At 35.2% G+C, this 231,504-nt stretch overlaps 1 protein-coding gene across 3 annotated transcripts; it reads right to left on the bottom strand.

Annotated features, from left to right (window-relative positions):
• Nucleotides 1-7,067: 7,067 nt before the first annotated feature.
• On the bottom strand, nucleotides 7,068-215,897 carry LOC101895136 (uncharacterized). 3 transcript variants are annotated; one of them, XM_059126609.1, is made up of 14 exons: nucleotides 215,436-215,897; nucleotides 67,996-68,108; nucleotides 67,384-67,931; nucleotides 65,694-67,322; nucleotides 65,480-65,612; nucleotides 64,979-65,232; nucleotides 61,855-61,969; nucleotides 36,922-46,809; nucleotides 12,715-12,905; nucleotides 10,565-10,759; nucleotides 10,245-10,499; nucleotides 9,912-10,180; nucleotides 9,639-9,847; nucleotides 7,068-8,093 (listed from the first exon to the last, which is right to left on the bottom strand). In XM_059126609.1, the coding sequence occupies exons 1-14, from the start codon at nucleotides 215,846-215,848 to the stop codon at nucleotides 7,945-7,947; spliced, it is 14,361 nt and encodes a 4,786-aa protein (XP_058982592.1). In that variant the 5' UTR covers nucleotides 215,849-215,897; the 3' UTR covers nucleotides 7,068-7,944. The 3 variants fall into 3 exon arrangements, with proteins under 3 accessions (XP_058982592.1, XP_005181318.2, XP_058982593.1); XM_005181261.4 differs by lacking the exon at nucleotides 215,436-215,897 and adding an exon at nucleotides 82,199-82,618; XM_059126610.1 differs by lacking the exon at nucleotides 36,922-46,809 and having other exon boundaries at nucleotides 215,436-215,863.
• Between the last annotated feature and the right edge of the window lie 15,607 nt (nucleotides 215,898-231,504).

Below are 231,504 nucleotides of genomic sequence, written 5' to 3'. Positions count from 1 at the left end.
TTAAGTATTTCAATGTAGGAGTTACAAAGTGCAGCTGCAGTTTTCAGTAGTCATTTGTAGTAAAGATTGACTGTCTCGTTATTCTATAAATTTCTGTAGAGTTTTGAAATGGAGATTATATTTTTGTTGCAAGTGTTTCAGTATGACGGTGGGTATTTTCTATGTTTTTTTTATTTTATTTTATTTTATGTTTTTCATATCAAAAATGTATATTAAAGGTCATCTTTTAAATATCAGTCCGTCAGTGTGTTCGTCCGGATGTCTTAGAGTAATAATATATAGTTAATAGGAGTGGATAGCACCATGCACATTTCCAGAAAACCTAAAATATTGATAGACGGTACATTGTTTGGTACTAAATGAAAACCAATGAGTTTACAAGTTTCAATACAAGAAGGCATCGTTCATCAAAGTTTTTTTTTTTTTTTTTTTTTTTTTGAAAAAGTCTACAAAAATTATTGTAAAGTTTTGTGTGTTTTTGTTTTAAGTCTAGGGTGGAGCAATGCAGTTAATAATTTACTTTTTTGGGTATGTGTATCACTAGTTATGCATTTTATATTACAATCTCTTAGGGCTTTTTTTCAAATAAATTTCCATATCGAAATAAAAAGTAATCCAGAAGGGAAAATTACTACATCCTCAGCTTTATGGCTACAAGGGATATATATAATTGGAAACTTCAAAATTTCGAATAATCATACATTTTTGTTTAAAATAACTGACCATCCGAAGTTCAAACTTGTTCTATAGTTTTATTTCTATTGAACCTAGGTCGGGAGCGAACTTGGAAAATATTGGTCGCCTGCTTCTCGTAATAGGCCATGTATCCTGAAAACAGAAATAATAAATAGAAACAGAAAAAAATATGAATACGTAGAACTCGTCCTTAAAAAGTTTAATGAATACCCAGAACATCACCTTCAATGTTTCCGTGAAAAATATGGAATTTAAAGCAGTCAGTTGGCCGAAAGATCTATATCCTATACATATGGATGGCTGCTAAGAAACCTTTCTGATTGAGCCATGGGACAGTTTCCAGATCGTGTTAAGGTCATATGTAAAGCGATTTTTTAAAATTTGATAATTAACATTTTTGTAGCAGACTTTAAGCAGCCCAAACAATTTTTAAATTTAATACTAAGAATATATTACATTTTAAAGCATAGCGTTTGGATTAATTTTAATAATTTTTGGGTTTCTACAAATATGTAACACGATGTGTAAACTACCCTTAACTGCAATGTTTTTTTATACCCTCCACCATATTATGAAGGATATATTAAGTTTGTCATTCCATTTGTAACACACCGAAATATAAATATTAGACCCCACAAAGTATATATGTATATTCTAGAACAGCATATAATTCTATATAGATTTACCGACGTCCGTCTGTTAAAATCATTCTAGCTTCCGACCGAACTGAAGTAGGTTGATAAAAAAAACTAAATTTTACTCAAATGTATATTATGTCTGCAGGACTTTTGGTATTGAAAATGGGCCATGTAGGTCCATGTTTTGGTATAGCTCCCATATAATGGTACCTCCATATTTTCGGTATTTTGATGATTTAAGCGATATTATTCACCGGAATTGTTTCAAATTTGGTATTTGAACCGGAATTGTTTCAAATTTGGTTTTTGAAGTTCGTAATTCCTTGTAATTGCACGTCCTGAAACCAAACGATATATTTCTCTTATATTTACACTTTATGTCGTGCTGATAAGTTTCCAAAAGCAGTTTTACCTGCTAAATATAATTTAAGGGTCGCCCGCCGTGTCGATTGGTTTTTAATTGTGACCTGCAGAGACACTGCAAGATCAGGAAAGTTTTAATTTTTGGTCCATTTGAATCCCTAAATATATATTTTGAAAAATAATAGACTTTAATTCGTATCCTAACTCTATCCCCATGCAAAATTTCTTGAGAATCTGACGATAATTGCGACTTGAATATAATACTTCCAAAACAAGTGAGAAATATTATCAAGTGTAAAATTCAATATTGCAAGTCAAATATTAAAAAATCTCATGCGATAAAAAAATATGACAACAAATAAAAAAAATATAAGAAAAATATTAATTTTAATTTTTTAGATTTTATCCTTTTCTGACAAGAGGACATTCTGAATTTGTGAGAATTGTTAGAATCCGTCTAGTCGTTCTTGAATTATAAGCGGCCTAATTAACATCCCCCTCATTGATATATGATATTGAATATATTTATATATTGTATATATTCTTATATATGAACATCAATGTAAATGTATGAACTCCTTGCTAAATTTCGTAAGTTCGGGCCATAATTGCGACCTTTATCGGCGAGATAGGAAGATCCATATACATAGTAGGGTATAAAAAACAAGTAAAAAACAGCTAAGTTCCGCCGGGCAGAATCCGAAAACTACCACTTAAATGAAAACCGTTATAAGAGGACTATACGAAGATGTAGACCTGTCATAGGATGTAGTACCCATTACGAAATTTGAAACAATTCCAGTAAATAATGTTTGCTAAAATCATTAAAATATTGAATATCGGGAGGTACCGTTATATGGGGGATATACGAAAACGTCAACATGCATACATACATTTATTGTCATAGGCTGAAGTACCCATTACAATCATCAAATACGAAATTTGTTACAATTCCGGTGAATAATGTTGCTGAAATCATCAAAATACCGACTATCGGGGGTATCGTTAAATGGGGGCTATACGAAGACATGGACCTGCATAGAAAAAGTTTTGTCATAGACTGTAGCACCCATTACGAACTTCAAATATGAGATTTGAAAAAATGTCTGTACATAATGTTTCTGAAATCATCAATATACCAAATATCAGGAGGTTATATGGGGGCTATACGAAGATGTGGTGAATAATATTGCTAAAATCATCATAATATTGCCGAATATCGGGAGGTACCGTTATATGGGGGCTATACGAAGACGTGGACCTGCATACAAAAATTTTCGTCGTGGGCTGTAGTACCCATTACGAACTTTAAACATGAAATTTGAAATAATTCCGGTAAATAAAGCCGCTAAAATCATGAAAATACCGAATATCGGGAGGTACGGTTATATGGGGGCTATACAAAAACGTCCCATGCTAAATTCCGCGTCTGTTTTTGGTCCATTTCACCGCCTAAATATTTTGTGATCATCTCCAAAAAGAGTAGGACATAAATAGCTAGAACGACTGATCTAGGGAAGATAGGAAGATCCATATATAGTTTCCTGTTTCGGGGACCTATATTTCCAGGTGTTACATACTATTTGGCCAATTAATCTTATAATACACCAACCGTATAGTGTTGTAGGGTATACAATAATAATATTAAACAATAAGGTTCGTAGTGAAACTGAAATGGTCTTTTGTGAGACGATAAATGATATCATGTTTGAATGACAATTCTTTTAAATATAGCATAAACATTGCTTCACCCTATTTAATTTGTGTATTGTTTTATAATTTACATTACTAAGACAGCGTTTACATTTAATCATTTGTTGACATTATATAACAATCATATTAAAGAGTGTTCATGTAAACGCAGCCTCATATTGTGTCAAGTATCAATTAGGTATATCTACAAAATATTTTTCTTTATTTCTTTTCTATCTTTGATATGAAATACAATGTATCAAAAGTTGTGGTTGTAGAATTTATTAATTTTATATATTTTTTTAAACTATATTTGAGAATATATCATTATTAATTATTAAATATTTTTTGTAGGATTTATTTGGTTGCCTTTGCTATGGTATGGTTTTTACCATTTGAATAAATACAATATTATTTAACGCTTTTCAATACAAATATCAACTCAACTATATTATATTGTTGTTGTGGTGGATTTAAATAACCCCAAATATATTCAACTATTATGACTAATATAATTGTATGCAATGAATTTATGTTTGTGTGTGTGTGGTTGTCTATTTTAATTTTCAAATATGAATTTATTTTGTGTAAATACTACATTATTTATGAGTTTAATATGTTTATTTGGTTTTTGTTCTAAATACCATTTTGGCCAAAAGCAATTGAAATATGCACATACGAGTACTCATGGAATCCATGTGTGTGTATATGTGTGTGTGAGCGAGCATACACACATCAATTAGTGTGTGTTAGCCTTAATATTTTCTAAATTGTAGGAAACAATTCTATTCAGATTATCTCTGTTGTACGTTTCTCAAGACGTCTCGGGTTGCCAGTTTGTGATAGACCACAAATTGGTTGGTTGGCTGACTTAATTATTTGGAAATTTGCGGTTGTAGGAAAATATTTTCAAGTATAAAATTGAAGCGGTATTTAGGCAACAAGTGATTCAGCAAGTATGTATGTGTATATGGTATATGTTTCGGTTACATTGTATATACGGATATATATACAAATTTCATTATGATTGTGTGAAACGAATATATTGTTATGTATGAATTGTTTGTGGTATGCAATTATCACTAGGCGTAATATAATTTCTTTTCATATTTTCTTAGACAAATAACTCTATTTTTTGTTTTATCATTATAAAAGCATTCATAAGAATCATTTTATAAATTTGTTTTGAATTTTTGTTTTGCAAAACAACACTTTTTAATTGTGATTTATTTTTATAGATTTAATACCACAGAGTGAATGTGGAGAGGATTTTGAAAGAATTTTTAATATGTTTTGTTTCCATTGTTTCCAAAAATAATAATAATTTACCCAGTTGTAAATAAAACGAAATTGAGTATATAGTACAATTTATCAATTCGAACGTATTTTTTAATATAAAAGCTCAGAAGAATTTTCTCAACTAATAACTTATTTAAAATATTTGGGTATCTTCTCTAAAATATAGATGTTATCTTCATTTTCAGTTTCATATTACTCCGTATTAGTCGATATACAGGGTGAGATGAAAAAAGCCACTCGTCCGACAGCTGTTAAAATTATACCAGTGACAGCTCATTATATTGTTTACAAGCGTACAAAAGCATTTTGGTGAGAATTTTCCAGAAAAAAGTTATTCGTGATAGAATTCAAGCATTATAGTGTGATTTCTTTATATTTGGCTGGAAAACCACATGTGGCTATCGTTGGAGCACTCCAGCATTTAAATGTGAATAAATCTTTTGCGTCTTGTACCATCGCTCTTTACCGTGACACTGGTAACGTAGCCCGACGTCAAGGAAGTGGACGGAAGAAAACAGCAACATGAGCAGAAATGGTTCGAAAAGTAAAGAAGCGACTTGATCGATACTCATATCGCAGTGGCCGAAAAATGGCTCGTGAGCTGAACATATCGCAATATTCCATTCGGCAAATATTGAAAAATGAGTTCGGCGTAAAGCCATTGAAATTCCAAAAAGTGCAAGAACTTACACCGCAACTGAGAGAAAATAGACACAAAAGAGCTTAAGAGTTGCTTCGCTTAGCCGAAAGAGGCGAACTGCCGAAATTGGTTTTCTCCGATTAGAAAACATTCGTTATCTAGCAGTTTGTAATCAAACAAAATGATCGTGTTTGCTTCCCAAAGAAAATGTGCACCTTCGGTTGACCATCAGAACTCAAGCGCCGGTCATGGTGATTGTGTGGGCCATCATAACAGCCGATGGACCCTCTCCGCTCGTATTAATCGACCGTGGTATCAGAATAAATGCCGAATGTTATCGCGAAAATATTCTGGTGGGTGTATTAAAGCCTTGGGCACGCAAACATTTCGGTCGCAGACTTTGGACATTCCAACAGGACCCAGGATACCGATCTGTTGGAATATTGTGTCTGGAGTATTTTGGAAAGCAAGGATGGCACTTAAAAATACCAAAGTGTCGATCACCTCAAGCAAACGCTTCGATGGGAATGGGGCAAAATACCTCAGAGCAACATTCGGGCAGCGTGTGACGGTTTTATAGGCCGATTAAAGGCCATAATTCGGGCGAAAGGTTACCAATTTGAACAAATCTAAACGTATTCTAAAATTCGATGCTACTCCGACATTTTTTGCTTTCATTCAATAAAATTAAAAAAAAAAAATGTAAAAATTATGGCGTTAGACTTTTTCGCAGTCTTGTTATCTCACCCTCTAAAAGCTCAAAAGGATTTTCCAAACTAATAGTGTATTTAAAATATTTGGTTTTCTTCTATAAAATATGCATTTTATCTTCATTTTCAGTTTCACGTTACTTCGGAGAAAGGAGAATATGCGAAAACGTGTCAGGATGTACCAAAGTTAAGAAACAATAAATTTATTTCGAACAAATTCAAAATGATTAATTTTTTTTTTAGATATACTTAACTTGAGTCGCAACGAACACAGAGTTCGTATTCATTGTTCTGAAAAAAAAAACAAAGTATTTTCATTATCAATTATTTCAAGAAATATCGAAAGCAGAACAGACAAAGGGGAATGAAATAGTTTTGGCATAGATTAAAAATATAACATGAAGGAAAATTTCTGGATTTTAATCTCTTTTTGTTTATTTTTTTATCATTTTTATACACCTTTCTCAGCCTGGTAATGCGCTATGATGTGTGTTCCAATGCAATTTGTACATAGTGTATAATAAAATTTATCCTCACATTTCAAATAAGTGATTTTTTCATACAAGTGCTACAAGTCCTTTTGCTGATCCCTAAAAAAATTTGTTTGGAACTTGGCGATTAACTTTTCAGCATGTTTTTCAGAAAGACTTTATTAACTTTAATTTTAAATTTGACTATTAGTGTTAAAGTGTATAAATAACACAAGAGGAAAAATAAATTAAAAGAGTACTCAACACAATTAAAACAAATAAAACAGAAAAAAGTTTGTTATATAGTATAATTTGTTTTTATTAATCATTAATGATATTCTTTAGATTATCGTAAAAATATAATTGTTTATTTTTTTATTCATATTACTTTAGAATGTATAGTGGTATATTGCAATTGTTTTTTTTTTTTAGAAATTTTATCAATTTCCAGTTTTGTTTTCTTTTGTTTGTATGAAATGTTTTTTCTTTATTAATTTTTCTCCAGTTGTCCTATATAAGAATACTGCTGATATAAATTTAACAATTCTTTCAAATGTCATTTTTGTTTTTTTTTTAGATTGTTTGTGTTTTTGTTTTATACTACACCAAAATACCTTTTTGCAGTTAAGGCGTTTTTATATTCACCAGAAAGACTTTTGTTGTGTATGAAATAATGATATGTTTAGAAGATTCACATAGACCATAGGTGGAAGAAAATATTTGTTTTTTTTTTTTTTGCTGTAGAGATTTTTTCAAGATTTAGTTGATTTTGTTTGGTTTTCTTTAAATGTAAAAAATCTGTTTTTCATTTTGGGTTTATTATCGTTTTGTTTTTTTTTTTTTTATTCAAGATAATCTTGTCTTAGTTTAGAATATGCCTTAAAATAGAACTTAGAAGTAGAACTATTTAATTATTTGTTTTATCATATATTATGTATATGCGTAAGTAGTTGTAATAGTAGTGGTAGTCTAGTATTATTATTAATATTATTATTGTAAAGTTATATTTATAATTTTATTATAATTAACATTTTTACTGTAAATTGATGCAATGCTTTATTATATCAATAATTGCATATATTTTATTTAGATTTTTTTCTATATGTTTTTCAGAAATATGTTTTTTTCTTTGTCGTAATGCTAATAATGCTTGTGAATAATTGTCATGAAATAAATATTTGTTTCATATCAAATACAACTAGAATTTAGTTTTTTTGTTTCTTTTTGCTTGATTTCAAAATACTTTTGTCGTCATAATTTTAAATATATTTTATGTGAATAAATTATTCAATTTGTCGTATAATTATTTATAAAAAAACACTCTCGACGCATTTTTCTTTTATCAGATGCGTATCAAAAATCTAACTGCTTTCATGTTTATGGGGGAGGAGAACAATTAAAACTACAATTGGTTGATTTTTTTTAAATTACAATCCTTAAGGTATGGCTCTTATACCGTCCAATGAGGATCTTAGAACAACACTGCCTTCGACCCAGAAATTGGGACGATCCAGCATATTTTGCCACAGGGATAATTCTTTTCCGGAGGCATCCATCCAATCGACAATACGACCATAACTCTTGCCTGAAACGGAAAAATAATAAAATTTGTTTACTTTACTATAACAAAGAAAGATAATATCGTAAAATATAAAATAAAAACAAGTAAAAAACAAAAAGTTCGGCCTGGCCGAACTTTAATGCCTTCCACCTTAGGGTTAAGGAAACATTAGAACCCATTATGCCCCACAAATAGACATATTTGTGGGAAAATGTGGCAGAAATACTGAATATCGGAAGGTACCGCTATATGTGGTCTATACCAAAGCGCGGACATACAATGTTTCGCCAACGGAGCTAGAACCCATTAGAACCTACAAATATCAATTTTTAGACAAATCCACGAAGAAAATTGGAAAAAAAATATCAATGTTCCGAACATCGGGAGGTACCGCTATATGAGGCTATACAAAAACGTGGACCTATACATACAATGTTTCGCCAACGAAGCAAGACCCATTAGAACCTACAAATACCAATTTTTTGACAAATACCGAATATTGGTAGGTACCGTTATATGGGAGCTATACCGAAACGCGGACCTATATATGCAATGTTTCGCTACCGTAGCTAGAACCTATCATGACCAATAAATACTAATTTTCAGACATATCTGTGAAAAAATGTAAAGAAAAACATCAAAATACGGAATATCGGAACGTACCGCTATTTGGGGGCTATACCAAAGCGTGGACCTATACATACAATGTTTCGCCACACGAACTAGGACCCATTATGACCTACAAATACCTACTTTTAGGCAGATCCTGGGAAAAATGTGTCGAACATAATCAAAATACCGAATGTCGGGTGGTACAGTTATAAGGCGGCTATAACATTATCCTATACACAATACAAATAGTTCTGCCAAATTTTCCTCAAACAATGGGTCTATATCGTGATTTCGACAGACAGACGGGCATCGTTAAATCGACTTTGACATTTATGCTTATTATGTATAAGTATATATATTACTTTATGGGGTCTACGACGAATATTTGGGGATGTTATAAACAGAATGACAAAGTTTATATACCCTCCTTTCCAAGGTGGAGGGAATAATAGGGAATTTCCTGTGGAAAAAGTAGGGTTATTAATTTTTTATATAAAAAATAAATACGTGTCACATGACACGTAAGCAATCAGCATTTTCTAGACCTCTGAAGCTCTTAAATATTTATATGAAACATTTAGATTTCGTAAACAGTAAAAAAGGTGAGAGACTTCCACACATTTTTTCATAACATCGATTGTAATGGAATGAAAAATATTCTATTGACATCATTTGCCTTCAAACTTGATAGCTCTAAAAGTGCATTGAATCAGAGAGAAATAATTATGGTTTCACTGGATCATTGGATTTCTTTATGGAAAAATAAAATTCTTGAGATTTTAAAATCGAATACAACTAATATATGGGAGCTATGTATATCTTAATCTGAATAGATTTCCACTAAATTTTATATAGACCAAATTGAACCAAATTAGACAATTATAGCACGGGGCCACCAAGAAGCTTTATTTTGTTGTAGAAAAAAATCATAGACAAGAATTATTTAACATCACTTACCAGTTCCCAACGAAAAACGTACACCACCCAAAAATTCATTGCTTGCCAAACGATCATGATCCCAAACGGTCAATTCTAACGCCCGTTCGGATAAATCTTCTAAGGTCACATCCTCATAAACAATTGTGTAGGTCCAATTGGGATTTGTGGAACGTTTAACAATGGGGGTTTTTTGCTTAGAACTACGGGTGCGATCGGGCAATAAATAACTGCAATAAAAAGAAAATTAACATTAAAACAAGCTCTTCTTAAGAAAAGCATGAGTAAACTTACCTTTTACAAAAAGCATCACAAGTACCATTCGGTTTAATGGGAGTCAAATGTTTGGCCTCCTTAACTAAAACATGTAACTGGCCACCTTTGGCGGAACGATCTGATTTTGAAATGGCCACCGATTTTATGCTACCGAATTTGCGTAGACCACCACCAGAGGAGGAGGTACTGGAACGCATGAAATTAGTTTTCGTACCCTCTGGCGGTACATATTTTAGGCCCACCACAATATCACCTCTGTAGGTGGCAACTTCATCAAATGGCTCACTCTGAAGAGGAAGAAACGATTTTAAAAACAAGTTCATTCAAAACAAAGTCACAATCATAACTTACCCTTTCCTGCAACAAATACCACTGCGACTGGGGATTGTCAAAAACTCTGCCTTGTAAATTTACACTAACTTCGCCGAGGAAATCATTGCGACCAAACATATCCGAATGCCACACAGTTAGCCATAGGGTACGTGACTCCAAACTTGAGATGGGCATATGGAAGCGAAGAACTTCATCGAATATGGGATTCAAGGTGTGTTTTTTAACTTTGGTTTTGCGTTTACCAGCCTTGGATTTATCAGGTAACAAATAAACCTAAAAAGAGGATTTTATGTTTAAATTAAAACAAAATACTTTATTGAGGAGTTAATTTTATTTACCTTAACATAGGGATCACTGCGGTTGCGCTTTGCATCCACGGCAGCCAAATCTTTACAGCGTACCACATGAATTTCCAAAGCTCCCAATTTATAATTGTATTGCATGGCAAACTCAACTTGACCCTTTACCACCACAGTACCATAACGTCCTTCACCAGCTCCAGAATAGACACTAGCCATGGAATCCGAACGTAGCTGCAATAAAAATTAATTGGACAATTTATGGTTAGAATTAAAATAATAGTATAGTAATATTTTGATTTGTATGTTTCCAAAATTGGACGCTTTCAATTTAAAATTTTAGTGGATTGGTTTTAACCTACAAGTTTGACATTATTACTAAGACTAAGAGAGGTGTATATGCCCCAATTAGGAGAAACCCTTGACAAACACTAAATAGTCTCCTACACAAAATACCAAAATTAGTCATGCTCGGGCCCACAAAATACCATACCATGATATGCGGGTAAATCGTCTTGACTCGTCTAGGAATATGTCTATGTGGAGGAATACTATTCATCAATTTTTCCAAATATTATTCTATTCTTATTGTAGGGACTTTCGTTGAAAATTCTTTCTTAACCAACCTATTCTCTAAGAAAGAAGTAATCGGAAAATTCTTGCAGAAAAAGTAATCACATACTTTATAACGTGATTTCTTCGTGATTTTAAAAGGCATACAATTTTATGCTGAGAATCGACATAGAACTTTATGCCTAAGGAAGAATATACAGTATTTATTTAACGGATGATAGTGTGTCGGATCGAGTTCTAGAGTGTCAACATTACCTTCCCGACAAATATTCATTTTTTTTTTAAAAATATCGCATCTCTCGTGAAACGCTAAGAGATTATCCAAATTTTGAGATTTCAAATCCGGTTTTGAAACAGCTAACTTATTTTCATACATTTTTCATTAAAATGACTATTATATCAGTACTAATTAAAGAACAGTGTTGGCATTTTTGTTGAGGATACCGTAGCAATTTTTGTTTTAGTAAACAAAACAAATAAAAAATATGTAAGTTCGGACGCGCCGATCATTGAATACCCTCCACCATTTGGAACGAAATTGGCAATTTTCAAAAAAAATAAAATCCGTTAAAAATTTTGTTAAAATCTTAAAAATACCGAATGTCGCCGACGTGAACCTGTAACTTTTATCACAAGCCATTACAATATTCAAATGCGAAACTTGAAAAAAATCGGTGAATAATGTAGCTAAAATCATCAAAATACCGAATATAGGGAGGTGCTATACGAAGACGTGAATCTGCACACACAATTTTCTGTCATAGACTGTAGTATCCATTGCGAACTTCAAATACCAAATTTTAAACAATTCCGGTAAATAATGTCGCTAAAATCGTCAAAATACCCAATATCGGGAGGTACCGTTATATGTTATAACAAAACGTGGACCCACATGGACCATTTTCAATACCAAAAGTCCTGAAGACATAATACATATTGAGTAAATTATCAATCTACTTCATTTCGTTCGGAAGCTAGAGAGAATCGACATACAATTTTGTCCTGATCAATAATATATATTTTGTTGGGTCTAAAATGTATGTTTCGAGGCGTTACAAACGGTATGACAAACTTAATATACCCTACATACTATGGTGGAGGGTATGAAAAATGAACCCTGTTTTACTATTTTTACCTATGTAGCATTTCCATTAACAAACCAGCTAAAAATAGAGGAGAACTGTGAAACTAATTTGCCTAATATCAATTAAATATAATTCCAAACAATTAAATCACAAGGTGCAATTTTTTGTAAACCAGTGTTATTATCTCAATGTTAATTAGCTAATGATCTTTGCTTGGTCGGCTTTATCTATGGCTAGATTATCAAGAGGAAAATCTCAATAAAATAAAAAAATCTCATATATATGTATGTGTCAAAGTTGGTGAGTTTTGTTGATGCAAATACTTCAAAGTCACGTCTGTTTTATCAAAAGCGATAATTTCCGTTGAAATTTGTGTGGCAAATAAAAACAAACCTAAAATTTGTTCTTACATTGAAACTTGCAAAAAAAGAAACAAACTCTTAACTGAAGTGCATTATCGTATGGCTATTATCTTCATTTGCTGTTGCTATTGTTATCTGATTCTGTCATAGCTTCGTAGTAAATACTTACACCTAATGAACTTAAACTGCTGCGATTCTGGTGCATTGCCACCAAACGATCAATGTCTTCATCGGATTGTTGCGGCCAGTTTTCGCTGGAACCGGAGCCACGTGATTGCAATGGACTAGATGCGGGATCATAGTTGCGCTGACCCATAACAGGTGACCGGCTTAACTCTTCGGCAGCAGCTTTGGCTTCTTCTGTAACAACAAAATACAAAAAAAGGAAAGTAGAAATATAAATTAGTATTACTTGAAATTGCAAATGGTAAAAGTGAATGTTTAACAAATAAAAAATATGTCCCCAACCCCCACCGAACTATAAAAAGTGACAGCGTCATGTTATGCACAATGCAATGCCGTTTGATTCATTATACTTAATTATAGCTAGCATTTAATACCAATTTCATAAAAAACACACGTATTAACCAGAAAGAGAAGAGTCGGAGAGAGGTCAATATACATTTAACAATGATTGTCATTGTCTAATAATAACATAGATATGTACATGAATTTGTGTGTGTGTATGTTTATTGTTTAGTTGCTGTTCAACCAAACTGCCTGAGTAAAAGTGCTTATCTAAATTTACATTTTCATCCTCACGTTAATGATTTGTCATGCTAGTCTGAAATTGAACCTTCTGGCAATAGTTCATGTTAACATATGTAAGTATTTGTAGTTTTAGTATTTCACAATTGAAATCATTCTAAATGATGCATGGTAAGGTGTTTCTTAGGAAAGAAGGAGACGAATAAGAAAATGAAAAAAAAAAAATGTTGAGGTACGTTTTGAATTATCTGCTACTATTGCATCCATCAAAATATACAATTTCAACGCCAACATAAGCCTAATATTAAATTTAAATGCTCCGTTAATTTAGTGTGCCTTTATTTTCAATAATCATTTTTTTTTCAATTTTCCCAACTCTTTACCTAAACTTAAAACCATAACACGAAATCAATAAAATTAATGCTGACCATTGTCACCATACCTCCATGGACGATAACGAAATCACCAACGACATCCAATCCATCAACAACATCATCATTGTCCTTGTCAACAACATTAGATATCCTTTCCCCACCCATTGACAAAAAATCCTGTAATGCTGGTCGTGTTCTGGCAACACTTGCCCTTGAACTATTTACCGATGTGGAGGCAGTTTCAATAATGCATTCTTTGATCATAACAAAATCCCCAGCATCCTCTTCCAAAGTTTCCAAAAAACGATCGGAATTGGAACGTAAACTATCGTCCCAGGTCCAGGCACGACGTGATTTACCACCAGCACCGTTGCCACGTATTTGGTGTTGGCTATGACGCCGTTGTATAAGATTATGACAACTCGCTGTAGCACCAGGACCACAGTCATGGGCAAATGAGACCTTATTACCTCCAGCGGCTGTTGGCATTAGAGAGGAACAAACATTTTGGGTTAGTTCAGATGCAGCAGGGGATGGTGGTGTTAAAGATTTCGTGGAAAGTGCTGAATTAGATGAGATTCTCAGTGGGTTAGTGGAATTGCTGGGTAAAAGTGAATTATTAGTTGTTGTCATACTTTTTGGAGATTTCCCATGATCTGTCACAGCCTCTTGCTGAGTCTTTTGCATTTCAGCTTCCTTGTCCTCTTTGGCCTCCCTTTCCTTCATTTCCATAATATAGGCGGCGAATTTTGCATCAATATCATCATCGTCGTCATCGCCAACATATGGATAGCTCGAGGCAGAACGTCGGTGACGACATCTTAACCAGAATTTTCTCAAAGAAGCCCAACAATGCCGTTGAGACTTATTTTGGCGTGACGATGACGATGGGTGCTGTTTGAAACGCTGTTGGTGTGATTTCCGTTTGCGATTGCGACAACATTTCCACAAAAGAAACTGCCATTTACGTCGACGTCGGCCGGCGGCTTGACGGCATTCAATGGAATGTGATGCACAACTGCTGGCATTGCTGTTGTTGCGCATGCGATTTAGCGATGTGTAATTAATACTCTTGCTGCTGATAGCGTTGCTCGACGTGGTGTTGCATTTCGATGATGGTGACTTTGTTGCAGCAGCAACACCAGCAGTGCTAGCTGTCGCTGGAGAGCGTGAAGATGACGTAGTTCCATGACTAGGCTTTTTAAAAAACAACAACTTATGGCCGCCACCTTTCATTTTCATTTTGGCCAAGTTTGTTGCATTCAGGGGCTTTGTTGTCGTTGTCGATGTCGCTTCATTCGTTTTATGGTATTTGTGCACCACTGGTTCCAGGCGACGCGTTTTGGACGACGTTTTCGATCTGCCCGGCGAATGGGATATTTCGTCATCTCCATTGTCGAGTGTGTTTTTGTTTTTGTCACCTTCTCGTTTGATGTTCGTTGGTGTGGTAGAGACACTACCACCACCAGCACCACCACCGCCAGTATCGAATGGATTGTATGTTTTGATATTTGTTTTTGATTTTTTCGTTTTGTAACTGATTAATCGCGTTAGCTGTTTCATGATGGTGTTGTCTAATTAAATTTATTTGTTATTTGTTGCCAAGAACTTGTTGTTGTTGTTGTTATTATTATTTTTATTGTATATTGCTTTACAATTGCAATTACTACAATTGTTGTTCGTTGTTGTTGTTGCGAAAAATACAAAAATTAATTGGACTAATCTGCTATTACAAGGCACTACACGTAAATATGTATGAACGGTCGTTCACAATTGGTCAGATTGTAAAACTTGTAATACACGTTTTTATTTTTAGACAATTTATTAATTGAATAATAAAGGAATTATTGAATTGAAAAAAAAAATCCAAAAATATCAGTCGTGAGAGGCTATCGATAAAATAGATGGATTGTTGAGAGTGTGTGAGAAAATTTAAAGTGAGTATGGTATTATGTATTATTACGAATTTAGTCATCGGTTTCAGTGTGATCCAATGGAAATATAGGCATGTATTTCGGCCCCCTTTTCAATTTTTCCATGCTCCGTAAGTTCAAATGCTTTATGAACTGTGAGCAATGATTATAGAGAAAGAGAGAGAGACAGGGGGAGAAACAAGTTTTGTATACATCAAGTTCTATATTTTACATATTCTGTGGTAAATTCAATGCAGGAATTGTCCGGCAACTTTTTTCTGAGATAGTGAGTCAGTTCTATTTTCTTCTGCAAGAAACTGTAAAGGGTAAATAGATGCATCCCTCCAGAAAATTGCAGGCAATCGTCTGATTTGTCAAAATTAAATAAATTTTCTGCCACAAAAATACACAAAACACAAAATTTTGTAAAAAAAACAAAACGCAAAATTTACAAATCTTTTCTTCAAAAAAAAAAAAAAAAAAAATAAAAATAAAAAACTTAATAATATTTTAAAATTGGTTTAAAAAAAATCACTGAAACTCAAAATGGAGAAGAATGGTCACAAGTGATTCCATTACAACGGAATTTACTCAGAGTTGGATTTGGAGTGTGTGTTCAGTATTTGGCATTTTGATGTTTTACATACAAAATGTATTATTAAAACCTTTTAATACCCTCTACCATAGTATGGAGGGTATATTAAGTTTGTCGTTCCGTTTGTAACACCCCGAAATATACATTTTAGACCCCACAAAGTATATATATTCTTTATCAGCATAAAATTCTATGTCGATTTAGTCGATGTCCGTCCGTCTGTGGAAATCACTCTAGCTTCCGAACAAAATGAAGTAGGTTGATAAAATTTTACTCAAATATATATTCTGTCTGCAGGACTTTTGGTATTGTAGTTCGTTTTGGTATAGCCCCCATATAATGTTACCTCCCTATTTTCGGTATTTTGGTGATTTAAACGACATTATTCACTGGAAATGTTTCAAATTGTCTGTGCAGGTCCATGTCTTCTAATAGCTCCCATATAATGGTACCTCCCGATATTAAGTATTTTGATGATTTTAGCGACAATATTCACCGAAATTGTTTTAAATTTGCAATTTGAAATTCGTAGAGTCCAAGACAGAAAATTGTGTGCCTTCGTATAGCCGCTATATAACGTTACCTCCCTATATTCGGTATTTTTATGATTTTTGCGACATTTTACACCGGAAATGTTTCAAATTTGGTATTTGAAGTTCGCAATGGATACTACTAATGGTAAAAATTGCCTATGTAGGTTCACTTCGTCCTAATATAGTTTTAACAGAGTAATTTTATAATTTTATTTCCAAATGGTGGAGGGTATACATTGTTCGTCCCGGCAGAACTTTCAGCTTTTATACTTGTTAAATTTGGTATTTGAAGTTTGTACCGCTCGGAACATATAGCCATATTTTTAAAAGTGTTTCATTCGAAATGGTGGAAGGTATAAACAAGATGGAACTCAACTGTATTTGTACTTGTTATGTATGAAATCGGATGAAACATATATACAGTGAGTCATAACTATTTCGAATACGATTGAAATCAAGTTTTTAGAGTTTTTCTAAATTGAGTTTGGTTGTGTGATGCAAAAATGCATCCAAATGTTTGAAGTTTGGGAGAGAATTATATTGGACCTATATCGTAATTTGAACCAGTTTCCAGAATCAAAAGGCTTTGTCCTGAAATTTTATCTGGAATTGACAATAAATACAACCTGTACTTTAGATTGTTATAAAGTATGGACAGGCGGATGGACATGCATAAATGAACTCAGAACGTGTTTCTATGAAAAAATATGGGTCTATTCCATATCCTTCTTCACGTTGGGAATAAAGGTACAAATACATAATTCGTTGTACCACAGAGTTGCGTAGAGTTTAAACATAACTCAATGTTCTTTTCAATTTAAAAAACGTCAATTAAATTTATTAAATTCCATTATATATTCTCATTTTCTGATTCTATGTTTTTTTCTTTGAAATGTACTTATATCTGTGACTCATTCTTTAGGTTGAAGCTCAAAATAAAAACAGTTCAATATTTTTGATTATCAGACATAAAAATGTGTTGCATAGTTATGACCTTCAACCTGAAATATTAATGAAACGGAATTGAGAAAAAAAACTAATTTAATAAAAGATCTATTAAGAGCTATGAAATGTTCGGGGAAGACATTTTTGGCATTTTGTTAACAAAAAAGACATCATAACAAACAAATCTGTTCACAGTCCTTGGATTATGCAACAAACAAAAGGTCGTCAGAATCTTTTGTATTCCAAAGATAGTCTTTTGTTATTTGGAAGACAAAAAACGCGAAACGTTTTCGTGCAAGTATATTGGGGTATGCCGTTAAAAAGTTAAATAAAAAAACAAAATTAAATTATGTATGCAAATGCATATTTGGAGTAAAACGAGATGAAATGACAATTCAAGCGAAAACAAAATTGATATTCTTGCAATCTGAAGTAGTTTCACTGTTTTGATGCGGTTAAAATGGCTTCGCATGAAGGATGGCTATTTTGACCATCTCGTTTAAATTTAATCTGCTCACTATTAATATGCAGAAACTTTTAAAAGGCTCACTTTTTAAGAACAAAACATACAATTATTAATATTTAGAATATTTTACAAAAATACATTATCAACTTTATCCTAAGAATAAACCAGTAAGGAGAGGTCAAAACTCGGGACAACAACAGAACAACTATGAACCAAATAACATTATTGTATAGTGATATTTCTTAGATCAATAGATGTGCCGGACTGAGTTTCACCAAATGGTAAAATCCGGTTGATTATGAAAAATGTATTCAATTTGGGCTGATATTTCCTATATGATAGGGTTAACCCTAAAATCGGATGAAGATGTATATCGAAGCTATATAAAAATCTGAACAGATCTCGATAGCATTTGGCAGAGGTATCAAATATCATTGTTGTGGAGTAGATATTACTCATATGAGGGACTTAACACCAAATCGGATGAAACATATATATGGGAGCTATAGCTTTATTTGAACCGATTCTAACCAAAATTTGGAGCACTTGATTTTAGGATAAATTAAATCGGAATTGCCAAAATTCAGTCCATTTGTGCTGGTATAAGCCATTTGGTGCACAAAAAACCTGAAATCGTATAAAGGTATATACGAAATCTGAACCGATTTTGAAAAAATATTAAACATTTATGATTTTTAAACATTTCAAATCGGATGAAACATATATATGGGAGCTATAGCTATATCTGAACCGATTTTTGATGTACTTGCTTCTAAACTGAATTCGGTCGGATGTGACAAAATTCAGGTCATTTGAACTGATATTGTCTATTGGTGCACAATTAACTCGAAGATATGTATGGATTGAAGATATATATGGGAGCTACATATATCTAAATGTGAGCCGATTCTCACCAATTTAGTAGGGTTTGTCCTCAAAAGTAACCATGGGTCTATCTCGCTTTCTTCTCCATGTTACAAACAAATGTACAAAGACAATATGTGGTGTAGGGTATAAAAAGAAAAGTAGTTTTTTCTTCTTCCACATTTTCTTATTCAAAATAAAAGATTCCTCATCGTTAAATTAGTACAAATGAAATGCCCAATTTTGGGACAACATTTTGACTATTGTATTTATATTTGTTTGAAAAAGTATTTCGAATCAATTTAAAGGGCTATATTATATTAAACCTCTTTTGTACCTATCTTTATTACTGAAAATGTGTGTGTGTATGTTTAGTGTTGAATCGCCCTTTTTAAACTCTTCCAAAAAACTGTTTTCAAAAAGTTAACGCATTGCCTTAGTATCTAGAGAATTTGTCGGTAGTTTTGTCAGGTAGTTTATACACATGAGGCATAGCTATGTACACTCGTATGTTAACCCAAACTTCCTGTATTATTTTGGTTTTTGTTTTCACTGAAGTTGTGACGGTGTTTTGTTTTGAAGATTTTTGTTCTTCCAAACATAAGGTCTCATCCATCAAATACGTTTAATGTGCTTTGTGAACGGGCAACTTTAAACGTGAGCTACATAACCATAGCACTGGATACACACATGAAGATATTGGGGTGTAATGGAAAGAAATAATCTGACGTGAAATTTGAAATATATATATATATATATATATATATATATATATATATATATATATATATATATATATATATATATATATATATATATATATATATATATATATATATATATATATATATATATATATATATATATATATATATATATATATATAAATATATATATATATATATATATATATATATATATATATATATATATATATATATATATATATATAAATATATATATATATATATATATATATATATATATATATATATATATATATATATATATATATATATATATATATATATATATATATATATATATATATATATATATATAATATTTCTATGATTTATTTAGTGGCTTAAAAGTATATTAAAGTAGTTGTTTACATATTCAGAAACTTAATTCAAATTTCTCCACCAACCAACCCATTAAACACTGTTGTGCGTCCCCCCCATTGCAAATTGGGTATGTATGTCAAAGAGCGCGAATGTAAGTTTACAGTCATGACTATCATTCACTTGGGGGCGTACTTGTTTCAAGAGGCTTAAAGAAATGTTCCGAGTTGTTAATGCGATTTTCTTAAGCCGCTCCTTCAGGTAGTAGTGCGTAGTTATGAAACATGTTTTCTTGGTAACAGCTTTCAGCAAAGTTTTGAGTGTGTGTTGTGTCAGATACTAAAGGCTTCAGGTGATGCGAATAGTTGGTTTGTTTGTCTATCTGTTTGTTTGTTTGTTTTTGCCGTCGAGAATTAGTTTAATTCAGTGGAAGAACTATTTATTGTGATATGTTTCAGATGAGAATTTGTTTAGTGTAATTTTAAAGTTTTTTTAAAGTTTAAATATTTAGCAATATTTTGATCTCTAGGCTTGGTAAGTTTCAGATTCTTGAGAAAAGCGGAGATAGCTAACTAGATTTTTGAATAATCGATTTTGGTATTCAAAAGTCTCCAAGTTAAAAACTTTGTTTGTAACTTTTTACTAGAAACCCATTCCCTCGTAAATATGGTTTTCCCCTTTACAAGTTTTTAATAGACAAATATGACTGAATAAAGAAGTAGTAGCATTATTGCCAGCTCCTGATTGGCTGGTATGCTGAACAAAATGAAGTAGGTAGTAGCTTCCGAACAAAATGAAGTAGGTTGATCAAATTTTACTCAAATGTATATTATGTCTGCAGGACTTTTGTTATTGAAAATGGGTCATGTAGGTCCATGTTTTGCTATAGTTCCCAAATAATGGTACACCCCTATTTTCGGTATTTTGATGATTTTAGCGACATTATTCATCGGAATTGTTTTAAATTTGGTATTTGAAGTTCGTAATGGATTCTACAGCCTATGACAAAAATGTTTGTATGCAGGTACATGTCTTCGTATAGCCTCCATATAACGGTACCTCCCGATAGTCGGTATTCTGATGATTTCAGGAAAACTTTTCACCGTAATCGTTTCAAACTTCGAATTGGAAGAACTTACTGGGTACTCTAACCTATGGCAAAAAATTTTTGTATACAAGTCTATGTCTTCGTATAGTCCCCATATAACGGTACCTGTCCATATTCGGTACCTCCCCATATTCGGTATTTTCATGATTTTAGCGACATTATTTACCGGAATCGTTTTAAATTTCGTATTGGAAGATCTTAATGAATACTACAACTTATAGTAGTATAAAATTTCGTATGCTGGTCCACGTCTTTGTATAGTCCCCATATAACGGTACATTCCGATATTCGGTATATTCATGATTTTAGCAACATTATTTACCAGAACTATTTCAAATTTCGTATTTGAAGTTCGTAATGGGTACTACAGCCTATGAGTTTAGTTTTTGGAATTTTTTAAGAATTTTTCAAGTTCCTTTCAAATGGTGGAGGGTATTAAAAGTTCGGCCCGGTCGAACTTAGCTGCTTTTTTACTTGTTATTATTTAACGTTTTCATGGTTATTGAAAGTTCGACCAGGTTAAGGTAAATGATTTTTAATTAGTTCATTTTTGTGTTGGTGCATTTTAACATGTTAAAATGAAATACTCTCCGTACTTCCTTGACATATATAGGCATGTTTCAAAATATTAAGTTTTTCTCAAGTTTTGTCCTTTCTTTTCGTTCATAAAGTATATATGGCAACCCTGAAAGGTAATTGTTTTATAGTTGAATACCACTTTTTCTTGCTGTCGTTTTTTTTTTTTCTTCACTTATTTACACACATTATTTCCTGCACAAAAAGTAAATAAACGAAAAGTAAACATAGCGTACAATAAAAACAACAACGTAAACCATTTGTCAACAATTTAAAAAGACATGTTCATATTATTCCTATGTCTTGACTTTTCCCATTGGAACGGTGTGTCTGATGGCTTCCACGCCGTGTTTATGCCTCCAATTCCAATTCACACCACATTTCATTCAACTAGCTTGCTTCAGCAGCTTGATACACCCAACCGGCATATCGGATGTATCTTTATTAACAGACATCTACAGCATCAGCACAACATTTAACCAAAAAACACGAAAAAAAGATTATCTTGCTTGTTGTTGTTCCCTTCTTAACAGAAGCGTGATAAAGTTAATTTTAATCTCTGAATCAAGTAGAAGGGGAAGAAAAGGTATGAAATAATAATTTAAAGCAAAAAAATCCAACTGGGTAATTTCCAAAAGAAGTGCAGGAGTTAAATCACCTTCTTGATTCCCTCTCACCCCCCTCTCTGTCACACTCCTACGGAAAGAAAACACTTCGACTCAATGAAGAACTCCAACACCCCCCAAAACCGTGAATAGAATTTTGCTAGTTGTTGTAGTTTTCCACTTTGCTTGCTTGTCTTGTTGATGCCAACTGGCTGAGAGTGACTGGTTGACTGTCGTCTGAGTCATTCTTGTCACTGTGCTGTTTGAATTTTTAATTAAAAACTTTAAAAAAATGAGCAAGAAAAAAAGATTGCTTTTAATGCGTACAAATTGCTAAACTCGTTCCAAGAAGAATGTAGAAAACGGATGAGATGAGAGAAGAACAGAGAATAAACAAAGTTGGTGGTTAGATGAATTGACTTTGTTGTCAACGACACTCCCCCCTTTTTCGGTTTGGATGCTGCTTCGTTATTAAAATCTGTTAAAAGTGCTGTGTGCTGCTGTGGCACTGACACTTTAAACTAAATGTCTTCATTTGTCATTTACATTTGACATTCAACCGAGAAGATTTGTGTGTGTGACTATTTTGTGTATAAAGTGTTCTAGTTTAATATTTAAAGACTATTTTACTTTTATTTGTTTGTTCTTTTATTAATGGGAATTTTACGTGTCAGTGAAGAATGGGGGAACGAAAAGGATTATGTCGCCAAAGCAATAAGACTGAACAGGTTCAATTATTTTAAACGTTATGGGAAACTAAAGAAAATGTTCTATAACCTTTGTAACTCCTATAGTTTATAAAATCTTGATCGAACGAAATTACCAATATTAACCAAATCTACACACTGACGCCCAAGTGAAATGCGATAAGAGGATATAATTCATTCAAACTCCGATGAATAATTTTAACAGATGAACAAGGGTTAACTTACATTTCCCAATAATTGTCGGAAATCCCATGAAGTATACATATATATTTTATCAGCATATAATTATAATACCATTTAACGAGATCCGAAAAATAAAATCTGTTAAAAATTCTGTTAAAATCTCAAAAATACTGAATGTAGCCTTTATATTAGGGTCTGTATGTGGACTTACATAGGCAATTTTGTCATAAGCAGTTACAATATGCAAATGCGAAACATAAAAACAAAATACGGTGAATAATGTAGCTAAAATCACCGAATATAGGGAGGTGCTATTATATGGGGGCTATACCAACACGTGGACATGCACAGACAATTTTCTGTCATAGGCTGTAGTATCCATTTCGAACTTCAAATGCCAAATTTGAAACAATTCCGGTGAATAATATCATAAAAAAAACCCAAATATCAGGAGGTAGCGCTATATGGGACTTCGTATAGCTCCTGCACAGACAATTTTCTGTCTCAGGCTGTAGTATATATACCAAATACCAAGTTTGAAACAATTCCGGTTAATAATGTCGCTAAATCATCAGAATACAAAATATGGGGAGGTACCGTTATATGGGGGCTATACGAAGACGTGGATCTGCATAGACAAATTTCTGTCATAGGCTGTAGTATCCATTACGAACTTCAAGTACCAAATTTGAAACAATTTTGGTGAATAATGTCGCTAAAATCATCAAAATACCGAATATGGGGAGGTACCGTTAGATGGGGGCTACGCGAAGACTTGGACCTGCTCAGGCAACTTTCTGTCATTGGCTGTTGTATCCATTACGAACTTCAGATACCAAATTTCAAACATTTCTGGTGAATAATGTCGCTTTAATCACCAAAAATACCGCAAATAGGTACATAGGGGTCACATTCGATAACCCCTTCAAATCGTTGGGGCATACCACAGCTATCTGCTATAAGATTAGAAGTAGAAACAACTTTCTCAAGTCTCTGGCCGGCAGGACTTGGGGAGCTGATAAATAAACCTTGTTGACCTCTTACAACGCCACAGCCCGGTCTGTGATAAGTGGGAAAATATTCAGTCCTGCCAGAATGACGCCCTTAGAACCGCAATAGGGTGCCTCCTCATGACACCTGTCGACCACCTACATAAAGAGGCGAAGGTCTTACCGGTGCGTCAGCATAATAGAATGCTGTCAATGCAATACCTGCTTGGGTGTTACAGACAGAGTCATACGAATCACCATCTGGTGAATAGGCAACCTCCGCCCAGGCACGCAAGCAAAGACCTTCATGATCTAGAGAGAGAGAGAGGTACTGAGGTATAAGAGAGAGCCTCCAGATCATCAGGCCTATGAAGCGGGACTGAATAGTATTCAATCTAACGCGGTCTCAAAAGTCATGGAAGGATATAGAGTGAATACTGTACCAGGGGACCACCCCCTCCCATCGTACTGAAGAGCGAGAGCTGCCCCGACAAACCCGAGTAGTTTTGGTTTAGTTAAGATCCTGATGGTGCAGCGCCCTCAAGTCCTATTGGGCCCGGATCGACAGCGATGTGCAGAACATCTGCCCAGTTTGTGGCCACATGATACGCTGCATCATTTCGCTGTCCAGCCAAACCTACTTACCTAACTCCAGTCTCGTTGTAGACCCAACTCGTACAGGTTGCATCCTTTTTGAGACTAGACTTAGAGGGAGAACCCGATTGAAAGAAGTCGGAATTAACATGGTAGTATGAGCTGCTGTAACAACAACAACAACAGTGTACAAAATAAAAATGTAAATTTGTCAACTTTTAGCCAAAGAAAAACTAATTTTAAAACCAATGATTTAGTGGGTTGTTTTATCTGTAGCTACGACTGCCTAAAAGTCGTTAGGAAACTCATTATTTGGGAAAAAAAACTTTTTTTAATTACAGTTAACTTCTAATCATAAATCGAATTTATTGATTTTGAACGACTTTGTAATTAGTTTCGCCTTATGCCCTCCTTTGGAAATAACTAATTATTTTGTAATTTTAAAGTAGCCAGAATGAAAATGAATTAAGCTTTTTACTTTAACCCAATAGCAGCGTAAATAATTGCTAAATTGTTGTTTTTATTAAGTGAAATGATAAATTGCATCAACTGTTATTATATTTGTAACACTGAACTTTGAATCTTAACGGCTCTAATGTATGAACCCAACTGTGAATAATTTATTACAAAATCATTTAATTGGGCACACGCATGCCTAACGTTGGGATAACGTTCAAAATCGATCAGTTTTGTACAATCAAATGATTGGGTAATTTTGATTATCCCATTTTTTCTTAATATCTTAATTTCAAATAAATTAATGGTCTGTAAATTTCTCTTTCCTGCAATGTCGAGCGACACCAAATAATTAAAACGTAAAGTTGGTCACGTTTCTCTGAAGGTGATTCAAGAAAGTCAGTATTAAATAATTACATTTTATGCAATATTTTGTCAACATTTTTGTTTTTTTTATTGTTGTTTAGAAGAAATATTATACCCACATTGTTTTCTTTTCTTATAAGTACCTCTATTTTGCTCACATTTGTTTATTTGTTATGCTGACATTGTCTTTTATTTTGATTTTTTTTTTTTTTGCACATTTTGTGGGTGCTTATTTTGTGGTTGTAGCTATTTCACCTATTTCCTTGTCTCTTTTTTCTCTCGCTCTCTTTTGATGGTTTCTTTTGGCACGTCTTTTATTGTCATTTCATTGCGATTTTTATTGGTGGGGTCTGTTGTGGGATCTGTTATTGCTTTTATATCAAAAAAGCACTAACAACTAAAACAATATTTTATAATAACGGCATACTGATAATATTTTTACCATAACAATCGATTTTTGTGGGCCACAATAAGCAGTTATCTTCAGTAACGAATATTAACAACTAACAAAAAGAAAAAAATATTCGAAAAAAAACCTAAACACTTTCACTTGCCGCAAACATTCGGTGTTTAACTTTTTCTTTCAACGAAATAACTGCTATTTCCCCATAAATATGTATTTCTAGTTTTGCCTTGAAGCAGAAATTTTTAATTATTTGTAATTTTTGTTGTGAGATTTCCTCAGTCAACAAATCGGTTGAAAGTTTAGTTTCGAAAGCCATTCATGAATTCTAAATATTGACCACAGTATGGGTTATTCAGATGATAAGCATTGAACAAATATAGGTGGTAGAGGACAAATTATACTTTTTGTGAGTTTGGTTGGTTTAAAAAGAGTGGGGGTACGTTGAGAGTCTGTTTTACGCTCTAGTTTAAATATTTATCTTGAAGAATGCGAATTGAACAAAGCTGTCTTGCAGCCGCATGAGCCACCTTCCACAATACAATTAAATACAACATCACAGCAAAAACATGGGGTCTGTATGAGACAAATAACCCAAAGGAATGTAAGCAAGTTACTTGTTATACCATAGTTGGAGGGTATATTAAGTTCGTCATTTTATTTGTAACTCATCGAAATTTTTTTAGACATAACAAAGTCCGTATGTCCATATGTTGTAATCACGCCAGAGTCAAAACGAATAAAGAGAGGAAGCTAAAATGTTGTACAGATCAGTCTTTTGTGTGCAGGTAGGTCAAGTTCGAAGATGGGCTATATCGGTCCACGATATCGTATAGCACCTATATATTCGGTATTTGCATGATTGTAGCCAAATTTTTAAATGAAATTGTCTAAAAATCCGCGAAAGGAGTTCCTTCTGAGTACTACATTACCCTCTGGAAGAGTATTGTCTATATAGGACCGAGATGTTGTATATCTCCCATATAGCGGTACCAAAAATACAATTTTCAATGGAATTGTCTAAAAAGCCATACTGGAAGTTCTTTCTAAGCACTTTGAGTTGTTTTAAATTTCGTATTTAGAGCTCGTTTTGGGAACTACAGTCTATGAGAGAAAATGGTTTATGCAAGTCCAAAAAAATCAATTTGGTATTCCAAATAATAAATATCAATACTACTTTAAGTTCTCCCCATTCGAAATTCGCCTTTGACGAAATAGCCACCATTTTGCTTATTCTCTAGCAATACTCCATCCATCTATTTTCTTATTTCTTATCAATGAAATTTTTGATTTTTTTTAATTTTTATCCTTGCATTGTTTTATTTCAAAATGACATAAAAACAATATTTGAAAATGTTGTATTTTTTATTCAATACCATATTTAATCTCTCAACATAACATTGCGAATATATTTTTGGATATTTTCAATTCATTAAATTTTTAAAAATATTTTATTTTGAAAAATCTGGCAGACAAAATATTTATATTTTGTTACTTGTTTATCTTTTGCTTTAATATTTTCTAATAATAAAGTGATTATCTCAACCATTGCACATTTTAATCACTAGCAACGTTCGAACACATTACAACACATCCGTTTATCTTTTTGAATTTCTTTTCCATTGAGAATTAAAAATATTCGTTTCGGTTTTTCCTTTATGATTAACCGTTTTGTCACGAGCTTTTCTTATAACTGACTGCGATTGTCTGGAGTCCAGTATGATGCCTAAGATATTTTTGCCAACATTTTTATCCGGACTGGGGTGATGTACACAAACAACGTACACAACGTACAAACATATTTTCTTTCAATGAATTGATTAATTTAAATATTGACACGATCTTTGGGTGGCTTGTTCTACGAGAATCCAACATTGGGCTCGTCACTTTTCTAACAGAACAACCAGAGAACGTGTCACACAGTTTTCGCCATAAAATTCAACAATTAACAAATTCAATTCATATTGTATTTTACTTGTGTTTGCCCTTGTCTCCCCTCCTCTCATTTTATTAGTTGTGTCTGTTGCCGCTTCTGGCATCTGTCAAAGGTTAATTTAATAAAGATTGTATAAATTTAAAAGATTCTCGGTTTTTATTTGGGGGGGGGGGGGAGGGGTGTCTGTGATGGAAATAATAAAGGTAAACGGGGGGAGGGTTTTGTATGATATTCTATGAATGTAATTTGCAATATGTTCAACAAACATTATGGATGATTTAAGTAGAAAACCGCGTGGAAAGGGTTGTAGATATTGGCGTGACATTAAAGGGTACAGTTAATTAATTTTCAATATCTTTCATTTTTTTCATTTCAAAAGGAAATTTAAAGGTAAGCACACAGAATTTTATTTATTAAATTTTATTATTATTTTTTTCATATTGTTTCGTATCGGTTCCTAGAAAGAACCAGAGATGGGCATAGTGCACTGTATTTTTAGTGCACTAATAATTTCACTATCACTGTTCATTTAGTGGTAGTGAAATTTTAATAGCACTACCACTAAATTTAGTGGTATTTAAAAAAAAAACTTGCACTAAATTAGTGGTATTTCATAAAAAATAGCACTAAATTAGTGCTATTTAGAAAAGTAATCAAATTTTATGACTATATACTATATATTCTGGATTGTTGTTCCCTACTCACTTCAATAAACTTCGTTATAGCTGGTATAATACTTATATACATAGTGCTTTTTTTGGCTTCGCTAAAATTTAGTGGTAGTGCAATTTTTTTTGGAAAAATCACTAAATTTAGTGGTAGTGCTATTAAAATTTCACTACCACTAAAATTTAGTGGTAGTGCAATTTTTTTTTAAATATCACTAAAGGGTTAGTGGTAGTGCAATTTATTTTTCACTACCACTAACCCTAATTATTTAATTCTTAGTGCACTAAAAATTTAGTGCAATATGCCCAACCCTGGAAAGAACGGTGATATTACCGGTTAGCTTTTTATATGTTCCAAACTTATTTTCGTATTTTCTTCCTATTTTTACCCCTTGTGAGTTACTTGTGAGTACTTTATCCCCTTAAGGAGGCTAATCTATATAGGTCCACTACATGGTATAGCCCCCATATAAAGGTACTCCCCGACATTCGGTATTTTGATGATTTCAGCCAAATTAATGGAAGTGTCTTAAAAGTCACAAAAGGAGTTCCTTGTGAGTACATTACCCCCTGAAGAGAATTGTCTATATAGGACCACGATAACATATATCCCCTATATAACGATCCCTCCCGATATTCGGTATTTTGATGATTTTTAGGACGTTATTCACCGGAATTGTTTCAAATTTCGTATATAAAGTTCGGAACAGTTACTACAACCTATGACACAAATAACTTATGCAGGATCATGTCTTCGTATAATCCCCATATAACGGTTTTCATTTTCAAGCTTCTTCAAAATGGTGGAAGGTGCTGTTGATCAATTCTGCTCGCGAGTAAGTTTCTCTCCTAAGTAAAAAGAGTCTGTGTCCTGCTGTTGTCACAGTTTTATGTACCGTGTCCATAAAATACAGAAATCCGTGAGTTAGCAAAACTTTCGAAATATTAATCATATAATCTGTAATTTTTTTCTGCCTGCCTTAAAATCTAAGAATAGAATGAAGATGAAGACCTCAAAATATAAAAGAAATGCCAAAATAAATTCAATAATTTATTTCAACTCTGATCTACAATGCGTATCTTTATCCATATACTTCCAATAAATTTTTTTGATTGAATTTTTATTTGTATTTTGGTTAATACATAATCACCAATACATACATAAATAATTATGCCGAAAAAATTACCCATACATATATAATATACATTCACCGAAAGCCATTAAGTAATCGCAACATTGCAATCATAAGTATATTTTCTTTCTTTGGTATTTATTTGAATTCAATTAAATATTCAGGAAATGTAATAATTTACAAAACAATACCGACAACAACAACAACAACAATATACAACAAAAATGTAAATTAATCAAATTATGAAAAGAATGGAACGTATGTAGTAGGTATATGTATGTATGCCAATATACAATACGTTACTGTTGGAGTTTTTTTTTTTGTATTTGGTTATGTGGCAATAATTCACAGCTATAGCGTGTTAAAAAGAGTTATGGCCTAAAACTTTACAAATTTTCCAAAAATAAAATATTTAAATAATTTTTGGTCTAAAAATGATAGTTTTCGGCAAATGAACTGAAACGTATATGGTATTCGTTTTCGAGGTTAATATGGCAATGATTTCCTGGATTTCCTTTATGGGCAAACGATTTATGTTACATTACACTGAAATATTTTGAGACCTCAAAAAGTCTAGAAAATACTCGAATTTTCAGAATGAAACCAATTAATTCAATTTAGTTGCCCGGGTTAGCTATTGTGCGTCATTGGAATAAAAATCATTCGATTTAAGATTTTTTATACAAACTATATCTTTGACTTTGGAAATAAAGTTCTCTATTTTTTTATTGATTTTTAAGATTTAATGGCTAATAATAAAAAATGTGCTCATTTTCAAATTGAATTTTTCAATTATTATTAATTGATTGCATTAATGATATCGTAACAATAAAAACATTATCTTTATTATGGACAAAAAGAAAAAAATAAACAATTATTGTTTGTTTGACGACAGATCACCCTTAACATTAAATCCGAAACAATCATCCAAACCATTGTCATCTGTTAACAAAACCAAAATCAATCCACCCACATCAAAAGAATAGGAAATATGTTGAGTTGTTTGGCCCATAGAGTATCATTTCAAATTACAATTGATTTCAGTTTCGGTCAATGGAGTTTTTTCAACTCTTGTCACAGATGACAAGAATCAAACGAATGTCATAACTAATACAATAACAAATATCAATAAAACAAAGAAAAAACAACACAAAAACAAAAACAAACAAAAGCGAGTTTAGCAAATAAAACAAACTCGCTTGAATTTAGATACAGTTCAAAAACCCCGCCTACGCCTGCGCATATATGATGTCAATTAACTGTAAGCTTGTTCACAAAATGACAGCTGTGTAGTTCAGACACAACGACATTGCTAGAATACTACATAATGCCCTAATTTTGAAATGAACAACAATTATATTTACAATCTTCAGACATATCTTCTGGCTGATCTATATTTAAGTTCCCTTTAGCAGAATAGATAACAACATTTGTTGAAAGCCATTATTTTTGTGAAAAACTGCAGATTATTGAAATTTGCTCTAAACAGAGAACTAAAAAAGACAAAGTATAGGTAAGATAATATGTTTTAGGATGAGATGAAAAAACTGCAACCAATTTCAGACTGCTGTCATTTCTAAGCCACTCATCCGACAGCTGTTAAAATTAGTGATGAACTGCCGAATTTGTTTTTCTCCGATGAGAAAACATTCGTTGTCCAGCAGTCACAAACTTATCGTGTTTACTTGCCAAAGAGGTCAGCTGAAAATGTGCACCTTCGGTTGGCCACCAGAACTCCGGCGCCGGTCATGGTGTGGGCCGCCATAACAGCCGATGGTCGCTCTCCGCTTGTATTAATCGACCGTCAGAATAAATGCCGAATATTATAGCGAAAATATTCTGAAGGGTGTATTAAAGCTTTGGGCACGCAAACATTTTGGCCGCAGACCTTGGACATTCCAACAGGACTCAGCACGCGCCACCTAGAATGGTTACAAAATGAGGTTCCTCGCTTCATATCCCGCTCAAAATGGCCTCCAAAATCTCCGGATACCAATCCGTTAGACAATTGTGTCTTGAGTATTTTGGAAAGCAAGGTACGCACTAAAAGTGTCGATCACCTCTAACAAGCGCTTCGTGCTTGTTTTCATTGGCCGTAATTCGTGCCAAAGATGGCCAATTCGAGTAATTTTAACTTATTCTAAATTTTGTTGCTATTTCCGACATTTTTGCTTTCATTCAATAAAATTAAAAAAAAAAGTTAAAATTATGGCTTTTGACTGTATTGCAGTTTTTTATCTCACTCTGTAGATATATGTACAACTGAGGTATGATAGAAGTATAATCTGCTCAATTTCGAGCAGATATGAATATAATATACTCGATTTCGAGCGAATTTTGTTTCCACTCTAAAACGAGTGATGCATTCCTGCTCTGTTTCGAGCTCCCGCTCTTTCTTGTCTGCGTCAAAAACGATTGATAGTTTTTAATCTATCCATCAATCTAGTAAGCATTTGGGAAAAATGCCCAAAGTTTTCATATCTTTTTAATGCATCAATTTTAAAATTTTGAATGTTTATTAATATTAACGCCAAAACAGCTTGCTCCCTGGTCGTAATATCTATGCAGAATTGTAGTCATATGTTGATATTTTGAACACTCCAGTCTTAAGGTCTGTCAAAGTTTGTTGTGTTTTTGTGGTTGTTTGATCTTGCAAATATTTTCAGTGTCTCTGTGCAAGATTCATGTAAGATTTATTATATAGTTTACCAGATATTGCTTTGTTATTGCAAATTATCTGTATTCCAATAAAACTTTAATCTACATTTTATAAACAATTGAGTATTTGAGATATGACACTCCTTGATTAAAATAGCAATTTTGAATTTTTTAAATGTCATACTTTTATGTGTAATATTTGCTCCATATAACAATTTGATTAATTAACCTATTTTAACGAAAATGTTTCAAAAACAACTATCGGAAATATCGAATGGGACTTCCAATAAGCCTCAATTGCTAAGCCTCAAAAGAAAACTGAGAGAAATAATAGCTTGAGACAAAAAATAAATAGAAATCTGTATGGATTTCATCTGATTCGGTACTAAATAACATTTTATGTTAGGTTATCGGACATCAGGATTTCTGCTGTAAAATAAAATGTTGTCAGAAAACTCTCTTGTGGAAAGTCCACACAATATTGCCGAAATATATTGACCTTTTTTGAGTGTTTCATGAATTTCAAAATTATGTATGCCATCATCCTAAATAAAATTTTCTTTTAACTATTTCATTACAGAAACATGTTTATTAAAAGTGCACAAAATTACTTTCTTTTAATTAAAAGTCTACTTCGACGTCTACATGTGCTATGACTAACACAAAATATTTCAAATAATGTTACATTGTACTTGAAGTACTCAACATTCCCAAGATATAATTGCGAATTCTTCGAGTCCGCCACTCTGTGTGAATGGCCCAAACAATAAGTTTGGCTTGCCCAGTAGAGTTGAGGTAACTCCACAGCAACAACAACATGAGTAAATCCGCTTAATATGGTCAACAGTTAATTGACCTTGATTGTTTGCTTTTATTTTATTTTCTTTATCTTTTGTTGCCTTGGTTGTTGTTGTTGTTTTAAAGTTGATTATATTCTTATTTTTCGGTCAGTTAGTCCAGATCTAATAACTATGTGAGCAATTGTGTTTGTGTGTGTGTCCAGTCACACCTTTATGAGTTCAAACATTTAACACAGAAATACCTGGCTTTTTTTTGTTTTGTATAAATTGTGTTTGTGTATGTCCATGTTGCTTTGCTCTTTTTTCTCGTCTTGCTTGGTATTTAAGTTTTTGTTGTTTGAAATCTTTGTTTTTGTTTCATTGACCAGAGTTCGTCAGACTATCTTTTCGACTCTTCACATGGTGGAGTAATTTTTGCTCTTCATTATAAAATGTTACACAGTTAAGGTGCGTATTTGTTGTCCGTGCGTCCGACCGACCGACCGACCACCGGTTGTTATTCGGTGCTCTTTTTTTTTCTTTTTGTTTTGAGATACCCATGTTTTTTCTTCTTCTCATTTCTAAATGTGTAAAAATTCCCATTAAATATCAGCTGTAAGAGAGTCTACAATGCGAGCGCTTAGACAATATATTGACCATTTAAACAATTTTTGCCTGAGCGGAATTTCCAAGTATCGCTTTCAACATTTGTGGTCAAGTTGCCATCGTCATTGTTATCCGTCAACAGAAAAACTCTACTCACTTATGACGAGAAGCGTTAATGTGTTTATTTATGTGAGTGTGTGTTTGTTTGTTGTTTAAATACTTAAAAATTAGAAATTTAATGGATTCTTCGACCAGAGGGTATTAAAAAAATTCCAAAATTTTTTTCTTAAGAATTTTCTATTGCCTTTCCGTTTATTAAATTGATCTCTATTATGATGACGTATGGAGGAATGGAAGACATGGGCAAAGTTGTTAAGTTATTTTGAAAAAAAGCCCAATAAAAAGAGGAAGCAAAATGGTTCTGAGCAAAAAAATGTGATACGACGAGGCTTTCTTTAAATAATTATTTTTTAATATATCTCTGAAAATCCCGCTACTGAATCAGAATACCAAATTGTAGCCCATTTGGTTGGAAAGTGTTGCAATATCGATGATCCGTTTAATGGGGGCGATTCAAATCAAACTAATGTTCATAAAAAATTGCAAGTAAGTGATTCATTATCCTTTATTTAGGGATTTCTGTTAAAAAAATGTTACTAGGGCTTTGATGAAATCGCTCGTTATTAAATTGAATGTTTTAAAGGGGAGTTTTTCTGGGTAAAAATTCTAAATAAATGTGAAATCTCGGATATTATTATATTGGAGTTGTAAGAATGCTTTTGCAGGGTGGAAATATAAACCCTGAAATCAAAATTAAAGAAATTTGAAAATCTAGATTACCTGGGAAATACACAAAATATAGGTTCTTCATTGAGTTAATTGTGTGCGAGGAGTTATTCTGCCAATTGACAATCCAAAATATCAAATTTAGGGCAACAGGGTGGAAAAATATGGCTAATAACTTTAAATTACCAAAGTAGGTCCGCAATACCGAAAAAAGGGGTATATGTTAAAACGTGGACCTGTACTGAAATTTGTTTTTCTGCAGTAGATTCTATCCACGGTGGATTAATTACCTTACTTTGATGGTCTGATATCCTCAAAATATGAGTCCTATACCATAATAGGAGCTATATTCTAAATCTATTAGACTTAATGAAAAGTAAAAAAAAAAACAGCTAAGTAATACCCTCCATCATTCGGAAGAAAGCTGAAATTTTTCAAAAAACTTCCGGAAACTACCACTTAAATGAAAAATGTTATATGGAGACTGTCCGAAGACGTGGACCTGCTTACGAAATTTTTTGTCATAGGTTGTAGTAACCATTAAGATCTCCCAATATGAAATTTAAAACGATTCCGGGGAATAATGTTGCTGAAATAATCAAAATACCGAATATCAGAAGCTACGGTTATATGGGGGAGATACGATTCCGGTGAATAATGTTGCTTAAATCATAAAAAACCGAATATCGGGAGCTACCGTTGTATGGGGGCTATAAGAAGACGGGGATCTGCATACAAAAATGTTAGTCATAGGCTGTAGTGCCCATTACGAACTTCAAATATAAAATTTGAAATAATTCCGGTAAATAATGTCGCTGAAATCATGAAAATCCGGAATATCGGGAAAATATGGGGCTTTACGAAAACGTGAACCAGCATGGCCCATTTACGAACTGCCTACTGGTAAACTATGTCTTTATGCAAAATTGTAGCCTTCTATCTCAATTCGTTCGAAAGATAGCGTGATTACAACAGAAGGACATCGTTGGGTCGTCTTCGAATTTTACACTGATTTAGAATATATATACTTTGTAGGGTCTATTATAAATATTTCGAGAAGTTATAAACGAATGTAAATGTGGAATATAAACTTTTAGTTTTACTTCATAGAATGGTGGAGGATATAAAATCGCTCTTTCAAAAGTCCAATCCAAGAGATACATAGTCAAAAACTAATGTCGATTTTTCTTTCAGATTTTTGAGATGGGTATTATTCCAAGAATAGAACAAAAGTCGGGTTTGCGGATAAATCGTTCAAACGAAAGTCGATTCCTATGTTGAAATATTATTTATTTATTTATCATATCATTCTCTTAATTTCATTTCATTTGCGGACTGGTGAGCTGTCACAAGCTTTTGAGCAGGTCTGTTCAATAGTAACATTTCTGTAAAATTTACTTTCTTAATAATCTTGTATCATGAACAACATTTGCTGTGTTCCTGTACATTTTTGGTGAAAAAAATATACAATTCGTTTTGTGAGAAATACTACGCAGAAAGTACGGCAACGGAAAACCATTATCAAAACTATATAGCAACCCATTAAAAGGACAACTTTTGAGCAGAATGTAATTTGGCAAGGACGGATTTCAATATTGTTGAATTATGTAGTCAAATCTTATGTTGCTAAGTATTCGCAATTGAGTTTCTAAAAAATATGTATGTAGTTACTCATCTATTTGTTGAAATATTTGATACAAAACATAGCTAACTGCCTTTGTTAAGAAACTAATAAATCAGACATCAGTTTTGAACAATAGTCAGTAGCTTTGACCCATTTGTCGATACCAAAACTCAATAAACCTGTTTGCATCTTATAAATAAAACGTGATCAAACTCAAACTCAATTTTAGTTGATCGAAATTATGCTTAGAGCTGAACAATGAGCTGGTTTCGGAATTAATAAACAGATTTGAATGTTAATAACATTAAAAACGAATTTGCAAAAGAATGATTGAAAAATAAGTTTGAAATATATTAAAATGTGCAAAATTTGGTAAAAAAAAAATACATTTTTATTTATTTTAGAGAAACAAATGCATTTTTATCTTTTAGAATATGGCATTCGGAATTAATTCAAATAATGGTTACCCCCATTACACTGATATCCATAAACTGCATGTGCTAAGTAAATTTTATATCACATAAATTGTGTAATTTTTGACTGGGCACACCCTAACTTTGCTTTTAACTTAAAACAAACTCAAATAATAATGAGTCGCCCTTTTTAACAAAAACAAAATTACCAAAAATAATCATTTACCAAAAAAATGGTCAAACGGCAAATCCGCCCTCAACTTAGCAACTAAAATTAAAATAACAAAATAGAAAAATTAAAAAAAAAAAAAAACATTTGCTCACCCATGGACATATTTAAACGTTTCCGTGCATCACGCTTTGGATTAAAGAATTGCTGCAACTGCTGGGCATGTGCCTGCGTACATTTCTTAACGTTAATTGAACTGAAATTCGTGTGCGACTTAAGGCCGGGCGGACGATAGCGTGCACTCTTGGCACTGTTACTGTTGTTGCTGTTGATGCCGCCGCCGCTGGTGGGCGTGAAATTCAACGCGTTTTGCGATTTCGAAACGGGGGTTGAAGTTGCTGACACACCTGAGGGCAGTGCCGATGTTGAACTTGTTATTGTTGTTGGCGCACCCAAACTACTTATGAATGAGGTACTACTGCTACTAGTGACGGTGGCACCCGCACTTGCTGCCGCCGTATTGGTGGTAGGCAGGCGAGGCAGTGAGTTTGTCGTCGACATTTGTGCCACGCCAATGAGGCTGCGTGGCAGTGTGGAGCGTGTGCCCACAAACGGTTCACAATCGTCCGATGACGAGGAGTCTGTTTCGTAAATGGCGTCCGGAACGCTGGAACGTCTGGCATCCTTCGAGTCATTGGAGTTGGAAAGCCATGGTTTGGTTGGCGAGGACTCCAACACATGATGATGCTCGTCGCCACCTCCGATACTGCCACAGGAACGCACACGATCTAATTGCTCGCGACTCAGACTTTTATGATTGAACAACAGGTCACCTGCAGAACGACGCTTTGCAACGGCCAAAGCGGACGCAGACGATGAGTTGTCACGGTCGAGTTGAGATAGTTTTGTTCTGGAATCGCCATTAGCCAGTAATGCCGACTCAAAACTGCCGCGCCATGAAAAGCGCTCGTAGTCACTGGCCACGCCACACTCCTCGCCGGCGGTATCGCTAACGCCGCTGCTGGACTGATGGTGATGTGGTCGGTTGTGGGCAGTAGCATGATGCGCTGCATTGCTGCCGCCACCGCTGCTGCCCGTGCTGTTGGTACTTGTTGCTGTCAGCGAGGAAGAGGCTGAGTCAAGCAACAGGTCGTGTGATTTGCTGCGTGCCAAATTGTAGGCATCGTCCTGTGGATAGCCAATCGTTCGTGACGATGTGCTGGAGTAGAGCTGATGTTGAGCATAAGCATGGGAGGGATGCAAATACTGTGACGTTCTAGCGTTGCTAGTGGGTCGGTCTTCGGTCGGGGTGTCTTCTTCGTCTTCGGTGGTGGTAGCGGATATTTTCGCCTGCAAACGTTTGTGCTGATTGTGCCGTTGCATGGGCATGGGAGAATTGGTACCGTGGGTATCGTTGCCACTGCTTACCTCGTGCATCAGGGCCACCAAACGGGTACCGATGTGTTGCATAACTCTGGCAAACAGTTGAGGGGATCTTTCGGTACTACGTGTACTGCCAGTGGAGATGCGGTCTTCCTCCATTCCTACTCCTACGCCCAGTCTAGTGCTTCCACCACCCAAAACACTCTCTGTTGGGGGAACTGGTGGTACACTTCTTGTTTTGGCTTGGTCACTACTGACATTGCTGGGGGCGACTGAGGGATTTTCAATGGCCATTTTGGAAATAGAGGCCACAAGTTTTTGATATACCAAGGCAGTGTCAGGATTTACAGTTCTGACATCATCCAAGAGACCGCCATCACCACGATCACCTTCTTCATCGACTTCAAACTTGTTGATAATTTGCTGACAACTGGCTGATATTTGTTGTTTCAGTTCGCTTCGTCTTTGGCTACTGCCCTCCAGATCCGAACTTGTGTAATCTGAGGAATCGTACGAATCCGACCATGTATCCTCGCTGCTCAGATATTCAACGATTTCGCGCACTTGTTCGTCGTTAATGCCCGGTACCGTTTTCATAAGACGCGTTAGTTCATTTTCGAAATATGCCAGCGTGGCTGGACGGGATTTCATGCGACGTACTGATATGGGGGTGGTCTGATTGGGCGTGGTGGACTTGGAGTTACTGGCCGAGTTCTGTTGTTGGGCATTAGCTGTGGCTACGACAAGGGTCTTGAAAAATTGACGCATTTTACTCATCATAAGATTGGTTTCTTCGTCCGAACTCCAATTATTGAAGCTATCCTTGCGTACCAAGTTACAGGCGGATGATGTAGAAGCGGATGTAGAGGGAGGAATACTACTTGGCTTCTTGCTGACGCTATCGCTGGGTGTTGTGGCATTGTTGTTGTCATTTGCAATACTCAAGCGAACTGTTGGTATGGGCGCCACAAGCTTTTCGTTGACTTCTGTTATTTGTTCTAGTGTACTGGGCGACTTGTTGCGTACTCCATAAGAGGGTGAATTCTCGCTGTCAGGGGACTTTAGCAAATCATCATTGCTTCCCACAAAACCACTATCCCGACTGTGGTGTTGTTGTTTCTTTGACTGAGCATTTTGCATGGAACCGGGCGTGGGAGTGCGACATTCGATGTTGGAGGAAGCCATCTTGTTGTTGTCCTCCACACCGAGATTGGGATCCTGTAATTTCTTCTCATCCAATGAGTCGTGACGTTTTCTCAGCTGCTTTTTACGTTTCATGGTGTCCGTACCCTCTGAGGTTCGTTCACTAGCACTGCTATTGTGGAGAACAGTTTCATCGCAGGCTTCCGATTCCGAGGAATCAATAATATCCTGGCTATTGTTGGAAGGCATTAGGGTGTTTTCGAGCATCTCATTGGATTGTGAGTCCATAAGAAGATTGTCCAGCGAAGAATTGTGCGACCTGGGTGTGGTACGGGCACGCCATAGACGTTTTCTTCTTTGGCTCGGACTGGGATGACCTTCACTGTCGCTGCCCACACTACCACTCTCGTCGGAATCATTCTTTTCGCTGGCATTGAAACCCATAAAACCGGAAAGGAAATATTTCTCAAGCCTTGAGGAAGCTAAATCGGCAGCTTGTCCAACATCATTGACAGGTTCATCGGGAACCCCCAACGAATCCAAGCCCTCTGAATAAACACTGCTTACATCGGAGGCCGTATCTTCACCACGAGTATCAATTGAGCTCATCACCTTGCCATCGCCTAGACCAAAAAAGAAATATTTCTCTAGTTCTGAGGCGGAAAGGCGATGATGGTGCTGGAGGGTCTTTTGCCTTTTACGTTCCAAATCGTCTAGATCATCCTCATCGGTATGACTTCTGAGCGAGGCCACTTCACTCTCTTCACAGCTCTCTTCGACAATGGTGTGAAGCGTAAAATCAATAGCTGTGCGATGATAGCCACGCAACTCTTCTTCACGATTCATAAATATGCCCAATGAGTGTGGATCATCGCCGTCTTCCGAATCGGTAGCGGTGGGAGTTGTATCATCTTCATCAACGTCCTCCTCCTCCTCTTCGGCTTCTTCCTCCCCGGCCACTTCCAATTCTGTTCCCACCACATCGCCATGTTCACTAAGTTCTTCCACCCACGAATCGTCATCGGCAAGACCGTCTTCCAGGCAAACGGCCTTCTTAATCGGTGTCGTTAGTCCTGCGAGGACATTCTCATCACGTTCCGCGCTCTCTGTTAGCGAATATAAATTTGCATTTGCATCGAACGAATCAAAATCGCGCTCAGCGTCATCGTTGGCGTTGATGCGCTGATCTCTGAGTAAATCGACCGATGACGAGGGCGACGTCGACGCAGTCGGAGACGACACTAACACTTCACTTTTAACATTTTCATTCTGATTGTGGTCAGATTGTTGTTGTTGTTCTTCTTCTTTCATAGATTGGTATTTACCCAACGATGACTCATTCAGATTTGTATCACTTTTGTTGCTGTTATTTTTGATTTGCGTGTTGTTGTTATCTTTATCGATATCACCAGCGCCACTCGGCGAGATGGTGTGATTTGACATTTGCTTTAGCACTTCACTTGTTTCACTAATATTGCCGTTATCTTCACCGACACGTGTCGCCGCGACGATTGGTGCGACTTTCGTAGATTGATTGGCGAAATTTGCACTATTGTTTTGCTCCTCTTGCTGTTGTTGTTGTTGATCTTTCGTAATCATTATCAAACTGCGATATTTGGCCGATAAGGTATTTGGCGAATTGTTTACATGGGTGCTGCGATATTTGGTCGACTTCGCGGGCGGCGTTAATGCGGTCGAGGTTAATACTGTCGCGGCGGGTATACCCGTCGTTCGCGTTTCGCGAGAGTATTCACTTGCACTTGTTGTTCCGCAACCACCACCACCACCTCCAACAACAACGTCATCTAGATCATCGGCACAGTTCTTGATTGACGATCTTGCAATTCTGGTATTATTTTTAATGCTATTGAAGCCGAATACGTCTTCTTCTTCTTCGTCGTCGTTGTCGTCGCATTCGACATCGACGTCTGCGAACGCCTCAGCATCGATGTTGTGGTCAAAGCTGCCGCCTGATTCCTTTGTATCTGGCTGTTGGTATTGCCAATGGTGTTGCTTGTGTTGTTGCTGGTAATAAAATTCGTTGTTATCTTTATTTTTATTGTTGCCCAGTTCGTTGTTGTCGTCGTCTTTCATTTGATGTTTACGAAAATGGCCAACTGTTGTTGTTGGTGTCTCCAAATCGAAATGTTTACGGCTGTTGGTGGTGGTGAACGAGGAGTTGGGCTGTGTACTTGTTGTTTTGCGTATCGCACCAAAGTTGTTGTTGTCGTTGCTTTTCAATTGGTCGCTGTATTCGATGTCAACAAACCGATCGTAACTTCTACCGTCTTTCTCGTTTAAAATTTCATTTTCAACTGTTGCTTGCAGAGCTAGAGTCTCTGCGCGCATTATCGTCGTCGCGACATTATCCAACGAAGGCATAGTGATCTCTGAGCACATGGCCGATGTGCTCACCTCAGAGGTAAACAACGATGGCTCTCTTTTTGGTGCGAGTACCTGTTTTTGCTCTCCGCCATTACTACCTGTTCGAGGTGATGATGGTAGATTAGCAGTCGATGTTGTATTGGTGTTAATGGTCGTGGTATTGGTAGGCGTCTCTAATGAGTCCATAAAATATTCTGTGAAACTACTGGAGACGGGTGGTGTACTATGCTGGTGTAGGGTAACGTAATAACAGTCGCGTAGCATTTCATTTGTTTTGCACGCTTGGCTGGATTCTTGTACTCCGTTTACTTCTGGTTCGGGTTCTTCTTGTTCGTTGAGTTCTGTGCTTCTTTGTTGTTTATGGCTTAATTCATCAGCTACCGTTGTGGAGCGGCGGCCAGCTGGTTGCTGCTGCTGGTGTTGTTGTTGTTTTACCTGTACCTGTTCTTCTACATTCGATTTACAGGTATCACGTTGTGGTATTGGTTTGTTTTGGTTTTTCTTTGTTTCACATTCATTTTCGTCGACATGTGCGTCATCATCCTCTTCTACGTCATGATTATCATCGTCATCATCACCATTGTTGCTGTCGACGTCGTAATGCACATAGTTAACTTTGAAATCTTCGTTGTCACGTTGACTAACCAAAGCAGAAGGAGAAGAGGAGCATGTATCGGATATCGCCACAACAGTAGAACTGTCCAAATGGTCATTGGACATAGTTCGTGTTGTTGTTGTTGTTGCTACTGGTGTAACTGTTTGTAGTGGCAATTTATCTTCAGAACTGTGGTTGCTGCTGCCATGCCATTTGACAGGTATTTCCACTTTTTCCTTCTCACATTTCTTGTCTAGCTTTTCGGTGTTTTCGTCATCGTCGGTTAGCTGCTGCTGCTGTAGTTTGCTGTTGTTTTGTTCTGGATTTCTTGGTTTTTCTTCGACCATAAGTGTTGCATTACCGGTTTTGTGTTTACTTTTAGTTTTCGTTTCAGCTGCCGTCCCCACCATGGAACGCATATTCAGCAGTTTTTCCTCTAGGGCCTCTACGGCTTGGCATAAGACCACCTCTTCCTCCTCCTGCTCGTGGTCACGCTCACCATTGTCGCCGGAGGAAACCTTTGCAATGCCTTCGCTTTCAGGCTGTAATTTGTCATTGCATTTAGATTCTGTTAGTGCTGTTGTTGTTGTTGTGGTTTCGGTTAAATGATCCTGATTGATTTCTTTAACAACGCTCTTCAGCTTCTGCAGCTTGATTTCCAGCTCTGAATTTTGTTTGGTTAAGGCCAATAAACGATTTACATCATTGGAAATGCTATGCAGTTCCTCGCACACATCCTCAGCATTGGAAATGGCGCTGGCGTTATCCACGGCCGTAATCACTGAAGCATTCGGCCATACATGCGCATCATGCGAGATTTTAATTGCTCCACTTGCATTGGCAGTCGATGTTGTTGTAGCCTGCCAATGATGATTTTCACTATTGTTTGTTGCCACTTTCTTGCTAACTATGCCACCAGCAGCACCACCACCACCACCACCATGATCATTATCATCAGTTTGGTGATAATGTTCGGCAGGTGGGGTGGGAGGGGGCTCTAATGAACGTATGGCTTGCAACACCACCCCGCCATTGTCGTCGTCAGTTTGGCCGCCAACAACGAAAATACAATTCGCCAAATCTGAGCTAGAACTCTGTTCGTTGACACATTCACTTTCGTCGTCATCACCGGCAATCGGCAATCCAGCCCTGGCCGTTGGCGCATTGTCGCCCTCACCATACATCAAGTCGTCTTCTTCATCGCGCTTGCAATCGTGTACGCTGGAGTCACTGCAACTATCACTTTCATGCAACGAATCGCGTATCTCCTTTAGCTCGCATTCGGAACCCTGATCTTCGTCGTTCAGCAGTTTGATGCAACGCAATACCACCCCGCAGTGGGTTCTCTCCGTGTCGGTATCATTGTCCGAGGAATCCTCAAGGTTAGCGTCCGACGAGGATTCTGTGCACGAGGCACTACTACAACTGCCCGTCACGAGATTACGATTTTTACGCGATCTTCGATTTACCACAAAGACTTTGGAGAAATGTTTTTTGCGTGGTCTTCGATCGGCGACATTACCCGTGTCGTCGGTATCCACCGATTCCGAACTGGATTGAGAACTTTGCGTTTCATTGTCACTATCATCACTTTTTGTTTTGTCATTCGATGAGGACGACTTTGAGGCACTACTATCACTTGTAGCTGCCGCACAATCCTCCTCCTCCACCTCCCTTTCTCCATCAGGAATAATGTTATAACTTCTTTGTGTACGCCTTGAGGAGCGTTTCTTTTTGGTGGACTTCTTTGAAATGAACTCCTCGCAATCCTCATTGTTGGATGCTGATGAATCTTCGGAATTATCGCTGGAATCGGAGGAGTTGGCGGACGAATTCGAGAGTTCATGGCGTTCACTGGGCAAATAGCCGCCGCCATCTGGCCCAGTTGTGTTTCTACTTTCGAGAGAGCTATCTGGTAGCTTTATCATGTTTTTATATTGATTTGTTCTTGTGTCTGTTGTTGTAGATATTGATTTGGTTGTGACCACCTCCGGTGCTAGGTCTTCTCGTGTTGGCAGCACTACCGTTGTGTTCGTTGATTTTCCAACAACTATGGCCGGTTGTACAAAATTCGTTATGTTTTCCTCAGCAGTTGGGATTGTAGTTGTTGTTGCTAGTTTTGTTATGGGATTTTTCACATTTTCTTTAAAAGCTTGACTTGGTGGTGGTGGCGTTTGTGGCGGTGGTGGTCTTGCATTCGTTGCTGCAACTGCAGTGCTGTAACTCGCGCTCAGTGTTGCCACCAAACCATCTGTGCAAACAGAGTTCGCGTTGTGGTCGGCAGTGGCTGTGGAACAAGTTTTTACCGGCTTTACAGCTTTTTCAAAAATATCTCGATTACACAAAACGTCATTACGACACAGAGACAGAGATAACGCTGGTTTGTTTTGCTCAATGTTAGCGGAAACGTCATTATTGTGTTGTTCATTGCCACCTCGTTTCCGTTTCAGATCATGAGAGAGCAATGTTTGTGTTTCATTGTCGAGTGTTTCTTCTCCCTTAGAGGGTAGTGTTGATGTGGTTTCTCTCTTCTCATCGTGAGGTTTGTTTGACAACAGAAGCAGCTGTTGACGATTCTCAGCGGTACTGCTCTCTGTATGGGCCAAAGCTATTACTGCCTTTTTAGCTGTGGTGAATATTTTCTGGTCTTTGCCGCTGTCGTCTGTTTGGTTGTTGTTGTTGGTGCTCGTACTACAACTATTATTATTGGTTATGTTATTGTTGTTAGCAGTGGTGGTAGTCGTAGTAGTTTTTGTTGGGCCGCAAACTTGTTTCTTCTCTACTTCTAAATCAACAACGATTTGTTCGGGATTGTTTGCTAAAATTTGTCTATCCGTTGTTGTCGTTGTGGCTGTTGTTTTTCCAAACTCATTCACCAAATTTGCATTAATTTTTGCAACTTCATTTTCACAACAACTCCGATTGGCGTCCGTCTCCGGGCGGACATTGTTGAATTCGCTAATTACCGATATTTTGTCAACGAATTCGCGTTCAACGTTTTGGGTGGTGTCCGAAAGGGTTTGATCGACGCCGATATCGCCACCGTTTGTTTGTTCCGTTACGGCTGGAGCTGAAACACGACTTGAAATCAACGAAGGTATATCGTCAACTGACAGTGCTGAGCAATTCAGAGCTGGCATACACTTGAGGCGGCCAGAGTCATCGATACCATCACACTCATGTTGGACTGTCAGACTTTGGTATCCATCGTGGTAGTGGTGGTGCTGGTGGTGGTTTTGGTCGTCGTCCATGTGTTGTTGAGCCGGTGGTGGTAGTGGTGGTGCCATAGACAGCAGTGAATGGCGTTTACCAACAACATATGTCTTATCAGTCGATTGAGAACGATGGTGGTTGTTCAGGTGGTGCTGGTGGTGCTGGTCATTTGCACCAGCAGCTGTAAGCTTTTCAACATTCAATAAGGTTTCCAAACTGCCACCGGTTGTGGTGTTGGTTCCATAACCGGAAGAGGTGGAACAGTGCGATTGTGTCATACCCACCAGTGAGTAGGTGGATGAACTTAAGTCGGGCGCTGATGACTTGAAGCCTGCAACACCTTTGCCACCATTACCATGACCTGCCAGCTTTTGATAGGTTGCTGCAACTGCAGCAGCTGCTGCAGCTTGCAAATTATTTGTACTCACCACGTTGGGATTGGGCAGGCTATTTTGGGCCGAGCACCACAGCTTTTGCAGCGAGGCACACAAATCCTTTTGGTCAGTATCTTCGACCAGAAGGCCAGGCGGTATTTGCGGTGTCAATTCGTTGGCATTCCAATAGGGATAGGCTGACATAGGCACCGGTATGGGTACTGGCACTGGAATTGGCACATACTGAGGTTGCAGCGTTGCGGAAGACGGCTGTGAGGCTTCATTTCTAGCTTGAATGCCTTTGGCAGCACCACAGCTGCAGGAATCACCAGCCGCTAGTTGGCTATTACGCGGGGAACTTAGACGATGATGTTTCGGATGGTGTTGTTCCTTGCTCAAGAATCGAGTTTTAATTCGGGTTTTCATACTCATTTGATGTTGGGTTCGTGCCGCCGATGTCGAGGATCGAGTCAGATATCCATCAGAGCTGGAGCTTTCACCTTGCATTAGCAGCTCCTCATCAGTTCCTGTGTCACTCTCCCTGACACGCGGGCAAAACATCAACTGTTTGCGATACATCAAAGGCGATTCCATGGGTGAAGCGGTACTATCGCTGGATTTTAGATCGCGTGAATGTCTGCGTCGTGTCACCAGTGGTGAACCACAAGGGGAATAGAGAACATGTTTGGTAATACTTGTGCTGATCATCGATGGCTCAAAATAGTCCCAATCGCAATCATCTATGGCGATACTGCTGCAGTTATGGGTCGAAGAAGTCGATGTCGTCGAACTGCTATCCTCGAATTCATCATCATCGCGACACGATGATGAATCGGCCGAGTTAATAAAAACCAATTTGAATTCATCGGCTTCCATGTTGTACTGGGCATGATTGATGGTAATCGATTTAAATTCCATTTCCGACGAAGTTTCCATAGTGTCGTAGGCATCTGGAATCAATAGATGGTCGAGACATTTGTTTTCATTTCATACGATGTAATTGACAGACAGACATACAGACTTTTCGGTTAGTATTATGAAATCCTCTTCCGTGCTTTGTTTTTATTTTTCTTTTAGAACCTCCACCATCAACCAACACCAATTTTATCAGCAGCTATGACACAAATAGCAAGCAATGTTTTCGTTCTCAGGAGAAACGGGTTAGTATAGAATTTTGTTTTTGTTAAGATATCGTGCTGGGCATAGATGATAAGACAGACACACTCTCCACACTACTCTAGATATTTTTTTCCATAAAGAATTTGTAATAAAAATAAAAAATGTACACCGAGATACCGCCATTATCGCAAAACAATTACGCCCACTAAATCCATAATGAAAGGTTTTGTTTTCTATGATTTTCTTTATTATTAATGAATTTATGCAGTTTAAAGAACAGTAGGGTTACCATCACCCTAACACAATGGAACAAAAAATAAATAAAAATAAAAACGATTTTTAAAAATGAATAATTTTCAAAATTTCATTTTTTTTTAAATAATTGTTAGGACATAATTCGTGCCAAAGGTGACACCAAACAATGCATTAAAATACATGAATTTTTTTTTTAATTTTTTAAATTTTTTTAAATATTAATGTCGATTTAGAGTCATTCTATTTTAAAGTAATGATATACAGAGTGGGATGAAAAAAATGCAACCAACTTCAGACTGCTGTCATTTCCAAGCCACTCGTCTGGCAGCTGTTAAAATTATTCCAGTGACAGTTCATTATATTGTTTACAAGCGTTCAAAAGCATTTTGGTGAGAACTTTCAGAAAAAAAGTTATTCCTGATGGAATTCAAGCGAGAGCACTCCAGCATTTAAATGTGAATAAATCTTTCATGCATCGTACCATCGCTCGTTACCGGGATACTGGTAGCGTAACCCAACGTCAGCCGATGGTCGCTCTCCGCTCGTATTAATCGACCGTGACATCGGAATAAATGCCGAATATTTTCGCGAATATTATCTGAAGGGGGTATTAAAGCCTTGGGCACTGAAACATGTTGGCCGCAGACCTTGGACATTCCAAAAGGACTTAGCACTATCGCACTCAGCACGCGCCACCCAAGAATGGTTACAAAATCAAGTTCCTCGCTTCATTTAAAACGCACAAAGGAAACCAAAATCTCTTGATACCAATCCGTTGGACTATTGTATCTGGAGTATTTTGGAAAGCAAGGTTGGTACTAAAAAATACCAAAGTGTCGATCACCTCAGGCAAGATCTTCACCGGGAATGGACCAAAATACCGCAGAGCAATATTCGGACAGCGTGTGACGATTTCATTGGCGGTTTGAAGGCCAAAATTCGTGCAAAAGGTGACCAACTCAAACAAATCTAAACTTATTCTAAAATTTGATGCTATTTCCGACATTTTTTGCTTTCATTCAATAAAATTAAAAAAAAAACAATTATGGCGTTTGACTTTGTTGCAGTTTTTTATATCATCCTGTATTTAATATCAGCCCAAATTGGATAGAATTTTTCATATTATACCGAATTTTTCCATTTGGTGAAACTCGGTTCGGTATATCTATGGCTCCAATAAATAAAAAGTAAGTAAAAACATTAAGAAAGATTTATTTAAAAAAATCAATTTTTAATTTCAATCTTAATTCCCAGATCTCTTTTTATACAAAACCTGAGTAAAACAAGGACCAATCTATCCCTTTCATCACTACACTAAAATTTCCTCATAATTTCTTTGTGTGCACAGTAAAATTCAACCGTTCAAAAGCAAAAATTCCCTTTACCTGTTTTGCCTGATGAAAATTAAAACTCATTTCAGATTTCCACTGAAACACACTGAAAGTCGTAAAATTTCAGAAATTAAAAAAACAAACAACGAACGTGCAAACATTTTAATGCTTCTCCGGTGTCATAAAGGATTCAACGCGGCTGGTTACCGATACTTAAAAGAGAATCTCTGAAATTACAACAAATATTTGCTGAGCATGATGTGGCCATTGTCGTTGTTGTTGTTGACAGTGTTTACACATGTATTCATATATCCTGTGTATACCACGCCTGTGGCAAATGGTTTAAATGTTGGAAAAAGTACATTTCCATAAAGGATTCATATTACACAGGTATGAGTGACTATGTGTGTGATGATGTATTTGTACAACAATAATTATAATATTGATCCTTAAAATGCTCGTCATGTTTGAAATAAAATTAAAATTATTTGTAATTTTAGGTGTCGTTTACATTTTTCATTTCAGATATATTTGAGATTATTTTTATGGCAGGGATTCGTTATTTTAATTCGAGCCGGAGGTACACTTAAAAAAAAACATAAATCTTGTAAAAATACTGATAAAAATATTAGGTGTGTAAAGTTTGAATTAAATTTGGAACTCATATTTGTGTGAGTAATTGTTAATTAAAATTTGAACCTTTTGTGGGAAAGTAGCCAGAACGAGTGGACCGAATATATCGATATACGAAGTTTGAGAAAAATTACTGACTTGTTTCGCATGTTATGAGAAATTTTGACCCTTTGTTGGATGAAACCAGAAGGATTGGACCTGCAATTCCCATATTCACATAAGATCTAATGGAGAAAGAAGTATTACGTTATGTGAAAAAAGTAAAATCAGTTAATTACTTTGAATTTTTTGAGAGCAATAATTATTTATAATTTTGCAGCTTTCGAAAATAACAGTATCGTACTGTACCGTAGTGTTCTGTACCGTTCCGAGGTGGAGTGGTACACTAACATAATGTACCGTACCGGAACATAACCCTTAAAAATATTTTAGTGATACTGTACCGGAGCACAACAAGAATCGTACTGTACCGCAGTCGGAACATTACGAAATCTTATCGCTGCAATTTTTAAGTTGCCGCGAAAAAGGGTATTTTAGTGGTTGTGTTGTAATGGGTTATTATGAAAATAATTTTACAAAGTATGGCTGAGTGTTTAAAATCAGTTTTATGATTTCGGTGTAAATAAGACCAAACCACAGGTACTACATCAAGATGCCAGTACACTTTTTTAATGTGGTGCATGTGTTACACTACGATTTTTTAATTCTCCGATAGCGAAAAACTACGTTTTTTAGTGTTCCGAGTCGGGTATACTACGACATTTAGGGCTCCGACTGCGGTACACTATGATCATCGTTGTGTACCGGTGCAGTATCACTAACATTTTTCTAACATTTTTTTAGTGATACTGTACCGGTACAGTACACTATCTTTGTGTACTGTTTATTTTCGAACGCTGCAATTTTGATATTTTGTGAGGGAACTACCAGAAGGAGTAATGGAGTGTACCAAATAGATAGACGGACGGATGTCGCTATACCGACTGTGATGTTTCTGAAACGGATTTCTGTGATGTTTCTGAAAGGAGACCAGGGACCTAAAAGAGAATTTCCGACGAAAATAGCCATAAAAAGGTAAAGGATGATTTTTTAGCTATTATCTTTTTGACAACACGGCTTTAAGAGCTCACGAACGTTCCGTTTTTTGTTTCACTGTCAAACATCTTCAGTTTGGTCTATTATCGTACCCGGAATATTCTTACAAACGAACATCGCTTGGAAATCAATAATTATACCCTACACCACATAATGGTAAGGGTAATATTTCTTTGTGCATTTGTTTGTAACATGGAGAAGAAAGCGAGATAGACTCATAGTATGGAATTTTGCACATACAACCAAAATAGACCTGAAAATAAGTATGCCAAATTTGATCGAAATCGGTTCAGATATAGCTATACCTCCCATATATATTGTTCATCCGATTTGTTATTTTTGTCCTGCGCAGCCGTAATATGCACTCTGTAACAACAATATTTGGGGAAATATATAAATTGCAGCTCAGAAATACATTTGTTAAATTTTATCGAGATCGGTTCAGATTTGGATATAGCTCCCATATATAACTTCGTCCGATTTACCTTTTATTGTACACCAAACGTCTAATATTTGTCCAAATGGGATGGAATTTGTCACATGCGACCGAATTGAGTCTAGAAGCTAGTATGCCAAATTTGGTGAAGATCGGTTCAGATATAGCTATAGCTCCCATACCCACAGCCGTAATATGCATTCCGTAACAACGATATTCAGGGAAATATATCAAATACAGCTCAGAAATATCTTTGCCAAATTTTATCGGTTCAGATTTAGATATTTCAAATTAATTGTGCACCAAATGGGCAATACAAGTCCGAATTTAAAAGATACAAATGCTTCGGCATATTTAGTCGTTTGAACTTTAAATTACAATTATAATCATAGCGTGTATGATTAAATTCTCCCATAAAATCTTTTAATTCTTATGTGGAGCTCTACAAAAGTAGCAAAGTGGTGTAGGGTATCATAAATGCGTGAAATTGTGTTCAGCGACCAAGCCCATTTTTGGCAAATATCCAGAATTGTCCATTTTGGGGTGAAGTCTAGCCAGAAGCATTGGATAAGTAATGCATTCAGAAAGTCACAGTTTGGTGCGGCTTATGGACTAGTGGCATCAAACTACTTCTTCAAATATGAGTGCTAACGTGATTTGAAATTTAACTCTTTTGCTCGATTTGCATGATATGTGGTTTCAACAAAATAGTGCCACATACCACACAATAGACTTATTAAGAGTTTAGTTTGGTGAACATCTTTTTTCACTTTCAGAACCGATCAATTGTCTGCCTAGATAGGAGATTCAACGCATACAACATACAGCACGAAATAATCTTCAAATATTATATATAGAAAATACTATCATTTCGAATAAAGATTACATGATTTTTTCAGAGCTTTCTGTGTTTTTTTATACCCTATTCCGCATAGTTGTAAGGGTATTATGTGTTTGTGCATTTGTTTGTAACAGGAAAAAGGAAACGAGATAGACCCATAGTTACTATTGAGGATCTTCATAGAATCACTCTCTGAGTCGATTTATGCATGTCAGTCCGTCCGTCTGTCCATATATTTGAGATTGAGATAAAATTTTCCAAACAATATTTGTTTGGCCCAAGGACGACCCCTATTGAAATTGGTGAGAATCGGTTTAAATTTAGATATAGCCGTCATATATATCTTTAACCGATTTCGGGTTAATTGTGCACCAAATGGTAATATCACCCCAAATGGACTGAATTTTTGGCACTTCCGACGGAATTCAGCCTAAAAGCAAGTGCTTCAAATTTTGGTGAAAATCGGTTCAGATATAGCTATATCTTCCACATATATGTTTCATCCGACTACGTATTAAAGTCCCTTACATGCGTAATATGCACAACAATGGTATTTGATACCGGACATCAGATACAGCTCGAAAATACCTCTAAATAATTTTATCGAGATCGGTTCAGATTTTTATATATATTCGATCATATGATTTTACGGTTATTGTGTGTATGTAATATCAGCCCAACCGAATATCCAACCGAACCATTTGGTGAAACTCAGTCCGGTATATAATAAATATTTTCATACACTCCACCATAGTATGGATGGTATATTAAGTTTGTCATTTCGTTTGTAACACCTCGAAATATACATTTTAGACCCCACAAAGTATATATATTCTTGAAGAGCATTAAAGTCTATATCGATTTAGCGATGTCGGTCCATCTGTCCGTCTATCCGTCTGTGGAAATCACTCTAGCTTCCGAACAAATGAAGTAGGTTGATAAAATTTTACTCAAATGTATATTATATCTGCAGGACTTTTGGTATTGAAATGGGCTATGTAGGTCCACGTTTTCATATAGCCCCCATATAACGGTACCACCCGATATTCGGTATTTTGATGATATTAGCGAAATTATTCACCGGAATTGTTTCAAATTCGGTATTAGAAGTTTGTAATGAATACTACAGCCTAAGACAGAAAATTGTCTGTGGAGGTCCACGTCATGGTATAGCCCCATATAACGGTACCTTCCGTTATTTGGTATTTTGATGATTTTAGCGACATTATTAACCCGAATTGCTTCAAATTTGGTATTTGAAGTTGGTAATGGATACTACAGCCTATGACAGAAAATTTTCTGTGCAGGTCCACGGTTTGGTATAGCCCCATATAGTAGTACCTCCCTATATTCGGTATTTTGATGATTGTTATGACGCAGTTCCACGTATAAACCCTAATATAACGGCTACATTCGGTATTTTTAAGATTTTAACAGACTTTTTAACGGATTTTATTTTTTTAAATTGCCTAATTTGTTCCAAGTGGTGGAGGGTATTCAAAATTCGACCCGGACGAACTTATAGCTTTTTTACTTGTTTAATATAATCATGCAATGTAAATTGGTTCTAGAAATACAAAAGCCTCCGTCAAATTTGTTGAAAATCGATTCAGAGTTGGATATAGTTTCCAAATCGTGTCTACTGTGAAACCATAATACGCATTCCCAATATTAAATACGTATAGTGGTGTAGGGTATCATACAGACGGCCCCGCCCGACTTTTGACCTTTCCTTACTGTCTTTTTTGTTGAAAAACTGTCCAGTAGCTCTTAAAAATCGACCATTACGAAACATATATCTCTCGTGAATAAAGAAATTAACGCCTGATTCTCTGAAAAATTAGCTCATCTCAATATTACTGCTTATATTACTTGACTTGGAGTTTGACCATTATGACCTAATATAACTGTTATACTTAGAAAGCCCAAACCTCAGACCAGTACCGTAAAATTCTTTCACGGTATAATGATTGGAAATCGTTAAGTTTCTTATCATTTGATGTTATCAGAATTGCACTGAAATCTATTTCCTGGCCTTGAAAATGTATTAAAAGCTTATATATTTAACAGTTTGATCAATGTCAAAAAATATTTCTGATATTTTATATTTTTATTTATTTAGTTAATTTTGAATTTGCGAGTTTTGAGAGTATTCTTTTCGTAACATGACTCCATTGCTATAATAATTGCAAATAATTCAATATTTTATTTCAAAATCTCCTATGAAATGATTTCAAATTAAATGTCTTCGACTCATATGTCATATCCATATTTCCGAACATTCTCAAGGATCTGTATGTACATGTATGTGTGTATGCATATGTATTTTGTGGTTGAAACAGCGTGTCTTGAGTGTTCAGCAAATATTTGTAGAATTCAATTCATAGTTTGTCGACAAAAGTATCAAATGTTTATTTGTGTTGGTTATGCATTTCAAATCCTTGTTGTAGTTTTCACATATACATTTATATTTTGGCAAAATGTCCCCCCTCTGTTACGATATATGTCGATGTTAGATGTCAACTAAACATGTGAATTTCCTTGGAACAAATGTAACTGGAATCACAATCCTTAAAAATAACGTAGTAGTAATGTTGATGTGTGTGTGTGTACAATATTTTATTGGATTGGTATGCATAAAATATGCAACACAAATACAATTTGTGAACTCTGCACAGTTATGTAATGACAACAATCTATGATTTAGTTTAGGTCCCTGGGGGTAATTGTTTTGTAATGACACAAAATAAATTAGTTTAGTTAGATATGTGGGACATGACATGTCAAAGTGCATAGAATCTCTCTTCAATAAAATATGAAATATTTATGGGTAAGAAGTTTTTGAAAATTCTTGGTATGGTACTTTTAAGGAAGAATATACAAAAATTCTCCATCTGAAGCACTCATTATTTTTGTGTCTATAGTCATTCCGTTTGTAACTCCTCGAAATACTCATGTCAGACACAATAAAGTGTAAACAGAGTGAGATGAAAAAACTGCAACCAACTTCAGACTGCTGTCATATCTAAGCCGCACGTCCGACAGCTGTTAACATTATTCCAGTGACAGCTCATTATAGTGTTAACAAGCGTACAAAAGCATTTTGGTGAGAATTTTCCAGGAAAAAAGTTATTCGTGATGGAATTCAAGCGTGATAGTGTGATTTCTTTATATTTGGCTGGAAAACCACAAGTGGCTACCGTTAGAGCACTTCAGCATTTAAATGTGAATAAATCTTATGTGTTTTGTTTCGTACCATCGCTCGTTATCGTGAAATGGTTCGAAAAGTAAAGAAGCAACTTGATCGAAACCCGCGTCGCAGTGGCCGAAAAACGGCTCGTGAGCTGAACATATCGCAATATTTCATTCGGCAAATATTGAAAAATTAGCTCGGGGTAAGCCCATTGAAATTCCAAAAAGTGCAAGAACTTACACCGCAAAGAAAGAAAGTAGACTCAAAAGAGCTAAAGAGTTGTTTCGCTTGGCCGAAAGTGGTGAACTACCGAATTTGGTTTTCTCCGATGAGAAAACATTCGTTGTCCAACAGTTTGTAATCAAACAAAATGATCGTGTTTACTTGCCAAAGAGGTCAGCCGAAAATGTGCACCTTCGGTTGGCCACCAGAACTCAAGCCGATGATCGCTCTCCGCTGGTATTAATCGATCGTGGCATCAGAATAAATGCCGAATATTATCGCGAAAATATTTTGGGGGTGAATTAAAGCCTTGGACACGCAAACATTTTGGCCGCAGACCTTGGACATTCCAACAGGACTCAGCACCATCACACTCATTGGTTACAAAATGAGGTTCCTTGCTTCATTTCCAGCGAACAATGACCACAAAAATCTCTGGATACCAATCCGTTGGACTATTGTGTCTGGAGTATTTTGGAAGGCAAGTTTGGCACTAAAAAATACCAAAGTGTCGATCACCTCAAGCAAGAGCTTCACCGGGAATTGGCCAAAATATCGCGGAGCAACATTTGGGCAGCGTGTAACGGTTTCATTGGCCCTTTGAAGGCCATAATTCCTGCCTAAGGTGATCAATTCGAACAAATCTAAACTTATTCTAAAATTTGATGCTATTTCCGACATTTTTATACCCTCAGCCATATGGATACAGAGGGTATATATCATTTGATACGGTCAAAACGTGCCTAGTCGAAATAACGGTTTTAGATCCTAGGTCTCTTTGGACCAAATCCGTTTCAGAACATTTGGAGTCGATCTAGCGATGTCCGTCCGTCCGTCTGTCTGTCTGTCTGGCTGGCTGGTGCGCACGATAACTCCTGAAGGGAGTATCCGATTTGGTCCAAACTTGATACATCGTAATGTTTTTGTCAAACTTAGATCGAGTTCGGAGATGGGCAATATCGGTCCACTCCTTCTGGTACCTCCCCCACAAAAGGTCGAAATTTTCAAAAAATTTATTTTTTGCACGGAAAGAGAAGCGATAAACCGATTTTGCCCCAACTTTGCAAATCTTAATATTTGCGTCAGTGTTAGGTCAAGTGTGAAAATGGACAATATCGGTCCACTCCATCAAGTACCTCCCCCACAAATGGTCAAAATTTTGAATAATTACAACTCTCATAATATGTGATGTAAGAGTCCGATTGTCTTCAAATTTCACACATGCCAAAATTTATGTTAGCCCAAGGTCTGATGTTAAGATGGAATTTATCGGTCCGTTCCTTCTGGTACCTCCCCCACAAATGGTCGAAATTTTCAAAAATATATATTTTTTGCACAGAAAGAGAAACGATAACCCGATTTTGCTCAAACTTTGCAAATCTCAATATTTGCGTAAGTGCTAGGTCAAGTGTAAAAATGGACAGTATCGGTCCACTTCTTCTGGTACCTCCCCCACAAAGGGTCGAAATTTTAAATAATTACAACTCTTATAAAATGTGATACAAGAGTCCGATTGTCTTCAAATTTCACACATCTCAATATTTATATTAACCCAAGGTCTGGTGTTAAGATGGAATATATCGGTCCACTCCTTCTGGTACCTCCCACACAAATGGTCAAGATTTTCAAAAAAATAAAATATATAAAAAAATATATAAAAACAAGTTAAAAAGTATCAGTCGGTATTGCCGACTGATATATACCCTCAGCCTATGTTCGAATAATCGAAATATATTTGACTAGTGTTACAATTATTCAAACGTTTGACCCTCTATGAAGCCGGTTTCGAAGGAATGGGCCAATATTGTCCATTTCGTACCAGACTCAAAAATATGATATAAATATTCCAACGTTCCTGGTATGGATTATATCGACTCACCCCTTACTTTATATAAGATATGTAATAATTTTTAGAAAATGTTAAAAAGTGCGTGATGTACCATATAGAGTCCACCGAAATATTCCATTTTTATACTTCATCTGATATTGAGCGAAATATGGGGCAAAACACAAGAAAAGTTATTTATGTCAAATTTTATGCGAAATAATAAATTCCGATAAATTTCATATTCATATCAGGCTTCTTATTGAGAGAAATATTTGAGCATAGCAAATAGTAGAGAATTGCTAAATTGTTTCGAAAGTTGTGACAGATAAAATTATTGAAAATTGTGACCCTTTGTATAAACTTCACAACAGATTTTGTATTAGCAAAAATGCTGCTTATTTAGCTTTATTGGTGCGTTTTGTTTTTCAAAATCTTGAACCCTATGTATAGGGGAGGTACCAGAAGAAATGGTTCGATCTATACCACCTTTATAACAGATCTTGTGTTGATAGAAATATTGAGATGGGCCAAGTCTAAATGGAATCGGATCTTAATTTGGCGTTTTATGAGCTTCATGGGTATTCAAAATTCCGACACTTTGTGGGGGAGGTACCAGAAGGAGTGGACCGATACATTCCATGTTAACACTAGATCTTGGGTTGATAAAAATATTGAGATATGTGAAATTTGAAGACTATCGGACTCTTACATCACATTTTATAAAAGTTATAATTATTCAAAATTTTGACCCTTTGTGGGGGAGGTCCCTGATGGAGTGGACCGATATTGTCCATTTTCCCACCTTACTTAGCACTCCCCACCTTGAAAATACTAGCACTTGCAAAGTTCGAGCAAAATCGGATTATCGTTTGTCTTTCTGTGCAAAAAATATTTTTTGAAATTTCGACCTTGGGTGGGGGAGGTACCAGAAGGAGTGAACCGATACATTCCATTTGCGCACCAAACCTTGTGATAATAAAATCATTGCGATGTGTGAAATTTGAAGACTATCGGGCTCGTAAATCACATTTTATAAGAGTTGTAATTATTCAAAATTTTGACCCTTTGTGGGGGAGGTCCCTGATGGTGTGGACCGATATTGTCCATTTTCGCACCTGAACTAGAACTGATGAAAATATTAGGATTCGCAAAGTTCGAGGAAAATCGGATTATCCTTTCTCTTTCTGTGCAATAAATTATTTTCTTTGAAAATTTTGACATTTTGTGTGGGAGGTACCATAAGGAGTGGACCGATATTGTCCATCTCCGAACTCGATCTAAGTTTGACAAAAATATTGCGATGTACCAAGTTTGGACCAAATCGTATACTCCCTTCGAGAGTTATCGTGCGCACCAGCCAGCCAGCCAGACAGACAGACGGACGGACGGACATCGCTAGATCGACTCCAAATGTTCTGAAACGGATTTGGTCCAAAGAGACCTAGGGTCTAAAACCGTTATTTCGACTAGGCACGTTTTGACCCTCTGTAGCCATATGGCTGAGGGTATAAAAATATTTTCTGCACAGAAAGTGAATCGATAATCCGATTTTGTTCCAACTTTGCAAATCCTGATATTTACGTCAGTTCTAGGTCAGGTGCAAAAATGGATAATATAGGCCCACTCCATCAAGTACCTCCCCCACAAAAGGTCGATTTTTTTTTTTTTCATATTACACACGTCCCATTATTTCTACTAACTCAAGATCTGGTGTGAAGATGGGATATATCGGTCCACAACTTCTGGTACCTCCCCCACAAAAGGTCAAAATTATGAGTATCCATGAAGCTCATAAAACGCAAAATTATCATCCGATTCTATTCAGACTAGGATGATGTATTTTATCTGTATTAGATGAAGTGTGAAAATGGAATACTTCGGTCCGCTGTATTTGTTACCTGACGCATATTTCCATTTTCCGAAAAGGTGCACATACCTCATATAAAGTACAAGAAGTAGTCGATATAGTCCAAATCTGTCACGTTCGTAACTCAAGGCTGAGGGTATACATCTGTCGGCAAAACCGACTGATACTATTTTACTTGTTTTGCTTTCATTCAATAAAATTTAAAAAATAACATGTAAAAATTATGGCGTTGGACTTTGTTGCAGTTTTTTTTATCGCACTCTGTATATATATTCTTTATCAGAGTAAAATTCTAAGTCGATTTAGCGATGTCCGTCTGTCTGTGTGTCTGTTCTTAATGGGTACTAAAACCTATAACAAAACAAATAAAAAGCAGTAAGTTCGGCCGGGCCGAACTTTGAATACCCTCCACCATTTAGAACGAATTTGAACATTTTCGAAAAAGATAACATTCGCCAAAAGTTTTGTTAACATTTTAAAAATACCGAATATAGCCGTTATATTAGGGTCTGTACGACGTGCACCTACATAGGCATTGTTTGTCACAAGCCATTACCATATTCAAATTCGAAACATGAAATAAACGGTGCATAATGTAGCTAAAATCATCAAAATATCGTACATAGGGAGGTACCGTTATATAGGAGCTATACGAAGACCTGGATCTGCATAAACAATTTTCCGTCACAGGCTGTAGCGACGACATCTCAAACAATTTCGTTGAGTATTGTACCTACAATTGTCAAAATACCGAATATAAAGAAGTACTGATATATGGGGCCTATATGAAGACCTGGACCTGCATACACAATTTTCTGTCACAGGCTGTAGTTTCAATTACGAACTCTAAATACGTAATTTTAAACTACAACGGTGAATAATGTCGCTAAAATCGTCAAAATACCGAATATCGGGAGGTACCGTTATATGGGGGCTATATGAAAACGTGGATCTACATGTCCCATTTAACCTGCCTACTGGTAAAATAAACATGTGTGCAAAATGTTAGCCTCTTATCTCAATTCGTTCGAAAGATTACAACAGACAGACAGACACACAGACGGACATGGCTAAATCGTCTTAGAATTTTACGCTGATCAAGAATATATGTACTTTTTTGGATCTAAGATCATTATTTCGTTGAGTTACAAACGGAATGACAAAATGAATATACCCTCCATAGTATGGTGGAGGGTATAAAAATCGCGTATGCAGGTCTTCGTCTTCTTATAGCTCCTGTATAACGATAAAAGGTATTTTGATTATTCCGTATAACGGTATTTTGATTATTTTAGCGGTATTATTCGCCAGAATTGTTTTAAATTTCGTAATTGAAGTTCGTAGTGGGTACTACAGCCTATCACAAAAAAATACTTATGAAAGAGCACGTCTTCATAAAGCCACCATATAAGAGGTATAATCTGAATTTTTTACTACGGAATGTGAGGAATGATGCTGAACTCAGCTGTTTTTCAGTTGTTTAAAAAACTCCTATTTTCTATGAGAAGTTACAACCGTTATTTATGTCTCATAAAAATGAAGTAAAACAAAAAAATATTATCTTTCAGGTAGATATTTAGAATGCTTTGGGAATTTCAAAATAAAATCTCAACAATTATATTTTACACAATTTTTTTCCTTAAGCAGTGAGCTTATGAACTACTTTATAAAATATATTTTAACTGCCTAGCCTCTAGTTACACATTTTGGGTAAGAGTAAATTTTCTCAAGACTAATTAATTAGATCGAACGTTACAATGCATTGTGATAATATCGAATACCATTTAACCCAATGGCATAAATGTCACAAATTTTTGGCAAATATGCATGACTCTCTTTAATAATAGATTTCACAAATATAAGTTTGTTGTATGACTTAAGCAGTTTTATTATTAGCAAAAGGAAATCTTCTTAAGCTAATGGATGTTTATCATACCCCGCCTAGTTATGGTCGAATGTGTTATCTAAGAAATGTGTTATTGTTTTGTCGACATAAGGGATTGTGCACCGTTGTCTCAACAACGACAAATGTGCTGTCAGAACATTCAATCGACTTCATAATCTCAGTTAATAATGTAAATAATCCTTCTCAAAAATTGTGCCAAAAGTCTGAAGCTCTTGCATCGCAAACAATGCAGTAGAGCAGCGGCAACCACGTAAAGTGGATTTTAGCTAATTACATCAATTTATAATATTAAATAGCACATTGTTTGGTATTGCACTTTTGTGATAACTGGTAGCTTAAAACTTAGAAATTAAACAAGGGGCCGCCATAAAAATGAAAAGCTTGATAATTTAAATATTCTATACTTTGGGGAATTCAATAAAGTAACAACAGAGAAAATAAACTTTCTTCGGAATTTTTTGACAAGATTTTTTCTCGATGATAAAATATTTCGAATTTGGTACAAAAGTCCATTCATCAGTATAATGAATAAAATACAACTAAATATTCCCAAAGAGTTTTCGTACATTTGTTTGTACATATAAGTTTCCATAAAGATCCATGTTTTCCCAGCAGTACCTCCAGATATTCTGTATTCTGATAATTTTAGCCCCATTTTCCAACCGAACTGTTTCCATAGTGATATTTAAAGTTCGTAATGGGTATCATCTCATACGACAGAAAGTTGTCAAAACAAATTCTTGTTTTGGTATAGTCCTCATATAAAGGAAACTCCAGATATTTCGTATTTAAATATATATTTGTTGGAAATGGTATTTGACATTTAACATTTAAAAGATATCATATATAAAATTTTAAATGCATAAACTTTTAAAAATCCTTCCCATAAAATAATAAATTGCTCCATGCTTACAACGTACTGAACATCAAATATAATTTGTACAATATACCATATCGCCTAAAGGTATGCAACATTTTTGTAACATATTTATTAAAGCCCATTGTTATAAACCAACTTCTAATTTACTCTATTTTTATCAGTTCGCAGAGAATACAAATTTATATATATAACAACTACATATACAAATTATCTAAGTCATTTGATTTAATTATATTGATATTATAAAATATTAGTAAAATTTTAGTCAAATTAAATGGAAAGCCACACAACACCACAAAGATGTTATATACGAACAAAAGTACCACAACCTCACGATAGTATTATATATACGATTAACTGCTTAGTAAGGTCTATTGAAGTGTACATACCTTCTTCAGCTGCTTTCTTTTCTTGGCGTCGTTGAAGCACCACTTTCTTGAAAATAACTGCCGCTGCTTCGACAGCATTTTGAATTTCCTGTTCACCCAATGTGGTTGTATGGGTCTGAAATGAAATAAGATAGTTATTAATATTTTTAAATGATTTTTTTCGTTAAGTGTGCTGGAAGTAATGTTTTGATTTGGCTGACGGAAAAATAATAATATAAAATAATAAATAACAAGCGTTCAGTGACGTTCGGCATCGTTATTTAGTTATAACCATGGTGCAATAAAAACAAGGTAGGCTAAGTTAGAAAAAGTTGCCAGTAAAGAGGCCTACTTGTATGGATTGTAATGTCAGAATTACTATCTAATTAAATGCAACAAGTTGTTTTGTATCAAATAAATAACACAACTTGTTGCACCTATTTTGAAGAAATAAACAAAATACGCAGAGATCGAATGAAAGGTCAAAATTTTTATTAAATCATGTTCTATGTATCTCTAAGAATTTACTACGCCACAAAAGTGTAAATTTTGGATAATTCTGTTATTTTTTCATAAAACCACAAAGTGGGTGAGGCCGTTATATGGGTGTTATACGAAAACGAGAACCTATATAGACAATTTACTTTAAAATTGTTACTTCAATTACGTCAAAAATTGTCATCTACCAAGTCTTCGTAAATACCAAATTCAAAACAATTTCATGGGTAAATGTGACTTGGATTATCAAATAACGAATATCGGTTGGTACCGTTATATGTGCGCCATAGGAAAACGTGGACCTATACATGTTCTGCCACCAGAGCTAGAACCCATTACGAACTACAAATGCCAATTTTTGGACAAATCCGTAAAAAATGGCTAAACCCATCGAAATACCGAATATGGGGAGGTACCGTTATATGGGGGCTATACGAAAACGTGGACCAATGTATCTCATTTACCAAGACACAAAACAAATTGTTGTGGCAAATTTTGGAGCTCTCGTTAAAAATTGTGGGCTGCATCGTGATTTCAACAGACAGACGGACATCGTTAAATCGTCTTAGAATTTTAAGCTGATTATGAATATATACTTTATGGGGTCTACGATGAATATTTAGGGAAAGTTAATATAACCTCCTTTTTAAGATGGAGGACATAATAAAAAATAAAATATAAAATCGATTGGTATCAGAGCCCTACCTTGATTTTATTGTACATGGTTATAACTAGCAAACAACTATTTCTAAATTCAAAAATTCTCACCGTCTAGTAATGACATTTTTGAAAACAACAAACAGTGATTTAATGTCAATATTTGAGGATAGAAAGCAAGAATTATAAAATTTGATATTTATCATTGACTTATAAAATATTTTTTTATTAAATGGTACATTTTGCAGCAAAAAAAAAACCAAATCAAAATCAATGTGGCTAAACACTCAAATTTGCATGGAATCACTTCTGGTATGCAGATATCATAAAATGCAACATGCGAGAGAAAATTTATATTAAAAAAGTACTCTATATAAAAAGCATTAAGTACTAAATGGTATAAAATTTCCAAAGTATACTAAAATGTGATTCTGAAGCCAAAGTTCTGTACTTTCAATGCAGAACATGAGATAACGTGAAGTTTTTAAAATTTGGTACTAAATATTGTAGTGAAATTTGGAATATCAATTTTTTCTGCGGGGTAAACGCGTTTTGCAAATTCTATTTAGAAAAAAGTTTTGGGTACTAAAAAGGTGGGCTGATCTAGAATTCTAAAATTTGGTATTTAACTTGGATTTTTGGAAAAATTCTTCTTGGTAATGAAAAGTGCTAAAAGTTACGAAATGGTGAAACATTGTTATTAAGCAATGAGTAACAGCTAGGACTTTCAAATTAAGCATGAGAGTCACTCTTGGTATATGGAATTGTTTAATATTCCTACTTTACAGTTGAAAGGCACAGGATTGTAGTGGCAGTTGCAGGACGTTATTATTGAGCGATCAGTGGGAGTTCAGTAATAGGTTTGAGATAAGGTGGAGTTTTCGAAAAACATGATGAACGCATTGAGGTAGAAGGCTAAAATTTTGCACACATGCCTCGTTTACCAGCAGGCAGGTTAAGTATAGCCTCCATATAACTGTACCTCCCGATATTCGGTATTTTCATGATTTTAGTGACATTATTTATCGGAATTATTTTAAATTTCGTAATTGAAGTTCGTAATGGGTATTACAGCCTATGGCAAATATTTGTGTATGCAGGTCTACGTCCCCCCATATAACGGTACCTCCCTATATGTAGTATTTTTATGATTTCAGCAATATTATTCACCGGAATCGTTTCAAGTTTCCTATTGCGAGATCTTACTGGTTACTACAATCTATGGAAAAACAATTTGTATGCACGTTTACGTCTTCGTATAGACTCTATTTAACGGTACCTCCCGATATTCGGTATTTTCATGACTTAGCGACATTGTTTAACGGAATGAAAAGCTCATCTTCGAGCTTGACCTGCCTGGTGGAGGGTATAAAAACGGTATATTTTTATCTGCAGGAACAGATTTTGTTTCTTTAATCGATGGAGGCTTAAATCAAAATAGAAGGATTCATGTCACGTAAATCTTATTCATAAATGAAGTGAATATTGTTTGACAGGTATACGCTATGGAAATGAGAGATCGAGGTCGAGTGGATTTCGTTAATCTAAACGTATTGTGAGCTAAAGCGTAATCCGGAAGAAATCATAGTCTTTGTCCAATTTTCTACCCATCTTTTGAAATACTTGATTATCGTACCATTTTGCATAAGTGTTGCATATCTTAAGGCTTTTGCAGACATTTTACTTGTGAACTACACCAAGCCACTCAACAGGAGAACATTTGCAATTTAATTTACTCAGCCTAGGTTGGGGAAAAAATAAAGTTTTTTCTTATTCTCAAAGTCACCAACTTTTTAACCAAGTTCCTATCATTATGCAAAATGTGACCCTAAATCTTGACATTTACCGAAATACAAAACGACAATGCCATTATGTAAATGTAGTCCAATAAATGTCTAAGGACAGCATAATGAGATGCAACAAGGCGACAATTATAGAGTTTCTGCAATCTCTCGTCCTTTTACGGTTTTCATGATTTGGGTGTTCTTACCTTTGTCAGTTGAGCTTGGCCTTCTGTTTTGTCATTGTTTGCTTCCTGTGTTTCTCCTCGGGGAGATTTGCTTCTTTGTTGTTCTTGTTGCTGTGCATCGTCCTTGTTGGACTCTTTATGGGGTTCTTGTTTGTTGCCACCAGCATCGAGATTGTAATCTTTCATTTGTTGCTTGTCGTCGTTTTGATTTCTATTCGGTTTCGTAGTTGATTCGGAATGTTTTCTTTCGTTTATGTGGGATTTTGAAATGCCGGCTGAAAGAAGACAATTTTTTGAGAAAAAAAATGTTGTTTAAGAAATGAATTATTTAAGGAAATGCTTGATATTTTGTGGTACTAGTTTAATTGTCGCGGTACTAGTTTCATTTGCCACTGTCATAAATGTTCCTTATCGAGCCAATATTGTACACGAAATCTAAGAGCAATTGTAACCTCCAGTCTCGCTTTAGACCCTCGACGTCTACCACAATTTCTTAGATATTTTTTCACGGTTTCAACTTACCTTCATCGACGTCGACTCCTTTACTGTTGCGTCTACGCGGTGTTGGTATTTTTGTCATGGGTCTTGATTTGTCGAGAATATCGGCTAATGGTTTTGGACTCGGTATTTTGGTAGGTTCCACCTTTTTAGTTGCCTATTAAACGAAAATAAATAAAATAAATTATTTATTAAACTTAGTTTCGCACAAAATTTATTTAAACTCCTCTCCCCTTACCTGGGTCTCCTTTTCGGGATGTGACAGAGAGCGGCGTGTAACTGGTTTGGGCACATTTGATTTATTTGCTCCCGAATCTTCGGATATTGAACGCATTTGCTCCGGTTTTGGTCTTTCACTAGATTTAGTTTCCACTGCTGCGGCTGCTTCCGTTGCACCTGTAGCCGGCTCATTAGGTGGTGACATACCCGGACTTTGAGAGGGTAGTACATTTAACGAAGCCACTTGAGCGAATTCCTCCTGTTGGGCTTGCAAATCTCTCGACTGACGTCGACGCAATCGATTGTGCATGAGTGGAGTCCGCGGCAATGCACCACCCCCAGATGAACCTCCTGCTGGTCCTCCTATTCCTACTCCCAGAACTCCATTTCCACCTAAATTGGCACCGAAAGCATGCTGTCCGAGGGCCATATTTGTATAGCCACTGTAACCTTGATCGGGAACCAAAACATTTTCGGCGCTGTGCACAATTGGCCTCTGGTAACCCTGATAGCTGCCATCGTCCGAACCATCATTGTAAATGATACGAGGTTCACTACTAAACCCACTGTTGTAGTTCTTCTCATACTGCACCTCGTCCACTTCAAGGAAGCTACTAGTGCTGTCACCAAAATAGTCCACATACTCGGGGCGATTGTCGTCTTCCTCGGTGACATTTTGGAATTGATGGAATTGTTGTTTGGCTTCGCCGAATGTGCGTGTGTGTCCGTCGCCGGGCATATGGCCAACTCCCGACCCGGGTTGATCCTTCAGACAATCTTGTCTGACCAAACGACTGGGTGAGCGACTCATGGAGCGCGAACTGGCGGTGGGTATTTCGGGCAACAGACGACGCGACTCGGGATGATGTGACTTGGTGATGGAGTACTCTTCATTGCTGTGACTGCGCACCTTTATCATTTTCGAGTGGTCGCGGGAGTGGTGGATATTTACACTCTGACTACTGGAATAGTGTTCCGCCGTCGTGCTAACCGGTATCTCGGCCACACCAACGGCTGGCACATTTTGTTGGGATAAAAACTGACGAGGATTCTGAACATTCGGGAAAAGGAAGTTCTGTTTCTGTCTCGGCGAAATGGGTAAGAATTTGTTCTGTGATCCGGAATTGGCAGCCTGAACTGTTAAGGAGTTGCTGCTGGTAAACGATTCCGGGTTGGGCAGAGTTTGTTGGCGCATGAATTCCGGTGAACGTCGGTACTGTGGAGAAGTCTGACGTTTTGGCGGTGATGTGGGCAGCAGTTTGACATGTTGCTCGGGATTGGGCAGAGTGGCTTGGCGCATCATGCGTGGTTTCGGCATACTGGGGCCACTGTATTCCAAATCTTCGGCCAGTGGTTGGTTCGGTTGTGCCGGCTGTGGTTGATCATACTGATTGAAGTTTCCGGTGGAGGGCAATATTTTGCCCCGATGCATGGGTGAGGGGTAGGATGAGGTTGCAGTGGTGACCGCTGCTGCTGGGGCAGGTGGTTCCATGATGTTACAGGGAAATGAGGTTTGACGTATAAACGGCGGATAGCGTTGTTCGCCCGGAGAGCGTTCTGGTGAGCGGCTGTAACCGCGATTCGGTGAGGTTGACATGTACATTGGTGGTTGACATGGATTTGCGGGTAGGGTTGATTGTCGGCGCACCTAGTAGCGAGGAGGAACGAATTGTTATCGTGTTCGTTTGTATGATTTCGATAGAGCTTACCTGTAAACGGTGATGCGTAGGGGTTACTTGGCCCGATGAAATTGCTTGTTGCTGCTGCTGTTGTTGCAGTTGTTGTGCGTAGTTATCACAATCGCTTGTCTCAATGTTAATAATGTCGTCACTATTGTAGGCGCTGGGATAAAGGGGACCCTTTTGCATCTGATGTGGTGATGTCGGGGCAGTCAGGTTGACACTGTTATAGTTTTCCAGATTGCTTCCACTGCCAGATAGATTCTGTTCGTTATTGGGCAAAGTTGTGGGCAGAGTCGACTGACGTAAGACACGACGTTGAGGGTTCACGTGATAGCCTGGAGCGATATTGCTGTGGCTAACACCGACACCAGCTATGGTAATGGCACTGCCCGTATTGTAATTCACAATGGGGTGACTGCGTATTGACTGGGGAAGATTGTGGTGCTGATGATGGCGTACATCTAAAGTGGGATAGCTGCCGGCCGATTGGGCCTCAATGAGATTCTGTTGTTGGGGATAGAGGTTATCGGCTACTGGATTTTGAGCGTTTGGATTATTGGGATCGTCCTCGGGATCTGTAATGACACACACAATGGACATTGCATTCTGATGTTACTTCCGGAATAGTAAACGACTTACTTGATATGGTCCAAGAACGTCGTATACTTTTGCGTAAAACGTCACTAGTGGCCAAATGATCGACAGCACCACATGAACCTTTTAGCCAGTCTCCGCTAGATGCTTGAATTTCCCTGCAAGCGGAAAAACAATTGCATTTGAATATGAGAAATGAAAACATTTTCGAAAAAAAAAATTAAAAAACTAAAATCGCAAATGAGCAAAACGACAGCTCTGCTGGAAGAGATGCGTCTGCTATGGAATCCGAATGTCAAATGACTGCCAACATGAAATCATGCGAGAAATAATCAAATCGTCAAAACCATCACACATCCGCTGAAATTTCCATACACATCCACCGTACACACAGATGCACAATGACTACATCCATATTAACCAACCCATGTTGTGATGAGTTTGGCTTAAATGAACTTTAAGCCACCGTTAGCAAACAATGTTCAATGTTGTTAGCAAGTGATCAAAGTTATAACACACACCAACACACGCACTTACATACATACACAGAGAGAGAATGATTTGGGCACATAAAAGGCATGCAACACAAGTCACACTAAAAACAACATCAGGCAGCTGCCAGCCAATCAGTCACCACAGTGATTACCACAATTATTGATGGCGAACGAAGAACTCCCATATCCCGTGTGATATAGTCAAGTACCCGTCTCTGCAGCTATGTATGTGTTCCATTCAATTAAAGACAATTTTTGTTCAATCATTCCGGAGAGCCACCTTAAAACGCCTTCTCATAACTAAAAACAACTTCAATTCTACGCATTTATCAAGAATTGAATTTGAATTTCCTAGCCAATGTCGAATCATATTTCTATTCAGCACATATGGGAGGGCATCATCGACGTCTGGGGACGCCAACACTATAAGGGTGACAATATGCATATGAAAACAGAAAGAGCATTTTGCTGTTGCTGTCGTTTCCACAGCTTCAATACAAAGTCCGCCCCCGAACAAATCTCATTCTAAATAATTGCAGTTGTATGGAGTTAATCCAAATATGGCAATTTTTTTTATTGCCACAGCACCGCACCGAACTCGGATGCTGTGACTGTAGAATATTGTCTTTCTTCTACTGACAACACATTAGTAAATTAGCTAATTTTTTAAAACACATGGCCACCCACAATAGTTAATAGAAAAATATTGAGAATAGTGGAGGGTAAGACATTTTTTCTTAAATTCATTAAGGTGTTAGGAGATGTTTATTTTTATGGAAGAAGCCAACATGCAAATAATCCAAGCTAATAGAATACCCAATCAGTAAAGCGTCAAAGTTGATATTTTTTTGCTTGAAAGTTATATGTAAGTGTTTAAAAAGTACCAAAAGGTATAATTAAAAATATGTACAGAAATTCGTATTCAAGGGTAAGAATGGGAACTTAATACTATGGTCTTGCATTTGACAATTTTACAATAACAGGAGGTAGAATAAAGCTATTTCTTAAATCCATTTCTTCCTTTTGGCCTCCTTATCCTGTCAAAAATATAAGCAGTCTGTATCTGAATGTGTGTATTGTTTTCAATGTAAAGAAAACATTTTAAAATTATTACAAAATCAGTCAAAGAAAAATCCATAATTTCGACGTGAATCGGGAATTGATTTCGCAATTTTGGACATAAACGCTATTTTCAATTTTGCCGAAAATACCAATATCTTATCCAAAGTTTTGATGGTTTTTGTGGATTTAATATGCCAATTCAATACGTCAAATATATCCTCATAAAGGATAAAATAACATTTACCTTCTATCTTGGATTTAATTTTGTTGAGAATCATTTCTTTCAATTTAAAAAAAATTGTGGAAAAAATTGTTGTTATATTACCAAAACCAATTATTGTACGCTTTAAATTAATATTTGACACAAGTTGAATTTTTCCTTTATTTGTCGAAGTTAAACTACCTTTTTGATTGTGCCAAAGTTTACCCATTATAAAGAAAAAATGTGTACGAAATGTGTTTCTGTACTAAAAGATAATGAAAGATAAAAGTGTATGGATAACTTTTTTTGAAAGCATGATTTTATTTTTTATGCATTATTGGGTCTCAAACCGGAAGTTTTGACTGGCCAGACAGTGGACAACGTCTTCACGATTGCGCCAATAAAAGAATGGAATACAGGATGAGATGAAAAACCTGCAATCAATTTTAGACTGCTGTCATTTCTAAGCCACTCGTCCGACAGCTGTTCAAATTATTATTATATTATTCACAAGCGTACAAAAGCATTTTGGTGATAATTTTCCAGAAAAAAAGTTATTCGTGATGGAATTTAAGCGTGACAGTGTGATTTATGTTTGGCTAGAAAACCACAAGTGGCTATCGTTACCGAGATACTGGCAGCGTAGCCCGACATCAAGGAAGAGGACGGAAGAAAACAGCAACATCAGCAGAAATGGTTCGAAAAGTAAAGAAGCGAAAAATGGTAAATATTAAAAAAATGAGCTCGGGGTAAAGCCATTGAAATTCCTCAACAGAAAGGAAATAGACTTGAAAGAGCTAAAGAGTTGCTTCGCTTGGGCGAAAGTGGTGAACTGCCGAATTTGGTTTTCTCCGATGAGAAAACATTCGTTGACCAGCAGTTTTCAAACAAACAAGATGATCGTGTTTACTTGCCAAAGAAGTCAGTTGAAAATGTGCACCTTCGGTTGGCCACCAGAACTCAAGCGCCGGCCATGGCGTTAATCGTATTAATCGACCGGAGCATCAGAATAAATGCCGAATATTATCGCGGAAATATTCTGGAGGGTGTATTAAAGCCTTGGGTACGCAAACATTTTGACCGCAGAACTTGGACATTCCAACAGGACCATCGCACTCAGCACGCGCCACTCAAGTATGGTTACAAAATGAGGTTCCTCGCGGCATTTCCAGCTCACAATGGCCACCAAAATCTCCGGATACCAATCCGTTGGACTAGCAAACCATGAACACACAAGTATAATTTATCCCACTCGTAAAAACGGTATATATTAGTTTAAAGTCAAATGGGTTGATTATTTATTGTAGCTAAAATCATGAAAATACATAAAATCGGAGATTTATGCACTGAGGTCGCGGGTGGTCGCAGCTGAAATAGTGAATCTGCCTGTATGTGGAAGTACCAAAACAACGCGAGATCTTTTTAGATACTGCATTTGAAAACCCCCTAATTAAAAATAGACACTATAAATCCGTTTACTTTATAGAAAATAATTCACACTTTTATGTCTCAAGCTTTACTTTATCGGATAACAAAATAGCCATTAAAAAAATTCCAAAATTCTATTTCTTTTTATAGTGAGTACATTTTCAACGAAAAAGAACAATATAAAAATATTAGGAGTGTAGTATTGAAGTGTAAAAGTATTGGGATTAAAAAAATGACACCAATCTATTTACCGTAAAATTACGAATATAACCAAGAATCATTATATGGGGCTATACGAAGACCTAGACCTGTCATGAGAGGTGGTACCCATTACGAACTCCAAATGGTGATTTAAAACAATTTATTTGAAAAATATGATACAAATCATTCATATACCGAATATTCAGATGTATGGGGCCTATTTGCAAGAATGTTTCTTACATATACGGAACACAAACTGTCAATTTCAAATTCGGTCGAAAACTATGACAAAAAAAAAAACATCCGAAACACCTGAAATATGTGGGCTATATAAAAACTAGGTACACGTTTTGGCCAATTTTCAATATCAATATCATTCTACGTACCTAAAAAAACTGAATAGAATATTTTGAACCAACTTCATTTCGTTCAAGAACTCAAATTATTTCCACAGGCTTCTGTTCGGATGGAAAGACGGGCGGACATGGCTAAATCGACATAGAATTATATGCTGATCAAGACTTTGTGGAGTTATAAACGGAATGACGAACATAATATACCCTACCATAGTGGTGGAGGGCATACAAATTGTAATAACCGATTCCATTCAAAACTAAAAAACCGCCATTTGGTACATATTTCGTACAAAAAATCCAAAATTCATATACAAATTTACAAATGAACGACAATTACAATGTTGTTACTGCCAATGTTGGTTGCGTACATACATATGACTGTATTTAGATGCAAACGGTATTTGGTAAGACCGAGCTTCTCCAAACTAGACAAAAACATTTGCTTCAAGTTACACCTTATTTTGAAATCTAATGAAGCATCTGTACTTGACACCTGCTATCATTCGGCCCTGAACTTTATGGGTGGGAATTTGAGACGATGACTGAAAGCTTGATTTGACTTGTTGCGAATATAAATACGTATGTGTGTACATAAATGTGTTTCATGTTGGGCACGTGTTACGAAAAATTGACTGTAGGAGATGGTATTAACAACATAACAATAATAATAATAGTAGTACGAAATACAATATTTAAAATATTAATGTAATTAATGTTTTATATGAAACTTTAATACTTTTGTTAGTTAATGTAGTACATACACATTTATACATAAGTTTGAATTAACCCACGAAAAGCTCGGTAACTATATTAGCTGAAATAACCCATTAAAACGCAAGGAAAAAACTTTTAAGTTCTAAAAATAAAATATAAAACAATTTCTAGCGTCAAACTCTTCTTATAATAATAACTTTGAAGGTTGATTTGTGGGTAGTTACATATGTCCAAAGTTGTTCATTATTTAGTAATGACAATTTTTCTTGGGAATTAATATTCATAACAGTGGCTAATAAGATAGCTAGTTCAACCTCCAATCGGGAAAACCAAAAATTTAAAAAAAATGAACTTGGATTTAAACTCAAATTCAACTCTAATGTTCTAAAAACAAGTTAAAAAGTATCAGTCGGTATTGCCGCCAGAGATATACCCTCAGCCTATGTTCGATTATATAAATATATTTTGACTAGTGTTAAGGTTATTCAAACGTTTGACCCTTTATGGAGCAGATCCCGAAGGAATGGGCCAATATTACCCATTTCCTATCGGACCCAAAATATGATATAAATATTTCGACAGATGTGCCAAGTCTAAATGGAATCGGATGTTAATTTGGCGATTTATGAGCTTCATGGGTACTCAAAATTTCAATATTTTGTGGGGGAGGTACTTGATGGAGTGGACCGATATTGTCCATTTTCACACATGTCCTAGCACTGACGCAAATATTAGGATTCGCAAAGTCGGAGCAAATTCGGATTAGCCTTTCTCTTTCTGTGCAAAAAATTTGTTTTTTTTTTTTTGGAAATTTCGACCTTTTGTGGGGGAGGTACCAGAAGGACTGGGCCGATATTGTTCATCTTAACACAAGACCTTGGGTTAATATAAATATTGGGATGTGTGAAATTTGAAGACAGTCGGACTCTTACATAACATTTTATGAGAGTTGTAATTATTCAAAATTTTGACCATTTGTGGGGGAGGTACTTGATGGAGTGGACCGATATTGTCCATTTCCACACCTGCCCTAGCACTGACGCAAATATTAGGATTTGCAAAGTTGGAGCAAATTCGGATTATCCTTTCTCTTTCTGTGCAAAGAATATATTTTTTGAAAATTTCGACCTTTTGTGGGGGAGGTACCAGAAGGAGTGGACCGATATTGCCCATCTTCGAACTCGATCTAAGTTTGACAAAAATATTACGTTGTAGCCAATTTGGACCAAATCGGATACTCCCTTCGAGAGTTATCGTGCGCACCAGCCAGCCAGACAGACAGACAGACAGACGGACGGACGGACATCGCTAGATCGACTTCAAATGTTCGGATTTGGTCCAAAGAGATCTAGGGTCTAAAACCGTTATATCGACTAGGCACGTTTTGGCCGTATCAAATGATATATACCCTCTGTAGCCATATGGCTGAGGGTATAATAAAACGACTAATTGTTTATTGGCTCTTGGGGGCGACTTCGTGAGTATTTACTTTCTACAACATATCCTTTTTATACCCTACACAACATAGTGATAAGGATGTTATGTCTTGGTGCATTTGTTTGTGGCAAGGAGAAGGAAGCGAGATAGACTCATAGTTACTTTTGAGGATATTCAAAGAATCAGTTTCCGTCCGTCCGTACATGTATTCTTGTGAACAAAATGCAGGTCGCATTTATTATCCTATTCAGATGAAATATTGCAAATAATATTTTGTTTGGCCCAAGGACGAACCCTATTGAAATTGGTGATAATTGGGTCAGATTTAGATAAAGCTCCCATATATCTTCTACCGATTAATTAATTAAAAGTGCACCAAATGGCTAAAATGTGTCAAAATGACCTATATTTTGGTACATTCAAACGAATTCAGCCTAGAAGTAAGTAAAATAAATTTGGAGAAAATTTGGAAGCTTATGTGCCTCACATGCGTTATATGCACTCCAAAAGAATGATATTAATACCTCTGTCATTGTGCCTCAACTGGTTAATATCAGCCTAAATGGTCTGATTTTGGCAATTATGACTGAATTCAAACTATAAACCAGTACTAAAATTTTGGTATAAATAGGTTCAGATATACAGGGTTGCCCATATCCGACGGACCCATTTTTTTTTTTTTGGGCCCATTCCAATCGACGAGGCTTGTCCGCAGACAACATTCTTCGCGTCAATTGAATTTTGTACGGGAACAAATGCAAATCAATGCGAATAATCCGTTGTAAAGTGGACCGAGCCATGCCCAACTGCTGAGAACGGCGTTTTTGGGATGTTCTTGGGGACCTCTCAACACTGGCTCGTACGGCAGCGATATTCTCGGCCGATCGCCTTGGTCGACTTTTATATGGCCTCTTCGAATTAGAAAGAGCCTTACCAGTCGAAAATTTTTCGTATAAACGCTTAATGGTGTTCTTAGAAGGCGCACTTTTCACATTTTTTAATGTTTTAAAAGCACGTTGAGTTTTCACAATTGACTTCTTCTGTTGAATGTAAATTTCAACTATTTCAGAGCGATCGCGTGGCGTGTATTGGTTCATGGTAAAAATCTGCTTGGACTGACGCTTCAAACGCGGTATGTCATTAAGCGATGTTACATCTCTGTCAAAAGTTATGGCATTGCCAGATGGATCCGTCGAATATGGACGACCCTGTAGCTATAGCTCCCACATATATGTTGGGGTTTAAAGTCCCTCACAAGCGTAATATGCATTCCGCAACAATGATCTTTGGTACTAGATGTGAGATGCAGCCCTGAAATAAGTGTATCAAATTTTGTTAAGATTGGTTCAAATATGGATATAGCTCCCATATATCCTCAACCGATTTCAGGTTATTTGTGCACTAAATGACCAATATCTGTCCAAATGACATGAAATTTGGCGGTTCCGACAGAATTCAGCATAGGAGGAAGTAAAATCGGTTCAGATATAGCTTTGGCTCCCATACATATGTTTTATTCGATTTGGGGTCTTACGTCCCTCACATTCGTAATATGCACTCCAAAAGAATGATATTTTGTACCAGATATCTTATAAAGCTCGGAAATACCTTTGCAAAATTTTATCGTGATCGGCTAGGATTTGGATATAGCTCCCATATGTATCCTTAATCCGACTCTATGTTTATTGTGCAAATAATGGCTAATATCAGCCCAAATGGAGTGAATTTCGGAAGTTCGTTTCATTTTGTACAACTCGGCTCAGATGTATAGTATGGAGGGTATATTAAGTTTGTAACACCTCGAAATATACACTTTAGACCCCACAAAGTATATATATTCTTGATCAGCATAAAATTCTATGTCGATGCCCGTCGGTCTATCCGTCTGTGGAAATCACTCTCACTTCCTAACAAATTGAAGTAGGTGGATAAAATTTTACTCAAATGTATATTATGCCTGCAGGACTTTTGGTATTAAAAATATAAGTCCGCGTTTTGGTATAGCCCCCATATAATTATATAACAAATTTGGTAATTGATGTTCGTAATTGATGCTACAGCTTATGACAGGAGATTGTCTGTGCAGGTCCACGTCTACGTATAGCCCTCATATAACGGTACCTCTCGATATTCGTTTTTTTGATGATTTTAGCTACATTATTCACCGATTTTTTATGACAAAATGGCTTATGACAAAAGTTACCTATGCAGGCCCATGTCTTCGTATAGGCCCTAATATAACAGCTACATTTGGTATTTTTAAGATTTTAACAGAATTTTTGACGGATTTTATTGTTTTGAGGGTATTCAAAGTTCGGCCCGAACTTACAGCTTTTTCGCTTGTTTTAATATAATCCTTCTCCAAGTGATATCATTCACTCTATAGCAAACTACAACTGCTCTTAAGCCGAATGTGTATAGGTGGTATGATCTACTTAAAATAAATTCTTCTGTTGCGGAGATCTACTGAATATGGATAGTGGTGTAGGGTTATGATACCCCGTCTTTTGATTTTTCCTTACTGGTTTATTGTTGCCAAAATATATCTTATAATCTCCTTATTTGGTAATAAGATTTTTAGGTGGGTTCTCGTTTATTGACCTTATGTAAAGAAAATTATAAAATAGAAAGCATATACCATTGTCTATATATGAACTTTTCCCAGTCTTGTTATGTTGGAATCATAACCATTCCGTTTGCCATTTAACATTTGCCAATTCTGGGAAAAATTACTTTTTCCGTGAAAACTAACCAGCCAACAACCATCACCGTTCGGTGCATTCCAATCACCACATTCTGTCACTAAGTTTGTCAGTCGAACGGAGCTTTGAAAACAACAATGTAATCTCTTCTGTTTTGCATACAAATTGAACACTTTTTCCCCCGTAGTCAGGTGGAGGGCGGTTGATGGAGAAAACATTTAAATGTACAACGCCGCACACGTCTTAAACTCGTAACTCGATATTCAAATGTGACCATCGATAAGCAAACAAAACACATTATGCTGGGATATTAGAGTGGTTATGTGACAAATGTGACAAAATTAGCAAATTAGTTTTGAATTTCCAATACAATAGCCAAAAGATCAAAATGCGTTTGGCTGTAACTGCCACTAGCTAGGGTATTAGCACTGAAGGATGGATTCTGTTGAAACTACATTAAGGTGAATCCAAAAATCGTTGAAAGTACATATTTCAGTAACTTTAGTGTCCACAAAATGCATAACACACATTAAACTGCACATGATGACACTTGTTGGTTGTTGTTGATTTTGGTTGGCTGGCTGGCAGTGATGGCAGTACTCTCTCTCTCACCCAAGATATAGTTTTCCAATTTCATTTCAACATTTCTCGCTCGCATCTATGGCAAATGCCAAACAAATGGATGGCGTATGACGCTGAAATCGATACGTTCGTTGTTGTTGATGCATCCAACGAACACTTAAATATTGACAATAGTTTTCCCATGTTTTCTTTGAAAGAAAACACAACGGGAGAGTGAGAGTGACCATTGAAAATATTCAATTGGAAACTGAGCAAATTTAATGCCACAACACGCACCATCGCGCTCTGTACGACAATAAAAATACCATGTAAAATGGCAATGAAATGAAATTCCATTAAAAATGTATTGGACCGTTCCGTTCGGTCGGTCGGTCGGACGTTCGTGCGGTCGGCATGGAAGGTGAAAACAATCACTCGTTATTTGCCGTGAAACTGTCAACCAAATATCCCAAAACAAATTGAAATTGCAACGAACGGTTGGTCGGTCGATTGGTTGTCAATTGTTGACAGGTAACGGTCGGCAACGTAAAAAGTCATAAAACGTTTTAGGCCACACTTTTCAAATGGGACCTATACACAACACAAACAATGGATATTTCCAATCGAAGAATGTCTTTCAATCTGCGATCCATCTAAAGATTTGAATTGCTTTCATGTCGAGACAAAGGGAAAATGAAATGCTTTTCCTTGATGAGAGTGTCTTCTTTTACATCTAGAGCTGGAGGGAACAAACAGATTGTGAATTAATGAAAATTACCAAAAAAATATCGTGCATTCAATAAAAGATTCCAAAGGGAAGCCGTTCTATTGTTGAATATATCTATTATTTTTGTAAGAATACTTTTATATAAAGTAATAGTAGATCTTTAACACTAACAACTTAAAACTTTAAAAGCCTGTCCCTAGACTCATGAGAAATATCAGTCTTATTTGCTAAATAGAATATGGCTACCCCTTTTCCATCGTTCCCAATATTGTAATTATACCCTACTTCACAAGGTGGTGAGGGTATTATGTCTTTGTACATTTGTTTGTTACAGGCAAAAGGAAACGAGATAGACCCATAGTCCCTTTTGATGATCTGCATAGAATCACGTTCTGAGTCGATTTATGCATGTCCGTCCGTCTGTCCGTCCGTCCGTCAGTCTGTCCATGTATTTTTGTAAACAAAGTACAGGTCGCATTTATTGCAAGTTTCAGATGAAATTTTGCACAAATAATTTGTTTGACCCAAGGACGAATCTCCTATTGAAATTGGAGATGATCGGTCAAAATTTAGGTATAGCTCCTATATATATCTTCGTCCGATTTGCCTTATATTGTGCACCAAACGTGTAATGCACGTACGACCAAATTAAGCCTGGAAATAAGTGTACCAAATTTGATTAAGATCGGTTCAGATACAGCTATAGCTCCCATATATATTGTTCATCTATTGATTTGTTATTTTTATCCTCCGCAGCCGTAATATGCACTCTGTAACAACGATATTTGGGGAAATATATCAAATATAACTCAGAAATATCCTTGCTAAATTTTAACGAGATCGGTTAATATTTGGATATAGCTTCCATATATATCTTTGTTCCATTTGCATTTTATTGTGCACCAAACGTCTAATATTAGCCCATATGGAATGAAATTTGGCAAATTTGTTGAATTTGCCCAGCATAGCCGTAATATGGACTCCGTAGTAACGATATTTGGGGAAATATACCAAATACAGCTCTCATATATATCTATCCGCTTTCAAGTTAATTGTGCACCAAATGGATAATACAAGCACGAATTGAAAAGGCGTAAATGTCTAGGCGAATTTAGTAGAAATCGATTCACAGGAGGATATTCCTCCCATATATTAGTTCCTTTGGACTTTTAATTAGCACTATAATCATAGTTGGTATGATTTAATTCTCACAAATTCCCCATTAAAACTTTTATTTATGTGAAGCTCTACTAAATATGCAAAGCGGTGGTCATTGGTTTTCAAATGTTTTTGTTGTTTTTAAATTTTTTTAACAATTTTTTGATATATATCAAATGATATATAATGCAAGCCACACACGATACAACTGGTTGTACAACTTGGAGAGGATTTCATACGTGCTTATTTTTTTATAAGATTCTCGTCTAAACACACTCAAACATTAATAATTTTACAACTGCTAAAAAATGATCTTACAACTTCAAAACTTGGGCGCCATCCCACATCCAACTACTTTAAGAACCTATGAGAATGTGAATATCGAATAAATAAAATTGTTTTTAGCTTTGCAAAATCTTTCGAACGTTACATTACCACATCTTCCTTTCCGCCCTATTTGGACATTATATTAAGATTTTTGTGGGAAGTACCAGATGGGTTACTACAGGTTTCCAGTTTGACATTTTTCAAGATTTCTGTAAGCTGTGACATTTATTTTATTTGATTTGTAAATTTTAACTTTTTTCTATTTACTGGGGTAGATAAAAAAAACTGCAAAAAATTTCGGACTGCTGTCTTTTCAAAGCCACTGGTCCGACAGCTGTTAAAATTATTCCAGTGACAGCTCATTATTTTGTTTACAAGCGTACAAAAGCATTTTGGTGAATATTTTCCAGAAAAAAGTTATTCGTGATGAAATTCAAGCCTGATAGTGTGATTTCTTTATATTTGGCTGGAAACCCACAAGTGGCTATCGTTAAAGCACTCCACTCCCGACGTCAAGGAAGTGGACGGAAGAAAACAGCAACATCAGCAGAATTGATTCGAAAAGTAAAGAAGCGACTTGATCGAAACCCGCGTCGCAGTAGCCGAAAAATGGCTCGTGAGCTGAACAAAGCGCAATATTCCATTAGGCAAATATTGAAAAATGAGCTGGGTTAAAGCCATTGAAATTCAAAAAAGTGCAAGAACTTACACCGCAACAGAAAGAAAATAGACTTAAAAGAGCTAATGAGTTGCTTCGCTTGGCCGAAAGTGGTGAACTGCTGAATTTGGTTTTCTCCAATGAGAAAACATTCATTGTCCAGCAGTTTGTAAACAAACAAAATGATCGTGTTTACTTGCCAAAGAGGTCAGCTGAAAAAGTGCACCTTCGTTTGGCCACCAGAACTCAAGCGCCGGCCATGATGATGGTGTGAGCCGCCATAACAGCCGATGGTCGCTCTCCGCTGGTATTAATGGACCGTGGCATCAGAATAAATGCCGAATATTATCGCGAAAATATTCTGGATGGTGAATTAAAGCCTTGGCCGCAGGGGTAACTAAAGTACTAGAAAGAGTCGCCCTTTATATCTCATTCTTATACTGAATTAAATTTATGTAGTAATAGTTAAATATTTGAAATTATTCTAATTCACATTACATTCACATTTTGGCGTGCTGAAAAATTAATTTTCGGAAGAGAATTTCGAAGAAAAAATTACATTTGTCTCATTAAATCCCTTTCTTTTATAAAACTTTCCGTATCTGGAAATATACAATTAAAATTCTTAGGAACTTGAGATCAAAATATCCACTATGAGCCTATAATATTATATTAAAATCCAAATTTTAGATATTTCGGTGGTAAATTATTTTAAAAATCTTTAAAATATTGGGCGGTACATTTGTAAATTGCTTTATATAAATTTGGAAAAATATTGGAAAACGAAATGGCAAATAAAAAGTTCCAAAACACCCTCGACAGGGCGACTGTTACATGGAACCTATACCAAGGCTTGGTTCAATGTTGAGAGTCTTGTGCAAATTCTTTGGGAGGATTTGCCTAATGGTGATATCAAAGATATCAAAACGTTTAATTATAACACACTTATTGAGAACTCTAAATTCCGTTGGGTGATACTGTTATATTGGGTGGTACCATAACATGACGCGATTCCTAATTTTTGGTATGGTTCTACCCTTTAGAACACCAACTAATGGTTGAATTTTAATGAAAATTGTGGTCAAAACCCGCAAAATAATCTAAAATTGGTCCACAAAAACGTGGATTACTGTTTCCAACAGCCCTGTGCAAAGTCGTAGCTTTCTGTCCCAATTCGGACAGACATGCCGAAAGTCACTTAGAATTCCACGCAGACCAAAAATATATAAACTTTCGAAGAAATTAGCTCTATATTTCAAGATGAAGACGAAATATTGTCAACATTTGAGTTCAGCTATGAGTTTTGTCATATTCTGAGGCCTTTGGTTGAATCTATATAAAGTCGGTCAATAAGATTATCAGTAGTGGAATGGTAGTCGCTATGACCCACCGATAATTTTAACTTATTTTTTATAACAAAATTCTGGGCTTCAAAGTCGCCGATTTTTGTCGGTAACTCAAAAATTGAGTTTAAAAAACCCCAATACAGGTGGGTTTACTACCCGACCTGATTAGAATTTATTTTAACTTTTCATTTTTTTTTTTTTTTTTCAAAATATTCATTGCCAAAATTCCAAGTTCTTGTTTTCAATTATGACCCAGCGTTATGTCGCATTTTACATTTCGGAGTAGCAAAATCATACCATAATTATAATTAGTCCTGGAATTCGATACTTGACAAGCTGAAAATAATAAATGTCTTATTATCATTAATCAATAAACCAAAGAGCTGTGTAAATATGTCTGCGTTTATGAATTGTTTAATGAGAAGGGACATATGGGTATTTGTAATCATGAATATGCAGATACATGTGTACATGAATAAAAAATCAAAATTAGTCTTACATCGCACGCAGAACCTTTTTTATTGACATTTTTGAGTTGTAGGCAGAGAGTGGATCTTAAGGATCTCTTCTTCCAAACTCTTTGCTACAAACTCAAAATTATCTTGCCAAATATTTCCCTGTCAGACGTAAGGCTAAGACGTTCAAACAATAAAAACGAAATGTTGAAAATGTAACATACGAATCAAGAATGAAGCACAAATAAACAAATAAAAAACTCTGAAAACATGCAATGAACAAACGACAACTCAAAGTGTTGATGCATTAATCAATCAATGAAATCAAAAACATTTCGAAACAAAGGACAAACTCGAAAAACAACAACAAGAACAACAAATTGAGGAAAAGGAAAAACAACACACAGATTTTTGGCTTACATTTGTTTGTGGCAGACTACGCAAACCCAATCGGTGGTCCTTGTGGTAAATTCCCGACAGGCCTTGCACACTCTCAGCTTACAGACGCGGCAAGGGGCACCACGATTTGTGATACGCCCCAGTTCGGTGTTACAGCGGGCACAGTGACGATTCGACTCGTGAAGCAGGGGAGGGGCGGGTAGATTATGATTGTTTTGCTCCAATTGGAACTGTTGCTGCTGTTGTTGTAGCTGCTGCTGCTGTTGTTGATATTGGAGGTGTTGTTGCTGTTGATTTGCAGATGAGGATGTTGTTGACATTTCGTCCATTGCCGATGACGGCGCACCACCAACATTACCACCACCACTACCGTTTCCTATCACTCCACCAATTTTCAGGGCTCCTTTTCGTCTCAGGGACAAAAGTTCGGCACGCAACAGCCTACACATGTAACAAAGTAGATGGACCCGAAGCAGGCGCCAAAGGAGTAAGCCATCAAAGAAAGAATCCCGCTCATTGACAAGTCGTCAGAAAGGCAGAGACAAACGTTTTAACCAGAAAAATGTGGACATTTCATCGACAATGAACAATGGATGTGTGTGTGGGTGTGAGAGAGCAAGCGAGCACATTTTGTTGGACCCAATTCAGCATAGCCCAGTAAGCGACGAAACGACATGAAATGTTGATTTTGTGTAGTGTAGAATTTATGTAAGCGTTTTATTTTTTATTTTTGAAGAGTTGTCGTTGTTGTGATGTTGTCGTTGTGGTTTTGTGATGGTAGTAGTGGTAGTTGAAGGATAGTATGACGATTTTGTTTTGTTTTCAGATTTTTTTTTGTTTTGAATTGCATTTGTATTTGGTTTAGTGGCAGTTACAGGCAAATTCAATACAAATACACAGACAATCACATTGAAAAAGAGATAAAGAAAAGGGAGAAAAAGAACAAAGAGAGTGCAGAAAAAATGTTATTTTAGTAGTTAGTTCGTTTCCAATATCAGTTGCATGTTTGTAAGTGATTGCAAAAGAATTTTCATTAAAATCCAATTTGATGAAATATTTCAAAGTGTGAAAATAAAATTTGAACAAAAAAGTTATGAGAGAATTGATAGAGATACATATTTTTTCATGTGTATCGTCTGTGCTATTTTTTTGAAATAAAAAAAAAAACGATTTCAAATATTTTATAATTTTGAAAGACATAGTTTTATTTTAATTGTGCAATTGTTTTTATTTGTAGTTGAAAAAAATTCATTACGTATTTACGGTTAAAGACCGAATAATATGTAACAATTTTTTTATTATCTGTTTATAATAAAATGTGACGTTCATTTCATGTGAAAAAATTTATATTAATTTTAACAATAAAACTGAAGAATTTAAAAAAATATACATATTTTACTCTCAATCCCCTAATAATTCTTCAAAATTTTAATATGTAATAAGTTGCTGATACTAATTCATTCAAGTTTATGTGAGGAGAATTGAGGAGAAACATACAGTCAAATATTTTTTTGTTGAATATGATTAATAGATTTGGTCAGTTACCACTGAACATTAGGGCCATACAACCCTAATTGACAACTTTTTTGTAAGATGAGAGGTCGAGATTCCAGAAAGCCATTAGAACGTGGACTAAAATTGGAAATTATATGAAGTCAGGGCATAACTTTTATTTTTTTTTAAATATAATCTTGAATTCAGAGGGTATATATATTATTTGATGTTGTAAAAGTGTAACTAGGACATTGCCCGATTTTTTTTTTATCTATATTAGAGTTAGTGCGTAAATGGAATATATTGGTCTTTGGCCTACCCAATGCATATATTTTATATAAAACGAATCGAGAAACCGATATGGTACAAACTTGTGCCGTGTTAATATCAAAATTATACACTAAAAAAATTAAGAAAAAAGTTTAGAATAGAGACCAATTGATTGGACGGCTTCCAAACACGCAAATTAAAATATACTTCTTTAATCTTTTTCAAGTAATCTGGTGCGCACACGACGTTTATAACTTTTTTTGGCAGCTGGAAACATGCAAAGTGCAGATCCAGGGGCCATCTGACATTGCACGCAGCACGTGTCGCAATGTTTTTGACAACCATTGGATTTTAAACCTTATATTTACTTTGGAAGTCAGACAACTACTTATGGATTAAAAAAGTTTTGTCGTGATCGGTGTTTTCTACGAGGGGCTTAGTAAAGCTTCCTGAGCTCTGAAAAAGAAAGCCAAGTTCGTTGAAAAATGTGACTGAAATCGGGAAAATGAAGTAAATTGGAAATACACGAATATGACGAACTTCACATGTAATGTTTTCTTCTATCATTGGAAGAACTTCAAATACCAAATTTGAGACAATTCTGGCGAAAAATATGCCATAAAACACATAGGGAGGTACAGTTATATGGTTGGAAAATGTGCACCTATAACATTTTTCCTATCGGAGAAGATAATACCTATTGCCAACGCCAAATACAAACTTCAAAATAATTCCGTTGAACATTATAGCTAAAATCATGAAAATTTCAAATATAGGGAGGTATTTTATATGGGAGCTATAAGAAGACATGGTTCTGCATAGGCAATTTTATGTCATAGGAGGTAGTACCCATTACAAAATTCAAATACCAAAATTGAAACCACTCCGGGTAAAAGTGTGATAAAAATCGTCAAAATACAGAACATCTGGAGGTAGAGTTTTATGGGTTCTATACCAGAAATTTGCAAGGATGGGAACTGGAAACACAAACTGCCAATTTGCAGTAAATCGAACCTCAAATTGTGACATAATCACATAAAACCAACTTGTATCTTCCGGTACGGTTATGTACGGAAGATACTACTTCATTCCGTTCGGAAGCTAAAGTGATTTGCACAAACGAACAGACATACGGATGGACATGGTTCAATCGACATAAAATCTTATGCTGATCAAACATATATACTTTGTGGGGTCAAAAATGCATATTTCAAACGGAATGATGAACTTAATACATTTTCTATAGTAAGATGAAAGGTATAAAAAGATAATTCTGCATTAAATTACCGCATAATTCTACAGCATTATTTGTTGATTGACAAAGAGTTCTTTTACTCTATCCAGATGTGAATAATTTTCTCAATCACTTTTGAAGGCTAGAGATGCAGTGTCCCTGCAATTCATTAAGACGAACTACTTAAATACTGCCTTAAATAAGCAAAATATGCGAACTGCTTGCGACTGAAGAATATTAAACATCAAATTTGGAGAAAATCGGTTCACATATAGCTAGAGCTCCCATATATATGTTTTATCCGATTTGGTGTTTAAATCCCTCACATTCGTAATATGCATTCGACAACAATAATGTTTGGTACCAGATATCAGATACAGGCCAAGAATACCTCTGCCAAATTTTATCAATATCGGTTCAGAGTTAATTGTTCAATAAAAGGTTAATATAAGTCCAAATGACCTGAATGTTAGTACATCTGACCAAATTTGGCCTAGAAGCTAGTATATCGAATATATAGGTTTCATCCGATTTGGTGTATAAGTCCGCAAACATTCGTAATATGCACCCCACAAGAATGATTTTTGGTATCACAAATAACTCTGCAAAAATTTATCACGATCGGTTCAGATTTGGATATAGCTCCCATATATATCTTCAACCGATTTCGGGTTAATTGTACACCAAAAGGCCAATATAACTAAATGTACATAGTGGTAGTTCTGCAAAAATGTTGAAGCTCTACGTCAAATAATATGGGCTGTGTCGTGATTTCAACAGACATACGGACATTCAGGGAGACGGAAGTCGACTGAAGGAATGACAAAGTTATTGCATGTCTTAATTTATTATTTGCTTTCTGAAAATTGTATGCGATCATTTGTTCTAGCTTACTATTTATGCGAATGATATGTACTGGTCAAATTTTTGGGGTGTTTGTAATGTAGAGGGCAAGTGATTGTCATTACTAGTATTGTTGAAAGTAGTATGTGCCTACCAGAATTTTGAAAGTAGTATGTGCCTACCAATAACATTGTCGTTGTTGTTGTTTTCTCAACCTTAAATCTATTTAATATAGAATCACTCTCCTTTCTAAAAGCGTGTCACGTGCTAATGCGCAGCATTACAACATCTCGCCTTTAGCTTGGTCTCAAGACAGTTAATTATAAATTTTAATTGCAATATACCATGACCATTACTGCGGATTCCAAGGGCTCAGTCAGCACACAGAATGCTATTTGTATCTGTGTCATTATTTTGTAGTGGAAAATTTCTAGGTTTTACGGATTGCTATGGCAAGGAAATTGATGTTATGACAAATGCACGCAATACACCTACGACTTGGCTTTATTAAATTCTTAGGCAATGAAGTGCGTCTAACCACGAGCCTATTAATTCTGGACTGTGTCAGAAACACACTAACAAAAAGTTCCAAAATCATTGTTACATTTACGGGCGATGTTGTAGCAGAAAACTTTTTCATGAAAGGAAAATTCTGATAAATATAAGTGCGTAATAAATTCTTCACGCATAAATATTTTTTAATCAAACACGAGTATTTATTTAATTTTGTAAAGTGCTTTTGAGAAAACTAATTTCGATTTAAATGGAAAACAAATACTAGTAAATTGTCCCATTTTTATATTGTGGAAATTATTTATGTTAAAAAAAATGGAAGGGTTATAGAGACAAAAAGGGTTAATAGAGACAATCTTGTTTGAACCAACGAAAATAAAATAATATTTGAATTTTCTTTTATATTTAATGGAGCTTCCTCAGCTGCATTCCACTTGCTAGTTTTCTGCACACTACTGTACAAAATTCATTAATTTCAAGCTATGGCTATGAAAATACTTTACTGCCAGTCATAAGGAAAAATAAGACCACGCATAATAGTTAAACACACCTTTGTAGTGACGGACACGCATTCATCCACAAAAATATCACATAAACACACACACTCACTCACTCACAAAATCTTGGCAAACCCCAGGCATAGTCAGTATCTGATTCAGGGTCTAGAGAGACCCAAAAATAAAATGTAGTTGAAAATGTTTCATTTGAATTTATGTGGGAGACATGAGAATGAACGGACGGACAGACAGAGTGTTCTTTCTCAAAACATGGGCTTAATTATTAAGTATACGACACCATTGTCACTCCGAAATATGATGTATGTCACATAACGTAAAAATTATGCACGTGTCATATATCAGTGTCTCGCACAAACACACATACATACTTTTGTGCGTATGCACAAAATTTTAGAAATGTGAAGAAACTTTAAATAAAGCAAAACTTTTGCAATTTAATTAGAAATATTAGTTTTTGAAAAATATTTGAAATGAAAGATAATATTCTGTCATGCTTTGCTGTTTTAAAGACGCATGTAAAAACGAAATAATATTATGCTAACTGAAGTGACAGTTTTCATTAAGACATCCCAGAAAACTTGAAGGTTTCAGATTCAAGATTTCGATTTATAAAGTATACGAAATATTAACATTAGAACACAAAATACAATTTGGTCCACCATCGAATATAATTTGAGTGCCATAGAAAGAAAGCGATATGGTATTTTTCGACCAATTCGGATACAATACGGAGATGCATTCAAAATAAAGTAAGAGCCGATCTATCCAGCAAAAATTTGGTAACCATGCGTGTGACTTTTAGTATTATTGGTAATGAAAACTCTTTATCATCTGCATTACAAGTAAGTCAAAAATAAGTACTACTACATACCCTCTTCATTATCAGTAAGAAAACCAGTAAAGAAAGTCTTAAAGTCGGGCGGGGCCGACTTTATGATACCCTACACCACTTTGCTAATTTAGTAGAGCTCCACATAACAATAAAAGTTTTTATGGGAGAATTCAATCATACACGCCATGATTATAATTATAATTTAAAGTTCAAAGGACTAAATATGCCGAAGCATTTGTATCTTTTATATTCGGACTTGTATTGCCCATTTGGTGCACAATTAATTTGAAATCGGATAAAAATATATGTGGGAGCTATATCCAAATCGGAACCGATCTCGATAAAATTTGGCAAAGATATTTCTGAGCTGTATTTGATATATTTCCTGAATATCGTTGTTACGGAGTGCATATTACGGCTGTGGGGAGCTATATCTATATCTGAACCGATCTTCACCAAATTTGACATACTAACTTCTAGACTCAATTCGGTCGTAAGTGCCAAATTTTATCTATTTTGGGCAAATATTAGACGTTTGGTGCACAATAAAAGGTAAATCGGACGAAGTCATATATGAGAGCTATATCCAAATCTGAACCGATCTCGATAAAATTTAGCAAATGTATTTCTGAGTTGTATTTGATAAATTTTCCAAAATATTGTTGTTACAGAGTGCATATTACGGCTGCGGAGGACAAAAATAACAAATCGGATGAACAATATATATGGGAGCTATAGTTATATCTGAACCGATTTCGATCAAATTTGGCATACTTATTTTAAGGTCCAATCTGATCTTACGTGCAAAATTCTATACTATTCGGACTGATATTACACGTTAGGTGTACAATAAAAGGCAAATCGGACGAAGATATATATGGGAGCTATATCTAAATTTTTACCGATTATCTACAATTTCAATAGGGTTCGTCCTTGGGCCAAACAAATGAATTGTGCAAAATTTCATCTGGATAGGGCAATAAATGCGAACTGTACTTTCTTTACAAAAATACATGGACAGGCGGACGGACGGACATGCATAAATCGACTCAGAATGTGATTCTATGCAGATCATCAAAAGGAACTATGGGTCTATCTCGTTTCCTTTTGCCTGTTACAAACAAATGCACAAAGACATAATACCCTGACCACCTAGTGGTGTAGGGTATAAACATTTAGAAGTTCAAATAACTTACTTTTATCACACCAAGTAAGGAATAACGGCTGCACATAGTGGCCTCGTTCTACTACAAAACTTAAGGTCATTGGTTCGATTCTCAGTACCACCGTATAGACACAAAAACAAACACAAACATCCGCGAAATAACTAAGAGTTTATTGACACATACAGGGTGAGATGGAAAAACTGCAACAAACTTCACTCGTCCGACAGCTGTTAAAATTATTCCAGTGATAGCTCATTATATTATTTTCTCATTTTGGTGAGAATTTTCCAGAAAAAAAGTTATTCATGAAGGAATTTAACCGTGATTGTGTGATTTCTTTATATTTGGCTGGAACACCATAAGTGGCTATGGTTAGAGCACTCCAGGTTTTCAATGTGAATAAATCGTTTGTGTCTCGTACGATCGCTCGTCACCGTCATACTGGTGCGTAGCCCGACGTCAAGGAAGTGGACGGAAGAAAACAGCAACATCAGCAAAAATGTTTCGAAATGTAATGAAGCGACTTGATCGAAACCCGCGTCGCAGTGGCCGAAAAATGGCAACAAACATATCGCAATATTTCATTCCGCAAATATTGAAAAATGAGCTCAGGGTAAAGCCATTGAAATTCCAAAAAGTGCAAGCACTTACACCGAAACAGAAACAAAAGAGCTAAAGAGCCGATTCACTTTGCCGAAAGTGGTGAACTGTCGAATTTGGGTTTCTCCAATGAGAAAACATTCGTTGTCCAGCAATGTGTAAACAAACAAAATGATTGTGTTTCCTTGCCAAAGAAAATGTGCACCTTCGGTTGGCCGACCAGAACTCAAGCCGGACATAGTGATGTTGTGAGCCGCCATAACAGCCGATGGTCGCTCTCCGCTCGTATTAACCGACCGCGGCATGAGAATAAATGCCGAATATTATCGCGAAAATATTGTGGAGGCCGCAGGCCTTAGACATTCAAGCAGGACTCAGTACAAAATGAGGTGCCTCGCTTCATGCCCAGCGCGCAATGGCCAGAAAAATCTCCGGATACCAATCCGTTGGACTATTGTGTCTGGAGTATTTTGGAAAGCAAGGTTGGCAACAAAAAAAATCCAAAGTGTCGATGACCACAAGCAAGCGCTTCGCCGGAAATGGGCCAAAATACCGCAGAGCAACATTCGGGCAGCATGTGACGGTTTCATTGGACGTTGAAGGCCATAATTAGTGGCAAAGGAGACTTATTCTAAAATTTGATGCTATTTCCGACATTTTTGGCTGTCATTCCATAAAATAAAAATAAATTAAAAATTACATCATTTGACTTTGTTGCAGTTTATTTTATCTCACCCTGTATATGTGAGTTACAACGATCGATTTTTTTTATTTTTTTACTCACTGTTAAATTAAATTATTAATTTAATCTAATTAAATTATTTAATTTTTTCTGATATATTTTTTCTTCACAAAAAATGCTGATAACTCTATCATTGTCATCTTAATTAACACACATTTCTCTTCGATAAAAACAAATATTTTGCAAACAGAATAGAAAGGGTAAATAAAACAACTCTCTGATAAATATTTTGTTTACAAATAAGCGGCTCATTTGCAAGTCTATTTTGTGCTATTTTCTATTGATTCTCATTTTGTTGGCAGTATTTGGCTGTCGTTAAAGGACGACATTTTTGCTGCTGATGTTATTGCTGCCGCTGCTACTGCTGAATTCGTTAGAGTCCAATTAATGTTTGTTAGTCATTATTAAACATAAACATTATTTATTATGACTGAACGGACGACTCTAAAATTGGCCAGTTTAGTCGTGTTTTTTTTTCTTAGAAGCGGGAAGGGGGTTATGGTTCTACAGGTCGTTATGGCATAACATTCCATTTCATGGAATTGTTAAATGGTCTTTGGTCATATATTTTGTGGGACACTTCATTTAGTTGCCAAACATTTAATAAATTTGTTTTGGATTTTTTGTCGAAGAAAGTCACTCTGTCACATTAGAATTAAATTAAATATAGATTTAAATCTGACACCTTATTTTTGTGTGGTTAGTCAAGCATTGCAAAAAATTCTTCAAATTAATGCGATTTTCTACCCTGTGTCAATATGTACGTATGTATGTATGTATGTGGTAAACAGGCCAATTTGTCATAATGATTGAACGTCCTCAACACACAGTCGATACCATGACTGTGACATGACTGACGTACGTACGCCAATGACTTGATTGTTGTGGTCCTATGACCATTCCGCTGGCCACATTTATGCTGGTAGTAAATGAAACTTTGTTGTCTGCCCGACATTGGCAGGACAATAACAAGTTGTCCTCGAGCAAACATTTATTTAGGATTAAATCAAACAACAATTGAAGTTGCCAGCAATGAGAACAACAAAAACATGATTGCAAAGAACAAAAATAACAACATTGTTGTTGAAGTAATAGCAGTTAATGTTTTTGTTATTGTCTGCCTGCCTGCCATCCTGCCGGACTGCCTGTCTGCGTGCATGTCCGACCCCATTGAAACATTGTTATTATTACAACTTAAATGATAAATGAATTGCAAGGCTATAACTCTCTTCAGCACGCTGGCCAAACAGAATGGCCAGACGTCAACGAAAAAGATTAGTTACCATGATTCTGCTCATCATCAATCAGACACATTTGCTGGGAAAGGTGAAGAATCTGTCAACAAAATTGAAAAATAAGCTTTTGGTTTTAACAAAGAAAGAGCGTTTAGAGCTAGGATGGTGAAAGAGCAAATGTGAAAACAATTCTGAAGTTTTCTTTGTTTAAAAGTGTGTAAAGATTTTCACCATAGCGATCACATAGCAGGTATGATGGCGGTAAAGATATGTTTAAGATCTCAACAATACTAACAAAATATATTTTTTTATACAATGAATTAACTTATATATTTTTGGGAGTAATTCCCTGTAACAACAATTAAAGATACATCCATTTTTCTTTGATTGAGGAGAAAAATTCAGAATTTGGTTTCAAAGGTGTTAAGTGTCAGTCGATTTATCGATAGATATATACCCACAGACACTGGAACCCAATGTGATCCAAAGATGTGGTTTGTGTTACATTAAATAAATTTAGGCGAAAAAGTTATAATATAATCTACATTTCATAGAAATAAAACGATGTGTAAAATTTGAATCGAAACGGACGCACTCTCCGCCTTATATGAGATTTGCAGAACATGTGTGAAAAGATAATTGCATTTATATTACTCCTTGGAAAATGGTCTATATTCGACAATAAATATTACCACACACATAGCTAAGTCTATTTAATTTTAACTTTATTTTTTTATTCAATTTAGAAAATTAGTAAGGAAAGGTCAAAAGTCGGGCGAGGCTGACTATATGATATCTACACCAGAGTGGGCTGTTATTACATATATGGGGAGCAAAAACCGTAAAATCGGATAAAGATGTATATCGAAGCTATATAAAAATCTAAACAGATCTCGATAAAATTCAGCAGAGGTATTTTCAAGCAGTATTTGATGACTGGTAATGATATTCGATCATTGTTTTGGAGTGTATATTACGCATGGGAGGGATTTTAACATAAAATCGGATGAAACATATATATGGGAGCTATAGCCATATCTGAACCGATTTTAATACAAATTTAAAACACTTGCTTTTAGGCTGAATTCCGTCGGAAATGCCAAAATTCAGTCCATTTGGGCTGATATTAGCCATTTGGTGCACAATAAACCTGAAATCGGAACCGATCTTGATAAAATTTGGTATTTCTGGGCTGTGTCTGATAGTATTACGAATCTAAGTGATAAAACACCAAATCGGATGAAACATATATATGGGAGCTATAGCTATATCTGAACCGATTTTCGAATTTGATGTACTGGCTTCTAGGTTAAATACGGTCGGATGTGCCAAAATTTAGTACATTTGGGATGATATTAGTCATTTTGTGCACAAAAAAACTGAAATCGGATAAAGGTATACAGGGTGAGATGAAAAACCTGAAACCAACTTCAGACTGCTGTCATTTCCAAGCCACTCGTTCGACATCTGTTACAGCTGTTACTGCTCATTATACATTACAAGCGTACAAAAGCATTTTGGTGAGAATTTTCCAGAATAAAAGTTATTCGAAATTGCATTTAAGCGTAGTAGTGTGATTTCTTTATATTTGGCTGGAAAACCACAAGTGGCTATCGTTAGAGCACTCCAGCATCTAAAAGTGAATAAACCTTTTGTGTCTCGTAATATCGCTCGTTACCATGATACTGGTATCATAGTCCGACGTCAAGGAAGTGGACGAACGAAAACAGCAACATCAGCAGAAATGGTTCGAAAATTAAAGAAGCGACTTGATCGAAATCCGCGTCGCAGTGGCCGAAAAAGGGCTCGTGAGCTGAACATATCGCAATATACCCTTCGGCAAATATTGAAAAATGAACTCGTGTTAAGCCATTGAAATTCCAAAAAGTGCAATAACTTACACCTCAACAGAAAGAAAATAGACTCAAAAGAGCTAAAGAGATGATTCGGTGGTGAACTGCCGAATTTGGTTTTCTCCGATGAGAAAACATTCGTTGTCCAGCAGTTTGTAAACAAACAAAATGATCATGTTTACTGGTCAAAGAGGTCAGCTGAAAATGTGTACCTTCGGTTGGCCACCAGAACTCAAGCGCCGGCCATGGAGATGGTGTAGGCTGCCATAACAGTCGTTGGTTGCTCTCCGCTCGTATTATTCGATCGTGGCATCAGAATAAATTCCGAATATTATCGAGAAAATATTCTGGAGGGTGTATTAAAGCCTTGGGTATGCAAATATTTTGGCCGCTGACCTTGGACATTCCAACAGGACTCAGCACCATCGCATTCAGCACGCGCCACACAAGAATGGTTACAAAATGAGGTTCCTCGCTTCATTTCCAGTGCACAATGGCCACCAAAATCTCCGGATACCAATCCGTTGGACTATTGTGTCTGGAGTGTTTTTTTTAAACCAAGGTTGGCACTAAAAAATACCAAAGTGTCGATCACCTCAAGCAAGCGCTTCGCCGGGAATGGGCCAACATACTGCAGAGCAACATTCGGTCAGCGTGTGACGGTTTCATAGGCCGTTTGAAGGCCATAATTCGTGCCAAAGGTGACCAATTCGAACCAATCTAAAATTACAAAAAATATGTAAAAACTATGGCGTTTGACTTTGTTACAGTGGTTTTTATCTTACCCTGTATATAGTGTCAGCTTCTAATTTGTAGAAATGTTGATTTTGATTGTCGAAATATAATTTTGAATTTTTTGCTATTTTTTTTTTTTTTTTTTTTTTGTTATTTTTCCCGTACAACATTTTCCTTATTGCGAGTTTTACAATTGAAAGAGTACGGGTATACAACAAATATTTTAGCCAAATTTGACACACAAATAGAACACGTTAATTTTAAACGAGACCCTCTCACACTTTCTAAATATTTAAAGAATTAACAATATTATATTATCCTTCTTTCATCCAACCCCGACTCCTCCACCCACACACACTTCTTCACCAAATGCCAATTAGTTGAAATAATTCCAAGCATCTTGAGAACTAAACTCAAATTGAGTGATGTTAATTTGCTAACGATGTTAACAATAATTTTATTTATCCTCTTATCTGAAGTGATGTGTAAAGGGAAAGGCATTTTCCAAGATAAATACCAACACTATGAGATTGTATGCTCGCTTCAATAGTTGTTGAAATCTACGAAGTCGTTTTGACTAAAGCGCCTTACAATGTAAAAAATTTTTGGGCCATAAAACCCTATTGCTCCCCACAAAAACCCTTTTCACAGCGGAGTAATGCCTGCTGGCAGGCTCAAGATACAAACACTGCCACATCAGCGCAAAAAGGGCAAATTACTACAAATTTAATTAAGACAAATATTCGTTAATGATAATGGTTACCAACAAACCACCCCCTTCTAGAGGCCTCTAGTCAAGGTGTGCCAGTTGTTGCTGGTGTTTTGTTGTCGTTTTCAGGACTCCCCGTTAATATGAAAAATGTTACTTTTCTTCGTTACAAATTAAAATTATTCAAGTACATTAAAAGCAAGGTATCCTTAATAGCCCGCAACGCCACCCCACGTTTGAAACAAAAACGTTTATGAATTGTGACAGTTTCAAAGTCATGAAATATAAAAAACGAAGAGATGGAAAAATGAAGAAAACAAAACGCCAAAAGAAGCTAAGTAACGTGCCACAATAATAAACAACGATTAAACATGAAATTTTTAAATTAATTTAATTATTTTTTCTTGTCCTGAAATTGAATACAAATGTGGAGGTATGAGCAGGTGGAACCAGTCTATAAAAGTGCAAAGTCAACAAAAATAAATGGAAACATATTTAATTGGGAAATAATTTGAATGTACCGCGGCCTAACGGTTTAATTATGTATTACACGAATTACCTTCTAGTGCAGCTAATTATGAGGCACATAATTGAAATTGGTCTTCATTACAAAAGAAATTGACAATTTCAGGGATTTTATTTCTGAAATGGAAAGCAATTTTGAATGACTTCCGAAAGCTTTTCCTAAGAACATAAACTTGCGGTTTAAGCTACATTTTTACACCAGCCAAGTTGTTGAATTACTTTGACTATTGACTCCATATTTCTGATGTCTATAATATCCATGTCCTCAGGTTTATTGCTGCACAGGGCATATATCATTTGATACGGCCAGAATTTACTTGATCGAAATAAATCCTTTAGATCCCAGATCTCTTTGGCGAAATCCGTTTCAGGACATTTGGACTCAATCTATGACCTTCGTATGACCTTCTGTATGTATGGTTTATAATAACTCTAAAAGGGAATATCGAATTTAGTCCAAATATGATAAATCGTAATATTCTCACCAAACTAAAACCAAGTTCAAAGAGAGAAAATATCGGTTCACCTCTTCTAGTACATCCCCTTAAAAACTTCATTTTTTGGAGAGAAATTCAAAACTCTTATTGAGCGAAGGTACTACACGATCTCGTTCAAAATGAATAATATAGGACCCATTCTTGTACATCCCCCAAAGGGTCAACAATTTGAATGACAATAACTCCTTCAGAGAAATCAATGTACGATTTTCTTAAAATTTTGCATATTAAAATATTTTTTTCTATGATAGAAAAGATGTGAAATCTAAAATCTGTCCACTTTCTTGGCATCTCACCCAAAAAAACCACTAAGGAAAAGTCAAAAGTCGGGCGGACCAACTATATGATACCCACACCACTATGCATATTCAGTAGAGCTCCGCAACAAAAGAATTTATTTCAAGTAGATCGTACCACATTCGTGAAGGATTTTATTAATAAAAAATATATATCGGAGCCGAGTTCCACAAAATGGAAACGTACGTCCGAAATTCACCCCATTTGAACTGATATCGGATTAAGGACATATATGGGAGCTGTATCCAAATCTGAGCCGATCTCGATAAAATTAAAAAAAAAAAATTCTATAAGAAATCTGGTACCAAATATCATTGTTGTCGAATGGATATTACGCATGTGATGGACTTAAAACCCCAAATCGGATGAAAATATATATGGGAGCTATATCCAAATCTGAACCAATTTTGATAAAATTTGGCAGATGTATTTCTGGGCTGTATCTGATATCTTGTCCCAAATATCATTATGGTGGAGTGCATATTGCGAAAGTGAGGGACTTTAACGCCAAATCGGATGAAACATATATATGGGAGCTATAACTATATCTGAACCGATTTTCACCAAATATAATGTACTGGCTTCTAGACTGAATTCGGTGGGATGTACAAAAATTCAGATAATTTGGACATATATTGGCCATTTGGTGCGCAATTAACCCGAAATCGGTTGAAGATATATGGGTGCGATATCTAAACCTGATCCGATTATCATCATTTTATGGGGTTCGTCCTTGGACCAAACAAATATTGTTTGGACAATTTCATGCCAATCTTATAATAAATGCGACCTGCATTTTGTTCATAAGAATACATTGACGGACGGGCGGACTGACATAAATCGAACCAGAAAGTGATTTTATGGAGATCCTCAAAAGTTACTATGGGTCTATCTCGCTTCCTTCTCCATGTTACAAACCAATGCACAAAGACATAATACCCTTACAACTATGTGGTGCAGGATATAAAATACCCGATAAAAAAGGAAAAAATGTTCGAAAATCCATATTTTACGAAAAGGTTATAAACCAATTTTAAACTGGAAATATCGAGAATTTCCATTTGGTACAGAGTTGACATTTTGAATGTTCCCCAAATACCATATTACACTCAATTCCTTATAAAAATGCGCTGAAACCGTTCAATGTAACTTAAATCGGGCTTTACAGTTATGTGGGATCTATAAAAAATGCTGTATTCTGAGTGAAATTAGTAATTTCCCTCTATGAACAAAGTATTGACTCCTATGATGTATCTGAACAGATGACCTAATTTTTGGCCACCCAGTGGCTTTTAAAGTCATCAAATAATGTATATGTATTTTTTAATGTTGTCATCTCAGATGGTTTTTGCTGATAATAATATGAAAACAAATACTGTACCGTCACTCCCATATTCCCTAATTATAAATATGACGAACTCCAAATAATTATAATATTTTTGTTCATTTCCGTTTCCGCTTAAACATTTGAATTATTCATAATCCTGGGGAAAACTCCATTTGGCTTAATTCGTTTTTGTTTCGTCAAATCTGTATTTATGTTTTTTTTTCTCTCCCATTTTAGGATCTAACTATTCTCGGTATTTCTGCTTAACAACAGCATTTGCGATTTTCTCTCTCTCTCTCTGTTGTCAACAACTTCTATTTAGTGGGGGGCTATCATTCTGGTCGTTATTAATTATGAAATGTTAAATACTGTTGGGCATCCGCTTTTGCTGTCTCTAATTGGCAAAAAAAACGTTGCAAAAGTTTGAATTTTCTGTGACAGAAACAGGAAAGCCAATGGATAGAGAACAAAAATAATAAAAACAAAAAAAAAATAAAAATAAAAACAACAGCTTTATATTTTTTTCGACCAGCAATATAATAAATAAATCAAAGGGTTCACAGAATCCCAGGCAGAGCTGAAAAAAGGGAAAAAACATCCAAGCAACATCTAAACAACATTTTTGTTGGTGCTGTGAAAATAGTTTTAAATCCCGACAGAATTTGAACAAAATATGATTTCATTTTAATGTATTTAAAAAAGGCTTTCCAAGGATTCTCGGCTCTGTTGTGAGGTTAGCTTAGCAGTCTTTTCTTTATTTTTGTTTAATCTCATAAGTATCCATAATGTTATAACAATGGCATGGCAACAATAATAAGGTATCATTGTTATTTTGTTTGTAAGGGAAGTTTAAATAGTTATAGGAAGGAGATTGTTGGGTCAACTGATTTCACAAAAGATATTACTTGATTTATGTATATGCAAATATGGATATTTTTATAGCCTGTATACATATTTATACCTCAAGATCTTGTGATTGAATCGTTCGGGTGTAGTTTTACTATTGAATATGCCAACATTTTGCAGAATACCACTGTATGAGGCCCATTGTAAAACCGGAAACTTTAAACAATATTTTTCTGTTTGTTGAGCCGATAGTGTTGACAAAAAACAACATTCTGGATTGCAAGTAGGTTAAAAATAATGAATTATTGCATAAAAACATACAAAGTAAAAAATTCCCCTTTTACCAAATAGTGAATGAGCTCGTTCGACTCCAAACCTGAAGATTGCTAGTTCGAGATTCGGTGATTCATCGATGTAGATTAAAGACATTTAATAAACCTCTTTGCTTGATATAAGGATACAAGTTTAATACCAACAGTGGACAAAACAATAAAGTGGAAAATGGTATTCAAACAGGTAAAAAAGCTGTAAGTTCAGACGGGACAAACTTTGAACACCCCCCACCGTTTGGATCGAATTTGCCAATTTTCAAAAAAATAAAATCTTAAAAGTACCGAATGTAGCCGTTATATTAGTTGTATAGTATAGACAACTTTTTTATAAGCCATTACAATATTCAAAAGCGGAACTTAAAAAAATCGGTGAAAAATGTCGCTAAAATCATCAAAATACCGAATATATGGAGTACCTATGGGGGCTATACCAAAACGTGGACTAGCACAGACAATTTTCTTTCATAGGCTGTAGTATCCATTACGAACTTAAAATACCAAATTTGAAACAATTCCGGTGAATATTATCGCATAAATCATAAAAATACTGAATATCTGGAGGTGCCGTTATATGGGGACTATACGAAGACGTGGAAATGCACGAACAATTTTCAGTCATAGGCTGAAGTATCCCTTACGAACTTCAAATACAAAATTTGAAACATTTCCCGTGATTAATGTCGCTTAAATAACCAAATACCGAAAATAGGGAGGTACCATTATATGGGGGCTATACCAAAACGTGGACCTACATGGCCTATTTTCAATACCAAAAGTCCTGCAGATATAATATACATTTGAGTAAAATAGTATCAATCTACTTCATTTCGTTCGGAGGGTAAAGTGACGGACAGACCGACGGACATCGAATTTCATGCTGATCAAGAATATATATACTTGTAGAATTCCTCCGTCAGATGTGCTTATCACCTTGAGCAGAAACTAAAAAAATATATTAAACTTATATATTTCCTTAATTTCTCACCTCAAACAGTTTGATGCTGCCCAAAACCAATGACAATTTTTATAGATTTTCTGAATATTTTGCTTTAAAATTTAATTTTTTTTGTCTATTGCCACGAAAGGATTTTTATTTTGTCAGACTATCTATGAAACTTTTCTCCTAATGTCTAATTTATATGGAATTCTTTATATAAAACATGTAAAAAAGCAGTCTATATCCTCCACAGTTTGGGAAGTAACTCATGTAAAAATATTTCGATAAATGCCAAAATTCTACTATTTGAGGGGTATGCGTCACTTCTGTCATTTTGTTCCTAATGACAATCCAATTCCGTCAGAAAATGTGGCTACAATTGTAAGAATGCGAAATAGAAAGGACTGCAAACTGATGACCATGGAAAATAATAACAAAATTCCACCACATCGACAAAATCTCTATATTCTCCCCTTTCAATACTCATTTGTTAAAATATACATATGTACTTGGTGCTATGTATATTTTAACAATTCGTCCTTCATAAACCTATAAATCATTGTAACAGTTTTTCGCCCTGCTTCAATGGCTGGGCCATAAAAATTCTCTTGGCAAAAGAAAGAAATTCGGCATCCTTAATGGAGCCTATTCGCTCGCATGTGAAGAGTTATGAGTGGAATCAATGAAACAAAATTCTGGCGCCTATAATTTTTTGAGTGCGTGTTTATTATGGCCTTTATTATCCTTTAAATATGTGCGTGTGCTGCTCATAAAATATTACTGTAGCGAGAATGAAAAAAGCCCGCTGCCACCCACTCATCCACCCACATCAAATGCCGCCTTGCGGCCTGAATGAAGTGCACGTAAGCTTTTAGTTCACAAGTGCTGAGTCTGTGGGTTTAGTTAATTTTTTATTACTTTCCAAGTAGTTGATTTTTCGTTGTTGTTGTGATGGCGGTTGTTGTTAAAATAATATAACCTTTAGAATATTGTCAAAACCGCCTATGGTCATCATAAAGTTTTGGTGACCACATTAACTGGGAGCGGGTAAACTTTTACAACTACCACTAAAGCTGTTATTATTCAGAAAAAAAAGAAACGAAGAAGAAATTTTTTTGTGAATGTGTGGGCTGAAGAGAGAGTGAGAGAGAGAAAGAAAGAGTTCATTTTAACTCCCATCCACCCACAACTCACAGTCCAAAAGGTTAGCAGTTACCTGATGATGTTGTTGCCACTCCAACCATAAACGCCACATAGCTGCAAACACAGTCGTTTGTATGCCCGGCTCTTTCACTCGGGAAAATGTGGTTTAAACTTTGCAATTTTCATATAAATTTTGTGTGCTGCCGCTACTCGGTATTTAGCAGCTATGGCTGTCATGCCAAACTGTGGGAATGGGATGAACGTACGATGTACGGACACACCACATCGTACGGAAGTACAAAATTATAAATGGTTAAAAAAGGGAATTTCGAAAAAATATTTATTTTTCCTTAACCGCCATAATTTCATAAACGAAAATACAAACAACTGCAGCAACATGAGTACCGCATCACCACTGCGACCACAAAACATCAACAACAATTTAACTTTATGGAAAAAGTCCTACTCTGTGAACCTGTCGAACCGACAGTCATTTAGCCGCAATAAAACTGCAATTTTAATAACAAACAATTTGTGAGCAAGTGTTGTTTTGTAGGTGTGTGTGTGCGTGTGTGTACCGGTTGCAGGTTGTTGGCTATTTGCAATTTAATGAACAAATTTCAAAGTTAACCAGCAATAAACTAATTAAGTATCGCTGCATGCCTATTAAACAGTGTTTACCATGGGATTTCCATGAACAATGGGTGTATTTTGGGGAAAACAAAGGAACATTTTTGGTATAGCGATGATGATGAGGAGGAAAAACTCCATTATTAGTGCGAAGGAAGAAAGTATGCAGGAGATAACTTGTAAAGTTACCAAAATCTCAATGAGGATAGGATATTATTTGATGTCAGTATTAAAAGGGGCAATGCGATACAATTAACTTCATCAAAGCAAAATGGTAATATTTTAGTCTTTAGTCTAAACTATTTGAAATCAGATAAAAATTAATTGAACCAGCTGCAGTAAATAAATAAAAAAATATTAGTTTTATTTTCCAACAATTTGAATCAAGTAATTGGAATACCATACTTTACATGTTGGTACTTCTGGCAAGTTTGTAATTTTAATTTGGGGTTATCAGAGAGAGAGAGAGAAAGAGATTTTACTGGTGCATATTTTATATTTGCTTATAATGACACTTATCGTGGGAATGACTTAAATCGCTCCTATACCCTCCTGGTTACAGAAAGTAAATATAATTTGATACGGCAAAAATGTCTGGCTGGCTGGTGCGCACGATAACTCTGGAAAGGAGTATGCGATTCGTTCTAAACTTGGCACATCTTAATTTTTTTTTTTTCAACCTTAAATCATGTTTGAAGATGGGTAATATTGATCCACTTCTTCCCCTTCTGGTACGCATATAAATGGTAAAATTTAACAAAATGCTAAAAATTCAAAATCATTTAGTGAAGGAAAGTGAAGGGAGTGTCCGAATTTGTCCAAATTTTAAAAAGGGAAATTTTTTATATTTTCTAGGTATAAATTTATAATTTGAATTTGAAAATTTTGGTTTAATAATATTATCCACGACCATTAAGATAATATTATTATAACAAAATTGAAAAATGCCTCTACAAATTTAGTCCTTTCCACCTTAAATGAAACTATACTCATAGTTTGTATGATTTAATTCTCACAAATTCTCCATAAATAATTTTATTTGTTAAGTGAAGCTCTTAAATATGAAAGTGGTGTAAGGGTATCACTTTCCTTACTGGTATGAATTGCGCTATTCTGACAAAGATATGCGTCGTCGAATAATAACTGACGTATTCTTACAGGATTCGATATATATAGATTCGAAATTAAATACAGTGCCGAGAACTTTTAATACCCTCCACAAATTTGAAGTATCTTTAAATTTTTCAAAAAATCCGTCGAAAAATGCCACTTAAATGAAACCCGTTACATGGGGGATATACAAAGTCGTGCTTTTTTCGTCATAGGCTATAGTATCGATTTCGAACTTAAAATACGAAATTTTGAAACAATTCCGTTGAATAATGTCGTTAATAGCATCAAATTGTGAATATCTTCAAAAACCGAATAAATGTAGGTACCGTTATATGGGGGATACGCAATATCGTGGACTCATATAGACAATTCTCTTGATGATTGTGATTATTCAAACTGTTGACCCTTTATGGGTGATGTTCTGAAGGTACGGGCCAATATTGTCCATTTTGTATTTGACCTAAGTCTGATGGACTATATCGATTCATTTCTTCTCTTTATATGAAATACGTGTATATATTTTTTTAGAAAATTCTTAACTTTTGCTGGGGACTTACTAGAAACAGTGAATTGATTTCATATCTGATATAAAACTCATACAATTATTGACATGTGTAAAGTTTGAAGAAGATCGAAAACTTTTTTAAAAGTTTGTCGGGGAGGTACAATAAAGAGTGTTTGTCGGTAATAACCTATAATGAAAATTACATTAGATCTATTGCTGAAATAAATATTGAGATACATGATGTTTGAAGAAAAACCTAAGATTTTTTCCATGTCTACTGTAGTGGGATTTTCTAACTCATTTTTTGAATTACCGACAAAAATCGAGACTTTGAGACCCAAAATTTTGATATAAAAAAGAAGTTAAATTTGAAAACTTTGACTTAAATTACCGAAATTATAAGCATTAGTTAGACCCCTTGTGGGGAAGTTGCCAGAAGGAGTGGGCTATTAAATTCCATATTCACATCAGATCTCGGGTTGGTAAAAATATTGTGATATACCATGCTTGATGAAAATCATTAACGTAGATTCCATCTTCACACCATATATTGTGTTAAGGGAACCATTAGGTTGTGTCATGTTTGAAAAGAATCTGTTGCTCACTTCGCGTTTTATGAGCGTCATCGTGATTCAAAAGTTTAACCCGTTGTAGGAAAGATACCAGAAACAGTGGCCCGCTCTATCCTTTCTTTATATCAGTTCTGTTGGTTTGTTAGAATCGTTGGGATGTGCGAAAACAATAGGTCTCTTATTTCACACTTTATAAGAGTTATGATTATTAAAAATTTTGACTAGTTGTGGGGGAGGTATCAGAAGGAGTGGACAGATGTTGCTCATCTCCAAAATCGATCTAAGTATGATAATTTTACGATGTAGAATTATCGTGCACGCCAAACAGACAGACCGACGGATGGACGGACACCCCTAGATCGACTTCAAATGTTCGACTGAAACGGATTTGGTGCAAAGAGACCTAGGTTCTGAAACTTCCAATCCACTTCCAATCTGTTTTGCAACCTCTGAGTTTTTATTCTGTGTAAAACACTGTTTTTTTGCCATAACAGAGAAAAATAAATTCATTGTTTTTATAAAGTTTTTAATTACTACTTAACAATAATTATTATTTTGCATTTAATGGGATTGTATAAAGATTAAATTTAAATGCAATGATATTAAAAAAATAACTTTAAATTATTGTTATGTTAATTGCAGATTTAACAAAAAACAAGTAAAAAAACATTAAGTTCGGCCGGGCCAAACTTTTAATACCCTCCACCTTAGGGTAAAAGAAACATTAGAAGAAATGTGGCAAAAACCATTAAAATGCCGATTATGGGGAGGTACCGTTATATGGGGGCTATACCAAAACGTGGACCTATAATTACAATGTTTCGCCACCGAATACCAATTTTTAGACAAATCAGTGAAAAAATGTGGCAAAAACCATCAAAATACCGAATATCGGGAGGTACCGTTATATGGGGGCTATATCAAATCATGGACCCATGCATGCAATGTTTCGCCACCGAAGCTGGAACCAATTATGACCAACAAATACCAATTTCCAGACAAATCCGTGAAAAAATGTGGCATAAATCATCAAAATACCGAATATCGGGAGGTACCTTTATATGGGGGCTATACCACAACGTGGACCTATACATGCAATGTTTTGCCACACGCTCAGGGACCCGCTATGACCTACAAATACCAATTTTAAGACAAATCCGTGAAAAATGTGGCATAAATCATCAAAATACCGAATATAGGGAGGTACCGTTATATGGGGACTATACCAGAACGTGGACCGATATATCTCATTTTCAATACCAACCATCCTAGACATAATGCAAATAGCTCTGCTAAATTTTGGAGCTCTACGTCAAATAATGTGGGCTGTATCGTGATTTCAACAGACAGACAGACGGACAGACAGACAGACGGACAGACGGACATCGTTAAATCGACTTAGAATTTTATGCTGATTATGAATATATATACTTTATGGGGTCTAAAACGAATATTTAGGGATGTTACAAACGGAATGACAAAGTTAATATACCCTCCTTTCCAAGGTGGAGGGTATAAATATATATATATATATATATATATATATATACGCCCACACTAAAATTAGGCACAAATTAAATGTTTCCGCAAACCAAAAAATAGTATGCTTCAATGTTTTGTGGCAGTTGTGGGACTAAGAACTAAAAAGTATAATATTAAATAATCACCTGTTGATTAAATAATCACACACACACTTACATACTGAATACATTTGAACACATTGAATCCTACCTCCGAAAAACGATATGGGTTCTAACTACGACTTCAGGGTGGCTGTTTCCATTTGTTGTTGCTGACAAGCTCATATCCTTTCATTTGCATAATTACAGACGATTTAAGACCACAAAGAGCGGTTGAGCTACAGTATTCCTGTGTCCGCCGCAAAATGTCATTATACGACAACAACAACAACGGAGACAGCGGACAACAACAATTCCAGCCAGGCTCATGACGAGGCAGTTAAGTGCCTAGCCACATACTGACGCCGCTTTGCAAAACTTAGTCTTGTAAATTGTTTCCTATATTTAAGTTTTCGTGTGGTTTTAAATTCCCCGTCAATTTGATGGGCCAGATGGATGGATGTTAAACGTTTCTTGGGGAAACTAAAATAGATGGTGACATTTAAACAAATATTGTACAATTCTAGTTACAAAGCCCAAATTATTTATCGACCTTAAGGAAAAAAAATCCAATTCGATGTTCCTATTTACTTTTCAAATTCAAATTGAAGACAAACCAATTAATCTTCAATTAGAATAAGTAAAATTTGGTTCAATGGATTGGACCATAAAATAGATACAACATCTATTTTACATATAAAAACATATTTATGTGTATGTGATGCAATTTCTATAAAAGATTTTGAATGACACTTAAATCTCATTTTTTCAAATGAAATTATTGATAATAGAATATGTAATAAATCAATATTACCAAATTATTTTCTTCGAACATTCAAAGCAAACAGCGAAAGGGAGAAGTTTACTGGCAGTTTCAATTTCTGATTTGAAAATACATAAGCGCTATTCTAAAGAAGGTATGCGCCGTCGAATAATTGCTGGCCTATTCCTACAGGAACAACTAATATAAATTTGAAATTACACAAAAAAAAAGCAGCCTATTTCTGCCGGGCAGAACAATACCCTTACAAAAACTTCAGAAAAAATAGTAAACAAGTCCGAAAGTCGGGCGGGACCGACTTTATGATACCCACCACTTGGCTAATTTAGTAGAGCTCCACATAACAATTAAAAGTTTTTATGGTAGAATTCGATCATACACGCCATGATTATAATTATAATTTAAAGTTCGAAGGACTAAATATGCCTAAGCATTTGTATTTTTTAAATTCGGACTTGTATTTTCCATTTGGTACAAAATTAATTTGAAATCAGATAAAGATATATATGGGAGCTATATCCAAATCTGAACCGATTTCGATAAAATTTCGCAAATATATTTCTGAGCAGTATTTGATATATTTCCCTGAATATCGTTGTTACGGAGTGCATATTACGGCTATGGGTAACAAATCAGATGAACCGATCTTCACCAAATTTGGTATACTACCTTCTAGACTCAATTCGTTCGTAAGTGCCAAATTTCATCCTATTTGGACAAATATTAGACGTTTGGTGCACAATAAAAGGTAAATCGGACGAAGTTATATATGGGAGCTATAACCAAATCTGAACCGATCTCGATAAAATTTAGCAAAGGTGTTTCTGAGCTGCATTTTATACATTTCCCCAAATATTGTTGTTACAGAGTGCATATTACGGCTACTGAGGACAAAACTAACAAATCGGATAACTAATATATATGGGAGCTATAGCTATATCTGAACCGATTTCGATCAAATTTGGCATACTTATTTTCGGGCCTATTCGGGCTGATATTACACGTTTGGCGCTCAATAAAAGGCAAATTGGACGAAGATATATATGGAAGCAATATCTAAATTTTACCGATTATCTCCAATTTCAATAGGGTTGGTCCTTATCCAAACAAATGTTATCGGCAAAATTTCATCTCAATCGGATAATAAATGCGACCTGCATTTTGTTCACAAGAATACATGGACAGACGGACTAAATTTTACCGATTATCTCCAATTTCAATAGGGTTGGTCCTTGTCCAAACAAATGTTATCGGCAAAATTTCATCTCAATCGGATAATAAATGCGACCTGCATTTTGTTCACAAGAATACATGGACAGACGGACGGACTGACATGCATAAATCAATTCAGAAAGTGATCCTATGGAGATTCTCAAAAGTAACTATGGGTCTATCTCGCTTCCTTCTCATCTTACAAACAAATGCACAAATACATAACACCCTTACCACTCTGTGGTGTAGGGTATAAAAAGATGCGTCGAAAATGCCACTTAAATGAAAACCGTTATATGGGGTATATAAGAAGACATGACCTGCATAATTTTTTGTCATAGGCTGTAGCACCGATTCCCAATTTCAAATACGATACTTGAAACAATTTCGTTGAATAATGTCGCTAGAAACATCAAATTTGAAACAATTCCGGTGAAAAAGGTTGCTAAAGCGTAGCTCGACGCCTGGTAGTGTAGCCCGACGTCAAGTAAGTGGACGGAAGAAAACAGCAACATCAGCAGAAATGGTTCGAAACGTACAGAAGCGACTTGATCGAAACCCGCGTCGCAGTGGCCGATAAATGGCTCGTGAGCTGAATACATCGGAATATTCCATTCGGCAAATATTGAAATACGAGCTCGGGGTTAAGCCATTGAAATTCCAAAAAATTCATGAACTTACACCGCAACAGAAAGAAAATACGCTCAAAAGAGCTAAAGAGTTGCTTCGCTTGGCCGAATGTGGAGAACTGCCGAATTTGGTTTTCTTGGTCTTTTCTTTTCGATGAGTTCGTTGTCCAGCAGTTTGTAAACAAACAAAATTATCGTGTTTACTTGCCAAAGAGGTTAGCTGAAAGTATGCCCCTTCGGTTGGCCACCAGAACTCAAGCGCCGGCCATGGTGATGGTGTGGGCCGCCATAACAGCCGATGGTCGCTCTCCGCTCGTATTAATCGACCGTGGCATCAGAATAAATGTCGAATATTATCGCGAAAATATTCTGGAGGGTGTATTATAGCCGTGGGCAAGCAAACATTTTGGCCGTAGACCTTGGACATTCCAACAGGACTCAGCAACATCGCACTCAGCACGCGCAAAGAATGGTTACAAAATGAGGTTCTTCGCTTCATTTCCAGTGCACAATGGTCACCAAAATCTCCGGATACAAATCCGTTGGACTGTTGTGACTGGAGTATTTTGGAAAGCAAGGTTGGCACTAAAAAGTACCAAAGTGTCGATCACCTCAAGCAAGCGCTTCGCGGGGAATAGGCCAAAATACAGCAGAGCATTATTCGGTCAGCGTGTGACGGTTTCATTGGGCGTTTGAAGGCCATAATTCGTGCCAAAGGTGACCAACTCGAACAAATCTAAACTTATTCTAAAATCTGATGCTATTTCCGACAGTTTTTGCTTTCATTCATTGTTGCAGTTTTTTTTTAAAGTTATTTAAAATGATTAAATTTTCAAGACATCACTTAGTATAGAGGACGGTGTCACTTTATGCATTAAATGCCGAACTAGATAAGTAAACGTTTACTGATCCTAGTTCAGTAAACAACAATGAAATAAATTGACTGCTCATTTGAACTGGTTCGGACGTGAACTATACCACTCTGTTTAAAAAGATCTAATTAAAAAGATATATTCTCGACCCTTCGACTTTATAAGCAACTTAAGCTTATCTCCATTTCACATTATATAATATTCAAAAGCAAACTTTTTCCATACAACCTTTTACATATCAAATGATATAAATTGATGGTAATAATTCAAATTGGCTATGTTTTTTTGAAAATTCAAAGACTAAAAACATTTTCAAACAATCAATCAAATACTTGCAGCAACCGTTGTTCGAATTCTGTTTGTTTTCTTTGAATGTTCAACAAGAATAATCACTTAAAAAAAATGTTGAAAGCCACCACATGCTACCCACCGATGTTAAAAAGAAAACAACAAAAAAACAAGAACAGAAAAAAATACTTCGACAAGGATACGCACCATGCGACAAAGGGAAATATATGAAAGTTTAAACATAAATTATGCAAAGTTTAAATGTCGAAAATATATTCAGTTATGGCACAGTGTGGTACGAGCACCTCCACAAATAGATGCATATCAAGTACATTTGGATCATTTGATTTGTTTAGAATTGTATCCATAAGTAGGTTGAAATGTTGAATGTCATACGGGAGTTAGATCGACATTTCGGCTCATCAATAAGAACAACCCCCTTTGCGTAGATTTTTCAATACCAATTGGAACGCACAACCATATAGGACTACCTTAAACCGATCAAGTGTTCTTAAATTTTCCCCATATATGGTAGTTAAGGCGTACGATAACTGGGAATAAATGGAACATCTTTCTGTCAGGGAATTTCCGATGACATCCCGTATCATGTTCTTGTTGCCAAAAGTGAAGGTCCTATAGATTTTGAAGGATACGTAAAATAGAACTCATTATTATTATTTTTTTAATTTCTGGTAATAATAAGGTGCAATTAATAATACCCATAAACAGCAATAATGACAATATTCGGCGAACCACCCAAGATATGCCAATGCTCCATGTTGTTATTGTTGCAACCAACCTGATGTTTCGACTCTAGTGAAAATTATATCGAAAGTATGAGATAATAATTCTCATTCACTACATATTATTAAATTCATGAGTAGGTGTGGCTGTTGTCCGCTAGAGGGAAGTCTGTGACTATTTCAATTCCGGTTCCGGTTCGCTAGCTCCCTGTGACTGGCTTATTCCTTACAAAACTTTCGTTCTAGAAGAGGTAAAACACTAATACTCCGAGCAGACTACATCCGTCAAATTACGTAGTCTAAATCAACCCCATTATTATTCCCAATATCATTGAATCGATTCTCATCAAATTATCAGCTTGAATACATCGAACAACCGGAGTATCATCAAGCTGCATATATAATGGTTCAACATCGAGACACGCAACATCGCCGTAGCCATAGCCATAACTATAATCGTACCCACATCCAATGAGCTCGAGACTCAGCAAAACGAATCAAATATCAGTAAGGAACGGTCAAGAGTCGTGCGGGGCCGACTATATGACACCCTACACCACTATGCATATTTAGTAGAGCTCACGTTACAAAAGAATTTATATTGGGAATTTTTTTGAAGCAGATCATACCGCCTATCAATCTTTGGCTTCAGGGCAATTATATGTTGGTTTCAGATGGAACTAATATATTCAAGGCATATTCAATTCTGAATCGATTTTCACCAACCATGACGGAAACATTCTAATGTTATATGCCAAATAACATTGCTATAGAGTGCACTTCGAGAAAGATATATCGGAATGGAAACGTAAGTCCCGAAATTCACCCGACTTAAGCTGATATTAGCCATTATTTGCACAATAAACCTGAAATCGGATTAAGGATATTTATGGGAGCTATATCCAAATCTTAGCCGATCTTGATAAAATTAGGCAAATGTATTTCCGAGCTCTATAAGATATCTGGTATCAAATATCAATCTTGTCGAATATATATTACGAATGTGAGGGACTTAAAGACCAAATCGGATGAAACATATATGTGAGCCATATCTGAACCGATTTTCATCATATTTGATGTACTTGCTTCTAGACTGAATTCGGTCGGATGTGCTAATATTCTAGTCATTTGGTTCACAAAAATACGAAATCGGCTGAAGATATATATGGGAGCTATATCTAAATCTGATCCGATTATCACCAATTTCAACAGGGTTCGTCCTTGCGCCAAACAAATATTGTTTGCAAAATTTTATCTCAATCGGATAATGAATGCCACCTGGTTTTTGTTCACAAAAATACGTGGACAGACGGACTGAGATGCATAAATCGACTCAGACAGTGATTCTATGAAGATCCTCAAAATAAACTATGGGTCTATCTCGTTCCTTTTTCCATGTTACAAACAAATGCACCAAAACAGAATACCACAATGTGGTGAAGGGTATAAATATGATTTGTTAATATAGTTTAACGACTTCAAACAAATTCCGATGTTTTATTAGAAGTTAGAAGATTGCGTCGGACAAAAAAAAGCACATTAAATTTCACAACTAACATGTTGGAAATTTAGAAATCTTAAGCCTTTTTGCGTGTCGAGAATCACATTATCGAACCACAATGAAGGCAATTAAAACAATTTAATGGCACTCGCCCGAAGAACCACCACGATATTCCAATAAATATTTCTACAAATATTGCTTCCCTTACTCGTATTGGAAAGCTCTATAATTTTAGTTATTAGTTCAGCATAATAGACAAACATCCCATGTGGAGATTTGAAAAATAAGGCACATAAACATGCACACATCCTTTAGAATATTTCAAGAGATTTCAATGGCAAATCAATCCAACATCTTTACTCCCACCACCCCACTGTGCCATTGACTAAAAACAAAAACTCTAAAGTCATATTTTTTTCTTTTTGAATTCCGGCACATCTTACAGAAATTGAAAAATATGCTTGGCATTTACCGTAACAAGAAAAATAAGAGCAGAAAAAACGAAGAAAACTGAAAATACCAGAACAAAGTAAAACCCTCTTTTTTTCGGTAAAAAGGAAAATATAATTTTCCCAAAGATGAAGCAAAACAAGAAAAAAACAAATCAAATAAAATAAAATAACATCTCTACACATCCTTCAAAAGAGACAGCGGGAAGAGGGTTGCCGGAATTGTTTTGGAGCAACAAAAATATATAAAAACAGAAACTTGAACCAAATCACAGGTATTTTCAAAGAAATGGATGTTGCACAGAGAAGGTGGCTGGCGGGCGGTCCGACGTGTGTGTGAGGGTGCGTGTGCCAAGGGAGAAAAACCATTGGTAACAAATCTATTCAAGTATGATAATTTATGGTTTGGAGGCGAATGAGGTCACAGTTTAGTGTAATGTTTACATCAATTTACCCTACACCGACCAAACGCCAGCCACCCATTCTCCCCCACCGTCGTTGTTCCTGTGACCTACAACAACAATTGGATTTATTTTAAGCTCAAAACATAAAAGCTTACATTGTGTTACGGGGACAGATAACAGCTCGTGACAAAGGACAATGGGGAGAGAGAGATGTTTCTATGAAACAGAGAACAGAGAATAACTTTAATAATGTGACAAGAAATGTTTTGTAACGAAAACTTCAATGTTTTCGCTTCTATTGAATATAAGGACATTTTATTCGACAAATTCACAGGACAACAAAGCTGCTGGGATTCCCTCCATTCTATAGGGGCAAGTAGTTGGAGTTGCTTTATTTTCAGTATTTATGTGAATACTTTTTCCTTTAACTTTTAAGCACAAAAGTTATCCTTGGCATAAAGACAATTGAAGCCATCAGCAAATGGCATCATTTTAATCTGGTTTGTGGATGCCAACAAAACAATAACAACAACAGCAGCAACGAAGAAAACAAAGACATTCTAAGTGAACGAACGAACGAAGTGGCAATGGAAAACAAAAAAATAAAAACAACATTTGTAAGCGACCAAGCCTCAGAAGATAAACAAATAAATCCTTGGCATTGCCTTGTGTCCTGTGTAATTTCGGGATGTTATTTAAATCCAGACGACGAGCAAATATTTCGGTAATGCCATGGCCAGATGAACAGAAGTGACCTAATTACCAACAGGCATTAGTAGGGAGATGAATGTGAATTTGTTTCGGTGTTGTTAGATTTGTGTGTACATAGGTATACTTATTTTTCTCACAATCTTTTTCGCTTTTGAGGATCCATATTAACATTAGTTTTCTGCTAATGTAGTCTTAAACTTAACTTTTAGAACATTGAGCACTCTTTATTTTTAACTTACTGCAGTTAGCAGATCAAAAATTTCATATATCTTACCAATTTATATCTGCTTATATTTACAAAATTATATATTACCAAAAATTGTATGGAAATTACCTGCAAAGACATGAAAAGTCAATTAGTTAGTAAAGATTTAAAAATGGTGTAAAAAATGTATAGTAACTCATTAAATTTTGAGCAAAGCCTTCAAAAAAATCGCGTAGTCCCAATATAACGGACCCCCTCCCCCATATTCGATATTTTTTATACCCCCACCATGCAATGGAGGGTATATTAGATTTGTCATTCCGTTTGTAACTCCTCATAATATTCATAATAGACCCTAATTATCATTATTAATTTTTTTTTTTTGAAAAATGTCAAGTTCTTTCCAAATGGTGGGGGGTATTAAAAGTTCGGCCCGGCCGGACTTAGCTGCTTTTTTACTTGTTTTAAATGAAATCGTTCATGCAGGTCCAAGTGTTCGATTATCCCCGATACAACAGTACCTGCTTATATTCGATATTTTGATGATTTTAGCTACATTATTCACCGGATTTATTTACGTCTAGACCCCAATACAAGGCTATATTCGGTATTTTTAAGATTTTAACAAAATTTTTAACGGATATAATTTTATGAAAATTCCTAAATTCGTTCTAAATAGTGGAGCTTTTCTACTTGTTTTTACATTTTTTTGTATCCCAAGAAATTTTTTTAATTTAAGTTTTTTTGAATTCTTATTGAAATGTGCAGCAAATCAAATTAGTGCACAATTAAATGGTAGTTGCGACTTTAATCATAAAACGACTAATGAATTTGCTTAATTATTTAAACATGTGCCTTCTATTTTTAAATGCAAAGTTTGATCGAATAAGGAATATTGGTTTGTGTATATAAAGCATAAAATACTTAAAATCTGCAGACACCGATATATAGGGGTTATGCCTAAAAACCAGTACACCGACGTAGTCTAGTGATTTTAAGTTATTTTCTAAACAATTTTCTTGAAAAATCCTATATATTTTCTTTGGGCTTTATTACCGGGAATGATAACCTGGATATTACAACATATAAGTTAGGAAATTATGGCAAAATGACAAGTATCAGGTGGTGGAATTATATGAGGGCTATACCTAAACTGGTATCGGAATTATGTGTACGTCTGTGCTATCGATCTATCTTGAGTATTGGGACCTGTTTTATAATATCAGGGGTCAGACAGATGGACATTGATATCTTCCACGTAGAATTTTACTATATATGTCGCCAAAAATATTTTGTGGCATGATAAACTGATGGCAAAATAATTTACTCCCATAAAAAAAAAAAATAAGTTTGGTGGACAAAACTAATTCAAAATTACACCCAATTTGATTGGATTAGATTCAGAAATGTTCTTCCTTTAAACTACAGAGATTATATACTAATAAGGAAACTTCATTAGTCTCATTCACAGTGAGTCCCTTATAGAAATAGAATAAAAAGACTACAGCTATAACCCACAAAACAGGACAAACATCAATAATCTTAAATTTGGCAGCTGAAAGACGATATTTCTTAGATTGAAACTTTTATGGTTTCGATAATTAAATTTTAATTGAATATAATGTTGATAATAGTGTTCTTTTAAAATAAGCGTTAAACAATAAAACTGAGACCAGCATTGCGGACCGTGCCATTTTGTTTTTATATATTTTGTTGAAGGCAGTGTGTGCAATGAATGTGAGCCTAAAAAAAATGACCAACTTTGGTTATTTGAATTGAAATATTCAAATTTTCAAAAAAGTGCATTTATGATTTCTGTCAACACAATTCCGTAATTTTTAAATGTCTTTTTTTTAACCTTAATTAGTTTGAATGAATATATGGCCTTAACGTGTTTGGCTAATACGACTTAACGTGTTTGGCTAATACTATATATATACAAAATATTCGGTTATGGTAGATATTTCTTACGCAAAGCCAATATTATGGTACGAGCCTTAAATAAAAATTATTAATAAGATTTCAACAAGGTATATTCAATAAGGTTTAAGTGAGAAAAATTCACTTTTTTAACCTTTAAAAAAAAATAATTTCTCAACATTTCAAGGGGTAATTCCAAAATATTCATAGTTTTAAAATATTTTATTTTGCTTTCTTGATGGTGAACGCGTCAGAAGAACCAGAGTGGATGTTTAAACAGCAAAATTTCCTTATTCGTGTAATATTCTTATAATCTGCATTGATCAAGTGTAATTCGATTTTTAAATTAAAAAACAGTAAGGAAAGCTCAAAAGTAGGGCGGGGCCGACTATATGATACCCTAGACCACTATGCATATTTAGTAGAACTCTCGTAAAAGAAAGGTTTATATTGCAATTTCTGAGCTCTATGAGCCGCTCTTCATAAAATTGAAAACTGCTATTTCTTGGCTGCTTCTGACATCTGGTACCAAATATTATTCTTGTATCGTGCACCAAATTTAAAGTACTTATTTCTATACTAAATTCGATCTGAAGTGCCAATATTCACACCATTTGGACTGATATTAGCCATTTGGTGCACAAGAAACCTAAAATCGGATGAAGATATATATGGGAGCTATATCCAAATCGGAACCGATCTTGATAAAATTTGAATCATGAATTGCTAGGCTGTATCTGATATCTGGTGCAAAATATCAGACTCGTGGGGTGTACATTACGAATGTGAGGGACTTAAAAACCTAATCGGATGAAACATATATATGGGGACTATAGCCATATCTGAACCGATTTTCACCAAGTTTGAAGCACATGTTTGTAGTCTGAATTCGGTCAGATGTAGCAAAATTCACATCATTTGGACTGATATTAGCCATTTGGTGCAGAAAAAAACCTAAAATCGGATGAAGATATACATAGGAACTATAGCTATATCTCAACCGATTTTCACCAAGTTTGAAGCACATGCTTGTAGGCTGAATTCGGTCGGATGTAGTAAAATTCACACCATTTGGACTGATATTAGCCATTTGGTGCACAAGAAACCTAAAATCGGATGCAGATATATATATCGGAGCTATATCTAAATTTGGACCGATTTTCACTAATTACAATAGGGTTCGTCCTTGAGCAAAACATAAACATATATATATATATATATATATATATATATATATATATATATATATATATAGATCCACTATTAAGGAACTAATACTTACAAATTAACCCACTAGTGCACTTTTTCAAGAGCACCTAACCCAAAATCGACAAATAAGTAAAAATATATTGGTTTTTAAGGGTTGTTAAAAGCAGACATCCGAAAACCTTGTTCGAATTCGTACAAAGAATGAAACTCTGAAAGGAGCTGGAGTATTCTTGAGAGTAGAAAAAATGAAGCATTCAGCTAGGAATGCAAACAAAGAAAAACGCTCTGAAAATAACTATAGTACATCATTATCAAACACCCCTTCCGTGCCAATGCTTGATTCTACTTCCAACAACTCATCACCTATACCTAATCTTCCTTCATCCAATCCCTCTACGTCAAATAATCCAATTAGTTCATACAGTACTTCCGTTAATGATGTACCTCCTACCAGGCTTGAACGCCTAACAAACCACGATCCTGAATCAGTCGTCAATCCTTCTTCTCCTTATAACGTAACCCCTGTTGAGGTTATCCTTACTGCCGTCCCGCCAAAAAGAAGCATTTTCATTTCAAGACTTCCAGCGGATACCACTACTGAGACAATTGACCGTTACATCATATCTAAAATTGGAAAATTTAATGATATTAACATACATAAATTCAATTTTTCGCAACAACGTTCAATTGCATCATTCAAAATTACAACCTCTGATGAAATGTATACTCGTCTTATTGATCCTGAGTTCTGGCCGAAACATACTATAGTTCGTGAATACGTATATAGAGAAAGACAAATGCCTGATAATAATGGTTACATTCATCAAAACTCTGTTAACTTTTCAAAAAACTAAGCACTTTTTGTAATGATACATTATCTATTGCCTATCAAAACGTCCGCGGTATTCGATCTAAAATATCGAAATTGTATGTTGACAGTTTTACCTTTGAACATCATATCTTAGTAATGACTGAGACCTGGTTAAATGAACGTATTTTAAACTCGGAAATTCTGTCAAATAAATACAATATCTTTAGACGTGACCGTGTAAGCAACGGCGGTGGAGTGCTCATAGCTGTCTCCAATATATTTTCTTGCCAATTACTGGATCTTGATTCTTCCCTTGATATTGAGTTCATTGCTGTCGAAGTAAAAAACAATTTGAAAAAAATGTTTATAACATGCTCATATATTCCTCCATCATCACCGCAAATAATTTATGAAAAGCATAGCCATGCATTAAATGCAGTTTTACAAAAAACTAAGCCAGAGGATCTAATTTGTATACTTGGCGATTTTAATATACCAAACATGTTGTGGAATTTTTTACCTGAGGATAAATACCTGCTGCCCGAAAATATACACAAATTTTATGAATTATTCTTCGATACACTTTTTGATCTTGGTATTTTTCAAATAAATTGTATCCGTAACACCTATAATAAGTTATTGGACCTGATATTTGTAAATCAAGTGGATGATTGTTACATTCAACGAATTGATCCGTTAACATTTCCCGAAGACCAGCACCATCCAACTATCAAAATTAATGTTTCGTTTCCTACTGGAAACCAAATCATACCCGTGACTCAAAGTGAGAAATCCTTATGTTTTTCGAAAACAAACTTTAAGCAGTTACGTGAACTTATGCATAACACAGACTGGGATATCCTTTTGTCTAGCACTTACGATTTAAATGGTGCTATCGATATTTTTTACAAAAAGCTATACGATTTTATTGATATCAGCGTACCGAAATATGTAATTAAGAAGCTTTCTGGGCCACCATGGAACTCTACAGCTTTGGCAAAGGCTAAAAATGTGAAAAATAAACAATATAAGAAATATAAAAAGACAGGATCTTCCATTGACTACGGAAGATATTCTGTAGCACGGTCTGAATATACTACTATGAATAATATTTGCTATTCAAATTATCTGACAAAACTCAAAAACAACTTTAAACAGAATCCGAAGTCTTTCTTCAAATTTGTCAATTCGAAGCGCAAATCCACCGATTTTCCACCAAATTTAAAGTACGATGATGCTGAATCCTGTGATACAAATGTTATATCTAACATGTTTGCAGACTTCTTCAGTACAACATATTCTACTAAAACATTTAGCGGCAACAACTACCCCTTCGAAATTAATACTAATCAATCAATATCTATTTCACTATTAAACAGCTCTATGGTTTTAAATGGATTGAAAACTTTAAAGTATAGCTATGATTTTGGTCCAGATAATATCCCGAGTTGCATCCTAAGGAAGTGCGCCGATGCTTTTGTTTATCCTCTTACCATATTGTTCAATGCTTCCATAACTCAAGCTGTTTTTCCTGAGGTTTGGAAAACATCGTATATCATTCCACTCTTTAAAAACGGAAATAAATCTGATGTGGCCAATTACCGAGGAATAGCAAAATTAAGCGTGATTCCAAAGCTTTTCGAAAAACTGATTACTGAAAACCTTATCCATTGCATTAGTTCTATTGTTTCACCCTATCAGCACGGATTTCAGAGGAAGTGTTCTACAACAACAAACCTCATTCATTTCACTACAGTTATAAATCGAGGATTTCTTCAAGGAAAGCAAACTGATGTAATTTACACAGATTTCAGCAAGGCATTCGATAAAGTTAATCATAAATTATTACGATTAAAACTTAAAAACATTGGATTTACAAATAGAAGTTCCGAATGGATTTTTTCATATCTACAAAATAGAACACAAAAAGTATGTTTTAAAAACACCATTTCGAAGAGTATTATGGTTTCTTCTGGAGTCCCACAAGGAAGTCATCTAGGACCAATCCTATTTTCTTTATTTATAAATGATCTACCTTCATCTATAAAATTTTCAAATATTTTGATGTATGCCGACGATGTGAAAATATTTCTTAGCATTTCGGAGATATGTAAGAATCAGCTGCTTCAAAATGATTTGAATTCGTTTGTTAACTGGTGCAACATTAATCTTATGGAAATTAATTATTCGAAATGCAAACTTATGAGATTCACAAGAAAAAAATTATTGGATATTTGTTACACCCTCGGTGATTATTCTCTGGAAAAAGTTGATACATTCGTTGATCTTGGAGTTGTATTGGATCGTAAACTTAACTTTAAATCTCATATTTCTGTTTCTATAAACAAAGCAAAATCAGTTCTTGGTTTTGTGAAACGTTGGAGTAAAGAGTTTAAGGATCCTTATGTTTCAAAAAATTTATACATGTCAATTGTTCGCCCAATTTTGGAATACTCTTCGGTCATATGGGATCCAATTTATAAAACACACAGCGACCGCATCGAGTCTGTTCAAAAACAATTCCTACTTTTCTGTCTACGAAGTTTGAACTTTTCATATGATAATCTTCCACCATACACTGATAGACTCTCACTGATCAAGCTGCCAACTCTGGAAAGCCGTAGAAAAATGCTAAATGTCTCATTTCTTTATAATGTGATTATGGGTGATATTTCTGCTGGCTTTCTTGTTAACAACATAAATTTCAATGTTCCTCAACGTACTACCCGCCACTATGCACCACTAGCAATTCAATTCTCCAGGATGAGCTATGCAAACGCTGATCCTTTAACAAGAATTTCAAAAGATTTTAACGCGTTTTATAATTTTATCGATTTTACAATGGATATTAATACTATAAAAAGTAAAATAATAATGTTTTTAAATTCTTAATTTTAATTATACAATTATTAGTTATGTACATATATAGTCTGTAAGGAATTATCCATAGACTAATAGATTAAATAAATAAATAAATAAATAAATTCTCTATTTTTCGATGTCGCTCGAATAGGATATATTAGAGTGGAAGCACTCTTGCCAAGCACTATTTCAATTTTTGTCATACCGCTGTTATGATTGCATGCATGGGATGAAGATCATCTGTACCACCAAAGCATAGTGTTGTTGTTTCTGTAAACAAAACCCACAGCCCCTTGCTTCTGTTGTTCTTTCTTCTTCTTTGAGTTCCTTTACAGTTTTTAGCTCTCTCTTTGTAGAACTTTAAATTTTGGCATAATAGGCGCACGTTTTTGTATATCACTCATACCTCCGGATATTCGCCTGAACCGATTCCGAAAAAATCTGTCGTATGTGACAAAATCCATCCTATTTGAACGGATAGGTCGAAAATATATATGAGAGCTTTACTTAAATCGTTTATTGTATATCACCAATTTCAATAGGATCCTTTGGTCAAAGAATTTAACTATTTACACAAATGCGACTAAATCGACTTAGAAAGAGGCCATCAGAAGAACAGCCTCTTTTTTACAAACAAATGCACAAAAACATAATACACTGTAACACATATTTTTATATGACAGACATTGTTAATGAATGTTGAACCAGATCTTTTACAATTGAGTCTTTTAGTCCTGCATTACGTCTAATACAACAAAGTAAATATTTCCCTTTTTCCGTTACACTTCCAACAGAAGTTAATAACAATTTTAGTTATACTTTTAAAACTTTACAGTAATAACTCTTATAATTTATTATTTCCATTAATTAATAAAGGAAAATTCCACTTCTCTCTCTATTAACTTTTCACAAAGAGAATAAGAAGTACACTTTTAATATTAATCTAAATAATGGCAGTAATAAATCATATTCAAATAAGACATCTTAAAATGTGAAGATAACAACACGACAGCCAGTACTAGAAATGTCGGCAAACACATTCAACTGTCCATTCAGCCAAATGCCAAAGACAAAGTTAACTAGGCTTTAATGGAACATTAAATACATGGCGTGTATTGGATTTGTCTGCCCGTCGCCGAGGGTGTTGGATAAACACTGTCATGTGTCACAGTTCGAACACAAATGGCCATCGTAACATAAAGATATACATATGTAAATACTACATATACATATGTCATTGAATAATGGCCAATGACATTTGTTTTGTATTGACCAGCACACATATGGTCATATGGTGTTGGCGTTGTCCGCATTAACACCATAACACATATTTGCCTTCCATTCGACCACATACGTTCTATGCTAAGTAGACAACTGCCAAGATTTGGTATTTGTCCATCCCCCATTAGCAGGCGATCGGCAGGCCAAAAGGAAGTTAATTGCCCAAAATGGCCATTTTTGGACAACACATAAATATTTGTGTCCACCTTTTGTGGTCGTAGCTGGCATGACATTAAGCCGTTAATATTAATAATTGATTTTTCAGAACATTTGCAAATACTCTAAGTGGGTGGTGGTGATGGTTGGTCTAAGAAGCTTTAGTCTCTTGGCATGAAGGAATTTTCTTTTTTTTACCGAAGGAAAAAACACATTTTAGCCAAAAAGCCAGCTCAATGACAAATTTTGTGTGGTGAAAACTAAGTGATGGTTTTTGTTTAATAGATAATCATTTAATGGAAAGAATATAGCTCAGAGTACTGTAAGCTTCTTGAAAGATACGGTAGGAGAATATCCTCAGGAAAAAAACTAAGGAATTTACGAGAATTGGTGGTTCTTTCGAAAACGAATCTTACCGCTTTGTAAAAAATGTTAGAATTAACAACAAATGTAATATTGTGTCTAAATATTCTTCTTTAGAAAAATATATATAAAGGTACCTCAATTTTTACCCGAATTTTGTATTTCAAGTACCTAACTGTTTTATCCATTTTAAAGTACCTTATACTTTATTTAAATTCTCATCAGAACATTTGATTGTAATATAGGTATATTAAAATTGTCATTCCATTCGAAACATATAGAAATACTTCCATCAAACTCCATAAAATCTACATCGAGCCCACCATATATTTTTAGTAAGACAAATTTAAAGTATATCTTCGATGATAGTTTAGGTAGAGCCCTATATAACATTACTCACGGATTTTCGACATTTTTAAAGCTTTAGTCAAAATGTGGAATTAGCATTTCTCTCAGTAAATAATTTCAATATACACTGTTCATTTGGAATAGTCTCATTTATAACATCCCAATTTGGAGTACATTGAATGAAGTTTTACCAATTTCTCTGCAGAAAACTTCCAATACTCAACATCATAAGATGTTCATTAAATAACATGTATCTTCTTTACGTCTTTGTTCATCCCCTCTCTGTCATCATGGCTGTTGGAAACAAAATATTTTTCACATTATTTTATGAAGAGCTTTTAATTTTGGTAAACATTTTTTATTACCCGGACGATATGTACAGAACATGAGCTATATCGGCCTATGTATAGCTCTTTCCAATCGACCCTACCCTTTTTATACCCTACATCACATAGTTGTAAGTGTGCATTTGTTTGTAACATGAAGAAGGAAGCGAGTTAATATTTACTTTTGTGGATCTTCATAGAATTACTATCTGAGTCGATTTATGCATGTCAGTCCGTCTGTCCATCCGTCCAAGTATTTTGAAAATATGAAATTTGCTAAAAAATTTTTCAAGGATGAACTCTATTTAAGTTGGTGAGAATCGATTCAAATTCTTCAACGGATTTCGGGTTCATTATGCACTAAATGGCCAATATCGGTCCAAAAGACCTGAAATTTTGCACATCAGACCAAGTTCAGTCTTAAGGCAAGTACGTCAAATTTGGTGAAAATTCATTCATTCATAGCTATAGCTTCCATATATATGTTTCATCCGACTTGGCGTTCAAGTCTCTCACATTTGTAATATGTACAGCCCAGATATATCTCTGCCAAATTTTATCAAGATCGGTTCAGATTTGGATATACTTCCCATATATACATTTATCCGATCTTAGGTTTATTTTGCACCAAATTAAGCACGCACGATCGAATTTAGCCCAGCAAGTACTTAAAATTTTGTAAAAATCGAGTCAGATATAGCTCCCATATATATGTTTCATCCGATTTGGCGTTTAAGTCCCTCACATTCGTAGTATGCACACCACAACAATGATATCTTACCAGATATCCTTTAGAGCTCGGAAATACCAAATTTTATCGATATCGTCTAAGATTTGGATATAGCTCCCATATGTATATTCTCAATCCGATTTCAGGTTTATTGTACAAATAATTTCAGGCTTATTGTACAAATATATTCTCAATCCGATTTCAGGTTTATTGTACAAATAATTGCTAATATCATCCCGAATGGAGCGAATTTTTGGACGTACGTTTCCATTTAGTAGAAATCGTCTCCTATACATATTTTTTTAATATAATCCTTTTCGAAGTGAAATCATGCACTCTATAGCAATGTTATCTAGTATAAAAGATAAAAATGTCTCCGTCAAATTTACTGAAAATCTCTTCAGAATTAGATATATTAGTTCCCTCTGAAACCAAATTATAACTGCTCTAAAGCCAAAGGTTGATAAGTGGTATGATCTACATCAAATAAACTCCCAATATAAATTATTTGGTAACGGGAGCTGTACTAAATATGCATATTGGTGTAGGGTATCATATAGTCGGCCCCGCCCAACTTTCAACATTTCGTTGCTGGTTTGTTTATGCTGTCATTTACCATTGTGATTCCTTATATTTAATATTTCCCAGAATTATGCTCAAAATTTTCAAAAGAATTTACTGGAATTCTATATCTTAAGATTAAGAGAATGAAAACTCGAAACGCGAAAAATTTAATTGATGATCGACCGAAAGAATCGAAATCAGTTCAGATATAGCTGTAGCTCCCATATAAATTGTTCATCCAATTTGTTATTTTTGTTCTCCACATCCGTAATATGCACTCCGTAACAACTATATTCGGAGAAATATATCAAATACAGTTCAGAAATACCTTTGCCAAATTTTATAGAGATCGGTTCAGATTTAGATATAGCTGCCATATATATCTCTATTCGATTTCAAGTTAATTGTGAACTGAATGGATAATACAAGTCCGAAGTGAAAAGGCACAAATGCCTCGGCAAATCTAGTAGAAGTCGATTCAAAGGAGGGTATTCCTCTCATATATTAGTTGCTTTGTACTTTAAATTGTAACTATAATCATAGTTGGTATGATTTAATTCTCACAAATTCCCATAAAAACTTGTATTTGTTATGTGAAGCTACTAAAAATGCAAAGTGGTGTAGGGTATCGAAAAGTAGGCCGGGGCCTTTCTTTACTGGTTTATGGGAAATTTTACCAAATATGCCTTATATCTTATAGCCCTTGTTCAGAATTCAGTAGAAAACAGTAGCTTCTACTAAATTCTGCACCACAGTTTGCACTTATCAGTAAAATGCAGAAAAAAACCACCGCAAAATAAGGGAATTTTCATTAATTTTTGAGGTCGACGCTATCAAGGTAACACTAAAGACGCAAAAATCACTCTATAACACCAGTTAATAACGGCTATTGGGTGACAGAAGGCTTTCACTTCTCATCATCGTTTTCCTTTTTGATACCTTCTACTGTTCAATATTTTTGTTCACAATTAAATTAAAACACTTTCGATTTGTTACCATTCCAGCAGTTTAGCTTTTCCTTAAAGACCATTGTCTTAAGAGAATATTTCATTTTAATTTCCCTCTCAACCCTGTCTTTTTGGTTGTAAAGCATTTACATTGCAATTAAAATGTTGTTAATGTTATTCACTTTTTATTTTACTATTTTTTTATACTGTGTTTTTATTTTACCACTAAAATGGCTGAAACAATACCGGAACTGCGTGATGTGACAACCAACAAACCATATACGTACGTATGTGCTCTCTTTACTTTAGTGCCCATAAATATGTTACTAGGATTTCAATTATTTAACCGAAAGAGTAAAAAAAGTAACCAATGACTGATGCTGTTGACTACATCCTACAGGCAATACCTTGTCAAAGTGAAAATGTCAGTCGTTCGCTTGAATTTCGCTCGGTTTATGTTGGCGTTGAAAGCCACTCAACCTGATAATGCCATGTGGTAACTGACATTTCCTCTTTCGCCCACAGAACGTGGGACGATTGTTGTCCTTTTTTTCGCCTCCACTCCACTCCAATCCTCGTTGCAATCATTGTTAAAGGTCCTTTGCTGGGGCCTTTTTTCTTTCTGTTCTCTTTAAGCCCACATGGTTGGTGGTGTCCTTGCAAGAATCATCGTATTCGTTTGTTCAAAACTCGAATTACAAAATAACAAAGTATTTCATTGTCATCACTCATTCAGTGCAGAATGTGACACATGACTGAAAACCGAAACGTTTAAAGATGTTGCCGAGTATATTAGACTGGTGCAGCATTGGAAAATTGTAAACGTAATACGATAGAGCAAGAAAACAAGCAAAAAAGCTTTAAAGAATGTGTAGGAAAAGAAAAGTTTTACAGGAATTCGCCCAATTATTTTGTTTTTAATTTTGTGTCCGATTTTTTGGCAAATCATCCTACTAACCCATTATTTTTACAATGTGTTTTTACCTAACATAAGTAGTTATTTATGGCCAGTAATAGTCGACTAGTAAATAGAAAAAAAGTATTTGTTTTTATGCCCTCAGCCATATGGCTTGAGAGGGTATATATCCTTGATTTGGCCAAAAACGTGCCTAGTCGAAATAACGGTTTAAGACCATATGTCTCTTTTGATCAAATCCGTTTCAGGACTTTTGGAGTCGATCTAGCACGATAACTCTCGAAGGGATTATCCGATTTGGTCCAAATTTGCCACATCGTAATATTATTGCCAAACTTAGATCGAATTTGGAGATCGGCATAATGGGTTCACTCCTTTTAGTATATTCCCCACAAAAGGTCGAAATTTTCAACAAATATATTTTACTGCACAAAAAGAGAAAGCATAATCCAATTCTGCTACAAAATCAAAATTTTGAATAATTATAATTCTTTTAAAATGTAATGTAAGAGTCCGATTATCTTCAAATTACACACATCAATATATATATAGATATCGGTCCACTGCTTCGGGTAGGTATCCCACAAAGGGTCAAAATGTGGCCCTAAAACGCGAAATAAACATTTGATTCCATTCAGACTTGGCACATCACAATATTTCTATCAACACAAGATATGTTATAAAGAAGGTAGAGATCAAACCATTTATTCTCGTACCCTCCCACAAAGTGTCAAAATTTTGAATAACCAAAACGATCATAAAATCCGGAATAAGCATCAAACTCTCTGCAAATCTCACACATCCAAACATTTTTGATACGCAAATTCTGTTATGAAGATGATAGATATCTGTCAACTCCTTCTGGTACCTACCTCACAAAGGGACAAAATTTTGAATAACCATATAAACGATCATAAAAACCGAAATAAGCATCCAACTCTCTTTAAATTTCACACATTCCACTATTTCTACTAGCATAATATCTGCTGTGAAAATGATATATCGGTCCACTCCTTCTGGTACCTCCTCCACAAAGAGTCAACATTTAGAATAAATATAACCCTTATGAAATATGATGTAGGTGTCCGATTGCCTCCATATCACACAATTCACTATATTTCTACTAACAAAAGATGTGCGGTGAAGATGGGATATATCGGCCAAATTCTTCTAGCACCTTCGCCGCAAACGGTCAACATTTTGAATATCCATGAAGCTCATAAAACGCAAAATTAACATTCAATTCTATTCAGACTTGGCACACCTCTATATTTCTATCAGCACCAGATATTTTATAAAATATCGAATCAGTCTTTGTGGTACCTCACCCACAGAGGTCTCTTCATATTTCACACATCCTATTATTTATCGAAGATTGGATGTATCGGTTCACTCCTTGGCCACATCTTCCAGCAGAAATAGATATTTTGAAGTCTTAATCCTTGCAAAAGTTATTCGATTTAGATCAGGGTTTTGGAATAGCCCCTTATAAGAGCGTCCCCAAGTAACAACTCTTTACCACATACAGCCCAGCCTTGATATACGTAATTTTTTAAAGGTCATGTCACAAAAAAATTTAATTTTTTTCACGATTCTTGTTTTACTTTGTAATGAATAAATATGCTATTTCGCCTCATAAGTTTAGAAATATTCAATTATATTTTAACATACTGGCAATGGAATAGTTAGTTTGTTTACATTACCTTGTAATAAGTCATACAGTTTGTGAGACTCCAAAATTTATGCCGCTCGGGTTTTAGTGTTATTTCCTCTTCTTGGTGTGATTTTTCCTTAATTTAGTATTTGAAGTCTTTATATTTATCTCTTTTTTCATTTCAATTTATTTTTATTTTAGTTTAGTTCTTCCACTATTTTCTTCTTTCACCAATAAACAATTTCAAAAATGTTTTGACCAACTTGCACCCTGTGCAAACACTAATGACAGGAGCTGACTGCAGCAATGCAAAGTTAAGCGGAAACTATTTTTAGTTCTGTACAGTAAGCTCCAACAGTTGGATTTTAACATGTTTCCATTGTTGTCAGTTGAACTTTTCCACAACTGTGCACCGAACATTTTCATTAGTTTTTCCCTGTTAATATTTTTTGTGTATCGATATTTCCACATCTCTGGTCAAAAGACTGTTTGATTATACTTTTAGGGTTAATCAAGTGCACCCCTCCCCCCGATGAACTTGATCACAATCAACATTTTGCATAAATTATAATGATTCGACAGACAAAGGGAAGGAAGGACAGAGAGCCGAATAGACATGTATTGACATGAAAAATGAAAGCTATTAAAGATACAACACTACAAAAGCAATAACAACATAAACTGACATTGTACATATTCATAGCCATATTATTGATGTTGTTGTAGAGTTGTTGCCAAATGTCTACCGAACTCGGTAGTCGGTACAAGTCACTGGAGGCCCAATTACACGCACTCATTTGGGGGGAAATTCTTGATTGGCCAAATGAGTTCGCTCGGACATTGTCATTTGTAATAAACATTTATTTATTTATGGGCGGTCGGCCAATGCCATTTTTAGCTCGTGCCGATACAAATTTACAATTTATTTTAGAATGGATAATAAAAAAATCCAATAATTAAAATGTTTATAATTAACAAGAATTTTATCTAAGATGTCAATTTAACCTAGTTTAATCGAAGAAGAACGTTACATACAAATGTATTTATGTGTCTGCTGTTTGTTAATTTTTTTTACTATTTGATATATTAATATATATTATGGCGCAGGCATATAAATGATTGATCTTTGCATATGTTTAATTAAACATTTATACAATTCTTGATTTTGTTCAATTTGTAAGGGAATAATTTCGGACATAAATATAAAATTGTTTGACCTCATTTAATAAAAGTTTCACAGGATTGTCAATACAACTTTAATTCAAATTTACCCGAAATTCGTACTAAGAGTATGGAAAACTGTGTCTTTTTAGACTAAAATTCTTCACTTTTCGACTAAAAGTTTAAAATTTTGCATTAAGGCACTAACGTTTGGTCACCATGTTTTTGGAAGCTTGTATTTAGAACAAATTAAATATATGTTTTAGTGTTTAGTTTTGTATTCTTTGACGAAGGAAAGGATGTTGTTTTGGACATTTATACTAAGAAAGTAAAAAAATGTTCTAAAGGGTTACAATTCAGAAATTCGATTTTTTAACATTTATATTTAATTATAAGAACTGCACATATTTGGTACTAAAAGTAACTCCACATATATAAATAGAATTCTGAAATTTAGAATGGGATGATTGTCGGTGTGAAAGCGTGTTAAACTGCAGTGTGTATGAAAAATGTTAGCAATAGCAGAATATAGTACGAAATGCTTAAACGTACATACATTTAATATACGATCGGTTTTATTTTTATTTATTTCCTACTTTCATGGCACAAAACCTAGGGACCGCAATCTAAGGTTAATTGTTTTAAGCAGTGCTTATTTCGTGAATCGTAACACTTATTTCACGTGTGAGTTGAAAGAAACTACTAAGAGCTTTAAAATGGTGCAACGTTCCAAGAGAGCCAGAATTTTAAGGAGGAATATTTTGGACCGTATATGATCAAATTGTTCAAATGACGTAGAATTGTTACAAAGCCATATAAAATAGCAAACATTTTGACATTTCACACGAGATGAAGTCTGGTATTGCAAAAGTTTCTAGAATTTTAAACACATTCTTGAACTAAGAGGTACAAAATGGTACAACTTTATTATTGTACGATTGGGATACTCTTGAGTGAAGTACGCCGGAATTTTCAAAAATTTCCGAACCGAAGAAAAAGAATAAGTTCTAGAGACTACAAATGCAAATAAATTTTCGGTAAGAGCACGACATTTGAAATTTTACACATTCTTTGTGCGATAACAGTTTTTAGGGATATCAGGATATCAGTCACTTTTTCTATTATAAGCAGATCCTTACCCAACCATGATATTACGATTTTACAAAATCCTATGGTCATGCCGTGTAGGTGGAAAGGTGGAATTGAAAGAAGTTGGTGATATATTGTATTTCGATACCAGAAGGAGAGAGCCGATATTCAAAACTCCTCAGACATGCGATTTTTGAAATGTTTACCTATTGGCATGACTGGCTAATCTTCATCCTAGGTCTAGAGTTGATAGAAACAGAGAGATATGTTTAATAAGAAGAAAATAACGGGCTCATAGGGCATGTGATCAGTGTTATGATATTTTTAATATTAATCGGTTGTTAAACAGGTTGTCCGATACCACCAAAACTTCACACCTGGTTCTGCTTATATAATTTACCGCCTTAGTCCGCAATGAGGCCAGGGGGCCATCCATACGTTGAGGAAGGGGTTGTGGTTTTGAAGCGGATGGTCTTGGGGGTTGGAAAGAACTTTTTCCAAATTAATGACCTTACGGCGTTCTTTTGTAATAATTCATAGGACAAAAATTGTTGTCAAAAAAAAGAAAAGTAAATAAATAAATAAATAAAAAAATTGTTGCACATTTGGTAAATCAGTCAGTTGGGGATTTTGAGTGACATTTGGGCGATGTTACATTCACGTTAGTAACTGCCACTGGATTTATTGATTTTCTGAATAGCACAATCAGTCCTAACCATTTGATTTTAAGACACATTTGAGTCGCTTGTGGAAGGTCTCATGGTTCCTGTATCCCCAAGTGAATGGATATTTGTCCTTTAAGACCTCGATGAAAGTATGCAGGGTCTTGTCTCTGTAGCTTTGTGGTAGGATGTCCAGTGAATCTCGCCCAATATTTAAACAAGATAACTTATTCATAATAAGTGATAGGTGTGAATACACCTCTCGGTAAAAGTCCTGCACCGTACTATTTCCCTGCTCTGATGTTGTCATCTGATATTCCAGGGTTAAAAGGTCTCTTTTGTCTGCATAATGTAAGGACTCGAGAGCTGCGACAGCATTACCGACGATTTAGTTTCTATCTACATTCAAAATTGCATAAATTTAGGGGAGCCTTTTTAGATTCATATTATTGTAGCAACACTTTTTTCTATGAACTAAATTCTGCCGCGTTTCCCAAAAATTCGCGCAAACTTCGCACTACATCTGGGACCTTATCCAGGTCAGAAAGATCATTCCCCTACCGTGCCTCGATTATTTGATCTGTAACAGAAATGTTTGCATTTGGACTGAAATATTGTCTAATGGCAATTTTACACTCTTTGACACATATCCGGGCAATAGTTTCCTGTAACTTCCTATTCTGTTCTTCTGTATTAAGAATGTTGATAACGGCGGGTCTAATTACGTTTGCAGCCGGATTAGACAATTTTCTATTCTCTTTCCTATTTTATGTGACATTTACAAATTTCTTTTCCTTCAGCTTTCTTAAATTTTTTACATCTAATTTTCAATATTTGTTCACAATAACACAATAAAATGAAAACACAAAGGAAAGACAAAAAATTGAAATTCTAAAATGAAACAACTGATTTTATGTCCATATTAAAAGTAAGGGGGATAGCATGATATTTTGTAGGTAGTTACAGGTACCAAAATTTGCCTAATAAACCCATTATTTATCAATTCTCACCGATGCTCTCTTTAAAAGTTGTCGTGCGGATATGCAAGGCTTGATATATCTCGCACGGATCGAAGGAGACAAGAGTCTACCATTATTTCGATGAGACACATTGTGAATGTATAAAATGAAATACACCCTCAATAATCAAAAGACTGTAGGTATACAAATGAATCATTGGGGTATTATTCTCTCTATAATTATTTTATTTTCTAGCTGCAAAATGACTATTCGTCAAATTAGAAAAAATAGCCTTAAATGCCCTTTTAGAAAAATTGAAAATTAATCATCAGGAAGTGGCGCGAAAACAAAATAATTTTCTAAATATAGCCAAAGAAATAATCGAAATACTTCAAAATAGTTCAATAATGAAGTAATAATTATTAAAGTTGTCTTAGGTTAACTTAAAAACAAAACTAAAATACAAGTCACAACAGTATATGCATATATCATTTGTCATCGATTTTCTAAAGAGGGATCTAAAAATAGAACATTGAAATCAAATTTTGAAATAAACAAACATAGAAATGAATTAAACCTGGGATAACCGATATCTACTGACCTATTTTCGCTTCCTATTTTTTTTTAAATTTTATAATCCACCATTACACCTATAACATTTATTTTTATTAATATTCCAATAAAATACATACAATAATCTCTTTCACACATATTCAATAACCCTCTGGCATTTTTCAAACGAAACCCCATTTTGATATATGATAGCTAATTGGTTGAGGTGAACGAACTGACGACATCGTCATCAACACGAAAACGATGTCTTCTTCAAACCGCGTTTACATAGCATTTTACCAATTTCGATCGATTGTATCGACAGCCAAACGGCAAGAACAGCAACAACAGCTATTCAAAAGAAGAAAAGAGAGCCGGCAAGAAAGACCGACAGACAGCCGTTAATTGTTGTGATTGGATATGTGTAGTTCCGCTTTGGATTGAAAAAAAAAAACGACAAAAACAACGACAGCACAAAACTAAACTGAGGAACACATTAAATAAACGTCTATTGGAATTCTTAGACGGCGTTGAACGGAAAAGCAGCGGAAAATTGATTTCGACATGTCTGGAATTACTAATGCCTGCGGTTGACACCGTTTTCCGGCGTATGACTTATTTCCAAAGAGTATTTTTTTTTGCTTTGGTTTGTGGTTTTTGTGTTTTTTTTTTTCAATTTCTATATTGGATAATATTTCATCGTTGTGAATGAAAACGGCTGGTTCATTTATTACAAAATTTTCATTATGACTGGGAATGGAGTTGATGTTGAATGACACTGTTTGTGTATATTTATGACATTAATATACAGGGTGAGATAAAAAAAAACTGTCAGAAAGTCAAGCCCCATAATTTTTACATTATTTTTTTCAATTTTGTTGAATAAAAGCAAAAAATGTCCGAAATAGCATCAAATTTTAGAATAAGTTTAGATTTGATCGAATTGGTCACCTTTGGCACGAATTATGGCCTTCAAACGGCCAATGAAACCTGTTATTGCGGCCCATGCCATCACCATGGCCGGCGCTTGAGTTCTGGTGGCCAACCGAAGGTGCACATTTTCAGCTTGATTGTTTAGAAACCGCTGGACAACGAATGTTTTGTCATCGGAGAAAACCAAATGCGGCAGTTCACCACTTTTGGCCAAGCGAAGAAACTCTTTAGGTCTTTTGAGTCTATTTTCTTTCTGTTGCACTTTTTGCAGTTTCAATGGCTTAACTCGAGTTCATTTTTCCATATTTGCCGAAGTGAATATTGCGATAGGTTCAGCTCACGAGCCATTTTTCGGCTACTGCGACGTGGGTTTCGATCATGTCGCTTCTTTACTTTTCGAAGCATTTCTGCGGATGTTGCTGTTTTCTTTCGTCAACTTCCTTGACGTCGGGCTACGCTACCAGTATCACGATAACGAGCGATGGTACGAGACACAAAAGGTTTATTCACTTTTAGATGCTGGAGTGCGTTAACTATAGCCACTTGTTGTTTTCCAGCCAAATATAAAGAAATCACACTATCACGCTTGAATTACATCACGAATACCCTTTTTTTTGGAAAATTCTTACCAAAATGCTTTTGCACGCTTCTAAATAATATAATGAGCTGTTACTGTAATAATTTCAACAGCTGTCGGACGAGAGGCTTAGAAATGAAAGCAGTCTGAAGCTGGTTGCAGTTTTTTTCATCTCACCCTGTAGAGTCTTAGATCTGTATTATATTCATGTTATATCTTTAGAAAATTTAATTTTTTGAATTGTTGCAGAAATTATGCTCCGATTTTTCGCATTCCCCAAATATCCCATGTATTTTGAAAAACATAAGATCTTCTGTAAATATTGATAATGGTTAATATTTGGTAGTCTATTGTGCCGCTTTATGCATAACTTGTAACGAAAATCACATACCCTATTACTAGTATACCAAAAATAATGACAAAACATGTCCCGTGCAATGGAACGACTGCTTGTTTAAAATTAATTTATTGGTTCTTAAAAGGAAATAAAACAAATAAAAACATTAAGTTGGACCGGGATGAACTCGTATTAATAATAAAAACAATAACATTTCCAGAGCAAACACTTTAGATTTAGTAATGTTTTATTAGCAAAGCCGTAGTCTCAATGACATTGTTGTTTTTTTGTCTCTGGCTTTTACCATTCCATTTTTTCTTTATTGCCTCTAGATTTTCGCGTTGACTTACTTTCCACATTGAATTCCGTTCGGTTTAGTCCCTACTACTGTTCTCAGTCGCCAACATTGATTAAGGAAATGTCAATCAAAATTTACTCATTACTGCTGAAAGTATCCAAACCCCAACGAGAATATAGCTCACTTTGTAAGCCTACGGCATTAAATATCATTCACTTAATATTTGACAGATGAACTTATTCTGCACTTGATACTGCCTCCACCCACCCATACTACAATTGGGTTTACCACTTTGTAGCATTACATTGTCATAAATCGAAAGAGTGACTGTTCGTATGTTTGCACGTGTGTGTGTACATGGGAGGATCTTTTACAAAGTACTTAAGCCGCATCGACAGATGACTTCCATGGCCTGGCAAAAATACACACACTGTATACTATGTGGCTAAAGGTGTGTGTCTTCTTTTTTGTGGAATACTAAACGAGAATATTTGTGCAGTCTTTGGGGGCAAGTCATATAGCCAAGTTAAGAAAAGTATTAAGTGTTTTTTAAGAAAGTACTCACTTTACCTCTATGGGCAATACATTCTTGCGGTAACTTATGTGGGCTTTGCAAAAAAAAAAAAAAAAAAAAAAAAAACAGTAACATGTCATAATATAATGACGATTGGCCGAACTATTTAAGAAATTGTGAGTACAAAATAACATAAAATAAAATATAAATTTTTGTTCTATTAAACGTTGGTATAATAAAATATAACAATAAAACAAAAAACCTAAAATCGGATGTCGTAAGATAATTTAAAATTAAAACATAAACCTATAAAAAATGCATTATCTGACAACTTCAATACAAAATTACAAGAAAATAACTTGGAAAATATTATTGAAACTTCAAACTACAAATATATATAATCCACTGGGGACGATCGAAACAGTAGTTTTTGTTATCAATCCGCTTTTACTCGCGAGTTAGAATATTCGAGAGCGAGAGTACTCCAAGCCAAGAACAAGTTTGACTTTCCAGAGATCGTTTGAAAAATATGATTAGGAGTCATGTTCGAAATAGAGTAAGAGGTTTCTCGCATGTTCGCATGTTAGTAGTGGTAAGAGTGTTTTTCCTTTTTGTACAGCCTTGCAGATGAGAAATAAGAGAAAATACGTCCACGTTTGTCCTTTCATGAAGGGCTTCCCATTGATAGTGTAGTCGAAAACGTTTGGTTGGAGAAAGCTAGTGTACAAAAGCAAAGTGTAGTGCAGAGTGTATGGTAATTTGGTGTGCAAAAACAACCATATAATTCAGGTTGGCAACAATGCTCTTTTTGGGTTTTGAAATACCCATACAAAACAACGGTATGACAAAAAGTAAGGGAATACTCAGCAAGAGTAGAATATGCTCGACTTCAAGGGCATTTATCGATTCAGATATTCCTCTCATATATAATGTTAGTTATATGATTTAATTCTCACAAATTCTCAATAAAAAGTTATATAAAGCTGTGCAGCTCTAATAAATATGTAAAGTGGGCCCCGCCGGACTTTTAGGCTTTCTTTACTGGTTAGTATTAAATTTCTGTACTGAAACTAAAATTCGGTCTAGTACCCGCTCATCAACAAGATAGTATTACAACTATGTTGCCCTCCATATCTACACACAACAGGACAAGAACAGACCCCGGTATGACTTATAGCACGCTGCTTCATCGTATGTCTTCATAGCAGATAATCTGCAGGGGTTTGGTAGATCGATAGAATTTCTTCACAAAGTCATTTTCATAGTGATCTTTTTGATTTAAAGAGGGTGGTCCATAGATATAAGGGAGATTCTCTGGACCATCACGCAAATAAGGCAGGTCGCAGAATTATTCCTACCGATACAAAAGCCGATGTTACAGACCAATACAGTATGAAAATCTTCTATGGAGACCGTCTCAGCGGCAGCGTAGGAACATCAGATTTATTTTGGTCCCAACTATGTTTAGGATTGTGCTGCCCAACTCTGCATATTTTTCCGTTTCACAATTTCAAACAAATAAATATCAAAACTCATGCATATAAAATTATTATTGGTAGCGCAAATATGGAATAATCTCTTTTATAAAGGAGGCTTTATATGCAAACATGTATGTAGTTATGGAGACTTAAACATGATTTTGAAGAAAAAAACTACTGATATGGTAAAAACGCCATAATTTAAACTTTTCTACATCAAGACCCTTACTTTAGAATTGTGCCACAGTGTAATAGTTTTCAAGAAATATTCCATAGACCGCATATCAACATTCCATTATAATCGTTCTTAAACTTGTTGCTGCCTTTCTCCTCTTCCTGACAAACTATGCACACAACAGGTTTTTGTAGCCCAAAAATATTCAGTTGAGGCGCCTGTCTTCATACATACATTACATACATCCATTACATACACACAGTCATTCGAACTCACCCAAACACGTCTGGCATACTAACTTACAATTCTTAACATTTTCGCACATTCTTCAAAGGGATTTGTTCATTCTTGCCTTCGATGTAGTTTCCTCTTCCGGCTGCATAACGGTAAATGGTGTAAAATTTGTTTATGGCTGGCTGACAGACAAACAAACAAACAAAAAAATCTTCAACTATTCAAAACTTTTTGGAAAGGGTAAAAACTGTGAAGAATCTTAAAATGGTGTGCGTATGGCAGCGTTTTTATGGCTTAATGAATTCAGTCACTTGCACACACACACACACGCATGCACGCACACTCGCACGCATTCAATCATACCCAACTCATATGGGAATACGTGATTTACTAGACAGTGTGTCCGTATGTACTCAGATGTGTATACATGTTTGAAAATTGTCTATTGCCTTTGTATGGTTCATACATTAAACTTAGACAAATTTACGTGACTTGCATGGGGAAGTTAGTTCTGATTCATGGAAAGGATATCTGAATGATGGTCTGACATTTATTTTTATGTGTATGTATATATGTGCACAGCTACACCAATACATATGTATCTACGGGATTTACTCATACTAATGTAAAATCTATTAGTCATTCACCCTGGAACAACCATACCATTTATCTGTATACACATATATGTATACAGCGTTCATATTTGAATAAATATCATAAACCACACAACTCACACTTGCATACATACATGCCTACTTTTGTTTATATATAAATCCATCAAATCTAATGATTATTTTATGAGCAGTTACTTTTTGTCTATCAATTTATCCGTCTCTTGGGAATGGAATGGAATCGAGTAGAGTCGAGTGTGTGTGTGAAGTAGTGGGTGTCAGTGTTGTTGTTGGTGTTCTTGTTGTTTTAATGTAAAGTAACATAATTAATAGCATTTTGATTAACGCTAATGAATTGTGAAATTATTCTTCACTTATATTTAAATAGAATTGTCGATTATATATGTACATCATATTTACATAGTTATAAAAACATAATAAATTTAAAAATAATTACATATCCATATGCAAAATATAGAGAGCTATTTAGAAATGGTTTTCCATATAAAGATGTTAATTTTGTTGCTATTAACGACATGTTGGAATTAATTAAGTCATCTAGAATATGTGTGTAAACATCAGACGAAAGTGTTAGCAATGGAAGAAGATTTTATGAATTTGGGAACAATAGTGTGAAACTAAGATGAGCGGGAGAGGATAATTAGTTTTCTTTGGATTGAAAATATGAATTATGAAAAATATAATCAATTTTTGTTTATATTTTTTTTATTTCCAACAAAATTTAGAACTTTTTCGATTTCGCTACAAATTTTCTAATAATTTCGGTTGTTCAAAATTCAAAGTGGAATTGCTAGTACTCTGTTTGTAGAGCAAAACCTTAGAGCCTTAGGCTTTTATGCAGCCTTTCCCATATACAAAGCCGAGAGTAATTGTTGAGAAACATCTACATTGATTTGATTGTTTGGATCCTGCTTTTTTCGAAAATGAGTTTGGATCAATATTTACGGCAATGTATTGCGCTATCGAGAGATGGTTAATAATTTTGTATGTTTGAGTTGGATGGATCGATCCAAACAATATAATATTAACTTTGCCATACCGTTTGTAACACTTCGAAATATACATTTAAGACCCAACAAAGTATATATATTTTTCATCAGCATACAATTCTATGTTCTATAACGGTGACCTCCCGTCTGTCTTTCCGTCATCGTATAGTCCTTATATAACGGTACCTCAATATATTTTGTATTTTTATGATTTTAGAAACATTATTCACCAGAAGTGTTTCAAATTTCGTATTTGCGGTTCGTAATGGGCGCTACAGCCAGTGAAAGAAAATTGCCGATGGTGGTCCATGTCTTCGTATAGCCTCCATATACACTGGTGGCCAAAACTAAAGCAACTTAAATCGCAAAGACAATAAATGTCCTGTTACTTTTACAAAAATAAACAAATCGTAATTATTTTTCCAGTTTTAAATGAGGGGTTTAATTCACTTTTAAGAAACTAAAAATAAAAATACAAAAATAATTTTGAACGAAAAATAATATGTGGAAAACTAAAATGACCCAATTTTTGCTTGGTCAAAACTAAAGCAACTTTTGATTTTTTATTTTAAAATAATCAAATTTTGGCTAGTAGTCAATAGCATAACCATTATTTTTGATAGCAGCTGCACACCTACGAGGCATTGAATCTATAACACGCTCAATTTGATCCTTGGGTGTGCTTTCCCAGGCACCCCGAATTCTTTAGAAAATGTTGTGCTTATTTATTTCCGAATCTATCTTGATCTTCCTATCTACAATACTCCAAAGGTTTTCTAAGGAGTTTAGGTCAGGTGATTGTGCCGGCCATAATAAAGCATGCATTTTTGACTCCCGCAACCAATGTTTGACAAGTTTTGATACAAGTTTGGAATCATTGTCATGCTGAAACACCCAAATCAGCCGAATATTTTACTCAGCGTAAGGGAATAACGTGATGTCCCACACATCTTTGTAAACAAACCGATCCACAACTTCCTTTATTTTATGGATAGGCCCATGTCCATAGAAAGAAAAACAGCGCCACGCCATTTTTGACCCTCCCTCATGCTTCACTGTACCTTTGCAACACTGCGGCTTGAATCCTTCATTTTTTGGTCTTCTCACCGTAAAATTTTTGACGTCTGAGCCTTTAATATTAAACGTAGACTCATCCCAGAAATAATGTTTTTTCCATTGAGCTTGATTCCACTTAATATTATCGTTTCCGAAAGCCTTTTTTAATTTTTTCAGATATAAATGGTTTTTTGATGTCTTACGGGCATGCAGACCAGCTGCCACTACTAGTCTGCGCACTAATCTCGAGCTTATTTCCAATTATTGCTCTCTCACCAATCCAGTTGAACTCTTAAATAGTTGTTTTTTATTTCTCTCACAAGTTGTGGATCATTACGGGCTGAAGTTTTTCACGGCCTTCATCCGTTATAGACTGTTACTACTGATCCAGTTTCAAAAAACCGACTTAGTATACAGAAATAATTATGAAAACACATAAATATTTATGAAATATTTCTCGGAAATCATTTTCTGTGATATGTTGTTTTGATAGTCACTGATAATTTGCTGTTTTATTCAGGTACTGTATTTGCTTTTAGCCATTTTTAAAATTTTTTTGGGCAGTACTTTAAAAAAACGAAAAGAAAAACATATACTGTTGTAAAAAACTTCTCAAAAAGGATTCATAACATGCGAAATTGTCGAAGGAAGCAAAAAGCGATAAATATCACAGTAAAAACAACTGAAATTGCAGCGGTTATATGAATGTACAACAGAGTTGCTTTTGTTTTGTCCAAGCCAAAATCGGGATAATTGACTTTACCAAACATTATTTTTTATATAAAAATGAAATTTGGTTTTATGTTTTAGGTTTTTAAAAAGTAAATAAAGTACCAAATTTAAAACAAGAAAACTTTCTCATTTTCTTTATTTTTGAAAAAGTTACAGGGCATTCATTCTCCTTGTAATTTCAGTTGCTTTAGTTTTGGTCACCAGTGTATATCGGTACGACCCGATATTCAGTATTTTTATGACTACAACGATATTATTCACCGGAATTGTTTCAAATTTCGTATTTGAGTTCCGTAATGTACTACAGCCTATAGACTCCAAAATAACGGTAACTACATATATTCGGTATTTTTAAGATTTTAACAGAATTGTTAACGGATTCTATCTTTATCTCATTTATTATTTAATTTTTTTTTTAATTTCCGAATTAGTTCAAAATGGTAGAGAGTATTCAAAGTTCAGCCCGGTTTTTATACCCTACACCACAAGGTGGTCAGGGTATTATGTCTTTGTGCATTTGTTTGTAACAGACAAAAGGAAACGAGATAGACCCATAGTTCCTTTTGATGATCTGCATAGAATCACATTCTGAGTCGATTTATGCATGTCCGTCTGTCCGTCCGTCAGTCTGTCTGTCCATGTATATTTGTAAAGAAAGTACAGTTCGCATTTATTGCCCTATGCAGATGAAATTTTGCACAAATCATTTGTTTGGCCCAAGGACGAACCCTATTGAAATTGGAGATAATCGTTCAAAATTTAGATATAGCTCCCATATATATCTTCGTCCGATTTGCCTTTTATTGTGCACCAAACGTGTAATATCAGTCCGATTAGTATGGAATTTTGCACGTACGATCAGATTGGACCTGAAAATAAGTATGCCAAATTTGATCGAAATCGGTTCAGATATATGTAGCTATAGCTCCCATATACACTGGTGGCCAAAACTAAAGCAACTGAAATTACAAGGAGTATGAATGCCCTGTAACTTTTTCAAAAATAAAGAAAATGAGAAAGTTTTTCTTGTTTTAAATTTGGTACTTTATTTACTTTTTAAAAACCTAAAACATAAAACCAAATTTCATTTTTATATAAAAAATAATGTTTGGTAAAGTCAATTATCCCGATTTTGGCTTGGACAAAACAAAAGCAACTCTGTTGTACATTCATATAACCTCTGCAATTTCAGTTGTTTTTACTGTGATATTTATCGCTTTTTGCTTCCTTCGACAATTTCGCATGTTATGAATCCTTTTTGAGAAGTTTTTTACAACAGTATATGTTTTTCTTTTCGTTTTTTTAAAGTACTGCCCAAAAAAATTTTAAAAATGGCTAAAAGCAAATACAGTACCTGAATAAAACAGCAAATTATCAGTGACTATCAAAACAACATATCACAGAAAATGATTTCCGAGAAATATTTCATAAATATTTATGTGATTTCATAATTATTTCTGTATACTAAGTCGGTTTTTTGAAACTGGATCAGTAGTAACAGTCTATAACGGATGAAGGCCGTGAAAAACTTCAGCCCGTAATGATCCACAACTTGTGAGAGAAATAAAAAACAACTATTTAAGAGTTCAAGTGGATTGGTGAGAGAGCAATCATTGGATATAACCTCGAGATCAGTGCGTAGACGAGTAGTGGCAGCTGGTCTGCATGCCCGTAAGACATAAAAAAACCATTTTTAACTGAAAAAATCAAAAAGGCTTTCGGAAACGATAATATTAAGTGGAATCAAGCTCAATGGAAAAAACATTATTTCTGGGATGAGTCTACGTTTAATATTAAAGGCTCAGATGTGAAAAATTTTACGGTGAGAAGACCAAATAATGAAGGACTCAAGCCGCAGTGTTGCAAAGGTACAGTGAAGCATGAGGGAGGGTCAAAAATGGCGTAGCGATGTTTTTCTTTCTATGGACATGGGCCTATCCATAAAATAAAGGAAGTTGTGGATCGGTTTGTTTACAAAGATGTGTTGGACATCACGTTGTTCCCTTACGCTGAGTAAAATATTCGGCTGATTTGGGTGTTTCAGCATGACAATGATTCCAAACTTGTATCAAAACTTGTCAAACATTGGTTGCGGGAGTCAAAAATTCATGTTTTGTTATGGTCGGCACAATCACCTGACCTAAACTCCTTAGAAAACCTTTGGAGTATCGTAGATAGGAAGATCAAGAGAGATTCGGAAATAAATAGGCACAACATTTTCTAAAGAATTTGTGGTGCCTGGGAAAGCACACCCATGGATCAAATTGAGCGTGTTATAGATTCAATGCCTGGTAGGTGTGCTGCTGCTATCAAAAATAATGGTTATGCTGTCGACTACTAGCCAAAATTTAATTATTTTAAAATAAAAAAATTAAAAGTTGCTTTAGTTTTGACCAAGCAAAAATTGGGTCATTTTAGTTTTACACATAATATTTTTCGTTCAAAATTATTTTTGTATTTTTATTTTTAGTTCCTTGAAAGTGAATGAAACCCCTCATTTAAAACTGGAAAAATAATTACGATTTGCTTATTTTTGTAAAAGTTACAGGACATTTATTGTCTTTGCGATTTAAGTTGCTTTAGTTGTGGCCACCAGTGTATATTGTACACCCGATTTGTTATTTTTGTCCTTCGCAGCCGTAATATGCACTCTATAACAACAATATTTGAGGAAATATATCAAATACATCTCAGAAATACATTTGCTAAATCTTATAGAGATCGGTTCAGATTTGGATATAGCTCCCATATATAACTTCGTCCGAAAAACCTTTTATTGTGCACCAAAATCTAATATTTGCCCAAATGGGATGAAATTTGGCACTTACGATCGAATTGAGTCTAGAAGCCAGTATGTCAAATTTGGTGAAGATCGGTTCAGATGTAGCTATAGCTCCCATATATATTGTTCATCCGATTTGTTATATTTGTTACCCACAGCCGTAATATGCACTCCGTAAAAACGATATTCAGGGAAGTATATCAAATACAGCTCAGAAATATCTTTGCCAAATTTTATCGAGATCGGTTCCGATTTGGATATAGCTCCCATATATATTTTTATCCGATTTCAAATTAATTGTGCACCAAATGGGCAATACAAGTCCGAATTTAAAAGATACAAATGCTTCGGCATATTTAGTCTTTTGAACTTTAAATTATAATTATAATCATTGCGTGTATGATTGAATTCTCCCGTAAAAGCTTTTAATTGTTATGCGGAGCCCTACTAAATTAGCAAAGTGGTGTAGGGTATCAAAAAAGTCGGCCCTGCCCGACTTTAATACTATCTTTACTGGTTTACTTGTCTATTTAGGAATTTTCGCCTGCATCCTTTGTTCCTCGTAAAAGATAAAGGCAGCTTCAACTGCACAGAAACTTTTCATGACTTCTGGGATGGACTTATTGAGACTATCGATGCCATTGGGCGCTGTTAGCGGGAGAATCAAATTCTAGAACTTGTTCGTTCGTTTGTCAGTTTAATTCTAATTTTATTTTTAAAATATGTTCCTTACGTACTACTGAAACTAATCTAACTTAACCTAGTCGCAGCCACACAATTGTTCTTATCTATTATTAGATTTAAAAGAAACATTGCATGGGTGCTTGTCCCTTCATTCAAGTGGTCTTGGCTATCCACTGTACGCATCGATACTGTGTGTGTGGGTCATGACCTTTATTATCTTACACATTATCGTATGCGACAGCGCACAAGATCACTTAATTCTACACATGTGATATTTTATGACCGCTGGGAAACTGATAATTTGGAAATATTTATTTTTAATTGTTGGATTTTCCCAGCGCCTCAATCTCACTCAAAAGTATGTACAAAGTATTTTGTACATTCTCCGGGGCGGCTTAAATGTGTATATTTTTATAGTGGACTGTATTTTTTTTTTTTTATAAAATGATTGGCACGAAATATTCAAATATAACAATATGAAATATAATCTATATATAAACATGTATATACTATGTAAAATAATATGAATGTCTCGTTAAGTAACCGCTTTCAGGAAACGACTCCATTTCTTTGCCCAGTCTCTCTTGTCGATACCGCCACCTTTATCTGCCGGCTTCATTGTCCATGCTGCCGATTTGATAGTCCATCGTTGCAGACTGTCATCATCACTGTAGAAAAGTATTGGCAATGGTTTTATGGTAAGTTTCGGTTTGTCGTCTTCTGTTTTAATGGCCATTGACGGCTTGCTATTGATTTCTTTCGGAACCGGAGCCAGAGAAATTTGTTCGGCTTTTCCCACTTCTTCGATGCGTTCTTTTCCGTTAGAATCGTTGTCGTAATAATTATATTCGCCGTAAATGTTGGGGCCTTTTGTGCATAACGGCTTTCCTTCTTTTGTCTCTTCTGCAACAAGATTATTTATTTCTTCTCTTACCAAATGTATATTTAGGTAGTCCCCATTATCAATCTTTTCGTTGTCATCGTAAAAATCCATTCGTTCTTCACCGAGTGCTTCATTGGTGGGGGCGGATTCGACCTCTGAATTTCCTCCATCATCTTGTTCCTCAAATTGAGGACTTGCCGGCGGGAAAAACTTCACAATATTACCTTCTAAGCAGCGAATCTGTTTTAGATTATCAGCATTAAGTCCCTCTCTTAAATTTGTCAGTTGTTTGGGCAGGTCATCTCTCTCAGCTTCGACGACTTGCCGCGCTCCTTCCAAACTAGCTAATTTTTCATTCATATTTTCTAACTTGGTTTCCAGATGTCGCACTTGACCTTTATGAACACGATATTTCTCTTCCAATTCTTCATCCTTGGCCCGCATGTTTTCTTCATGTTGGGCGAGCAGATATTTTTCGTGGGCCTTCGCATTTCTCAATATCCGTTCACTTTTTTCAACTTCGATTTTTATTTGAGAACGCAGTTTGATTACTTGCCCCTGCAGAGATTGTAAATTGTGTTCATAGGCTCGCATTTGTCCGTGCAAACCATCTTCCAATTCTCTGTCGTAATCTTCCTTTTTTTCTACGTAGTTTAATTGTCTGCTTTCTTCCAATTGTTCTTCCCAAGTTGAATAGTCACATTTTACGGAGAGCATCCATCCTAATGGAGGTTTCATCGACTCTTCGATTTCATCATCGATGTACATATCTGTGGATTTCCGACTCCGAGTTGTTAGAAGTTTCATTGCCGACAGTAAACACATATCCACCTCACATGGTAATGCATTCATATGGCTTGGAAGATATTTTTGGTATATCCTCAAGTACCGTCGTAACTGGTAATATGTATTTTCTACCAGTACTTTCCATGCCTCGACGTGTTTCACTTTTTCAAAGGTTGACGTCGACGTTAACACCTCGAAATAGTCTGCCAAAGTGGTGACAGCTTCTTCTATGTCTTTGAACATTTTTGAATGAATTTAAAATTTTTTAGATGGGACTCTTTGTCCTCTTTTCAAAACTATGTATATATATTTTTTTTTTATTTGGGACTTCTGTTGTCCTCTTTTCGTTTTATTTTTATTTTTGCCCCTATGGCTTTTTTTTTTTTTTTTTTTTTGCCCCTATGGCTTTTTTTATTTTGCCCCTATGGCTTTTTTTTTTTTATTTTGCCCCTATGGCTTTTTTATTCAAATTAGTCCCTTCGGCTATTTCAAAATGCCCCTATGGTCTTATATTTAAAATGCCTTAACGGACTTTGTTTTGTGTAGAAATTCTCCTCTATTTCTGGAGAATATCTATTTCTGCTTGTAGTGAGTCTCTTACCACTGGTGGGGGAAAACTCCTACAATTTTTTACGGCCGCTAGTTATTTCCACTTTATAAAAAAGTGAAGGCTCGATTGACCATATGTAAGCGGGAGAAGAGAAAACACGACCGTATCGTATGGCTGTTGGTTCAATTCTAATTTTATTTTTAAAATATGTTCCTTACGTACTACTGAAACTAATCTAACTTAACCTAGTCGCAGCCACACAATTGTTCTTATCTATTATTAGATTTAAAAGAAACATTGCATGGGTGCTTGTCCCTTCATTCAAGTGGTCTTGGCTATCCACTGTACGCATCGATACTGTGTGTGTGGGTCATGACCTTTATTATCTTACACATTATCGTATGCGACAGCGCACAAGATCACTTAATTCTACACATGTGATATTTTATGACCGCTGGGAAACTGATAATTTGGAAATATTTATTTTTAATTGTTGGATTTTCCCAGCGCCTCAATCTCACTCAAAAGTATGTACAAAGTATTTTGTACATTCTCCCGGGCGGCTTAAATGTGTATATTTTTATAGTGGACTGTATTTTTTTTTTTTATAAAATGATTGGCACGAAATATTCAAATATAACAATATGAAATATAATCTATATATAAACATGTATATACTATGTAAAATAATATGAATGTCTCGTTAAGTAACCGCTTTCAGGAAACGACTCCATTTCTTTGCCCAGTCTCTCTTGTCGATACCGCCACCTTTATCTGCCGGCTTCATTGTCCATGCTGCCGATTTGATAGTCCATCGTTGCAGACTGTCATCATCACTGTAGAAAAGTATTGGCAATGGTTTTATGGTAAGTTTCGGTTTGTCGTCTTCTGTTTTAATGGCCATTGACGGTTTGCTATTGATTTCTTTCGGAACCGGAGCCAGAGAAATTTGTTCGGCTTTTCCCACTTCTTCGATGCGTTCTTTTCCGTTAGAATCGTTGTCGTAATAATTATATTCGCCGTAAATGTTGGGGCCTTTTGTGCATAACGGCTTTCCTTCTTTTGTCTCTTCTGCAACAAGATTATTTATTTCTTCTCTTACCAAATGTATATTTAGGTAGTCCCCATTATCAATCTTTTCGTTGTCATCGTAAAAATCCATTCGTTCTTCACCGAGTGCTTCATTGGTGGGGGCGGATTCGACCTCTGAATTTCCTCCATCATCTTGTTCCTCAAATTGAGGACTTGCCGGCGGGAAAAACTTCACAATATTACCTTCTAAGCAGCGAATCTGTTTTAGATTATCAGCATTAAGTCCCTCTCTTAAATTTGTCAGTTGTTTGGGCAGGTCATCTCTCTCAGCTTCGACGACTTGCCGCGCTCCTTCCAAACTAGCTAATTTTTCATTCATATTTTCTAACTTGGTTTCCAGATGTCGCACTTGACCTTTATGAACACGATATTTCTCTTCCAATTCTTCATCCTTGGCCCGCATGTTTTCTTCATGTTGGGCGAGCAGATATTTTTCGTGGGCCTTCGCATTTCTCAATATCCGTTCACTTTTTTCAACTTCGATTTTTATTTGAGAACGCAGTTTGATTACTTGCCCCTGCAGAGATTGTAAATTGTGTTCATAGGCTCGCATTTGTCCGTGCAAACCATCTTCCAATTCTCTGTCGTAATCTTCCTTTTTTTCTACGTAGTTTAATTGTCTGCTTTCTTCCAATTGTTCTTCCCAAGTTGAATAGTCACATTTTACGGAGAGCATCCATCCTAATGGAGGTTTCATCGACTCTTCGATTTCATCATCGATGTACATATCTGTGGATTTCCGACTCCGAGTTGTTAGAAGTTTCATTGCCGACAGTAAACACATATCCACCTCACATGGTAATGCATTCATATGGCTTGGAAGATATTTTTGGTATATCCTCAAGTACCGTCGTAACTGGTAATATGTATTTTCTACCAGTACTTTCCATGCCTCGACGTGTTTCACTTTTTCAAAGGTTGACGTCGACGTTAACACCTCGAAATAGTCTGCCAAAGTGGTGACAGCTTCTTCTATGTCTTTGAACATTTTTGAATGAATTTAAAATTTTTTAGATGGGACTCTTTGTCCTCTTTTCAAAACTATGTATATATATATTTTTTTTTTATTTGGGACTTCTGTTGTCCTCTTTTCGTTTTATTTTTATTTTTGCCCCTATGGCTTTTTTTTTTTTTTTGTTTTTGCCCCTATGGCTTTTTTTATTTTGCCCCTATGGCTTTTTTTTTTTTTTTATTTTATTTTATTTTGCCCCTATGGCTTTTTTATTCAAATTAGTCCCTTCGGCTATTTCAAAATGCCCCTATGGTCTTATATTTAAAATGCCTTAACGGACTTTGTTTTGTGTAGAAATTCTCCTCTATTTCTGGAGAATATCTATTTCTGCTTGTAGTGAGTCTCTTACCACTGGTGGGGGAAAACTCCTACAATTTTTTACGGCCGCTAGTTATTTCCACTTTATAAAAAAGTGAAGGCTCGATTGACCATATGTAAGCGGGAGAAGAGAACACGACCGCTTCGTTAGGGTGTTATTTCAATTCTAATTTTATTTTTAAAATATGTTCCTTACGTACTACTGAAACTAATCTAACTTAACCTAGTCGCAGCCACACAATTGTTCTTATCTATTATTAGATTTAAAAGAAACATTGCATGGGTGCTTGTCCCTTCATTCAAGTGGTCTTGGCTATCCACTGTACGCATCGATACTGTGTGTGTGGATCATGACCTTTATTATCTTACACATTATCGTATGCGACAGCGCACAAGATCACTTAATTCTACACATGTGATATTTTATGACCGCTGGGAAACTGATAATTTGGAAATATTTATTTTTAATTGTTGGATTTTCCCAGCGCCTCAATCTCACTCAAAAGTATGTACAAAGTATTTTGTACAGGCGCCATTTTGTATTTTTTGAACTATAAGTGAATATTTGCGTTATTGTTCTGCGCCCAAATTTTTAGTGTTTCATGTCACACGAATATCGATCGTAATGTACTTTTATATATCCACTTTAGATTGATTAAATTGAAAACTTAGAAGAGATATAAAATGTGACCCCAACATTTTCAAAAAATTTGTCGTTTTGAAAATTTATGTTTTTGAAATTCAATGGATGATTTGACTAATTTACAAAATGGATCAGGTCTTTACATAGGCAAAGTAAAAAACATGCCCAAATAAAAACATAAGAAATTTCACTTCGCCAGAGCTGAATCTTATATCAAAAGGAAAACTTAGGGTGCGTGCATAAGCAGCTTGAAGTCTTTGCATGGAATATTTTGTGACATATCATAAGGGGATGCCAGAGCCGCACTCGAATCCTGCCGTTGTTGTTTCTTATAATTTGACATTAATATGGCTAGCGATGATACCAAAAATCTAAAAATAGCTATGGGTAACCCTTGCTCTTAAATATCGATTTGGTCGAATCTCCAAAATTCCATAACGAGGCGACAATGTTATATGGGAAGTATAAAAAACCTGGATCTGAATTCAACATATTTAGCTTTAATGTTTTCTACCTACTGAAATTTCCAAACACTCAAAGAATAAGCCAAATAGGACCTTTTGCTGTTTCGTAGAAGAACCTAAAAATCAAATATTATTAGCAATTCCTATATCCTAATATTTATTTTAACATATTTTTAGCTATATTTTACTGTTTTGTTTATTTTGTTTCCACACAAGATTTGGGCACTCCACGCACCGAGTGTTACACCGGAATCCAAGCTGCGGGGATGTTTTATTTTCCGAGAAAAAATGTTTCTGTTTATTTAATTATTGTGTTGGGTTAACTTTATTTTTGAGTGTGTTCTAACATTGCACCTCCTAATCCCATACCCATACTGAAATATTTCCTTTCAATGTATCTACGGGATATGGCAACAGTATTCAAACACAGCTATCTTTTATTTAGATCCATATCATGCCCATCACAATGACTTCCCTGATGGTATCTGTGTGTGCGTGTAAGTTGAGTGCTTTTATGTGTGCAAACAAATTGTAAAACCATAAAGAAGTAAATTTACATTCGAACAAGTGAACAATGTTGGAGTTCCGGTAATCGAATGGATGTACATGTATGTGTGTATATATATACCTTTGCCTACAATATATATGCACATGAGTCCTTATGAATACTGAAGCATACATTTTTTAAACAATGTTTCTGGATGAAAGAACGAAACTTTAAAAGCTACAACCTTACATGTGTAGAGAAAGGAGAAGACATATTGTCACTTATATGTTATGCTAAGCAAACTTAGGGAAACTGAGAAAGTTTTTCTGGTTAGACTAAAGGGAACTTAGTGCAAATAGTAGCTATGGAAACCACTTAATTTACGAAGTTTTTAAAAACAATAGTAAAAATTATGGTTATTAAATGAGAATGAAATGAAATCCTAAAATAAATTTCACAACAAAATCTATTCCTAACAATATTGTACATAAACTCTTCTGGTAAGAATAAATCATCTTGTCAATAGTAAAAATCCATTAGTTTCCAAATTAAATTAAGTTTTTACTGATTTTGTATCATTTTAAACTTTAACTATTTAGATAACTTTTGTATATGTATTTTTAAGAGCTTCGTTCTTAATTTAGAAATACTGAATTTTACCAAAATTTGGGATGATAATTACCTGCAACGAAATGTAGAAAAAACATTTATTAAAATTGTATTATGACATGAATAAAACAATTTTATATACGTTTAAGTATGATATTAGAGATGTTAATTCTGTAAGAGAGGCTCTGTTTCTAATCGTAATATTTATTAAAATAAAATTCTAAGTTGATTTAACGATGTCCGCCTGTTTGTCGGTGTTATGTGTTGGGGGTATTATAAGTTAGATTGGGCCAAAAATTATGTAACATCTCGAAATATTGGTGGCCGACATAGGAAACTCTATATGGATCTTCCTATCTCGCCGAGCCGTCCGTCCGAAAGACGTCTATGTTAATTTGTAATCAAGCTACAGGTAACAATTATGGCCCGATCCTCACAAAATTGATAATGGAGGTGGGATTAAGGTCAGAATAGAAATCTATTGCTTTTGGAAATGATCGCAAAATAATTAGGTGCTGAAATAGACCAAAACAGAAAAATTCCTAATTTTGCAGCTGTTCCACAGGTCACAATTATAGACCAATCGACGCATGGGGAAATCATGTAACCGACCATAGACAACAGAGGAGTTGATTGTCCCGATTACATTATTGATTTCGAACAGAAACAAACACTTTATCAATCTTAAAATTATTCTGAAGGCAGGTTACTCATATATTAAACATCAAAAGGAGTAAAAAAAGCTGTAAGCTTGGCCGGCCGAACTTTGAATACCCTCCACCATTTGGAACGAATATGGCAATTATCAAAAACAAAACAATCCGTTAAAAATGCTGTTAAAATCTTAAAAATACCGAATGTAGCTATTATATTAGGGTCTATACGACGACATGAACATTTGACAAAAGCCATGAACATTTGACTTAAAAAAAACGGTTATAATGTCGATAAAATCAAAATACCGAATATCGGGAGGTACCGTTATATGGGCGCTATACGAAGACGTGGACCTGTACGTACAATTTTCTGTCATAGGCTGTCGTATCCATTAATCAAATTTGAAACAATTCTGCTGAAAAATGTCCCTAAAATCATTAAAATACCGAATATCGGGAGGTACCGTTATATGGGGGCTTTACGAAGACGTGGACCTGCACAGACAATTTTCTGTCTTAGGCTGTAGTATCCATTACGAATTTCAAATACCAAATTTGAAAGAATACCGGTGAATAAATACGCTAAAATCATCAAAATACCGAATATCGGGAGTTACCGTTATATGGGGGCTCTACGAAGACGTGGACCTGCACAGACAATTTTCTGTCTTAGGCTCTACTATCCATTATGGACTTCAAATATCAAATTTGAAAGAATTCCGGTGAATAAATACGCTATAATAATCAAAATACCGAATATCGGGAGGTACCGTTATATGGGGGCTATACCAAAACGTGGTCCTAAATAGCCCATTTTCAATACCAAAAGTCTTGCAGACATAACATATATTTGAGCAAAATTTATCAATCTACTTCAATTTGTTCGGAAGCTAGAGTGATTTTCACAGACGGACAGACGGACGGACGTCGCTAAATCGTCATAGAATTTTATGCTGATCAAGAATGTATATACTTTGTGGGGTATTCAAATGTATATTTCGAGGTGTTACAAACGGAATGACAAACTTAATATACCCTCCATACTATTGTGGAGGGTATAAAAACAGGCTAATTTAATTTACATTTTTAAGAAACGAAATTGCCTTCTTGTTTTCTATTTACAGATCATTAAATTTTCATAAACAAATTAGCCATTTTATTTTATGTCAGTTTTGCCCAACTTAAATATTACAAAATAGCAATGAAACCTCCAATTATTGATCCTAATAGCATTTCTTTATTTTTGGAAGAGAAGATAATTTTGATTTCCAAAAAACTTTCATATTTTTTTAGAATTATTTGATTTATGTCGTCAGCTATGTTTCCCTGGTTATCTTTAAACATCAAAGAAGTCTTATTTCCTTTTTTTCGTGGGAATCAGAATGAGTTTTTTGTTTTATTTTGTATTAGCAAAACATTTGTATTGTAAAAGAGAATTCCAGGAAGAAATGGTTTTTATGTAAATTCACATGAATAAATACAATTCGTATGGTTTTTCCTTTGTTCAACTTTGAATGGAACAATATTTTATAAATTCAATAATATATCATAACATAAAATGTGTATATTTGATGAATTCAAAATATTCAGGCTTTATGGCAGCGTGTTTTGATATTTTCAAAACGAGTCAGTCGGTAGGACGATGTACATATACCGCCAAAATATGTATGTATAATTACCTCCGCCATATGCGAGTATTATTTTTCGTCTGTATTTTTTTTATCAATCTTTATAATTTTTTTCAATCAAATATATTTGTATTAAACCAATCTAATAAACTCTGAACTCTTCTTGAAATACGTATGTCTATATATTTAAAATAATATTCTAAAATCACCAGATATTTCATTACAATCCTTTATGATTTACATATATATAATTTATGAAAATCAATTTCAATGAATTCAAAATTAGTGACTGAAACAAACTGAAAACCAGAGTATGATAATCTCTACTGAAATGTCATATATCCTATGACCAGTGAACATATATTTGTATGTTTTCCGCATTAAGTCATATGTGAGGCCCAAAAATAATTATGAATTTTTGGCGCCCACTTGATTCTAGCCATTCAACATTTGAAAATGTTCATACCCTGAACTTAATACCATTTTCATTTCCCACAATCGTAATGGAATATTCAAATGAAAATTACAATAATAACTGGTCGATGTTATGAAATCATTTCATTAAACTTGAAATCATACCGGGCATATCCATCAGATATTCGTTTACAAATGTTAGATTGAAGTGGCCAGAGAGCGCGGACAGTTGGCCAGTCATACATAGCGAGTTAGCAATCATGATCATCGACAAGTGTTTCGGTGTGTTAATTACAGAGTTGGCCGGCCATAGCAATGCAATGCAAAGCCGGTAATAGTGGATTTACTATTTCTCTCCGCCTCCTCTGCGATTATTATTTGAGAATCAGTGCAACAGTAAGCGAACATACACACACACACCGATTCAGATAAATGCAAACAGCAATGGAATTATTGAATATTAAATTCGAAATGCGGGCTAATACATTGATGAACGTTTATACGTTTGTAAAGGCGATTTATGACAATGTGATTTGTCAGATGATTGGTTGGCGAGCAATTCTGTACGAGGATTGTTTATAAAAGTTTAAGGTTTTAAATTTTTAAATTGGTTCGGGGGTCCATTCGATAGTAAACAACAACACATCTTTCCAAATTAGGGATCCTTTTATATATGCCCAAAGAAATTGAATGCAAAAGAAAACCAGTAAAGAAAGTCTTAAAGTCGGGCGGGCGGACTTTATGATACCCTACACCACTTTGCTAATTTAGTAGAGCTCCACATAACAATTAAAAGTTTTTATGGGAGAATTCAATCATACATGCTATGATTATAATTATAATTTAAAGTTCAAAATACTAAATATGCCGAAGCATTCGTATCTTTTACATTCGGACTTGTATTGCCCATTTGATATATATGGGAGCTATATCCAAATCTGAACCGATCTCGATAAAATTTGGAAAAGATATTTCTGAGCTGTATTTCATATATTTCCCTGAATATCGTTGTTACGGAGTGCATATTACGGCTGTGGTTAACAAATATAACAAATCGGATGAACAATATATATGGGAGCTATAGCTATATCTGAATCGATCTTCACCAAATTTGACATACTGACTTCTAGACTCAATTCGGTGGTAAGTGCCATCTCATTTGGGCAAATATTAGACGTTTGGAGCACAATAATAGGTAAATCGGACGAAGTTATATATGGATGTATCCAAATCCGAACCGATCTCGATAATATTTAGCAAAGGTATATCTGAGCTGTATTTGATATATTTTCCCAAATATTGTTGTTACAGAGTGCATATTACGACTGCAGAGGACTAAAATAACAAATCGGATGAACAATATTTGTTGGAACTATAGCTATATCTGAACCGATTTCGATCAAATTCGGCATACTTTTTTTCAAGCCTAATTTGGTTGTATGTGCAAAATTCCATACTATTCGGGCTGATATTACACGTTTGGTGCACAATAAAAGGCAAATCGGACGAAGATATATATATCTAATTTTTTACCGATTATCTCCAATTTCAATATGGTTCGTTCTTGGGCCAAACAAATGATTTGTGCAAAATTTCATCTGGATCGCGTAATAAATGCGAACCGTACTTTGTTCACAAAAATGCGTGGACAGACGGACGGCCATGCATAAATCGACTCAGAATCATCAAAAGGAACTATGGGTATATCTCGTCTCCTTTTGCCTGTTACAAACAAATGCACAAGGACATAATACCCTGAGCACCTTGTGGTTTAGGGTAAAAACACAGACTCTATGTATAGCTGAGTGCTATCAGCAACGTCCACAGGTTGCAGTATAAAAATACATTAAATAAGCAGTTTCGTACAACTCGGCGGTTTCCAGGGGGGGGGAGTATCGAACCAGATATCCGAGTGCCCGAGATACGAGGAGAAGCTACTGTCCACTTAACGGATCGCTTAACATTGGGGTAAAGCGTGCCCGTCAGTGATCCTAGGTTTGCAGTTAAGGTACTGACCGAACTGATGGCTCGCTTATACCTGCGAAGGCTTAGTTGCGAATTCCTTACCATGGTATAAAGGCTATTGCATGATGGATCTCGTGGAAGGTGATCTGGCGGGCATATACACCTACCAGCAGGGAAATCAAGAGCTGCTCCTACGGAGTCTAAGGCCCGTATTAAGGTGTTAGCATAAGGTGTTAGTAAAAATTGCGGGAACCTGAACCAAGAAACCATCGGTTAACCACAATCCTCAAGCCAAAGCGGCAGAGAAAAATGAAGTTCTTCCATGTGTAGCTGTCATTGACGAAACTGAGGCGGAAGGAAAAATCAGCGAAAGCCGATGGCTGTTCATCGAAGACTTGTCAAATTAAATGGATGTATAAGTCAACTGTCCGTCCAGTTTTCACCATTGCAGCACTCATTGGGGAAAACACCTTAAAGGAAAAACATTAAGCATACCTAATGATTAAAGGTGCGTTCCGAAGAACATCTTAAGCGGGTGTACACCGCAAGCTGTAACAATGCACTGGAAAAACTTTGTTGTGTTTCAGCACATTGCAAAATCTCTCCGGTAATGAATCAGATTAATTTGGAGAACGACAATCCGGTGATGACATCATTGTGTCACTCCTTCAGAGTAATATATAAACTACTCTGATAGATTTCAACCAAACTGGCTAAATGAAAGGGGATGTAATCTCTCTAAGAAAATTCACAGGTCACTGTAGCATATGGCTCTTGACTTCTAAGTTGAGGGATGACCACACCGATTACGCCAGCCTCTATTAAGATGCGGAGGAAACTGAAAGGGTAGAGTACTTAATCGGGCACTGTCCAACTCTCTTCGGTATAATATACAGGCTTATGGCGTAGCAAATTCTGCATGATCTGTTTTCATTCACTGCCACTGAGACACCATACATTCTTCTGTTAGCTAGAAGCCGAAAGACTGAACTGGCTAAAGTTGATTCTTTTTCTTCATTTCTCTTTCGTTTCCTTTTTTCCTTTTCAAGATTTACAAAATTTTACTACATGTACTCAAGTATGGGAATGTTTAATAAATTGTATGTCACTCTAATAATATAAAAATGTAGTTTTCGTAAAAGCATCAATGCTGGGATTAGGACTCAACGTCTTTTATTATTGTTTTCCATCGTTTGCAATGATCGATTTCGAAATCAGAACCGAAGGTAGTCCTCTTGTAATGCATAAGTATATTGTTTACATTGCATTTTATTGGCAACATTTAAGTTTTTTTTCCTGACAATAATACCAAATTTTGTACATTTTACTACCATATAGTACGAATTTCCACAAAGCTGGTTTTATCCCACCCCTGCACACCTACCCAATGCAAGACAGTCATTCAGTCAGTAGAAATCTTTTCTATGTAGGAAATTTTGAAGTTTTAAAACGCAAACTTTAAATTTTTTGGTCATCACTTGTGGAAACATGAACCACTGACACAGTTCCCGTACAAATTAACTTTAATGTGTATTTTGTACTTAAATATGGTTTTCATTTTTCTTTGTTCTGAAAACATCTAATTTTCCAGAGCACAGATCATGAAGTGCACATGGCGTGGCGTGGGATTGGCCACATTCTAAAAATGTGTAGTTTTAGTTCAGCGCCAATGTGTATGCGGTGTGTGTCATGAGTGACGCATTCACATGACATGACTAGGTGTCATTATTAAAATAGGCAATAGTCATAAACACACACACACACACACACAAACACCAACAGAATGAAATAAAAATCCAATGCAAAAGTAATAATATTTGCAAATATAAAATTATTATCAAGTTCTGTAGTTCAAGTACTTAGGAGTACATTAAATCAAGAATATGATATTCCCTTCCTTTCGTTATTGTTCAAAAATAAATTAAGAATTTTATTAAAAAGGGGTTATGACGTTAAATCGCCAACTATGGCACAACTAATACAACAACTCGCAAATTATCCCCTCAAAACATAATCTGATTAAATTCGACTACAATTCGAGTACATGTTGTTGAAATGTTGATAATAATTTGCTTTTTGCAATATTAATGCTGTCATCTTCAACATGACACACTCTCAATTATCAAATGCCATTTCGTCCGAATGCGTGGGAATTGCAAAACAAAAATCTGTGTGCTTAAAAACTGAATTGGATATTCCATAAAAATATACATTTTTATGACAAGTATGGTAGCTTGATGCTCTTCCGACTAACCATTCAGTTTATTTGTTGACATTTTAGATTGATAGGTCTTATTATCTTCAATGATAGATGGATGCATGGATGATGTAGTGATTTTATGTTATTGAATTCTTTTTAATGTTACAAAAAGATAGGTGTAACGTTAGTGTAATAATTTGAATATATAAAGTTTGGATGTTGAAAAAGATAAAAAAACATAAGTTCGGTGAAATCTTTTGCAGAATTTTGTTAAAATTTTTAAAATATCATAAAGTTCGCAGTGACGTTGTATGGGTGCTATACCAAAACGTAACTCTCTCATTACCAGTCATCTTAGACTAGGCTGACGAAAAACTTGCATGAATCCGAGCAAAGAGTGAACCTCGCTTGGATTGAAGCCGGAGCAATCGTGGGAGCAGAAAAAAATAAAGCATACTCTATTTTCTGATGTCACTCGAATAGGAGATTTCATCTTTTGCTCGTTTTTGAGTGAAAGCAAAATTCTTTCGAAATCGATCAGATTCTACTCCTGTTGTCTTTGTATGTATGAGTATTTTCTCAACAAACTTTAAACAATATTGTCGCAAATCTGATGCAAGAAAGCCTATTATAGTACTATTTTTGTTTTTGTACAAAAAATATACCGGTCCCTTGTTTCTGTGGGGTTTTTCTCTTCTTTGATTTCATGCTAAAGTTTGCTGTTACACACATAAATCAGAAAAAAAATAATTTCTTCACTCGTTTTCACTCTTAAACCAAACTTATGCACCATTTCGATCATTTCGACTCTCGCCCTTATTTTCTAAACAGGAGTAACTCTGAACCACTCTCGCTCAAAACAATGCAGTGAAGAGTAAACTCCGTAAAAACCACCAATCTTACTACTCCCTCCCGTTCAAGCGCCTGGTCATGGTGATGGTGTGGGCCGCCATAACAGCCGATGGTAGCTCTCCGCTCGTATTAATCAAATTAATCAGCATCAGAATAAATGCCGAATATTCTGGAGGGCGTATTAAAGCCTTGGGCACGCAAAACATTTTAACCGCACACCTTGGAAATTCCAACAGGACTCAGCACCATCGCACTCAGCGCGAGCCACCCAATAATGGTTACAAAATTAGTTTCCGCGCTTCATTTCCAACGCATAATGGCCACCAAAATCCCCGGATACCAATCCGTTGACTATTGTATCTGGAGTATTTTTTGAAAGCAAGGTTGGCACTAAAAAATACCAAAGTGTCGAACACCTCAAGCAAGCACTTCGTCGGATATGGGCCAAAATACAAAATACCTTTTGAAGGCCATAATTCGTGCCAAAGGTGACCAATTCGAAAAAATCTAAACTTATTTTAATATTTGATGCTATTTCCGACATTTTTTGCTTTCATTCAATAAAATTAAAAAAAAAAAACTATATCAGATAATACATATGCTTAATATGAGATTTTTCAAAATGTTGATCTTTATTGTGCACCGATATTGTCCATTTTTGAATTGGATCTGAGTTTGGCAAAAAAGTTCGATCTATTAAGATTGTACCAAAGACTTTTCGTGTGCATAGACGGATGGTCAGACAAACATGGCTAAATCGACGCCACATCTCCTGAAAAGAATTTCGTTAGAAGAGACAGCGGGTCTAAAACCCATATATGCATGAATCCCATTTTGGCCATATCAAATGATATATAACCTGGGATTTTAAAAGAGTGATGTTTGGTTCCCCAAATTCGATGTGATTTGATTATATAAAGTCATGCATTTTTTAGGTATATCCATTTATTAAAATATCTTCAAAAAGCCCAGAAATGTTGCAATAGTCTGTTTTTTTTTTTTTTTGTACAAATTATGTTCTTGTCTTTCATATTATGTTTAGTTACCCATATTTTGTTAATATTCCTATTAAAAACTATAAATATTGAAACTTTATGCACTAGTTGATAACATTAAACGATATGTTTTCTATAGTCATTACTCTGTTCATTAAAATGTAACCGGGTAGATAATCTTTTGATTTGGTATCAAAATTCTGTTTGAATATCGAATCTTTTCGCAAACAATCAATATCGTGTTTGTTTAAATAAAGATACAACGTTCAAGGTTTTGGGGGTGGGTAGGTGGTGGTCTCCATTCAATTGAGAACTACAAAGTTTAACCAAGCAGTAAAAATGAATATAATTCATAGAGTAGATATCTAACAAAGTTACTTCGGATATAAGTAAGATGATTTTCCAGAAAAGTCTTTTTTTAAAGCATATAAAAGGATTTATATGAGGTGTTTCATATTTTTTTCACTAATAAATGTAGACGACACCAACATGTTAGAGTCTTTAGCCGAATATCATGAAATATCCCACATATCCACCTGCAGATAAATAACTTTGTATTTTGTTGGCTGACTGGCTACTCTTCAAATATTCAAGGAAAAGGTTGGAAAATTCTACGTTCAACTGGATGCAAACTAGTCGAGTATAATTAATTGAGGATACTTGGTGTGGCATCATTCGAAACTGCACCATCTTCAACATCATCATCGTCGTCGTTATACTACTACTCAACATCGTCATCACGTAATATGGTCGGTCGAAATCCCAAATTCGTTTATTTCACCATGAGTGAATCTCGGCATCATGCAACAGGCACGAGTACTTTTGCAGTGGCAATATTTAAGGACTGTTAAATGTCGGTAAAGTAAAACTCGAAATTTTTAGATTTCTTCACTGCAAAATAAAAGACCAAAAGCTAAATATAGTAACATTGGAAATAACAAAAGAGCTGGAAGTACCTTACTAAAATGCTACGAGCGTAATAAAAGATACTATCGTGAAGATATAAATCGTGAGATATCGTGATATATAAATTGAAGATAGTTTGTGATAAATATAATAAGAGTTAGTACTGAAGAGTATAAAATATACTAAGTTGTACCAAATATGCAACCTTAATTACTATATATATATATCAAAGGGGAAAAGTACAACATTTAAAAAAGTGTGCTATTAATTTTATTATTTTCAATCTAACTTTGAATTAGTATGCATCGGATTTTTGCATGTTTGCTTACTTTTTGAAGATGATTCGGAAAAAGTTCTTAATTTGCCGAAATTTTTTTATGATACATATTAAGAATGCAAATTTCTTTTGTTCAGAGACTAGTATTAAAATTTGATCTAGAATATTTCTTCCTTTGAAACTATTCTCCAGAAATAATGTATTATGGGGGATTTCAACATGAAATTGAAACTGTTAAAATAAGAGTAAGCCCAGTAAGGTAAAGTCAAAAGTTTCGACCCTATGATGCCCTATACCACTATGCATATTTAGTAGAGCTCCTGTAATAAAAGAATTTATATTGGAAATTTATTTGAAGTAGATCATAGCACCTATCAACCTTTGGCTTTAGAGCAGTTATAATTTAGTTTCAGAAGAAACTAATATATGGGAAGCAAATCCAATTCTGGATCGATATTCACCAAATTTGACGAAGACATTTTTATCTTTTATACCAAATAACGTTGCATATTACTAATGTGAAGAATTTAAAGACCAAATAGGATGAAACATATACATGGGAGCAATAGCTATATCTGAACCGATTTTAACCAAATTTTATGCACTGGCTTTTAGATTACATAAGGTCGGATGTGAAAAAATTCAGGTAATTTGGACTGATATTGGCCAGTTGGTGCACAATTAACACGAAATCGGTGGAAATTATATATATGGGAGCTATATCCAAATATGAACCAACATTGATAAAATTTGGCAGATGTCTCTCTGGGCTGTATCTGATATCTTGTAACAAATATCTTCTTGAAGAGTGTATATTACGAATATGAGGAACTTAAAAACAAAATTGAATGAAATATATATAACGGGGCTTTAGCTATGTCTGAACCGACTTTCACCAAATTTGATGTACTTACTTCTAGACTGAATTCGGTCGGATATGTCAAAATTCAGGTAATTTGGGCTGATATTGGTCATTTGGTTCACAATTAACCCGAAATCGGTTAATGATATATATGGGAGCTATATCTAAACCTGAACCGACTTTCAAAATTTACCTGACAATTTTGCAACAACAAAATACTACTACTTAATTCTTAAATTTTAATTTCCAAATTTAATGTACTTGTTTATAGACTGAATTTGGTCGGATGTGCCAAAATTCCGATCATTTAGACTGATATTGGCAATTTAACCCGAAATCCGTTGAAGATATATGTGGGAGCTATGTCTAAATTTGAACCGATTCTCACCAATTTCAATAGGATACGTCTTTTGGCCTAACAAATATAGTTTGGGAAATTTCATATCAATCGGACAATGAATGCGAGCTGCATTTTGTTCACAAGAATATATGGACAGACAGACGGACGGTGGGACGGACTATGTGTTGTAGGGTATAAAAACGTAAAAACACACAATTCTCAGTTGTAACATAGAAATTTCGAATTCAAGTCTCTTCAAAACTATTTAACCTAGATATATGTTTATTCTGAGATTTATAGTGATTTTTTGTGTAGAATATAATAATTTGCACCTTTGGCCTAAAATGAAATTTTATGTTATTTCCAGGCATCAACTCGAAAAAAGTCTGAGGAAAAATTGGGAAATATTTTCGGATTTTTCTGGAAACATGGGATGGTAATAGACTTTAGAAATTTTAATGAAGAGTATTTTTGTCTTTGACGTCACGCTTCCAAAATGAAGATTTGTTGTACATTTTTACGCAAAATCACAAAAAGTACAGCTTTAACACTTAAATGTATTTTTAATACATATATGAACTCCTGGCTTTTAGGTTAGATTCAGATTTTTGACGTCGTTTAGACGGTAGATTTTTATGACAAATAAATTCATAGAATATTTCGGCCTGTTTAAAGGAAGTTTTTATTTTTTTTTTTTTGCAAAAAGAGGACAAACGTGATCCCATAGTTGACTCACTTGAAGGTTCGATTAAAAATGGTTAGCTGTAATAATGCGCAAGACATAATATACCTAAAATTAACGGATTCCAGAGTTATAGCCATCGAAAAAACATTTCAATATTTTCCGTATTAATACTTCAATATTTCTCCCACAACAGTCCTTATTTATAGCACTAAGAGAAAAAGTCGTAGAGCTTATGCTAACGACGTTGTAGCTAACCAACAAACATCTTAAATATGGAGATGAGATGGTCGACTGACTGTCTAGTTGGCCAGTTAGTCGGTTGACGGTATGATACGATATGTAAGTGGATACTGACGACCGATGCATGTTGCACTAGTTATTCAATTCTTGCTTGAGTAGTTAGATTGGTGGGTCGGTTGGTTGGTCGGTCACTCTGTTGAACAGACGGACCAAGCTATTCCATGCTTGGATGACCATTTGGTGGCTTGTTACCTGTTGTATTTCACGTCTACTCTGTACAATGTTCAATGTTAATTTGTAACAGTCTTCCAACACTCATTCCCATTTTGTACTTCAAGGCCCACTGGCAGCGAAAAATATACAACGAAAACACAAACTATGGTCCCATTTAGCTTAAAGAGTTAAAATCAGATTAACACCAGTTGAAGGAACACAATCGAGAATATTATTAACCATTAATCAAAAACATTTCTGATTTTTGTGACATTCACATTGTGCAAGTGTGGGTGGTGCAGCGCATAAAACAAGAGCTAGAAAAAACCTTGGCATTATACCTTCTCACAAAGAGAAATTTTCTAAAAGTAATTGTTGCCATTAAAAACGCACTCTGTCATTGTGATTTTTTTTTTTCTTTCATCAAGCTCTGCAATGGATGCTGACTTTCAAGTCTGCCACCACTCGCCCGGCCACAACACATAGACTTTCATTAGTTTTCAAATCTTCTCGAGCATTTTAAGTGCAAGCGGGATGTACCAACAAAAGCCATTTCAAATTATCTTTCACTTTCAAACAGTTAAGTGCGTTTTTATTGCCGCTTTGTCTTTTTTCCTACAATTTTTTATTATGAAGGTTGGGAAATGAACCCAAAGATATAAAGCATATTTGAAGATGGTTCGTGGATTTATGATGCACACACACACTAGTGTACAAAGCTTTTGAGAGAAGTATTGTGTGTACGCTGTGCGTAATCCTCCAAAGAAAGTTTGTATTATTACCATTTTCATAAATAATATGTGAAGAATTTTAATAGATGGTTAATATTTTTTACCACAAATGAGAGGTTTGTCATAAATAAAATCTTGGGAGTAAATGCATATACATTCAGAGTTTCATGAGAGCGAATCTAATACACTTTATCAGTGGTTTCATACATGGCCATTTAAGATTATTTAGCTTCCTTTGGGTACTTAATTTTTACAACATCTAGTACATAAAAGGGAAAAATATTTTGCTTTTAGGAATACCTGAAGGTGGAATAGCCTAATGGAAGGATATACTTGTCTATATCTAATTGAAACTCTTATAGAGAAGTGGTAACAAGTCATTATGGGCGACTAAACAAAAGTTTTTATGAATTACCACAAGAAGATTATTAGCGAAAAAGAGAGATGAAGTGGTAAATAGGCATTTTGCGTTTTTTCATAAATTTGGAGCTAAGTAACTTCTACATTACCAGTTGTTTAAAAAATGGACTATTCCTTTAAAAGTGTGTGTATTCATCCAACAAGAGAAACGAAGTTTGTGAGATCAACACTCAATCTGACCTCCAACATTTGGAAATAAAAATACGTCTGTAAATACCGAAATTTTAGTATTCGAGGGGCAGTTCTGTTAATAGGAACATCTTATCCAAATGTCCAAAAATTCGGTATAAAATTTGGAGGCAATCATCAAAATATCATATATCGGGACGATAGGGGCTATAGAAAATGTAGTTATGTTAAGTAGTTATGTCAGAAAATGTTTCTAAAATCGTAAAAATTCGACATATCTGGAAGTAGTTTAATATGGGGCAACAGGAAAATAAGGACCTATATAGAAAACATCCTGCCACATGAAGTTAAACCGATTCCAAATTTAAATTTTACCGAATATGAGAAAGTATAATTATATAAGGTCTATACTAAAAAATTAATTTGTATAGATAGACCATATTCTGGCACAAAAGGTAGAACTCTTAATACCGAGTTTTAAAGTATTCCGTTAGAGAATGTGACTGAAATCGTCAAAATTCCTAATATCCGGAGTTACAATTATATGGGGGATATACGTAAACGTTAACCGATATGGCTCATCTTTGAACTTGATCTGACTGCAGACAAAATACAACTTTCACATGTCCTGTGGACTGGTGATTACCACATTCGGACTTAGAACTTTAATTTAATTTAATTATTCAAAATATTGACTCTTTGAGGGAAAGTTACCATAATGCGGCCCACTCCTTAGAGATAATGTTGGTTAAAGAATAGTATTTTTCGAGTTAAAAGAAACATCGGTGAGTTGTTTTTCATTTTCTGAGAGTTTTTTTAATAATTTAAGATTTTAAACCGGTGTTGGGAAGGTACCAGAAGGAGTGAACTGATTTACCCTATATTCACATTATATCTGTGCTTGGTAAAAATATTGAGATATACGAAGTCTTAAGAAAATTGCTCTCTTGAAAAAATAAACGCATGTTATGTGAGATACAGTTATTCAAAATGTTGAATATGAATGGAAGGTACTAAATGGAGTGGTTCGCTATAACCCTTCTCCGCATCAGATCTTGTGTTGGAAAAAATTGTAAGATGTGCCAAGTTTCACATTTTATAAGATTTTGTAAGCATTTGTGCCAGAGAAGGTACTAAAGGGAGTGAGACGATATTTATGCTTTTCATTCCTGACCTAGAACTGATGCAAACATTTGGATTTTCAAAGTTTGAACAAAATAGGATGATCCTTTGTCCATCTATGAGGTAAATTATTATTAATTTTTTTCGGAGAGGTACCAAAAGTGGTGAACTGATATTGCTCAAATCCAAACACGATCTAAGGTAGATAATTATATTATGATGTACCAAGTTTAGACCAAATCAAATACTCGCTTCAAGAATTATCATGCGGACAGACACCAATTGATCTTCTCTGAATGCCCTAAAACAGATTTTGTCCAAAGAGACCCAGAGTCCACAACCGTAATTTCGTTAAAGCACATTTTTGCGTATAAAATGATATATGCCCGCGAATATCGGGAGGCTATATGAGAGCTCTACGAACACCTAGAACACAATTTGTACTAGAGCGAATTGTACCCATTACGAATTCCAAATATCAAATTTTTAACAATTATATTATATTTTATATTTTATGAGAGATAAAATTATTCAAAAAGTTGACCCTTTGTGGATATGGTACATCTATGAGTGGTAAAAACATTGATATATGTCTAGTTTGAAGAAAATCGCTTAATTGATTTGCAGATCTGTCCCATCTTTTTACAAGATCTAGTGTTGGTAGAAATATTGGGTTAAGCGAAATTTGAAGACGATCGTGTGGGAGTCTACCGATATTGCCCATCTCCCATACTTGATTTAAGTTTGATAATAATATTACGACGGATCAAATCAGATATTCAATTTGAGAGAAATCGTTCGTTACAGCTAGCCAGACGGACGAACGGACACCGCTAGACCGACCCCAAATGTCCTGGAAGGGATTCGTCCAAAGATCCAAGGAGACTCGTTTTGGCCGTATCAAATGATGTATAACCTCTGTAGCCATACGAGTAAGGTTTAATATGTGGCTAAACGACCATACGACAGCCTGGACCTTTATAAAGAGTTTTTTGAGGGCTGTACCTATTCCGAACTCCAAATACCAATTTTCCAGTTATGTTTCGATTTCCTACTTCATTTTCTCAGGTTTTCAAATGGTCCAGATATGATTGGCTGCTGTCCCCTCTTAAGTAAACTTCACAAAATTTTCCAAAGGAAATAAGATATATTTGTAATTTTGTATTAAATGCATATTTGTATAAAATGCAATTCTTGCAATAAAAAATGATGCACAGTTCTATGTTACACCAAGGAAGATAAAAACAATATAAAATATCTATATCCTTTCAGATATAGCTCGGAAATAAGTGCCTAAAATTTTGTCAAGATCGGTTTAGATTTGGATATAGACCCCATATATATCTTTTTCCGATTTCAAGTTGATTGTGCACCAAATAACTAGCATCAGCCCAAATGTACTGAATTTGGCCACTTCCGACGGAATTTAGCTAAAAGCAAGTGCTTACAATTTTGGTTAAAGTGCTTCAAATTAATTTAATAATTATTAATTTAGTTGTACTTAAAATTTTTATCATGTTTCGCACCATTTGCGAACAAAGTTTTAACATTTCAAATTATGATTTGAAATTAATCAAAAAAATACATCAATTATTCATCGTTCTGATGTCGCAATGCGTCTCCCCTCAACCATTTCTTAAATGTGTGTACTGCTTATTCTCATATGTAATTTATTGATGTTTATTTGCTCGCCCCTTATTTCGCCTGTTTTCCCTTTTCACAATTGTTCCTTTTTGGTGCCTGTGTATTCGGTGATTGATATGTGCAATCGAATCAAATTGATGTAATAATTTGCCTGAAGAAAATTTGCTGAGATTTCCCCATTGGCATCTGGATGTAGTTGCTATGGCCACACAAAAAAGAAACGTCTCTCATCTTGAGATGAATTTCGTTCATTAAATATTTATACAGGAATAGCCACAGGTGTTTGTTATGGCTCTGTATCCATCCGTCCATCCGGTCGTGCAAACGTTTTGTTGTTATGACGCGTAAATTGTCAACAAATTAGCTAAAATGACAAAGAGCCTAACACATAAAATTCCTACCCTGACAACACATGTGGAGAGGAGAAGAAGCGATAGGTTTACAAATGTGTCGATGTTTTTGTTGTATTTTTTTTTTTATTTGTTAGGCTACTTTACATTTCATCACACTGAAATTTCCAATATGCACTGAGCGAACACCTGTGCTGATTGCGTTGGCATTATTGTCTCGTACCATAAGTTTTGTTTCATTAATCGATCACTTTCATTTTGGGACTCAATTTTATTTATTGATTTTCGCAAGAAATGTGACTCTGGAAATGAAAAGACTCAGCTGGATATGAGAAACGTAAAATATTTCACCCATGATTGTGCTGATTAAAAGAGATGCATATATGGTAGGACAAATTACGGGATAATTTCCAAGCTGAATTACATCCATTGTGAAGTAATTGTTAATTGAATTGTTAAATTCAAACTTAATTTTCTTTAATATTTATTTGTGTTCTTGTGTATGAGATTAAAATGATATCAAAACAAAATTGACAGAAAGAAAGGCAAGGTGGATCAGTGAAATAAAATATTTAGGCCATGGTTGGTGTAAGGTCATATTAAATTGCTGAGTTTTTCTGTTAAATTTTAGACAATTTTTTTAATTTGTTTATTTTTGACAAGTATCCCTGTAATTGTACATATCCACACATTTGTTTACACCAAATCAAACACGCCTGCTTATTAATTTTAATATTCGCAAAACATGTCTGTTGCTGTAACAATAAGGCATTTTTGCTGTCATAAATCACAACAATTCTTAGCAAAAAAAGAATCGATAAAATGACAGTACGCCTTCAACTGTCTGAGCAGCACTCAGGCCAAAGTCAATGATGTCTGTAATTCCATTTGTAGATCAAGAGAGCTTTGAATAGCTAACATAAGAGTGTGCTCATTGACGTATTTACAAGATAGAAATCTTAATTTGGCAAATACGCACTTGAATAGAATTCGGCAGTTCTTTTATATCGCGCTATGTCTTTTAGGTTAATTTGACATAGGGATTTTAAATGCGAAATATCATTTAAGTAATTATTTGCAATAACGAGGCTTATTAAGCCAACATTATCATATACTGACGCCAATATGATAAGTTAGAATTTATGTAACAGACTCTTAGTTTTAAGAATAAAAGTATATTTCATTTAGAAATTTTGGGAAATTCGTTCTGAAGGTTTTAATAATCTTAGGATTTCGAATTACTTCTATTGTTGCCTGCAATCAAAGTAAAGGAATGAAATGATGGTTTTGCCTAGAATCGATCAGTGAAGATACAATACCTATGTCATATCATTCCTTGCAGAGCTTTAATATCATTTGACACGATCAAAATGTACTTCATCTAAATAAGGGTTTAAGGATAATTTCCGTTTCGGGAAGTCTGTTTGGTACATACTTGGTACATCGTTTTACTTTAACCAAACTGTTCTTCGGGTAACTAATCCACAAAAGTGAATCGATTGCCAACAAATTTGCATTTGTACCCCTCGTACCATATAGCATTGTAATAGGGGGCATAATATGAACAATATATGTCGGAGCAAAAGATATATGGCAACCGAGTTTCACCAAAATTGAAAAATTCGATTAGATGTGAAGAAATCCATCCATTTTGGGCTGCTATTACATATTTGGTGCATAATAAGCGTGAAATCGAATGAAGGTATGTATGGAAGCTATATCCAAGTCTGAACCGGTAAACATTAGCAGAGGTATATCTGAGCTGTATCTGATATCTGGTACCAAATATCATTGGTGTACAGTGCATATTGCGAATGTGAGGGATGTAAACACCAAACCAAATGAAACATATACACAGTGTGAGATGAAAAAACTGCAACTAAATTCAGACTGCTGTCATTTATAAGCAACACGTTCGCCAGCTGTTAAAATTATTCCAGTGATAGTTCATTATATTGTTTATAAGCTTACAAAAGCATTTTGGTGAGAATTTTACAGAAAAAAAGTTATTCGTGATGGAATTTAAGCGAGTTAGTGTGATTTTGCGTCTCATACCATCGCTCGTTACCGTGATAGTGGTAGCGTAGCCCGAGGTCAAGGAAGTGGACGAAAAAAAACAGTAACATCAGCAGAAATGGTTCGAAAAGTAAAGAAGCGACTTCATCGAAACACGCGTCGCAGTGGCCGAATAATGTCTCATGAGCTGAACATATCGCAATATTCCATTCGGCAAATATTGAAAAAAAGAACTCGGGGTAAAACCATTGAAATTCCAAAAAGTACAAGAACTTACACCGCAACAGAAAGAAAATAGACTCAAAAGAGCTAAAGAGTTGATTCGATTGGCCGGACGTGGTGAACGGCCGAATTTGGTTTTCTCCAATGAGAAAACATTCGTTGTCTAGCAGTTTGTAAACAAACAAAATGATCGCGTTCACTTGCCAAAAAGGTCAGCTGAAAATGTGTACCTTCGGTTGGCCACCAGAACTTAAGCGCAGGCCATGGTGTGGGCTGCCATAACAACAGATGGTCACTCTCCGTTCCTATTAATCGACCGTGGAGATGTGGCATCAGAATAAATGCCGAATATTATCGCGAAAATATTCTGAAGGGTGTATTAAAGCATTGCGCACCCAAAAATTTGGCCGCAGACCTTTGACATTCAAACAGGACTCAGCATCATCGCACTCAGCACGCTAATGCCAAGAATGGTTACGAAATGAAGTTCCTCGCTTCATTTCCAGGGCACAATGGCCACCAAAATTTCCAGATACTAATCCGTTGAACTATTGTGTCTGGAGTATTTTGGAAAGCAAGGTTGACACTAAAACATACCAAAGTGTCGATCACCTCAAGCAAGCGCTTCGCCGGAAATGCGCCAAAATATCGCAGAGCAACATTCGGGCAGCGTGTGACGGTTTCATTGGTCGTTTAAATGTCATAATTGGTGCCAAAGGTGACCAATTCGAACAAATCTAAACTTATTCTAAAATTTGATGCCATTTCCGCCATTTTCATTCAATTAAATGCTTTCATTCAATTAAATTTAAAAAAAAAAAAAAATGTGAAAAGTATGGCGTTTGACTTTGTTGCAGCTTATCTATATATCACAAAATTTGAAGTATTTGTGGTCATATGTGCGACATCGGTGACATGTTCCAAAATCCACTCCATTTGGGCGCAATGAACCTAAATATATGAGGACACTTCTTTCAAATCTGGCTGTGTATTTTAAAATTTATCCGATTCATTGAAATTGAAGCACAATACTTATAGTATGCATATATGTATGGTATATATATAGAAATCTGACTCGATTATGACCAATTTCAATAGGGTTCGTCCTTGGGTTAAACCATTTGATATAATTAGCACTACAAAGGTGACCTGCATTTACTTCACAAAATTACATGAACGGAAGGACAGACCGACATCCATAAATCGGAAGGACAGACCGACTTCCAAAAGTAACTATGGGTCTATATCGTCTACTTTTCGTGTTACGAATAAATGCACGAAGACATGATATCCCTTAGCACAATGTGGTACAGGGTATTTATTCCCATATATATACGATGTAGGCAGAGATGCAAATCAAAACTATTCGACACTAAATCAACAAACAAAAAAAAAGAATTTTTCAATCAAAATATTGGAAAATTCACCATATTACAACTAGTTCTGTTTAAAGTGTTTGTAATGTACGTGTAAGTTCCCTAATTAATAATAAATTACAATTCAAATTCTAATATTTAACAATAACAAGATTTGGATACTTTAACGAGCGACGAAATAATGAACTCATTCATTTAAAGACTGTAATTTTTAATGACTCTAAGCATTTATTTTTCAAATTTATCTGCATACTTTATTTAAAACTAATTCGACGTACATCATTGGTGTCAAACTGTTGGTGTCTTTTTCAATATTCCTTTTTGTGACTTTATCGATTGGACGAAGACAGCTGCAATTTATTTATAGCTTATTTAGCAGACATTTTTAATGCCACCCATCGTTCTGTGTCGGAGGGCAAATTCCTTATTAAAAAACTTCCAACAGAGTTGTCCTATATAAATTACCTCTCTGTCATGGTCCATAAAAAATAAATAAGATTTCAATACAATTAGGGTTGAGATTAATGGGAACACCAAATAAAGATCGAATAATAACAAATTGAATAAAATTTAGAATTACATTTTAAAAAAATATATATACATGGATTAAATAAATTCTTAATCCCTATTCTATTTTATTAAATATTTCTTAATCGTAAATAAAGTCGTTGTTTTTCCACAATATTTTTAAACTCCTAGAAGTCTTTCTACAACAACTGTTAACAATAATTAATTATTAGACTAAAACGGGTTGGCATTTTTTTGAAAAAAAAAACAACAATAACAATATTCAATAGAATTATAACTGACCTATCACAATCAGTTATGCGTAGCTGATAAACATCTGTATTATCTGGTTGAGTAGCAAAAACCACGATTTTGATTCGAATGAAAACAAAGACATTCCAATTGATTGATAGCTTCTCGTATTGAAAACAAATTTACAGTTTTCTCTTCGAACATTTATGGCTCACTCACAAAAACACGAAAACAAATAAACACTACTCTTTCATGGCAATCAGAGAAATTTGCTAATACCTCTGAATTACGCACAGTTGGTTGTGGCTTAAAGTTGATTTCTAAAACAAATCTTCGGAAAAGAAACAAACAACAACTTTAATCTGTTTTCTTTTGATTTAGTGGTTGATGGTTGACAGCATAAAGTCGAACAAATCCCACACTCTTTATGACCACAGCAATGAATTGCTGCTGCCAAAGAACCACTCTCAACTCACTCTGCAGCAATCGACTCCAACCAATCGCATAAACATTAAAGTAATCGTTGACGGGGCACACCAACACGAATGCATAAATATCATTCAAAAAATGGATACAAGTTTCCATGGACAAAAATCACCGGTACACAGTGTCGGAGGGGACACAGTGGTATTCCTTGATGTGGTTTACAAATAGGATTTCATATTTGGTATTTCAAATAGATGATGTCCACATCGAGGATGGGGCAAATGTCAGAGGAGGACTATAAGTTAATGATTATAAAGAATAAGTACAAAATTATTTTTTTCTGAAAGTAGAGCCAAGAAGGGATGACAAGTATGAAGCGTTATAAAATGGTGCATCGCAATGTAAACTAACCTTTCTATTAAGATTTTTTGGAATCCTTGTTTTCAGCAATATTAATGATGGGAATATGACGAATATTTTGTTCAAAAATGTATCCCCCAACCAGGCCAACATAGACATATTTTGGGTTCTTTTTCCCGAAGGATGCAACTTTCGTGGTGAGAAATCGATATCAACCGCAATGATTTCTACCGCTTAGATATGACTTCTAAATCACTTTCGGGATATTTTTTGCAGGGTCCATTATCCAATTGTCGACTACAGTTGTAGTAAGTACTCGACTTGCAGAACATGGAGATGGATTTCGAAGCAGTTTCATAGAACAAAATAATCAATACTGATGAAAATTCTTTAGTTTGTAACGAGAAATACATTTAATTAGAATGAATCTCTACAAATAATATCTTCCACATTTTGCCATGCGTCGACCACTGTACGCCTGAAATGCATATTCAAAACATGTCTCATGTACAAAAACACGCTCGCTCGCTCGCTTGCTTGCTTGCCTGCAGTGGGAGAGTTCGTGGTAGAAAGCGTACTTGCTGACTAGTTGCCTTCTTGGCATCGAACATTGAACGTCCTAAACTGAGTCAGACTCAGTTTGCCATGTTGTTGCCAACGACTGGAAAGGTAACCAAGAATAAATTTTAAGTGCTGCCACCAACATGGCTGCAACTCAACTCTCCCATTTGGAGAGTTCACGAGCGTTGTGCGTGCCGTATTCGAACTGATACTAGCGGTAGGTAGTTGGCATGGTACCTTGGCGCTCAGTTGGTGAAACCAGTTTCAATGCACTAAGGAAAACAACAGAATGAAAATGCCTTTTTCTCTCCATTTATAGAAAAAAGGCAATATAAATACAAAAACAAAGAAATCGTTAATATTCATATTGACAATGTCTCTTGAGTTGTATGTACGTTTGTGTGTCTGTACTGTGAGTAGCTGCTGTCAGATGGAATGGTTACCTTCTAGTGTGTGGACGTATTTTATAATCATATGACAATAATAACCAAGTAAACCTAAATATTTCGTTGCTATTGGGAAGATATTGTAATGTGGTATATAAAGGTCTTCAGAGATCCGAAATTCAAAAATATGAAAATATCGGTTGAATCTTCCGTAAACTCTTTATAGAGATCAAATCTTTTATATTCCCTTGATTAGGAACAGGGGATTCTCCAAAAGTTAAATCGATGAAAAAATCTTACGAAATACCTAGCAAATACCTCTAACTTAACATTAAACAAATCTGAAACTATGGAAAACCCATAGTCTGATATTTTTTAATATAATTCTTCTATTTTCTGACATTTCTAGAAAAATATTCATAAAAATTCCTCGAAACGATTTAAACCCAGAAAAGAATGGTCAACAGTCGGCCGGGCCGAATATATGATACCCTACCCCTCCAAGTATATTTAGTAGAAAATAGACGTTAATATTTGGAATTTATGTGAATTAGACCACACCAACTATGAACCTTTTTTGAATGTGTATTATTAGCAACAGTAATAGTAATATATACGAGAATGGTGATATTAAAAAATATGTATCGGTGCAATAGATATATGAGATTCAAGCTTAACAAAATGGAAAAAGTCGATTGAATTTGCCAAAATCTACTCCATCTGGGCTGATTTTAATCATTTGGTAAACAATTAACATGAAATCGGATAAAGATATGTATGGGAACTATTTCCAAATCCTTACCGATTTCGATAAAATTTGGCAGAAGTATTTTTGAACTGTATCTAGTACCAACCACCATTGTTGTGGAGTGGATATTACCATGGATCAATAAGAAAGGTTGCTCATCATCAGAGAAACTAGGAAAAATTTAACTCTGTACTAGAACCTTTTTTGTCAAATAGTATTTTAAACATGCAACAATTGGTTTTGTTTATTGTGAAAACCCACGAAACATGAATGAAATATGGGGTTTTTTTCACAAAATTGAATCCATGATTGAGGGACAATATTGTTTTATCCCAAAATTATACCGTTAACGTGGAAAATATGCATTTTTGTTCTAAAATCTAAATGTGAAATAATTTCAAATTATTGTTTTCAATTTTTTTACAACTGTGTATATGTTTTAATAGTATAGGGATGCCAAAAGAAAAATTTTATTTAAGGGGTAGCTTTGTTCTACCTTCTGTAACTGTGCCGTGGATATTACGAATGTAAGGGACGTAAACACTAAATTTGATGAAACATATATATGGGAGATATAGCTATATCTAAACTGATTTTCCCTAAATTTGACACACTTGTTTCTAGGCTGAATCCTTCCAATTGGAAGTTTAGATATAGCTATATCTCCCATATATATACAGAAGGTAGAACAAAGCTACCCCTTCCTTCCAATTTGGACATGTGGCGCACAATAAAATTGAAATCGGACGAAGATAGATATGGGAGCTATATGTAAATTAGGACCGATTATCAACAAATTTCAATAGCGTTCTTGAACCAAACAAATGATTTGGGGAAAATTTAATTTCAATCGGCCAATAAATGCTGTCTGCATTTGATTACAAAAATACATGGACAGACGGACGTATGGACATGCAGAAATCCACTGTAAATGTGATTTAATGAAGATCTCAAATGGAACTAGACCCATAGTTTCCTTCTGCAAATGCACAAATACATAATTCTCTGTACAACAGTGTGGCGTAGGGTATAAAAACCGATATGTAGATTATAAAAACCGATCTTCAGGGAAATCCTTGATTTGAAAATTCTTTAAAAACAATACTTCAAGACAATCAGCAGTAGGCCAGTCCTTGAAACATATTCATTAAGAAAATCCACGACATTTTTTTAAAAAATCCATAATCTGACATTTGGTTTAAAAATCATAAAAAATATAAAAAACCACTTATGAACAGTGCTTGAAAATTTTGGTGCTGAACAATACAAGTTATGACAGTTACACAAATTTCTTTTTTTTTTTTTTTTGAAGTGAACCCACTAGATATTCCCCTCAAAATAGCATATCTAATATATTTAAAAAAACACTATCACTTTGGTGTTCCCGGCAATTTTTTTAAGGAAGTCCACTAGAATTCTTGAATAATATTTAACCGATTTTAATTATTCCGACGAGTTTTAGATATTTAAGCCATATTATCACTCCTATGAAAAATGATCTTTAAAGATCCGTAAATATACTCGTAATAGAAATATTTAATGAAAAGTTTATTTCCATCAAAAGTATCCATGATAGGAACTTTTTGGACCCACTAAACTTTAAGTGTTTTCTTTATCTTACCAAAATACAAACAATCAAACAATTATTAACAATATTTACCTGAAAAGAAAGAAAAGGAATACAAATTATTGTATGTTTAAAAATAAATATCAGTATCATATCAATTATATCAGCATGTGACGACATATATGCACATAGTAAACAATAGTTGTTATTAATATTATTTTTTAATGTATGGAATTATATGTAATTGTGTACAAAAATTCGAGTTTTGTGTTTTTGATTTATGTATTTTTTTTGGCCTTGGAGGTACTAAAATCTTACAGTCGTACACAAAATAACCTGACCGTTGATGCTGCGAAAAAATCTATAAGAACATATTGCTAATTTTTTTAAAGATTCCAAAGAAATATATCAAAGGGTGCAATATAAGGTTTCCCTCTGAACAAATCAATTAAAGAATGAATGCTTGAGGTGTAAGAAGGCTTAGCTAAAAAGAAGGCTTAGGATAAAAGGATATCGCTACTGCTAAATTCTGAAGAAAAATACAACGATTTCGATAGCCATTTCGGTGCTTCAGTTCTATACAACCCCCACAATGTTTGCTGGTTAATTTAAGACGTGTTTGTGTTAGCTGCTGCATTCGCAGCTGATAAAAACACGTTAACTTTTTTGCTGTTTGTTTTTTTTTTTTTGTTTCTCTCTGAATTCCCTTTAAGACACTGCGTGTATTTTCTTTGGTATGCTGAAAACTTAAGTGTATTTGGTATACTTCGGGCTGTTATACTTATGGGTTTTATGCAATTTATATTCTATCCAGTCAATGACATGAAATTGCTTAGATTTTCTGCACAGTTTCAAAACTCAATTTAAAGCAATGACTTTGTCCAAGGCATGTACGGATGTATGTGGGATTTAGGGATGTCGATCGGAATTGGAACAGGGGAGAACGATAACAAAAAAAAAAAAAAAAAAAAATAACAAAGTAATTAAAATGCGCTTGTACCAAGCTAATAATGAAAAAGTGAACACAGAACAAAGGGAACGAATAGACAAACCTACAAACGTGAACAGAAGCAAAGTATCCCCATATTCGTTATTTTCAAATTGCAAGAAAATCCTGGGATTTAAAATTTTCCCCATTTGCTGCCATAGATGGTTGGCATGCATGGAAAACATGACAATAAAGTCGTGTGGACCTCATGGCTGAGATACAGGTTTTGCCACCATGGTGGTGTCGTTGGCGGTATTTATACAGAGATTTCTTTAAATCTTTAGATTTGGTTTAAATTGTATTGTATGTATCTATAAAAGAGTATTTTTTTGAAAAGTAAACAGTTTTTATTTCGCTTTATTTTGAGGTCAATTTTATTTTTTATTTTGTCATTTAGCTGCAAGTATTTTTTCTTGAGCTTCTGTGAATCATTTCGTTTGACTTTTGTGTGTTTTTTATTCTTTTCTTTTGGGGGTTCGTACCGAAGGTAGTTAGCAATGCTGCTAAATGAATGAATGTATGTATGCATGAGTCGGCGACATTGTTCTCATTGCTTGAGAATCATCCAAGTGGTTGGTTGCTGGCTTGCTCGCCCAGCGGCAACCATCAATATTTACTGAAAACAATGTCGGATCATTGCAAATTCCCCGGTGTTGTTATTGTTGTTGTGGGGCAACACATACATATTGTCATTGGTATTGAAATTTATTCGTTTATTGTTTTGTCTTTTCATCATGTACTGGGCGAAGTAGGTGAACCGTAATGGGGAAAGGAAAGAAAATTGAATAATAATTTTTGCAATAAATGAATTCAAATAACTAGGTTTGTCAAATACCTTGGCTGTAGAGTTTTGTTAAAGCTTTATCAAGCTCCACATTTTAGTAGTCATGAAACATTTGCAAGGTAGGGTTCAAGATATCTTAAGGATTAAATGTAATTTTGTATTTCGAGTTCTCAAGAGGGGTTTCTGTAAATTAAGCAAGATTTATCTCGAGAGTGGTCACATATCTTGACGCTAATATCGAAATTATGAGCATCTCACTATATTTTTCTATAGAATTACCTCTAATTTGGTATTTAGAGTTACTAATTGGACGACATTACAAACTCTGCAGCAGAAACCAACCCTATTTACTTTTTCTGTTACTAACCTTAAAATAAAGAAGAATCCGTTGCTGCCATCGTGGTCTCCTGTTCCCGAGGGTACCAAAGAACTAGAACGCGGACTTCAATAGTGGAAAATTTAACAAATAATCCAAAGCTGATATGAACCATCGCCACAGGTTTTATCATTACTCCTAGAGAAAGCTCCGAAATTCGAAAGAGTTTCACTCTTTACACTGATTTGAGTGGAAGAACTCCTGCGAGTAAGAAAAACGAAACCTATTATACTCTATTTATGATTCTGCTGTTTTGCTCTTTCATGGTTTTTGTACTCTATCTCCTCCCAGACTACAGCAATTTTAAAAACTGTTCGAATTTAACTCTTAGAGTAAGCTCTTTATCGATCATTTTTACTCCCACTCGTTTTTTTCAAACAAGAGTAATTGGTGGGCCCTCCCACATAAAACAAATGAGTGAGGAGTAAGTACTGCTATAGACAAATGAATGTACAGACATCAGATAGTTAGTTGTGTCTTTTTAGGTTCAGATTCAGGTTTCCCGCCTTGGTTTCAGTACAGGAATCAAGGGCGTGGAACTATTCCCAGAGTCGTAAGTATTTTAGTTTCCTTTACTAGTCAAAATTTTTGATCTCATAAAGACAAATCTGCCAAGTAATGCCTTTCAGTGTAATCTGCCATAACCCACCAATCGCCATGGAAGGATGAGATGAACTTTTGAATTTTTATTGAAATAGAACTTAAAATCATTTTAAAAATTATTAAAAGCAGAGCACCGATATGCTCATTTTCACTCAGGAGCGAGAGTTGCTCGCGAGCTGGATTGCTCGAAGAATGGGAGTTTTATACGGAGTCTACTCGCTCCTTTGTTTTGTGTGAAGCACTCCCTGTTTAAAAAATTAGAATGGAAGCAGAATCGCTTGGGACAGGAGCTGATCTTGTATAGAAAAATACACAAATATAGAAATACAACAACGGTACTACAAAAAGTAAAAGAGTGCTCGGCAAGAGTAGAATCTGCACGTTTTTGAACGAATATTTGAGCGAGATCGAAACATTGAATTTGCTCAATTTTTTTTTGCACCCAGGAGCGCACCAGCTCGAGTTTGAGTAAGTTCCACTCTTTGTATAAATTCGAGTGATGTCTGTTACAAGCCTAACATGGCTGGACAAAAGTACTTAAGTGACACATTTATTCCTTCATAAAAAAGAAGAAACAAGAAAAAAGCAGTAAGTTCGGTTGGGCCGAACTTCGAATACCCTCCACCATTTGGAAAGAATTAGGTAATTTTCAAAAAAAAAAAAATTCAGACAATTCTATTGAAAAATGTTTCTAAAATCATCAAAATTCCGAATGTCGGGGGTACCGTTATATGGGGGCTATACAACATCGTGGACCTATATAGACAACTCTCTTTCAGTGGCTAAATTGCTCACAAAGAACTCCTTGTGCAGATTTGCGATGAAAAATGTGGCTAAAATCATAAAAATACAGAATATGGGCGGAAGGGTACAGTTATATGGGGGCTATACGATATCGTTGACCTATATAGATAATTATCTTTCCGGGGGTAAAGTACTCACAAAGAACTCCTTGTGTAGAATTTCAAACAATTCCGTTCAAAAATGTGGCTAAAATCATCAAAATTCCGAATATCGGGGGTACCGTTATATGGGGGCTATACGATATCATGGACCGATATAGATGGGCTTTATCGGTCCATGATATCGAACTCGACCTGCCTGCAGACAAAAGACAGATCTGTGCAAAATATTAGCTTCCTATCTTAATTCGACTGTAGCGTGATTACAAACAGACGGACATGGTCAATTTTCTTCGAATTAAACGCTGATCAAGAATATATATACTTTATTATCTCTAAAAGGATTATTTCGATGAGTTACTAACGGAATGACGAACTTAATATACCCTCCATACTATGTATGGTGAAGGATATAATAATCAAACAATTATACTACTGCGATTTGCCAATATTTTCTATCCAAATTAAACTTTAGATTTTTACTTTGATACTCTGATTACCCTTGAATAGTCTTAATCTAGCTTAAAGACTAACCGCTAAAAAACGAATCCAATCCTTTCTACCCTTATTCGAAACCTAACAAAAACTGGGCCCCCTCATTATTGACTTTTAACGCCTTTACATATTCGGACAAATATCCAAATACAAAAGTGTAACAGAAATGTCGTTTCAGCTACCCCATCAGCGTTTTTTTTGTGTCTCTCGTCTTTGCTAAATTGTTTTTGGTCTAGTTTTTTTTTTTTTTTTGCGTTTTCTGTTTTGGGTTTTCTTGTTTTGGCCAGGTGTTTCGTCAATTCTTGCTGACATCGTAACGACTTGACATCTAAATAGCTGTTGGTAGTTAACAAATTATTTTTTTACAATTATGGTCACAAATAAGCGTAACTGATGATCGATTGACAATCAATTAAAATACATTTGAAATTGCATAAGATTTGATTTCGGAGTGTCTGTACGTTCGTTCGTTCGCAATGATGCTCAGACGAACACAGAGACCTAAATTGAAGCTGCAAATTCTTTTGTGCGGTGTGTATTAGAGTGAATAGATTTAAATGTTCACAAAATGTAATTGTCATTTTTTGTCAATATGGATTTTTGTTGTTAAATTGCTAAATTATTTGTGTAAGTCAATTTTGTCATGTCATTTGTGAAAATGGCAATTTAACACACATTTGCAATATGACCTATACCAAGGTCGTAATACAAACTTAAATACATCTTTACTAGTGTGCCTCGAATTAAAGCAAATTATTATATGTGTAAAAACTTTCCATTTAAAAAGATAAATGAAAAAAGAAGGTGATAAATCCATGCCGAGATTTTACTCTATTAAAACCGTTTACCCAACAACAAAATGCAGGGCAGGATATTTTGTATTTATGCATATAAGGAGTACGATATAGACTCTTAGCTGCATTTAAAGACCTATCCTGTCCGATTTCAGTTTTGTATCCATAATAGCTCAAATTTTGTATCTTTCAACCGAACGATTTTAAGCCCTCCATTATTGAATGAAGGGCATATTCATTTTGTCATCGGACACCCCTTTAAATATGTAATATTCATCACCATAAAATTCTAAATAGATATAACGATGTGTGTAGGCTCGTCCGGCAGTCTCACAATATTATATCCTCAGCCATATGGCTACAGAGGGTAGATATATCATTTAATACGGCCGGCTTATCGAAATAACGGTTTTGCAGCCTATCTAGGAATGTCCGATTTGATCCAACCTTGGTACATAGCACCTTTCTCACAAAGGTCGAAATTTTACAAGAAACTATTTTCCTTATACAACAATATAAAATCATCCAACTTCATGGAAACTTTGCAAATCCTAACATTTTAATCAGTCCCAGTTCAGTTGCTAAAATGGGAGAAATTGTTTGACTCCATTAAGTACCTTCCCCACAAAAGATCAACATTTTGAATAATTTCAACTCTTATAAAATGTGAAACGAAACAATTATCTTCAAATTTGCCACATCCCAATATTTTTATAGGTCCACTGCTCCTGGTACGCCCTTTACACAACGGGTCAACATTTTGAATAGCCATGAAGGTCTCAAAACGCAAAATTAACATTGGATTCTGTTCAAACTCCAATATTTCTATCAACCCAAGATCTATTTTGAAGATGTTAGATATCGGCCCGCTCCTTCTGCTACTCCTACCTTCCCCAACAACGGGTCGGAATTTGGAATAACCCAATCTCTTATAATATGCGAAACAAAGATTCAATGGCTGGTATGGTGTCTTGGCATTTTTTTTTTTTTTTTTTTTTTTTGTGAAAATATACGTCGGACCATATGTAGGCATAGGCGCAATATTCATGTTGTTTAGCACTGCAGTTCGATATTTCTACCCATAAGATCTATAATCATCATGGTTAGATATCAAGTTTAATGTGATGAGGTAAATTCATTCAATTGTGAATTTTCTCTTTGGCCACAATTTAACACCCCCTTCCACCAATATGAACTATGGGTAAAAGTTAGATTTTTTAAAAAATCATGATGATATATAAAAAATTAAAAATCTACACCGTCATCAGTGGATGGAACAAAAAAAAAATAAAAAGTAAGGTCAATTTACTTCGGAGAAATCTGCTTATAATAAGCTTACCACCACACAAAACAAAATATAAAACTTATTTCGTTTGCTGTGAGAAAAAAGCAATTTCCAAGAAATATTTTAATCTTTGAATGTGGTTTTATAACGTTTTTAGATCACAAACTATTTCGAATAACCCCCTAACTTCTCCCCAGTAAAATCCATTTATTGTCTTTTGGACATATGTTTGCTTACTAAACGCACCTGATGTCCTTTGTTTGGCTCATGGTTTGCTTTGACCTGTCAAAAAGTTCTTAGCAAACATTACAAGGGTTTATCATTGCAAATTTATGGGAATTTTATATATTCTCCAGCAACGGTAGCAGTAGCAGCCTTGTTCCAAAGGTATTACATTTTCAAATAACTTTTACTAACTGTTGATGACATTACTGCTGCTGTGACTGCCGCCTCAACCAACCTGCCACCATCCAAGTTCGTTCACTTTTGATAATTAACAGCAAACAACAAGTTATGAATATAATAAAGTTTCCTCCTAGTCCTGTTGTTTGCAGGATCAACAGGTTGCTTGTTAAAGAGGTGTGAGTGTGTGTGTATAGGTATGTTCACAGTTATGCCATACCATGACAGGCAGTGGAACTTTTCTTTCAGCCCGGTAACTTTTGCTGTAAATATATATTGAAATGTAAATGTTTGGTTGCAAAAGTTTCATCTCTGGAGGACGATATGATTCTGTGACATTCAAATGTCTTCGTCTCCGTCTACGTCTTTTACTTCTGCCGTATCTTCAACTTTATGATAATTTTAATTTAAAATAATTCCCTTTTACAAATTGGTAAAATATTTGCCAGCAGCTTAAAGTTGATACTTTTTACAAAGTGTGTGTTAAGGGAAAAAATTGAAATTAAAAATTTACAAAGGTCAGGGATTATTCTGATATACGAAAGTAATTGAAATAGATGGAAAAGATGTGGAAAACTGGGTATATTTAAAAAGGGATAGAAAATACATAGATAATTGTAAATTACTTTTGTAAAATATAAAAATGTATAGATTTAAATAAATCTATTCATTTTTTAACTTTAAGCAAAAAAGTTTGTTTAAAGTAACAGACAAAATGTAACAATTTGAATAATTGCTAATTAAGGCTATGTTTGTGTATATTGAGAGAAAACTAATACGAAAGGATAACACCAATATGTTTTCTTTTTTCTTTTTTTGGTTTTGAATAATTCACCTGAAATAGGTGTTTTTTTCGACATGCGTTAATAATTCCTTGAAATTAAAACTGTTATTTAATACTATCAGAAACATGCTACACCCCACCACCAATCAGGAGATCGTCCGTTCAAACTCTTTTCCCGGAACAAAATGTAACAAAACTTACAAGTAAAAAAGCTGTATGTTCGGTCGTGTCGAACTTTGAATACCCTCCACCATTTGGAACGAATTTGGCAATTTCCAAAAAAATAAAATCCGTTAAAATTCTGTTTTATATTAGGGTCTCTAAAACGACGTGGACCTGCATAGACAACTTTTGTCATAAGCCATTACAATATTAAAATGCAAAACTCAAAAAAATCGGTAAATAATGTAGCCAAAATCATAAAATTTAGCTAAAAAATAAAATACGTGGACCTGCACAGATACTTTTCTGTTAGAGGCTTTAGAATCCATTACGAACTTCAAATACCAAATTGGAATAAATTCCGGCGAATAATGTCGCTAAAATCATCAAAATATTGAATATCGGGAGGTACCGTTATATGAGGGCTATACGAAGACGTGGACCTGCACAGACAATTTTCTGTCATAGGCTGTAATATCCATTACGAACTTTAAGTACCAAATTTGAAACAAATCCGGCGAATAATATCACTTAAATCAACTAAATACCGAAAATTGAGAGGTACCTACCTATGTACCTAGGTAAGGACCTACATGACCCATTTTCAATACCAAAAGTCAGGCAGACATAATATACATTTGAGTAAAATTTTATCAACTTATTTCATTTCGTTCGGAAGCTAGAGTGATTTGATGAACGGACGGACGAAGAGACGGACGGATATCGTTAAATCGGCATAGAATTTTATGCTGATTAAGAATATATATTCTCTGTGTGGGGGGTGTATATTTCGAAGTGTTAAAAAGGGAATGACAAACTTTATATACCCTCCATGGTGGAGGATATAAAAACACATAAAACTCAGTATAGACATGTGCTTTAACATAGTCCCACAAAAAATGGTCTAAAGGTCCAAAATCGCACGGTGTAATAGGCCAATTCACCGGTCCCGAACCTGAAATATTTACTAAACTCGGCTCTCAATAAGTTCATTTTACGCGTGCTGTGAGGCATTTGGCACTGTCCACATGTCCTGCAAGTCCTGCTAAGCAGCGCGCGATTAACTTACTTAACAGAGCACGAATCATTGCTAAATTATAGAGCAGAATAAAGATGTTTGACAGTGAAACAAAACACGAAAAGTGGGTCACGCCAGTGTTTCCAAAAAGATAATATATCAAAATCACCCTTTACTTACATAATGACCTTAACGATAAATAAGTACTTATTTTTATTCATTTTAGTGAATTGTTAAAATAATGGTTTGGTCTGGTATGTTGTACTCGATTCTCTTCTCGACGACTTGAAGCACCGTTTTTGTCCATGTAGTTCCTCCTTCAGTAAATATACAATTTCATTTTAGAGAATTTTATCAACAGGTAAAATTTCTACCCAAACACCAAGCAACCATCGGCTTGATCATTCGAATAAAATGCTGTTTATTTAATTAAGATAATCTCGTCGTCATCACCATCAAAGATGTAATTGTAGGGCTTTTAACTAAGTAAAATGTTTAGCAGAAGTAGAACAACAGTTTTGTTCATCATCTTTTTGTTGTTGTTGTGTAGTTTCTCTTTTTGCTGCCTGCCCAGTTAAGTTGCTAATATACTTGGCTTAATGTGTACTTAGATAATAATCATTGTTTTTATTGTGTTTTCTTCAAATTGTTTTTGATGGCGCTGTTATGTGTATTTGTTGTTGTTATTATTCTTCTCGCTTTCTTAGCATTTTACTTTTCATTTGGCGCATCACAACCAACAAACTCTGTTGATAGCAGCCAACAGAAGAGCGGGGAGCGAGAGTATCACTGACACATTGTGCCAGTATCACTGAAATGTTTTTTCCTGTAATTTATTCGAACATGTGCCAAGACACTCGACAAGCTGAACAAACAAAATGAAACAACTTTAGGTGGAACGAGTTTAACATTTCAAATGAGAAGCGTTTGAACTCTTTTGTTTCATTAACTGCAGTATCTTTCGTGTGCTCCTCTCACAGATATGTGCATGTTGAATACCATGGACCAGAGACGATGAAGACCACCAATCGTGGACCATTTGATTATATTGTTAGTAAGGGGTCAGTTCCAACGCTAAAAGAAAAACATTACTTTCGAATATAGACTAAGTTTTCATACAACTCCTTTGTACTGTTTATGCATTATAAGATTTTAACTCATCTGGTGTTATTTAGTACCTCTTAGTAATTTGTATTTTTTAGAGGAAGAACCTTGCCGACTCTAGCTCTAATATAACCGAGTTTGTTTTTTAATTTTTTGCATTTTGATTTGATCCCGCATCCATACAAAATCTCCTTGCTCAAAATCTCAAATGCTTATTTTATAAGCCTATGTGATCCTAAAATTCATTGAATCTGAAATTTGATCTGAAGTCTGATCTGAAAATCCGTTGATCTTAAAATTCGTTGAATTCAACTCCGAAGTGGATCGTCATTGGGATTTTTATTTTTATAAAATAGAACTCGTTGCAGTTGAAAGTTAGTCTATTGGGAACTTTTTGTTAAGATTTTACTCATTAGTAAATCATGATTCCATGTTTACGTTCAGGATGAATTTTAATCTAAGCATAATTCGCCGGTTTTTCAAAGTCTGATTTCATTGGAGGGCAGTGTTTCATGATGTGAGTCCTGTTTATGAATGTTTTTGTACAGAAATATTCGAATGTATTGTGTAGCTTTGATTCCAGGTTATTGTACCGTACACTTCGCCAAATTTAACATGCAAAGGGGCAGAGAACTACTACCAGTTCAAGAGCACGAAAACTCAAACGTTCACGTAATAATACCCCTATATAGTGGAATGAATCAATGGACATATTCAAATGTCGCATTGAATGAATATATTCTAGAGAATTAAATGTGCTTGCATAGACGTATGTAAGTTATCCAAATTAGATTGAAGAGGATTTTGCTCAGCTTCATCCTTCTGCAATTCTTCTGTTTTCCCGTGTGGAGAAGGATATCATTGCCAAGCTTAGTTTGAATGGCAAAGATTGAATATTCTTCACCTATACAGTCTATTCTGCTTTTGGGCCTCACACCCTGGTCGAGGCACTCTTAAAGCTCTTACATTTTTATACCCTACATTTGTTGGTCGGTTCAGATTTGGATATAGCTCCTATATATACATATTTATCTTCAGCCTATATATATATATATATATATATATATATATATATATATATATATATATATATATATATATATATATATATATATATTTCATCAGATCTTTATGATAGATATCTTATTGAGCCTTAAATACCCTTGCCAAATCAGCTTTGGATTTGTATTATTTTAATATAATCCTTCTCGATGTAAAATCATGCACTTTATATCAATGTGATATCATACACTTTATAGCAAATGTCTCCATCAAATTTGTTGAAAATCGATTCAGAATTGGATATGACGCATATATATTAGTTCCCCCTGAAACCAAATTATGACTGCTCTGAAGCCAAAGATTGATAGGTGGAATTATCTACATGAATTAAATTCTTTTGCTACGGGAACTCTACTAAATATGCATAGTGGTGTAGGGTATCATATAGTCGGCCCCGTCTGACTTTTGACTTTTCCTTACTGGTTAGACAATAGGTTTGCCCACTCGTTACCTATTAAAAGCTGTATGACCTGATACCCACCCATGTTATGAATACTGATCCATGCGGTCAGTATTTTTTCATTGCCTTTATGCATTTCATTACAGTTCTTGATTTTACTGTGTTGGCTCTAATGGCGAATTTAGCGAATTTCCATATTTGCAAATTATTCTACATTACGATAGCTATCGGTATTTCGCCCCCAACCTGACCTATCGTCCTACTACAGATTGACCTACATCTGTGATATTGATTTTTTATACCCTCCACCAAAAAAGGTATGGAGGGTATATTAAGTTTGTCATTCCATTTGTAACTCATCGAAATAATCATTTTAGACCCAACAAAGTATATATATTCTTGATCAGCGTAAAATTCTAAGACGATTTAGCCCTGTCCGTCTGTCCGTCTGTCCGTCTGTTGTAATCACGCTACAGTCTAAACGAATTAAGATAGGAAGCTAAAATTTTGCACAGATCTCTCTTTTGTCTGCAGGCAGGTCAAGTTCGAAGATGGGCTATATCGGTCCACGATATCGTATAGCCCCCATGTAACGGTACCCCCCGATATTCGGTGTTTTAATGATTTTACCCACATTTTTGAACGGAATTGTCTGAAAATCCACACAAGGAGTTCCTTGAGGGTACTTTATACCTCGGCAGAGAACTATCTATATAGGTCCACAATATCGTATAGCCCCCATGTAACGGTACCCCCCGATATTCGGTGTTTTAATGATTTTACCCACATTTTTCAACGGAATTGTCTGAAAATCCACACAAGGAGTTCCTTGTGGGTACTTTATGCCTCGGCAGAGAATTATTTATATAGGTCCACAATATCGTATAGCCCCCATATAACGGTACCCCCCGATATTCGGTATTTTGATGATTTTACCCACATTTTTGAACGGAATTGTCTGAAAATCCACACAAGGAGTTCCTTGTGGGTACTTTATACCTCGGCAGAGAATTATCTATATAGGTCCACAATATCGTATAGCCCCCATAAAACGGTACCCCCCGATATTCTGTATTTTGCTGATTTTACCCACATTTTTTAACGGAATTGTCTGAAAATCCACACAAGGAGTTCCTTGTGGGTACTTTATACCTCGGCAGAGAATTGTCCATATAGGTCCACGATATCGTATAGCCCCCATGTAAAAATCCACACAAGGAGTTCCTTGTGGGTACTTTATACCTCGGCAGAGAATTATCTATATAGGTCCACAATATCGTATAGCCCCCATATAACGGTACCCCCGATATTTGGTATTTTGATGATTTTACCCACATTTTTCAACGGAATTGTCTGAAAATCCACAAAAGGAGTCCCTTGTGGGCATTTTACCTCCTCAAAATGAAGTGTCTATATAGGTCCACGATATCGTATATCCCCCATATAACTGTAACCTCCGATATTCGGTATTTTGATGATGTTAGCCACGATTTTCAATGGAATTGTCTTAAAATCAACACAAGTATTTCCTTGTGAGTACTTCACCCCCTGAGAGAGAATTGTCTATACAGGTCCACGATATCGTATATCCCCCATATAACGGTACCTCCCGATATTCGGTATTTTATGATTTGACCCACATTTTTCATCGGAATTGTCTGAAAATCCACATAAGGAGTTCCTTGTGGGTACTTTATACCTCGGCAGAGAATTATCTATATAGATCCATGATATTGTATAGCCCTCATATAACGGTACCCCCGATATTCGGTATTTTGATGTTTTTAGCCATATTTTTCAACGGAATGGTCACAAGGGGTTCTTTGTACACAAGGGGTTCTTTGTGAGCACTTTACCCACCGACAGAGAATTCTCTATATAGGTTAACGATAACGTATAGCTCCCATATAACGGTACCCCGCGATATTCGGTATTTTGATGATTTTAGCCACATTTTCCAATCGTATTGTCTGAAAATCCACACACGGAGTTCCTTGTGAGTACTTTACACGCAGACATAGATTTGTCTTTATAGGTCCACAATATCGTATATCCCCCCATATATCGGCATCTTCCTATATTAGATATTTTAAAGATTTTAAAAGAATTTTTATTGGATTTTATTTTTTTTGAAAATTTTCTAATTCGTTCCAAATGGTGGAGGGTATTCAAAGTTCGGCCCGGCCGAACTTACTGCTTTTTTACTTGTTATTTTTGAATTTTTTATAGGACAACACCTAAGTAGACATTATAAACTATGGAGGGTTTATATAATTCCCTGTGTCAGTTATCCACCACATGTTGACGCGACACATGGAAGCTTCACAACCTCCCGCTTTGTCTTGCACACCTCCCTTATTGCTTTTACCAATTCCAACCCCCAATCCCTAACACAATTTTCAAACCGATAGAAAAAAATAGAGTCTCGAATAAACCTAACCTTTTTTGCACTATTCGAAATGTTACATTTTTATGTAAGATTTTTGCAATTATCAAAATTAACTTTTCCATGACCCAGTGTAACTGACTCCTTGCAAAACGTCACAATGGACAATCATTTAATTTGATTGTTATTATAGCCTTAATTTGCCATTAAAACATTTATTAGACGCGCTTGGCTCTGGCTCATTATTCCAACACAACAACTTGCAGAGCAGCTATGAAATCTATTCAACAGTAAAATGTTAAGATGTGGATTTGGTAAGAAGTTATTCCCCTCTAGTATTTGATATGCGCCAGAGACAACGTTTCAGTCAAGAAAAAAAAACAAAAGAAAACCAAAACGTAACCCTTTTCTGACAAGCACACAAAAGTTTTGACGAAGTACTGCCGCTGGGTGGTGGTAGCTGGATAGCTGACAATGGCAAGTGGCTGTGTTGATGGGTGGTAAGTGCCAATGAATTCATTTGCAGCAAAACACACTTTCAGACAAACCAACATTCATGCAAACATATTTGCATTTGTTTAATTAAAATGTTGTTTTGTTATCGGAACGCTTGGCTGAATTTTTGTTTACATTGTTTCATTTCATTTCAGTTTGTTGCCTGAAATTGAAATTTCTTTCAGCGATAATGAGAGTGTGGTGGTGGCGGTTTAGGGGGTGTCTAAAGAGATTTTAAGTGGCCACAGATACTTTGTACATCATTTCCTAACAACCCAACTCTAATAAATTTTACCCGACACCGAAATGTAATGCCATTTGGTGGCACATCCTCAACAATTTTGACTTTATTTGTTAACCATCAAAAGTTCAAACGGAGAAAGGAAGAACTTTTATTTGTCTTTTTCCTTTATTCCGAAAACTGTTTGTTGAAATCATTGGCATTGCCCTGTGATTTTATGGCCTATATTAATGTTATTTGTCTTAACTTGGCATTCTCCAATACCCTCATAAAATAATTTTATAAAAAATGAAGCAAAAAATGGAATCGAAGCCAAAACGAAACCAAACACAATCTTCTAAATTCTCGTAATTATTTCAATGGCTTCAATTCGTAATTATTCATGAGTTGAAGAAAATCTCAAAATGACTTAAGGCTATTTGAGTTTTTTGTCTCTTCCTCTTCTTTTAGACCTTCTGTTTTGTGTTTTACGTTTTTTTGTGCTCGCCAATAATCCGCCACATTTTAATTAAACTTTCATCAGATTTGATGGCAGGTTTCGGGGAAATTTAATAAAATTTATTTGATTGAAATCTGTGTGCCGGAGAAATAAGTACACGGATAAACATTAAGAAATCAATTATGATTTGAAAGGAATTTTTGAAACTGAAATAAAAAGAAATTGGAATTTATGAATTCACTTCGGGAATGACACGTTTCTTTTATTCACATTGTTAAATGTGCTCTGGGAGATATAAATCTGTTTTATGGGTCGTATAATGGAGAAATAGAATAGATGGAACGTGAACCTAAATAAATAAAAACTAAATGTTCCGTAAAAAATTGTGAATGCAATAAAAAATATATATTTTCTTTGCAAAATAAAATTAGCACTCGTATCGAAAGATGTTGGACAAGGGGCGGAAAGTGTATTGCTAAGGAATATGTCTTCAAAAGGAAATAAAAATTAGCTAAATATTAATTTATCTACTTTAATCGATCCCGAAGGAGATTTTGGATTTGGATTGAAAACCTCATTCAATATAAGTCGTTGCAATAATAAATTTGAAAGTTTCCTGAATACATTTCTTTAGCCCACTTTAAAATATACTAATCTAAATTACCAGCATTTGATACGCCATTATACAGCTTTTTTCTCGGAAAGACAGGTAGCTTTCTACATGTATTTAAAGATTTCTCACAGTGTCTTTTATTATTCTGGAACCAACAATTCAGATTTTAAGTAGAAACCCAATTTTCCGGAACCTAAGCAGTTGTAGTGGATCTGCTTGCGAGTCTTTAGGAATCAATGTGTGCCTGAATGTATCTGTAGACAAGAGTAATCTACAAATACACGTCACACTCTTATCTGCAGTGGTCGATACAATCATCAAGATCTTTGAGAACATGGTCAACAATAAAATATTGAGGGGCTTTAAGAGTAAAAAAATCTTTGGAGGGTGTCATTTTAAAGCTGGCTTGATTTGTATACGCATGACCAAAGCCTTTAGTCTTCTAAATTACACTTTATTGCGTGAAGCGATGTAAATGATAATGCCTGCGGTTTAAGAACTGATCATAATCGACTCCTAAGATTCTCTTTTACAGGAGGAAGTCTGGATCAGGTCACATAGATCAAAGTGTGACGGCACAGATGCTTTATTGGACTTAAAATATATGATAAATCCAGTAGCGTGTTCACAAATCAATCTCTGGACTAAACCATAAGATCTACACCAGCTATGAGCACCCTCGAACGAAAAAGTATAAACAAAGCACACGTATTCTCTCTCGATTTTCATTTGCCATTTATTTGGCAGGCGGAGAGAGTCTCCTACCACTACAGATGCATATATTGTGAGCATCCCTGATCTACACAGGAAGACATTCCCCCTCAAATATTTGAACATTAACAAGAAAATAAGCAGTTATGAAGGGAATGAAACCCATTTTGCGAATTCCGCAATCAAACTTTATTTTTTTGTTTCTGAGAAGCACAAGTAACAAAATGAATAGAAATATGGGTCGTCGAAGTTAGCTTATGTTGGTTTCTGGGTTTTTGTGCACATAAACAATTTGTATGAAAAGACTGTCAGGAGATCTTAAGAATATAAAAGTCCAGCAGGAGGTATTTAAAACATAAAATACCGTCAAATGGCATAGAAGACATTCAGGAAGTCTTCTGTGCATAGAATTCTGTTAAGAGGTCGTATATACATAGACGACTGTCAGGGGGTCTTCAAAACATTTTAGACCTTCAGGAGATCTTTTCTATATCAAAGGCCGGCAGCAGGACTTCAAAACATAGAAGATCGTCAGCAGGTTTTCCAAACCAAAAACCAGTAAAAACCAGATCATCAAAAGGAACTATGGGTCTATCTCGTTTCATTTTGCATGTTACAAACGAATGCACAGTGACATTATACCCTTACCACCTTGTGGTAGGGTATAAAGACCATCAGGAGGTCTTTAGAACATTTAGAACTGAGAATTTAAGGAAAAAAGATCTATTACTGGAAGAAAGTTTCATGCTGATTAGCCGCAATTACTTTCAAGTTATTAGCAGACGATACCGTTGAATTTTTTTTCGAAATTTGGTATGTGTTGCATAATCTGAATGAATCCAATAGTAACTAATTGCAGACAATTCCATCTAAATATGGAGGTACCGAACAATGAATGTCATACGCAAAATCGGACCTGCATATATAATTTTGTGGGAGCAGAATTGGACACTTTGAACTTCATTGACTAGATTCATGATAATTTCATCGAAAAAAAGTGTAAAACACAGTTCTCAAAGAGTTCAATTGAAAGAATGTGACTAAAAAAAATATCGAATATCGGGAGTTACTGTCAGAACTTGGAGTCAGCTTTTGCAAGATTTTTTCCTGAATACTCAGAAAACAAACTGTAATTTTCACAAATTCACTGTCGTGGATTTATATGACGAGGCACTGAGAACCCGAAATGTCAACATTCACCTGATTTGAAATTGATAGCAAAAGCTTTGAAATACTGAAAGAAGAAAAGCCGTTATACGAAAATTGAAACCTCTAGGTTGATTTTAATAGAGAAACCAGCGGATAGAGGAACGAACATTGTGACATCCACAAAGGGTGACCAGAAGGCTTTAGAATAACGTTTGTACTATGGCTATCACAACAAACTCACCAGAAGAAATATGTGCAACTCTGGGAAACCTTTTTGTGAATCAGTAATAAAGAGCCAAAAACTTCAATACACAAACCCAAGATTAAGAGATTAAAGAACAAAAAAATACGTTTTTTTTAAACCAAGTTATTCTTCAATATGTCCCATGTACACATATAAGTATCCGTCACTTTATTTTCAGATGCATTGTCTAATGACAATATTTGTAAGTTCATGGGAAAAATATTGTGTTTACAAAGAAAATTAATAAAAGTATATATTTTATGAGAATTACTTTGATGTAACATTTTATAGCTTAGCGCATAAGATAAACAAGATAAAAATATATTCTGTAAATTTTACTGGTTATCTTATCTAGCTAAAAAAATGTACATACATTCAGACACGTAATAAGAAATTGTTTACGTAAAAGAAAACAGTTGAGATTTTGTTTACAGATTCATGCCTCTCAGCAATTTAACTAAAAATAACCCCGGCCTATTAATTATGCCTACGCAGTCTGTTATGGTGTATTTTAGCCCCAAAGCCAAAAGCACCACCACCTGTTCCGTTGAAAAGCCAAGGCATATTGCTATGTATGCGCTTTTAGTAGCTAAGCGCTTATACCAAGAACTTCTCGGTTAACATTTGCCAAGAAAGAACGTTCTTAATTTTTTGCGAATATTTCTTATCATTTAAATGAATTTTACACATAAATAAATAAACAAAATTGGAAAAATTCTTTATATGCAAACGCAAATGCCTTTACACACACATGCACACTCAAAGTACGTACGTATGGAGCTACGGCGACGAAGACAACGGATATGGGTAACACCCGTTTCCAAGGTAGGCTACACCCAACATTTCGTATTGCGAGAGGTACGTGCTGACTTCTCAATACGGATATTAAACCGTTACGACGGCAAAGAAACAGCAAAAGCCGAAGAAGGTGTTCATATGAAAATTAGAAAATTACTGTTGTTTGCCTCTTTCATTGTTAAATATGGTTGTCTAAATCAATTAAAAACGATTGTTGGCTATTGGGCTTTCGTTGACAAAAGAATAGAATTGAAACCAAAATTCTGGCAACAAACCAAATATTTTAGTTTGAAACTATTGGCTTTGTGGTAAAACAAAGCTTACGTCTAAACTATGTGATACAATCGTTTGAACGGTGATTCTGAAGGTTGCTGGAAGTGATAAATGTTGTGAATCGTTTTAATGAGGAGTTAAGTGGCTTGGGAATCGTAGAAATGATACAATGGCCAGCTGGCATTTTCATTCAAAATGCAAATTTAATGCAAAATGGTTTTGATTAAAGTTTAGAACATTTTACACAGCTTAATATTGTCGGGGCAATGAAAAAATTAAAAAACAAAACAAGAATGACGGTAAGACGAATTTTATATATCCTGTGATAATCACTTCAACTATTGAAGGAATCGACCTAGAAGTCTAAACTATTGTGTATAATCATATAATGTATGCAAGTTTTATGTTATTGAAAATTGACTGACCTTTTGGTATAGCACACATATAAAGATACAGCTTTATTACATCCCCCACCATTCTCCTCCTCCTCCTCGATTCATTATAAAAGTATGTATATTCTGAATCTAAGACGATTTAGGGATGTCCGCCTCTCTGACAGTTGTAATCACGCTATCTTTGTAATCACGAATTGAGATAGAAGGCTAAAATTTTGCACATATGTGTGTTTTGTCATTAGGCTAAATAAATGGGCCATGTCGGTCCGAACTTGAATATCATAATGGGTACTACAGCCTATGACAAAAAATTACATATGCAGGTCCACGTCATTTGTCATTTAAACGGTATATTTCGGGATTTGTTAAAATTATTCAAGTTCCTTCCAAAAAAAAAAATCCTGCACAGTAAACGTGAAATCGGGGGATTGGAAGACCTATTTATAAAGGATTTTGGGGGATTTAAATGCAAAGTCGAGTGAACCACACATTTGGTGCACAAAAAAATTAAATTGGATTGGTACTGTATCCACGCGATTGACACCAATTTTAACCGATTATCACCAATTTCAGCCGTCCTTGGGCCAAACAAATGATGTGTTTTGCGTTCAATCGGACAATAAATGGAATCTATATTTTGCTTACAAAAATATTTGGACGGACAGACAGTCGAAGAGGCATAAATCGACGCAGAATGTAATTCTATAGAAATTATAAAAATGGATCTATATTGTCACCTTATTATATTATACTGTACCACAGCGTGTTGCATCGGATAAAAAATATATTTTCAGTAAATTGAAACCGAATTCAGCTAAACGGCTAGTGTGCCATGCATTAAAAAAGTAATGGGTTAATGGGCTAAGTAGTAATGGGTTGATTTGTAAGTAGTTACGACTGTCCAAAATTTGTTAGTATACCTACTGTTTGGAAATGAGAGTTTTGCAAGATATTATTAAAAAGCAGTAAAAAAAAGTCCTAAAGTCGGGCGGGGCCGACTTTATGATACCCTACACCACTTTGCTAATTTATTAGAGCTCCACATAACAAATAACGGTTTTTATGATATGATTATAATTATAATTTTAAAGTTCAAAGGACTAAATATGCCGCAGCATTTGTATCTTTTAAATTGGGACTTGTATTGCTCATTTGGTGCAAAATTAATTTGAAATCAGATAAAAATATATATGGGAGCTATATATAAATTTGAACTGATCACGATAAAATGTGGCAAATATATTTCTGAGCTGTATTTGATGTATTTCCCTGAATATCGTTGTTACGGAGTGCATATTACGGCTGTGGGTAACAAATACTACAAATCGGATGAACAATAAATGGGAGCTATAGCTATATCTGAACTGATCTTCACCAAATTTGACATACTAGCTTCTAGATTTCATCCTATTTGGACAAATATTAGACGTTTGGTGCACAATAAAAAGTAAATCGGACGAATTTATATATGGGAGCTATATCCAAATCTATACCGATCTCTATAAAATTTAGCAAAGGTATTTCTGAGCTGCATCTGATATATTTCCCCAAATATTGTTGTTACAGAGTGCATATTACGGCTACGGAGGTCAAAAATAACAAATCGGATGAACAATATATATGGGAGCTATAGCTATATCTGAACCGATATCGATCAAATTTGGCATACTTATTTTCAGGCCTAATTTGGTTGTATGTGCAAAATTTCATTCTATTCGGGTTGATATTACACGTTTGGTGCTCAAATCGGACGGCTCAAATCGGACGAAGATATATATGGGAGCTATATATAAATTTTTACCGATTATTTCTAATTTCAATAGGGTTCGTCCTTGGGCCAAACTAATGTTGTTTGCAAGATTTCATCTCGATCGGATAATAAATGCGACCTGCATTTTGTTCACAAGAATACATGGACAGACGGACGGACGGGCGGACGGACTGACATGCATAAATCAACTCAGAAAGTGATTCTATGGGGATTCTCAAAAATAACTATGGGTCTATCTCGCTTCCTTCTCCATGTTACAAACGAATGCACAAAGCCATAATACCCTTACCACTCTGTGGTGTAGGGTATAATGAGAAACCTTTAGAGGAACGGCACAATATTACCTATTTCACCACACATGACGCCAATCTTACACAAAAGAGGTTTTCTAATATATCATAGTGTTGTAAAGTATCACATGGTCGGCCCCGCACAGCTAAAGGCTATAGCTGTGCGGGGCCGACCATGTGATACTTTACAAAACTATGATATATTAGAAAACCTCCTTAGATCCTAAACCTTTTTAAGTCGATTTTTGGAAATAATGCCAATTTTGACCGGGGTATTTGCCCCATTTTTACACTCTCTGCCCCGCTAAATATAATCCAATGGTCGTCCAAATGCCAGAGTTCTGCCCTGTCCTAAAGTCTAACCTCATGCAAAATTCCGTGTTGATTGGTTTTTAATTGTGACCTGTAGAGCGACGACAAAATCAAGAAATGTTTTCGTTTTTGGTCCATTAGAACCCCTAAAAGTGCGTCTTCAAAAATAATAGGATTCTTTTCTGACCCTAAGCCAAACCTTATGCAAACGATATTTGTGATACCTCCAACGCATAGTGTTGTAAGGAGATAAAATATTACAAAATTTACAATTCAATATTATAAGTCAAATTGAAAAAATATGACAAAAAATATGACAATTTCTGACAAGGAACAATTTTGAATTGTTGAGAATAGTCTAAGCCTAGATTTTCTTGACTTATGGACGGAATAACTAACATAATACCTTTTACATATAGATTATACTTATTTTGGTATATATCCGATATCTTGGCTATCAACATCACTGTAATGGTCAGAAGTGACCTTTTAATATATTTGTGATTTGTCTGGGATTAAAAATATTCGTGGTTAGTGGAAATTTTCGTATTTTTATTTTTTTATTTTTTTAAACAAAAGTTATGGTGTATTTTTCCCGCTAAATATTGTCCGGTGGCCCAAATCGGTGGGCCCAGCCCTAAACACTAACTCCGACCCCATTTCCATGCGAAATTTCGTGAGGATCGGGCCATATTGTGACATAAAGGGCGATAACAAATAAACATGGTCAGACGAACAGACATACATAGCTAGATCGACCCAGCTCGGCGTGCTAAGAAGATTTATATATATATATATATATATATATATATATATATATATATATATAGTTTCCTATGCCAGGGAACAATATTTCAAGGGGTTGTACACATAGTGTTGTAGGCTATAAAAAACCGGGGCACGATGTTAACTATTACACCACATGACGTCAATATTACAGTAGGTTAAAATTGTCATATTAATTACTTAAACTTCAAATAAATTTTCTTAAGGTAGGTTAACCCTATGGTATGGTTTTTATTCCCTTAGCCTTATTATTAAACGCGACCAGCAAGTGCTTCATCAAAACAAATGTTTTTGATCCAAATTTTTTATTTTTTGAACTTGTCAGTTTCTAGATATTATCACGAAGTGTATAAATTTGGAAAACTTTCACTTAACTTTGGGAAAACAAGTTCTCAATTGAATATCCAAATTCCAGTTTATTTTCTCCTGATTTATATAGGATCTAATAATTCTATTCACATGCCGTTCTTCCAATAAAGGTTGATTAGAATCATTCATCAGTAAAACCAACTTCTAGTATTTACCTCTAATATATTTTTTTTTGGTATAAAATTCCTTCGATTTATTCCTTTCCAATGGAATTTCAGCACGAAATTTCGGTTGGTTGTTGTTTGTTGGCTCTGCAATTTTTTTCCTTTTTTTCTTCCTCCTTTTTGTTGTTATTTTATTTCTTTATACTTGTTTTATTTGTGTGTTTGTCTTCATGTATTTCACAGATTGGCTTTTGTATATTTTGCCTTTGGTCGTTTGTGGGTATGGATGTGCGTTACTACTCCCTTTGTCTTCGAGGGAGCTTAGTAGAACCGAGATGAGGTGTCAAAAGAACACAAATTATTTATTTTTTTAATTTTCGTATTATTTTTCATCGGCAGAACAGCTTTGCCTTTAAATTACGTAGCTTTGAATTTGTTCTGGTATTTTTATTCTAGGTAGAAATTCGTTGTATTTGTTCTGCTTTGTAAGGCAGTTATTTGTTTTTTCTTTTAAATCAGCAATTTATATTTCTCGGAAGTTCTCTTATTTCTTATTTCTTTTTTATATTTTTTATTTTTAATTTGTAAAAAAAAAACTTTACAGATCTCACTTGTTTTCGTATAAATATTTTTTTTAAATCTCGTATTTCGATTTTTTAACATTCCTTTAATTTCATTTGTTTTATTTATGTATTTTTTTCTTAACTTTTTTCTCCTTCGTTTGCCCCTTTCCTTCTGATCCCGGCTTAATGACTAAAACACAACAACAACAAAAATTAAATGATCACGTTTTGGTTCGTTACCAACCAACCGTGCTTACGTACTAGACACTTTAAATACCGATCGTTAACTGGTCCCAAACAACACCTTTGGCCGAGATTGTGGCGGCTTCATGCCGCGGAGCATTGTAGCGGTGTAGAGTTCAGTGCATTGATCGTGTGGAGACTCTCATTGTCGTTAAGTGTTGGCTTATCTTCTGGTTCTCTAAATGAGAACTGGGGTTTGTGAGTCACTAGAGCTCAGCTGTTGTGCTGTGGGCTGTTAGCTGGCCAATGCAAAGAAAGACGACAAACAAATAAGACTCAACAAACTCTCTGGGAATAATACAAACACACAGCCAGTGGCTAAACAATCTTCAAGATACCTGTTGATTTTAGATGACAGTCGTTGTAGATATGTATGTGGGTATGTATGTACATGGCTGCCAACAACAGAGCATACGTGAGATGTAGTTAACTAAGAACAATCTACGTGGGTTCATTCTTAAGGTTTGGGAATGTTAAAGAAGAGAATATGATATGAACATAATTAGTGGTCCGCATACTTCTGAAATCCACGTAATTCTGAAATATCATAAATGAAAATGAATGAAAGCTTTTCTAGGTTTTATTGTAATCCTCTTTTGAAAATTTCAAAAAAAAAGTTTATGTTGAACAAATATTCTTTTTATTGAACCCTGGATTGAAGTAATAGGCCGATCACGTCTATTCTCTCAATTAATCTAAGTTTCAGTGATCGTTTGGTTATCAAAATCGCATTCTAGTAAAATATATTTTCAGAAAATATTGAACTTTGTAGAAAAGTATTTAATTTTCAAGTTTAGTGCAGAGTTAAATTTTCACTACCAAAATTTGATTTTCGGAAGTAAATTTACTCACATTAGTACCCTTAATACAATTTTCGGGCACACAAATAGACGTTTTTATATATTATGTTTGTCATTCTGTAACTCCTCGAAATATAAATTTTAGACCCCAATGCTTATACTTTATATTCTTTATCCGTATAAGATTTTAAGTCGACATGTCCATGTCCGTCCGTCTGTGGAAATCACCCTAGCTTCCGAACGGAATGATCAGTAAGGAAAGGTCAAAAATCGACTATATGTGTAATACCATACTGCGTATTTAGTAAAGCTCCCGTAACAAAAAGGGAATTTATGTGAAGTAGATCATACCAAATATGAACCAAATAACATTGCTGTATAGTGGTTGATATGACTTCGATAAGGATTGTATTAAAAAATATTGTACTAAAAAAAAATTGCTTCAATATATATACCGGACCAAGTTTCACTATACGACAAAATTCGGTTGAAAAAATCTATTCAATCCGGGCTGATACTACATATATGTTCAGCAATTACCGCAAAATCGGATGAATATACATATCGAATCGGGTGAAACATATATATGGGAGTTATAGCTATATCGGAACCAATTTTCACTAAATTGGAAGTACTTGTTTCTAGACTGAATTCCGTCGGAATTGCAAAATTCATGCCATTTGGTGCAAAATAAACACAATATATGGGAACTATAGCTATATCTTAACCGATTTTCTCCAAATTTGATGTGTTTGTTCCTAGGAACTAGGATTCAGTTGCAATTACCATTTGGTGCCCAATAAACCTGATATCGGATAACGATATATATGGGAACTATATCTAAATCTGATCCGATATCGATAAAATTTGACAGAGGTATTTCTGGGCTATATCTGATATCTGGTACCCAATATCATTTTTAAGGGGTGCATATTACGAATGTGAAGAACTCAAACACAAAATCGGGTGAATCATATATATGGGATCTATAGCTATTTGAACCGATTTTCTCCGAATTTGATTTATTTTCTTTGGACTGGTATTGGTCATTTGTTGCACAATTAACCCGACATCGGTTAAAGATTATATATATATTGAGGCTTTATCTAACCGATTGAACCGATTCTCACCAATTTCAATAGGATTCGTCCTTGGACCAAACAATATTTTCTGGAAAATTTTATCTCATTCGGATTGTAAATGCGACCAGCATTTTGTTCACAAAAATATATAGACAGACGGATTGACATGCATAAATCGACTCAGAAAGTGATTCTATGAAGATCCTCAAAAGTAACTATGGATCTATCTCGCTTCCTTCTCCATGTTACAAACAAATGCACAAAGACCTAATACCATACCACAATGCGGTGAAGGGTATAAAAAATGCGTAGAGTTTTCCGACGCACATGTATGTCGTTACACAAGGTGTCCTCCAACAAGAATACAAACTAACAAAGTAAAAAATGGAGCGGTGGAAATTTAAAAACTAGTTTCCAAAAAAATTTTCTATGTAAAGACTTACTTCCTATGAGATGTTTACGTTAAAACAAAATAGCTTCCAAGTTTTTATTGGAAAGCGGAAAATAGGAATTTTCGTACAAATAATTTTGAAAATTTAGCTCTCGTAAAAACCTTGTTATTACCATCAACAATTTTAATAAAAAATCGAGGTTAAAATCTCTAATTAAAGTATATTGAAAGATTGATCAATTCCATGAAAAATGGCAGATTAATGGAAATAATATATATTAGGCAAATTCTATTTTCATAATTAAAATGTTAGGTTTTCTAACACATTTTTATTTGTCAATGTAACCGGTTATCATCTAGGAAACCAACTTTCAAATTTCCTATACTTTGACTACACCCCACGTAACTTTGTCCACATTCGTACAGATGTGAGTATGTATAGTGCATGTATGAACACAATTTAGAAAATATATATTATTTTCATCTCGCATTTCATTGTTGCTGTTGTTGCAAACACTTCTTTATACCCTTTGCAAACCATAGCCATGATACAGACTGTCTGTCTGTGTGTCATAATGTTCTATATGGTGTGAGTTTAGACCATTAAAATCACAATAATATTCAAGTCTATGGACAATGTGAAGCTGCTTGACGCCCTCTTACATTAATTGATGTTGATTCTTGAACTCATTTTCAACTTGAATGCAGCGAATAAAAGAAGCAGCGAAAGAAGATTGGAAGAACACGCAATACCATCAACTTGCAAGACAATGGAATGCCAACGAAATTTACTTGGGCGAAATTTCATGGAATTCCTAATCATGGAAATGGGAATGAAATAATATCAACGACGAACTTTTATCCCATCCGCGGTGGTGGGCATTTATTGACTCCACGGAAATATTGTGTACGTTGTGGTTAGGTACCTATTTCGAGATAAAAATTCACCGGCACACAAACACACACATATTTGTGTGGGGCATACCTGTCGTCTCTATCACTCTCGTTCCTTGATTTGAACTTTCTCTCCGTTGTCTGGTTTTATTGGTTTTATTTTGATCATTATCTTCGTAGTATTTATAAATCGATTCGGTCCTTCAATCTTGTTTTTCTATAGGCAAACAGGTTTGATTGCCGTGCATTTCATTGTGAATGTGTAAAGTATCGTGGGTATCTTTATTGGCCAGAATACACTGCGGGCTATTAAGATAAGTACGGTACTAAAGTTATGGGAAGGGATGAGGTAGCTTAACCTAAAATGTAAAATTATAACACATGCAACTCAAACATTAAAAAAACAGAGATTATTGTTATATACAGGTTATAAGTTAAAGTGAACGATATATAGAGGGTGAGATAAAAAAAACTGCAACCAACTTCAGACTGCCGTCATTTCTAAGTCACTCGTCTGACAGCTTTTCCAATTATTCCAGTGACAGCTTATTATATTGTTTACAAGCGTACAAAAGCATTTTGGTGAGAATTTTCCAAAAAAAAAAGTTATTCGTGATGGAATTCAATTGATTTCTTGATGGTGTCATTTCTTTACATTTGGCTGGAAAACCACAAGTGGCTATCGTTAGAGCACTCCAGCATTTAAATGTGAACAAATCTTTTGTGTCTCGTTCCATCGCTCGTTACCGTGTTACTGGTAGCGTAATCCGACGACAAGGAAATGGATGGAAGAAAACAGCAACATCGGTAGAAATGGTTCTAAAAGTAAAGAAGCGACTTGATCGAAACTCGCGTCACAGTGGCCGAAAAATGGCTCGTGAGCTGAACATATTGAAACATTCCATTCGGCAAATATTGAAAAATGAGCTCGGGGTAGAGCCATTGAAACTCCTAAAGAGCAAGAACTTACACCACAACAGAAAGAAAATAGATTCAAACGAGCTAAAGAGTTGCTTCGCTAGGCTGAAAGTGGTGAACTGCCGAATTTGGTTTTCTCCATTCGTTGTCCACCAGTTTGTAAACAAACAAAATGATCGTGTTTACTTGCCAAAGAGGTCAGCCACCAAAACTCAAGTGCCGGCCATGGTGATGGCGTAGGCCGCCATAACAGCCGATGGTCGCTCTGCGTACGTATTAATCGACGGTGGCATCAGAATAAAAATATTTTGGAGGGTGTATTAAAGCCTTGGCCACGCAAACACTTTGGCCGCAGACCTTGGACATTCCAACAGGACTAAGCATACCAATCCAATCCATACCGGATACCAATCCGTTGGACTTTTGAGTCTGGAGTATTTTGGAGAGCAAGGCTGGCACTAAAAAATACCAAAGTGTCGAGTACCTCCAGCAAGCGCTTCGCCGGGAATGGGCCAAAATACCGCTGAGTAACATTCGGGCAGCGTGTGACGGTTTCATTGGCCGTTTGAAAGCTATAATTCGTGCCAAAGGCCAATTCGAACGAATCAAAACTTATTCTAAAATTTGATGCTATTTCCGACATTGTTTGTTGTCATTCAATAAAATTAAAAAAAAAAAATCAAAAATTATGGCGTTTGACTTTGTTGCAGTTTTTTCATCTCACCATGTATGTTAGATCCTTACAGTTTCAAATTATAGCTGCTCAAAATTTATAATACGCATTCAACAAGAACCAGATTTGATATGATCTACTTTAAATAAACTCCCTACATAAACATTTATTTCTTATGGTTAGCTCCATACTTAATCTATATGTATAGTGCTGTAGATTACCATAAAGTCGTACTAGTCGACTTTTGACCTTTATTTACTAGTTTCATTTTTGAAATTTAAAGTACGTAATGGGTACCATCCCCTCTAGTAGGTTTCTAGGTTTTCGAGTAGTGTATTGAGTCTGCAATACGTACTCATGTAGGATGAACTTTGGCATATGAAAGCGAATTAAATTTGGGAAAATGAATTTTAAATTTCGTTCCCGTGTCAAGTTGTTTCCGTGTTTGCCCTTCAGACCTTCATAATATGGCCAAGAATTATTAGATTTTTTTTAATATGTACCTAAACCTAAAAAACGAACAAAGTCCACGATTAAGTCCAAATTATGGAGATCTGTGTATTTAAATCAAATTTATATCAGATGGGACACAAATTTAAATAGTCACAACTCGCATTACATGTAAAATAAATTTGTGATTTTAACCACACTTTTTACATCCCAATATGTCCTTCGAAATTAGGCGTAGATCTGCCTGAAATGTACCTCACATAAGGTAAATTAAAATTTAAGGATACTGCATCAATATTGGCATTTCGTGGGATTTGGCCTTAATTTCCAGCTGAATTGTATTCAATTATAAATTAATGGTTCTCCGTTTCTGGTTCTGACAAACCTCGCCTCCTACTCAATATAGCTCCATGCTTCACTATAGCCACAAAATAAACAACCGCGATATATTAAATGTTTCTGGTTCTGTTCTCGCGACTACGAAATACAATTTCATAAAAGAAAATGGCAAATAATTCTGACGTTACTTTTTAATTGTTTTTAGTTACAAACCAAGTTACTTCACTCTTCCGACACTCGCACACTCTTAGATTCTTTGAAATTAAATAACCACAAGAAACAACGAATCTTGTACAATTGCATTATCCGCAGAAGTGAAGAGAATATGTGACTGAGTGCATCCTGCAACTATTCGAATCGATGTGTTCTTAAAGAAGTTCGACCAAGGATGCCATTGTCGGAAGAGGCAAAAACAGTGAGGGACAGGGAAATTATCGAAAGAAATGTCAGTCACATTCAATTCACAGAGGTAGCAAGAAATAGTTCTTTTAAAAATCAACAACAAGAAAACAGAGACTTGCATTAAAACACAATGCAAAGAAAAAATTTAATTAAAAATCTCATTTAATTACAAGTCTGAGTAGTAGTCATCATTATTAATTTTTCATATGTTTAACTTTGTTATGCGCAACTGGTAAATGAATGTCTTTGTTTTGTGGGACGAGCGAAGAGAAGCAAATTTCTTGTCCGACCACAAGTAGAGTCCTTAGGAATATTGTCTACTTTAGACAAAGGATACACTTTTTTAATTATCATTGTGTACTCATGTTAATGGTTTGTCCAACATACGAGCAAGCAAACATTTTTACATTCCATTGGAAGAGGAAAGGAGCAAGGTGGAGAGAGAGAGAGAGAGATAGGGAGCAGCATCTTGAACGACCACAAAATGGTGCAACTAAGATTAAATATGTGGCTAGATTATATTGAGAGGGTTTGCGAAACATTGGCCACTTAATGTTGAATACAATTTACTGCGTAAAACGTAAAAATCAGTACCCTCCACCATTTGAAAAGTATCTATAATTGTCGTGGCTCTTAGTACGATCGGCACATGTTATTTCTATGTGGTTTACAGCCGTTACCCGTTATATGAGTGATATACTAAAATGTAAACATATATAAAAAATTAAATACTTCAAAGATTGTTATCTATTGTAAGTCTTAAAAGCCAAAATTCCATGAGAAATCAGTCTGTTGTATGAAAACGGTTGACCAATATGGAGAATATTCTAAAAATGGTGGTAGAAAACATTATAAATATAGTAGTATCGAATTTTAGACAAATTCGGTAGAAAATGCCAAGATACCAAATATCAGGGGATATTATATGGGGGATACAGGATAACGTAAACCTATATAGACAATATTTTGCGAAAAAACCGGAATCTACCGTTTTACCGTTTATTTATGCTATATTAAAAAGAAGGCCGAAAACTATCATGTCACTCGAAATATGAATTGATATAGGAAGCTAAAATTAATTAATTAAACAAATTTGATAAAAAAAATTTCAAGATACCGAATATCTGGGGATATTATATGGGGGCTACAGGAAAAAAATGTACATAGAGTTCGTAATTTTGTCTATCTTCTGTGGCAGAAAACTGCTTGAATTGGCCCACTATTTATCTTATATCTCATAAGGCGGTAACTCCAAATATTGGGTATTTTTGTGATTTTAATTTAGCCACATTTTTTTTTAATTTGGTATTTGAGCAGGAAACCGGTACCACTTAAGCAGGAAATCGGTACCATCGACTTTACAGCATTCTTTTAGACTTTCTTACCAACCGATTTCACTGGCAAAAATGGAAGTGAACCCAATATACAATCCCGACCCTTTTATTTGTATACCTCCACCATTCCTCGAAATATTTATAATAAACACTACAAAGTTTATATATTCTGGATCAGCGTAAAATTCTAAGACGATCTAGCGATGTCCGTCTGTCTGTCTCTCTATCCGTCTGTCTGTTTCTCTATCCGTCTGTCTGTTGCAATCACGCTATCTTTCGAAGGAATTGAGATAGAAGGCTAAAATTGTGCATACATGCATAGTTTATCAGTAGGCAGGTTAAGTTCGTAAATGGGCCATGTCGGTCCACGTTTTCGTATAGCCTCCATATAACGGTACCTCCCAATATTCGGTATTTTCATGATTTTAGCGACATTGTTTACCGGAATAATTTCAAATTTCATATTTAAAGTTCGTAATGGATACTATAGCCTATGAGTAAAAATTTCGTATGCAGGTCCACGTCTTCGTATAGTCCTCATATAACGGTTTTCATTTAAGTGGTAGTTTTCGGATTTTTTTAAATTGTTTAAGTTCCTTCCAAATGGTGGAGGGTATTCAAAGTTCGGCCCGGCCAAACGTAGCTGCTTTTTTACTTGTTTCATCATAGTGGAGGGTATGAAAAAATTCGGCCAGACATTATGTGTGTATGTTACAAACAAACAGCAGAAGGAAAAGGGTTGGACCAATAGTCCCACTTGACGATCTCCATAGAATCATATTGTAAGCCAAATTCTGAATCACCGTCCATGTAGTTTGGAAAACAAATATCGGGTCGCATTTATAGTCCGACTGAGATGTCCAAAAAACCTTCATTTGGCCCAGTGACAAACCCCATTGAAATTTGGAATAATATGTCCAAAATTTGGATATAGCTTCCATATATAACTTAGTCCGATTGATATCAAATATAACTTAGAAATACATATGCCAAACTATATCGATATTTCTTCAGATTTGGATAAACCTCTAATGTATGTCTTTTTCTGATTTCACATTTATTGTGCACCAAAAGGTTAATATCATCTTAAATTGGATGGATTTTAGCACATTCGACAGAGTTTATTCAGGACACAAATACGGCAAGTTTAGTGTAAATCGGTTCTGATACATCTATAGGTCGGATATTTATGCTTTAATTTGAGCCATCATAGTAATGCAATTTGGTATGAAAAGTACAAATGTCTCAGTTAAATTTGGTGGAAATCAATTCAGAGTTGGATATATAGCTCTTATATTAGGTTCTTCTGATTCCAAAATATAACTAGTAGTTAGTTGGTCCGATCTACTACATACCTTTGTGGTTGATGTACCAACGGATTAAGCCGATATTATCTATATTCAAACTCAATCTAAGTTTGGTTGAAATATTACGATGTACCAAGTTCGGAAGAAATCAGATCATCCCTTCGAATACCAGCAAGGCTAATAGAATGATGGATATCAATAGATCGAATTCTTAGGTTCTGAAAAGTATTACGTCGAAAACATTCTTTTGTAGATCAAATATATAAATCTACTTTATCTAATTAGACCTTTATAAATTGGCTTCGGAATTTAAGACTCTCAAGATTTACCCCATAGTCTTCTTTATATAATGTAGCTGCTGCAGAATTAATGTATTCGATCATGACAGCTCAATAGAATTAGATCCCATATTATGCTAAGCTTTGATTGCCTGTATCAACTATCCGTAACAATGCATTAGCCGGCAACATATTAATATATTAAAATTTTTCATGCCACAATTTCTACATCCAATAACTTCTCAATTAGCCATCCGGCCATTACGGATTGCTGGCCAACAAATGTATTAAATGTGAAATTATGGCAATACATAAATTACAACTTCTTTACATTTCATTTGCGAATAATTACCGCGATTTTAATTAAGGCTACACTCGTTCGTTCAATCGTCATCATTCACACTGTCGATTTCTCTCCCTTGGTTACGACGAATGCGAATAACGTAATGACGGATATGTGGCTTAGCTGTGGTTTAAGGGATTGCCTTCAACGGAAACGGATATTGATAATCACCAGTGGTCATTATGTTTTAATTGAAGCGGAAGGATACTACATGTTGGATAATTACGCATGGCAAACTATTCAGTTGTTGCTGATAAAAATGTTTAAGATTAACTTTGGATAAGCATACAAATTGTAGATCCTTTAATTTCAGTTCACCGCAAAACTATTTTAATTAAATTAAACAAGTAAACGCGATACCGATTAACTGATTCGTTTACTGGATATGTAGTAGTTATTGTTCGGTTTTTTTATTTTTATAACAAATTGAACAAATGAAATTAGTACATGTTTGATTACTTTAAAACTTGTTATCCTGAACTTTAAAACAAATCATCATCCGCAAAACCAGAGCGCTAAGCTAGAGCCATAGAATTTAACATGTGGATCAGTGTTGGTGTGAAGGGATATGAAAGGGTCGTGTTTTGCGAAATTTTAACTAAAAGATTACTAAAGTACTTAATCATGGGTCATGGTATTAAGCGAATATAAAACGCTAGAACAAGGGTTACTTGGCATATATGGCTACATTTTTTGCAAGTGTGTCAAGAAAGAATTTTAAACTCAAGAATGTGATTTTCGAACTAAAATGTTACTAAATATTCAAACACGAACATGTAAATAGAAGAGATAGTGGAATTTATGAATCGGAGGAATATTAAGATCGCAGCAGGGCAGGAAACCAAGCTGAATGAATATTGCAGCCTACAACGATGTTATGGTAACAACGTATTGAGGAAGGATCGCACCAAAAGTAGAGGTGGGGGATTAGCTTTCCTGTTACACCATTATGTTCAGTACAGACCTATCTCGCTTGAGCTAGTCTCTAGTGGTCCATACATGGAATGTATGGGGGTTACAGTCAAGTATGGAATTGCATAGGTAGTGGTTCTTAATGTATTTATCCCGCCGATTAATAGCTGTGAACCACTTTATGTGCCAGACATTAGCCCATTGTTAATGACCGCTTGGTACTAGGTGTTTTAAGTGCCCACCATGAGTTGTGGCATTCCATCCTAGGTAATGACCAGAGGGGGTCAGCGCTGGTAGAGAAGATTGACTGCTCCACATTCTGCACGGACGCCCCCACCCAAATAAGAGGAGAGTGTCACAGTTCGCCAGACTTATCCATAGTGTCACCCGGTCTGATAAATGACGTGGTGGCGGGTTGCCACCATTTCTCTTGGCTCAGACCATCTCCCGACAATCGTCTCCGATTTCGTAGGTTGTCCGATTTCATAACCTCTGAACGTCGCACCATTCATAACCATGGGTAATCTCGCTGGCCAGAAAACAGGGAATTCACCAACCTTCGCTTCAAAGAACTGCACAACCCTTCTGATGTTCGGGTAGCAGAAAGGTTTTTCCGAGACATCATCAAAGCTGCAACCGCTCGCTATATGCCTGCTGGTGGAATACTCGAGATAAGACCAAATTTCCCATCAGAGGCAGCGGGATGATATCCGTCGTTCCAACCCTACTGATCCAGTGAGTTGAGAGTGGACAGTCAACCGATTGGTGCATGAGCATAAGAGGAAAAATGGCTGGATCATCTGAAGTGTTGCAATATTGGAAACGTTATGAGAAAGCTGTAGGTTCTTTTTTAAGCAGAAAGTATTGCGATTTCAAAATTTGTGTGCGATTAAATTCATGTATGAATTTGCAGTTGAGAGATGTTGTGTAGCGGTCGGTTTTGAAAATTTGCATTATTAGCTTACGAGAGATACTGAATACTACCACAATGTGAATCCTAAGTTTGTGGATCGGTACGGTAGAATGAAAAAGGCCAAAATTTTATTTTTGTGGTTTCTCCCCACAGTGGGATAAGTAGAAGTTTTCCTTTAAGTTTTAGGTTAAGATCTGATTTAAGGAAATTTGAAACACTAAAATGATATATTTTTAAACAATATTGCAAAATTTACATGCATTTTTTTATTTAATTAATTAATACATTGTTTGCATTCAGATTTAAATGAGTCTGTATATGCATTGTCAAATATTAATATACATATTTCATTAAAAGTTCAATGTTAAGACATGCTACGACTGATGTCCAATAAGTAATTGCAATAATACTTCTTTCTCTCCGTAGTTGGCATAATTAAGAAAAAACATGACGAAAACAGATGCATTTCTTAACGTCGAAATTAAACCGATGTACATGTGTAAATATGTATGTGTATGTATTTTGGCTTTTTAATATAATTATTATTTCTTTCCTCAATTGCAATCTTCTTGTTTTTTTAATATTTACAGCAAAATGAAACGAGGAATAATTTTAATTTATCGAATGGTCCAAGGAGATAGCGTTGTTGCTTAAGGCCAATTCTTTAGGGAAAAATGTAAGACTCAAAATTTCGAACACAATTTCGGAATAACAAATGATAAATTAATGATAAGGGTTTATAGTAAAATAAAAATAAATTGTAAATTTTTGAAAATAGTATAGAAATAGCAGATCTGATCGTAATTTATTTGATATCGTAAGTATGACTGCGCTTTGATTTGGTTGGAGTACAAACACCAAAAATGGTTTGACATTAATTCATCCATCAAATGTGTATACACGCGGCTTAAATGAAATGCAAACTATGAATGTACCAAAAATAACAAAAAATCGGTAAAAAATTTAGAAACTAGAATTAGGGTTTAGGTCATTGTTGGTCTGTTCTGGAAGTAAGGAGACGCTTTCAACATTTCTTATATTTGCGTACGAAGAGTTCGCGATGTTATTAAACTTGGTTCAATTAACATTGTGATAAGAAATTGTGCTGGAATGCTACAAATGGAATCAGGTCTAAAGTTAACAAGAAAACAACCGATAATTTCGGAAGTTCCGAGTTTTTTATAAACTTCACAATTGGGCAAGTAACAATTTTGAAACATATTTAAAAATGATTTAGCATTGGAGAGGTACGTGTTACTAGGAACTTTTGATTTCAAGTTTCCGAAAATTCCGTTGGAAATGTGGCTAAAGTCAACAGAACTCTTAATTTTTTGCAATATTTCATAGCTCACCTTAGTATAGTAACCCTCAAAAATTAAGAATACCTAAAATCCATTTGTACAAAATGTTATTTACCATTCGGAAGAATGATTGGACAGACGAACACATGGACGTTCGGACATGGCTAAATTGACATAGAAAAGTATGATGGTTAGGGATATATACATATATGCTTTGTAGGGTCTAAAATGTTCATTTCGTGGAGTTGCAAACGGTTAACAAACCTAATATAAGTATCCGGAAAGTTATATATGGTGCTAAATTTGGCAACAATGTTGTTGTTATTGGATGGACCCACATAAGCCGTAGAATTGTTTGTAGAAATTCGCAAGACAAAAAAACACATTTTACCATGAAAAAACTTAGGATTCGTTCAATTCGAAATTCGGCGTCTAAACAAAACATAGCAATTAAATTAAAAAACATTAAATTTGGCAAGAAATGAATTTTCAAAACTCTACTATGAGGTCAAGAAAACCGTAAAAATAATATATTTTCGACCGCTTTCAAAAAGTCTTGGAAAAAGGGTACGAAAATAAACAATATGAAACGTCTGCGCAGTCGTCTGCAAAACCAACACTCAACACTAACGGGATTTTTTTATATACCACCATTCTATGTAGGATATATTAACTTTGTCATCTCGTTTGTAACTCCTAGGATTACTAGTGATAAACCCTATCGGTGAATAATGTTGCTGAAATCATCAAAATATCGAATATCGGGAGCTATCGTTATGTGGGGGCTTTACGAAGACGTGGACCTGCATACAAAAATGTGTGTCATAGGCTTTAGTACCCATAACGAACTTCAAATACGAAGTTTGAAATAATTCCGGTAAATAATGTTGCTGAAATCATGAAAATACTGAATATCGGGAGGTACCGTTATATGGGGCTATACGAAAACGTGGACCGACATGGCCCATTTACGAACTTAGCCTGCCTATTGGTAAACTATGCATGTATGCAAAATTTTAGCCTTCTATCTCAATTCGTTCGAAAGATTACAACAGACAGACGGACATAGCTGGATCGTCTTAGAATTTAACGCTGATCCAGAATATATACTTTGTAGGGTTTATTATAAATATTTCGAGGAGTTACAAACGGAATAACAAAGTTAATATACCAGAAATAGAATGATTTAGGGTATAATAATAGTTTGTAACTTCATGTGTTTGTAACTTCATTACACCAAAGGTACCACTATGTAGAAGATATAAAACATATGAACCCATCCTGGATATATTCTGGCCACAGTAGAAATAACATATACATACAAATAGTACGTTTATATATGTGAGGGTTAACCCACTGGATTTGGATTTAAATTGTCATATCCATTACTTTTACTTCAAATAAATCCTCTCAAAGAAGGTTAACCCTACAAAAAGTTCTAACGTAAACATGGCAAAACACTATATACTGTTATCACATAGCTGTCACAAAATGCTATTTATTTCGTGTTTACTACCGACAATAATTGGTTGAGAAAATGGATTATTTTGTATCGGATTATGTTGCTGAATTCATTTCTTTATGTTTAGAGTCGGGATACAACTTTGGAGTTGCATAATGTATTAAGATGGATTCCAAATTAGTTGAGCTAAAAATGTTTTGGTAATCTGGTATCAGTTGAAGTGGGAAATTTATATATGTTAAGGTTTTAGAAATGTACAGCAAAATTTCCCATTACAAAATAATCAGTTTCCCATTTCCTTATGATTGGTAATTAAACACACTACCCTCTGCCGACACCGGGCCTTGAACTCGTAACTTTGTTTTTTTTATACCCTACACCACAAGGTGGTCAGGGTATTATGTCTTTGTGCATTTGTTTGTAACAGGCAAAAGGAAACGAGGTAGACCCATAGTTCCTTCCGATGATCTGCATAGAATCACATTCTGAGTCGATTTATACATGTCCGTCCGTCTGTCCATGTATTTTTTAAACAAAGTATAGTTCGCATTTATTTCCCTATCTAGATGAAATTTTGCACAAATCATTTGTTTGGCCCAAGGACGAACCAGATAATCGGTCAAAATTTAGATATAGCTCCCATATATATCTTCGTCCGATTTGCTTTTTATTGTGCACCAAACGTGTAATATCAGTCCGAATAGTATGGAATTTTGCACGCACGATCAGATTGGACCTGAAAATAAGTATGCCAAATTTGATCGAAATCGGTTCAGATATAGCTATAGCTCCAAATATATATTGTTCATCTGATTTTTTATTTTTGTCCTCCGCGGCCGTAATATGCAATCTGTAACAACAATATTTGGGGAAATATATCAAATACAGCTCAGAAATACATTTACTAAACTTTATCGAGATCGGTTCAGATTTGGATATAGCTTCCATATATAACTTCGTCCGATTTACTTTTGATTGTGCACCAAACGTCTAATATTTGCCCAAATTGGATGAAATTTGGCACTTACGACCGAATTGATCCTAGAAGCTAGTATGTCAAATATGCACTCCATAACAACGACATTCAGAGAAATATATCAAATACAGCTCAGAAATACCTTTGCCAAATTTTATCGAGATCGGTTCCGATTTGGATATAGCTCCCATATATATTTTTATCCGATTTTAAATTAATTTTGCACCAAATATGGACAATACAAGTCCGAATTTAAAAGATACAAATGCTTCGGCATATTTAGTCCTTTGAACTTTTAATTATAATTTTAATCATAGCGTGTATAAATGAATTCTCCCATAAAAACTTTTAATTGTTATGCGCAGCTCTACTAAATTAGCAAAGTGGTGTAGGGTATCATAAAGTCGGCCCCGTTTTTTTAAAGAGCTCTACTGATAATGCAGAAGTTAGTTAGCTAACACAATCTTTAAATGGGTTATTCGTCTCCGTCGGCTTTAAAGATTTTCTTGGGTATTTTCATATTTTTTTTTTTTTTTTACTAACATTTACCAGTTGTTTAAAAAGAAGTCTTTTAATAATTTCTTTTAACAATTCATACCAATAAATTATTTAAATATCCTTTGAAGATCATATTCAATGTAACTGCCAATTCAAAAATCTGACAAACAATGACGGTATTAAATAACAACTACAACAACAGCAGCAGAAGAAGAAGAAAGCCTTTTATTTGCATTTTGTGAATAAAATTCGTGACTGTTAAGTTCAGTTTGGATTCTGTGAGCGACAAAAATGAGAACACGTGCCGCAGGATAAATCACGCACCACTGTTGCAGGTGATTCAAAATGAAATTGGTTATGTAACCTCAAAACAGCATGACAGGACATGGTCGAGCAAGTGTTCACGATTTTAATTCGAATTTTACAATCGGCCAGGCTTATAATAAGGCTCTTTGAGTTGCTACATACAGAAATATACGTTTCCAATTGTAATACAACAGGGGAAAGACATTTAAAAATTGTGGATTAAAGTGGCATTAAAATATGACAGCATGAAATGAAGAGGATTTTTATTTACATGCTCATTTAAATTTTTTTATTTTGCTTCTACAAATTTAATGCAATGGGCAACTGCTAGATATTTAAAATCCTCCAGCTCAGTTTTTTTACTGCATTATCAATAAAATATTTTAAGAGGCTTCTAGATACTGTTCTACTATTTGTCTGTAAATATCATACATTTTTGATACATTATACTACATTTACCAAAATTAGATCGAGTTCGGAGATGTGCAATATCAAATGGTTATATGAGTCAATAGTACGTTCGAATTTGTTTGATAGCGGTTTAGTTTGGTGGCACTCTCTGGGGAAGGCTTCCCTCAGTAAAAACATTGTCAAAGTACAAAGAGCAGCATCACTTTTAATTACAGGTGCACTCAGGAGCACACCTCAGTCTTCATTGGACACCCTACTGAACTTGAAATCCTTAAGTCTATTTGTAGAGGAACAAGCAGCGAGATGTGCACTGAGACTCAAGGAACTTGATCAATGGCGTAGTCAATCTTACGGACATTTGGTCATAATGAATTATGTGGAGAACTTAGGGGGTCGGGTTTTAACTAGTAACTATATATCACCTAGGCTAGATTTTGAAACACTGGACATCCACATACCTAAAAGAGAGACACTTGGACCCAAAACATCTAACCTTTCAACGGTGTAGCTATCTATACCGACGGCTCTAAGATGGAAAGTGGAACGGGGCAGGTGTTTTCTGCGAAACCATGAACATATGGAATTCATTCAAGCTCAATACAGTTTGTAGCGTGTTCCAGACAGAAATCTTTGCTGTCAGGAAAGCGGTAGAATTGCTGATAAATCGAACGGTTGAACTGGATGGACCGGTGACTATATATGTCGATAGTCAAGCGGCCCTAAAAGCGCTAAATTTATCCACCATCAAATCTATTGCAGGATTGCTCTGGAAAAAGTGAAGTCCTTTATTAAACTTTGTTGGGTTCCTGGTCATAGCTACATCTCAATGCAATGAAGCTGCGGATCAATTGGCAAAAAATGGATCCAAGTCAACTGTTCTAGAGATTTAGAGCTCGGGGAAACCATCCTTCTGTCACTTCTTTTAGATTATACACAAACAAATTGTTAATCCATTGCAGTACCTACATATTTTGCGACTATCTCTAAAAACAATAGCCTTTTAATCTAACCTTAACCTTATGTCCAAGATGATCGGGTCATAATTGATACCTACAGACTGATTACAAATTAATATTGCCTGACGAACGAAAATACATACATTACCAGATCAACTCATCTCGTCTTTGTCGCATGATCGTAAAATAGTAACTATCATATATTCAAAATTCAAAAATACCTCACAAAAATATTAATTATTATTAATTATTGTCAGTACTCACATTATTCGAGTGGCATCCCTTTGCCGGACACTTTCGTCACGATTCAAAACCTCGATTATCATTTTCCGTTCATTCTCCGATAAACTTTCCAACACCTTCGATGTGGCAACAGCCAATTCGGGACCCAAGGCTTCAATCGTCTCACCCGGTATGCCTTCGGTGGCAGCGTCTGCTGTGGTTATGACATCACCGAGACCACTGTCGCCCATGACACCGGTCATGTGGCTCATGCCCGACACAGCCGATGTATTGCTGTACGGATGCTGATGGTGATACATATTTACGTTGTTGCTATTGGTTTCATGCAGAGAAGAGGTGGCAGCTGAGGCAGAAGAATTGGGAGCCCATTGTTTGTTGTTGGGAGCATTAGGAGTGGGTGGTAGACGAGCACTGCGTCCACTTGACATAATCATATAAAGCCCGGAAACCGAACACGTGTCGACCTACTCAGCTTGCTTCCAAAAAAAGGAGACAAAACGTTTAACTTGTCCTCCTAGTTGTTGTATTATTTCCTCTGTTTTGTTTGTTGTTTTGCCAGCCAGCCAGCCGACCTATAATCGGATTACGTTTAATTTGCGATTAAATCTACGCAATGCACAATTATCTCGCATTGGTTTGATTTTTGTTATTTAGCACCTTTTGTATTCTGTGTCCAGCTGCTGGTGATGGGGTGTTGCAGTTCAACAACAAAATGCCATTTGGAAGTTGATGTTGTGTATGTTTTTGATTTTTATTGTTATTAATATTATTATTCTTGCTGTTGTTGTTATTGTTGTGTTTTCACTACTATTATTATTTTATGGTTTTATTTAAAATGTTATTGCTTTTAGTTCCACACTACTTGTGATTCATGGGTCCGGTCCGGTCATGAAACAAAAACCAAAACCAAAAAATGTTTTCTGAAAGAGAACAAACAAAAAGAAGCGTAAATAAATAAATAAATGTGTAATGCAAATTGATCGAAGGATTTTAAATAAATTACTATTTAATCATTTATGTATGAAATATAATTTGCAAATATTTATTTTTATAAATATTTAGTTGATTTTGTGAATTGGTTTATGAGTTAGTAAAATGTGCATGAATACTAATGAGTGTTGGGGATAGGATACCACATATATGGTACATCAATAGGCGGTACATCATGCCATTGCTAAAAATGTTTATTAAAAAAAAATTATCCCAGCATCGTCCACACATTCTCATAGGTAACAATTTTTGCACCTATCTGTCGTTTGTCTGCAGGCAGGTCAAATTCGAAGAAGGGATATATCGGTCCACGATATTGTATAGCCCCGATATAGCGGTATTCGATATTTTGATGGTTTTAACCACATTTTTTAATGGAATTGTCTGAAATTCTACACAAGGAGTTCTTCGACTTTACCACCTGAAAAAGAATTGTCTATATAGATCCACGATATCGTATATGCCCCATATAAGTGTACCTCCCGATATTTGTTATTTTGATAATGTTAGCCACATTTTTTAATGGATATGTCTGAAATTCCACACAAGGAGTTCTCTGTGAGTACTTTACCCCCTGAAAGGAATTGCGTCGAATCTCACAGTGACTGAAAATTGTCTATGCAGGTCCAGGTGTAGCCCCCATACAACAGTACCTTCCTTTATTCGGCATTTGATTAATATTAGCGACTACTCACCGAAATTATTTCGAATTTCGTATTTGAAGTTCGGAATTGTTACTACAGCCTTTGACACAATATTACTTATCCACGTCTTCTTATGGGCCCCATAAAATGGTTTTCATTTGAGAGGTATTTTTCGTCGGATTTTTCTTTTTGAAAAATTTCAAATTCCTTCCGAATGATGGAGGGTATAAAAGTTCAGCCGACCTTAGCTGCGTTTTTACTTGTTATAACCTACATCATACATTGGCCAGTTATTATGTGTTTGCGCATTTGTTTGTAAGATGGAAAAGGAAGTAATCACTTTCTGAGTCCATTTATGAATGTCTATCCGTCTGTTCATGCATTTTTTGTGAACAAAATGCAGGTCATATTTATTATTAGATTAAATTGTCGAAACAATATTTGTTTCGCCAAGGACGAACTTTATTGAAATTGAGATCAAATTTTCCAAACAATATTTATTTGGCCCAAGGACGAACCCTAATGAAATTAGTGAGAATAGGTTCAAATTTAGGCATAGCTTCCATATATATCTTCAACCGGATTCGCGTTAATTGTGCACCAAATGTCCAATATCTGTCCAATGACCTGAATCTCAATCTGAGTCGATTTATAGATGTCCGTCCGCCAATGTATTTTTGTAAACAAAGTAAAGTAGCATTTTTTTGCCCGATTGAATTGAAATGTAGCACCAAACATTTATTTGATTTGGAGATAATCGGTCAAAATTTAGATGTAGTACCCATATCTATTTGTATTTTATTGCGCACCAAATGAGTAATATGCGTCCAAATAAAATTGAATTTGACACATGCAATCAAATTGGGCCTAGAATCAACTATGTCTACTTTGGTGTAAATCGGATTAGATATAGCTATAGCCGCTATATATGTTAAAGCTCAGAAATACCTCTTAAAAATTCTATTGAGATCGGTTCAGATTTGGATATAGCTACCATACTTAATATTATCCAATTTTAAGTTTATTAGGCACCAAATGCTTAATATAATTCCGAATTGAATGGATTTTGGCACGTACGGCCAACCCAGAAGATAGTTCAGCATCACCATCTTTCTGTAAAATTTAATGTCGCTCAAATTCCGTTCGATAAATATAAATGTTCTCGCATGTTTTAAGGATTTCTGAGACAGTTGTCCCTGATTTTTACCACACTAGGACCGTACATCTGATGATGGTCTCATACATTTTTTTAATATTCTTTTTTTTTTTTTTTTTTTTTTTATTTATTTATTTAAATCTTAGATGTAAATTTCAATATATATTCTAAGTCCCACGAAACTGTAGTTAGTTTGTGTGTGGGATTTACGAACTATAATATTTATACATATATTTTGGCCATATTAGCCGTAGACTTCAATGGTTATGTTATTTATTTATATAATTTTGCTTCATTAATTTACTTTTAATACGCTTATCTCGTTCATTCAAAATTTCTTTTGGTAATGCATTTAGTGCAGTAGGAAGTGTAACAGAAATTGAGTACTTTCCATAATCATTTTTGTACTTCGGTATATTGTATTTGCCTTGGGCTTTGCTTCTTGTATTCACTTTGTGATCCAGTTTCTTCGCTAGGCCTCCATCTTCCATAAATTCTTTCACAATAGTGACTGTGTATAACTGATTTATATTGAATATTGCCATATTTTTGAATATTGCTTTTGGTGATTTCTCTTTATTGCCATGAATGATCTGGTGGGTTTGGTTATCCATTTTCTTGTATACGAGTTTTTATTGAACTGGTAATTTTTATTGAGTGTTGATGTCTTTAACAAATCTTAAAATTTTTCGTCTAGAATTTCGGCTCACTCATCATTCCCATAAGTTCCAACATGATCATTGCAGTTCTAATGCAGCCAAAAGTTTTTGATTTGTCAATTTTCTCCTCTGAAATCTCCGAAATCTGATTCCGCCATTTGTATTTATAAGGAAAATTATTAAAAAATTAACCTTTTGTGGAGGTAATACCAGAAGTAATGACCTAATGATGAAGCAAATTTATATAAAGCTGTATGAATAAGGTTATAAAAAGTAATACTTAAGGAGTCTCCCATGCTCCTTTATTAAGGGAATCCGAGATTAACTTTAAATTTATTTATCTAAAACCGGCAAATTTAAAGCAGCTTTCGTTTTTTATCAACTGATTCACAAAATCAATTGTCTTGTCATTCGTGCAGTATTTCGTTAGAATTTGTATTCAAAACAATTTTGTCATTTAAGACCCTTGAGACTTTTTCATTGCATTGACGGTTAATTTTCCAAAAGATTCAAGTGCCTTAAAGTTCTAAACACCACTTCAAATGTAAAACATCGGACAGCTGATTATGAAATCTGAATCTGTCACTTGCTTTTTTGTTTCATATTAAAAACATTAAATTTTTTTCATATGCAATTTACTTAAGAATTCCTTTTTGTGACAGGAGCAGCAGCACAACAATTATTTCCAAAAAAAAAATATGTTTAAGATAATTGTCTTCAAAAGAAAACCATTGAATTTGTTAGCCGAGTAGGATTGCAAGTAAATTGAAACTTATTGCGTCTCCAACGATAATTTTCTCCCCAAAGGGACCTTGAGGTCTTTGACTGAAACGAATGTGTCTGTGACAACATTTCGTTCAGCCACTCCCGCCCTTGCCGTTGTGGATGGTTGTAAACAATAAACCACCACATAATAACCTCCAAACGTATGTCATTAGACTCTTGTCTTCTTGGCTGTTTGGCTAATGTTCAGATGGTTGAAACAGTACTTCAGCCCAAAAGTATGCAAAACATGGATGGCAGACACGCTTGTTGTTGTGTGGTACAATGTTACTCATACGACATGATGATGGTAATGGTGATGATGATGGCGGCGATGGTGATGGGTACGGTACTCCAGTCAACAAATGACGACCGCCTGACTGACTGACTGACTATATGGCAAGTGGTGTTATTAGAAAACAAGTGTTCTCCATTACCAGCTCACCCGCCTCCATGCCGGCAAAGGACAAAGCAATCCATGGTAGCGAACTCATTTCAGTGATTAGTGGCAACATAATTAATGTGCAGGGATGGAGATTGCACGCAAATTGTGGCTGTGTTTGTGTGTCCAGCCAGCCCTCATGCATAAAACCAAAGTTAATAAAAGAACAACTGCAATAAAGCAAAAAGCTGAAGTACTTTGATCATTATCTGATAATGTACAAATGTGACAGTGACTAGACAAAATGACCAAACTTACTGCAGTTAATGAACCCAGCATAACTTTTTGTAATTTACCTTCGAATATAGCATTTTGTGAGGAGAATATGGAACAATTTGAAAAGAAAAATCGATAACAATAAAACCTGAACTAATACTTAATAAAAGAGCATAACTGTAAGCAAAAGGTCTCGTAGGAAAGATTTTTTGAAATCTTTAAAATTAGTCGAAAATTGCGAATTTTCTATGGATTCATGAATAGAAAATCCGGTCGGTTCGGTATGGTCGGTTGAATGTGACTATTTCACCTATAATGGTCTTGGGTTCGCACGTCTTCTTCACCATGAGATTTTTTGATTATTTTCGTCAAATAGTAGTTTTAGTTGATATTAAAAATATTTATATTTATTATAGGTAAGGTTCCAGAAAATAATGGAAACGAGAAAAAAACACAAAGTTCGGCCAGGCCGAACTTTGAGTACCCTCCACCATTTAGAAAAAAGTGGGAATCAAAAATCAGTTAAAAATTCTGTTAGAATTATTGAGGTCTATTGAAAGACGTGGACCTGCATAGACAATTTTTGCCAAAGGCCAAAATACAATATTCAAATACGAAACTTGAAACAATTCCCCACAAAGTATATATTTTCATGATCAGCATCAAATTCTATATAGATTTAGCGATGTCCGTACGTCTGTCTTTCCGTAAGTGGAAATCACTCTACTTTCCAAATGAAATGATGTAGGATGTACGTTAGTTCTGTAGGAGTTTTGGCATTGAAAATGGTCCTACATAGGTTCACGTTTTGGTATAACGAAAAATTTAAGTTTTTTGGTGTTTTTGCCACAATTTCAAGCCGAATTTGCTCTAAATTGACAGTATGTGTTCCCATTATGTAAGAAGCTCCCTTGCATAAAACCGTCACTATAGGTCTGAGTTTTCGTATAGTCCGCATATAAAGGGTGAGATAAAAAAACCTGCAACAAAGTCAAACGTCAAAATGTTTACATTGTGCGCTGGAAATGAAGCGAGGAACCTCATTTTGTAACTACAGGGTTGCCCATATTCGACGGACCCATTGCCCATTCCAATCGACGAGGCTTGACCGCAGGCAACATTCTTTGCGTCAATTGAGTTTTGTACGGGAACAAATCCAAATCAATGCTAATAAACCGTTGTAAAGTGGACCGAGCCATGCCCAACTGCTGAGAACGGCGTTTTTGGGATGTTTTTGGGGACCTCTCAACACTGGCTCGTACGGCAGCGATATTCTCGGCCGATCGCCTTGGTCGACTTTTATATGGCCTCTTCGGATTACAAAGAGCCTTACCAGTCGAAAAATTTTCGTATAAACGCTTAATGGTGTTCTTAGAAGGCGCACTTCTCACATTTTTTAATGTTTTAAAAGCACGTTAAGTTTTCACAATTGACTTCTTCTGTTGAATGTAAATTTCAACTATTTCGCGTGGCGTGTATTGGTTCATGGTAAAAATCTGCTTGGACTGACGCTTCAAACGCGGTATGTCATTAAGCGATGTGATATCTCTGTCACCCACCCACACCAGCACCATGGCCGGCGCTTAAGTTCTGGTGGCTAACCGAAGGTGCACACTTTCAGCTGACCTCTTTGGCAAGTAGGCACGATAATTTCGTTTGTTTACAAACTGCTGAACAACGATTTTTTTCCGAGCCAAGAGAAGCAACTCTTTAGCTCTTCTGAGTCCACTTTCTTTCTATTGCGGTGTTAGTTCTTGCACTTTTTGAAATTTCAATGACTTTACCCCGAGCTCATTTTTCAATATTTGTCGAATGGAATATTGCGATATGTTCAGCTCACGAGCCATTTTTCGGCCACTGCGACGCGGGTTTTGATCAAGTCGCTTCTTTACTTTTCGAATCATTTCTGCTGATGTTTCTGTTTTCTTCCGTCCACTTCCTTCACCACTCACTTTTGTACGCTTGTAAACAATATAATGAGCTATTACTGGAATAATTTTAACAGCTGTCAGACGAGGGACTTAGAAATGGCATCAGTCTGAAGTTCGTTGCAGTTTTTTCGTTCCTGATAGGAGCCGCCGTCTGGCAAAAAATTGGCATTAGAGGTCCTCATCTTCGTATTGCCTCCATATAAACGGTTCCACCAGATATTCGGCATTTTTATGATTTGTGTGTATAGCATATTTACTTAGTTGGCGCAAAACATTTTTAAGATCGGTCCATAATTGTGTGTGACACCTACCGGTTATAAATACATTTCTAACCGAATAAGCTGTAATTCGGCAAACCGAGCTCCCAAATGATTTTTATAGCTCCTTGAAATAACTTTAAATACATGCCCACTTTCGGTATTAAGTAGGTTTAAGCCCCAATTCCCAACCGAAGTTGCTGAACTGGCTGTTTTGAAATAATTTGACTACTTCGACCAATTATTGAATTATTTTACTATTCTATTTAATTTCCTTTAACCCCTTTATGGTCCGTTGCCACACTAGGAAGGAGGACTCCAGGTGTTCACCTCAATTTTAATTTTTCCTAACGCCTTCATGGTAAATTATATTTTCAAAAATTCGTACTTTGTACCACACTGTATTTCCTCGGATCTCCACTTGAAGATTTTTATGGGGTCTTCAGTACTTACGTTGTTAACAGCACTCACTAAGTCAATTGGGATCTTACCCTTCTTATAGTCTAATATGTCCCACTAGATTTAACCATAAAAACTACCCTAGGCTCTTATAACGTCAATGAATTGCAAACAAATGTTAAAAATTTCAGCTTTATGAATTTAATTTAATCTAGCTATTTTCTGCACTAAAGTTAATCAGGCTTTATTAGCCTTGAATTGTAAACATCTTCATGACGTTTGTTACCATAATTTGGTCCAAGTCGGAGAAAGTCTAACTTTAATCCTTACCTTCGTCTTAAATAGGAATATTCTACTACTCAGTCCGGCTATGTTACCGATATTCATACGCAAATATAATGCACACAATGGAAATAATTTCATACTTTGTGGACCACATCCCAAAAAATGTATTTAGATTATTAATCGAAACCCAGAAAAAAAGAGAAATTCAATAATAACTTAATTTTAATTATCTACATCATATGTCACTGCTCGCTGCTGTCTGGCTATTATCCTTTTCATTGTTGGCAAACAAAAGGTTATAAAAATATAATTACGGAAATTGTGGCAACGTTTTTGATGTTCAATTTTAGATATGGCAAAAAGAACAATAACCCAGTCAGTCACTCAGACAGACAATCAGATCAGACATATGTTGAATACGCAACAATAACTGTCGTTTAAACCGATGGGGGGCAGGAGAAGAAAGCGCTTACTTTGTTAATTGATTTTTGAATACGAAATGACTGAATGTCAAACGTTACACAGCCGATACCTTCACTAATTGGCATTGACGAGGGGACAAAAATGGTGTTACCGACCATTTGGTTGATCCTGAAATGAGACACCCTTTCCCTTTTGGTGTTAAAAAAATCTAAATATTTTTCGATTTTTTGTTCGAACATGATGGGAATTTAAATGTTTTATGGTCTAGATAACAGCCATATTCAGCAATGTCAGAACAGACAATTAATTATATGCTTAGAAAATGTTTCACATATGTCTGGGACAAAGAGTGCCGCCATGAGTTCATAATTTTCTCCAGTCATAGTTTCTTAAGATATTTTTCTATGCATGAGTCATTGTTTGCCCCTAAATATTCGTTGAGGGAGTCATTGCAAAAAATTGTCATTAAAAAAAACCTATCTTAAGATATCTTAATTTTCCCCACTTCAAAATTGACCCGAACCCAAATATAACTCACCCCAATAAAATTGGAGAACATATGACTCCTTGGCACAACATCGAAATGAAAACAAAAGTAAAATAATGAAGGATTTTAATGACAATGGCATTCCAACTGTTGCTCCTAGTGCCAGACAAAGGACAAAAGGAAACAAAAACGGAAATCGATTTAAGATCCACTGCCAGTACGGCACACATTGCTTGGTACAGGGACCATGACGGTCAAGATGAACAGCAAAAAGCATCAGACTTTTTTAATGACCATTGTCATAAATACGGGGCCGCACAGTATGTGCAAGGATTGTGGCCGAATGAAAGACAGCAATGCCAGCCATTACATTTTGCGACACTTGCAAAATGTTTTATCCTCAGACAAGTAACAACATTTAAACTCTTCCTTCTTTTAAAAGTAAAAAAAAGTCATAAAGTGATGGCAGCTTGATAGAGCGACTAATTTTCAGCGAAATTGTAAAGGAAGCCCTGTGAAGACTTTTAAATTGAGGATTTAAAACTTTATGCGATGGCGGAATGTGAAAACAGAAGAAGGACGAATTAGCTTTTCACTTCGAATTACAGAGTGAAGAAGGACAACGTGGATGAGCGGTTCTTGGATATGTTGCAAGTGTGGTCGAGTTTTTGGAATAATACTAGAGCTATACCTATGGGACGATAATTTTAAATGAAGTCTAAAATGTTCGTTAGTTCGAAGGAAATTTAAAGTAACTTTACCAGAGTGTGTTTGTCAGTTCACCTACCAGGCGCGTCCCCACGGATAGGCGGATAGGGGGTGATCACACTATTTTGCTCGAACTAGGACGTCCAGTTGAGAACTGATTGGAGGGGAATAGTGTGATCACCTCTCCCAGGGAATCTTAGAAGTCACCGCGGACAAAAAACTTACTACGGGGGTGTTTCCTTAAAACACAAACAAAAATGGGAAAAGAAAATAAAGAGAAAAAGTTACGGTGCAGGGCCTAAATAACCCAATACCGGCGAGTGTTTGTGATCCAGACACGAGTCACACCCTGTCGTCATCCAACGATCGTGAGCAAAATTCTCCCGCAGATGTGGGTGCCTTGGCATCTGTGGTCGAGGGTTTTGCTACAAGCACACAGCCCTCGGACAAAAAGATAGACAGAAAGTCTGAGGAACTCCGGGGAAGCGTACGCTCGACCCAGCCTTCAACGACAGGTAGCGCCTCAGATTCCGAGTCTGACACTAAGGAAGCAACAGAACAGAACGCCATCTTATGCAAAAACATACCAATAAAGGTTCAGGCAACTTAACAAAGAAGATAGATAAAGGAGATTATCGACAAGATACAACCCCCTTGGGAAAACGGCAGCCCCAAGTTAGTGAGGAGGAGCGAAATTCCTCGAATTACTAAAACGACAGTATACGTCAGAGGATTTGACAGCAAATTTGAGACGGAACGTATGATCGATGTCTTTGAAAGGCAAAACAAGACTTTGGACGTGAAGAGATGGGAAGACTGCCACAGGGAGGAGAACGAGGAAGGCACTCTCCTTGTGATTGGAGTTGACGATCTCTCCATGGCCAGTCTGATAAAGACTAAGGGCATTGCATTCTATGTCTCGAACGCTGTCAGATTCAAGAATAACAAGGTGAGTATCGGAGACGAGGAAACCAAAGATGACAGCGAGGAAGAGAAAGAGGAGTCCCAAGCAACACAAAACAGGGAGTCGATGCAGAAATTACCGACTCAGATCAACCTTCATCGGAGCGAGACGGCAACTATAGTTTTGATAGAACTAATAAATACAGGTAAGATACACATTGGATTAATTCAGGAACCTTAGAATGTTCAGAACAAGGTCTCTGGACTAAACCATATTAACTACCAACTGTTCTATGCCAATACAGGGTCTCGACCAAGAACTTGTATAATATGTCACAAAAATGAATGTTATCTTTTCTCCCCAGAGTTGTCATCATCGGAGGCAACAGTACTGAGGCAGGGGAATGGAAACATATACCTAGCGTCAGTATACCTACCGTTCGACGCGCCGACACTACCCCCTATATCGGAACTGCAGTGGCTGAAAAATATGTTCACATATCTCATATAAACTGCAGTGATTAGTGAATATAGGCCAAATCTGCCACCTTGTAATATTTATACCAGACTTGGACAATAATAAAGGGTCAAAGGCTTGAAAAATCACAACCCCAATTATATGTAAGCAAACAGGCGTTGGCTCACGATATACATATTTCGGGATAGTTTAATCATTTTAACGGCTGTATATTATAATAAATACATTGATGAAGTGTATAATATCCGATATACCTTTAAAAGATTTTTCATAACAGATATTTTATTTTCTTGTTAATTCTCATTTTAATAATACTTTTGTTTAATTTAAAGTTGATAATATCAACCAAAAAGATTGGTGCTCGTCAATAAACTAAATTAGTCCCCGTTCCGAAATTAAGCGATATATTCGTTGCATTCTTCAATTCAGCCCAAAAAATTAAGTTACGAAAAGACAATTACTTTCAATTGGCAATAATTAATTGACACCAAATGATAATGTTGGAAAAAGTCCAGACCAAAGGCAGGACATGCCAAACAACCAATGTGGTTAAAGGCAGACGACAAACGTTTTAAGCCCCAAACAATAAAAGCAACGAACAACAGGACAGCAACAACAACAACAACTCAAACAAAAATAACAACATAACGTATTCAGTTTGCAAACAATAACAATGTATTTCAATGTCCATTAAGTGTTGCCTGCATTATTTCATATATCGAATCAAGCGCCCGGGACAATGATTTTTATTATGGTCACTGGTCACTGACTGACACATTATGCAGCAGCAGAGTCAGACTCCCCTGTGTGTTAAATGGCTTCGAGGAGCTTGCAAAACTATAATATGCATACAGTATGCAAGTTGTGAAGGAAAATCTGAAGTGATCCGATGCTAAAATTGTAAATGTTTCTAATACAGTATCAAGAAATAGCGTTCTACTTAATAGAGAATAGATACTGTTTTGATTTTTTTTTGTGAAAATCTCTTTTTCAATTTCTTAACAAATTTCCATTATATTACTTTTCTATTAACATATTTTACTACCCATGCAATTGGTTCTCAATATGCCAGAGAGGCTAACTACGTCCTTTTCAAGAACGAAACTAATTACTCAATTTCACTTCAGTATTTTTAACGCACCACCTAATACTTTAGTAACTTGATAGCTTTTATTAATGGAGTGAGGGCTTTAAAGATGACTTTGACATTCATTAACCCAGGCACTTCTGTAGCAAAGGTTATCTGTCATAACTTTATTGTGTTGAGGGGATGGTTTCTTCCACCCCCCCAACCCCCTCCGCCCCAAAAAAGAAGAGTAATTTATTTTGTCATCCTATTTGCAGCACCTTGAAATATTCATTTGGGATATCATTAGAAATTTATGTAATTATATTCAGCAACGAATTTTCTTTCTTGTATCATACCTTCATGGAGGCTATTCGGTATTGTAAAGAGCTCTGTTAAATTTTTCAATAGACATGAATATTGGCCAATTTCATGTTTTGTAGAATATCGAGAAATCAATGTTTAATAATCGTTTTATACCCTCCACCACACATATTACGGAGGGTATATTAAGTTCGTCATTCCATTTATAACTCATCGAAATAATAATATTAGACCTAACAAAGTATGTACAGGGTGAGATAAAAAACTGCAACAAAATCAAACTCCATAATTTAAACATATTTTTTTTAAATTTTGGAATAAGTTTAGATTTGTTCGATTTGGACACCTTTAACATGAATTATGGCGGCCACGCTGCCCAAATTTTGGAATGACCAAGGTCTGCGACCAAAATGTTTGGGATCCCAAGGCTTTAATACACCCTCTGGAATATTTTCGCGATAATATTCGGCATTTATTCTGATGACTCGTTCGTTTAATACGAGCAGAGAGCGACCATCGGTTGTTATGGCGGCACAGTTTGTTTGTTTACAAACTGCTGGACAACGAATGTTTTCTCATCGGAGAAAACCAAATTCGGCAGTTCACCACTTTCGGCCAAGCAAAGCAACTCTTTAGCTCTTTTGGGTCTATTTTATTTCTGTTGCGGTGTAAGTTCTAGCACTTCTTGGAATAAAAATGGTTTTACCCAGAGCTCATTTTTGAATATTTGCCGAATGGAATATTGCGAAATGTTCGGCTCACAAGCCATTTTTCGGACACTGCGATGCGGGTTTCGATCAAGTCGCTTCTTTACATGTTGAACCATTTCTGCTGATGTTGCTGTTTTCTTCCGTCCACTTCCTTGACGTCGGGCACCGCTACCAGTATCACGGTAACGAGCGATGGTACGAGACCCAAAAGATTTATTCACTTTTAAATGCTGGAGTGCTCTAAAGATAGCCGCTTGTGGGTTTCCAGCCTATCACACTATCATGCTTGAATTCCATCACGAATAACTTTTTCTGGAAAATTCTCACCAAAATGCTTTTGTACGCTTGTAAACAATATAATAAGCTGTCACTGGAATACTTTTAACAGCTACCGGGCGAGTGGCTTAGAAATGAAAGCAGTCTGAAATTGGTTGCAGTTTTTTCATCTCACCCTGTATATTCTTGTCCGTCTGCCCGTGTACTGTACAGATCAGTATTTTCTGTGCAGGCGGGTCAAGTTCGGAGATAGGCTATATTGGTCCACGAAATCGTATATCCCCTATATGACGGTACCTCCCTACATTCGATATTTTGATGATTGTAGTCAAATTTTTCAATGAAATTGTCAGAAAATCTACAGAAGGAGTTTGAAGCACGTAATGAGTATTACAACCTATGCCAGAAAATTGTCTATGCAGGACCACGTATTCGTATGGCCCATATATAACGGTAACTCCCTCTATCCGTTATTTTGATGCTATTAGCGACATTATTCAACGGAATTATTGCTAATTTCATATTTGAAGTTCGGAATCGATACAACAGTCTATGACAAAAAATTACCTATGCAGGTACACGTCTTCGTAATCCCCAATATATCAGTTTTCATTTAAGTAGTATTTTTCGACGGATTTTTTGAAATTGTTCGGGATCCTTCAAAATGGTGGAGGGTATTAAAAGTTCGGCCTGTCTGGTCTCGATAGTGATCTACATGCGAGCTGTGAAGGTTCTAGCCCAATCTGGGGGCAACCTGAAACTTTAATACATCAAGAGTTATGTCCATGCATTAAAACACTTTGTTACCGGAACACTTTAGATATTGCATTCATTTCGTCATTCATATGGACATTCTTCTCATACAAAATAATATATATCCACACATTAAGTTATACATTAAGTAGACATTGGACCACCCAACACAAATGAATGACCGACCGACCGACCGACCACTGTTCGCTTACTAACTCTTTCAACGCTTAACCGCATTCGGACCAAAGGAAATAACAGAGAATGAAATAACATGAACTCGTTGCTCACAATGCACATCATATTGTGAGCGGGTGTACGGTTGTGTGTGTCTGCACGTGTCTGCATGTGTGTTGAGGCAACACAATAATACATTGATATTCATGACAGGCTTTGTCATCGTCCCTAACGATAATGCATCACATAAATGCTACTTTAATTCCCAGGCGATGTCTGATTGGAACGCAGAGTCCTGCTGACAGACCGACTGTGTGTAGCGGTGCCACTGCCACTGACATTGCTATTGCCATGTTTATGCTGTCGGCATGTGGTAAAAATTAAGCTTTTTTATTCCTCTCCCCACGATCTGTGTCTGTGTATGTATGTGTGGGTGTTTGTGAAAAACGCCTGACAATAAAACCATTGTTGTGTTTGTAATTAAATATTAATTGAAATTTTATTTTACAATTATTGGGGCGTTCGCATTGTTGTCTTTTCTTGTAGGTTTATACATACGGCAGGCGAATCGACGCATTTTATTTTCTTTTCAATTTACTGTCATAATTTCATAAAAAAGTCAATAATACGTCAAAGAGTTTATTGAATATTTAAATTAGTTGTCATGTTCAGTTCCTTTTTTTAAACATATGCATCTGGTTATTATTTTAATGTTCAAAACTGGATATACATATTAAAACCGACAGGGATTAGAACGAATCGGAGACCTCGTTCGTATTATATAAAATCAATAGTTTTTCAAAATATTCGTGCTTTATGGGGAGATGAGCTGAATTTTTGAATTTTAAGTCTAAAGTAATTTTACAAGAAGCCTATTGTGACGAAGTTAAAAAAAAAAAACCTTTGCTACCTATCTTTCTGGTGGTAAACGTATATATCCTATTATCGCACTTCGTCTAATTTCGGTAGAGGTATTAAAATAAGTTTGAGGAAAATCCATGACTAATTTTAAAATTTATGAGAATCAAGATTATTAAAAAATTCGTGTTTTTGTGATGGGTGGGTAAATATTTGATGTGCAAAATATGGACTTAATCGTAGACTCCGTTCCGTATATACCTTCGATATAGCCTTGCTTAAATGTCTGTTGAAATCACGATAACTCTATAAAAATTTGCCCAGGCATTTTACTTTAGAATAAGAACAGAATAAGAACACCTCCTTTATGTTATTGGACAGAATTAATGTGGAAAATTCGAACTTAAAATTTCAATATTCTAAATAAATAATATTCTAAATGGATTGATAAGATGCTAAATATCAAAAACCTCAGTTCATCGTCGGGAGAGAGTTCCATATAAAAAGCTGCCAGCAGAAGTACATTGTAGGTTGGTCACAAGGAAGTGTGAAGGGGATTAATTCTCGCTGCCTGAAGTGACACTGGATCCTTCTTTGAGCCCCGATTTTTTTGGACCGGTGATTAAACTGGAGTAAGAACATCCAAGAACGCGGCATAGGGAAGGGAAGTTAGGGGGCTTAGGCCCCAATTCATACGTAGGATGTATGCTGCAATTGTTTTACCGAGTTTAACCTATGAATGTCCAGATTGGTTTTACACCCTCAACCATAAGACTACGGATTAGGTCCAAAGAGTCATAGGGTCTAAAATCGTTCCTTCGACGCGGCACGCTTTGGCCGTATCAAATGATATATAACCTCTATATCATTTGATTCGACCAAAACGTGTCACATCGAAAGAACGGGTTAGGACCCTAAGGCTCCTTGGGGCAATCCGATTCAGTACATTTGGAGTCAATCTAGGGGTGTCCGTTCGTTCGTCTGTCTGTCTGGCTGGCTGGCTGGAGAGCACAATAATTCTTGAATGGAGTATCTGATTTGATTCATAATTACATATTCTACCCTAATCGTTTTTAGGAACTCGTTAGAACTTAATGATAATTGTATCAAAATTCAGGTCCAGATTTTTGCAATCAAGAAGTAAGCCGAAGTGGTACACTTAACGGGAAGCGTCACTTAAAGCTATCTA

This window comes from Musca domestica, unplaced genomic scaffold (assembly GCF_030504385.1).
Source record: "Musca domestica strain aabys unplaced genomic scaffold, Musca_domestica.polishedcontigs.V.1.1 4, whole genome shotgun sequence".
In the NCBI taxonomy this organism is placed as follows: domain Eukaryota; kingdom Metazoa; phylum Arthropoda; class Insecta; order Diptera; family Muscidae; genus Musca; species Musca domestica.
This window is presented reverse-complemented; position numbering and strand designations above follow the sequence as displayed.

Bases quoted from the DNA above. Each gene is read 5' to 3' on its own strand.
- LOC101895136 (XM_059126609.1), bottom strand. From the start codon at position 215,848: ATGATTATGTCAAGTGGACGCAGTGCTCGTCTACCACCCACTCCTAAT. The intron at 67,323-67,383 runs GTAAGCTCTATC...CCTCGCTACTAG, and splicing joins CTACGCATCACCGTTTACAG to GTGCGCCGACAATCAACCCT. The intron at 10,181-10,244 runs GTAAGTTATGAT...CTTCCTCTTCAG, and splicing joins GGTATTTGTTGCAGGAAAGG to AGTGAGCCATTTGATGAAGT.